This window comes from Rattus norvegicus, chromosome 5, assembly GCF_036323735.1.
Source record: "Rattus norvegicus strain BN/NHsdMcwi chromosome 5, GRCr8, whole genome shotgun sequence".
NCBI lineage: Eukaryota > Metazoa > Chordata > Mammalia > Rodentia > Muridae > Rattus > Rattus norvegicus.
The window spans coordinates 163469374-163709287 of NC_086023.1; the positions used below are offsets into that span (position 1 = coordinate 163469374).

Consider the following 239914-nt stretch of genomic DNA (forward strand, 5'->3'; position numbering starts at 1 on the left):
ATAATAGGGAAAAATAATCACTAACCCATAATATCTCTTAACATCAAAGGACTCAATTGCCTAATAGGAAGATATAGAATACCAGACTGGATACAAAAAGAGGATGCAGTATTTCGCTGGATAGTGCAAACACACCTCAGTGACAAAGACAGACACTCCCTCAGATAAAATGGATAGAAAACAATTTTTCAAGCAAATGGTCTGAAGGTGTAGGGAGTGGCTAAAGATGGCGCCGACATCCGGTGGTCGTTTGTGGTAAACACCTACAGCGCATGTGTTGGCAGACCCCCAGCACCTACAAGGCCAGGGTGATATTCATGCTAAATAGGTATTTCATACTCCACCAATCCCCAGTGGACAAATTTACAGCCACAGTCTGTTTTGTATATAAGGCAAGTGCCTTTGTTGCTCAGGGTCCCCGTACTATCAATGAGGTGTTCCTGCAATAAAGGCTGATTGAGAAGGATCCAACGGTGTTGCGTCTTCCTTGCCGGTCGAGGTGGGCGCGACAACTGGTGGCCCGTACGGTGACCCGAGAAAATCTTTTCTGGATCCAGAACTTTTTCAGCCTCAGGACGGTCGGCGTCAGTAAGTTCCCGGGGGGGGGGGGGGGGGGCAGTTAGTTGCCGGAATTGGGACAATAGAGTTCCTAGAAGTGGAACCGTAAAGTTCCTGAAGTTGGGACGATAAAGCTCCGGGATAAGGGATTGTAAAACTTCCCTGGTAGGACAATAAAGTTCTCTGGAAAAGCAGAGGCAATGATAGCCTTGGTTTAGAGGCAAAAAGGGGTTTGTGGAGCACGGTAATGTTGTCTTTTCATTTGATCCTTTGTGGGTTGGACTAGCACTTTTGCCTTATACTCTTTTTGTGTTGTGGTGTTGCTTCTGTCTGAATCGCCACCGTCCAGGGCACGAATGCATTTGTTGGGAAGAGTCCATGATGAGCCACAAGATCGTGTGTAAATAAACACGCCAGCTCGCCAGCTCGCCTTGCTCGTAAATCGATCGTAAATAAGGTCGTAAAAGCATGGGAAGCTCACACTCCACCCCGCTCCTGTCAGCTCTTCAGGAGCTTCTTGGTCAGCGTGGATTTAAAATTGATAAGAAAATTCTGTTGTGTTTTCTTGATGAGTGTAACCGTTGTGCCCCGTGGTTTATAGTGTCAGGGTCACTCACTTTGAGAGCATGGGAGAAGCTGGGAAAAGATCTGGATAAGGAGACTACAGTGGGCAAGCTTAAACCAGGGACAAGGCCGCTTTGGTGTATGATCCGTGCCTGCTTGGAAGATAAAAGATGTGAAGAAGCTGTTAGGACAGGTCAGAGAATCCTTACAGAGCAACAGGAGAGTATGTCAGAAGGAGAGAAAGTTTTGAAGGAAGGAAAGAAAGGAAAAGGAGGAAAAGAGGTAAAAGAAAAGGCAGAAAAGATCAAGGAGAGGACAGACAAAGGCAGGAAAAGTAATAAAGATCAAGGAAAAAAGAAAATTTATCCCTCATTAAAGGCATTGACCTTGGAGATGTCTAGTGATTCAGAGTTTAGTGATAGTGACTTAGCTGACCTTGAGGAGGAGGTAGCTCATTATGAGAAAGAGATTGATCTTTCTGACTGGCCAAACACTTACGCTGTGCAGAAACAAGCCAAGGACTTAGATAAGAAGGCAATTATGCCAACAGCACCTCCTGCACCACCGTATAACTTTCAGGGTAAAACAATGGTGAAGCCTGCAGGAAGTACTTCTTTTTGCCCGGAAGTATGGAAAGAGTTAAGATTGAGTTTTCCAGTTTTTCTGGATGCAAACGGGCAGCGACATCACGAACCTGTTGACTTTAAGACAATAAAACAATTAGCAGAGTCAGTCAAAACCTATGGAGTCAACTCAGCTTTTGTTATCGCTCAAATTGAGGCTCTTGGCAGATACTGTCTCACCCCTGGAGACTGGGGGAGTTTAACCAGAGCCTGCCTCTCTCCGGCTATGGAACAGGTGTAGTGAAAGGAAACTTAATTTTATGGACCCCGCTCTAGTGGCGGTGTGTTGGTTGATAGCCAACGTTAATTTTTGAAGCATAGTGTTTTATCTGTGCTTGTGCTCCCAGCCCACACAGTAGGGGGGAGCGAAACTAGCTGTGGAGCTGCTGCAGTGAACATGGAGACTGCTCAGTCTCACCCAATTTTTCTGGCTCTTCAGGAGCTGTTTAAAAGAAAAAGGCTTAGGATAGAAAGAAGCACTATAGAGAGATTTCTTAGTGAGTGCGATTGCCATTGCACCTTGGCTCACTCTCTGGGAATCTCGTGGTAGACAGCTAAGAAAAGCTGGGAAAGATGTAAATTTTGCTTGGGAACAAGGAAGCTTAAAGGGACAGGCTGCATTAGAAATGCTACAGGAGGGATGATCTGAAAAGGCTGAGAGTGAGGTGGGGGAGGACTCTAAGGAAAACAAGAACAAGAAAAGAATTTCTGCTTTTAGTGGCCAGACCTTCAACTTTTGCTCACAGAAAGAGAGTGCTCATTAAGAGAAGTTCTTTCAGGGAGCCTGCCTTATCTGTTGGTTTTATTCCAAGAGAGGAGTCAGTCTCCAGCATTAAGTTATTTTTCTCGTTAGTCATCATTAACATGGAGAGTGCCTTTGATCCTATCCCCACAGCAGCCAGTTCCTGCTCCTATGGTCAAAATGCCCCAAGTTGGGGGACAGAGAAGCCCCTCAGACTACAAAACTGCCAACAGCCAAAGGTAAAAGTTAAAACAGAGAACATTCCAGGCCCAAGCCTAACCAGATGTGTTTCAAATACAGACGGCTGAGACTATCAATCAGATTGTGGAAAGAACCACAGTGGCATTGGAGATACAAGAAGAATTTAATGCCCACTTGGCATCTGGCTTTCTATTAGCTAACCAACGAATAGATTTGCTTCAAGAACAAATTGAGGCATTATATCATATGACGCAGCTGTCCTGCGTTTCCTCTCTTAGAGGCTTATGTGTTACTCCATTGCAAGCTAACTTTTCTCAGTATTCTCAACAGAGCAAAGAAATCTCAAATTATTTGAAAGGAAACTGGTCCATGAAAGCGGAACAATTATCGAGACAATTGCTGATGCAGATTGCTGTCCTTAACAACACCAGAATGGAACCCATCACGTTTGGGGATTTCACCTCGTGGATCACCAATGCTTTCTCATTTTTCAAAGAATGGGCTGGCATGTTTGCCTGGGGGGCCATTGTCCTCTTGGGATGTGGAGTATGTCTATGGCTTTTTTGCCGTTTACAACGAGAGCATGCCAGACACAAAGCGATTGTTTACCAGGCTATGGCGGCCATTGAAAGCGGTGCTTCTCCCAGTGTATGGCTGGCCTCTCTGATAGATTGAGAGTTCGCCCTAGATCATATTTTGTCACTGTCATGTGAAGTCATTGTATCCAGAGACGGGCAACTTTCCTCAGGCTCGGACCAACCTAAGACAGGAGCCCGGTGGCGATAGGGTTAATTTCCAGTGACGGGTAAGGCCGAGTTTTTAGAGAGGAACAACCTAAGACAGGAGCAATGACGTGTATTGACGTGACACCCAGATCTAGACCAGTCATAGACAGAGGTGGCCTTGCCCTATTTGAACATTCGGGCTGGTCCTATGCCCCTCTGCTCTGTTTCTCCCCTAATATTAAACACACGTATAGCCCAGGACGGTGTGTTGTACATAAGTCATCTCTAGCCATTGGGGTGCAGTCCTAACTGCAAAAGTGGTTCGCCATGGCCGAGCTGGGCACTCTGTGAGGCATGTCTGACCTCTCTCAGACCACTACCTCCACCTAATGGGTTCATTTTTAAAAAAACAAAAAAGAGGGAGATGTAGGGAACGGCTAAAGATGGCGCCAACATCCGGTGGTCGTTTGTGGTAAACACCTACAGCGCATGTGTTGGCAGACCCCCAGCACCTACAAGGCCAGGGTGATATTCATGCTAAATAGGCATTTCATACTCCACCAATCCCCAGTGGACAAATTTACAGCCACAGTCTGTTTTGTATATAAGACAAGTGCCTTTGTTGCTCGGGGTCCCCGTACTATCAATGAGGTGTTCCTGCAATAAAGGCTGATTGAGAAGGATCCAACGGTGTTGCGTCTTCCTTGCCGGTCGAGGTGGGCGCGACATGAATGAACAATCTGGAATAGCCATTCTAATATGGAAAATTGACTTTCAACCAAAAGTTATCAAAAAAAGATAAGGACACTTCATATACGTCAAAGAAAAATCTAGCAAGATGAACTCTCAAGTCTGAATATCTATGCTCCAAATGCAAGGGCACCTAAATTCATAAACAAAACCTTACTAAATCTCAAAGCACACTTTGTACCTCATCCAATAATGGTTGGAAATTTCCACACCCCACTCTCATCAATGGAAAGGTCATGGAAAAGAAACTGAACACAGACATAGAGAAACTAAAAGAACTTATGAACCCAATGGATTTAATAGATATTGATAGAAAATTAAATCCTAAAATAAAAGAATATACCTTCTTCTCAGCACCTATGGTACCTTCTCCAAAACTGGCCATATAATCAGTGACAAAACAGGCCTGAACAAGTACAAGAAAATTGAAATGATCCCATGTATCCTATCATATCACCATGGACTAAGGGTGGTTTTCAATAACAACAATAACAACAGAAAGACCACATATACATGAAAGTTTAAAAATGCTCTACTCAATGATAACTAGGTAAAGGAAGAAATAAAGAAAGAAATTAGACACTTTTAATAATTTAATGGAATGAACGCATAACATACCTAGACTTATGGGACACAATGAAAGAGGTGCTGACAGAAAAACTCATAGCTCTGAATGCCTCCAAAGTGAAACTGGAGAGAGCATATATTATCAGCCTAACAGCACAGCTAAAAGCTCTAGAACACAAAGAAGCAAATATACCCAAGAAGAGTAGAGGGAGGAAAAAATCAAACTCATGGCTAAAATCAACCAAGTAGAAACAAAGAGAACTATACAAAGAATCAACAAAACAAGGACCTGTTTCTTTGAGCAAATCAACAAGATAGACAAAGCCTTAGCCAGACTAAACCTGAGGGCAGAGAGAGTGTATCAAAGTTAACAAAATCAGAAAGGAAAAAGCAAACATAACAACAGAATCATAGGAAATTCAAGAAAGCATCAGATCCTACTACAAAAGCCTATATTCAACAAAATTGGAAAATCTGGATGAAATGGACACATTTCTAGACAGATACAAGGTACAAAAGTTAAATAAGGATCAGATAAACCATGTAAACAGTCCGATGACTCCTAAAGAAATAAAAACATTCATTAAAAGTCTCCCAACCAGTAGAAGCCCAGGACCAGAAGGATTTAATGCAGAATTCTAACAGACCTTCATAGAAGACATCATACTAATACTGTCCAAACTACTCCACAAAATAGAAACAAAAGGACTACTACCAAATTCCTTCTATGAAGTCATGACTATGCTTACACTTAAACCACACAAAGGCCCAAAAAAGAAAGAGAACTTCAGACCAATTTCCCTTATGAATATCAAGGTAAAAATATACAAATAAATTCTCATGAACTGAATCCAAAAAAAGATCAAAACCATCATCCAACATGATCAAGTAGACTTCATCCAAGGGATACAAGGATGTTTCAATATATAGAAATTCATTGATATAATCCATTGTGAAAGCAAACCCAAAGGAAAAAAACACACAATCATCTCGTTAGATGCTGTGAAAACATTTGAGAAAATTCAACACCACTTGATGTTAAAAGTCTTCAAAAATCAGGAATTCAAGGACCATATCTAAACATAGTAAAAGCAATATACGGAAAACCAGTAGCAACCATCAAACTAAACAGTGAGAAACTTGAAACAATCCCACTAAAATCAGGGAGTAGACAAGGCTGCCACTCTCTCCCTACTGATTCAATATAGTTCTTGAAATCCTGGCCAGAGCAATCAGAAAACGAAAGGAGGTCAAAGGGATACACATTGGAAAGGAAAGATTCAAACTATCACTATTTGCAGATGATATGATAGCATACTTAAATGACCCCAAAAGTTCTACCAGAAAACTACTAAGTCTGATAAACAACATTGGCAAAGTGGCAGGGTATAAAATTAACTCAAACAAATCAGTAGCCTTCTACTACTCAAAGGACAAACAAACTGAGAAAGAAATTAGGGAAATGACACCCTTCACCATAGTCACAATTAACATGATATACCTTGGTATGACTCTAACCAAGCAAGTGAAAGATCTGTATGACAAGAACTTCAAATCTCTGAAGAAAGAAATTGAAGATCTCAGAAGATGGAAAGATACCCCATGTTCATGGTTTGATAGAATTAATGTAGTAAAAATGACTATTTTTGCCAAAAGCAATCTACAGAGGCAGTGCAATCCCCATCAAAATTCTCACTCAATTCTTCATGGAGTTAGAAAGAGCAATTTGCAAATTCATTTGAAATAAGAAAAATCCCAGGATAGCAAAAATTACCACTAAACCACTGCCCAAAGATTACACATGGACAAGGCTCCAGTGGCACATGTAGCAGAGGATGTCCTCGTTGGGCACCAATAGGAGGAGAAGCCCTTAGTCCTGCCAAGGCTGGAGCCCACGCCCCAACCCAGCTGTACAGGAATGTCAGGGTGCAGAGTTTGAAAGGTAGGGTTGTTGGGGAGGGGGAACATCCTTGTAAAAGAAGGGAGGGATTGGATAATGGGATTATGGACGGGAAACTGGGAAAGGGTATAACATTTGAAATGAAAATAAAAATATCCATTAAAAAAAGTAGACATCAAATATCAAGGAATTGGGACTGTACCAAAAATAAAACAATGAAATGTATTAAATGTATAGGACCTGAAGGTCAGTGAGGAATATTGAGGCCATAATATTTATGGGAAAGAGATCTGTTACAGCAGTGTAAATCAAAAAATTATATCCTCTCAGTTTCAGAATCTGGCCATGAAACCAGTCAGCCTCCTAAAAAAAATTAAAGTAGTGCTGGCTCCAGCAGCACATATCCTAAAATTGGAACTACACAGAGAAAATTAACATGGCCCCTGCACAAGGAGAACATGCAAGTTCGTGAAGGAGTAAATATTTTTAAGGCCTTAAAGAGGAAACACAAAAACCCCTTAAAGAATTACAGGAAAACACAACCAAACATGTGAAGGAATTGAACAAAAACATCCAGGATCTAAAAATCAATATAGAAACAATAAATCACAAAGGGGACAACCCTGGAGATAGAAAACTAGGAAACAGACCAAGAGTCATAGACACAAGCATCAGCAAGAATGCAAAGATAGAACAGAGACTCTCAGGGGCAGAAGATACCATAGAAAACATTAACACAACTGTCATAGAAATTGTAAAATACAAAAAGCTCCTATTCCAAGACATCCAGAAAATCCAGAACACAATGAGATGATCAAACCTAACGATAATACGTATAGAAGAGTGCAAAGATTACCAATTTAAAGGGTCAGTAACTATCTTTAATAAAATTATAGAAGGAAACTTCCCTAACCTACAGAAAGAGATGCCCATAAAGATACAAGAAGCCTACAGAACTCCAAATAGATTGGACCAGAAAAGAAATTCCTCCCGTCACATAATAGTCAAAATACCAAATGCACCAAACAAAGAAAGACTATTAAAAGCAGTAAGAGAAAAAAATCCAATAACATATAAGGGCAGACCTATCAGAATTACACCAAACTTCTCACCAGAGACTATGAAAGCCAGAAGACCCTGGGCAGATGTCATACAGTTATGAAGGTAACACAAAAATCAGCACAGGCTACTATATCCAGCAAAACTCTCAATTAACATAGATGGAGAAACCAAGATATTTCATGACAAAAAACAAATTACACAATACCTTTCCACAAATTCGGTCCTACAAAGGATAAAAATGGAAGACTCCAACACAAGAAGGGAAACGATACCCTCACAAAAGCAAGAAAGTAATCTTCTTGCAACCGACCCAAAAGAAGACAGAAAAACAAACATAATTCCACCACTAACAACAAAAAATAACAGGAAACTGCAATCACTATTCCTTAATATGTCTTAACATCAATGGACTCAATTCCCCAATACAAGGACATAGACTAACATACTGGGTTCTTAAAGAGGACCCAGCATTTTGCTGCATACAGGAAACACACCTCAGTGACAAAGACAGACAATAAATCACCATAAAATGCTGGGAAACAATTTTCCAAGCAAATGGTCAGAAGAAACAAGCTGCAGTAGTCATTATAACATCAGGAGCCTGATTTAGTTGTCTCCTGAGAGGCTGTGCCAGAGCATGACAATTAGAAGCAAATGGTAGCAGCCAACCATTGAAAGGAGAACAGGGTCCCTGTTGGAAGAGTTACAGAAAGAATTAAAGGAGCTGAAGGGACTTGAAACCCCATAAGAGCAATACCAACCAACCAGTTCTCCCAAGGACTAAACCACTACCCAAATACTACCATGGATAGACTCATGACTCCAGCTGCATATGTAGCAGAGGATGGCCTTCTAGGGAACCAATTGAAGGAGAAGCCCTTGGACTGGCTAAAGCTGGAACCACCCTCCCCCTGCCATGTAGGTGAATCTCATGGCAGGGAGGTAGAAAGGGTTGGGTTGTTCAGTGGCAGAACACACTTATTAAAGAAGGAAGATGGGGTATGGGATATGGGCTTATGGAAGGGAAACCAGGAAAGGGGATAACATTGGAAATGTAAATGAATAAAAATATGTCCAATTAAAAAACAAAAAGAAATTCAAACATTTTCAATAAAAATACTTTTAAAAGAAAAACAAATCTTACCAGATGCCAAAAACCTGTTTGACAAAATCCAACCCCCCTTTATCACAACTCTTGGAAAAAAGGTATACAAGGGGCATATCTAAATAAAATATTGGCAACATACAGCAAGCCAATACCCCAAATCAAATTAAATGGAGAGAAATTTTGAGAATTTCCACTAAAATCAGGGACATGGCAAGGCTTTTCACTCTCCCCATATCTCTTCAAAACAGTACTAGAAATTCTAGCTCAAGCAATGAGGCAACTAAAGGAGATCAAGGGGATACAAATTAGAAAGGAAGAAGCAAAAGTATCACTATTTTCAGATGATATGATAGTGTATATAAGTGAGCTCAAAAATTCTACCAGAAAATACAGTTGATAAACATTTTTAGCTAAGTGGCTGGATACTCAATTTACTTGAAGGACTCAATAGCTCTGCTCTACAAATTCAATAAGAGAACTGAGAAAGAAGTTGTGGAAACAGAACTGTTCACAATAGCCACAAACAAAATGAAATAATTTCATTTACCTCTCACATAGCAAGTGAAAACTTGTCTGACAGGAACTTCAATATTTGCAAAAAGAAAAAACTGAGAAGATATCAGAATGGGGAAATATCTCCCTTGCTCATGTATCAGGAGGATTAACATAATAAAAAATAACCATCTTTCCAAAAAGCAATCTACATATTCAGTGCAATTTCCATCAAAATTCCAACACAAGTCTTCACATATCTTTAAAGAATAAAACCTCTACCTCATATAAAAAAAACAAAATAAATAAAAAAACACAAACAAATAAATAAAACACAAGATAGATAAAATGATCCTGAACTATAAAAGAACTTCTGGAGGCATCAATATCAATGACTTTAAACAATACTGCTGAAAAATAGTAAGGAAAACTTACTTGTACTGGTATAGAAAGAGACAGGACATTCAGCTGAATACAATGGTAGATCCAAAAATAAACCCATATATCAATGGACACTTGATTTCTTGAAAAAGAAGCTAAAACCTTATACAATGGAAAGGGGAAAATACCATAGACAAGAAGTATGTATATAAATGGTTGAGAATGAAGACAATTATAATGGGGGAAGGGTAAATGATAAAATGGGTTCACTGTGCACAATGTAAGTTTTCCATGACGCTGGTAATTTCTGCACATTTGAGATAATGATCTCTAAGTCATCAAGCAGTGGACCTAGATATATTGAATATGTGAACTTGGAATCAACAGAGACTCTCCAAGTGACTCAAATTTTAAGACTGTTAAGGGCTATTCTAGACACCTATTAATTGCCTAGTGTATGAGCTTCAACATCCCTCCCTGATGCAGTAATTGACAGAAATTACCTATGATCATTTGAAAGCAAGGGCCTCTACTGCTTCTACAACTAGATTCTACTATCAATGAGGTCCTCTTTCAGCAAATTTCAAAACTCACTAGTTTCTCACAAGTTGAACAATTTCCTTACTTTTTAAACCAAGAAAAAAGTATGTACAGATATGGATTTATTCCTTGTAACACATGATTTCGACTTAGATCCTAATTTTCTGAGCTTTCCTGTTTTGTATATTCTAAAATAATGCTTTAGCTTGGAATAATTTTTTTTCATCTTTCTCCTTACTTAACTTACATTACTTCCTAATGTATTTCCAGGATGTCTGGGTCGCTAAACTGTGCATGAACGTCTGTCTCATGTACTATACAAAGGATATTTCTTTAAAGATTTAAGGATTCGTGATGTTTATATAAATGGCCTCACACATAAAATTAAGATGAATATCTTAATAGTGAGTTTTTTCTTTAGAATTTACATTCGTAGATGTGTAAAATGTTAATATTCTATAAATGATTTAAGAATAAATCTAATTTGTTCCTTGTGGTACAGTGGAATATTCTGGCACAACAGGACAGGATAACATAATGATCTGTAGTATGTGTCAATGGGTAGCATTATTCTGAACGCTACTGGACTTTTGGTAAATTAAGGGGTATTAAGTACTTTAGATCCATGCAGAGACACATCACAGTCTGGATGGCTATACCTTAAAATGATGAAGTCATATTTTCATTTATTTTCTGGTTGACTTATCGCTCGTATTTTCTCATATTAAGGAAAGAGTGCAGACTAATTGCTGAGTCTCTGAAAGTCTCTACATATTTTCTGATTCAAGTCTTTTTAATTTAACCTAGTACTACTATGGCAGTAAGCCTGGACATTGAACAGAATCATCCCTACTTTAGTTAACACGAATCATCTCTAATACAGTGTTTCTAATTTTTCCGATGCTAAACACTCACATACAATTCAAATAATTCAAGTGTGGGCAGACTAACTTGCACTTGAATGATTTCTCAGTTCCAAGACCATCATAAGTATGTTTTCTATGATCTTAAGCGACCCCTATGACAGGGCCATTCCTGCCCCCAAAGTGGTTGATACCCACCCACTGAAAATTACTACTATAATTTATGTTACAGGATTGTAGAATATTCATGACTTCAGCATATGATACATGAGAGACACTTCCTGGGAAGATGTAACATACATTCATCTAAGGATCCCAAGTGTAAACTAAAAATAATCAAATCAAACTTGGTGAATTATTCACATTTATTTACAGGACAATGGGGAAGGAGTTGTTGACCACACAGCCCAAGGACACATAATCAGTTGTTATCCTCAAACATGAAACCAGCATTTAATAAGAATTATGAATACTGGACTGTCAAAGGAGATTTCACATCTGTAGACATATTTATAGGATCAAGAACAAGCAGTTTTGGTATCTCAGTTTGTCAAATAAAACTTTTTAAGTATAATTTGTCTGAATTTGATTCCTTGAATATACAGGATGCTGCCAGTTTTATTAGATATTTTGAGGGGTGAAGTCCATTTGAAACAGATAATTTCTGTTGCCATGAAAGTGTTACACAACACTATATTATTCTGGCTTCCCCACATGTCTTCATCTTGGAATATTTGAGGGTGGACACGTAGGAGTTCAATGAAAACTTTCCTACACTGTCATATTTTCAGAGATTTTCTCAGCATAAGTAGTTGACATTCACTAAGATTTGAACATTGAATGAAGGTTTCTGAAGTTTTCATAATCATACAAATTCGCTAGTGTGGAACCTCAATTGTTGCAAGATATACTTTCCCCACAAAAAAATTTAAAATGTTTTCCCTAACCTGAAATGAAGTCAAAGATATTTCCAAATACATTGTTATATCTTCAGATTGTAACATGTATTTTCTTAATTCTAAGAGATAGGCCAAAAGGTTCATACCTCTAATACATTTGAAAGTTTTTCTCCATTAAGTATTATCTAATCAATTTTAAGATGATATTTGTTGGTAAAGAATTGTCCCATTGGCTAAATTTATAATTTTTCTCTATGTAATCTGTCAGACATTGTAGTTAATGCATTTTTCATGTACATCACACTTGCAAGTATTATCTCATGTATGAAATCTCTGATGCCTTTCTAGCCTAACATTTGGGTAAAGCATTTGTCACATTCACTGCTTTTGTAAGGTTTCTCTCCTCTATGAATTCTCTAATGTACATGAAGACTGGATTTTTGGGTAAAGCATTTGTCATATTAACCACATTTGTATGGTTTTTTCCCCTATATGAATTCTCAGATGAATAATCAGACTCTGGGGCCAAGGTATTTTTCATAATTACTGCATGTGAAAGGTTTATCTCCTGTATGAACTCTCTGATGAATACTAAGATGGGATTGTTCACCAAAGCATTTGTAAGGTTTCTCTACTATATGAATTCTCTGATAAATTCTTGGACTAACTTCTTAGTCAAATCATTTGTCACATTCACTGCATTTTTAAGGTTTATTTCCTGTATGAATTCTCATACGGTTTTTCAGAGTACCTGTTTCAGTAAAGCATTTGCAGATTCTCTGCATTTGTAAGGCTTCTCTCCAGTATAAATTCTCTGATAAATACTAATATTAAATTTGTACATAAAGTATTTCTCACATTCACCACATTTGTAAGGTTTCTCTCCTGTATGAATTCTCTAATGAATAATGAGATAGGATTCTCCGGCAAAGAACTTGGCACATTCACCACATTTGTAAGGTTTATCTCCTGTATGAATTCTCTGATGACGCCTACGACAGGATTCTTGGGCAAAACATTTGTCACATCGACTTCATTTGTATGGTTTCTCTCCTGTATGACTTCTCTGATGAACAATAAGTTGGGATTGTTGGACAAAGGATTTGTCACATTCACTGAATTTGTAAGGTTTCTCTCCTATATGAATTCTCATATGGTTTCTCAGAGTACCTTTTTCAGTAAAGCATTTGTCACATTCACTGCATTTGTAAGGTTTCTCTCCTGTATGAATTCTCATATGGTTTCTCAGAGTGCCTTTTTCAGTAAAGCATTTCTCACATTCACTGCATTTGTAAGGTTTCTCTCCGGTATGAACTCTCTGATGAATGCTAAGATAGAATTCTTGGGCAAAGTATTTGTCACACTGACAACATTTGTAAGGTTTATCTCCCGTATGAATTCTCTGATGACGCCTAAGACAAGATTCTTGGGTAAAACGTTTGTCGCATTGACTACATTTGTAAGGTTTCTCTCCTGTGTGAATTCTCTGATGAATTCTCAGACTACCTTTGCGGCCAAAGTATTTGTCACATTCACTGCATTTGTAAGGTTTCTCTCCTGTGTGAATTCTCTGATGAATTCTCAGACTACCTTTGCGGCCAAAGCATTTGTCACATTCACTGCATTTGTAAGGTTTCTCTCCTGTATGAATTCTCATATGGCTTCTCAGAGTGAGTTTAACAGTAAAGCATTTGTCACATTCACTACATTTGTAAGGTTTTTCTCCTGTATGAATTCTCTGATGACGCCTAAGACAGGATTCTTGGATAAAATGTTTGTCACATTGACTACATTTGTAAGGTTTCTCTCCAGTATGAATTCTCTGATGAATACTACGATGAGATTGTTGGCCAAAGCATTTGTCACATTCACTGCATTTGTAAGGTTTCTCTCCTGTGTGAATTCTCTGATGAACAGTAAGATGGGATTGTTGGACAAAGCATTTGTCACATTCACTGCATTTGTAAGGTTTCTCTCCTGTGTGAATTCTCTGATGAATTCTCAGACTACCTTTGCAGCCAAAGCATTTGTCACACTCACTACATTTGTAAGGTTTCTCTCCTGTATGAATTCTCCGATGCAAATGGAGCTTCCTTGTTTTGGTAAAGCACTTCTCACATTCACTACACTGGTGAAGGTTCTTACCATTAATGTTTTGTTTCAGCATCACTTTATGTTTACAGACAAAATCCTTATCAAATTCTGTATTTTTGTGTTCTTTGTTCTCTATGTGGATTCCAGAATTTACACCAATGATAGCACATTCATTTAAAAACTGTACACAGTCTTTATATTTGTGAACTTCTCTCGTATTCCCAGCTTTATGTCTTTTCAGGTTTGAGGACCGAAGGGAGGGATCTCGGAGATGAGTTTTATAAGGTGTACTTTGGGTGGAATCTAGAGTCATTTTGCTAATTTCATCCCATTTACAAAACTTCTCTTGGATAGTCACATGCTCATGGACATTGCACTCTGTGTCTTGTTCCAAGATCTTCCCTTGTTTTCCACGTATAAGATTATTTTCTGAAAAATAAAAGTGCAATTAGGGATGACAAGGGTTACTGCACTGGGGAGAAAGAGATTCAATAATGGGTGTTTGCTGAATTATCTGGTAAACTAGACCTCCTCAAGGATTTATGCCCTCAAAATTGGTTTTACTCTTTTCATAATCATTACTTGGATCCTCAAAAGTCCCTCAATTCAGATCTATATCAACTGAAAGGAATGATAAAACACTTCAAAATATTACCGTAAAAAATGTACCTTGCAGAAGCTAAGAAAAAAAAGTCATCAATCAATATTGAATGTACATAAAGTAGATCTCTGAATAACATACCTCTAATTTTTAATTATAATTTGATTCAAAGTGACATTGTATAGTTGTGTTCAGCTGGAAATTCATGGTCATAAATGAATCTTATACACATGATGGTGTCAGCATCCAAATACTGAAGATTAAGAACATGGTGTATGAGTACTAAACTCAGAGACCACATATAAAAATGCAAAGAAATAGGCAACATTAAAATTCTCCAAACCAACAGCTCTATATCTACTTAAAACATTTTGCATTATTAAAAATCATACTTAAAGAGATTAACGTAATAATGTAATAATAATGTAATAATAAAATGACGCCAATTATTATGTGTCCAGAAATATAATTGCTACTTCTGAACATTATGTTTTTTTTAACTCAGAAACTTCCATTTAAAACTAGATAAGAGGTATTGGAAAGATCTTCGAGAATATAACACTGGTTACTCCTCCAAAGAAAGTGGAGAAATGTATAAAAAAAAAATACCATGGAAAAATTATCATGCAAAGAGGAACCTCCCTTATCCTAGTGCTTTCCAGATTATTTCAGAGAGTTTACATAAACACAATGTAGGAAAATTCAAAGTAAGATTCAGGAATTCTACAAAAAGTGCATCCTTACCCACAGACAATAGATTGTTGTACGTCTCCAAAATCACATCCATGTACAGTGCCCGCTGAGCATAAGTGAGACTTTCCAATTCCTCTAGTGTGAACTCTGGAGCCACATCCTTGAAGGTTAAGAAACCCTGTAAAAGAAAAGTACCTATTTGATACTTTACAAAATTCCTTTCCTACATTAAAAAGTAGCACTAATGAACTAGAGACACTTTGTAATACAGATAAGGACAGGAAAATATTGAGGGACAAACATTATCTCAAAGGTACATGGATATGAGCCTAAAGTTATGAAATGCCGCTCTTCCACAGACAATCCACAGAATGACTTACAATAATACTCTCATTTATGAAGGCCCTCACATTCATAAATTTATTGTGGTTTTCTGAGACCTTAGCAGCAAAAGAACAATTTTCCACCATCAACACATTTGAATTTTTTTGCGCAGTTTGGATTGTATAATATCTTTTAAAGTCCTCTATTACAAAATTGTTTGCCAGCAATCCTATGCTACTAGAAAATGGATTTTGATACTCATTTCTTTAAAATCCAATAATCTCTGCTGAAGACTTCAGGCAGGAGGAATATACAACACATATGCATAATTTCAGACAAATGTTACCAACATACATTATATAACAAAAGACATTAAATAGAAGTTGAAAATCTATATCCTAAAATAGTCATATACTTCCTTGTATTTACATCTCTCTGAGAATGAATGTTATAATCATCTCAAAAGCTGTAATCTCTTATGAAATATAACATGTTCATTTGATTTCTGGATACAATAATGTACCTATATGCAGTAGAGTTTGATAAAAAAACCAATTTTAATGTCATATCACAGATAGTTAAGTTATGATGAGGAAAAATGTCCTATCAATTCTACAATGTCCACCTTACTCCATATGGACAATAGCTCAGTCCTGTGTACATCTGGCCCTCAGGTGACTGTACTATAACATATGTATTTGACGTTATAAGGTCTAGCTAAAGTGCTAGAAATGTTCAATAAGGAAGAAGTAGAATATCAAATGGAGAATTAATGGAAGAAGCAAATGTTAGAGTTTGTTCTTTCAACAGAAAAGGAGTGCAACATCAGGAAAAATATGAAACATTCCAAGTGACACATAGAATCAAATACTTAGGAAAATTATTTTATTTAAGTATGTTCACAACCAAGGAAAAACACTAGTACAGGAAATTAAATTATTAAAAATTATAAAAAATCTGGAACAAAGCTCCCTGCTCCCAAACCCCATGGGAGAGAGAGCTAATCGTCCAGAAGTGTGGGCAATACTGAGATGGCAGGGCAGGGGAGACCGCCACTTCGGCCCACTTTTGCCCATATCCCTGGCTCATGAGGAAACTCTATAGGGCCGCTGGGAACAGGAACATAGGGGCACTCAAGCTGCAGGAACCCTGAGATCTAGACACCAGCGGGATCTGGAGGAACACAGCCAAACAGCTCCCTGCACCCAAATCTTATGGGACAGAGAGGCAGACCGTTAGAGGGATAGACACGCTTGGGAAACCAGAGGAGACTACTGTCTGCCGACCTTTCTGACTCTAGAGGAAAACACCTACAGCCACCCTGTGCACAGGGACCCCAGAGAAGGAGGGGCAGACGCTCCTGGTTACTGCCCTCATGAAGAGCTGGAAACCAGCCCTGAGGAGCGACGTCAGGCCCAAGAACAGAGGTAAGACCAACTTTTCTGCTCCAACTGACTGCCTGGTGAACTCAGGACAAATGCCCACAGAAACAGCTGAAAGCCAGTAGACAGGAACAACAACACGCCTGAAAGCAGAATACTCCGTTCCCATAACTGACTGAAAGAAAACAGGAAAACAGGTCACAACTCTCCTGACACACAGGCCTATAGAACGGTCTACCACTGTCAGAAATAGCAGAACAAGGTAACACCAGAGACAACCTGATTACGAAAGGCAACCTCAGGAACCCAAGCAACAGAAACCAAGACTACATGCATCATCGGAGCCTAATTCTTCCACCAAAGCAAACACTTAATATCCAAACGCACGAGAAAAGCAAGACCTAGATTTAAAATCACATTGGATCCTGATGATGGAGGACCACAAGAATGTCCCTTAGAGAAATGCAGGAAAACACAAATAAACAAGTAGAAACCCTTAGAGAGGAAACACAAATATTGCTGAAAAAATTAGAGGAAAACACAATCAAACAGGTGAAGGAATTAAAAATGGAAATAGAAACAATAAAGAAAGCACAAAGTGCGACACTCTGGATATAAAAAAACAAAGGAAGAGACAAGGAGCCGTAGATACAAGCATCACCAACAGAATACAAGAGATAGAAGAGCAAATCTCAGAAGCAGAAGATTCCATAGAATCATCGACACAACTGTCAAAGGTAATGTAAAACTGAACAAGTTACTGGCCCAAAACATACAGGAAATCCAACACACAATGAGAAGCTCAAACGTAAGGATAATAGGTATAGAAGAGAGTGAAGACTCCCAACTCAAAGGACCAGTAAATATCTTCAAAAAAATCAAAGAAGAAAACTTCCATAACCTAAAGAAAGAGATGCCCATAAACATAGAAGAAGCCTACAGAACTCCAAATAGATTGGAAAAGAAAAGTAAGTCCTCCCATCACATAATAGTCAAAACACCAAATGCACAAAACAAAAAAGAATATTAAAAGCAGTAAGGGTAAAAGGTCAAGTAACATATAAAGACAGACCTATCAGAATTACACCAGACTTCTCACAAGACACTTTGAAAGCCAGAAGATCCTGGACAAATGTCACACAGACGCTAAGAACAAAAATGCCAGCCCACGTTATATCCAGCAAAACTCTCGATTAACATAGATGGAAAAAAACCAAGATATTTCATGACAAAAAAAAAAAATTTACGGGGGCTAGGGATTTGGCTCAGTGGTAGAGCGCTTGCCTAGGAAGCGCAAGGCCCTGGGTTCGGTACCCAGCCCCGGAAAAAAAAAAAATTTACACAATGTCTTTCTACAAATCCAGCCCTACAAAGGAAAATAAATGGTAAAGCCTAACACAAGGAGGTAAGCTATACCCTAGAAAAAGCAAGAAATTGATCATTTTAAAACAAAACAAAGAAAAAACAAGCACACAAACATAATCTCACTTCCAAGTACGAACAGGAAGCAGCAATCATTAATCCTTAATATCTCCCAACATCAATGGATTCAATGCCCCAATAAAAAGACGCAGATTAACCAACTGAATACTAAATGAGGACCCAGCATTTTGCTGCCTAATGGAAACCCACCTCAGAGAAAAACACAAACAATACCTCAGAATAAAAGGGTGGAAAACAACTTTCCAAACAAATGGTTGGAAGAAGCAAGCTGGAGTAGCCATTCTAATTTCGAATAAAATCTATTTTCAACTAAAAGTCATCAAAAATGATAAGGATGGGAAATAACAATTTCTACATTGAGAATTTACCTCACAGTAACACAATGGACAATATGTCTCTTGGAACAAAGAGAGTCAATGTCTAAACACACTCATAATTCTTATGAGACATAAAATGACAAGAGAATTTGAATACTGAATTCTACATTTGCTCACAAAAAGAAAGACACATTCCTCCCATTACCTGTTCCTCTAAGGAGCTAATATATTTACTATTGGGATTCAAGACAGTGAATCCCTTATAATTTTATCCTTCTCCAAATTCTTCTCTTCCACATATTGCTCAGGGATATCAGACTCCAAAAATTCCATATCCACGTTCAAAAGCTTTTGTCTAGAACCGTGACCATCTCTGAAATGCAACATAGGTGACACATGGGACCTTCCTTCCACACTAATATAATAGCACACAAATCCAACAAATGTAAAAATTGGGCATCGATATAGTTTTTGAGAATCATTTACAATAGATTCTCTTTGAGATCTTCAGTCCCTGAAAATTATATGTCCTCACAGTAGAAAACTCTGTAAAAATTTAATGGTTAAATCTGAAAGACCTTAACATTAAATGTTCAATATCTCAGAAGAAAATGAAGATTATACAAAATAAGCCCTTAAGATAATATTACAACATATGGGTAATAAAACTATTAGACAGTTGGAATAAAAAGGGGATGTTTCAAAGAAACATGGACAACACACTGACCTGTAGAGTGTTTCCCTCTACTTGTGTTGTTCTTCTCCCAGATTCAAATATTGGAAGTGTTCTTGAAATTTCACAACCAGGTTTGAAAACTACAAAGATGAAATTAATACAACTTAGTTATGGATAATGCTAATCCACACAAAAGGACATCAAAAACAAAATATGAGGAATCTTGCCAACATTTCTACAGAATTGTGAGCATAGAGTCACATATTTAATGTGTAGGGAATGTGAGTATAATCTGAGGTCTACTTTAACGTCAGCAGGCACCAAGAACAAATACAGAGCACATGAATACCTGCTGTAAAACACAATTACTCAGGGTTATTACTGAAAACTTATCTCCCTGGGTCTAGAGTCAAGGACAAATGGCTAGTGGCTACCGTGATTGATGACCTAGATTGAATGGCATTTCATTAGCCATCACACTCAAGTACAATATCTGACACTTTAATGGCATTCCTGATAATTCTACCAGGCAGATACAGGATATCTATTTTCAATGTGTGTCCTGTTGTCTTGGAGTACAAAGATTCTATCTGCTAAATATGGTTTTTTGGTTTTGTTTTGTTTTGTTTTTTTCCAAAATACTAAGTTGTCAACTTTTACCATCATCTAAGAAGAATTTTAATTTTTCATGAGATAAAACTAGGGGAAGGAGCGGCGCATATCTTCGTGGTTGCTGCCGCTGCAGAGAGCCCGTGGGCAGCACCCCACGAGCGATCTTGAGCCTCAGGACCACAGGTAAGACCAACTTTTCTGCTGCAAGAAAGCTGCCTGGTGAGCTCGGGACACACGGAGGCAGAATTCCTCTAGGACTAGGCACGTCCTGTGTTTACCGGAAGTCCCACACCCGTGGATCCCGGCCTGCAGCAGCTCTCTGCTCCCAGACCCCGAGAGAGAGAGAAACAACCGCCTGGTAAGGTGGGCACTCCTGAGGCTGCAGAGCGGAAGAGACCACCAACACTGCCCACCCCTGCCCACATCCCTGGCCCAAGAGGAAACTGTATAAGGCCTCTGGGCTCCCGTGGGGGAGGGCCCAGGAGCGGCAGGACCCCTGCCTCAGACACCGCCGGAACCTGAAGGAAACAGACCGGATATACAGTTCTCTGCACCCAAATCCCGTGGGAGGGAGAGCTAAACCTTCAGAGAGGCAGACAAGCCTGGGAAACCAGAAGAGACTGCTCTCTGCACACACATCTCGGACGCCAGAGGAAAACACCAAAGGCCATCTGGAACCCTGGTGCACTGAAGCTCCCGGAAGGGGCGGCACAGGTCTTCCTGGTTGCTGCCGCCACAGAGAGCTCGTGGGCAGCACCCCGCGAGCAAACTTGAGCCTTGGGACCACAGGTAAGACCAACTTTTCTGCTGCAAGTGACCTGCCTGGTGAACTCAAGACACAGGCCCACAGGAACAGCTGAAGACCTATAGAGAGGAAAAACTACACGCCCAAAAGCAGAACACTCCGTCCCCATAACAGGCTGAAAGAAAACAGGAAAACAGGTCTACAGCACTCCTGACACACAGGCTTATAGGACAGTCTAGCCACTGTCAGAAATAGCAGAACAAAGCAACACTAGAGATAATCTGATGGCGAGAGGCAAGCGCAGGAACCCAAGCAACAGAAAACAAGACTACATGGCACCATCGGAGACCAATTCTCCCATCAAAACAAACATGGAATATCCAAACACACCAGAAAAGCAAGATCTAGTTTCAAAATCATATTTGATCATGATGCTGGAGAACTTCAAGAAAGACATGAAGAACTCCCTTAGAGAACAAGTAGAAGCCTACAGAGAGGAATCCCAAAAATCCCTGAAAGAATTCCAGGAAAACACAATCAAACAGTTGAAGGAATTAAAAATGGAAATAGAAGCAATCAAGAAAGAACACATGGAAACAACCCTGGATATAGAAAACCAAAAGAAGAGACAAGGAGCTGTAGATACAAGCTTCACCAACAGAATACAAGAGATGGAAGAGAGAATCTCAGGAGCAGAAGATTCCATAGAAATCATTGACTCAACTGTCAAAGATAATGTAAAGCGGAAAAAGCTACTGGTCCAAAACATACAGGAAATCCAGGACTCAATGAGAAGATCAAACCTAAAAATAATAGGTATAGAAGAGAGCGAAGACTCCCAGTTCAAAGGACCAGTAAATATCTTCAACAAAATCATAGAAGAAAACTTCCCTAACCTAAAAAAAGAGATACCCATAGACATACAAGAAGCCTACAGAACTCCAAATAGACTGGACCAGAAAAGAAACACCTCCCGTCACATAATTGTCAAAACACCAAACCCACAAAATAAAGAAAGAATATTAAAAGCAGTAAGGGAAAAAGGTCAAGTAACATATAAAGGGAGACCTATCAGAATCACACCAGACTTCTCGCCAGAAACTATGAAGGCCAGAAGATCCTGGACTGATGTCATACAGACCCTAAGAGAACATAAATGCCAGACCAGGTTACTGTATCCAGCAAAACTCTCAATTAACATAGATGGAGAAACCAAGATATTCCATGACAAAACCAAATTTACACAATATCTTTCTACAAATCCAGCACTACAAAGGATAATAAATGGTAAAGCCCAACATAAGGAGGCAAGCTATACCCTAGAAGAAGCAAGAAATTAATCGTCTTGGCAACAAAACAAAAAGAATGAAAGCACACAAACATAACCTCACATCCAAATATGAATATAACGGGAAGCAATAATCACTATTCCTTAATATCTCTCAACATCAATGGCCTCAACTCGCCAATAAAAAGAAATAGATTAACAAACTGGATACGCAACGAGGACCCTGCATTCTGCTGCCTACAGGAAACACACCTCAGAGACAAAGACAGACACTACCTCAGAGTGAAAGGCTGGAAAACAACTTTCCAAGCAAATGGTCAGAAGAAGCAAGCTGGATTGGCCACTCTAATATCAAATAAAATCAATTTTCAACTAAAAGTCATCAAAAGAGATAAGGAAGGACACTTCATATTCATCAAAGGAAAAATCCACCAAGATGAACTCTCAATCCTAAATATCAATGCCCCAAATAAAAGGGCACCTACATACGTAAAAGAAACCTTACTAAAGCTCAAAACACACATTGCACCTCACACAATAATAGTGGGAGATTTCAACACCCCACTCTCATCAATGGACAGATCATGGAAACAGAAATTAAACAGAGATGTCGACAGACTAAGAGAAGTCATGAGCCAAATGGACTTAACAGATATTTATAGAACATTCTATCCTAAAGCAAAAGGATATACCTTCTTCTCAGCTCCTCATGGTACTTTCTCCAAAATTGACCATATAGTTGCTCAAAAAACGGGCCTCAACAGGTACAGAAAGATAGAAATAATCCCATGCGTGCAATCGGAGCACCACGGCCTAAAACTGGTCTTCAATAACAATAAGGGAAGAATGCCCACATATACGTGGAAATTGAACAATGCTCTACTCAATGATAACCTGGTCAAGGAAGAAATAAAGAAAGAAATTAAAAACTTTTTAGAATTTAATGAAAATGAAGGTACAACATACCCAAACTTATGGGACACAATGGAAGCTGTGCTTAGAGGAAAACTCACAGCACTGAGTGCCTGCAGAAAGAAACAGGAAAGAGCATATGTCAGCAGCTTGACAGCACACCTAAAAGCTCTAAAACAAAAAGAAGCAAATACACCCAGGAGGAGTAGACGGCAGGAAATAATCAAACTCAGAGCTGAAATCAACCAAGTAGAAACAAAAAGGACCATAGAAAGAATCAACAGAACCAAAAGTTGGTTCTCTGAGAAAATCAACAAGATAGATAAACCTTTAGCCAGACTAACGAGAGGACACAGAGAGTGCGTCCAAATTAACAAAATCAGAAATGAAAAGGGAGACATAACTACAGATTCAGAGGAAATTCAAAAATCATCAGATCTTACTATAAAAACCTATATTCAACAAAACTTGAAAATCTTCAGGAAATGGACAATTTCCTAGACAGATACCAGGTATCGAAGTTAAATCAGGAACAGATAAACCAGTTAAACAACCCCATAACTCCTAAGGAAATAGAAGCAGTCATTAAAGGTCTCCCAACCAAAAAGAGCCCAGGTCCAGACGGGTTTAGTGCAGAATTCTATCAGACCTTCATAGAAGACCTCATACCAATATTATGCAAACTATTCCACAAAATTGAAACAGATGGATCACTACCGAATACCTTCTATAAAGCCACAATTACTCTTATACCTAAACCACACAGAGACACAACAAAGAAAGAGAACTTCAGACCAATTTCCCTTATGAATATCGACGCAAAAATACTCAATAAAATTCTGGCAAACCGAATTCAAGAGCACATCAAAACAATCATCCACCATGATCAAGTAGGCTTCATCCCAGGCATGCAGGGATGGTTTAATATACAGAAAACCATCAACGTGATCCAGTATATAAACAAACTGAAAGAACAGAACAACATGATCATTTCATTAGATGCTGAGAAAGCATTTGACAAAATTCAACACCCCTTCATGATAAAAGTCCTGGAAAGAATAGGAATTCAAGGCCCATACCTGAACATAGTAAAAGCCATATACAGCAAACCAGTTGCTAACATTAAACTAAATGGAGAGAAACTTGAAGCAATCCCACTAAAATCAGGGACTACACAAGGCTGCCCACACTCTCCCTACTTATTCAATATAGTTCTTGAAGTTCTAGCCAGAGCAATCAGACAACAAAAGGAGATCAAGGGGATACAGATCGGAAAAGAAGAGGTCAAAATATCACTATTTGCAGATGATATGATAGTATATTTAAGTGATCCCAAAAGTTCCACCAGAGAACTACTAAAGCTGATAAACAACTTCAGCAAAGTGGCTGGGTATAAAATTAACTCAAATAAATCAGTTGCCTTCCTCTATACAAAAGAGAAACAAGCCGAGAATGAAATTAGGGAAACGACACCCTTCATAATAGACCCAAATAATATAAAGTACCTCGGTGTGAATTTAACCAAGCAAGTAAAAGATCTGTACAATAAGAACTTCAAGACACTGAGGAAAGAAATTGAAGAAGAACTCAGAAGATGGAAAGATCTCCCATGCTCATGGATTGGCAGGATTAATATAGTAAAAATGGCCATTTTACCAAAAGCAATCTACAGATTCAATGCAATCCCCATCAAAACACCAATCCAATTCTTCAAAGAGTTAGACAGAACAATTTGCAAATTCATCTGGAATAACAAAAAACCCAGGATAGCTAAAGCTATCCTCTACAATAAAAGGACTTCAGGGGGAATCACTATCCCTGAACTCAACCAGTATTACAGAGCAATAGTGATAAAAACTGCATGGTATTGGTACAGAGACAGACAGATAGACCAATGGAATAGAATTGAAGACCCAGAAATGAACCCACACACCTATGGTCACTTGATTTTTGACAAAGGAGCCAAAACCATCCAATGGAAAAAAGATAGCATTTTCAGCAAATGGTGCTGGTTCAACTGGAGGGCAACATGTAGAAGAATGCAGATCGATCCATCCTTATCACCCTGTACAAAGCTTAAGTCCAAGTGGATCAAGGACCTCCACATCAAACCAGACACACTCAAACTAATAGAAGAAAAACTAGGGAAGCATCTGGAACACATGGGCACTGGAAAAAATTTCCTGAACAAAACACCAATGGCTTACGCTCTAAGATCAAGAATCGACAAATGGGATCTCATAAAACTGCAAAGCTTTTGTAAGGCAAAGGACACTGTGGTTAGGACAAAACGGCAACCAACAGATTGGGAAAAGATCTTTACCAATCCTACAACAGATAGAGGCCTTATATCCAAAACATACAAAGAACTCAAGAAGTTAGACCGCAGGGAAACAAATAACCCTATTAAAAAATGGGGTTCAGAGCTAAACAAAGAATTCACAGCTGAGCAATGTCGAATGGCTGAGAAACACCTAAAGAAATGTTCAACATCTTTAGTCATAAGGGAAATGTAAATCAAAACAACCCTGAGATTTCACCTCACACCAGTGAGAATGGCTAAGATCAAAAACTCAGGTGACAGCAGATGCTGGTGAGGATGTGGAGAAAGAGGAACACTCCTCCATTATTGGTGGGATTGCAGACTGGTACAACCATTCTGGAAATCAGTCTGGAGGTTCCTCAGAAAATTGGACATTGAACTGCCTGAGGATCCAGCTATACCTCTCTTGGGCATATACCCAAAAGATTCCTCAACATATAAAAGAGACACGTGCTCCACTATGTTCATCGCAGCCTTATTTATAATAGCCAGAAACTGGAAAGAACCCAGATGCCCTTCAACAGAGGAATGGATACAGAAAATGTGGTACATCTACACAATGGAATATTACTCAGCTATCAAAAACAACGAGTTTATGAAATTCGTAGGCAAATGGTTGGAACTGGAAAATATCATCCTGAGTGAGCTAACCCAATCACAGAAAGACACACATGGTATGCACTCATTGATAAGTGGCTATTAGCCCAAATGCTTGAATTACCCTAGATCCCTAGAACAAACGAAACTCAAGACGGATGATCAAAATGTCAATGCTTCACTCCTTCTTTAAATGAGGAAAAAGAATACCCTTGGCAGGGAAGGGAGAGGCAAAGATTAAAACAGAGACTGAAGGAACACCCATTCAGAGCCTGCCCCACATGTGGCCCATACATATACAGCCACCCAATTAGACAAGATGGATGAAGCAAAGAAGTGCAGACGGACAGGAGCCGGATGTAGATCGCTCCTGAGAGACACAGCCAGAATACAGCAAATACAGAGGCGAATGCCAGCAGCAAACCACTGAACTGAGAATAGGATCCCCGTTGAAGGAATCAGAGAAAGAACTGGAAGAGCTTGAAGGGGCTCGAGACCCCATATGTACAAAAATGCCAAGCAACCAGATCTTCAAGAGACTAAGCCACTACCTAAAGACTATACATGGACTGACCCTGGACTCTGACCTCATAGGTAGCAATGAATATCCTAGTAAGAGCACCAGTGGAAGGGGAAGCCCTGGGTCCTGCTAAGACTGAACCCCCAGTGAACTAGACTGTGGGGGGGAGGGTGGCAATGGGGGGAGGGTTGGGAGGGGAACACCCATAAGGAAGGGGAGGGGGGAGGGGGATGTTTGCCCAGAAACCGGGAAAGGGAATAACACTCGAAATGTATATAATACTCAAGTTAATAAAAAAAAAAAAAACTAGAAGACCCGGGTCCCAAGCAAAGGCAGGACAGGCCCTTCTGGTTGCTGCACTCATGGAGAGCTGACACCCAGCTCTGAGGAGCGACTCCAGGCCTGAGTCCAGAGGTAAGACCAACTTTTCTGCCCCAAGTGACCCGCCTAGTGGACTCAAGACACACAGAGGCAAAATTCCTCCGGGACCGGGCTCATCCGGTTTCTAGCTGGAGCCCGAGCCTCACTGATCACGGGCCACAGCTCCCTGCTCCCCAACCACGTGGGAGAGATAGCTCAGTGCCCAGACAGGTGGGCACTCCTGAGACTGCAGGGCAGAAGAGACCGCCAGTACTGCCCACCCTTGCCCACATCCCTGGCCCAAGAGGAAACTGTATAGGGCCTCTGGAAACAGGAAGATAGGAGCACTCAACGCTGCGGCCCAGACACTGCACTGCGCTGTAAGAACAACTGTTCTGCTCCAAGTGACCTGCCTGGTGGACTCAGGACACATGCCCACGGGAACACCTAAAAACCAGTATACAGGAACGACTACACGGCTAAAAGCAGAACACTGTTCTCATAACTGGCTGAAAGAGAACAGGAAAACAGGTCTACTGCACTCCTGACACACAGGCCTATAGGACGGTCTAACCACTGTCAGAAATAGCAGAACAAGGCAACACCAGAGACAACCTGATGGCAAGAGGCAAGCGTAGGAACCTAAGCAATAGAAACCAAGACTACATGGCATCATCGGAGCCCAATTCTCCCACCAAAGCAAACACTGGATGACCAAACACACCACAAAAGCAAGATGTAGATTTAAAATCACATTTGATCATGATGATGGAGGACTTCAAGAAAGACATAAAGAACTCCCTTGGAGAAATGCAGGAAAACACAAATAAACAAGCAGAAGCCTATAGAAAGAAAATGCAAAAATCCCTGAAAGAATTACAGAGAAACACAAACAGGTGAAGGAATTAAAAATGGAATTAGAAGCAATAAAGAAAGCACAAAGGGAGACAACCCTGGATATAAGAAAACCAAAGGAAGAGACAAGGAGCCGTAGATACAAGCATGGCCAACAGAATACAAGACAGAGAAGAGAGAATCTCAGGAGCAGAAGATTCCATAGAAATCATCAACACAACTGTCAAAGGTAATGTAAAACGGAAAAAGACACTGCTCCAAAACATACAGGAAATCCAGGACACAATGAGAAGATCAAACCTAAGGATAATAGGTATAGAAGAGAGTGAAGACTCACAACTCGAAGGACCAGTAAATATATTCAACAAAATCATAGAAGAAAACATCCCTAACCTAAAGAAAGAAATGCCCATAAACATACAAGAAGCCTACAGAACTCCAAATACATTGGACCAGAAAAGAAACTCCTCCCGTCATATAATAGTCAAAACACTAAATGCACAAAACAAAGAAAGAATATTAAACAGCAGTAAGGGGAAAAGGTCAAGTAACATATGAATGCAGACCTATCAGAATAACACCAGACTTCTCACCAGAGACTATGAAAGCCAAAAGATCTGGACAGATGTCATACAGCCCCTAAGAGAACAAAAATGCCAGCCCAGGTTACTGTAGCCTGCAAAACTCTCAATTAACATAGATGGGGAAACCAAAATATTCCATGACAAAACCAAATTTATACAATATCTTTCTACAAATCCAGCCTACAAAGGATAATAAATGGTAAAGCCCAACACAATGAGGGAAGCTACACCCTAGAAAAAGCAAGAAACTAATTGTTTCACAACAAAACAAAGAGAAGACAAGCACACAAACATAAACTCACATCCAAACACGAATATAACAGGAAGTAACATTCACTATTCCTTAATATCTCTCAACAGCAATGGACTCAATTCCCAAATAAAAAAGACACAGATTAACAAACTGGATATGCAAGGAGGACCCAACAATTCACTCCCTACATGAAACACGCCTCAGAGACAAAGACAGACACTACATCAGAGTGAAAGGCTGGAAAACAGAGTTCAAAGCAAATGATCTGAAGAAGCAAGCTTGAGTAGCCATTCTAATATCGAATAAAATCGATTTTCAACCAAAAGTCATCAATAAAGATAAAGAAGGACACTTGATATTCATCAAAGGAAAAAATCCACCAACATGAACTCTCAATCCTAAATATCTATGCTCAAAATACAAGGGCACATGCATACATAAAAGAAACCTTACTGAACCTCAAAGCACACGTTGCACCTCACACAATAACAGTAGGAGATTTCAACACCCCACTCTCATCAATGGACAGATCATGGAAACAGAAATTAAACAAACATAGACAGACTAAGAGAAGTCATGAAACAAATGGACTTAACAGACATTTATAGAACATTCTATCCTAAAACAAAAGGATATACATTCTTCTAACCACCTCATGGTACTTTCTCCAAAATTGACCATATAACTAGTCATAAAACAGGCCTCAACAAATACAGAAAGATAGAAATAATCCCACGCGTCCTATCAGACCACCAGAGGATAAAGTTGGTCTTCAATAAAAATATGGAGAGAATGTCCACATATACATGGAAGTTGAATAATGCTCTACTCAATAATAAACTGGTCAAGGGAGAAATAATGGAAGAAATTAAAGAATTCTTAGAATTTAATGAAAATGAAGGTACAGCATACCCAAACTTATGGGACACAATGAAAGCTGTGCTAAAAGGAAAACTCATAGCTCTGAGGGCCTGCAAAAAGGAACAGGAGAGAGCATATATCAGCAGCTTGACAGCACACCTAAAAGCTCTAGAACAAGAAGAAGCAAACACACACAGGAGGACTAGAAGGCAGGAAATAATCAAACTCAGAGCTGAAATCAACCAAGTAGAAACAAAAAGGATTATACAAAGAATCAACAGAACCACAAGCTGGTTCTTTGAGAAAATCAACAAGATAGATAAACCCTAAGCCAGACTAACCAGAGGACATGGAGAGTGTGTCTAAATTAACAAAATCAGAAATGAAAAGGGAGATATAACAACAGAATCAGAGAAAACTCAATGAATCATCAGATCGTACTACAAAAGCCTATATTCAACAAAACGTGAAAATCTGGAGGAAATGGACAATTTCCTAGACAGATACCAGGTACAAAAGTTAAATCAGGAACAGATAAACCATTTAAACAATCCCATAACTCCTAAATAAATAGAAGGAGTCATTAAAAGTCTCCCAACCAAAAAGAAACCAGGTCCACATGGGTTCAGTATAGAATTCTATCAGACCTTCATATAAGACCTCATACCAATACTATCCAAACTATTCCACAAAATTCAAACAGATGGAGCACAACTGAATTCCTTCTATGAAGCCACAATTACTCTTATACCTAAACCACACAAAGACCCAACAAAGAAAGAGAACTTCAGACCAATCCCGCTTATGAATATCGATCCAAAGATACTCAATAAAATTCTTGCAAACCAAATCCAAGAGCACATCAAAACAATCATCGATCATGATCAAGTAGGCTTCATTCCAGAGATGCAGAGATGGCTTAATATAAGGAAAACCATCAACGTAATCCACTAAATAAAAAACTGAAAGATAAAAACCACATGATCATTTCACTAGATGCTGAGAAAACATTTAACAAAATTCAACACCCCTTCATCATAAAAGTCCTGGAAAGAACAGGAATTCAAGGCCCATAACTAAACATAGTAAAAGCCATATACAGCAAACCAGTAGCTAATATTAAACTAAATGGAAAGAAACTTGAAGCAATCCCACTAAAAAAAGGGACTAGACAAGACTGCCGACTCTCTCCCTACTTATTCAATATAGTTCTCAAGGTCCTAGCCAGAGCAATCAGACAACAAAAGGAGATCAAGGGGATACAGATTGGAAAGGAAGAAGTCAAAATATCACTATTTGCAGATGATATGATTGTATACTGAAGTGATCCCAAAAGTTCCACCAGAGAACTACTAAACCTGATAAACACCTTCACCAAATTAGCTGTGTATAAAATTAACTCAAATAAATCAGTAGCCTTCCTCTACACAAAAGAGAAACAAGCCGAGAAAGAAATTAGGGAAACAACACCCTTCATAATAGTCCCAAATTATATAACATACCTCAGAGTGACTTTAACCAAGCAAGGGAAATATCTGTATGATAAGAACTTCAAGCCTCTGAAAAAAGAAACTGAAGAAGATCTCAGAAGATGGAAAGATCTCCCATGCTCATGGATTGGCAGGATTAATATAGTAAAAATGGCCATTTTACCAAAAGCGATCTACAGATTCAATGCAATCCCCATCAAAATTCCAATCCAATTCTGCAGAGAGTTAGACACAACATTTTGCAAATTCATCTGGAATAACAAAAAACCCAGGGTAGCTAAAACTATCCTCAACAATAAAAGGACTTCTGGGGGAATCATTATCCCTAAACTCAAACAGTATTACAGAGCAATAGACATAAAAACCATGTGGTACTGGTACAGAAACAGACAGATAGACCAGTGGAATAGAATTGAAGACCCAGAAATGAAACCACACACCTACAGTCACTTGATTTTTGGCAAAGGAGCCAAAACCATCCAATGGAAAAAAGATAGCATTTTCAGCAAATGTGCTGGTCTAACTGGAGGTCAGCATGTAGAAGAATCCAGATCGATCCATTCTTATCACCCTGTACAAAGCTTAAGTCCAATGGATCAAGGACCTCCACATCAAACCAGATACACTCAAACTAATAAAGAAAAAGTGGGGAAGAATCTCAAACACATGGGCACTGGAGAAAATTTCCTGAAAAAAACACCAATGGCTTATGTCCTAAGATGAAAAATCAACGAATGGGATCTCATAAAACTGCAAAGCTATACATAGGCAAATGCCAGCAAACCACTGAACTGAGAACGGGACCCCCGTTGAAGGAATCAGAGAAAGGACTGGAAGAGCTTGAAGGGGCTTGAGACCCCATATGAACAACAATGCCAAGCAACCAGAGCTTCCAGGGACTAAGCCACTACCCAAAGACTATACATGGTCTGGCCCTGGGCTCCAACCTCATAGGTAGCAATGAAAAGCCTAGTAAGATCACCAGTGGAAGGGGAAGCCCTTGGTCCTGCTAAGACTGAACCCCCAGTGAATGTGATTGTTGTGGGGAGGGCGGTAATGGGGGGAGGATGGGGAGGGGAAACCTTGAAGGGGAATAACAATCGAAATGTAAATAAGAAAAACTCAAGTTAATAAAGATGGGGGGGAAAAACTGCAAAGCTTCTGTAAGGCAAAGGACACTGTTGTTAGGACAAAACGGCAACCAACAGATTGGGAAAAGATCTCTTTACCAATCCTACAACTGATAGAGGGCTTATATCCAAAACATACAAAGAACTCACGGAGACAAATAACCCTATTAAAAATGGGGTTTCAGAGCTAAACAAAGAATTCACAGCTGAGGAATGCCAAATGGCTGAGAAGTACCTAAAGAAATGTTCAACATCTTTAGTCATAAGGGAAATGCAAATCAAAACAACCCTGAGATTCTACCTCACACCAATCATAATGGCTAAAATCAAAAACTCTGGCAACAGCACATGCTGGTGAGGATGTGGAGAAAGAAGAACACTCCTCCATTGTTGGTGGGATTACAGACTGGTACAACCATTCTGGAAATCAGTCTGGAGGTTCCTCAGAAAATTGGGACATTGCAATGCCTGAGGACCCAGCTACACCTCTCTTGGGCATATACCCAAAAGATGCCCCAACATACAACAAAGAGACATGTTCCACTGTGTTCATAGCAGCCTTATTTATAATAGCCAGAAGGTGGAAAGAACCCAGATGCTCTTCAACAGAGGAGTGGATACAGAAAATGTGGTACATCTACACAACGGAATACTACTCAGCTTTATGAAAATCATAAGCAAATGGATGAAACTGGAAAATATCATCCTGAGTGAGGTAACCCAATCACAGACAAACACACATGGTATGCACTCATTGGTAACTGGATATTAGCCCAAATGCTCGAATTACCCTAGACGAACAGAACACGTAAAACTCAAGAAGGATGACCAAAATGCAAATGCTTCACTCTTTCTTTAAAAGGGGAACAAGAAAACCCTTGGGATGGAATAGGGAGGCAAAGTTTAGAAAAGAGGCTGAAGGAACATATCACTTTGTTTTATACATTCCTAAAGAATGACCTGACAAGTAATAAGGCCACTCAATCTCTAAAAGGATCTTGGATATGCTGGTTTAGCACACAAACTGCTAACAAGGGCTCTTTAGGCTCCTGGGTGTAAGAGTCACCAATGGCTCTCCCTAGGTGCTGACCCTTGTGGTGAAACACCAACCTGTCTGACAGTAGATGACTGCCAGTGTAAAAGGACAAGTAGGTAACAGAAACTTTCCTGTTTGAACAGAGTCAGCCTAATAAGGAAATACACACATGGCACTGGAAGCTGTCAAAAATCACTCTAAAGATCCACAGGCCCAAAAATGAATTTATACCTGACACACTGGCTATATGTAGAAATACTAGGAAATCATTTATATCATTCTGTCTGCACCACAGCACGGTGATGCTTTCAGGCCAAGTCAGACACATGTGGTTGGTAAATGGAAGATGCCAGTTCAGAGAGTGCTGAGGAAACAGCATGCACTGGGGGAACAGGTAGCTGAAAAAGATGGAGGAAGTGGAGGTGTGGGAACACACACGGTCATTACCATGGAAGATGGAGTTATGAACATATGACAGGGTGGATACCCATCCAAAACCTGCCTCAGAACATACATGAAACACAAGGATATAATGAAAACATGAATAACAAGAGATGGCACAGAGAATGAAGGCAGGTTAACTGTGGAAGTGCACTAAGGCACTTTGGATGCAAAGGCCATTCCCCTAAAAGTCCAAGTACTAGGGAACTTAGACAACACAGATTAAACTCTAAGAGCTCTGAATATCAACAATAGCAAAGAAAACAGATAATGCAAATACACTGTAGGGAGCTGCGTGCCGCGCCTCAAAGATAGCGCTGGTTTCCGCCTCCCACCCTCCCAACAGTGAGCGCTCCTTGCAGTAAACAAGTCCTTATTTGGCTATGTCTGCCTGGCCCGCTAGCTTCCGCATAGTGACAGCCTATCTACATGACCCACGTTGCTTGTTAGGACTGGCCAGTGCTAGCTATTTAAGTGTGGTGCAGGGCGTTCCCCAAGAAAGGGAGAGAGTCAGAAGGAGAGAGAGTCAGAAGAGAGAAAGGGAGAGAGTCAAAAGAGAGAGAGAGAGTCAGAAGGGAGAGAATCAGAAGAGAGAGAGTCAGAAGGGAGAGAGTCAGAAGAGAGAGAGTCAGAGGAGAGTCAGAAGAGAGAGAGTCAGAAGAGAGAGAGGGAGAGAGTCAGAAGAGAGAGAGAGAGTCAGAAGGGAGAGAATCAGAAGAGAGAGAGTCAGAAGGGAGAGAGTCAGAAGAGAGAGAGTCAGAGGAGAGTCAGAAGAGAGAGAGTCAGAAGAGAGAGAGGTCAGAAGATTGTATCAAGGTTCCTGAATAAAACTGCTTGAAGAAGATCTCCTGTGGTCGTGTCTTCCTTGCTGGTCGAGGTTGGGCGCGGCAAGTGGTGGCCCGTACGGGGAATCCTCGAATCCACCATAAAGGGACTCAACTCTCTCCGAGATCAGAACTTCTTGCAGTCAGGGCAGCGCTGGAAAGCTCCCAAGGTAAGGTGGGACAATAAGGACCGCGGGAAATAAGCGGCTATAAAGTCTCAGGGTAGTGAGCAAGTAAAGTTCGCGGTAACAGCGAACCGAAAGTAAAGTTCGCAGTAGGAGCGAACCGAAAGTAAAGTTTGCGGTAACAGCGAACCAAAAGGAGACAATAAAGTTCCCAGGTTTTGGGACGAGGGTTAAGTTCTCGGATTGAGACAATAAGGTTCCCGGTTTTGGGACAAGTCGCAAAGCTCTCGGATTGAGACTATAAGGTTCCTGGTTTTGGGACAAGTTAAGAGGGACGTAACTTACACCTGGAAATCTGGAGAGTTTTCTGCATTACTACAGCCATTGTTAGTGTTAATAGCAGTTTCTGCCACCGCAGCCATTGCTGCGGCCATATCCCGTACCTCTGTAGTACACACTGCAGCAGCTGTAAGTAATTTATCCCCAGCTGTAAGTAATCTATCCGCAGGTGTTGCAGAAGCTTTAGATGTTTAGGGTAATATTGATAGTCAGTTAAAAGCGGGAATTTTGCTGCTGTATCAAAGGGTCGATTTGCTCCAGGAACAAGCAGATATTATGATGGGTGTGACTTTGAGTTTTATGGTTATATTATTACTCTGGGAGAGAGTACAAGATACAAGCTTTTCTGGTTTCAGACTAAGGGACATAGTATTTTGGGACAAAGATTTTGTCTTTGTGCTTTTAAAAGGTGTGATTAGGCTCTGGAAACCTCACAGAGTCATACTGATCAGATTTGATAGAGGTAGACCGCCTGAAAAATTTATTCAGGAGCAGCGAACCGAAAGCAAAGTTCGTGGTAGCAGCGAACCGAAAGTAAAGTTCGCGGTAGCAGCGAACCGAAAGTAGCAAGACGTGTGGTGAATTTAGCCGTAGCAGCACGAAAGTTTTTGTCATGGGGACCTCACAGTCTCGTCCAATTTTTCTGGCTCTTCAAGAGCTGTTTGAGCGAAAGAAACTAAAAATAAAAAGAAGCACTATAGAGAGATTTTTGAGCGAATGCGATGCCATTGCCCCCTGGTTTGCAGCCTCTGGTAATCTCACGGTGGCAAGCTGGGACAAGTTAGGGAAAGACCTTGATTTTGCCCGGGAACAGGGGACTCTAAGACCTGGGGTCCGTACAGTATGGCGCTTAGTGCGTAGCTGCCTTGAGGATCAGAAATGTTGTCAGGCAGCTATAGAGAAGGGGCAAGCTGCCCTAGAAATGCTTCAAGAGGAGGTCAGAAAAGCAGGGAAGCGCAAAGGAGACAGACTCAGAAAAGACAAATACAGAGGAGGAAACAGACGAAACAGATTCAGAAGAAGAGTTACAAGAGTTGATAGATCAAATGCAGAAACAGTCTCTAAGGAATAGACAGAAGAAGAAAAGGAAAAAGCCTAAAATGGTGGAGGAACCTCCTGGGCGGTTCCCCTCGGCTCCTCCTCCCTGCAATGTTGTAGAGGGAGGAAGTAGAGTTTCGGGTAGTACATTCTGCCCAGAAGTGTGTAAGGCAGTCTGCACAGAACTACATTTGGCCTATCCTGTCTATGTGGATGCAAATCAACAAGGATATCACGAGCCTCTTGATTTCAAGGTGATTAAAGCCTTGGCTGAGTCAGTGAGAACACATGGTATCACTGCCTCCTTTACTATTGCTCAGATAGAGGCTCTGCACAGATTTTGCATGACTCCTAATGATTGGACCACCCTGGTGCGAGCGTGCCTCAGCCCAGGGCAGTATCTAGATTGGAGAGCTTTTCTAATTGAATATGCCAATGAACAGGCTGCTGCCAATTATCGGTGTTCCCGAGACTCATGCCGATACGTCATGACCTTTAAGCCCACTCCTCTAATTTGTCTAAACAGTTGTCAAGTTATTTTTTAGGTAATTGGACTGGAGAATTCGATTTCTTAATGGATCAGCTACGTGTAGCCATCGTGACCGTGAACTCCACATGTGCAGATGCTAGACTGGCTATGGGATTGTCATCTTGGATTGCTGCTGCTATGAATCATCTGAGGGAGTGGGCAGGTATGGGAGCCCTAGCTGGACTCTTGCTGCTGGTCTCCCTAGTGAGCCAGTGCTGTCTCTGTAGAATGAGGTTTGTTCAGAGGTGGCACGCGGCTATGGTGTACAGCCACTGAAGCAGGACAGTCCCCTCAAGCCTGGCTTACGGTCATTCAGAAGACCTAGTTGAACCTCGCCCCTGAGTATATGTGAGTGACCTTGCCCAGCGACGGGCAACTTCCCTTCTACCTAAGGCATGGAACCTTGTGGGCGACAAGGTATCCTACGATGGGTTTAATGAAGGGATGATCCTAAGACGGGGGGGTGGGGGGGTCACCACACTCAGCGGTGCCCTTGCCTGCTTGATTAATTAAACAAAAAGGGGGAACTGTAGAGAGCTGCGATGTGCCATGCCTCAAAGATAGCGCTGGTTTCCGCCTTCCACCCTCCCAACAGTGAGCGCTCCTTGCAGTAAACAAGTCCTTATTTGGCTATGTCTGCCTGGCCTGCTACCTTCTGCATAGTGACAGCCTATCTACATGACCCACGTGGCTTGCTAGGACTGGCCAGTGCTAGCTATTTAAGTGTGGTGCAGGGTGTTCCCCAAGAAAGGGAGAAAGTCAGAAGGAGAGAGAGTCAGAAGAGAGAAAGGGAGAGAGTCAGAAAAGAGAGAGAGTCAGAAGGGAGAGAGTCAGAAGAGAGAGAGTCAGAAGAGAGAGAGTCAGAAGAGAGAGAGTCAGAGGAGAGAGAGTCAGAAGAGAGTCAGAAGGGAGAGAGTCAGAAGAGAGAGAGGTCAGAAGATTGTATCAAGGTTCCTGAATAAAACTGCTTGAAGAAGATCTCCTGTGGTCGTGTCTTCCTTGCTGGTCGAGGTTGGGCGTGGCAATACACTACCAGAATGTTTCTCTCTAAATATTCTAAACAATTGTAATATGCATGAAAAATGAACCTAATCCCTAGTTTATACGATAGCAAAGTTATTGACAACAGGAATTTATATACCACAGAAAATGGAGATGCAGGGAAAAATATAATGCTGTCATAAATTTAAAAGATGTAAGACTTGATGCCCTGGGCATTTGAGGACAGCATCGAGTAGGTAATAAAAGGTGGGCATAGGAATCCATGAATTTCCATGGAGTAATCAGGGAATTTTTGCAAAGCATGTTACTTTATGATTTGTGCCTGTGACACAGGCTGAGCATGGTTTTCATTTCTAACAGCAATAGATCATAAATTCCTGGTCCAGTGATAGATACTGGGCTTTAGCTCCAACAATAGTGAATACAGAACATGAATGTGTGTCATGGAACTATTTTGTCTATGTGTAAAACAGGAAAAGTACATTTTCCATTTCATGGAGACAGAGCAAGAGCTCATTCTAGGATGGGAATGATAGCCCATGGTTTTGCACGCTTTCATCATGAAGTCATCATCAACACTAGGGCTTCGACTTTAAACCTTGGAACTGACGTTTCCTCAGATACACACCTGATTCTGAAAAAGACAGAATTCTGTACTTTCGAGCCTTTGAGTCAAAGTTTACTGTCACTTGCTTCACCACAGTCTTTTTAAAGTAGATAAACTCAAATAGCAATGTGCAGTGTTCAGACACTGGGACTCTAAAGACCATACATAGCATTCTAGCCTAGCATTCCCTAGGAAAATATTAAAGGGATTGACTTCCTCTGCTTCAAGATGTACTGTCACATCTAAGTGCTGTAACAATGTTCATCTCTTCCCAGTTGTCCTATCCCTTAACATCAAAAGAGGGGACGTTATAATAGCATACAGTAGTAATAAATATTTATCCATAGATTAAAATCAGGAGAGCATGGAATAATATTTTTCAAGGCCTGAGAGAAAATAACTGGCAGCTGTAGTGTTAATTTCAGAAAATTAGGTACTAGTACTGACAGCAGATAAGGTAAACGAGGACTGATTCCTCATGAACAACACAGTAAAGCTCTAACCCACACAAGGAATGGAGAACAATGTGAACCATACTTTGCCACTCATGATGCCAGCAAAACCTTCTAGATTAAAAATGCTAAGGAATACAGTCTCACAAAGAACAAAATTTCATTGAACAATCTGCAAAGAAGTTCACAATAAAATCCCTAGTAGAAGTCAGAATAGATGAAAGTGACATCTATCTAATGAAGAGTATTATTTGTGAATTTTGGTTTTCAGTTCAGGAAGAAGAAATTCTACAGCATAAACTGGTGACATAAAACTGGCAACCACATATTATGTGGTGATATTTGAAACCGTTCTGACGTAGGATGTGGTTCAGCCCATGGCCCACAACTTGAACTACTCTGGTTAGAAGACAAGGAAGCCCTTACTACCCACTCTAATCCCAAACAACAAAAGAACAGAGAGTATGGAGAGGAGGCACCTATGTTCGAAAGTGATGTCTAACTGAATGGCAGAAAATGTGAAATATCAAGGAAAGATCTGACAAAACAGGATATGCGCTACTGAAGAGAGAGAAAGACAGTACAGGAAAAAGAGAAGAGTAAAGGAATACAGTAAAATGCATGGAGAGCAGTGCAGTACAGTTGGGAGATTAGCGCAACAGAGTGGGAGAAGGAAACAGTTTTACTTGGAGAGTTTTACACAGTCAGACTGAAGAGAGAACATGCGAGGCACAGGTAAAGACAGATAAAGCAAGATGAGCAAGAAAAGGAGAAGCCAGAAGATTTAAAAACGATCGCTACAGTTAATTGTAGGCCAAGCAGAGCAATCCAGTGTCTGAGAGAAAAACCAGATTGAATAAGTCAGATGGGAGAGGAGTTTGAGCTGGGAGAACTGAGTTGAACCAGCCAGTTAAGAATTGAAAGGAAAGAAGAAAGGGGCAGCATGATCAGCAGGAAATCTCAGAAGATGAAAATACTCAAGGCCTGAATAAGATTGTATGGAGGCTAGAGGCTTCCAGGACGAGGCCAAGTAAACAGACAGAGGCAGTGAGCCTCCCAGACAACAATTACAATAGGAGAATGAAAGTGTCTTTTACAGCCCTGTGGAAAATCTAACATTGCTCAGTAGAAAAGCTCTCTGGAATGTAAGAAGAGAAGAAAAATACCTCAGAATACTAAAGCAAAGAGACACAAAACTGAAGCAAACTGTACAGAAAAGGTCAACAGTAATTACTCCATTATACTAAGACCTAATTCAACACACTGCATCAGTGAGAACACAATTCTAGGACTGAATATCATTTAGACTGGACAGAATAAGTGATTCAGGAAGCAAGTGCACTGTGGAGAAAAACATTCAGATCAGACCACTCAGTCTGTCAACAATTATCTTGGATTCCTCAGTCTCCTTAGTGGTAGCATTCATAGTGTCAAAAACTGCTATGCAAACCGGGGCAGGGGGGCAGAGTTATCAAAGACCACACCCAGATATGTATCCTGTGTGCTACAACTTCACTCTGCCAGGCAAGGCAAGGCCACTGGTATCATCGTGGCAAGATTCTCTGTGGGTAAGAGAAGGGATTCTGCTTCGAGCTGAGGCTAATTCCACAGGGGAAATGATACATAAATTAAACTGAAAATCTGGCTAAAATGTAAGAAGGAAAGTCCCAGGTCCTTAGGAGGGAAACAACTACTGGCATTTGCTTCATGTGTAAATGGCCCTTGTCTCACCCATACCCTGAGGCTGCATTCAGTATGGGTAAAAGAAACTTTGTTTCCATGGGCAACAGCTATTTCAGAGCCTCGGAACTAATCCAATATTGACATCAACTGACTGTTGACTGCACACTGCAGACCATGAGAAATCCATATGATCGACTCTAGTATTATTCTCACTGAAAGTTTCCAGAATCATTAATGAAATACAATCTGGCAAAACCAAACTCATGTCCTCTTCCTACTGACAGATGAGCCCCACCCCATCCCTTGTTCAATCCTCTAACAAACCTGGATCCTTTGTCAGAAGTCTCTTTGGCCTTTACCATCCAAGGCTCTTAGTTTTGATTTAGTTATGCAGATTTGCTGAGTATATGAAGACCTGAAAATGGGGAAATACTGTTCGTGGCCATGTCTTACTCTGTCTTAATCTACAGTAAGTTTTCCACTAATAAAATATCTTGGCATGATATCATCCTCTCACACCATGCTGGGCTGCAACATGGAAGGATTCATAGAAATCAGGAAGAATGGCTAACTGTGGTGCCTATTAACATATCCACGCACACAATGTTCCCTAGGTGCTTTCTTGAATCCTGGTTCTCTCTTGGCCAACCCCTCTATCCTCCCTTCTCATCCTCAATTCCCTTCCTATCCTCCAAGTCTCATGGCCTGGTTCAGTCTGGACCCAACCACAAAACTCTGACTGCTTTCTCCCTCAATCTGGAAAAGTCAAAAATTGACCTCACCACTACTCAAGACCCAGGTATCTTCTTGCACTGCTGTAGGCTGCATGTCTTGGGAAAATAATAAAGCTTCATGGGAAATTACAATGGTCTATACAACCCACTGTATCATGTGATCAAAGTCCATCACTTGGTCAGGATGTAATATTTAATAAAACTTGCCCACACGGTGGTATGATTTTTTACTCTGGCAACACTCAGGGTTAACAGAACCTACAATATATCTTCTCTTCAGCCACACCTTGCTGCAATCCTATCTTCCTTTCTTATACAAACATAAGGTTTAATATTAATAACTAAGTCGATGAATTCACACTTCTGAATGCTGTGTTTACATCACAGCCTGCATATACCTCAGTGTAAAATTAATGGAGAGTATAACTTACCTCAGGAAATGTTAATATTTACAGCCTTATAATGGGCTTTATAACAAATATTTTCTAATTCAATCAAATCTGCACTAGTTACTCATATGTCAAATATCTACAAAGCTCTCTTGGAATGCGTATTTGGTCCGCTAGAAAAAGGGAAATGGAACGGCAAACGGAGGAACAGGGGGGTTAAGAAAACATGCATTAATTTGAACCCGAAGAACTTTACTAAAGCTTTTGAAAGAAAACCCTGCTGTACAAACTACAGATGTGGCCAAGGATCTACGAGGTTATTTTAGGAAAATATTCTGGCGACCACAAAATTAATTAAAACATCACCGTAAACCCCAGTTCACAGAATCTCATACTTCCTGACAACGCTAAGATATCCACAACAGAATTATAAGAGTGGAGGCAGAAAATGCACTCCCGCTCCACACCGCTGCTCCGCTCCTGCCTGTATCCCGGTCGCAGCAGCTCCTCTGACCTGGCAGGGTGACAGGAGCAGCTGATGAGTGTCCTAGGAAGCCACCACCGCAACTGCAGCTTAAAGAAGTTTTCAGGTACCTCGAGGACGAATCTCCCACCAGGACTTCCTGAACTGAGGGCAGCAAAGACAAGGAGAAAGTTTGAGGAGCGGAACTTCCTGTCACTTCCGCTCGTTTCTCAGAGCAACTCCTTCTGGACCCGCCCAATATTCAGCAGCTTCCTGTTACGTAATTCTTCTAAGCCCACCTACTTCAGGAAGTTTTAATTAATCAGCTTCCCAGTTCTTCACGGCTATTTTCGTTGGTTTGGATTTTTGCTTGCTTGCCTATTGATTGTTCCTTTGTGTTTATTTTGTCTTTTTCTTAATCTCATCCGATCAGGCAGGTGTGCACGCCCTTCCGATCAGGAACCACTCCTCCAACTCTGTTGTTTGCTGCCTTCCACACAACTGCAGCTATCAGGAGCGCAGGACCTACTCTGCACAGCTTCACATCAAGCTTGTTGCCAGTCTAGACCAGAAGTGGGTGTAGTAGGACACTGCGCCTGGGTTCTGACCCATTTACATCCAAGATCTTCTGCTTAACTTCTTGCTTTGTGAGTCTAGTGCGCTGGGCTAAAGATACACAAAAGATAGCAATCCCTCTGAATTCTGATGCTCAGAACAAATACCCAAAACAAAGTAAAACGAAGATAAAATGCCTTTGGCTAAAACCACAAACTTTATATGTGTCCCATAAGGAGGGCGATTTACATGATATCCAAGATAAAGAATTGAATACCCAGAGTCAAAGCTTGTAAACCCTGGAAATCAACCCAAAGAGGACAGAAGAAAATAATAGCAGATGCCTGAAGGAAGTGAGGACAACAATGTAGGATATGAAAATTAAGTTCAATAGGAGGTTAGAAACACCAAACATAAGACTATGAAAGGAAAATGCAGTAGGAAGAATAATGCATAGAGAAGCGCTGGAGACAGATTATCAGACTTGAAGAAAAGTTTGAGGAGCTGGACGCCTCAGTCAGAGAAAATGAAGAATTAAAATGACGTTAGGTTAAGGCACAATATTATTTACTGCTTGAAGGGTGAGGTGAAAGAGAGAAATTCCTTTGGAAAACCGTCAGATTTTTGTCAAATAAAAAGAAAAAGAATGAAAAGAGAAATAGAACTACAATACATACTCCACTGTTTAGCCATGGACACGTTTTTCAGATGTCAGGGCTACTTGTTTTCCATTGTTGTGAGTTTTATTCTTTCCCATATTATGCTTATGCAAAAATAAGTTGATGTCACCGGCTAATTGATTCTGCATATGTGAAGATTAAACTTATTATTGATTAATAATGCATCTGAATTGAGTTAAAGAAAGAAAAGCCTTTCCCTCAGAGGTATTTAACCAACTGTCAGTCCAAAGTTGAATTCTCTACTTCATGTTCTCTGTCCCTTCAATCCCCTATCTATTCCCTGCCTTTGAATCTGTAACTGCCTTAAGGCTTTCTTGTGTTTCTCTCCCTGTATGTCTGCCTTCTATCTCTGTGTGTGTGTCTATCTGTGTAATCTGCTTGTTTCTCTCTCTTTTCTGTTTGTATCTTCCTGGCTGGTCTTAAGAAAGAGCTTTGCAGCCTTCATGGAACACCAGGGAAACCATCAGATAGGGATGGAATGGGATAGTGTACAGAAATCTCTAACAGAGATTAGGTAAAAATGATTAGGTAAGTGACTCCAAGTGATTAAGACAACAAATATTGATAAACAGAAATGTTTATCAAACAATACTCATTATGGTATATTCATTTTGGAAGGTTGCTTTAAGCCTCTGTATTTCATGCTTTCAACATTGAAATTCAAGCAGTTTCTGGGAAGGACACAGAAAACTATGTAAATCACCATTGTAAATATGCATGAGATTACATTTAAAAAGTTGATAACTAGAGGCACAGTTTCCTTCCAGCTTGTACTCGGGCCTGGAGCAGACCCAGGGTTGTGGCTCCCCACCTACTCCTGCAACAACCTAAGAAAGCTTGTCTCCCAGGAGTTCTGACACACCCAGGATCTCAGAACCACAAGATCCCAGAATCATAAAATCACAGAGAGCTGGACTCTGAGGAGTTCTGACACAAGCGGGATCACAGGAGGGACAGGTTCCAGTCAGAGACAGCATGGGCAGGTAGCACTAGAGACAACCAGATGGCAAGAGGCAAGCACAAGAACATAAAAAACACAAAGCAATGCCACTTGGCATCATCAGGACTCATTTCTCCCACTACAGCAAGTCCTAGATGCACCACCACACAGGAAAAGCAAGGTGTGGATTTAAAATCACATCTCATGATGATAATAAAGAACTTTAGGAAGGACATAAATAACTCCCTTGAAAACCTACAGGAGAACAGAGGTAAGCACGTAGAAGCCCTTAAAGAAGAAACACAAAATCCCTTAAAGAATTACAGAAAAACACAACCAAACAGTTGAAGGAATTAGACAAAACCATCCAGGACCTGAAAATGGAAATAGAATCAATAAAGAAATCACAAAGGGAGACAACCCAGGAGATAGAAAGCCTAGGAAAGAGATCAGGAGTCATAGACGCAAGCATCACCAACAGAACACAAGAGATAGAAGAGAGAATCTCAGGGGCAGAAGATTCAATAGAAAACATTGACACAATCATCAAAGAAAATGTAAAATGCCAAAATCTCCTAACAAAAAACATCCAGGAAATGCAGGGCACAATGAGAAGATCAAACCTGATCTGGGCCTCCTGTGCACAGGGACCCCGGAGAAGGAGGAGCAGTCCTTTCTGGATGCTGCCCTCACGGAGAGCTGAAACCCAACACCAAGGAGCAACTTCAGGCCCGAACAAGAGGTAAGACCAACTTTTCTGCTCCAAGTTGACTGGCCTGGTAGACTCAGGACACACAAAAGCAAAATTCCTCTGGGATGGAACACTTCCAGTTTCTTGCTGGCGCCCAAACCTCGCTGATCCCAGCCCACAGCTCCCTGCGCCAAAACCCCATGGGAGAGAGAGCTCATCACTCAGACATGTGGGCACTCCTGAGACAGCAGAGCAGGAGGACAGCCACTTCCTCCCACATTTGCCCAGATCCCTGGCCTAAGAGGAAACTGTAAAGGGCCTCTGGGAACAGGAAGATAGGGGCACTCAAGCTGCAGGAGCCCTGCGGTTCAGACTGCGCCGCCGGGATATGAAGGGACCCAGGCAAACAGCTCCCTGCACCCAAATCCCATGGGAGGGAGAACTAGACATTTAGGGAACAGACACACCTGGGAAACCAGAGAAGACTACTCTCTGACCACATTTCTGACTCTAGAGGAAAACACCTAACACCATCTGGGCCCCATGTGCACAGGGAGCCCAAAGAAGGAAGGGCAGGCCCTTCTGGTTGCTGCCATCATGGAGAGCTGAAAGCTAGACCCGAGGAGCGACTTCAGGCCTGAGACCAGAGGTAAGACCAACTTTTCTGCTCCAAGTGACCTGCCTGGTGGACTAAGGACACATTCCCACAGGAACAGCTGAAAGCCAGTAGACAGGAACGACTACACGCATGAAAGCAGAACACTCTGTTCCCAAAACTGGCTGAAAGAAAACAGTAAAATAGGTCTACAGCACTCCTGACACACAGGCCTATAGGACAGTCAAGCCACTGCAAGAAATAGCAGAAAAAGGTAACATCAGAGGCAACCTGATGGCGAGAAGCAAGAGCAGGAAACCAAGCAACAGAAACCAAGACTACATGGCATCATGATCATCAGAGCCAATTGTCCCACCAAAGCAACCACAGAATATCCAAACACACCAAAAAAAAAAAAAAAAAAACACTATCTGGATTTAAAACCACATTTGATCATGATGATGGAGGACTTTAAGAAAGACATAAAAAGGGACTGGAGAGATGGCTCAGAGGTTTAGAGCACTGTCTGCTCTTCCAGAGGTCCTGAGTTCAATTCAGCAACCACATGGTGGCTTACAACCATCTATAATCTGTTGGGAGCGGCACATATCGATAAGATGGCGCTGACATCTAGTGGTCGTTTGTGGTATACAACCATTAAAGCCGTGTCCTTGGCGTTCCTCTGGCATCTACAAGGCCAGGGTGATATTCATGCTAATAAGGTATTTCATACTCCACCAATCCCCAGAGGACAAGTTTACAGCCACAGTCTGTCTTGTATATACGGCTGGTGCCTTTGTTCCACGGGGTCCCCTGTATCAACAATGAGTTGTTCCTGCAATAAAGGCTGTTGAGAAGAATCCAACGGTGTTGCGTCTTCCTTGCTGGTCGAGGTGGGCGCTACAACTGGTGGCCAAGTACGGAGACCCGAGAAAATTCTCTTTTCTCATGTGGATTCAGAACTCTTCAAATTCAGGACGGCAACGTCGGTAAGGCTCCCAGATTGGGGACAATAAGGCTCCCGGATATGGGACAATAAGGCTCCCAGATATGGGACAATAAGGCTCCCGGATAGGGGACGATAAAGCTCCTGGATAAGGGACGATAAAAGCTCCTGGATAAGGGACTATAGAATTCCCCAATAGGGACAATAAGGTTCTCTGGAGTAAGCAGAGATGATGAAAGCCTTGGTATAGAGGCTACAAAGTAAGGTTCTCTGGAGTAAGCAGAGACGATGAGAGCCTTGGTTTAGAGGTTAAAAAGTCTGTGGTCTAGGATTTGTAATTTTGTTTCTTCTTTGTGTGGTGGATTTGTTTTTCTTTTGAATTGCTACCGTCCAGGAGTGCATTTGCTGGAAAGAGCCCACTAATGATGAGCTACAAGATCCTGTGTAAATAAACACGCCAGCTCGCCCTGCTCATAAATCGATCGTAAATAAGCTTGTAAAGCATGGGAAACTCACACTCCACCCCGCTCCTGTCAGCTCTTCAGGAGCTTCTTGGTCAGCATAAGCTTAAAATCGAAAAGAAAAACCAAGGAGAGGATAGAGAAAGACAGGAGTGATAGTCCAGACCTAGAGACAAAGAAAATATTTCCCTCTTTAAAGGCATTGACCTTGGGAATGTCTAGTGACTCAGAGCTTAATGAGAATGACTTGGCAGACCTTGAGGAAGAAACCGCTTGTAAATAAAAGTTCCCCAGATAAGGCCTCCAGCTATGGAGCAAGTGTAGTGAGTAGGAAATTTAATTTTATGGACCCCACTGTAGTGGCGGTGTGTTGGTTGATAGCCAACGTTATTTTTTGAAACATAGTGTTTTATCTGTGCTTGTGCTCACAGCCCACACAGTAGGGAGGAGCGAAACTAGCTGCGGAGCTGCTGCAGTGAGGATGGGGACTTCTCAGTCTCACCCAATTTTTCTGGCTCTTCAAGAGCTGATTGAAAGAAAAAGGCTTAGGATAAAAAGAAGCTATATAGAGAGATTTCTTAGTGAATGCGAAGCAATTGCACCTTGGTTCGATGTCTCTGGGAATCTCACGGTGGACAGCTGAGATAAGCTGGGAAAGGATTTAGATTTTGCTTGGGAGCAAGGAATCTTAAAGGCGGAGGTTCGGTCAGTATGGCACTTAATGTGTAGTTGCCTGGAAGATCAGAAATGCTGTCAGCAGGCTATAAAAAAGGGACAGGCTCTGTTAGAAATGCTACAGGAGGAATGATCTGAAAAGGCTGAGAGCGAAGCGGGGGAGGACTCTAAAGAAAACAAGAACAAGAAAGGAATTTATCCATTTTATCAAAGAACAAGGTCAGAGAAAAAAAATAAAAAAATTCCAGTTGCTGCCTTTAGTGGCCTGACCTTCAACACTTGCTCACAGAAAGAGAGTGCTCATTAAGAGAAGTTCTTTAAGGGAGCCTACCTTATATGTTGGCCTTATTCCAGAGAGGAATTGATCTCCAACATTAAGTTACATGGAGAGTGCCTTTGATCCTATCCCCTCAGCAGCCAGTTCCTGCCTCTTTGGTCAAAATGCCCCAGGTTGGGGGGGGGGGACAGAGAAACCCCTAAAATAGTTTCAGAAAGAATCTGTAGAAAACTACAAAGAACTTTGTTTTGCCGGTCAGAATTTAGAATTCAGGCTTTGGCTGTGGCCAAGGTCAAGATTAATGTTTTCTTTTCCATGGGCCTTTAGCCCACTGAGACAGTTTTGATAAAGTGCTGCTACTGAGGCTCTGAAAGTCCCAGGTGAACTGGTTACAATTCTTTTGTCAGCCACTTGACAAAAGGATCATTTAAAAACATTAAATGACTTTCAGAAATTACTAGGAAGCATAAATTGGATTTGACCCTATATTAAAATGTCCAATGTAGATTTACAACCACTCCATGAGATCCCGAAAGGGGATTCTCAGCTTACTTCACACCGTGCTTTAACCAAGGAAGCACGATTATCCTTAAGGAAAGTAGAAGAAAGACTGGAAAAGGCAATGCTAAGAAGGTACAAGGAAAAGGAAGATCTCTTTTTGTGTATACTGAGAACCTTTCGTCAGCCTACAGGAGTACTATGGCAATAAGGACCACTTCTGTGGATTTATCCTCATTTTTCTCCTAATAAGACCCTTGAATATTACCCTTCTGCTGTTTCACAGCTTACTATGTTAGGTGTTAAGTCTTGTATTCAGCATTTTGGTATTTTACCCAAGAAAATTATTATACCATATACTGCAACTCAGGTGGAAACATTGTGTGCCTTGATAGATGACTGGGCCATATTATGCTGTAGTTTTGATGGAGAGTTTGACAATCATCATCCTAAGGATCCTTTGCTACAATTTTTTAACTGAACATCTAGTGATTTTTCCTAAGGCCACTGCCTCAGAGCCTTTGTCTGGAGCGTTGGATATTTATACAGATGGCTCCAAAACAGGTGTAGGTGCCTATATGGTTGATTCTCAAGAACCAGTACTAATTCAATACAGTCCAGGAACCCCCCAAATTACAAAATGTAAAATTGTATTGGAAGTTATTAAAAGATTTCATGATTCTTTTAATTTAATTTCTGATTCTGCTTATGTAGTTAACGCTGTGCGCTCACTTGAAATTGCAGGGCCAATTAGGTCGACTAGTACTGTATGTCAAATTCTTTTAGAATTACAAAAATTGATTTGGGCCAGAAAAAATAAGTTTTTCATACAACATATTCGAGCTAATACTAATTTGCCTGGTCCCATGGCCAGTAATAACACCCTGGTGGATGCTAGTACTCATAGAGAATTTATTTTTCATGCAGCTCCAGTTGATCTCGCTAGAGAATTTCATCAAAAGTTTCATGTTCCTGCTTTCACTCTTCAACAAAAATTTAAAATCTCTAGAGCTGCGGCTCATGATGTGGTATTACATTGCCAGAATTGTGTTCAATTTCACCACCCTCCTCAGGTGGGAATTAACCCTCGTGGACTGCTCCTGCTAAAACTTTGACAGATGGATGTCACACACATATCTCAATTTGGAAATTTAAAATATGCGCATGTTTCTGTTGATACCTGTTCCAGTATTATACATGCCACTCTGATGACTGGTGAAAAGACTCGTAATGCCATTAGTCATTGCTTAGAGGCGTGGGCAGCCTGGGGAAAGCCTGATAGTCTCAAGACAGACAACGGACCTGCCTATACTGCAAAGTCCTTTCAGGCATTTTGCCAGACAATGCAGGTCAAGCATACTACTGGATTACCGTACAATCCCCAAGGTCAAGGAATTGTGGAAAGAGCGCATCGTACCTTAAAAGAGCTCTTACAAAAACAAAAAGGGGGAATTGCCTATGGCAGAACACCAAGAGAACAGTTGTCTTTAGCTCTTTTTCTCTAAATTTCTTAATTTTGGATGCGCATGGCCACTCTGCTGCAGATCGCCATGCTGCTACTAAACCTATGACTAATGCAGATGTAAAGTGGAAGGATGTCTTAACTGGTGTGGCCCAGATCCTGTAATTTCAAGATCTAGGGGAGCTGTTTGTGTTTTTCCACAGAATCAAGACAATCCAATCTGGGTGCCTGAACGTTTGACTCGCAAACTGCCTCCTGCTATTCCTGAAGATGAGACTACAAACGCTACTATTACTACTGGGAATGGTAATCCAGGTTGATTCACTCATTCTGTGGGCTATTGCCAGATCCTGGCCAGTACTTATGACAGTTCATAGCAATTCTACTGTCTTGCCAACCTTTTTCTCCACATGGTGTTTGCGTGATGTTCCTTATATAGTGCCAAATGGAGAATTGCCCCAATGGTATACTGCCACTAATCTTTCTTTATTACATACATTATGTTTCACTCTTAAAAATTCCTCCCAGCCTTGTATATGGCTGCAAAGGACATTTGCTAATTGGTTAGATCCTGTTAGCAATAGTGGTATGGGCACTGGAAACATCCTGGCTGCTTTGAGTCAAATTACCCAAGGAGCCTCTTCAGGCAGTGGAGACACATCAATCAATAAGTCTGCTAAGTTGAACATTACAACTTTGATTAGGATGCATAATTGTAGTTTTCCATCACCCCTGGGGCAAGGCATTCACACGCTGGATAACTCTACCTGTCGTAGAGTCCTACCTACTTGCCCCCCATATCAAGCCTTTCCACCTAATTTTACCCCATGTCAGAGTCCATTCCATAGAGCAAAACAATTCCTACCAGGATTTGAATTTTCCCCTCCTCTTGGCAATGTACAGTATGATTGGGGGAAAAATAAGACTGGCAAGCATAATTTTTGGCCTTGGTATCATTAGGTATTATCAAATGAGCAGGGAGCATACACATCTCTAATTCCTTTTGCTCGATTATTAGGTGAAGAATTTACATTGTATAATATTTCAGCCACTAGAACTAATAACAAAACCAGTTTAGTAAATGTAAAGATTAATGGCCTTTTAGCAATTGATACTGCCATTGGTGCTTCAGTATGTGTTAGACCACCTTTCTTCTTTCTGATAAGCACTAATAGAAGCGATAATGCTTTAAATTGTAATAACTCTGATGTAGTCTGTTATTTAGCTGAATGCTGGGATGGCACCAATGATACCGCAGTGATGGTCAAGATTCCCTCCTTTGTGCCAATCCCAGTAGAGGCCAACCCAGAAAATTTTCCCATACCTCATTTGCTAAGAACCAAAAGGGATTTTGGTATTACAGCAGCTATAATTTCAGCCATTGTACTATAAGCCACTGCAGCAACAACAGCCGCGATTGCTATGACTAATCAAGTACAGATGGCTGAGACTATCAATCAGATTGTGGAAAGAACTGCAGTGGCATTAGAGATACAAGAAGAATTTAATGCCCACTTGGCATCTGGCTTTCTATTAGCTAACCAACGAATGGATTTAATTCAAGAACAAATTGAGGCATTATATCATATGACACAGCTGTCCTGTGTTTCCTCCCTTAGAGGCTTATGTATTACTCCTCTGCAAGCTAACTTTTCTCAGTATTCTCAACAGGGCAAAGAAATCTCGAATTATCTGAAAGGAAACTGGTCCATGAAAGCGGAGCAATTATCGAGACAATTGCTGATGCAGATTGCTGTCCTTAACAAAACTAGAATGGAACCCATCACGTTTGGAGATTTCACCTCATGGATTACCAATGCTTTCTCCTTTTTTAAAGAATGGGCTGGCATGTTTGCCTGGGGAGCCATTGTCCTCTTGGGATGCGGAGTACGTCTATGGCTCTTTTGCCGTTTACAACAAGAGCATGCCAGACACAAAGCGATTGTTTACCAGGCTATGGTTGCCATTGAAAGTGGTGCTTCTCCCAACATATGGCTGGCCTCTTTGAAAAATTAAGAGTTCGCCCTAGATCATATTTTGTCACTGTCATGTGAAGCCATTGTATCCAGAGACGGGCAACTTTCCTCGGGCTCAGACCAACCTAAGGCAGGGGCCTGGTGGCAATAGGGTTATTCCAAAGACGGGTAAGGCTGAGCTGTCGAGAGGAACAACCTAAGACAGGAACAATGACAATATTGACGTGACACCCTGATCTAGACCAGTCATAAACAGAGGTGGCTACACCCCGTTTGAACGTACGGGCTGGTCAAATACCCCTCTGCCCAGTTTCTCCCCCAAATAAACACACACGTATAGCCCAGAACGGTGTGTTACAACGTAAGTTCATTTCTAGCCATTGGGGTGCAGTCCTAACTGCAAGAGTGGCTCGCCATGGCCAAGCTGGGCACTCTGTGAGGCATGTCTGATCTCTCTCAGACCACTACCTCCACCTAATGGTTTCATTTTTATAATACAAAAAAGGAGTTGTTGGGAGCGGCACATATCGATAAGACGGCGCTGACATCTAGTGGTCGTTTGTGGTATACAACCATTAAAGCCATGTCCTTGGCATTCCTCTGGCATCTACAAGGCCAGGGTGATATTCATGCTAATAAGGTATTTCATACTCCACCAATCCCCAGAGGACAAGTTTACAGCCACAGTCTGTCTTGTATATAAGGCTGGTGCCTTTGTTCCTCGGGGTCCCCTGTATCAACAATGAGGTGTTCCTGCAATAAAGGCTGTTGAGAAGAATCCAACAGTGTTCCCATAAAGGCTGTTGAGAAGAATCCAACGGTGTTCCGTCTTCCTTGCTGGATGAGGTGGGCGCTTCAATAATCAGGTCTGGTGCCCTCTTCTGGCCTGCAGGTGCATGCAGGCAGAAAGCTGTATGATGTATACATAATAAATAAATAAATGTCTAAAAAAAAAAGAAAGACATAAAAAAATGCCTTAGAGAAATGCAGGAAAACAAAAGTAAACAAGTAGAAGCCCTTAGAGAAAAAACACAAAAATACCTGAAAAAAATTTAAAGGAAAACACAATCAAACAGGTAAAGTATTTGAAAATGGAAATAAAAACAATGAAGAGAGCACAAAGGGACACAACCCGGGATATAGAAAACCAAAGGAGGAGACAAGGAGCCGTAGATACAAGAATCACCAACAGAATACAAGAGCTAGATGAGAGAATCTCAGGAGCAGAAGATTCCATAGAAATCATTGACACAACTGTCAAAGATAATGTAAAACAGAAAAAGCTACTGGCCCAAAATATACAGGAAAACCAGGACACAATAATAAGATCAAACCTAAGGATGATAGCTATAGAAGAGAGCAAAGACCAGTAAATATCTTCAACAAAATCATTGAAGAAAACTTCCCTAACCTAAAGAAAGAGATACCCATAAGCATACAAGAAACCTACAGAACTACAAATAGATTGGACCAGAAAAGAAACTCCTCCCATCACATAAGAGTCAAAACACCAAATGCACAAAACAAAGAAAGAATATTAAAAGCAGTAAGGGATAAAGGTCAAGTAACATATAAAGGCAGGCCTATCAGAATTACACCAGACTTCTCACCAGAGACTATGAAAGCCAGAAGATCCTGGACAGATGTCATACAGACCCTAAGAGAACACAAATTCTAGCCCAGGTTACTGTATCCACAAAAACTCTCAATTTACATAGATGGAGAAACCAAGATATTCTATGACAAAACCAAATGTACAATATATCTTTCTACAAATCCAGCCTTACAAAGGATAATAAATGGTAAAGCCCAACCCAAGGAGGCAAGCTACACCCTAGAAAAAGCAAGAAACTAATCCTTTTGGAAAAAACAAAGAGAAGAAAAGCAGACAAACATAATCTCACCTCCAAAACAACACTCACTATTCCTTAATATCTCTCAATATCGATGGACTCAATTCCCCAATAAATTGACACAGAATAACAAAGTGGATACGAAATGAGGACCCAGCATTTTGCTGCCTACAGGAAACACACCTCAGAGACAAAGACAGACACTACCTCAGAGTGAAAGGCTGGAAAACAACATTCCCAGCAAATGGTCTGAAGAAGCAAGCTGGAGTAGCCATTCTAATATTGAATAAAATCAATTTTCAACCAAAAGTCATCAAAAAAGATAAGGAAGGACACTTCATATTCATCGAAGGAAAAAATCCACCAAGATGTACTCTCATTCCTAAATATCTATGCTCCAAATACAAGGGCACCTACATATATAAAAGAAACCTTACTAAAGCTCAAAGCACACATTGTACATCACACAATAATAGTAGGAGATTTCAATACCCCACTCTCATCAATGGACAGATCATGGAAACAGAAATTAAACAGAGACATAGGCAGACTAACAGAAGTCATGAACCAAACGGACTTGACAGATATTTATAGAACATCCTGTCCTAAAACAAAAGGATATACCTTCTTCTCACCACCTCATGGTACTTTCTCAAAAATTGACCATATAATGAGTCACAAAACAGACCTCAACAGATACAGAGAGATAGAAATAATCCCATGCATCCTATCAGAAGACCACAGGCTAAAGCTGGTCTTCAATAACAATAAGGAAAGAACTCCCACATATACATGGAAATTGAACAATGCTCTACTCAATGATAACCTGGTCAAGGAAGAAATAAAGAAAGAAATTAAAAACTTTTTAGAATTTAATGAAAATGAAGGTACAACATACCCAAACTTATGGGACACAATGAAAGCTGTGCTAAGAGGAAAACTCATAGCGCTGAGTGCCTGCAGAAAGAAACAGGAAAGAGCATATGTCAGCAGTTTGACAGCACACCTAAAAGCTCTAGAACAAAAAGAAGTAAATACACCCAGGAGGAGTAGAAGTCAGGAAATAATCAAACTCAGAGCTGAAATCAACCAAGTAGAAACAAAAAGAACTATACAAAGAATCAACAGAACCAAAAGCTGGTTCTTTGAGAAAATCAACAAGACAGATAAACCCTTAGCCAGACTAACCAAAGAATACAGAGAGTGTGTCCAAATTAACAAAATCAGAAATGAAAAGGGAAACTCAACAACAGAATCAGAGGAAATTCAAAAAATCATCAGATCCTGCCACAAAAGCCTATATTCAACAAAACTTGAAAATCTGCAGGAAATGGACAATTTCCTAGACAGATGCCAGGTACCAAAGTTAAATCAGAAACAAATAAACCATTTAAACAACCCCATTACTCCTAAAGAAATAGAAGCAGTCATTAAAAGTCTCCCAAGCTGTATCAGTGACAGTAAAATGATTAGCCATTCTTTCATGCTGGCCCAAAGTTTCCTGATTCTAAAAGATAAAGTTCTCATAGGGTATTTAATTAGCCATATCCTATCTCACACAGAATAGTCTTTTAATGACTTCGAAGCTGAGTGAACAGTTATAAATTATGTTTAGCTATGTCTGCTTCTGTTGGACCAAAAAGAAGGACACAATTCTTGTATCTGACTCATATATCGTCTTGACCAGAAGGCAGATTTGATACATCTCAATAAAATCCTCAATGGTTGGATGAAGCCTCAAAGAACAGGGTTCTGTGTTCTCTACACATGTACCCCATTAAATTCTAGACAGATATATTATTTAACCTCTACTTCATTAAAAGTTGCTTATCTGTTAAAAAAAAAAGTCTCCCAAGCAAAAAGAGCACAGATCCAGATGGGTTCAGTGCAGAATTCTATCAGACCTTCATAGAACACCTCATACCAATACTATCCAAACTATTCCACAAAATGGAAACACACGGAGCACTACCGAATTCGTTCTATGAAGGCACAATTACTCTTACACCTAAACCACACAAAGATGAAACAAAGAAAGAGAACTTCAGACTTATTTCCCTTATGAATATTGACAAAAAATACTCAATAAAATTCTTGCAAACTGAATCCAAGAACACATCAAAACAATCAGCGATCATGATCAAGTAGGCTTCATCCCAGATATGCAGGGATGGTTTAATATATAGAAAACCATCAACATAATCCACTATATAAAAAAAACTGAAAGATAAAAACCACATGATAAAGGTCCTGGAAAGAACAGGAATCCAAGGCCCATATCTAAACATAGTAAAAGCCATATACAGCAAACCAGTAGCTAACATTAAACTAAATGGAGAGAAACTTGAAGCAATCCCACTAAAATCGGGGACTAGAAAAGGCTGCCCACTCTCTCCCTACTTATTCAATATAGTTCTCGAAGTCCTAGCCAGAGCAATCGGAAAACAAAAGGAGATCAAAGGGATACAGATTGGAAAGGAAGAAGTCAAAATTTCACTATTTGCAGATGATATGGTAGTATATTTAAGCAATCTCAAAAGTTCCACCAGAGAACTACTAAACCTGATAAACACCTTCAGCAAAGGGACTGGGTATAAAATTAACCCAAATAAATCAGTACTCTTCCTCTACAAAAAAAGAAAAACTAGCCGAGAAAGAAATTAGGGAAACAACACCCTTCATAATAGTCCCAAATTATATAACATACCTCAGAGTGACTTTAACCAAGCAAGTGAAATATCTGTATGATAAGAACTTCAAGCCTCTGAAGAAAGTTATTGAAGGAGATCTCAGAAGATGGAAAGATCTCCCATGCTCATGGATTGGCAGGATTAATATAGTAAAAATGGCCATTTTACCAAAAGCAACCTACAGATTCAATGCAATCCCCATCAAATTTCCAATTCAATTCTTCATAGAGTTAGACAACAGTTTGCAAATTCATCTGGAATAACAAAAAACCCAGGGTAGCTAAAACTATCCTCAACAATAAAAGGACTTCCAAGGGAATCACTATCCCTGAACTCAAGCAGTATAACAGAGCAATAGTGATAAAAACTGTATGGTATTGGTACAGAGACAGGCAGATAGACCAATGGAATATAATTGAAGACCCAGAAATGAACCCACACACCTATGGTCACCTGATTTTTGACAAAGAAGTCAAAACCATTCAATGGAAAAAAGATAGCATTTTCAGCAAATGGTGCTGGTTCAACTGGAGGTCAACATGTAGAAGAATGCAGATCGATCCACGCTTATCACCCTGTACAAAACTTAAGTCCAAGTGGATCAAGGACTTCCACATCAAACCAGATACACTCAAACTAATAGAAGAAAAAGAGGGGAAGAATCTCGAACACATGGGCACTGGAGAAAATTTCCTGAACTTTAAAACACCAATGGCTTATGCTCTACAATCAAGAATTGACAAATGAGATCTCATAAAACTACAAAGCTTCTGTAAGGCAAAGGACACTGTTGTTAGGACAAAACTGCAACCAAAAGATTGGGAAAAGATCTTTACAAATCCTACAACTGATAGAGGGCTTGTATCTAAAATATACAAAGAACTCATGAAGTGAGACTGCAAGGAGACAAATAACCCTATTAAAAAAGGGTTTCAGAGCTAAACAAAGAATTCACAGCTGAGGAATGCCGAATGGCTGAGAAGCACCTAAAGAAATGTTCAACATCTTTAGTCAAAAAGGAAATTCAAATCAAAACAACCTTGAGATTCCACCTCACACCAGTCAGAATGGTTAAGATCAAAAACTCAGGTGACAGCAGATGCTGGTGAGGATGTGGAGAAAGAGGAACATTCCTGCATTGTTGGTGGAATTGCAGACTGGTAACAACCATTCTGGAAATCAGTCTGGAGATTCCTCAGAAAATTGGACATTGCACTACCTGAAGACCTAGCTATAAAACTCCTGGGCATATACCCAAAAGATGTTCCAACAAATACAAAGACACATGTTCCATTATGTTCATAGCAGCCTTATTTATAATAGCCAGTAGATGGAAAGAACCCAGATGCCCTTCAACAGAGGAATGGATACAGAAAATGTGGTACATCTACACAATGGAATACTACTCAGCTATCAAAAACAATGACTTCATGAAATTCATAGGCAAATGGATGGAACTGGAAAATGTCATCCTGAGTGAGGTAACCCAATCACAGAAAAACACACATGGTATGCACTCATTGATAAGTAGCCCAAATGCTCAAATTACCCTAGATGCACAGAACACTTGAAACTCAAGTAGGATGACCAAAAAGCAGATGTTTCGCTCCTTCTTTAAAAGGGGAACAAGAATACCCTTGGAAGGGAATAGGGAGGCAAAGTTTAGAATACAGGCTGAAGGAATGCCCATTCAGAGCCTGTCCCACATGTGGCCCATGCATATACAGCCACCAAACTAGATAATATGGATGAAAGAAAGAAGTGCAGGCTTTTAGGAACTAGATGTAGATCTCTCCTGAGAGACACAGCCAGAATACGCAAATACATAGGTGAATGCCAGCCGCAAACCACTGAACTGAGACCAGGACCCTTGTTGAAGGAATCAGAGAAAGGACTGAAAGAGCTGAAGGGGTTTGAGACCTCATATGAACAACTATGCCAAACAACCAGAGCTTCCAGGGACTAAGCCACTACCCAAAGGCTATACATGGACTGACCCTGGGCTCCAACTGCATAGGTAGTGATAAATAGCCTAGTAAGGGTACCAGTGGAAGGGGAAGCCCTTGGTCCTTCCAAGGCTTGACCCCCCAGTGAACAGCATTCTTGGGGGAAGTCTGGTAATGGGGGGAGGATTGGGAGAGGAACACACATATAGAATGGGGGGGGGAGGGGTTAGGGAAATGTTCGCATGGAAACCTGGAAAGGGAATAACATTTGAAATATAAGTAAGAAATATCCAATTTAATAAAGATGGGGAGGAAAAAGATCAAACCTAAGGATAATAAATATAGAAGACAGTAAAGATTCCCAACTTAAAGGGCCAGTAAATATCTTCAACAAAATTATAGAAGAAAACTTCCCAAACCTAAAGGAAGTGATGCCCATGAACATAAAAGAAGCCTACAAAACTCCAAATAGACTGACCCAGAAAAGAAAATCTTTCTGTCACATAATAATCAAAATACCAAATGCACAAAAAAAGAAATAATAAAAGCAGTAAGAGAAAAAGGTCGAGTAACATATAAAGGCAGACCTATCAGAATTACACCAAACTTTTCACCAGAGCCAATGAAAGTCAGAAGATCCTGGGCAGATGTCATACAGACCCTAAGAGAACACAAATGCCAACCCAGTCTACTATATCCTGCAAAACTCTCAATTAACATACATGGAGACACCAAGATATTCCATGACAAACCCAAATTTATACACTATCTTTCTGCAAATCCACCCCTACTAAGGATAACAGATAGAAAACTCCAACACGAGGAGAGAAACTACACCCTAAAAAAGGCAAGAAAGTAATCTTCTTGCAGTAAACCCAAAAGAAGATAGCCACACAAACATAATTCCACCTCTAACAACAAAAATAAGAGAAAGCAACAATCACTTTTCCTTAATATCTCTTAACATTAATTCATTAAATTCCCCAATAAAGAGATATAGACTAACTGACTTGATACATAAACAGGACTCAGAATTTTGCTCCATATAGGAAACGCACCTCAGTGACAAAGATAAACACTATCTCAGAGTGAAAGGTTGGAAAAAATTTATCCAAGCAAATGGTCCCAAGAACAGGCTGGAGTAGCCATTCTAATATCAAATAAAATCGACTTTCAACCAAAAGTTATCAAAAAAGACAAGGAAGGACACTTTATATTCATAAAAGAAAAAAAATCTACCAAGATGAACTTTCAATTTTGAACATCTATGCTCCAAATGCAAGAGCACCCACATTCATAAAATAAACTTTAATAAAGCTCAAAGCACACATATCACCTCACACCATAATAGTGGGAGACTTCAACACCCCACTCTCCTCAATGGACAGATCATGGAAACAGAAACTAAACAGAGACACAGTGAAACCAAGTTATGAACCAAACGGATTTAACAGATATCTATAGAACATTTCAACCTAAAACAAAAGAATATACTTTCTTCTCAACACCTCATGATATAGGACCTTAGGTCAGCTTCCTGAGTTTTAGGTGTGTGGGTATATTCAGGCCTTGCTGTGGTAGGACAACTGGGTTCTGATAATGCCCATGTATATTGGCTTCTATTGCTTATGGTCTTGCAGTTGCCTCTCACCATCTAGTTAACCCTGATGTTTGATGGTCTGGATGTCTCTGTCTGGAGCCTGCCTTTGACCCTGGGTTGCTTTAGGTCTCCTGGTAGGCCTGTGGCCCTGGCTGTAGCAGATCTCCTGTGGTGCCTTCCCACCAGAGGGTCTTCCGATGAGCATGTACACTGGTGACTTGTTGCCTTGGCTGAGTGGCTCTTCTGGGAGGCCGTTTGGGAGGCCTTTAAGCTGTGGGGTCTTCAGAAAAGCAGAGGAACTGCTGATCTTTTACCCTGACTGCAGCAGATCTCCTGGGAGACCTTCAGACTGTTGGGTCTTCAAAGGAGCAGTCAAGCTGTTGCCCTGTGTGAAGCAGTTCTCCAGGGAGGCCTACAGACTGTGGGTTCTGTTTCCCTGTGTGCAGCTGAACTCCAGAGAGGTTTTCAGACTGTTGGGTCAGTTGCCCTGCATGCTGTGGAGGCCTTGGGACATCTTCAGACTGTGGTATTAGTTGCCCTGTGTGCAGCAGACCTCCTGGGATGCCTTCAGGCTGTGGTGTCTTCAGGTGAGCAGACTAGCTGGCAATCTGCCCTGGCAGAATGTATCAACCTGAAGAGGAGTAGAATTCAGGCGTTGGAGGATTTGAGGGGTGATGGGTTCTAAGTCCACTGGGTTCCCAGCAGCAGCTGTGGGCCTTCTGGAGGGTACCTATCAGTTGCCCTGTGTGCAGCAGACCTCTTAAGATGCCTTCAGGCTGTGGTGTCTTCAGGGGAGAAGGCTAGCTAACACATGTGTGTTTCTTGTATGTAGCAAATTGCTGGATCCTCTTTGCATATCTAGTCTGTTAGTTTAAAACTTCTTATAGGAGAATTAAACCCATTGATATTGGGAGATATTAAAGGCAGATGATTGTTAGTTCCTGTTATGTTTGTTTTGTTTTTATAGGTGGCATCATGTGCATGTGATTCTCTCTTTTGAGCTTTGTTATGGGATGATTAATACCTTGTTTTTTCATTGGTGTGGATACCCTCCATGTGGTGAAGTATTCCTTCTAAAATCGTCTATAGGGACGGATTGGTAGATACTGATTGAATTTGGTTTTGTCCTGGAATATTTTGGTTTCTCCATCTATGTTGATTGGGAGTTTTGCTGGGTAGAGTAGCCTGGGCTGGCATTTTTGTTCTCTTAGAGTCTGCATGACCTCTGTCTAGGCACTTCTGGCTTTTAGCATCTCTGTTGAGAAGTCTGATGTAATTCTGATCGGTCTGCTTTAGATGTGACTTGACCTTTTTCCCTTGCAGTTTTTAATATTCTTTCTTTGTTCTGTGCATTTAGTGTTTTGATTATTATGTGATGAGAGGATTTTCTTTTCTGGTAAAATTTATTTGGTGTTCTATAGGCTTCTTGTATGTTTATGGCCATCTCTTTCTTTAGGTTGGGGAAGTTTCCTTCTATAATTTTGTTGAAGAAATTTTTGGGTCCTTTGAGCTGGGAATCTTTGCTTTCCTCTATTCTTATCTGCAGTTGGGTCTCTATAACCTGATTCTATTCTAAAGTGCTCCACTATTATCCAAAGGCCTAAATACAATGCTGCATCCTTTCTAGAACAAAGAGGTAGAGTATGGAATGTAGAATGCATGCAAATGAAAAGACAGTTTGTTTCTTTGTAGTTCAGAAGTGTAACATCAGTGCATACACCCAACATTATAAACAAGATACAGAAAAAACACTTTGTGATGTGATTTTATAAGAATATTTACCAAAGAATTAAATGACTGTTCAACAAAGAAGCAATTTGAGAATATTTAATGAAATAAATAAAGCTAACATTAGGTAGCATTAATATCACGTAACGTTTTCTAAAAGGTGACAAAACCAATACAGATAATAACTTCATCAATACTACAGAGGTTTCACTTAAGAAGAGTCAGGGGCTGGAGCTATGGCTCAGTGGCTAAGAGCACTGACTGCTCTTCCAGGGGTCCTGAGTTCAAATCCCAGCAACCACATGGTGTCTCATAGCCATCGTAATCAGATGCCCTATTCTGGTGTGTCTGAAGACAGGTACAGTGTGAAATAAATAAATAAATAAATAAATAAATAAATCTTTTTTTAAAAAGAAGAGTTAGAAGTCTTATGAGTAAATAAATGGCAAATATGACAGTGTAGTAATGAATTTTGTCAGGAGCCATAACGGGAAAAGCTAATAACTAGCAGGTGATCATCCTGAGAAGGCCAGCCTTGGATTATTATATAATCCATAACCAGTTCACCCTTATTAAGCAAGGCTTTAAGGGATTCATTTTAGGAAATATTCCTGCTATTAAAATGATTTTCCTCTTATTATTAAATATATATAACAATCATTAAGTAATAGCACACCCCTTTGGAGCAGACCTTTGCAGATCTATGAAGATGTACTGTCCTATAGTGATACTATATAGAAAAAATAGATGACTTCTTAAGTCTTAATGATGATCCTATGAGAATTCCTAAAATTATATCAGTGATTATTAAGCTCTTTTATAGTGGGACTGCTATTAAGTCTTTTTCTCATAGTCAAAACTGCAGTGAGAACTCTGCCAGTCTCCCAAGTGTCACCAGTTAATTGCTCTTAGATAGTAACCAGACTTTCTCCTACTCAGAGCACATTCCAAGAAGTTGTAAAACAATTAACCAAAGGTCATAAAAAGGGAACTAATGATTTATTATAGGTGGAAGGCTAAAGAATAAAATATTGACTGGGTTTATTCAAAACTTCACTAATAACTTAGTTATGGTTTTAAACCTTCAATGAACCTGTGGAGCTGTGATAGGTGATGGATGGTTTAGTCCGATAGTTACTCCTAACGGATATGCATGTAAACATACTCTGTTGTAAAGTTCTATTTCAACTTATGATTTGATTTTTTGTATGAACTTGTGATGAACTTTGTAACATGTGATCATGTATTCTGAAAGATGTTTAAGTGTTGAGGACAAAGAGAAGAGTAAGGACTGAGCTGGAGAGGGACTGAGCTGAAGACTCAGGAGTGAGCAAAAGAGAACTGAGCTAAGAAGTGTGCTAAGAAGAACTGAGCTGAATTGAGCTAAGGAGAAGTGAGCTAAAAAGATCTGGGCTGAGAAGAAATGCAGAGTGGAATAACTTAGAGACTATAGGTAACATAAGAGAGCAATGTGCATAATGCACAGGAAAAGAGGAAAAAAGAAGCTGGAGAGAGCAAAAGGAGCAGGCAGGTTTTTCCTTACCATGGGACAGAACAGGCCATTTCTTACAGATTTGGTTCTTTTTTTTTTTTTCGGGGCTGGGGACCGAACCCAGGGCCTTGCGCTTCCTAGGCAAGCGCTCTACCACTGAGCTAAATCCCCAACCCAGGCCATTTCTTAATAGCAAGGCTTGGTCTTATTAAAAGGAACAAGCCTTTTTTCTTACAAATTTTGGTTTAATTCATTTAGCATTAAAAGGGTAGAAGCTTTTTCTTTCACTATGCAATAAAGATTGTAGTTCATTTTTCATCCAGAATGAGTGAGTTCTTTCTGCACTGGTGCTTGGTCTTTTGCTCCATATGCATATGTGAGTATGGATGTGTGTGTAAGTATGTAATTGTGAGAATGTTTGAATGTGTGTATGTATGTGTGTAAGAATGTAATTGTGAGAGTGCATGTAGGCTGGACCCAACTATTTTGAGTCAAAATTATAAATACGCATTCATGATTCTGTATATGGCCTTATATAAGTTTATGCATATTTACCGATGTAAAAGATTTTCCTTTTGCAAGCACTATTCACTTCTCTTGGTTCAATAGAATAGTTTATTGCTCCAAACTTCCCCCTAGCCCGACAAGCAAGAAGCACAGGGACAAAAGGGAAAGGCTCTAGCAATTAATCCTATACTTTATCTCCTGCTGTTTTAGAATGAGGTGCTAAATGCCAGAGACTGCAGTTTCTGACCTTAGAGGAACACAGAAGGCAAGTCAGGTATAGTAACAGAGCATAGTGAATTAGATATAGATAAGTAAGTCAGCTACAGTAACATAGTAACTTAGACTTAGATACGTAAACTTATTATACAGCAACCCTAAATATCTCATAAGACAAAGTCTTACCCTCTGCCAATGCTCTTCCCCCTCTGCTACCTCAAGAAGAACCAACAAGAAAGAAAAATAATGCTGGGGTTGGCCCCAGCAGAATTTGGATTATTTTATGATGGAAATGACCATATTAAATTGAATAAGAATTATATGAACTTTTCATTAAGTGGATATACTATTGTGCATGAATCTCTTACTGGCTCAATTACAATGTGAATATTTTGACTTCAGCAATATTCTGTTATTATATCAGCTCATTCATCAAGCATGATTATAGACTGCACAGATAATAATTTATGATTATTTTACTTCATTATTATTTTTTTATTATTTGAGCTCATTAATATAACATGATTATAGGTTACGGAGATGAGTACTGAAAGACCCCCGGAGCTGGGAGATCCTCACTCAACTCTCGGGATGATGCGACCCCCTCCCCCAAGAACTCATGTAAGACCGTTCTTGCTGTAATTACATGAGGTTTATTGATAGGAACCAGTGCACTGGGATCGAGATTCATATTCCATGCAGGGGTAGAGGAGTTCAACCCAGAGTAGCTGAGAGAAGGGGTATTTAAAGGAAGAAGCCACAACCCAAGGGAGTAGGGATGATGTCATTGGAAAATGTCGAGAATACCAGTGAAAAATCACAAGGAGAAGCTTCCTGTCTCTCAAGATTGCTTGTAAGATTGTAATCTAACTTTATGGTCAGTTAGGTCCTGGGAGAAGCTTCCTGTTATCTTACTAGGCCGGGGTCATCTACTTAAGGGCCTTATCTTATATCCTTTTATCTAGTTCCATTCAGAGAGCAGGCTCAAGAAATGTGACCTTTTACCTACTTACAGGCAGAGAGCAGGGTCTGGAATTTGAGGTATTTAGGGATACTTAGGTGTGAGATAGCATTTTAGCATTTCTAAACTTTTGACTTCTTGGCTGTGTTTTTTATTCTTCCATTCTCCACTTCTTCTAGTGGCTAGTTCTGATCATAGACTAAATTTTAGCATCTTCATAAGCCTTGTGTTGCAGGGCAACAGCAGACGTCCTTGTAGCTGCCCTTGCAGGACCTAAACTCAGCCCTAAGATAATTGTCAGAGTAATTTTTAACTCTCTTTGGTGCCTTACTAAGTCTTTAGCATCAGGATTCCAATCTGGACACTATCTGAACCTACACACAAAAGTCATGACTGCCTTTTATAACTTCTAAACTTATACAGGTTGTGATCCCTGAGGCACAGTCCCAAGAAGTGTTAGGAGTACTACCATATGCAATGTTACATCATTTGTAATAGAAATCAAGCCTACCCCCACACATGAAATTGGGGGGACCTATCTCAATGGAACCCAGGGCAAACATGAAATTCTTGTTTTTAAAGCACACTTTTCAAGTTAGCATTACAGTAACCCCACCAGTCACATCTCTGATGTATCCACTTATCTGACGTGCAGATCTAGGGAGCTTTTTGAAGCTCTGAGTGTCCCTCTAGGTCCCAGCTCCCAGCCCCAACAGCTAGTATGCAGCTGGTGAGGGCTCAGACTTGACGGCTGTCAGGGTGGTCAGCAGTACCAGGTACGGTCCTTTCCAGCGAGGCTTGAGTGTCTAGGCTTGGTGTCATCATATGTAGCCAATTCTCCAACCTGGAACTGGTGAGATGTCTCAGGGGTCCCCAGGGGATAGGCTGCTGCTAACTGTGATCAGACTTCTTTCTGTATCACCTGTAGGGCTTTTAGCCTGGCATACAAATCATTATTACTATGACATGTTGGTTTAATAACATCATCTAACACAGTCAGAGGAGCCAAGGCCAGCTGAGGCCCCATATAAGATCTCAAAGGGGGTAAGGATGAATCTGGAAGGGGTATTTCTTGCTCTGAAGAGAGGAAGATGGAAGGAGTGCCACCCAGTCTGTGCCAGTCTCCATGGTCAATTTGGTCAGGGTCTCTTTTAGAGTTCTATTTATTTATTCTACCTGTCCTGAACTTTGAGGTCTGTAGATACAATGTAATTTCTAATCGACCTCTAAATATCTGGCCACAGCCTGGCTTACCTTGGCAACGAAAACAGAGCCATTGTCTGACCCAATTACCTTGGACACTCCCAAACCGGGGGAAGATTTCTTCCAGTATCATCTTGATGACTACAGAGGCCATCTCTTGCTTGATGAGGAAAGCTTCTATCTATTCCTGAAAAGGTATCTACTAGCACTAGGAGATACTTGTAACCATACTATTTCAGTGAAGTTTACTTCGACTTCTCACTAAACTTCTTAGGTCTTTTTGCCCTGTTTGCTTGTTAAGCATTTACTTGCTGACATACCTTACACTTTTTTACTACCTCTCTGGCTAAATCTTAAAGTCTAATACATATACCTTAACTACTTGGATAAGCTTCTTATCTCTTAAATGAGTCCATTTGTGTATTTGGCAAAGTGAGTCTTTTGTTTGTTCTCTGGGGAGTATAGCTTCCCCTCAAGTGTGCCATTGTCTTTTTTTTTTCTTTTAAGCAATTTGGGCCTTTTCTTCTGTTGTACATTCTAAGTGAGGCCATCCCTTAGTGCAATCCCAATTCCCAGTGGCTGTCCCTTGCAGGCCTCCAACCTGTATAGGCCCCTGCATAGCCATTTCTTGAGCCACTGGATCTGCTTTGTTATTGCCCCATTCCACTGAATATCTTCCTGATGTCCTGGGCAATGAATAATACTCACAGTTGCTGACTTCATCAGGGCATCCAAGAGATGGCAAAGGCATCTACGCTGATGTGCTGGGGGGTAGAGGTTTGTCTATCCCAGATGAAACTGTGATGTGCACCATGGCAGCACCCACTCATCTCTGACCTTCATGAAGAGAACTGTTCCCATCTGTAGACAAGGTGTAGCCTCGGCTTTCAGCAGGGGTTGATTGGTCAGTCGCAGAGGTCTTCCCTCCACCCATGGGCTTCTGCCAGTACTTGACACTCATGCTGTGGTGGCTCCAGGTCAGGATTGGGCAGCAAGGTGACCAGATTGCCCCCAACAGGTGAAGAATCTAGTCCATGTCAGCTGACCAGTGGTCCCATCCTCTGGGACATTCTATTTAAAGGCAAAACATCAGCCACAATGTTTTAATGTGATAATTGTTAGTGCCCAGCTGGTAGGAACGGTGTGTTCCAGGCAGAATGGCACTAAGCCACACATCTCCCAGCATCAGGTACTGGTGCACTGAGACAGGTCTTAAGCTTCACATACACAGTCTGCAGATATGCATACACATGGCCTCACCCGGCCATTTCAGCCCACACAAGCCATTTTGGAGAGCAAATTTCTCATGAGCAAGGGATAGGGGCAGTCAAAGATGACCATGAACTACTGGGTTACCTGGCCCATGCCAAGGTCCACTGTTCTTCAGGTAGTCCATAAGTATTATTTTTTGCTGGTAGCCCCCTGTACCCAAGGTCTTTTGATGGACACTGGTCCACTTGGGCATAGGAACGCAGAGTGTTGGGCCCCTGTATCCACAAAACACTGGGTGGGCTTCCCCTCTATCCTGGGGCAGTCCCTGACCTAGTGCCCTTTTTCTTTACAATAGGCACACTGATCTTTAGCCAGGAATTCTTTTCTGTTGCCAGGTACTGTCTTCCTAGTCTCTCTAACTACTGTGGCCAGTATAAATTCCTCCCCTGCCTTTTATCTCTCTTTAGCTCTCTAGCTTTCTCTCCTTTCTGTCTTTCTTCTTTCCTAGCTTCCTGCTCTTTTTGCCTTCTTTCTTTTACCCTGAACTGCACTTCAACCTTACTTTCTCTGCAACTTACACTAACTCTCTCAGCGACTTAGCTTAACCCTTCAAGTTTCTGCAACTTTTTCTTTATATCTTTTTCTTACCTTAGCCAAATTGGTGGAGTGTTTTTTAGCCACTCAGAGACCCACCATTGGAGCCTGGTGAAAGACTTGTAGCATTCCCTACCTTCAGGCATATTGAAGTCAACAGGCAGGAGTGAGGGCCTTCCATCCATGTCTGGAACATTCTTTCTGGCCTCTAGTAGGATTCTGTATTTTCTCAGTGGTGAAGAGGACCTGTAACAGCTACTAACAAGCATCTCAAGTGGGATGGTGAGAAAACAAGAAGAGAGTCCAGGAAATAGAAGTCCTCTGAAGAGGACAAATAGCATTCAGTCACACAGAAAGACAATCAAAAGATTAACAGACAAAACAGAAGTGCACACAAAAACAAAAACAAGTGGCCGCCACAAGATCACCACAAAACTGAACTGATTCAGACAGGAACTTCATTAGCTCACCAAAGACAGATGAAGGGGAGCGGATTCCACATCACTCCTCCTTCCAAACGGGACACCAAAGATAGATGGAGGAGAGCAGATTCTACAAAAATGATGGTTAAGTCAAAGGTGCCCTCTGGAGGCCAGCTGACATAGAACGTTAGCCACTCCGAGGAGCAAAATGTCTGCCACGGTCCCTTCTTAATCTCAACTGACAAGTTGTGTGCTCTAGCCCTAACTTCAGTCCAGTGGTCTAAAGTCAAACTCAGAGGAGTCCTATCATCAAAGTCACAAGTAACACAAAACAAAGACCTAAGACACACAGACAAAGACCACTCTAGAAATACAGATGGTCAGGAGGGCGTGTCTCTTCTCCAATCCAGGAGAATCACCGAATCCTCACCGGCAACCAGACGGGAATCTCTCAGGTATCCCTGGGGTCCCTCCTCACCTCCTGGGACATCTCCCAGGGCAGCGCAGCTGGTGAACCCCTGGCACATCTACCAATACTCACACTCCCCCGTCTCCTCCTGAGACACGAGTCTCCATCTCTACCCAAGATGAGAGCCTCTGTCTCTACCCAATACGGAGTGAATGCAAACACCAGTACTCATGAGTAACTACAGACCCAAAGTTCAGCCAGGACGGATACACAAAGACACAACACAAAGATACAGATGCTATCTCACCTCCAAGTGGGTCTTCGGAGACGAGGGTGGTCACCAATCCTGGATGAGCCCCCAAATGAAAGACCCCAGAGCGGGGACACCCTCACTCAAGTCTCGGGATGACGCGAACCCCCAAGAACTCACATAAGACCACCCTTGCTGTAATTACATGAGGTTTATTGATAGGAACCAGTGCACTGGGGTCAAGATTCATATCCCACACAGGGGTAGAGGAGTACGACTCCGAGTAGCTGAGAGAAGGGGTATTTAAAGGAAGAAGCCACAACCCAAGGGAGTAGGGATGGCGTCATTGGAAAATGTCGAGAATACCAGTGAAAAATTACAAGGAGAAGCTTCCTGTCTCTCAAGATTGCTTGTAAGATTGTAATCTAACTTTATGGTCAGTTAGGTCCTGGGAGAAGCTTTCTGTTATCTTACTAGGCCGGGGTCATCTACTTAAGGGCCTTATCTTATGTCCTTTTATCTAGTTCCATTCAGAGAGCAGGCTCAAGAAATGTGACCTTTTACCTACTTACAGACAGAGAGCAGGGTCTGGAATTTGAGGTATTTAGGGCTTCTTAGATGTGAAATAGCATTTCAGCATTTCTAAACTTTTGACTTCTTGGCTGTATTTTTTATTCTTTCAGTATCATTTATGATTCTTTCATTTTTCAAAAAATAGAACTCAGGCTCTATCATGAAAGTGTACCAGATATGTAAACCTCTGGACGGGGGAGATGACTCAGGCGTAAAGGACATTTGTTGTTCCTGAAAGGAAGCACAGTCTAATTGTCTTTATACACATGGCAAGGTATGATTTTGCCTGACTCCTGTGCCATACATTTGGTTACCACTTCAAGACTCCATTGGTTTCCTGTAGGCATGCAATGCATATAAAAATATACAGATGAACACTTCTATACTTAAATGAACTTTTAAAGAAATAAACAGAAGTCTGTCTGCCAGGTCTGACATGGCTGTGGAAGAGATGGTTTGCCATGATTCCTAACCCTGGAGCGGGAACAACAGTGTGAGTGACTTCTCTGGTGCTGATGGTTACTGAAGGCATAAGGCTTGTTCGATAATATTATACATGTTTTACTACATCTTCCTCTTGAGCAGAATGTTCTCTCTGCCAGTGTTCTCCTTGCTAAGGCTAATGCCTACATGATAATCAGAAACAGCAGGATTCCAGAAAGCAACAATGTGTCTGATGTTCTTTGGTAATGCTGTGGGAAAGAATTTCAGAAGAGCTGTGGGAAAGAACTCTAAAAACATGAGTTCACAAATATATAAATTTGGGTAAGAGCTGTTCTTTACCAAATTTCTCAACTATTCAAATTATAAGGATGCAATATGAATTTCATAAGGGGCTCCATGGACCTGAAAGAACAGAGGCAGCCACAATAGTGAGTTAGTAAAGGAAAAGAAATAGTTAAAAAACAAAGTTCATAAAGGAGCACAAGGAAGTGAGGTAATAAAGATCTCAGAGCAAGACCCCACACAGGTAAGTTAATTGTTTATGTTTAAAAAGACAGGCACAATTCTGAGTTCAAGAACATCCTGGGGGAAGAGACAGAAGGGAGAGAGAGAGAAGCCGTGGCAAGAGAATATGGCAGGTGACGTTAAGATTCCACACTGTACCTTTACAGTCCTGTGAGATAGCACTGTGCTTCCAAGTGGCTGACCCCTACACACTGAGAGAGCCCTGGGCCCACATTACCTGCTCTAACACATGGCAGCTCCAGGAACAGTATTATTGCCTCCTGAGACCCAGTCCCCAAGTTGGTGTTTAGATCAGAAACTCCTACCTACACCAATCAGCGTGCAGCTCCCAGGCTGCTGGTCTCCAGCCACAGGAGAATCGATGTAAGCATCAAATCCAAGGGGAGAGGAGACAAAACCAGAAGAACTTAAGAAAAAGGTGCAGAGCCTACCCCGTATGTCCAGTTCTGTGTTTCCAGCTATCTTAAGTGAGCCTTTTATTGTAGTAAGCCGACATAATCTTGATATAGCAAGTATTGTATGTGCTAAGTGACCATTAAATAGTATTTCTTCTGTGCTAGGACTTTTAAAAAAATATATCCAAGGCTGATATTAAAAAAAAAATCCTAGGACAGAGCAAGTTTTAGATGAGGAATAGGTTAGATCCAAGCATGATGGTACACAACTTTAACATCCAGCATTCAGGAGACAGAACCATGTAGACTTGAGTTCAAGGTCTGTCTACAAAAAAAGTTCCAGGACATCTAAACTTAGACACTGAAGGAGTGGAAAAACAGAAAGCCAACTTTCTCACATAAAAATAGCCTGTATGTCTAGACTTGGCAACCAGAAAGTGAAACTAACCAAACTATATGGGAGCTACTATGTTTTTTTTTTCTTTTTTTTTTTCTTTCTTTTTTTTTTTTTTTTCGGAGCTGGGGACCGAACCCAGGGCCTTCCGCTTGCTAGGCAAGCGCTCTACCACTGAGCTAAATCCCCAACCCCCTGTTTTTTTTTTTTTTTTAAAAAGTGTACTTGTTATCTTTTCCTAAGAGTTAAGGGGCTAGGATTAAAAAAAATGCTGATTCGTGGGATAATCAAAAGGGAACATGGGGTAAATGATTGAAATGCTTTGTAATTCCTGAGGAAGTAGCTTATGCAAGTCAAAGATTGGGCTTCCATCTTTAACTCTGAGTCATTCTCCCACCACTCCCACTCACTCCTTAGGACCCTTTCCCACCCAAGGCAGGTCCTCCACATCTATGCATCATGACTTCTCTTCAGAATCTCAAACTACAAACTCAAAAACTCAAAAACATGGAGGACAATAGCCTTCCATCTCCAAAACAAAAGAATAGATAATGCCATTAAATGGGACATTGGTTAATGCTTTTAAATAGAAGTCTTCAGCCTGAATAGCATCAATATCTATAGAAAATTCTTACTGATTTAAACCATGTGATATAACCTAGAGGTAGAGAATGCTTAAAGTCTGTCTGAAAACTGCTGTCAGCTTTCTAGTGGTAGAATATACTTAAAATCCACCTTATTTCATTCTACCTGGCTGGAGGAGTTCATGAATTTAACATGTGTGTTGGACTTTCTTGCAGAACAAACACATCATATAATGGCTCGGTTTACATAGCAAATATCATGGATTTTTTTCTCTATGGTAAACTTAACCTTACATCCACTTACAACCATTCTCATCATTGTCTAATGTACTTTGTAGATTTCTAACTTACTCCTCCTTCAAGATGGACTTGTTTCTGCTTTAGTTGCATGCACAACTTTGTGTAAGAACATTTATCACTTGAAACATTGCTTGAACCAATTTAAAAGTTAGAGTATTAAAATTCAGTTCACAAAACTGTTTAAAACTTCATGTGTATGCGAAATTGTTGTAGGCAACAATGATACAGACTGGCCATGTTGGAGGTATAGGAGAATCCAGCTAGTGAGACTCCAGTCAGAGAGAAAACTATGTTCAGGACCTTATAGGACCAAGGAGCATCCTTTTAAGCTTGCCCATGTGATTATATCCTCTCTTAGATTTTTCTTCTTCTTGGCTTTTCTACAAGCTCCCAACAACCAGATCCATTATAAGCTAATATATGGATGATTAAATTAGGCAAAAATCTTCAAACTCTATCTATGCCTTGTGGAAAGACCTTCCTGTACACACACAGAAGCGTGTCATACTATTCTTCTAGGCGGTTTTTATACAATTTTGAGATTAAATTTGTTCATCTTATTTTCTTTGGTTTCATTTGTGAATGTTCTCCCTGCACATATATATGTGCCCCACTTGCATGCTTTGTGGCAATGGTCATCAGAAGAGGAGGTCAGATTCCCACAAACTGGAAGTATAGGTCGCTATGGAATGTGATGTGGTTCTAACAATCCAATCCTGGTCCTTTGCAAGAGTAACAAGTGCTCTTCACATCAGAGCCATCTCTCCATTATTCAAACCATTATTAGTACACTAAGTGGAAATAAATGTTCACTGGGACAAATCTGAAAGCCTTCAGTCCCTGGTTGCTACCATTTTCTTCTTCTATCAAAATCAATCAATTTTATACTTTCACAAGAAATTATGTATGACATGTTACCACCCCCTTGATTATGTTACTAACTGTTGTATCTTGTGTTAATCGTGTGTCACAAAATGTGTCTCCATTGTGGATGAGAGATTTTATGTTTTCATAATTTTGGAACCACTGTATATGTACATATGCATGTACACTGCATGACCTCACACAATTACCTTAACACTGTAAATTTCTATGATTTCTGATTGAAGACTATAAGGGTAACTATGTGGAAGCAGGTGCCACTTATCACTAACTTCATACCCAACTTATCTTACCCAATCACAGGCCACGGGCATTCTATATTTCTTCTACATGACGTCAGCAGAGTTGCTCCACTTTTTCCACATTTGATATAATTTGACACAGATTCTTAAATGATCAAGTGCAAACAAGAGCATTTTCAAAGATGAAGGTAAATAAAAGTACTAAAGTAAATTTGTAGGGAAAAATCCAGATATTTATGAATCCTTTGAGGAATTTAGAAGATATACATTGAGCTAACGAAGAAGAATAAAAGGTAAAAAAAAAAAAAGTCAGGAAATCATAGTATCAATAAAAAGAAAATAGGTAAAGTAGCACCAAGACAACGAACTGTATCTCAGAAAGCTACAAGGTGAGAAAACAGGAGACAAATCCACAACTGAGGAAAGAAAAAGACATCATCACTCAAGAGCTCCTCTAATCCGACCCAACAGAAACCAGAGGACACAAGAATAGAGGATTCACTGTTTTTAAATCAACAAAGGGGGACAGACCCATAGAGCAGCAAAGGTCAGTGGAAGTCATAGCAGCAACAGAGAATGGAAGAGCAGTGTAGACGTTGTTGCTATCAGGAATTGCCTTTAGAGCGACACGGTTTGGCCACTATTGCCATGGCAACTGCCATACATTCCCAGAAGACCTTTTGGCTCACTTTGCACCTCCACCTGGGAACCTTTACATCACATCACATTCCAAATAAAAGACAGATTCCCTGCCCCCAAGTCCTTTTTTCCTCTTTCTCTTGCCCCTTCCCTTTGTCTCATTCCCCCATTAAAATTTCACCACATGGAACTGTATTGGTGTTGGTTTGTTGTGCTCTTTCCCCACGGGTGCAGCCAATATTCTGATATTATTAACAACTGATATCTGATATTAATATCTGAGATTAAATAACAACAGACATGAAGGTGAAATGCAGTAAACTTAAAAGCTCTCAGTGAATACACTACATACAGAAAATTCCCCTCAGGGAATAGGCACAATATTCAGGACCTTAAAAGTTCTACTGCAAACCACAGCACTGGAGTGAGTGTTACGATGGGAATGTCACTCTGTGTATTTGGTTTCAGTGCAGGTCACATGTGAGCCAAAATGCCATGGAAGAGTTGAGTGAACATGTAGCGCTAATCCAATTCATTTTACTAATGCAGATGATGGGTCTTGTTTAGTGATCATGAACTATTTGCAGTGGGAAACTGTCCTTTCTACATTATGCCTGACTAACCAGTGAGGAGGTTTAAGATCTGGGGCCCATGGTTATTACTGCAATAAGAAAACAGTGGAATTTGATACAATTCACTTTCCTATATAGAAGATTTCTTTGTTGATGGGTTCCTGGATAACAGTATTTTCCTGTATTAAAATTCCTCCAAAATTATGGAGCATCCTCATAAAAGTTAATATCTAAATGCATCGATCTGATACATCTTGTTTTCCCACAGTACAATGAGCATAGGATGGTCTCCAACTCTGGGATCTATGAATACAAACAACATTTTTCATATATAGGGATCATTCCTAACTGTTAAAAATGTTTATATGAGGGTTCAGCTGTCCTGTAACATATTCAGGCTACACATTTTCTCTCTACTGTTTCTCTCTCAGTACATTTTCCTGTACTGTTGCTTGGGCCATAATGCAATTCTTCTAGACCATCTATAATTTTTTAAATAAAGTTTATTTTTATATGGAAGGTTTTCTTTGCCTGTGTGTAGCTCTGTGCACTTTAGGCACACAGAAGCTACAGCATCCAGACAAGGGTAACACATCCTCGGGAACAGGAGTTATGGAAGGAAGTAAAGTCCCCAGGCAGTTACAGGAAACTGAACCTGAAAACTGCAAGTTAAGTGTCCTTTCCTGATGAGCCACATCTCCTGCCCTTTGCTTTGTTAATTAGCTACTCTGGAGACAGAAATCAATAAACACTGAGACAGAGTGAATGGAGCATGAAGGACACTTTCTTAGAGTGTAGGATGAGTGCCAGGTCAGCCAGGAAAGACAGTTGCAAATAAATGGGGTGACAAAGATACATAGAGAAATTCGGCAGTTAGACACTGGTTGTGAAAGGTATTTTCACATAATTATGTACATGAGGGCTTACAAGCATGAGTTATTCTAAATTAGTCATCTGATCTGACAGAGTGCCCGCCCTCCCGATCGGGAACCACTCCTGATCGGGTTGCAGGCTGCCTTCCACACAACTGCAGCTGTCAGGATGCCCAGGTCCTCCTCTGAACAGCTTCGAATCAAGCCTGCTGCCAGACTAGACCAGAAGTGGATGTAGTAGGACACTGCACCTGGGTTCTGAACCCTTCAGATACAAGTTATCCTGCCTAACCTCTCACATTTTGAGTCTAGCCCCGTAGGCTAAAGATGCACAGAAGACAGCAGTCCCTCTGAACTCTGATGCTCAGAACATCTTTGACTCTTTGCATTTACACCAACACAACACTAACATCCTAAGAAGTACAAACATCCACACAATGTGTTTTATCTGTAGAGGGCAAAGGTCCTTGTGGTCAGGGATAAGCTCTAGGAAACCAGGAATGGAAAACCACAGGGTTTTCTCTTCAAGGGAAGAGACACTCATTTCTGACCAGAAGTTAGGGAATGGATGTAGTAAGTAGCATGGTGACCTATGGTATATGTGTGCCAGGCCACACATGAAACTCCCAGGTTATTAAGTTTATCCCAGACTCTTCCTCCCTAGGCATTGTTTCTCAGTTAATAGTCTTAGGGGAGATGCCACACGCATTTCATAGCTTGGTGACATCTACACTGTGTCTTCTAGGCCCTTAAGTTTGAGGACTCAATTAAAAAAAAGAGTCACAAGTACTTTGCAAAAAAGTTTTGAGGTAGTCCCACCTTAATCTTTATTGCTCACAAAGGATTGAGATAATTGGTACTGGGAAAATGTTTCACAAAATAATACTGTACTTAAATATTCCTAAATAAACCACCTTGAGGTCAGAATCTAGAAGTCTGACCAAACACTGGCTATTGAGTCTAGAGGGTAAAAATTCAGAGTTTACCCCCAGGTTTCAATAAACGTATGAGTCCCTGAGCTCACTCAAGCTCAGGACACAAAATCCTACAAATCTCCAACCTGAGATATTTCCACCTTTGAAAATCCTACCCCACAAAGAGACCCTATACAAATCCTGTCTCCCACTCATTTCTCTGCTTCTCACCTGAGCAGAAGCAGCCTCCCTCCAGTGTTTTTTCCAGTAAATCTCTGGTGTGGTTACTTGTCCAATGGGGCTTTATGGTATATCTTTTACTTCAGAGCTATAACAATTGTACCTGGATACCTTTTCCAAAAGCAAGCAACAAGACTTCCATTGGGGATAACCCACAACACACCCCAGCAAGCTCTGAAATACTTACAGAGTAATGTTGAAATATATTTCTTTTTTTTTTTTTTTTGTCTCATGTGGATTGTTACTCTGCTAGACCTTGGATTTGCAGAGACGCCTACACTTACTAACCAGTAAACATCAAGCATAGTCTTTCGTTCTGATCAATAAACTCAGAGTTAAACACAATCTTTCTTCCCCTTTGAAATGGGAGGGGTTTTTTGTTTGGTTGGTTTTGGTTTTTTTTTTTGTTGTTGTTGTTTTGTTTTGTTTTTTGGTTTGGCTTGGGTTTTTTGTTGTTGTTGGTTTTGGTTTTGGTTTTCTTTTGTCTTTGTTTTTTGTTGGGGTGTGTGTGTGTGTGTGTGTGTGTGTGTGTGTGTGTGTGTGTGTGTGTGTGTTTATGTATAATGGACCCTTCGAGAAAATTCTTTATCATCATCCAGGAAAAACTGTCTCTAAAAATTGCAGAAAAACAGACCAGAAATGTGAGACTAGAATTTGTGGGATCCAAATACTAATGCCTGCATATTGAACATGAAAGAGCATCAAAAGAAGAATTGTCAGAGTGGCCTAGTGACCAATGTGTTGTGTTTGATGAACAACTGTCAGCAGCCCCCAGAAACAAATGCATATAGTGAACACGTTGGTAACATATGTAGCTGTGTTTAGCAAAGTCATTGAAAGAGAGAAATGGGTTAAAAGTGCCAGACAATAAAATATTTAGATGTAAAGGCATCAGATCCATACATCTTCGATAGCAGCAAAAATAACCCAATTTGTAACTTCTCATCTCTATCCTCAAACTTTAAAAGCTACCACAAACAAAAACCTGCCATCCCTGTGCTGGGGACCCTGCCCCCCCCAAAGTAGATTGTAGCTGGACACAGAGTTGGACATACAAGTAGCTTTAAAGAATGATGGTCTCACTGGTACTTTAAAAGATTGATGGTCTCAGGTCCTTTCTGCTGGGACAAACACCATATCCTGAAGCATCCCAGAAGATCTGTGCACTCAGAGCATTTGGTAAGACCCTCCCCAAAGTCACACAGTTGCCACTGGGAGTTCAGTGGACTCAGTACTCACCATAGCCCAAACCTGTGCCCACCAAATACCACTCCCGTTCCACCTAGTCCTTTCTGCTGGGACAGACTGCTAGCTAGTCTGCTACCTGGAAGACACCATATCCTGAGGCATCTCAGAAGATTTGCTGCACTCAGAGCATTTGACACCACATCCTGAGGCATCCCAGGAGATCTGCTACACTTAGGGCATCTGACACCACCACTGAAGAGAACCCAGGAATTCCCATATGTAGAAAAATGAAAATAGACCCATATTTGTCACCAAGCACATAGCTCAAGTCCAAGTGGATCAAGGACCTCAATATAAAACCAGATATGCTGAGTCTAATAGAAGAGAAAGTAGGAAAAAGCTTTGAACTCATTGGCACAGGGGAAAACTTCCTAGGGAGGGAACGTGTAGAGCCCACCTCCAGAAGAAAGATAGGACATCAAGTGAGGGATGGGGTTGCTGTCCCACAGTCAAAACTCTGACTCATAATCGTTCCTGTATGAAAGAACTGCAGGGATGGAAACAGAGAGGAGCCTGAGGAAAAGATGGTCCATTGACAAGCCTAAAGTGGGTTCCAGCTCAGGGCGGGCCCCAAGACCTGACACTGTTACTGAAGCTATGAGGCATTCACAAAAAGGGACCTATCATGACTGCCCTCCAAAAGACCCAACAAGCAGCTGAAAGAGTCAGATGCAGATATGTGCACCCAACCAATGAATGGAAGCTGCTGACCCCTCTGGTTGAATTAGGGAAAATCTGGAACAGTCGGAGGGTGGACTGGGAAGGGAATAAATCTGGAGTGTAAAAAAAGGGGGGCGGGAATAAATAAATTAATAATAATAATAATAATAATAATGATAATAATAAAAAGCTGATGTGTCTTGCCTTCCAACTTTCTAACTATATGGAATGCTTGCTGGTAACTTCCAAAATATCCCAAAAACTTTCTTGTTTATTTCAAGGGTTAAAAACTGCTGACTTGGGAAATTAACACCTGTAGCTAACAGCAGAAGATTAAGTAAAGGATTAATGGGCTTTTTCTCTCCGTGACCAGAAGCCTCCCCTCTTGCTTGTCAGGCTGGAGGGAGGTTTGGAGCAATAAACTTTTATTGAACCAGAATAAAAGAGTCAAGCTCACAGGAGGAAAAACTTTTACATAGGCAAATATGTATAAACTCACATTAAATTCATATACAAATTCACACACACACACATACACACATCCATGCAAACAGTTGAACCTAACTACATACTTATTTCACAATTACACGCTTACACACACATACATACTTACATATGCATACGAAGCAAAAGACCAAGCACCAATGCAGAAAGAAGTCACTCATTCTGGATGAAAAAGAACTCCAATCTTTATTGCATAGAGAAAGAAAAGGTGTCTACCCTTTTATTGCTAGATGAATGCAGCCCAAGTCTGTAAGGAAACTGGGTTGCCCTCTTGAGTAAGACTCACCCTGCCTTGCTGTTAAGAAAAAAAAACCTGTTCCCACACGTAGTAAGAAGCCTGCCTGCTCTTCCTGCTCCCTCTGCAGATTCTGTTTTTGCTCTCCTTCTCTCTTCACTCTGTGTATTACTCTCTTAATTTCTAAGTTTCCTTTTAATGTCTAAGTTCTTTTACTCTGCTGTCCTTCTCCTTCCTCCTCCTAACCTTGCTGTCCTCCTGCTCTGGGGTTATAGTGCCCTATGATGTAATAATGCCCTACAGTGTGATTGTTCCTAGTCTTTTGTACCTTTTCAGGGAGACTAGATCACCATGGCAAACATGGTGAAAACAGAAAGCCAGGGGTGGGGGTTGGGGAGCTCAGTGGTTAAGAGCACTGGATGCTCTTCCAGAGGTCTCAAGTTCAAAACCACACAGTGGCTCACAATCATCTGTAATGGAAACTTCCAGTATGCACTCATAAATTTTTAAAATATCAAAAAAAATTTAAAGAGGAAGCTAGGGCCATACAATCAGGCTATGGGGAATGATATTTCCCCAGATCAGTGGTGAGATGAAGGTCAATAGGCTGAGTTGCACAGCGAGCTTAAATTTAATAATCACATCATGGTGCTATGTCATTTGGCAGCTTTAAATACTTGGGACCAGGCTTAAGGTTCAGGAAAGAGGGCTGAGTTGTTTACTAAAATTATACACGGCCCAACAGAAGCCTTCTCTGATGTTTTGCAAAAACTGACTTCAGTTATAAATAGAATAGTATCAGATTTAAGAGTCAGAAAAATGCTAATTGCAATTTTTGGCTTTTGAACATGCTAATTCAGAATGCAAAACATTGATTAGACCTTTACAGGCAAGATCAGCACCAAAAGGAATAGATTAGGAATATGGATGGCATTGAATCTCAAATTTATGATGCTACTCTGATAGAAGTAATTTCTCAAGGTTTAGGAAACATCAAAATGCCAGATGCTCTCATTGTGGGGAGCCTGGACATTTGACAAGGGGTTGTGGGCCAGGCATTCCAAGAAAGAATGCTTTTTCCAGAGATAATCCAAAAGGATTATCTGGAGCATGCAGAAGGTATGGCATAGGTCAACACTAGACTAATGAATGCAGATCAAGGGATAAGCAAGGTAAGCTTTGCCTTGAGAGACACCCTATGGGGCCTACCACAGGGCCCCGGAATCAAATTCAGTTCAATCACATCCTGTTAGTCTCTTATATATTTGGTTGTGAGCCTAGCCTTTAACGGCTGAGCCATCTCTCCAGCCCCTGTTAGTCTCAAAGAAACTCACCTACACAGCAATTAAACGATTTAATGCCTGTTGTTAAAAACAACACTAGTCTGCATGTGATCAAGGACATAACAGCTTCTGTAAACAAATACAGCAGTGACCGGAAAACAAGAATTTGGGGGCTGGGGATTTAGCTCAGTGGTAGAGCGCTTGCCTGAGAAGCGCAAGGCCCTGGGTTCGGTCCCCAGCTCCGAAAAAAAGAACCAAAAAAAAAAAAAAAAAGAAAAGAAAAGAAAAGAAAACAAGAATTTTCGCCAACTGCTAGAAATGATGAAAGATAAGAGCTGAAAACACAAATAAATGGCGCTGAAATCGAGGGTTTAGTACACACAGGAGCAGATGTAGCCATAATTTCACCAAAATCTTGGCATCTAGGTTTGTCCCTTCGGGAGGTAAATATTCTTTACAAAATTCTAGATGAATAGAAAAAAGGAACATTACCCAATTCATTTTATGAAACCACAGTTACCCTGATACCCAAAGCACAAAAAGACTCAGTGAGAAGAGTATTATAGACCAATTTCCCATGGGAGCACAGATGTAAAAATAATACTTGAAAATTCAAGCAAAGAAAAGACCGGAAGGATCATGTACGATGTTCAGGTAGGCTTCATTCCAGAGATGCAGAAAGTGTTCAACATACAAAAATGAGTGGGAAAATGAAAAGTGCAACCAAAACAGTAACATTGTAATGCTTGGAAAGATTGTTGACACCTGTTACACTTTTTTCTCTAGAATAAATAATGTTGTGTGACTGTGTGATTGGCTAAAGTTCATACCAAGCCCCTTACAGTCCTAGACTCCCTTCAGAAGATCTTTCAGAACCTCAGAGACTACTGGGATATGCAAAGTCTTTAACAGATTGCTTACGCACTGAAGGTTTTCCTCATGTACAAAGATACAGGGAAGTACAAAACTTTGCCACACTCACTACATGTGTGGGGTTTCTCTGTAGGCTGACTTTTCTCATGTTGTCTAAGACTACTGCTATATGCAAAGGCTTTACCATATGGCTTGCTTATTCAAAGTGTTTCTCTCCAGTATGTGTTCTTTTATGTATTCTAAGATAGCTGCTTTGTGAAAAGGCTGAGCCACATTGGTTACATTCATAGGGTTTCTCTCCAGTATGCGTTCTTTTGTGTCTTCGAAGGTGACTATTATCTGCGAAGGCTTTACCACATTGATTACATACATAGGGTTTCTCTCCAGTGTGTGTCCTTTTGTGTATTTGGAGACTATGTGACTGTGAAAAGACTTTATCACACTGATTACATTTGTAAGGTTTCTCTTCAGTATGAATTCGTTCATGACATTGAAGATGATAGTAACGGGCAAAGGCTTTACCACATTGATTACATTCGTAAGTTTTCTCACCAGTATGTGCTTTTTTATGTATTTTGAGATTAATGTTTTGCAAAAAGGCTTTATCACACTGATTACACTCATAAGGTTTCTCTCCAGTGTGTGTCCTTTTATGTATTCGGAGATTACTGTGCTGTGCAAAGGCTTTATCACACTGATTACATTTGTAGGGTTTCTCTCCAGTATGTATTCTTCTATGTATTCGAAGCTGACTTTGATCTGCAAAGGCTTTCCCACACTCAATACATTCATAGGGTTTCTCTCCAGTATGCGTTCTTTTATGTATTATGAGGTGACCGTTCTGCGCAAAGGCTTTATCACACTGATTACACTTGTAGGGTTTCTCCCCGGTATGTGCTCGTTTGTGTATTCTGAGATTAATGTTTTGTAAAAAGGCTTTATCACATTGATTACATTTGTAGGGTTTCTCTCCAGTGTGTGCTTTTTTATGTATTCGAAGTTGACTCTGATCTGTAAATGCTTTACCACACTGACTGCATTCATAGGGTTTCTCGCCAGTATGTGTTCTTTTGTGTATTATGAGGTGACCGTTTTGAGAAAAGGCTTTACCACATTGATTACATTTGTAGGGTTTCTCCCCAGTATGTGTTCTTTTATGTCTTCGAAGCTGACTATGATAGGTAAATGCTTTACCACACTGACTACATTCATAAGGTTTATCTCCAATATCTAATCTTTTATATATTTGGAGACTACTGTGATATACAAAGTCTTCACCATATTGAATAACTTCATAGGGTTTCTCTCCAGTATGAATTCTTTCATGCCGTTGAGGATGACTGTGATATGCAAAGGTTTTACCACTTTTAATACATTCATAGGGTTCCTCTCCAGTATGCCTTCTTTCATGCCTGCAAAGACAATTGGCACATGAGAAAGTTTTACCACATTCATTACATGATTAATCTTTTTTATCTCTATGGCTTATTATTTTTACAATGTGGTCTGATGTAAGGAGGAATCAGAACTTAAGGTTTTGTCACTTTGTTACAATCATGCTATTCCCCACATTATGCGATCATCTCTTGAGTCTTTGAAGACACCAGTGACTGTAAGAACATTTATTACACTCCCAATCACAGCATCCTTTTTCTATATGAGGTTTTTCATATAACTAAAAAGAGCTGAAAGAACTCAGAGCTTTTCCGTACTGATTGCATTCAAAACTTTTCCCACAGTGTGAGTCATAGTCCATTTGTAAAGTGAACCAGAACACACAGAAGAATTTCCACATTCCTAGCATTCATAGGGATTTTCTGTGGAGTGAGTTTGTGGATGTATTCTCAAGAAAGTTAGAAAACCAATTCACTTTAATTTTGTCTATCATATTCAGAAAGTCCACTCAATGTGGGATCTACTACACATCTTCTAGCTGTTCTGGGAGAGAGAAGGTATATCACTGTTTTCAACACCTCTAGTCTCACAGGACTTGTATACACTGTCGCATATGATAGAACTACGAAAGGAAGGACTACAAATGAAAGGTTTCCACATTACGGTCACACAGGTTGACTTCTTGTTTCTCTTGGGTATGTGGTATAGGGATGGAGGTATCTACACAACAACCTTCTTGACTCTCATAAACTGCCCTCTCCCTAAACTGAATAACATTACTACAAGCCTATAAGTAACACCAGCTTTGCTACTGACTATATGGATATTAAAAGGCTTTGGAGACACACACACACACACACACACACACACACACACACACACACATATGCACTCCTACATCTTATGGTGCTATGATTCAAATAGTGATATGTGTTAAGGCACTGTTTCCATGTCTTCCTTGTTTGAGAAATGTCTAGCAAATACAAATCAGATACCTGACGTTGAGGTGCATGGTTTGATGAGAATTTAAGAATCATCTATACACTTAAAGGAATACTTTTTGACGCTGTTTCTGTTCTTTAAAACTTCCAGGACATATTACGGTTTCTTCAGAGGCGAAGTCGTATCAGCTTATACATGAACATTACCTTCCGCGTCTTCTAGAACTTTGACAGTGTTCTTCAGTATGATGGTCTTCCCAATTGTAGCCTAAAATATAGTACCAGAAAATGTAGGATATGTTACTGGAAATATGGCGCAATTTAAGTTCCTGCTTCAGTGAACCTTAGAACCAGGCCTGATTTATTCATCTCATTCTTCCTCATTCGCAATTGAAATTACAGAAGAGTATCGATATAAAAGAGTTCTCCCCTTACTTTAAAGAATGAAAGGAAACTCACTGTCTTACCTATGGCACTGAGGTTCCTGTAGGTCTCCAGCATCACATCTTTGTAGAGACTCTTCTGGGAAGGATCCAGCAAAACCCATTCTTCCTGAGTGAAGTTCACATGCACATCGTCATAGCTCACTGCATCCTAAAATTTCCCATCCGTGCATGTGTACAAGAGAAAACATGATGATAATAATGCTGTAAATGTATACATTCCTTACAATATAGTCATATAATTCTGGTGCTTCCTTCACTTATTTCCTATGACAGAAGTTCTAATGTCATCGACAAGAAGGAAACTGAATAGTAAGGTTCACCTCTGTCATTTCTGTGACCTTTGACTAGGATACAGCCTTGCAAGAGAAAATGTCAATTCACACACACACACACAGAGAGAGAGAGAGAGAGAGAGAGAGAGAGAGTGAGACAGAGAGAAAGAGAGAGAGAGAGAACACATCAGAGAAGTTATGTGAACAATTACTAACTAGAAATAATGATGGATGAGCTGGGTGTACTAGTTCATGCCTTTAGTTCCAACACTCAGGAGGCAGAAACAGGTGTAGCTCATTGAGTTGGATTCAAGCCAGGCCTATGGAATGAATTCTAGGAAAGCCAGTGGTACCCAGCAAGACCCTGACTCCCCTGCAAAAAGCAAACAAACAAAAAACACAGAAAGAACTCAGAGGTTTTCGTGGAGTTCTTACAAAGAATTATACATTCACTCCAGTCCCGTCTTCACATTACAGAAAGGCAAAGGGCCCCAGTCTACACTGTAACATTAGTAACATCTTACTGAAAGGGAGTGCGTGTTTAAACAGTCACAACTGGACAGATGAATATATCACCAAAGTAAAGGTAGATAATCAATATAGGGCAGGAGAGATGGCCCATCAGTTAAGAGCTCTTGCTGGTCTTCCAAATAAGTGGGCTCAACTACAACTGCTTACATGGAGGATTCACGGCTATCAGTCCAAGTTCAACTTTCAAAACAAACAGAACAGGTAGGAAGAATGTCAAGCACCTGCAATTCCATGACTTGGAAGGCTCGGGCAGCATTAATGTCAAGATTATTTGCCATCCTGAGAAATACAATATACACTCTGCCAAATTTCAAAATGTAGGGGAAGGAGCTGATACTAAAATCTGATTCCCTAATTGGTTCTTGATTTGGTCAATAAAGAAGGCAGAAGGGGTTGGGGATTTAGCTCAGTAGTAGAGCGCTTGCCTAGCAAGCGCAAGGCCCTGGGTTCGGTCCCCAGCTCCAAAAAAAAAGAAGAAAATAAATAAATAAATAAATAAATAAAGAAGGCAGAAGCCAATTGCTGGGCAAAAGGAAAGAGGGACTTCCAGGTCCCAGGAGGAAGAGAAGGGATGCAGGGAAGGTGAAAGTGCTTTTGGCCAGCCTTTGGAATGGGAGGCATGGAAACAGCGGCCTCCGTCACCAGTGGAGAGCTGAAGTAGGCTACTAATGATAAGGTTAGCGTAGAAGACTCTTCACCCAGCATTTATGTTTTCTGGCAAGTTCTAAATTACTAAAGCTGCCTGGTATTTTTCTTCCATGGAGCTAAGGTGGGCGGGAGAAAGAGGGAAGACTGGGCAGTTGATGGCGGCTTGGCACAGCTAACCTGGAGGAGCTAAGCTGGGAGCACAGCCCCGGGCAGGGGAGGAATCGTGGTTTTTAAAATTACAGGAGATGTCAAAATTCAAGGAGTGGGTAAAGCTCAGGACAATAGCATACGTTTGATATGTACAAACTCTACAATCCGGGGTCATCAGCCAACAATATAAAAACAAAAAGCCAGACATTTTGGTCCACATGTATTCCCTTACTCTGAAACCAGAGGCAAATGGATCTCCAAGTTTGAGGCCTATCTGGTCTACACCTACTTTCAGGACAGCAGGGCTACACAGAGAAACTGTCTTCACAAACGCAAAATTAAAAATAATTAAAATAAAAAAAACAGCATCGGGGTAGAAAGATAGCTTAGTATTGAATAGCACTCATTTCTACTGTATCTGATTTGACTTAGGAATAGAGTCTATTATGGTGAATGCAGGACAGCATGAGAAGGAAGCCGACTGATCAGTTTCAGATACAACACAGTAGACACAATGAAGAAGAAATGGGTTGAGGCTATAGACACTCAAATCCCATCCCAATAAGGAATTTCATCTTGAAATGTTTCTCCTACAAAAGCCTCCATGAACTCCCCCAAAGAAAGCCACCATGGAGAAACAAGTGCCCAGAGGCGTCACCCTGTATGAAGAACTACATTCTGATCCTGGTCACTATATTCTCATGGTCATCCCAGGATGCAAATGCATTTATCCTGAGTTCAATGTTCTTTAAGTCTGCAACAGCCCCTATACTGTTCCAATGTCTAAAGTCTCTTCTGACACTCAAGACGATCTCTTGTTGCCACATCTTTTAAAACCAGAAAACAAGTTACTTCTTTCCAACATACAGTGACAGAGAATACCTTTTTGAATTCTAATGGAAAGGGAAAAAAAATTATATGTGAGTGTGTGTGTGTGTGTGTGTGTGTGTGTGTGTGTGTGTGTCTGAGGGAAGATTGGATCAAGGCAAGAAACCCAGCAGGACAAACAACAAATCCTATAGCTCTGTTCCAGAAACAGGTGGGGTTCAGTTTCAAAGGGCTTAGATGGCCATATCCCTGGAATTTCTCATCCATCTCACCATGTGGTTGCTTCCATTCCCTATAGGTAGCTCTCCATGGCAGGTGTCTCATAACTTAGGTATCTCAACAGCTTCTGCTCTTAAACTGTAACTGGGCTTCATCCTCACAGCTTCAGACAATGGACTCTCAGTGTCCTCCCTCCCGGTGGCTCTGACTCTGTAAATCATACAAGGGTGGAACAACACTGAATTGACACTGAAAATTGAAGGCGAAACCACGGGCAAACATTGGTTCCAGGCTTGCTGCCTTGCTTGGTTACTGTCTCATGCTCAGTTAAACGTTTTATCCAGTCCAGGGCCACTGCTTAAAGGGATATGTCCACTCTCCCAGGAAATGCTTTACCATATCAATCATCAGTCAACACAAAATCTCGCAGGCATAGCCACCAGCCATTCTGATGGGGTCATAACCTTGATTAATGCTTCCTCAGATGGATGTAGGCTCTGAGATGTTAGAACTGAAGATAATTGGGACACAGAGACAATAATATATGAGAAAGTTTTAAAAACCCAAATCCAATGTCTTAACCACGTCAATCACTTAAGTAGCAAGACCTCAAACGTGGATGATTGCGACAACCGTGAAACACAGATCTGTGAAGAAATGAAGAGAGGCGAGCCTTTGGGATCAGGCAGAGAAAACTAAAAGTCTTCCTCCACAGAAAGTCCCTACAGCAACAAAAACTTAAACTCATAACATAATATTGCATATTTTCAGAAAACATAGTTGAACGTCTATTGTTTTCTAGAGAAACAATATAATCAGATTCTAGTGAGTAAAAATTACACAACATGGATGGTGCCACTGATGAAAGGAGACACAAAGGAAGACCTATAAATACGACCCAGTCCTTCAAACACATACAGTAAGAGTATATCAGAATCAAAATACAAGAATATCACTGGCCAGCTCTCACAGTGGGCCCTCTGCTTCTCTCCATTGACAACAACGGGAAGTGCACTGGAAGTGGAGGGCTCCAATTGCAGAGATTTGCTCAGAGCGTACAAACGGTTCAACACTGGAGAACTCCTCCATTGCTGGTGGGACTGCAAACTGGTACAACTACTGTGGAAATCAATATGGAGGTTCCTCTGAACATTGAAAATAGATCTACATGAAGATCCGGCTATTCCACTCTTGGGCATATACCTAAATGATGGCCCACAATACCTCACAGGTACGGGCTCCATTGTGGTCTTATCAGTGATAGCCAGAAGCTGGAAACAACCCAAATGTCCTATGACAGAAGAATGGATACAGAAAATGTGGTTCATTTACACAATGGAATACTACTCAGCTATGAAGAATGAAGACATCATGAGTTTTGTAGGCAAATGGATGGAACTAGAAAATATCATCCTGAATGAGGTAACTAAGACCTAAAAGGACATGCATGGTATGTACTCACTATTAAGTGGATATTAGCCAAAAAAAAAAAGTACAGAATACCCAGGATACAGTCCACAGAACTCAAGAGACTAACAAGGGCCCAAATGAGGATGCTTTAGTCCCACTTGGGAGGGAAAAGAAAACAACACAGGAAGCAGAGAAAGGGAGGGACCTGGATGAGAGAAGGGAGGGGGAGGGGAAAGGGGGAACATAATCAGGTATTGGGGGGACAGGGGAAGGACAAGAGAGAAGCCCTGAGAAGAATGAAAGGAAATATGCAACCTTGGCAAGGGGGAAACCTCTAGAATGTACCAGAGACCTGTTAAGTGAGAAACTCTTAGGACTCAAAAGGAGGGACCTTAAAGGAAATGCCCAACAGTGGGGAGAAGAAATTTGTAGAGCCCACCTCCAGTACAAAAACAGGGCATCAAGTGGAGGGATGGGGTTGCCATCCCACAGTCAAAAAATCTGACCCAGAGTTGTTCCTGTCTAAAAGAACTGCAGGGACAAACACGGAGAAGAGACTGAGGGAAAGGAAGTCCAGTGACCAGCCCAACTTGGGATTCATCTCAAGGGAATCCCAGGCCAGACATTATGACTGATGAAATGGTGCTACTCACAGGAATCTGGCATGGCTGTCCTCTGAGAGGCCCAACAAGCAGATGACTGAGACATTCAATTGATTTGATTGCACTTGAAAATGTTCATTTACTACAGCAGGGTCATTATTCTAACAATGTAATTGGAACCTAGACTGTTATGACCTCAGGAAATAGGATGTAGCAAAGCTATGCAGAAATATTACCATGCAGATTCTTACAATCAATGGGCTGAAGCCGGGGACCACTGTGGTTAAATTAGGGAAAGGGTGGAAGGAGCTGAGGAGGAGGGCTACTCCATAGAAAGACTAGCAGTCCAACTAACTCAGACCCTGAGATCTCTCAGACACTGAGCCATCAACCAGGCAGCATACAAGAGCTGATCTGAGGCTCCAGACACATATACAGCAGAGGAATACCTAGTCTGGCCTCAGTGAGAGAAGTGCCTAACCCTCGAGGGACCCAAGGAGTGGGGAGGCCTAGTGGGGAGGGCATCCTTTTGGAGACCAGAGATGGGGAGCACATCATGAGGGGTGAGGGTGGGGGGAATGAAGAATGGGGATGAGGAACTGTGGGATGGTGGACAGGGGTGGGGGTAATGACTGGACTATAAAGAAACAAATGTAATAAATTATTCATTCTCTTATGATAAGGAAAATGATATATTTAGGATCACTTAACTACTATATTGTCTTCTGTGATGGCTGGGTATATATAAGTCTGCACCAGTGAGAGGAAATGTAAACTTTTAAAAACCAAATGCAAGAAAGCAGATTGTTGAAGGAACAGTGTTTGCACTAACTGCTTTGTACGTGACAAGCTCTTGTGAGGAACAAGTCCATTTTCTGTTTTTCTGTGTACGTTTACGTGTGCTAGAGAGAATGTCTTTGATGTATGTACAGGTGAAACACCAGAGAAGAGGGTGTGAGATCCCCTGGGTCTTAAGTAGCAGGTGGTTAAGGGCGTCTCAAGTGGTTGGGTGTTGGTATCTTAAGTCAAGTGAACCCCAAGAAGAATATTTTCTGAGTGACTTGCCCAGAATATATACTTTTTATTCAATAAATGAAAATTCCTAAACAGATTAACAACACCACCTAAATAAACAAAGAAGTAAATAAAAGAGCCCTGAGATCATTATTAAGAAGTTTAGTATGAGACCAGGTACGATGTCTCCAGACCTTCCCCACACTGTCTTACCTGAGACCCAATATCAGGGTTGCCCCTCATGAGCAGCTTCCTCCTCCCACTCCCCCACCCCCTGCCCATACCTTCTGTAGATACAACAGATCATCCCCATCTGCCCTGATAATGGGAGTATTCAACATCACTTTCACCAAAAGACAGGTCCTCCAGATAAAAACTAAACAGAGAAATGCTACAGCTAACTGACAATTTTTTTTTGAAAAGTGAAAACAAGTGATATTTATAGAACATTCCTCCCAAACACAAAGAAATGTGCCTTCTTCTCAGCAACTCATGGAACTGTCTCCAAATATTGATGGCCTGTTCGAGCAGGTGCAAAGCTCCACAGATTGAAAGAAAGAAACAATGAAACAAAGAGAAAAGGAAAAGAAAGAAGGAAAAATGGCCTCTGTATCTTATCAGTTCACCATGGATTAAAGCTGTGTGTCATCAACAATAAAAATAAAAGAAAGCTTAAGAACTCATGGAGGGAGGGGGAGGGGTTAGGGGGATGTTTGCCCGGAAACCGGGAAAGGGAATAACATTTGAAATGTAAATAAGAAATACTCAAGTTAATTAAAAAAAAAAAAAGAACTCATGGAAACTGAAAAATGTTCTCCTGAATGAAAAGTGGGTCAAGAAATAAAGAAAGAAATGAAATAGTTTATAAAATACATTAAAATAATACACAACATATTCCAAAGTATGGGTGGGACACAATGAAAGTTGCGATAAGAGGACAGTTGATAGCACGAAGCACATACATAAGAACATTGGCAAGATCTCTTAGTAGCAACTCAACAGCACACCTGAAAATTCTACAACAAAAAAAAGTAAGTGCTCCTATCGGAGGGGACAACAAGAAACTATGGAATTGAGGGCCAGTCAATAAAATTGAAACAAAGAGACCAAAACAAAAACAAACAAACAAACAAACAATAAAACACTGAGTTGAGAAAAATCAACAAAATAGACAAACCCTTATCTAAACAAGAATATGCAAATTAATAGTCAGAAATGAAAATGGGGACATAGCAGAAAACGAGGAAATGCTGAGAATAAAAAGAGTAAAGAGCAATTTCCTGCATGAAAATAGAAGAAAAATACTCAATAAAACCATGTAAACCAAATCAAAGAACAGATCAAAAAGATCACCTACAATGTTTGAGTAGGTCTCATCCCAAAGATACAGAAATGATTCAACATACAAAAATTAGTAAATATAATCCACAATATAAATAAGTGCACACGTGTGCAGACACACACATACACACACTCTAACACACACACTCACACACACATACAGTCAGTCACACACACATACACACACTCACACGCGTGCACACACACGCACACACACACTCACACTCACACATACACATAAACACACACATACACACACTCACATGTACACACATACACACTCAAACACATATACACACACACTCACTCACATGCACACACTCACATGCACACACTCACATGCACACACACTCACACACATAGTCAGTCACACACAGTCAGTCACACATACATACACACTCACATGCACACACACACATACACACACATACACACACTCACACACATACACACACTCACATGCACACACACACATACACTCACACACACTCACACACTCATACATACATACACACACACTCACACACACACTCTCACACACATACACACTCATATGCACACACACACATACACAGACTCACATGCACACATACATGCACACTCACACACAGTCACACACACTCACACACACATACACACACTCACACACACACTCACATGCACACGCACACACACACCAAGAAAAACAACAACGAATACCAACCACAGTGTCATCTCATTAGATCCCAAAAAGGTGTTTCACAAAATCGAGCATCAGTACATGACGGAAGTTTTGGAGAAATTAGAGATGTAAGGGACATATCTAAACATATGAATATATCCACAGGAAGCTTACAGCAACATCAAATTAAATAGAGAAACACTCAAAACAACTACACTAAACTCAGGAACCTCACCCTATCTTTTGAATATAGTACTTGAAGTTCTAGCTACAGCAATAAAACAACTGGAAGAGAGCAAGGGGATATCATTTGGAAAGGAAGAACTCAAGTTTCCTAACTGGCAGATGATAGGATAGGATACATAAGGAACCCTGAAAATTCCACTATCAAATTACAAAATACAAATTACAATATACAAATGTATAAAGAACTCAAGCAACTAGATGTTCAGAGAACAAACAATTCTGTTTAAAAATGGGGTGCAGATCTAAACAGAGAATTCTCAAAAGAGGGAGCTTAAATGGCCTAAGAAACACTTCAAGAAATGTTGAACATCATTAGCTATCACAGAAATGCAAATGAAAACTACTGTGAGATTTCTTTTTACACATGTCAGAAGAGCTAAGGTCAATAAGACAAGTGACAGCTCATGCTTGCAAGGATGTGGAACAAAAGGACCACTCTTCCATTGTTGGTGGGAGGGCAAACTAAAACAGACACTATGGAAATCAATATTGTGTTTCCTCAGAAAACTGGGACTTGGGCTATTTTGAGACTAAGCTTGGGCATATTCCCAAAAAATGCTCCATTCTACTGGAAAGACAACTGCTCAATTGGCTTAAATCACACTGGACAGAAACTTGAAATGAGCTAGATTTCCCTGAACTAAAGAAGATATGGTACATTTACACAAAGGGGTACTACTCAGCTGTTAAAAAAAATGACATTAAGACATTTACAGGAAATAGATGTAACTAGAAAAAAATCCACCTTTAAGTGGGGTAACCAAAACCCAGAAACACGAATATGGCATGCATTCACTTAATAAATTGACAGTAGCTATTAGGTGAATGACAAGTCAGCTACAGTCCACAGACCCGAGCAGACAGGGAAATAGGAAGGCTATAGAGGGAAACATGGATCTCTCTGGAAAGGAGAAAGAAAAAAGAATCTGAGGGTAGACTGGGTGAATGGGCACAGGAGTAGTAGGGATCAGTTGGGGAGGCAGGGAAAGTGCAGTGCAGGGAGGAACAGCTGGAAGTAGGGGTGAAGTGTAATTGAGGTGGATACCTAGAGCACTGGTATCTTCCTAGAATCTATGAAGGTGGCCTTAGTGAGCACTCCTAATATTGGAAAATACAGACCCTGAACTGACCATTCTTTGAGAACAGGCACAGCTTCAGTGGTGAATTACATTTCATTGAATTGTTCCCAAAGAGGTCCCATGGAGATTCCTCAACAACCCAGACTGATACTAGGACAAAAGGGTGCTCTCTGAAAATGGCAGGAAGGCCACATTGCTGAGGAAAACTTCCACACAGCTCACTGAATGAGGCGGGGTCAAGCAGGTGCAGGCTTGGACATTTCACTCCTAGGTTCTGGTCTCTTTGGGGTGAGAGTCCTTTAGAAGTGTATAGTCTCTTAACCATTGTTACTGTCTTCATTTCTTTAGCACAGTGTCCTACTAGGTACCCAGCTTGTCCTCGATGAAAACAGCATTTAGGTTATTTTAAAATTTGGGCCGCCATGAATATTACCACAATGAGCATAAGAATTCTGAAAATTCTTAAAACTAATATTGAGTGCCTGGAAAATATACCGAGATTTCTTAGACCCATACAAAGTCTGTCATTTTATGAGAACCCTGTAGACTGCAGGCACCCACAAGCTTGGATAGAATGAGACTGTGTGGAGAACATGGTTTTAGGGTGCTGTTTGTGGTAATGAGGTTCCATGGGTGTAGCTACTGTGTACAAATGGATCAGAATACATACACTAAACATGTGCAATTTTTACATCGACTATAAAAATGCAATAACATTTTAATTAATGGCAGTTTGTGTCTGTGGTAAATCCGAGTTTATTTTGTACGCTAATACACAATTCCCTGCGTGGTTCAATTCTAAACTCATACTAAAGTCCTCTGCCCAGGTCACCACATGGACCAACATAACCACAGTCTGACCTACAGTCGGCCTCCGTCCCAGCAGATCAGACCCTACACTTGATCTTAGCCAAAAGGCCGAGAAGCGATCCAGCAGATCAGACCCTAATAGCTCAGAAGAACTACTCCTCCTGGCCTGGGGGCAGTGGGCTCCATACTTACCATCTGTTCTCCCTCACTTCTCCATACAGCTGCATCAGAGGAGACTCCTGCAAAGAATATTGAAGCTACCTCCCTTTGGACTAGTGATTGCTAGGCCTGCTGGGTATCTTGATTTAGCTTGGACAACCCTGCTGGGCCATGGGACAACAGCTCTTGCTCTGCTGGAGGAATCAGAGATCAAAAGTCTTAGATAGCTGAGACATCCTTGCTCTACTCCCCCACCCTAGTTTCAGACAGAGCCCTGGCCTGGGAAATTTGCATTTTAGTACAATTTTCCAGTCTCGCAGAGCTCTTCTTGTTCCTCTTCCAAACCACAGGATCATTTGTGTACACATTCCATTGCACACACAATGCCCGCTGTAGCAATCTTTACATCATAACTAGGAAGTCCTGTGGAAACCTTTAGTGAATGTCAGGCAGTAACAACAATTAAAGCAAAAGGTGCTTTAAAGCGACCATTAATTGGGAATTTAACATTCACTGGCTCAAGCTCACCTTCTCAAACTGTGCACCCACCGATCTGCTCTGATTTCATTCAAATACATGAATTGATGCATGCTGGGAAGTTACAACATGACTCACTTGCCTGAATCAGTTTCTTCTAAATAACAGTGACCCATACAGCTCACTCCCTTAAACTTTAGTCTTGATCTACATATTGCCTATCCTGATTCACCTTGAAATGTATACCTTAAATCATTCCTCCAGTTCTGGTCTCAAAGTGGAAGCCATACTCCTACAGCAAATACTTTTCCTGTTGCTGCTACGGACCCTTAATTACAAAACTCAAAAGGGTAATTTTAAAACTCTTGTTGTGGGACAGCCTTTTATTTAAAGAATCTGGGAAGTTCAATCGAGAGAAAAAGCAAGGACATTGTCCAGGGGAGCAGGTGACCTGAGTCAACACGGCTTGCTTAGAAATAGTTTGGGAGAAGGGTGAAGATGCAGCTGTCCTAGAATTGATATGCCTCCCCAGGGAGAAATCACTTCAGACAAAATTAATTAAGAAAAATCTCTTTAAGGACACCACGCATTTGGCTCTGGGAGTCCTCAAAGAGGAGTCGGCCTAGAAGAGATTTTTGCATTCCAAATATGGTGTATCCCTTAAGTCTCTTTTAGATTCAGACCCCAGGTTACACCATAAAGTGTTTAAACATGGACTGCAGAGTCCTAACGTAAACACAGGCAGACGGGATACATACAAAACAAAGTAAATATACCAGCGTTCTAGTAAAGCAGTGCTTCAGTGACAGGGTCTTAGGCGGAAGTCCCAGCGGGTGAGAAAAATAGGGAAAGTAGTAGATAGAAAAGACAAAAGCTGCAGTGCAGAAGTCTGTTGTTTTTAATAAAATCTAAATCGTTCAATTTTGCCAAGGAAGACTCAGGAGCCAGATTCTGGGGATGAAGCCTTCTAGCTGAGAGAGGCAGAGAAAGCACCTGCTGGCCTTCCTCTTCAGCTGAAATCCCAGAAAGAATGCCCCTACCTCCTGCTTCCGGTGTATCTCTCTGTCTGTGCGTCCATCTCCCTCTTACTGGTTTTTTTTTTTTTCTTAATAATCCTAGGTTTCAGGACTTGAGGGGAGAAGGGGGACTACAACCCCAACAGAAGAACAACACCTGACCACCCAGTTCTCCCAGAGTCCAGATCACCAACCAAGGAGTGTCCCTGGAGGGATCCATGGCTCCAGATAGGTATGTAGCAGAGGATGGCCTTGCCTGACAGCAGAGGAAGAGAGGCCCTGGGTCCTGGGGAAGCTTGATACCCTAGCATAGGGGGATGCTGGAACGGTGGGGCAGAAGAGTGTATGTGGGGGAGCACTCTCATACAGGCAAAGGGTAGGGGGGAGGGCGCGTGTGGGATGGGGGTTATCTTGGGATGGGGTGTTGGTGGAAGGGGTACCCAAGAAGTGGGATATCATTTGAGATGTAAACGAATGGAATGATTAATAAATATAATAATCCTACGCTCCCTTCCTGGCCAGCAGTTGCTTGTTCCACCTCTTGACCTACAGTTGATTTTACTTAATCTTGTTAACACTCAGGGTTCACAGTGTGATCAAATATCCTGCAACAGAGGTCTTGCGCAAGCTAGATCTCATGCAGTAAGCATCTTAAGAAGATTAGCATCTTGTATACTACTTATAGGGGAAAACTGAAATGAGAGACTTCTCTGAAGTCAGCAGAAACTATCATACACTGGGACAAACTCAGGAGGGGTCGAACAAACCCATGCTGTTCACAGGGAACACGGCATATCAGGAACATTACTGAACAAGCCTACAGTGGACTTTGGACTGATAACCGCAGCCCCTTGTGCTGTCAAGAGTTGGGTTCTCAGGATCTGAAGCCACCCCTCTCCACAGGTCGTGGTTCTAGACCATAACCAGCTTTCCCAAACATATTCCTTACTTTAGACAAGGAGCTCTGTGAAAGTAATTTTATTCACCAGACATAACTGTCATCTCTGAGGCTTACTGACCTAGCCTGTTTACCTAGCCTAGTCCTCTCTGCACAATCCCAGCCTCGGAGATTTACTGCTGAATAAGTTCACCTTTCCTAGTTCTTCCTCAACTCTTGCTGGCTGGTCAACTCATGGGTTCTGGTTCAAAACTCCTCTCTACACTGACTAATTCAATCTGTGCTGTTTGTCTGTCTGTCTATCTATCTATCTATCTATCTATCTATCTATCCATCCACGTCTCTCTGTTCCCCAACCCCCACACCACACCATCCCCGTGTCTCTCTCTCTCTCTCTCTCTCTCTCTCTCTCTCTCTCTCTCTCTCTCTCTCTCCCCCCCCCCCCCAATATATTCTAGTCTATCTCCTCATTCTCTGGCTTGATCTGTCTGTACCTAACTTGTTTCCTCTTCAACCTATCTTTATAAAGCTCTCCTGGTAAAAACCCCTATTCTCTTTTTTTTTTTCCTTAAAGATTGATTGATTGATTATATATTAAGTACACTGCAAACTGTCTTCAGACACACCAGAAGAGGGCATCAGACCTTATTACAGATGGTTGTGAGCCACCATGTGTTTGCTGGGAACTGAACTCAGGACCTCTGGAAGAGCAGTCAGTGCTCTTAACCACTGAGCCATCTCTCCAGCCCCACCATTCTCTCTGAAGTAGCTTCTCTTTTAGATCTCTTCTCGTGAGCATTGGGCAAATCCTATTCTGTCAAATCATTTTGATATGTCACTTTTTCTGCCACTCAATAACACATCCCTTTCAAACACAGGCATTCCTTCTACACACTTTTGCCTTCCTTGTTTGTGATTGAAAGTGTGGAGTAGGGGTTGGGGATTTAGCTCAGCGGTAGAGCGCTTGCCTAGCGAGCGCAAGGCCCTGGGTTCTGTCCCCAGCTCCGAAAAAAAAGAAAAGAAAAAAAAAAAAAGAAAGAAAGAAACAAAGTGTGGAGTAAGGGCATACCTGTATTCCAAGCAGAAGGATTAAATCTGTGTGCTAAGGGCTGAGGCACAACAGAACACAATCCTGGGGTTTACAGTGTGAACAAATCCTGAACAGAGATCTATTTTATTCTCAACACTTTAGGGAAAGCTCCCCTGGCATAGGCCCCAGACTATTACTGGCTCTGCCTAGCATGTGCCTGGCTATGTCATTCTCCATATGTGAGAGTCACATGGAAAGCCTTACTTGATAAAGCCATCCCTCAACACTACAGGGTTGTTCCTTTCCGAAGAGTTGACAACAGTGTAGTCTTGCCCATGTTGCAGAACTATGCTTTTCTGGAGAAGAAAACTGGACATTTATGGCACTTCAGGCCTTAGGGTTGGTTGTAACCCTATAACACCATCTTGACCAGCTTGTTAGAGGCCTGTTCCTTGATAAGGGCATTTGGTTTCACATCTGGGATAAGGAACTGAGGTCCATCTTTTATATATGAAAGCAGACCTGGACTCCAGGTTCTCCCAGCATCCCTCAGTTCCCACCTAGCATACCCTGCTCCCAACCCCGACTTTCCAGTCCAGGGGCTATGCTGCTCTTCCCCCAGAGCTCTTCCCTATAAAATCCAGATATTTTGGTCTCCTTAATCATCGCTCTCTCCCTCTCTCCCTCCTTCCCCCCTTCTCCTCCTCTTCTTCCTCCTCCTCCTCCTTCTTCTTCCTTCTTTTTCCTCCTTCTCTTCTCTCTGTGTTCCCGCCTGCTTTCTCTCTTTCTCTTCTCCCTTCCTGCCTCCCTCTCTCACCATGGTCACTTCCCTGACCTCAGTCCTTGGGGGCCAGTGAACTCGCCTGAGAGCAGCTTTCCAATAAACTGGCATTTAGTATAATCTAATCCGCCTTGAATTGGCTCTCTTTACCAGCAGAGAACAGATAACTTGTCAATGGTGATGGGCCTGGTGGCTGGTTGCAAGTCTGGTTTGCCGCCTTTGTTCTGCTCTTTAGTCATATCTCTGAACAATCCTGGTGAACACACATGTTTATGCTAGCATCCCATGGCTAACAGGCATGGTTAGCATAGTACTCATCTGTGGGTTATTTTAGAGGCAGTCCTCCCTCATCTAAATTCTACTTGGTGTGACTTACTCTCTCCTAAACGCAGCAAATCCTTTACATCGCAAATCCTACTGTTCCACACCACAGGTTAATATTGGAGTGCTATCCAACACATGAGATGCCTTTTACAACCTCCACAAGACTAACTCCAGATGGATCTTACAACGAAATCTTAAATGCTAAAGTTGTAGAAGATACTAAGAGAAACTGGGGCTCTTCGAGTCTGGCGTTTTGCCAAGGATGTTTCTGCACAGAAGCCCCTACTCCAAATGCTTGGCGCAGAAGCAGCCCCGACAGTGAAGTTATTCAGAGCCCACCACCGAGTCCACGAAATGACTAGAACTAAAAGAGACCCCACAGGTGGCTACCTCTGGCTGCCGCTTTCCACCCAGTCCCAGAGAGGACACAGTACACCAGCTCCCGAGGCTCAGCCGCCCGCTCTTCCCCGATGTGGGCAGTGACCCTGTGCTCACCATGTCGCGGCTCCAGACTTCGCCTGCGTGGGTCTCAGAGTACCCAGAACGAACTTCCCCTTCTCCCTCCTGAAATCAAGGTGCTGCTCAAAATTAACCTGGAAGCCTTCTCGGCCCCAGGATTACGTAACTTCCTGGAATGCTGGGAATTGTAGTTCTTAGGAAATAACAAAGGCTCATGGGAAAGTATGGTGGCCTAACTGAATTTCTCTGTATAGACCGCTGTAAAACGTCACGGAGGCCGTTCGAGCTGGCAAATTCCGGGGATATTTTACTGACCGAGGTCTGTGTCTTGGTCAGTATTTAATATTTAATAAATTTGGTTCAAATTTGTTGAGTTGGCTTTTCCCAGCAAAAATCAGGATTAACATACAAAAGTTCATAGGAAGGTAACTCTGCCCCACAATCGCTCTGAATTCAATACATATACTGGAGAGTAAGCTGAGCTGCTATCCGCACTGAGTGTCCTAGCGCCAGATTTTTACATCTGGCAGCCAAAGTGGGATCATCACAGAAGGAAGCAGTCTCTAGTAGAAGCTAAGATAAGCAGTTAGCCAGAGCAGGTTCCAGCACAAACAGACTGAGATAAACTAGCAAGGATAAACTGACCTTGGGTTCCTAGAAATGGAATTGGGTCATTTTCCTAGAATTCTTGATCAAGGAAATCAAATTCTGGTTAAATCTGAAATGACCTCAGCAACAGTACAAGATGGAGGAGTGGGGTCTCTGTCCAGCATCAAGAAGGAGGAATGAAGCCAGACATGGTATAGCATAGGTAGAGGGATCTCGAGTTTGAGGCCAACTTGATCTACAAAGAGAATTCCAGAACAGCCAGGGCTGCAGAAAGAAACCTTGTCTCAAAAAAAAAAAAAAAAAAAAGTTGACTTAACTGGCTTCCTGTGAAAGCATGGTAGTCACATGGACGGTTGTAAGTTGGACATAATAAGTAGGGGATGTCTGCAATGAGGGAGATGTGGAGACACCCCCCTCCCAACTCTTCTTGTACTCTGCCTGTTCTAACCTCAAGATATATCCCATAAAAGGTAAGGCAACTGAATTCACCCTTGTTCAACATTCCCCAGGCCTTTTGTCTTTGCCTCTCTGTGACCAGTTAGGGGATGCATCTTCTCATCCCGTTTGCACTCAGAGTTCTGTTCACAGAGAGCAAGGAGTGCTGTGCATGACTGGGCTTTTTCTGTAACCAGCACCTGAGAGCTGAGGATGGCTGTCTAGGATGACTGAAACCATCCTAGTTTCATGGCTGAAACTGGAATTGTTCCAGGCTGGGAGAAGGAAAAGGGCTGCCATTCCTCAGAGCAGAAATCAGTATCACACAGTTCCGACTGCCAGACCTCCTTGCAGGAGAGACTGAGTTTGAAGTGATGGGCTGGTTTAGCAGCATGCGATGGGTTCATGCCTTTAAGTCTAGAACTAAGAAGCAGAGGCAGCAGATCACTGAGTTGAGGACAGGCTAGTCCACAGAACTAATTCCAGAACAAGCTAGAACAAATCCCAGGAATACAAACGGAAACCCTGTCTTGCAAAAGAAAGAAAGGGAGGAAGAAAGAAAGAAAGAGAGAGAGAGAGAGAGAGAGAGAGAGAGAGAGAGAAAGGATGGAAGGAAGGAAAGAGAGAGAGAGAGGAAGAAAGAAAGGGGGAAGGAAGAAAGGAAGGAGAAAGAAAGAGGAAAGAAGGAAGGAAGGAGAAAAAGAAAGGATGGAAGGAAGAAGAAAGAAAGAAGAAAGAAAGACAGGAAGGAAGGAAGAGAAAAGAGAAGAAAGAAGGAAGGAAGAAGAGAGAAAGAAAGAAAATGATGGGCCATTGATGAACACCTTGACAGGACTGCTTAGCCGCAAACAACACTTGCTTTCTACTTTAATGTTAAACCTGTCAGAATCAAGATGGAGTAGGAGAGGGAATGCTGGGATCCTCCCTGCCCTGCTCAATATCTTTTAAGAAATATTTATTTTGGGGCTGGGGATTTAGCTCAGTGGTAGAGCGCTTACCTAGGAAGCGCAAGGCCCTGGGTTCGGTCCCCAGCTCCGAAAAAAAGAACCAAAAAAAAAAAAAAAAGAAATATTTATTTTTATTTATATGCATATCTCCACGTAAGTATGTCGTGTGTGTGTGTGTGTGTGTGTGTGTGTGTGTGTGTGTGTTTGTGTGTGTGTGTGTGGCATCTGAGGCTATCTGGACTTACAGGCAGTTGTGAACTGCCCAGTGGGTGTGCTGAGAACCAGATAAATTCCGTTCCTCTGGAAAGAGCAAGAAGCACTCTAACCTGCTAAGCCATCTCTTCGGCCCCCTCACCTTAATATCTTATCTACAAAATGCCTTTTACCACGCCCACTTTGTGTGCTCTAGAGAAGAGAGGTGAGCATGGCTTGAACCGTACCCCCATTCTCCCAACCTGTGTGTCCAAGGTCTAAACTCCACAGCACATGGCTGTATCTGGAGACAAAGCCTTTGAGAAGGCAAGCAGGTAACGGTCTTGGGTTACTCCTGTAACATTGACCTTCTGTTAAACAGGGAACTTCAGCAAGGTACAAGCACAAAGAGATTGTGTGGGAAACTGTGGGAGTATCATTCATGGTGTTCGGATTAACAAAGTATCACTAATAGTGTTCAGGACTGGGGCTTGCCCATGGGATGGCTTTCAAGTTGGGCTGTTTGGTGGTTGGCCATTCCCTCTGTCTCTGCTCCCTCCCCTGGGACCACATTACTTGTAGAAAGGATAAATGTGGGGTGGAAAATGTTGTGGATGTGTTGGTGTCTCTATCTCTCAACTGGGGTTCTTGTGTACTTCAGGTTCCGTATCCCCCCAATGTAGTGATACGGATAAGGCGATTCATTGATTCTTGGGAGCCTCCCTTATCTCAAGTCTCTATCTAGCCCTGGAGTTGCCCCCCACTTCCTCAACCCCATCAGTTGCATTTTTCCATTCATTTTCATGGCCATCTAGCCACATCTCCTGTCCTTCCCCACACCTGATCCCAAACCCCCAATTTCCCTCCCCGTCCCTTCCTCTGAGTTCCCCTCTTCTGTCTGTCTCTTATGACTATTCTTTTTCCTCCCTTGTGAGAGTCAAGCTTCATCCCTTGGAGCTTCCTAATTGTGTACCCTCTTTGGGTCTGCGGAGTGTAACAAGGTACCTGTATTTAATGTCTAATACCCATTTACAAGTGATTACGTACCACGCATGCCCTTTTGGGACTGCGTTACCTCATTCAGGATGATATCCTCAAGTTCCATCCATTTGCCTGAGTAAGCAATATGGTAAAGCCGTTGCATATAGCAGGAGTCTTAGCTATCGTGAGAAAAGCCTACTGCAGAGAAACTCCATTAACGTAGTCAGTGTGGTAATGTTTTGCACTTGGTGGTAATCTTTGTACAAGAGTACGACCTTTAGTATGCAACAATCTGTTAGAGCCTTTGCATCTCCCAGTAGTCTTTGAGGACCTGAAAGAACGCAGACTGAAGGGAACCCTATGACTAGAAAGGATTTGGTAAGACCTTTAGCCAACACACATTCAGTTACACAAGGTTATTTATTCTGAAGGGAAAAAAAATCTGACAAGTGTCAGGAAGCTATTCAAGAACTATGATGTCGGGTTGGAGAGATGGCTCAGCGGTTAAGAGCACCGACTGCTCTTCCAAAGGTCCTGAGTTCAATTCCCAGCAACCACATGGTGGCTCATAACCATCTGTAATGGGATCCGATGCCCTCTTCTGGTGTGGCTGAAGACAGATACAGTGTACTTACATAAAATAAATTAAAAAATATTTTAAAAAAAAGAATTATGATGTCACTATATTTTTTTGCACTTGCAAACGCATCTGGACAAAAGCCCTGGTGACTTAAACAATTAGGTAACCCTGCTAGATTTCACAATTCCATTACATAAAATAACTCACCCAAGTGTAAAGCTTTGTGAGTATATGTACCAGTGCCTTTTCCTTTGCTGTGATAACCCACAAAGTCTAAGGAAACTAATAAGAGATTTTAATTTGGCTTAGTGTTGAGGGGAATCCATGATGACCAAGGAGGTGGCATCGCAAGTGTAACATAGGGCAGCAAAAGCAGGAAGCTCACAACTCACATCCTCAACCTGAAGCATAGATGTAAATTCTCAAGGCCACTCCAAGTGACACGTTAACCTCCAGGAGGGCAATTCCTAAATCTTACCAAATCAAAGTAGCAAGTGAGAAGGAACAGTTTCTCTGACTTCAATCGTACATGCTTGGTTTCTGTTACAGGAACCAATTCATGATGAAGAAAGACTGTATGTAGGTGGTCCTTTAGAGGCCTCAACACCTGAGTTACGTGAATGTGTGTGTGCAAAAGCACTTTGAAGTAAAAATGTATGTGTTTAACCATCTGTTTCTATCTTAAATTTCTATTTCTTTTTATGTGCATTGGTGTTTTGCCTGCATGTATGTCTGTGTGAGGGTGTCAGATTCTGGGGTTACAGACAGTTAAGAGCTGCCATGTGGGTATTAGGATTTGAACCTGGTCCTCCGGAAGAGCATCCCAAATATTAAGCCAAATCTAATCCTCTGTTCAATTTTAATTATGTGATGCCACTCTGTCTGTCTGTGTATGTGCATGTGACTGCTGGTTCCCAAAATTAGACCCTTGAATCTTCTTGTAGCAAGAATTACAGAAAATTGTCAAAAAAAACCTGACCTGTCATCGCAACAAACGTGTCTTCACTACTTAGCTATGTCTCTAGACCTGTAAATATTTTAAACCCTTTACATATCATCTTGATGTCAGGAAGGAGGGAAGAACTAATACAAGAGAAAACCCCTCTTCATGTAAATTTTTATAAAGATAATGGACATCATAGATGTCTTTAGTTTAAGAAAAAAAATCTAGGGCTGGAGAGGTGGCTCAGCGGTTAAGAGCACTGACTGCTCTTCCAGAGGTCCTGAGTTCAAATCCCAGCAACCACATGGTGGCTCACAGAGATCTGATGCCCTCTTCTGGTGTGTCTGAAGACAGCTACAGTGTACTTTCATATAATAAATAAATCTTTAAACAAAAAAAAAAAAAGAAAAAATCTATCTTTCATCTCTCTTTTTTTTCATAGCCTTGAAGGAAGGATATTGTTTCCTATGTTCACTCAAGTGTCATGGAGGAGATGACCAATCGTGGCTGGAGTCTGCATTTTGCAATATTTGAAGTAGATATTAAAGTTTAATATATGTGAGGCAATTCCATTTACAGAACTTTATTAGGCCATTGTTATATTCTTCCGTGACTCCTGGTCATCTTCTTTTGTATTTTCACTTGATGATCTTTATTTTTGTTGCTCCGATGTATAGAATGAAAGCCCATCACCTGTGTGGTCCATTGTTTATTTAAATATCAGACGATGTGTACTCATGCTTTTCAAGCAAAGCTGTTTGTGAATGGTGCTGTGTGGTTGTCCCTGGTTTTGTTTTTCAGATGTTCACAAACTTCCTAGAGGTGGTGTAGTTCGTTATCCAGCCTGGCTTGGATGTCAATCATTAGTCAAGGCTACATTTTAATGTTTGATTCTCATGTGTCAGCCTCCTGAGTTCAATTCCCAGTGACCACATGGTGGTTCACAACCATCTGTAATGGGATCTGATGCCCTCTTCTGGTGTGTGTGAAGACAGCTACAGTGTACTCATACATGTAAAATAAATCTTAAAAAAAACTTTTTTTAATTTTTAAATTTAAATTTGAAATTTTAAGCAGGGCAAGAGTGTACAAACCTGCATTCTTTGGACCCACAGGCTAAGGTGTCAGGATTAGTATGACTTTGAAGCCAATCTGGTAAGATCCAGGTTCTCTTGATCTCAAAAAACAACAACAACAAAAAAAAAAAAAACAAAAACAAAAAAACCCCAACAACAGGACACACATACACACAAAGCAAGAATCTACAAATAGCTAAAGCTCCCATTTGTTCGGCTTTGATCTATCGATCTGGCATTAAAAGAGAATATACTGTTTTTGCTTTGTTTTAGATGTGTGGGTATTTAACCTGTGTGCATGCCTCCCTGTGCGTCACACGCATGTCTGGTGCCTGTGAATTCGGAAAAGACCATCAAGTGACCTAGGAAAGGAGCTACAGAAGGTTATGAGTCATGATGTGGGTGCTGGAAAGTAAACCTGGGGCCTCTCACAGAGCAGCCAGTGTCCACTGCTGAGCCATCTCTCCAGCCTGCAACTGGAACTTTAGAAAAACTAGTTCCCCGTGCATGCACATCTGTGCAGTATCTTCAGAAGCTGTAGAGGTAATCTCGGGCCCCGCTGCGATTGGAGTTACAGACATCCGTGTACCACTAGATATGGGTGATCCAATGCCGGCCCTCTGATGCAGAAGCGTCTTAGCTATTTTTCCACGACTATGGTAAAACAGCGTGAGCAAGACAATGTACGGAGGGAAGGTTTTATATAGTCCTAAAGGTTAGAGCCCACGGTGAAGGGCGCAGTGTGGCGGCTGAACTAGAAGCCGAGAGCTGAGGGCTCATATGCAGAACCACCAAGAGGATACAGAGTGAATGGATGCAGAAGAATGAGCTTTTCACCTCCCAAAGCCCACATTCAGTGACATTGTTCCTCCAAGGTCACATCTTCACAGACACGCATCCCTTAGACTACAAAGAATATGTTCATTCGAACCACGAGCAGTATGTACTCTTACGTGCTGAGCCGTCTCTCACACGTCGAATTTAATCTTATGAAACCTAAAGGATCCAAGGCACTGGGGAAACAGAGTCCCATTCCCTACCGCCTGCCAAGTCTGTCTTTGATGGGGTTGTTGGCTGTGAGCTCCCTAATGTATTCTTCCTAGGGTTGTGGGTCACCCACTTTCTATAGGTGAGCCCAGAGAGGAACATGGAAGATACCAGAGACCTCAAGAGAACCCTTCCAGGGAGGTCAAGGAGCAAGCTCACTCAACATGAGATGCCATTTTCAGTGAGTCCCATGCTGAGAGAATGTGTGTGGACACAGGTGTACACACGCTATGGCATGCATAGGAAATCCTGAAGACCACATTAGGTGTGGGTCCATACCTTCTTCCAATGTGTATGTCAGATTACCTTGCCCATCAGCCTGTGGGATTCCTCTATCTCCCCTTCCCACCTCCCCATAGGTTTATGAACACTTGCTCAGCACCTGGCTTTTACATGGGTCCTGGGGATTTGAACTCAGATCCTCAAACTTACATAGCAAGGATTCTTATCCATTGAGCCAGCTCCCCTGGCCTGAGATATTTTGACTCTCACCTTGGCCTAGTCTGCTTTGGGGGACACAAACCCCCATCTGTCTGGTAGACAGCCATCTATCTAGATCTGAGAGCAACAGAAAAAGCTAGTATCCCGACCAGGGTCCAGTGGCACATGCCCACATTCCATAATGAAGAGGTAGAGGCAAAAAGATCAGAAGTTCAAGGTCATCCTTGGCTACATTGTAAGTCTCAAGCCATCTTAGGTTTTGTGAGACCATATGGTAGAAAATACACCAAAAAGCCACACTCCCAGTGTGGCCCCCAGGTAGCCAGTGTCTCCCTTAGGCAAAAGGGCCCAGGTGAGGCCAGGACACCTGGACCTCAAGAAGGCCATCAGAAATGAGAGGCTTACATGGAACTGGAAGTGTACGGCCCTGAGCTTTATTAGTACACTACTCAGAGCACTCCCTCCCCTCTGCCCTGGATTTTCCACTTTCTAGCTCTCAGGAGACGAAGGGGACAACCGAGGAGAGACAGCTCAGCCACCGCCATCTTGTCCACTTCCAGCTCTCCGGTGCTTCTCCTCAGGGGAAGCTGATGGCACTGGTAGAATACTGTTGCCTTCTGTATAGTCAGTCCTCATGGCTTCTAGTGGGAGGGACAGAGCCGGGCAACCTGAGGCTCTGACCAGAAAGGTGGTGGGACCCGTGATCGCAAGGCCTGGAAGAAGAGTGAGGTCTTAGGGAGTTACTAGTGGACAGATGAATAGTGAGACATTGTGGGGTCCCTCAGGGATAGATGGAACTCATACCAGCCTCAGCTCCTCCTGCAGCCTGCAGTGAGGGCCTCCTTCCTGGCTAGACGGGAGCAGGTGTCAAGGACCATCAAAGCTGCAGGGACACCTTGTCAGAGCCTGGGCTCCCATCTTGACAGGATCTGTCTTACCCGGACACTTTGCCACCCCAGGTTGGGACACACCCAAGACCCTACCTGATAGGATGGGTTTGTGGCTGACAGATTCCGGCGCTGTGCTGCTCCATGGGACACAGAGGACCAGAGGTCCAGGCTCTTGGGGACAGAGGTTTTCTCTGACTTTGGAGGCAGGATGTCCCAGCCCAGCAGACAGTGCTGTGGAAAGCCAATGTTAAAGGCAGTTGTCATACACAACTACGGAAAAGCCCCCTGAGGAACTACGATCCCCTCCCTGGGGCGGAAGCTCTGTTTACCCACTGGCTTACTTACCCTAGGTCACCCCAAACTGGGGCACCACAACCCTCCCCAGGATGGAGGAGAGGGTGTGGATATTAATGGAATCCTCCCACACTGGACTTGGCCTTGAACAAGTCAGTTGCATGACTTCACTAAGCCACCCACGAAACTCCAATACTGACAATGGTCCCTTTATTCCCACTTTACAGGGAAGCCAAAGCGTTTTTCTCCCAATTGCAGCTGCTTTGTCCTCCACCAGGTTTAAACAGGACACTCTTTGACCCCCATCCTGACTAGGAATATGGGACGTTATGTTGGAAATTTAAAGGTCTGGGTTCAAGTCCATCTCTGCCACCAGCCCTCATCTGCTTCCATGGCCTGTGTGGGGGTGAGATAAGACAGTGGCTGCAGTTGCTCTGGGGAACAGGATTCCTAAGAGCTTTGAATGTGGTACCCAAGAGCTCAGTGATTATGGCGCACGTAGATACACATTTTAGACACCCTGTAGGGGACAAATACCACACCTGGCCAGGGACTGAGGATTTCACCAGCCAAAACCTGGTAGCATTCAATATCCTTAGAGCGAGTTCTCTTCCTAAGGCTAGCTCAGGACCCTGGCCCAGCGGCCTCTAGCCTCTTAGGGCAGGGAGCTTACCCGAGGCAGAGCAAAAGTGTCAGATGCATCAAAGCTCTTCCTTCTGTGAATTCGGTACTGGTGTGGAGGGTCCATGATGGACAGGGGGATGCTCACCCTATGTAAGAGGGCAGGCACAGCATGAAAATCAGCAAGGGTCACATTCTGCACCTCACCCTAGTTACAACTGTCCACTGGGACCCTCCAGGATTCCCAATGTTCTCAACACTCACCTGACTTGTACTGGCTCTACCAGAGTTTGAGGGCCCTGCTCATCCCGGGGTATCCCACACAGACAGCAAGGGGCACCCGGATCCAGAGGCTCAGGAAACAGGCGGCGGTTGATGCGGTAACAGTACACACCTGTGAAGTCCATGAGACACCACAGTTCCCTCTATAAGCTAGGGGTGTTGTTTCCAGAGCCGAGGGCTGTCCTCGGTACACGAGCCATGCCATCCCCTGAAGAATGGCTTTTTCCCAGCACTTTTCCTCTCAAAGTCTTGGTTCTATACCTAAGTTCAGGGAGAAATGTCCTCCCAGGGGCAGCTTCTGGAGAGAGGTGGTTATAGAAGGCAGAACCAAAGCCAGTCAAAGCCCTAGGGAAGATGCATCCCATGATGCTTGGACCCCAGGCTGCCCTCCCTGAGTCTGCAGCTCAGAGTGACCCAGCACAAGTGTACACTCACACTCATGGTCCTCTTCCACACCACTGCTCTCTTGCAGCTCTGGGAATACAGCTCTGGGGATGGAGAAAGAACATGAGTGGGGTGAGTGATGGAGTCCCCCAACCTTTGGACAGGCCCCACCAACCCCTGCTTACTCAGGGGAATTGCAAACACAATCCTCTCTGTTGTCCTCTCGAAACCTCTGCAGCATAGAGAAGTAGGCTTCGGATTCACTACTGACGGGAGAGCTACTGTCCAGGGACCCTGGGGTGGGCGAACCAGCAGCGGGTGAGTAGAAGCACCCTGCCCCGCAGACTCGTCATCCCCTGTTAATGCCAGCTCTGTTTGAGCACCAGCCTGGCCTGCTGTGGTCCAGCAGTCCCCAGACAGCACAACCAGGGCCCTTAACAGGGACCACACACTCTTTATATTTTAGAGACAGTAACTATGTAACTAACTGAGTTGCCTCTTGAGCTCTGAGATTAAAGGCCTAAGTCTCCATGCTTACTTCTGTTCTAGAGACGAGGTCCCCTGTAGCCCAGACTGGCCTGTGACTCAACGCTTGTCTCACCTCCCAGTGCAGAGATAATAGGCAGAAGCCTGGCATACGTCTTAGCTGAGGAAAAAGTGGGAGGCGAGACAAGGTTCCCTCTCTGAGGAAGCCACATTCTAAAGAGGTAAAAGATGAGTTAGTCACCAAGGATCTCTGTGATATGATACTGAACGGGGACACTTTCTGGGAAGCTGGAGGCCACAGCCAGGTGGCTGCAGACCAGAGGGTGGATGTTCTGAGGGAGGTCTGTGAAGGTGACCTAGGTAGCCACAGGGACAAACTGAAAGGATACCCCAGTAGGTGAAGTTGTGAAAGCCCCAGAACAGACAGGAGGGGACTGTGGCCAGAGCACAGTGAGGAGTGAGGGTGGAGGGATGGAACCCAGAGTCAGAGAACTCAGGGACAACAGACATGTTTTTACAGGATTCTTCTTTGAGGCTAAGAGGTGAGAGGAAGCATGGCCAGCAGGAGAGAAGTTGAAAATTCTAGAGTTGTACTAAGGAATTTCTAGAGATTGTACTAGTCGTCAGTACATGGAATATGTAAAAGGGAGGCGAAGTCAAGGCTGAGTCCAAGGCATAGGGTGACTTATTAGGTGCATGAGGCTGCCATTTACAGAGATAGGAGGAGGGGCTACACTGAGGTTGGAGGTAGAAACCACACCTTGGTTACTGATGTGAGATTAAGATACTCTTTAAAATTGCATCTTAGTTTTCTTCTTTTGGTGACTAAATTTTTTTAAGTGGAGTGAAAATACTTATAATCTTAGCAGTTGGAAGGCAGAGTCTTGGGGATCTCTGTGTTTCTAAGGAAGGCTATTCTACATAGGGAGTTTCAGGATACTCGAAAAATTTACCAAGAAGATACTAAGGTAGCGCTGGAATGATAGCACACGCCTTGGACACCAGCACTGGGGAGGTAGAGGCAGGAGGTGGAGCTCTGACATCCAGGACAGCCAGGACTAAATAGAGACCCAGTGTATACAAACAAACAAGAAAAGAACACTGGCCGCTTTTGCACCCACCCAGTGGCTCACAACCACAATTCCAGCCTCTCCCATGCCCGTGTGGCCTCCACAGCCACCAGGTATGTGCGTGATGGACAGACACACATACGGGCAAACTCACACGTCAATGGATGGTTAAAAAGCGAAAAGCTGAAATGGGCATCATTTCTGCTGCATGCATTTTAACACTCGGTTTTCAGAAATGAAGCAGAAGAGGTTAGAAAGACGACAGGAAGCCCTGGGAAGCCAGAGGGGCAGAAGAGTTGAGATAGTTCCATTAGTGTCGATCGGGGGCCTGGCTTCTATAAATTCTCAACTATAGACTGGCAGTCCTGACTCACTAGCTCATGCGTTCACTCTCATTTCTGTCCAGGCTAAGATTAGTCCAACCCCGGCCCTCCCTTGCCTGAACCCCTACCCGGCACCTGTAACCCCGCCCCTCACCTGCGGTCCAATCATAGTCTAGGCATGGCCTAGAGTACCAGCTGCTCTCAGGCACTGAAGACTCCTGGGAGAAGGTCACTTTGGGCTGAGGAGGTAGACAGAGGCTACATCAGCAGGTCTGGGCCCAGAGGTCCCAATACAGGGGGACACCATGCCTCGTCCTGACTTAGACTCCAGCGTGGCGCCAGCCTCACTGGGGAACTCAGAAATGGGAAGGTCAGTTTGGACCCGCTTTGGGTGTGGCTTTGAATAAGCCCGGGCTCCAAGCATGTCTTCCTACCTGTACAATAAGGCTTGCTTCCTTTTTTCACAAAGCACTGACTAAGAAACACTCCAGACCTTCTAGAAGCCTCACCTGGACAAGAGACACTTTTCTAGGGACAATCTGTCAGACAGGGAAACTAAGGGTCCTTAAGGCTCCCCGCGATTTCCAGGAACTACTTAGTTACCTTAGACAGCTTGCCTAGTCGTAACGGGAGGGACCTTGGGACCTGTGCCTTGTCAGGCCCCAGACCTTTTGGGCCTCCCAAAGACACTGGCCGCTTCAGACCTTCAGTGGCTAGCAAGGGTACTGAGGAGGGCCGTAGTCCTTCCTGGGGCTCCTGGTGTTGGCATGTGGCAGGTGGGAGAGAGTCCACCCTGGAGTTGACTTTGCCATACCAGGCCACATCATAAGTGTCACCTCGATGACTGTCCAATGGGTCCCACACGTGTCTTTTGTCCTGTGAGTTGGGGGCCACTGAGGAAGCAGAAGTCTCTTGGGACAGTGGCATCTCTAAGTTGTTGCTGCTGCTGCTATAGTCCAGGTTTGACTGTAAGAAACAGGTCAAGTTACCCAGGCAGCAGCCTGGCCAGTGCCCAGCCACTCTGACCTGCTGTGGACCCGTAGGTCTTTACCCTTCTGTGGCTTTGGGGTTTCCCAGTCCAGTCCCTTCCTCCCAAGGCCTCTGTTTTACACCATCAATGAAATGGGTGCATCGGGAAAGGCTGACCCTGGAGGCTTGGACATAGTCACTGAGGATAAGTTGTCTTTTCCTCATCACCTGGGCATTACCAAGGTGGCCACCCACCTCTGATGCTGCTCTGGTCACTGACTGACACATGGCCTCGTGCCCAGCCCAAAGCTGCTTCAGGAGCTCCAGGCTGAGCAGTCGAAGCTGGACAGTATCTTTAGTCTCCGCCATGTTGGTCATGTAGGCTTCTCACAGCAATGTCACCATCTCTGGGCTGCGGTGCACTCACAGGAGGTACTCAGCCTGGGTTCCACCTGAAGTCAAAGCAGCAAGGACAAGCAATGAGGGAGGAACCCTGCCCCACAGGCCTAGATCGAAACATCACCGCGATGCTCCTTCACTCTGCGGCCTCACCCCGTGTACTTAACCTCTCTGTGTCTCTCATCCTCACCTGACAGATCGGGAAACACAGTGTTTACCGAGGCGACAACAGTTTAACGCGGGTTAAACCCGTAGTATGGCACTTGCTTCCTCGCCCACCAAGAGACTAAGACTCCCACTGGGCCTTCCCTATGTAATCTGATTCCTGGGGCCTGTGAGATGGCTCCGTTGGTAAAGGTGCTTGCTGCCAAGCCTGACGATCTGAGTTCAACTCCTAGGGCCTACATAGTAGAGAGAACTGACTCCCACAAATCGTCTTCTCCCCTTCATACATGGGTCATGGCATGTGCATGTCTACACCCCCACACGTATACCCACATCTGATTCCTTTATCATATAGAAAAGACTAGTACAGCATGCTAACTAACTTGCTTAACATGTTTAATAACTTCTGCTATCTGGAGCTGGCATTGAACCCAGGACCTGAAGCACTGAGTCTTTTCTCTACCACAAATTTTCCAGCCAATTCTTTTTTCTTTTTCTTTCATTTCTTTAGCTCTTTCTTTTTCCTTTACTTGCATTTGTGACCTCATCCCAAGGGCACACAACTACTAAATGTCAAAAGCTGAGTTTGAAGCAAAATGTAGGTTCCTGCTTGTTGTGTAGTGGCTACTTCCCTGACATTCAAACTTCTCCCTCATGGTGGGAGGAGAGAGTCTCCTCAGAATGTTGCAAATGCCCAAGGCCCATTCCACAAGGTTGATTTAAAAACTGTCCAGGGAGAGAGGATTCTCCGATGGAGCTGCCTGAACGCTGCGCAGGGGTGGGTCAGAACCCGTGCTAGGTGTGCGTGCCAGTGATGCAGCTGCCTTTGGGTCATGCAAGTTCCCGCGGTAAACCCAGTGTGTACACTCATTGGTTCACCCGGCTACGCTCGGGTGGAATCATTCCTCTGCTCTGTTGGCTGTGCTCTGGGGCAAATAAACCTTTGCTGACATAGGACTCGGAATGAAGGGTCTGCAGATAGTAAAGCACGGCCGTGATAGGGTTGGTACGATGCCGGGACACCCTCCACCTCTTCTCCAGCCAGCTTTGGTCCCTCGTAAATTAAACTCAGTGACACTTCTTTTGCTTCCGGAAGAGATGTCTGCACTATAAAGAAGCACTTCCCACTTCTCTTAAAACCCCAGGCCAGACTCCTTCAGCAGTATCAGAACCCCAGTCCTGTCCCAGCTCTGCCACCCCACACACCCCTGGGGACTTGGGCTGCAGGGGGCGAGCAGAGATGACCCTAGCATCCCACTCACGCACACTCAGGCAGGGTGCACACCGGGCCTGGGCGCTTGCCCCTTCTCTCCTGGTCTGGCGGGACTTAAGCACACCTCTCTGTTCCCAAGATCAGTGGCTACCTTGGACGCCAACGCTCCTCACCCGGAAGCCCAGGTTTCCAGCAGCCAGGGATCCGCACCTAGCAGGGGCGGAACCTCCAGTGGTTGTCCTAATTGGCTAGTGCCGAGGCGGGGCCTCCGCCGCTGTCCCAGTCGGCCAATTGGCGGTACCAGGACTTGTTTCTTCGCATCCGGAAGCGGCGGTTTCATTTGGGGGCGGGGAGAATTTATGGGGCCTCACTGCTAATTGGTTAACCGATGATGCTAATTCTACCAGTTCAAATTTTACCGAATAGCACGGTACCAGGAGGACAGGTTCCGATTGGTCAGTGTGGCCCGGTTACGCAATTTCCGGATGTGAAACGGCTACTGGCGGTGCATAGGTGGGGCTAGAGACTACGGCAAACTTTTTTTCTTTTTCGTTTTCTTTTTAAAAGGCTTACTTCAACCTAGGGGCTCCTCCGGCTTGGGCGGGTGTGTGAATATACAGACGTGCCGTATTAGCCCAGCTTTCTATAACACTTTAAGTCTTCCTGAAGTGCCTATTTTGTGCCAGAGACACAGGGATGCAAAGATTTAAACGGGTGGGGACAGAAAAAGAGAACTTGGTGCGAAGATTACAACATAGATACCAAAAATCTGCTGCTGTAAGATACAAGCCAAAATTTAGTGTAGTCCAGGCTGGCCTCAAACTCTCTGTGTCTTGAGGATCATCTTTAACTCCTTTCTAAGCCTGCAGCCTCAACCTCCTCTAGTGCTGGAATTACAGGTGTGTTCCAGCGCACCCAGTTTGTACGGTGCTGGGAATTGAGCCCAGGACTCTAGGCATAAAAATGTTTTACCTTAGCTGTTCTCAAGGGCACCTTGTTTTTAATACCCATGGCTGACAGCCGCTCCATGTCACATAGGCAAAGCCAGCCTGCCCGGGGAAAGGGTCTTGGAATATACATCTGGAGTCCAGGTTAAGGGGCTTGTTTACCCTACAGTCTTCATTCAAGAAGCGAAGTGTACTGCTACATTTTAGGTTGCAAGTACCTATTCTATGGCAGGTTGGGGGTAGGGGGTGGGGATAGCATATGCAGCCGGGATAAAGTGCCCTGGCTAGGACTGCACATTACAATCAATAGAATTCGCTGGGTGTGGTTGTGCACACTTTTAATCCAGGCACTCAGTAGGTAAGGGTCAGGCATCTTTGTGAACTCCAGGCCAGCCTGTAGTGAGGTCCAGGAAAACCAGGGCTACACCATGAGATGCTGTCTCAAAACAAACTATCATATGGCATGCACAAATTTTTAAAAAGAGGTATTTACACTGGGGATGTTGATCGGATAGCAGAGTGCTTGTCTGTTGTGCACAGATTGATGGGTTTGATCTCAGCACAAACCGAGCATGAGAGTGCACACCTTTCATACCGGGTAGAGGCAGGTGGATCTTCAGATCCCAGCATCTCCCTAGCCATCCTAACACACGCACACACGCGTGCGCGTACACACACACGAACACGCGCACACACACACACACACACACACAGAGACAGACATACACATAGCCACACACACGCACACACGAACACATACACACACACACACACACCAGCTCTAAAAGTAGTTTTGTTTTTTAAAAAAAGGGGGGGGGGGGCTGGAGAGATGGCTCAGCGGTTAAGAGCACCCGACTGCTCTTCCAGAGGTCATGAGTTCAATTCCCAGCAACCACATGGTGGCTCACAACCATCTATAAAGAGATCCGATACCCTCTTCTGATGTATCTGAAGATAGCTACAGTGTACTTATATATAATAAATGAATAAATCTTTAAAAAAAAAAAAAAGCACTGACTGCTCTTCCAGAGGTCATGAGTTCAAATCCCAGCAACCACATACATGGTGGCTCACAACCATCTGTAACGAGATCTGATGCCCTCTTCTGCTGTGTCTGAAGGCAGCTACAGTGTACTCGTCATATATAAAATGAATAAATAAAATCTTTTTAAAAAAGGGAGTGGGGGGAGTGGGACGCATGCATGCCTTTAATCCCAGCACTCGGGAGGCAGAGGCAGGCAGATCTTTGGGGCCAGCCTGGTCTGCAGAGTGAGTTCTAGAGAGCAAAATCCTGTCTTGAAAAACAAAAAAACAAAACAAAAAAAAAAAAAGAGGGACACATCATTGTGTTTCAAAAAGGTGTATAGACTCTGACCCTTCTTCCCTGTGTGGCTTTATTGTAAGCACCCACCTAGGGCACTTTCATGGCCCTCCCAGGGTACTGTCATTGACTGGCTGTTCTCTTTGCTTCCCTCACTCTGACCTCTGTCTCCACCAGCAGCACTGCAGACCCCTAGTAAGATGTAAGTCAGCTCTTCTTACTTTCCCCTTCCTTTCCTCAGAAGCACATGCCTCAAAAAAAAAAAAAAAAAAAAAAGTTCCACCCCAGGTCCTACCTGCTCTTTCCTCTCCCTTCTCCTTCACTCTTCGTTGGCTACACTCCTTTAGTTCTATGAAGACAATTCAAATACACTCACCTCAGGCCCTTTGTACTTGCTCTTTCTGCCATGGAACACCCTACCCAGATCTACCAGGACTTCATTACCCAGTCTGTATGTAGGGGATACCTCAGATCTCCAACCAACCATCCTTTTACCCTTTCACACCTCCCTTCCTTCTCTTCTTGACCTCTTGTTTGTATGGAATAGATCTTGGCTTTTATCTACAGATGAGCTTCATAAAGGCAGGGGTTTTTGTTGTTGGAATGCTGGGAATCAAACCTACAGCCTCCTGTATGCTGGGCAAGTCAGCCCACCCCGAGACAGGGTTTCTCATTGTGATTTCAGGCTGGCCTCAAACTCAGATCAACTGCCTGGTTCTTTAATCACGAGCCACCACACTCCACTTTTTTATTTTTTAAAGACAGGAGTCACTATGCAGCATGGCCAGCCTGAAACTTGCTGTCAGAGAGTTGGGTTGGGTCTCCTTGGGACCCCAGCACTGGACAGTTAAAGCCCCCATGACCCTCTGTTGCCCTCCCCTTCGAGTGAGCAGATGAAATGGAGAACTATCTGACCTTACCTGAGAATAATTAACTCAGTGCACCCTTCCTCGTTAACCACCACCCAGCAGGCCATCAGTAGTAGCATGCTAATGACAGAACAACCCCTACGCTTAATAAACTTTTTGCTTCACATACATGTGTACTAACTAGATCATGTGTTTCTACTGCAGGGGAGAGTGAAGGGCACATTTAAAGGCTGACAGGCTTGGGGAAATTAAGATTTGGGTGCAAAGGCAGGCTCCCCTTCTACCCTTCATCTTCCCTTCCCCAGTCAGCCCAAGATGCCCAGGACATCAGCTAGTCTTATTTCCCTGAACTTCAGTTTCCACAAAGTTGCTGAGCAAGCCGAATTCTCAACGCACACTTGAATGTCCTATAACTGGGTCCACCCACAGGCTTCCAGGAGCATTTGAGTTCTTCCAAAGTCCTGGACTGAAAATGTGTAAACAGACTTGCTCTCCTGAGACAGAACGGAACAGCCCCGGCCTTTAGAGAGCCCCTTCTATAGGGGAGATACACGCACCATGATTGTTCTAGGATACATGCATATCCTGTATGCTATTCACAAAGAACGGGTATCTGTTCAGGGTGAGGAAAGACAGAGACACTTGTAGACAAGCAGAGGTGGCAGGGAGAGAAAGAACATGAATCTGAGGAACCAAGTAAGAACTTGGGCTTCTATCCTGGATGGGAGTCTGGGTGTTTGGAGTTTGGCACGTGCTGAACTCCAAGTGCAAGGGTCATAAGAGGCAAGGGTGGGAGAGGAAATAGGGTAAGAGGCAAGAAGTCCTATCAGCACAGAGTAGCTGTAATGAGGAAGAAGAGGTCAGGGTCTCATAGATTCATAAAGTGGCAGACTAGGTACAGCATGTGTGATGGTGGACTCGATGATCCATCGAGTTTGTGGCCTGGGAATCTGGGAGGGTGTAGTTACCATTGAGAGGTCAAACCTATGCCATCTTGGCACAGGCCTCCATTTTAAAAGAAAAAGTGCCTGAGAACTTGACCTACAGCAGACCCCAAGCTGTACCCAAGTATCAGGAAGAACCACACAGCTTGTCTCTGGCCCATCTGCCAGAGTTACTCCCTAGCAACGGCCAATCAGGATCAGTCTGGTGGTTCCGGATGTACCTTTAGACTGATTGTTCATGGTTTTGCTTCAGAGCACCCACCGGCGTATAGCAGTCATTTAATTAGAAGCCTGCCAGGTTAGAACCCCCTCACTTACTCATCATTTCTTTAAAACCTTGTCCTGCTGGAAGCCCAGGGCTTCATCCTCCCATCCTGCTGCATCACTGACAGGAACCCAAGCTCCAGCTTGAATAAATCCCCTAGTGCAATTGCATCGGAATCAACTCCTTGGAGGACTTGTGGTTCAAGAATGCTTCCGAAACAGGTGCTACACCATCAGCTGAGCTCACAGCTTCCGAGACACACAAGTGGGTGGGTACAGTTGGAGGCTCAGACAGGAGGACACATGGGAGGCCTTTTTCACTCCCAAGGGCCTTTCAAACAAGAAAGGTCACAGGCGGGGCTGGAGAGATGGCTCAGTGGTTAAGAGCACTGACTGCTCTTCCAGAGGTCCTGAGTTCAATTCCCAGCAACCACATGGTGGGTCACAACCATCTGTAATGGGATCTGATGACCTCTTCTGGTGTGCATGAAGATGTTACAGTGTGTGTACATACACACACACACACACACACACACACACACACACACACATATTTAAAAAAAGAAGGGTCGGTCACAGACAAGTTCTCAGAAGGTGAAGCAGGGTGGCCACTGAGTCACTGCTGTTGTACTGAGAATTGAAGTGGAATTAGAGAACTCTGTTCGGGAACTGCTCCATCTCCTGGCTGTGGAGGCTGGTCATGGCCTTCTCCCTGACTAGACCACTGCAAGGCAGAGAGCTCACACAGGGTCACAACTGGGGCTTTATTTTAGGTTCCAATACTATCAGCAGAGATACAAGTAACCCAGGCAGATGCATCACCTATATATACCAGAAGCAAACACACTGTGTCTGGTGCCTTCTACACCCCAGCAAAGGATCACACAACAATTAGCAGCAAGAAACTAAAGTGCTCTCTGCTAAACGTCTCTCAGATACAGGCTCTCCCTGGTGGTATAAATGAATCTTTACTTATATAAGCTCAAAATTCCATTCATTACTCAAGGGCTATACAGAAAAAGAATTTGAGTTTATTCTACCCCCCCCCCAAAAAAAAAGCACATAACACTCATTGGGATTACACGACACTGATGTGTCCTGACCCACTGTGAGATGACCCCGTCCAGCCTGGCAATGACCCACTGTGAGATGACCCCGTCCAGCCTGGCAATGCACTATGTCTTTCCATTCACGCTGACCTTGGCCAAGACCAGCACTGTCCCAGCAAAAAGGGTAGACTGAGGGGAAGTGACACACAGACATGGGCAGGAGAGGACATGGCCCATGGGTCCCACAGAGAGCTCCTGGTTGTGGGCTTCTGGGAGGGGCTGGAGCCCAGTGCTTTATCTCTAACTCTACCTGTCCTACAAAGGATTCATCACTCTAAAACTGCTCTTCCAAGACAATCAACCTTGGTGACTGAAATCCTCCCTGTTTTGACCATTAACAATTTCAACACTTAACAGTAAGAAGTTCAGCGTTGACATGAGGCGAAGCAAGCAGCAGGAGGCTTCAGGAGCAGAAGAGGAGGAGGCTTGAGGGTTGGGGCAGAAGGAGAACAGCCGCCAGGCTTCTCCTGTCGTTTTGTAACCAGCTGCAGTCATCGGCACAATCCAGTCCAGAGAACGGTGGCCACAGGGAGCTTGTAGCAAGGCAGGGATGAGCTCAAATTAGCAAGGTGAGCCTTACAGGTTTGTGAGCCACTCAGTGCTAGGTCAGATAGAGAGACCTCTTCTGTACTAACCCGGGCAGCTCCCATCTTCCACCATTCCTCCTGCAACATCCTTTAACCACCTGGAGCAAACTTGCAAGAAGGGAGGCGAGTCCCTTGTCATCACAATGCCAGACACCAACCTCACTACCACATCGGACACCCTAGTTCACATACCGTCCCCTGAGCTCTTACTTTGCTCTGGCTGGCAAGGGTCTCCAGCTTTCCCTATAAGCTGGTTGAGTCTAAAGCCCAGGGTGTGTGAGCCTGGCCACCAAGCACAACTGAAAGACTCTGCAAGTGGGAAAAAGTGCTAAAGCTGAGGGCCAAATGCAAGACACAAGTTCTTCAGTACCCTGAACTTTTCTGGGGAGTCCAGTCACCCCCAACATTCTCTCTCTGTAGGTGTACTCGGGCTGAAAGGAGTGCCTGCCTGATGCCTGTGAAGGCGCCCATCAGTCGTTCTGCAGGATGGCATCCTGAGGAAGACCTTATCAAATGCACAGTGACTTCCAACCGACTGAGCATGATGAGCAGACACAGACACATGCATGACTCCTTGGGGCTGAGCTGTCCAGTCCTTGTTGGTCTCCACTGGGTATGAGCTGGGGGTCTTCCTGCAGGGGGTAGGGAGTAACTGGTACAAGACAGTGGGTGCTTTCCTTCTCTCTGCAGCAGCCAAGGACTAGAGCTGATGGGAGGTGCGGCCCTGTCTCTTCTCGGTGCAGGTCCGCCCTGGCTGCCCACTATCTGCTGGGCTGCAGGTACTGGTGTATGAACATGTTGAGTTCGCTGTCCAACCAGCCAGCTTTATTCCTGCAAATACAAGATTAATATAGATAGCTGCTATGGCGGATCACAGTAGCCAGACTGAACTTTCATGTAATCCTTCAATAGCACATTCCCCTCTTTGCAAATAAAAAAAGGTCACAAGCTGGTGGAATAGAGCCAGGCAATTTTAAAAGGGGGTAAACAGGATCTCTCTAATCTCTAAGTAGTCCAGGCTGGCCTGGAACTCACAGCTGTCCTCCTGCCTCACCTTCCTATGTCCTCTGATTACAGGAATGAACCACCACAGTTGGTTTTAGGTTTTTCTAGTTTGGCTACAGCACAGAGCAAGTCTCGATTTCTGGAAGCCAACTTTCTTGACAGATAAAAGGTTTGGGTGTTAGCTCAGGCTATCTTTGTGGCTACAAGCAGCAACAGACACTCTGTCCTTTGAGTCCTAGTGGAAGAGCAGTGTATCCCTGGTGATGGACAGAAGGGGCATATCTGCACAGGCCAGACAAAGGAGAGAAAGTCCACTGATCTGTCAGGGCTAGAGCTCAAACCCTCTCAGTACCTCTTCCCTACCTCTGTCCCCTGTGGGCTTCAGACATCAGAGGTGGGGGCAGGAAATGCAGGTCCCCATATAATAATGTTACCATGGCCTGAGCAGACCAAGGACTTAGCAGAATACTTCTATCTTCAGCTGTGGCCCATGTCACAGATAAAAGCCACAGGACACAGCAAAGCTGAGAGAGTACAGGGCTAGAACCCAGAACCAGGCCCTTTCAACTGATACCCCCGCTGCCCTACCCCCTCAGCAAACCTCACAGTGCTACAGAGACCACCAATCCTGTTCCTGTGGAGAGATCTGGAGCTACACACCCCAGCTCCTGGGCTCAGCATGAAACTGAGCATGACTGACATGCTCTCACATAGAGCAAGAAAAACCAAAATGCAGCCCACCTGCACCCCATGTTCCTGTAGATCTCCAGACAAGGGACTGAGCTTCCTCTCCTCTAGGGGTAACAAAAACAGGCTGGGACAGCTGGGTCAAGTACTGAGGCCCTCCAGTTCAGAGGGCAACCCATGAGCTGTGACATCACTACCTTGCTCGTTTCCTGACATCATAATGCCCCATCTGGAAGCCTTGAGGACGGCGACACTCTACTAGACCTCCAGCACCAGCACTACCTACCCCACACTCATCAGTGCCGAGCAAACAGCTCACAGGAAGGCTCAATCCCCCAAGAGCACCTCCTGTCCACAATGAGACACCAGCCGGCAGACAAGCTCCACCTGCCCCCACCCCGCCCTACCACACCCCTCCCCACTTGGTCCTGGGCCACTCACCTGAGCAATTTGGCTTTGCTCTGAAGTGAATCCAGAGCCTCAACTTTCTTGTTCATGGCAGCAATTTCCTGCTCCAGATTATCCCGGGTGATGTCAACTTGCTGGCACAGATGAGCAAATGTCCCAGACAATTCTCTGAGGGGACAGAGGTTGGATTAACTGGGCACATGGTGGTTTAGGTAGGATTCTTCTATTCATAGTTAAATCTACCCAGAACAGAGTAGCAGCTGAGTCCTGCTTTTTGGGATCCTTTCCACCTCTACTGAAACCACAAACAGCTCCCAATGCTCACATCAAAGACGGTGGACATCACCACAGGAGGCACAGCATTGCAGTGCCGAGGCCAGGATTCTAACTCTGATGCTCACCAGCTAAGTGACTCAGCTCCCTTATCTGAGTCCAAGGTTCAGTGTCGTCCTGTACACAATGTGTGTGTGTGTGTGTGTGTGTGTGTGTGTGTGAGAGAGAGAGAGAGAGAGAGAGAGAGAGAGACAGAGACAGAGAGAGAGACAGAGAGACAGAAACAAAGACAGACAGAGACACAGAGAGAGAGACACAAAGAGAGACAGAGACAGAGACAGAGAGAGGCTAGGGATTAACTTAGGCCTTCACGCAAGGCAAGCGCTCCCCGACAGGGCTACGTCCCTAGCCCCTGTCAGTGCTCTCGTTTGAGAAAGTACACACCAATAAACACTCAGCTCACAGCTACAAGAGCAAAGGGAAGCTACTGCAGAAAGGGTCTGTCATGCACAGAGGGTCAATGGAAAACACTGAGCATGGTGGCTCATGCCTGCAGTTCTAGGGCTTGGAGGCTGAAGCTGGAAGATTGCTCTGAATTTGAGATTAGGCTGGGCTATAGTCAGAGGCTGGGAGACAGGGACAAAGAGAGAGAGTACAGGATAGTGCAGCTACCTGCTTTCTCCTGCTCTAAGATCTAGCACCCATAGGGACCCCTGACCCACCGAGGCAATGAAACCAGGCTTTGATTTAGGATCCCAAAGCTCATGCCCTTGTAGCATCACCCATCCATCCATCCTTCCTTCCTTCCTTCCTTCCTCTTTCTCTCTCTCTCTCTCTCTCTCTCTCTCTCTCTCTCTCTCTCTCTCTCTCTCTTTCTTTCTTTTTTTCTTTCTTTATGCAGAGACAGGGTCTCACGTAGCCCAACCTGGCTCCAAACTCCCTATAGCCAAGGCTGATCCTCCTGCCTCCACCTCCTGAGTACTGAAGTACAGGTGCTAAGACATCACAGCTGATCCACAAGATACTGGAGACCAAGCCCAGGGCTTCATGTATGCTAGGCAAGCACTCTGCCAACCAAGCTGCACTTCCAGTCCCAAAGCCACCTTTAAAACCTATGAAATGAAGTGTGTCTTCCCAACCTGGGGCACCAAGGCCTGCCCGACCTCAGCCTGGGACCCTCTTGTCATCCAAGGATGCAAAGCTGGCACTGCCCAGCCGAAGTCCTAGAACCCATGATGCTAAGACCTGGGGACTCTCAGGTTAGGCTCAAAGGAGGTGGAAAGCCCACCTACTGGGATGTCCTCCCCGGGCCCCTGGGCCACTCACTGCTGAACTTGGTGGCTGCAGTTAGAGCCGGTATAACTGATAATGAGCTGCAGCTTCTCACTGGCATACTCCACAAACTGGCGCTTGAAGGCCCTCTCCTTGGCTCTGGTGGTCCAGGTCAGCCGCTCATACACGTACAGGAGGCCATACAGTCCAAAGGAGAGGGCGATGAGTCTCCAGCCCACTGCCTTCCACACCTGTAAAGATGCATGCTCAATGTGCAGCAGTCTCTGCGAGCCCAGTGAGGTAAGAGGACTGCAGCGGAAAGTGAGGGACCGGGTGTTGGCCACAGTACATAGCTTAGGGTTGGGACCACTGTACTGATCTAGGTGAGGTTTGTTTGCTCTGTATTTTAAGTGCTCGGAATGGAGTACTGGGATTGGTATGTGTTGAGCAAGCTCTCCTCTGCTGAGCTTCACCCCAAGCTGAGAAACAGGCTTCTTAGCGAGAGACACAGATAATCCAAAGTAACAGCCTATTCTGGTGGAAGCCAGAGTCAGAAGTTGGCATCCCACCTCACAGCTGTAGTCCAGCCACAGAACGGGGCTTGGAGCTCAGCTTCAGAGCTCATGTCATCCTCACCCTGGCTGTACGAACATGGGCACACAGGGCACGTTTAATCCACAGGTGGTGTAGCCAGGTAAATAAGATGCTAGAAAGGGGTCTGTGGACGGTCAGTGCGGCAGACCATGGCCCTCTTCTAGGACACTCTCTGTGGAAAACACCACAGAGTGTGACTCTCGGCCCGGGGAAGAGGCCTTGGCTAATCCATCTTGTACTGCATGCTGGAAGAGCAACCACAGTGTTGGTGACGGTCACCCCCTGCCATGGCTCTGCTCAGTGCTACAGAAGGGCATGAGAGCTGGCCAACACTATGGGAGGCACTGAGCTGAGTCAGAACAAGGTGAGCTCCACAGAACCAGAGGAGGGCCAACTGCTCCTCAGGGCTTGGGTCAGAGCCACCCAGAGGCAGTAGAGAGAAGATCAAGGGCCAGGTGGGCCTCCTCCTCCTTAACCTGTTCCCTATTTGCCGTGGAAGAAGAGACCTCAGTGTCAGATGGGGAGTTCAAACTAGCTATGGATTTCTGAAAGCCATGCCCAGGAAATGGAAGAACATCCTTAGTTAGTGATGTCTCAGCAGAGCAGCTGTCTGTGAAAAGGCTCTGACCATATAGCTCCCCAGCACAGAAAACACTCACTGAGCCCCCACGTCCCTCCCGCTGCCCCTTCCCCAAGCAAGTGTCACTGACCACTCCTCCGACCACGAGAATGCCCATAGAGGTCCTGGAAGTCAGAGAGGCCAGGCCAGTAACCATGGAGACCATGAGCTCCTCCTGGGTGAGGGAGCCCTGTGGCAAGGGTGGCATGCTGGGGTTGGCAGGTGTCAGAGGGAGAGGACGCTGAACCTGATGAGAGATGACAAAGGTATGAGAAGAATGTTGCAAGTCTGCCATTCAAGCACAGCTTCAGTGACCCTCAGGACTGTACCAGGTAGAAGAACAGGGACTGAGCAAAAGATACCTGAGGGAGAATGAGCTTTGTATGCACCACAGTGGGATGCCTGCCTCCCAGAAAACCTGCAAGCCCAAGGTGTATACTCTGGCATGCCACAAGATGTAAGCCCTGGCTACTGGGCTTTCACCAGCACAGCACCTGTACTAAAAGCAGTAATTTAAACATGCGTGTGTATGTGCATTGTATGGCACATGCATATGAGTGTGTGCATATGTATGTGGTGGGGGTAGGGGATGCCTCTATGCTCTCACAGACAGAACCTAGAGCAGACGGTCAGATGTCCTTCTCTACAGCCTTCTGTGTTAACACAAGAGTCTCTCAAGGAACTGGAAGCTCACTGTTTCAGTGAGGCTGACTGACTAGCTTTGGAGTAAGAATGAGTGTTTATACCCACTGAGCTATCTCCTCAGTCACTAAATGGACTTTTTATTCTAAAATTGAAAGTAATGATATGTTTTATTCTCTAAGATTTAGTTTATGGGGTTGGGGATTTAGCTCAGTGGTAGAGCGCTTGCCTAGTAACCGCAAGGCCCTGAGTTCGGTCCCCAGCTCTGAAAAAAAAAAAGAACCAAAAAAAAAAAAAAAAAAAAGATTTAGTTTATATGTATGAATCCTTTGTTTGCATACCACATGTGTGCCTATTGCACATGAAATTCAAGAGAGCACTATATGCCTTGGCCTTAGAACTAAAGTTAAGGACAGCTGCAAACCACCATGCGGGTGCTGAGAGTGGAATCTGTGTCCTCTTCAAGAACAACAGCACTCTAAACTGCTGAGCCAGCCATCTTGCCAGCTCCTAATGTATCTTTATTCTAGTAATCTTTTTAAAGTTATTCTTTATTCTAAATTTTAAAGTGGTGGTTTGTAGGTAAGTATTTTTAAATTCTCCCCACCCCTCCAGTGGTAAGGATGACATCCAAAGCCCAGGCAAACACTTCTCTGCTGAGCTACATCCCCAGACTCCAAGTGGTCTGCCTTGAACAGCACATACTTATTAACAAGCATTAGAAAAACACCCAGAATTTTGTTTTTCCAAGACAGGTTTTCTCTGTGTAATAGTCCTGGCTGGATAGAACTCACTTTATAGACCAGGCTGGCCGCAAACTTACAGAGATCTGCCTGCCTCTGCCTCTGAAGCCCTGGATTAAAGGTGTATGCCACCACCACGCGGCCAGCCCTCAGCATTTGTAACTAGGACAAGACCAAGTTGGTAATGGCGGCAATTCTGACCACTGCCCTGATGACACTGTAAATGGCTTCTGCCCTAAGGTCCCCAGTAGTAGACTGACTGTGTATCTGGTAGCAGGGTGATCTCCCATGATGCACCAGGGAAAAGAGTTTCTTGCCTGATCATTGTAGCCCAGCAAGGCCCGCCGGCTATTCTTAGGGCCCAGGAACCTATTCACTAGCATAGTCCATCCAAGGGAGAAATGGAATTCGATGTCCTCCTGAAAGTCAGCGCACAGCTTGTCACAGTTCAGGTCATAGCTGAGGGAGAAACACTGTCGAGGGACCAGCATGTCTATCTGATTCCGCACAGACACAGGAAGAAGGGGCTTCAAGCCGTCTGTCAGGGCAAAGCAGGGAGAGAGTGCATCAGCTAAGGTCTGTGTCACCCCAGGGCCACCCAACCTGAGGCACACTGTTTGCACCAGCTGCTAGAGACACTGCAGCTCTGTGCAGAAACTACACTTGGTTGGTCAGTTGGTGGGACTGGTTGACAGGTTACCTTCCCAAACCTGCCAGGAGTCATGCAAACTTCTATACCGTCCCCTATGGCAACCTCAAGTTCATACAGAATGAATTGAGAATGCACACCCAGAAGACAAAGGTAGTGAGTTAAATCACTATCAAGGTAACATAAGCTGGAGAGATGGCTCAGGGGTTAAGAGCACTGTCTGCTCTTCCAGAGGTCCTGAGTTCAATTCCCAGCAACCACATGGTGGCTCACAACCATCTGTAATGGGATCCAATGACCTCTTCTGGTCTGCAAAGACATACATGCAGGCAGAAAGCTGTATGATGTATACATAATAATTTTTAAAAAAAGGTAACATAAGGAAGTTGATTTATTATTTTTGATTAGATGTATGTGTATCTGGGGCTGTGTGCGCACATGGGTGCAGAAGCATATGAAGTCAGGGGCACATGAAGTCAGGGGCACATAAAGTCAGGAACATATGAAGTCAGGGGCACATGAAGCCAGGGGCACATGAAGTCAGGGGCACATGAAGCCAGGGGCACATGAAGTCAGGAACATATGAAGTCAGGAACATATGAAGTCAGGGGCACATGAAGTCAGGGGCACATGAAGTCAGGGATACATGAAGTCAGGGGCACATGAAGCCAGGGGCACATGAAGTCAGGAACATATGAAGTCAGGAACATATGAAGTCAGAGGCACATGAAGTCAGGGGCACATGAAGTCAGGGGCACATGAAGTCAGGAACATATGAAGTCAGGGGCACATGAAGCCAGGGGCACATGAAGCCAGGGGCACATGAAGTCAGGGGCACAAGAAGTCAGGGGCACATGAAGTCAGGGGCACATGAAGTCAGGGGCACATGAAGTCAGGAACATATGAAGTCAGGGGCACATGAAGTCAGGGGCACATGAAGTCAGGGGCACATGAAGTCAGGAACATATGAAGTCAGGGGCACATGAAGTCAGGGGCACATGAAGTCAGGAACATATGAAGTCAGGGGCACATGAAGTCAGAGGCACATGAAGTCAGGGGCACATGAAGTCAGGGGCACATGAAGTCAGGAACATATGAAGTCAGGGGCACATAAAGTCAGGGGCACATGAAGTCAGAGGCACATGAAGTCAGGGGCACATGAAGTCAGAGGCACATGAAGTCAGGGGCACATGAAGTCAGTGACACATGAAGTCAGGAGCATAGGATCTCCTGGATGGATCTGAAGTTCAGGCAGCTATAAACCTTGAGACATGGTTTCTGGGAACCAAAGTCAGGTCCTCTGTGAAGGCAGTACCCGCTCTACTCTGAACACACTGAACTCTCTCTCCAGCCATATCCTCAGCTTGGATATGGCAGCCCCACATACTCCAGGTCCCTTGTGGCACTAACCTATCATGTCTTGCTGCATAGTCTGCAGTGAACTGGCAATGGCTGTGGAGCAGCGGTCAGACATGTTTCGTCCCAGGCCTTCCTCTATATGGCGGTGCAGTTCCTGCCTCCAGAAAAGAAAGGTTGTGAGAAGAGGTACCACCAGCAGGAATCTGTAGGATGTTCAACCAGACCTCACCTACCAGCTGACCAAAGAGGCAGCTTGGACCTCATGTCCCTGGCTGTCATTTCCACTCAGGGACCCTGATATGGAGCAGCTAAGGCTGAGTTGCTGTCACCAAGGTGACTCTGTCCAATGGTCCCTGCCAAGAGCACATGCTGCTTCACTCACATTCTTATAAACCTTGAGGACAACTGGGGATGGGTGAAAGTCCATCTGGTACTCGTCAACCAGCACAGAGAGGCGCCTGATCTCTTCAGCCATGGCTGTGGACACCTGCAGTCAAGGGAGGGCACAGTCAGCATCAGGAGAACTGAGCTTTGCTTCTGCAGGGGAGGCTGCAGTTAACTACCCAGCTGTCCCTATACCCTACAGTCTTCCCAGCTCCTCTTGATTTGAAGTCACAGGGGTGGAAGAAAATGGACAATCAAGGTGGCCCTGGAAGGAGGCCCAGGGAAACCTGTGTTCTTGAATTAGGGCCACAAAAGCTTCCCAGAAAGCTGGGGAATCCCAGGTGTCTTGCCTAGGTATTTGCTGCCACTGAACTGACTTTGAGTCTGAGTGTCCACACAGAGCTTTCTCTTCATTCTCACCTGCCTTTCCACTTCCTCTGTCATCTGCTTAATCCGTAGCTTATAGTCTTGAGCCAGGAGCTCCAGCTGCTTGTCAATGAATCTCAGCCGGTCTTGCCGCTCTTCCCGCATTTCAAGACAATAAACCCTGAGAGAACAAAAGCACTGCTTAGAAACTCATGTCCCCACAAGACCAAGCAGAGGAGCCAAGGGAAGCTGGGAAGCACCCAGGCCACTCTGTCCTGCCCCTCATCCCTCCAGCTCCCATTAGGAGGAGGGATGGTGACAGAGAAGAGAAGTACCTGAAGGGGGTTAGAGTTAAAAACAGCTCTGCTGGGGTTGGGGATTTAGCTCAGTGGTAGAGCGCTTGCCTAGGAAGCGCAAGGCCCTGGGTTCGGTCCCCAGCTCCGAAAAATAGAACCAAAAAAAACAAAAAAAAAAAAACAACAGCTCTGCTAACAACATGGGAAACAGAATACTTGATAACCCAGCAAGATGGTTCAACAGACCAAGCCCTTGCTCTGCAAGCCTGATTCAGTCCCTAGAACTCAGCTAAAGGTGGAAGGAGATCTGATTCCACAAAGCTGCCCTCTGACCCCCATGCATATGCCATGCCAAAGACAGGGGTTCAAAAATAACATTGTGAAAACTTTTAAACAAAATAACAACAAAAGAATGTTTTACTTTTCACTTGTCCAGGAATTGGGAAATTAAAAAAAGATACTACCAGACCCTCAGGGCATGGCCCTGATTTAAGTGTGGTAAGAGCTACAGAAATGGGAGGTCCTCCAGGCAGGAGCAGCAGATGCTCTGGAAAGCACCCATGACAAGCTGAGTCACTGGGTAAAAGGACGTGGTCAGTTCCTAAAAGAGCCAGAGTTGGTGCCAATATGAGGCTAACACAAGGACCCCTTCCCTTCCAGGAAGAAAAAAGCTGGTTTAGTTCTTGGAAAAGCTGCAAGCCAAACTGTCACACAAAGTTACCTTTGGCTTCCAACTGACCCCCTCCTTGGTAAAGTCTTGAAAGGTATACTGAGTTGATCTGAAAGTTGTTTTGCTCCACCGAATGCACATAGTATCCTGCCTAGTTACTATTGTTTGAATTCTGCCCCAACTGTTTGCAAGTTATATAACTCCCTGTTAAGAGTCTGCTCAGGGTTGTCTGCCTTTGAAGTGGGAGGACCCCGACAGGTCGACATGTCAGAATGATTAAACTCCTCTCGCTTTTGCATCAATCACTGCCTCCGTGAGTCTCATTCAAGAGATCCCGGAAGAGGTTCAATTCAGACCTCACATTCCCAGCACCCATGTCAAGTGTCCCAACAAGAACTAAGGGAAGGGAAACCAGGCTGCGTGGCAAAACCAGCAGCTACACTGTCAAAACAGGTAGCGCCATGCCTCAACATGTGTGGCATGTGCCCAACAGCCTACAGTCTTCTATGCTCTCCTCAGCACTACCTTTAATTTTGGGTAGTGGAGCACACAAACCCACCATCACCAGAGGACTGGGTAGGACCACAGAATCAAAGTCACTTAGCTCCTTGTCTCTTCTAACTTAGGGCCAATACTGTTGAGTCTCTCTAGTAGAACCATTGGTATATTATTCCCTGTGATTTTCTGTACTTTAAATTTCCCAATTTTTCTTTTTCTTTTTTTTTTTTCTTTTTGAAGCAGGATCCCATGCATCCTATGCTCGCCTCAAACTTACTATATACCCAAGACTGACAGAACGACACTGAACTTCTGATCCTCCTATATCTTGACTCCATCTCTAAAATACTGAGATTATAGGCTGTCACTACCACAGCCAATATGTCTGTACTGGAGATGAGCTTAGGAGTTCCTATGTAAGCACTCTGCAAACTGAGCATACCCCTGAACCCAACCATATTTTAATGTCCCTTTAGTCCCATCATTCATGTGGCAGAGGTAGGCAGGTCTGAGTTCAAGGCTACTTGGTCTACATAGAGAGTTCTGAGCCAACCAGAGATGCATAGATGGATAGATAGATAGACAGACAGACAGACAGGTAGGCAAATTCAGGTGGAATGTGGTATATTGGGGTAGGGGTTCTGGAGCAATAAAATCTTAAGATTAAGACTAACCTGGGACTACATAGTTAGAATCTGTTGGAAATAAAACAAAACAAAACCCTGGGCCAGGGCTGCAACCCAGTAGTAAGGTGCCTTTCTAGCTGATATAAGGCCTCAGTTCTGAACCCTGTACTCCTGAAAATTAAAAACAAACACAAAGGCCAAGAAAGACCTCCAACAAAGAGCCTGCCTTACTGTACATGCTGGGTGGGATGATGAGACACCAGGTGGCCCTCCTGACCAGTGTGACCAGGTGGCTCTAATGCGGGTCTGATCATACATGCAGACTCTCACCGCTGCTCCTGAGCCGCAATGTGCAGGGAATCCATGATGAGACGGACGGCCTCTGCAATCTGCTTGGCCCGGACTGTGTGCTGCTCAAATTTGGTCTTTACTGCAGACTGGGAAATGCACTCCTGCAACAGACAGAGGAACTGAGGGAGGTGAGGGCTAAGTTGTCCTTTCACAGCCAGGCTAGAGAGAGCTTGGAAGGACAGAAGTACCACAGACCAGAATCAAAGACTTACCTCAAATCGCCTCTCGAAATTCTGAAACTCAAACATCCTCACTTGAAAACCTTCTGCAAGAGCGCCACCTAGGAGAATGGCAGGGCTGATGAGGAAACTGCTGTCTGGTGAGGAAACTGGGGAGGATCCCCTCTCCAGGATGCTTTTCTAGCCCTGTGACCAAAAACACCTGCCAAGAAGCAACTTACGGGAGGAAGGAAGGCTTTCCTGGCTCACAGTCTGAGGGGCTGCAGTCGGTCAGGGTAGGAAAGGAACAGCCACAGGGACTGCTTGCCCAGACCTCACTGGGCAGAGATCCAGAAGGACAGCGGTGCTCGGCTGGCTTTCTCCATTTTACCCAGTGCGGGACTCAGCCCATGACATGCTGCACTTCACATTCATGAAGCATCACCCCTTCTCAGGCAAGACTCTCTGGTAATGCCCTCAAAGATATGCCCAGAAGGAGTCTCCTAGATGCCTCTAAGGAACAAAAACCTCCCTCCACCTCACTGCCAGAGCAGTTTCCACCAACAGTCCCAGTAAGAGACTCCACATTTTAAATAACAAGTAAAAGGAAGTCACTAGCTCTCATAGTTACCTCCTTCTGGCATGCCCTGGGCTTTCTGGACCCTGGCACTGAGCACCTCCTTGGCAGACACAAAGAAGATCCGGTCCCCGGCCTGAGCTCGATCCACCACGCCTAGCTCATCCACCAGAAAGCTGGTGCAGCGTTCCATGTGCTGCCGCCGCACCTGGGCCAGACAGATGTGTGCATGAGCAGGGCAGTGGTGGGGAAACCCAGTCCACAGGCTCAGTAAGCACAAGGATAAACCTGAAACAATGGAAGGTCACCCACTACCATCTCTGCTCGGGAGTCACCATCCTCCCAGCTCCTCTCTGTGGGTTCCTGAGGCACAGGACAGGCCCAGGCTGCCTCAAGTTTTGAAAATAGGCCTAGTATGTTCTTTGGTATCCCAGAAGGAAAGTATCCTAAAATCCCTCTACACTGACAAGCCAAGTCTCCCAGAATCTTGATTTATAAAACAAGTAGGCACCAGTGGGCAGTCCCAGCTCCATACAAGACTGGTAGGATTTAAAGGGTTAAGAGACTCCATGAACAAGCTGGGCATGGTGGCGCAGGCCTTTAATCCCAGCACTCAGGTGGCAGGCACAAGTGAACCTCTGTAAATTCAGGGCCAGCCTGGTCGACAGGTCTACAAAGTAAGTTCTAGTACAGCCAGGACTATACAGAGAAACCCTGTCTTGAAAAAACAGGAACAACGAAAAGAGCCTCCATAGATACCCACCATATCAGTCAGGCACTGTGAGTGGATCCCATCCTCCTCAGATGTGGAGCCAGGTTTGCAACCAAGGCCCTACTGCTGAGCTCCAGCCGCACTTTGACTCACAAACCACTCTTCTTTTAGTTCACAGAAAATTAGAGCTAGGAGTTGTACTAGCTGTACTAAGAACCTCCTATCCTTCATTCTCTTTAAGCTTCTTCCCCAACTGCCTTTCTTTTTTTTTTTTTCTTTTCTTTTTTTTTCGGAGCTGGGGACTGAACCCAGGGCCTTGCGCTTGCTAGGCAAGCGCTCTACCACTGAGCTAAATCCCCAACCCCACCAACTGCCTTTCTAAAGCCTGTCTCTGCATGCACTGAGCCTTTGTGAGCCAGTTACTGGCCCAAGCAAAAACATGAAAAACAAAAAACAAAACCTGAAAGCAAACAAAGACAACAATAAGTACAGCAGGGCTGCTCTTTTGACCCAGAAGAAACCAAGGAAAAGGAAGGAATGGAAGGGGAAGGGAAGGACTGAAGCCAGCAGTGAACACATGGGCAATCTTTGGCACTGACTTTAACTGAGGAAAGACACTAGACCCGAGGCTGCCTGGGACATACAGCAGAGTAGTTAGTGCTCATGGCTCATGGCAGTCTCCAAACTCCCAGAGAAACACCCACCTCCTCCATGTACTCAGGCTCCGAGGCAGACGCATCCCAGCGGTTGTTCAGGATGAAGATGTTGGGCCGGGAGAGACGCTCACTCACTTTGTGGAAGAACTGCTTCTCCTAAACAAGAGCAGGACCTTGATGGAGGAGGGGGCCTGCCAGCCCAGGCCCCACTAGCCACCTGTCCAGCAGGCCCAGGGACAAAGCGAGAAAAGAGTTACCGTCTGCATCAGCGTGGACTCTGAGTTGGCCACCAGTACAAACACATCAGCATCCAGGCAAAACTTATCAATCCAGCTGTCCAGCTCCGTGGTGACATCGATCCCAGGGCTGGTGGTGACAGGTATAAATCAGTATGGTCAGGCACAGGACATGGGCCCCAGGGTGAAGAGCCCTGGGACTTGCAAAGTAACCCAACATGGGAGGGTAAGGATATCTCTACCCCCACCCCTCTCCTGACCACTGAGGACTCCAAGGTTGTTTGTAGCACCCATCACTTCTTTCCCTTGCTTTTTAGGACAGGGTTTTTGTGTGCAGCCCTGGCTGTCCTGGAACTCACTCTGTAGACCAGGGATCCACCTGCCTCTGCCTTCCAAATGATGGGATTAGAGGTGTAGACCACCCAGCAGCACCTATCACTTTTATGAAAAGCAAAGGCGTGTAATCATCCACCTCTCTAGAGAGGTGATTATAGGCATCTACTGCCCGCCCGACTCTCAGGTTTGTATCTGAGGTCAGGGACTGCACAAGGCCATGGTACTGGGGCTGTTTTGTTTTTGTTTTTGTTTTTGTTTTTTGGTGTAGGTGTAACATGTCCAAAAGGCAGGGACAAAGCACTCCTTCAAGAGGAACAAAATGCCCACATAGGCTACCTAACACACACACACACATACAGATAGACACACACACACACACACACACACACACACACACACACACACACACACACACACACGCCATCAGACTTCCCAGAGCCAATGTCCCGAGGACTGCTAAGGCATTTCAGGCAAAGGCAAACAGAATGATTAAACAGATCCTAACTGTCTCAGACTACAGTCTTCACAGTATTGTATTTTGGTCTTTCAGAAGGAAAGGAAGTAAGGGAGTAAGGAGCCTAAATCTGCTTGCACAGATCTCCCAAGGCCTTGTTTCATAGAACAAATGGGTGCCTGGACTGGCAGAACCCAACCATAGTGGATGACATGTAGGGCACCCCCCAACACTTCTAAGTGCCCTCCTATCACTCAAATAACCCACTGCTGGGAATCTGCAGGTCACTAATGCCAAAGGGCACAATGACCACCAGCCCCTGGAAGAAATCCAAGAGGCACAAGGCTTTGGTTGAGCTACCCGAAAGGCACCACCACGGGGCTGGGGATTTAGCTCAGTGGTAGAGCCCTTACCTAGGAAGCGCAAGGCCCTGGGTTCGGTCCCCAGCTCCGAAAAAAGAACCAAAAAAAAAAAAAAAAAAAAAAAAAAGAAAGGCACCACCACTTAAACAGAGCAAAGAGAGGGCACAGGAACCCTGAACCTGAGTAACCCAGAAATGGAGACTTGGTACCTTCTGACTAGGCTTCTAGGAGCATATTTCCCTCCTCACCTGTCCATCAGCACGAGGTCATCCTTCAGAAGTGGACACTTGGAGTTGGGCCACATCACACTCACCAGGCTGCCTGCATGCAGCTGCTCATCCTGATGGAGGGCATGGGCTAGCTGGTTCACGGTCTGATGGTGGAGGAAGGAGATAAATATCAGGCTAAATAAGAAGTGTCATCAGCTAGGAGATGTCCTGTGTCATCTCTGTCACCTGTACAACACAACAACCTGGGATGACTGACCAAAAAGCTACCCTTTTCCTTAAAAAAAAGGGGGGGGAGATGGCTCAGTGGTTAAGAACACTGACTGCTCTTCCTGAGAACCTAGTTTAATTTCCCAGCACCTACATGGCAGCTCACAACTATAATTTCAGTTCCAGGATATCTAATACCACATTGGATGAACTGTGCACACCAGGCATCTATGTAGCACATAGACATACACATAAGGCAGACACACAGATAAACTATTTTTTCCTAATGATTCATTATTTTTCCTATGTGCATGTGTGTGTTTAGGCATGTGCATGTGTGTGTATAGGCATGTGCATGTGTGTATATAGGCATGTGTGTGTATAGGCATCCACAGAAGCCAGAAAATGGTGTTGGATCTCCTGGAGCTGGAGTTGTAGAAGGCTGTGAGACACCTGACAGTGCTGGAGCCTGAACTCCTATCCTCAGAAAGAGGAGCCATCTGCAGGTGTCTGTAAGAACCAGCCTTCTGCACTCCCCCTTTAAGCCTCTTTCTCAAACATTGGTTTATCCTGCAATGATTAATTTCCTATGAATCAAATGTGTACTTGGCTCCAAGCAGAGCACAGCTGCCTCAGGATATGAGAGTGTACCAGCGGCTGGTGAGCATGACACTCCCAGAGCACTCAGAAACCCTCTGGCAAGCCCAAGACGAACATGTGTGCTCCCCTCCCTGCTCAGCGCACAGGTCAGCCAGCTCACTCTGCCTCTCACCCTCAGGCTGGGCCCTTGTTCTTGGTACCCTACTCTGATCCTCCCAGATATTCTCAAAGTCTTCCACAACGTTCATGAGCATGGAGGCTGGGTGAGTCTTGTGACACTGATGTGCTAGCTGTTACAAGTCACGACTACACTCACTGCCACCCAAGGCAGAGAGCTGTCTGGCTAGCACCCACCTTGACACTCTTCTTCTCTTCTGAGCCCTCCGTGAGGAGGAAGGCCTCGTGGCCATCCGTGCCCCCAACCCGCAGGAAGCAATTGGTGGTGTGGCCAATCCCAGATGGCAGAACTTTGTCCCAAAGCATGGCATTGATCACGGTGCTCTTCCCATTGCTCGTCCTAGGATGAAAAAGCAGAGGCCATAGGGCACCAGAGTCTTGTTCTCTGCCATGTCAATGGTGCCCAGACAGCACTGAAAGGAAGGCCGTGTGTTTATTAAGGAAAATACCCCTTAGCCTGAACCTGTGATGTCCTCATCACTTCAGACCAACTAGTGCAGCAGGTGGCTGGTGTGAACACGTGACCTGTCTCACAGGCCAGCAGCGCTCATTACGCATCGATGGAGGCTGCCTTCTTCCAAAGTATCCCTGCCCCGGGGCTGTCTTTCTGTCCAAATGATCCCAAGTCCTGGCGTCCCCACACTGAGCCTGCTTTGTGGCTATGTTCCTATTATGCTCCTCCTCACACAGGAAGCCCCACTTCTCAGACCCACCATTGCCAGGCCAAAGGGAGCTTCCTTTCCTGCTCTGTAGCACACACCCTTCTGTGCTCTGCTTCTGGCAAACAGCTCTACTTGCTGACTTGCCCTCTCTAGGCTTTGGTGCTGACCACTCATCTTACTCTGCATGGCACTCCTCAGCAGCATGCAGCTTCAGGGCCACCAGTTTCCACGTGCCCAGTGACACAGCAGGCACTAGCACCCAGGTGAGGGCCAGCCCACACCTTCCAGGAGAGGATGAAGAAACAACAAGCCAGACTTGAGAACACGATCATCAAGAATAGGACTTGAGACACGGCACCCACTCTACAGTGCCACCGTGTGCCAAGCATCTGCCTTATCTAGAGACCTTCAGCCTGGGTAGAATTTTATTTGTTTTTGACACAGGCTGACTTCAGACACCATACAGAGGATGACCTTAAGCTCGTAATCCCCCTGCTGCTACCTTCAGAGCGCTGGGACTGGAGGTGTGTACTCCATTCTGCTGGGCCCCAGGGCTTCGTGCACACCAAACTTAGCAAACTGAAACACACCTCAGCTTTGGGTGTGGTTCTTTTGTGCCTGATTCTCCTTATAACATTTAAAATCTTAAAACGAGAGGGAGGCTTCAGCAGTTACTGTTTAGATATGATACCACAACAGAGAGGGAAAGAGTTCAAGACACATCGAAGATTGGACAAAGTGAAAAGGTAGCCCACAGAATGCCTAGGATCTATAAATATACAGAACATATTTAAAGGGATGGACAGCTAGATGTCTCAGTGCAGTGTTCTCAACCTTTCTAATGCTGCAGTTCAATACAGTTCCTTATGCTGTGGTGACCCCAATCATAAAACTTATTTTTGTTGCTACTTTGTTAACTATAATTTTACTACTGTAATGAGTCACAATGTAAAATCTGTGTTTTCTGATTGTCTTAGGTGACCTCTGTAAAAGGGTCATTCAACCCCCAAAGGGTTCAGTGGTTGAGAGTTTCCACTGCTCTTAGACAACCCAGGGTCAGTCCATGTTGGGCAGCTCACAGCTGTCTGTAACTCTAGCTCCAGCAGGATCTAATGCCACAGGCCTGTACTGAGAGGCATGCTTCTGTGAGTATACTCATAAACACAGTAAAAAATAAATAACCTCTAAGGAAGGCCCACCAATATATTTAAAAGTTCCTATAATGCAACAATAACCAAAAGAACCTACTTAAGGAACAGACATGGCTCCTAGATATGTAAAAGGCCAACAACACATGAAAAGCAGCTCAACATCATTACCCACACTGGAGACCAACGGAGGCCCAGTGCTTAGACAGTGCAGGACCACCTGAGCCCAGGAGCTGAAGACTTGTCTGGACAGCATGTAAGCCCTCATCTCCAAACACAAAACTAAAACAAATAAATAAAAACAAAAAATCCCACATGAGGCTGTGACTCTCACAGAGGCATGGCTGCTATCATGACAGAGAACCGTGTGGACAAGGGTGTGCAGACAGACATGTACCCAGGTGCACTGCTGGGTACTGGACAACGGTGCAGCTGCTGAAGAAAACAGCAGCGGAACCTAGGAAGCTTCAGAACAGAATGGCAGCATTCTCCACCAATCCCACTTCCAAGAACACACCCAAAGCAGGGACCAGAAAGGACATCTACACACTATACACAGTGATATTATGTTACCATCAAAAAGCCAAAACAGGGGTTAGGGATTTAGCTCAGTGGTAGAGCGCTTGCCTAGCAAGTACAAGGCCCTGGGTTCGGTCCTCAGCTCTGGAAAAAAAAAGGCAAAACAACCCAAATGTTTGTGGAGAAGAACAAATAAAATGTCAGATGCACATACAATGAAATAGTCAGCCTTACAAGGAAGAAGCTGGGCTGGGGAGATCCCCAGAGCCTATGAGAGCCGCAGGGAGGTGTGGCAGCCACCTGCAATCCCAGCTCTTTACTCCTGGGGGCAACCTGGCTACCTAAACAAGCTGGAATTAGCCAGTTCCGGTTTTAGTGAGAACTTGCCTCAGTAGAGAGCAACTGAGGAAGATACACAGCATCAACAATCACCAGCCCCACACACATACACAGAGACAGTTCTGACACATGCTACACAGACCACCAACCGTGAGGACACTGTGCTGAGACAAGTCCATAACTGGATGAGAAATCCTGCCGGATGCTGTAACAAATGTCTTTAGTCCTAGCTCTCAGGAGACAGAGGCAGGAGGATCTCCATGAGTTTGAGAGCAACCTAGTTTACACAGCGGCTACACAGACGACCCCGTCGCGTCTCAAACAACCAAGCTCCAGAAAACACTACGATTCCATGTGTGTGGTATCTAGAGCAGTAAACTCTCCCTCAAGTTTAGGCTTCCTACTTAGGATTACGTACAATCAAATCCCAGCGCTGAGGAGGCTGAGGTGAGATGACCATGGCAGCTGGCTTGAGGTTATGATAGAGGCTGCCAAGGGCTGAGGTGAGTAGGGATCAGAAAGCCACCACTCACTAGAAACCATTTCCGTTCCACAAGATGCTAGGCTCAGGGACTAGCCACACAGCAGACAGGCACCATCGGCTTCTCACCAGGGACACACAGCTCCCAACGGCTGAGCCAGGAGCTAGGCACAGCTCAGTCAGTGACAGACATAGAGCCACATGTGTGAGGTCCCGGGCTCCATCTACAGCAACTTCCATGAAGATTTCTATGTTAAGTTACCACAATTAAAAATAAAAAGACCTGGCGAGATGGATGAGTGTTTCAGTAAAAACATTTGCTGATAATCCAGACAACTTGAGTTTGATCTGCTAAGACAGAAGGAGGGAACTGACTCTCATAAGCTGTCTTGACCTTCACACGTCTCCAACAAATAAATAAAAATGTAGTTAAAAAAAAAAAAAGCTCGGGGCTGGGGATTTAGCTCAGTGGTAGAGCGCTTGCCTAGGAAACGCAAGGCCCTGGGTTCGGTCCCCAGCTCCGAAAAAAAGAACCAAAAAAAAAAAAAAAAAAGCTCTAGCCGATGGTAGTGGCTAGCACTCTGGAAAGGCAGGCAGATCTCTGTGAGTTTGAGGCCAGTCTGGTCTACAAGAGGAGTTCCAGGACAGCCAGGGTTACAGAGAAACCCTGTCTCCAAAAAACAAAAACAAACAAACAAAAAACCCAAAAAATAAAATAAAGCAGTGTTCCTTTAAAAAAAAAAATCAAAAGAAACATATGAACTCAGGTTTGCCACTGCTCCCAGCAGAGAGGGCCTCCCTCCTCACCTGCATCTACCCCCACCCCCACACCAGGAAAAGAAGCAGCAGAGAGGGCTTCAAGTACTCACCGGCCAAAAAAAGCCACCTTCATGTGCCGCCTGGCCAGCACCTCGCTGATTCCCCTGACCTTGGACAGGTACCCTTTGACATCCAGGACCTGCTCTTCTGTAGTAACTGGGTCCAGTTCTGTATTCCTGTGGGTGTCTAGAGAGAGGACAGTGGGTTAGTGTGTGGCGAGAGGAGCTCTAGAGTGACAGTGCCCCCTGTTCCGAGGCCTTCATCGCCAACACAAGACCACCTCTGTTCACTCCCTGCTCTGCCATAAGGAGGAACACCCAGACTCCATACTGTGGACTGGAAAGCAAGACTGGCAGGGTTCCCCCATGCTGCATCTTCTCTCATAAGAACAGCAACTTCCCAAGGGGTTTAAAAATAAAAAAGTACAAATGCAAAGTGCTGGGTGATATCTGAACACTGACGCTTCAGGACTTTTTTTTTTTACAATTTATTTATGACACAGTGGAAGAGGGCCTCAGATCCAATTACAAATGGTTATGAGCTGGGATTTGAACTCATGGACTCTGGAAGAGCAGTCAGTCCTCTTAACTACTGAGCCATCACTTTTTCTTAAAAAAAAAATGTTGTATGTGTGTGTGCACGACAGAGGGGTTTTATGTACCACAGTACATGTGAGGTCAGAGGACAACTTTTGGAGTCAGCTCCTCCTCCTGCCTTCGCCTGGGTTCCATGAATCTAATTCAGGTCACAAGATTTGCTCAGTAAGTACCTTTGCCTGCCAAGCCATCCCAACGGCCCTATTCTCTCTCCTTAGATTTTATTTTATGTTTATCAGCGTCTGGTCTTCATGGGTATGTGTGCACCACAGCTGTGCCTGGTGCCTTCAAGGTTACACAAAGGCACCAGATTCTGGGGAATCAGTTACCGATGGCTGTGAACCACCATGTGGTGCTGAGGACCAAACTAGAATACGAAGCAGCCAATGTTCCTAACCCCTGAACCTCCCGCCCCATCAGTCACAATATCTCTTAGTAAACGTTAACAAAGCGCTCACATGCCAGGCACTGTTATGGTCACTTTGATTCATTTATTTAGCATGTAGCATACATGTGTCCCACTATGCATGTGGAAAACAGAGGACAACTTAAGGAATCAGTTCTCTTCTTCTACCGTGTAGGTCCCAGGGACTGACTCTGGGTAATCAGGGATGCAGGAGACAAGTGCCTTTCCTCACTGAGCCATCTTGCCTGCCCTCTAGCCAGTTTTCAAACACGGTCTCATTTCTTACGTACATGATACACAATTTGAATCATACAGTATGGCTCTAGAGTATAGGCCTTCCCCACTCCATGTCACATTGAGAGGTCCTTCCTGACCCGGCTCAGGCCAGCTGGCTCTCTCTGACATACAGCCTCGTCAGCCCCTACTTTTAAGTCCACCACACCTTCTCCCCAAACTCATAAGCTTCCCTGTCCCTCTAGGCTTTCTTCTGCTGCTCACCCCGGTTCACCTCAGGTCCTGAAGAATAGGCGACACTGCTGTAGAGTAGTGAGGCTCATTCCCACTTGGCCGCAGGTCTAGCTCGGACAGCACGGGCCCATGAAGCCTTCCCTGGCTACACTGTAACCTGAGCAGGTGCCTGTCTGTGCACTCACAAGCTGTACTTCTCCCATGTAACCAGCCAGCCCACCTGTCCGCTTTATCTGCTGTGTGACTGCTGAGCCAGCAGCTGCAGCATACCGGCTGTGTGAACGGATGCTTAGATGACTCTATGGCTTTTCCCCAGTGCCCAACAGGCAGATGGGTAAAAAAGAAATCACTGTACAAGATGGAACTGAGCAAGATCCTGCCTCACCCTCACCCTTCCACCAGTCAAGTGCTTCAGCTATCTGGCAAGCAGATGTCTGCTTGAACCTGCAGCAAACTCTCAAATTACCAGACTGGCAGGTCCCAGTCCCAAGAACACTCCCCCAAAGCATCTGAAGTATTACAAGTGGCATGTCACAGACTACCTAGTGAGTTCTCCCTCTAGTTAGTACCGTGAAAGGAAGTGACCCGGCTAACATACCCCACCCCAGCCCATCACCCCAGCCCAGATGCATCAACATTCCTCCCTTATATAGGCACATGGGCATGACCTTTTCGATGCCCCATAGAAGGAAGCTGGCTCTCAGGAACATGGCTCCACTGAACAAGTGTTGACTAGGTCTCATTAACAGCCTGGGTGGGAAGGAAACATCCTTACCAGAACCAGAACAGTCCCAAAACTGCTCAAAACACGCAGCCTCTTTTCCTTCCATGTGGTCAATAAACAAGGGCCTCGTATTTTCACAAAGAGACACATCAAAGAACCATGACAAGACACCTTCTGGAAACACCTGACAGTCCACATCATGTGAGTGAGTGACTCAGTCTGGGAAGGCAGCAGCCTGGTCAGTCTGTAAAGCCCTAGCCGAGGCTCAGGGAAGGCAGAGCAGAGCTGTGATCTGCAGCCAGTTCAACCTCAATCGGACTGCAAGATTCAGGCTTGAAGGGTTGGGGGTTTAGCGCAGTGGTAGAGCTGAGAGTGTGGAGGTGGGGAGGATATTCAGGTTCAAACCTGTCTACCAAGGAGACATTATTTTCTCCTTAAGCCCCTGCACAGGGCAAGGCACAGGCAGGTTAACAAAGTGGACATGGCCCTTTTCTTTAATGGGGTCTCAGGTACTGGCCTGCCCATGAGAGACAATGAACAAGCTGAAGACACGTTCCACCTGAGCTAGCTAGGGGTCAATCCCTGCAGCACCACCACGGGCTCTGTCAAGTCTGCAGAAAAACCTGAAAATTCTTAAGTCTCATACGAACTCCTCTTCCACACACAAGAAAACCACAGACAGAGAAGACAAAGCACGAGTCTCCACAGATGGGACCCAGACCTAGAGGGAGCCTGAGACAACTGGTGGCTGGAGCTGCTCTCAGAGAGGGGCTCTAGGAAGCAGTCCTCACTGACGGAGGCTGTGCTCAAATTAGTAACGGGAGAAAAGGCAGTGCCATGAGTTTGCTACTGGCGCTTCAACTGCCAATATAAAAACGCCAACCAGGGCACCCTGTCCAGAATAACCAACACCCAACAGTGCTGGATGCTACGGCAGCCAGAACTGGGCCAAAGGTGACTAACTCACGGGCTGTGGGCAAAGCTAGTTCAGTCACACTGACACTCAGCTGTCAGGTTACTCTCAAACCTCAGTCTACCGGCCTTTAGGTTTTTGGCTTTGGTTGATTTTTGGAGACAAGGTTTCACTAAGCCCAAGCTGACCACAAACTCACTGGCAGCCAACACCTTCGACTCTTGCTGCTCCCACTACAACCTCCCAAGTGCTGGGACTGCAGGCATTCACCACCACACCTATGCATGTGCTGGGGATGGCACAGGCGTCGTGTCAGCCAGGCTCTACCCAGCGAGACAATCATCACGCGCACACATCCCTGCCTGCTCGTCTCGGATTCTGAGAGGGACAAGATTCACTTACCTCTGATGGCTCCCACCTCTAGTTCCAGCACTTGGGAGGCAGGGGCAGGCAGATTCCTGAGGCCAGCCTTGTCTACAGAGTGAGTTTTAGTTCTAGTTCAGTCAGGGTTACACAGAAACCTGTCTCAGACTAAGTGTAGTGGTGCATATGGAGGCAGCGGCAGGTGGATCTCTGTGAGTTCAAGGCCAGCCTGGTCTACAAGTTCCAGAACAGTCAAAGCTACACAGAGAAACACTGTCTCAAAAATCAAACAAACAAAATCTTCAAATAAAACATAGCAATTGCCTGAGCTTCCTGGTACTCAGAATCCAAAGGGATCCAGGCAGAACACAGTTGAGGGCAATGACCCATTTAGGCTTGAGTGTCCCTAGACCTGAGCTATCTGGGACCCCCAAATCCTTCTACTCAAATTCTCACAGGGCCTGCCTGAGCAGAGGCCCAGCTCACCTTCAAGGAAGCCGGCACTCTCTTGGATGTAGGCCCCCAGCTGCTCAAAGATGCCATTGATCTTTTTCTTGGCAGTGACAAAGTGCTTGAGAGGGGAAGCATTCACCTCAGCCATGTGTCGCTTATCCTTCTTGACGGTGACGATGGAGTTGCATCGAGAAAAGAGCAGGGACATCTCGCTGCAAGGGAACCAAGACTATATGAGCACAGGCACACTAAGTGTTCGGTCATGCTGCTGGGCACAGATCGGGGAAGAGAACTGCGACTACCAAGAACATGGGGTACTCCTGTCTCACTCAAGAGAGACATCTTAAATAGGAAGGGAGTTCTCAGCACACTTGGGCCCATTTCCACATCACACTGTGTGGATGCACAAACATCTGGTTGTAGATCCCTGAGACCAGATTTTGTCTATGCCAGCAACCCCTGCCTTGCCTGTTCAACACTGTCCAGTACCTCAGAGACAAGGGAGATCTCAAAATCACACACACAGCTCCTCAGGTAGAGAAGACAGGTAGCCCTATCTCACGACACCATCAACCAAGGAGAACACCAGACAATGACAGCAAAGTACATTCAAGGTCAGAGTTGCCCACACCCTTCTATGGCCACTGCAGTCCAGGAACACTGTGGTCTTCATTCCTCATGGCCTTACTTAATTTGTTTGCTTAAGGAGCAGAGACACAGGAAATTGATCCTCAAACAAGAGAGATCTACTTCTAAAACTTAAAAAAAAAGGATATGTACTGAGGCAAACATGGAAACACATGCCTGAGATTCTAGCACTTGGGAGTTGAAGACAGCAGATCAGGAGTTCAAGTCCGGCTGAGACTACAGAGTGAGTTTAAGGTCACTCTGGGCTATGTGAGACCCAGTCTTAAATGAACAAGTAAAGGACAGCAGCAAAGACTACCGGTTCCTCCTGGGAATACTGTTTTGTGATGACACTGGACATTTTACTTCCTGCTAGTCTATCTTGTGTGTCCTTTTCCCAATCTCTCACATCTTCATAGAAGTCATGACACCTAACTCCAAAGTCCTCGAGATCTTTGGTCAAAAGCCAAAACATATGCCAGTGTCTCTCGGATGTGGTTAGTTCCCAAGTGGAGCCTTGGATGGTCCTACTCAGAGTTTCAACCATGGAGAGAGACTATTCCCCCAGCAGAGCCTGAGACATGAAAAGAAAAAAGCCTTCCCACGATGAGGGGACAACACAGCTGTGTGGTCTGTCACTCTGTGCAGAGCCACGCTAGCCATGGTGCCATCAAGCCTCTCCCCACTGTTTATGAGTAGCACACAAGATAACCCAACTACAGCACCAAAAGCTACAGCACAAGGTCCCTCCTGTGGGAAAGCTTTCCTGAAGAAAATCTCCAGTCTGGAGTGCTAAAATTGGGCCTTTGAGAAAGGCCATCTTCAAGGTAAACAGAAAGGCAGGTCCTGACGTGGAGACGAACCTGCATTGCTCAAATCAACAAACCCTTTTGTAGTGTTACATCCAATGCAGGGGCCAGGAGAAGGAAATGAGCACAATGCTGTTTCCACCTTCTCCTTCGTTCTTCAGGGGGAGGGAGAGGGGGAGGGGGAGGGAGAGAGAGAGGGGGGCTAAGGGTAGGGGGTGGTGTAATAAAACGATTTAATGGAGGCCTTGAACTTCTGATCCTCCTGCTCTGTCTTCCAAGTGCTACAATCATGGGCTTAGCCACCACACTCAGCTTCTGAGGCACATTTCCTCAAGTAGGAAAGACAATAGAGCTCCGAGGATGGGCACTGAAAATAAAATAGCTCAACACAGCAAAGGAAGAGTGCCCTGAAGTCAGAGGGTAGGGCAGGCAGAGGAGAACAGGAAAGGAAGGAGTGTAGGATGTGGTGAGGTTGCATAGGACAAAGACTTTGAAATCAGCAGCACAAAGTGAGAGCCCCTGTGTTCTTCCTGCAGAAATCCAAGCCAGTCACTTCACTTTGGAATCCTGGCTTCTTGATGTTCAACAAATAAGATATGATATGGTGTAAGTTGTACAATGACTAGAAATGATGGCACACGCATCATGCTCAGCAGTCAGGGTTCAAAGGTAGCAGCAGCTTACAGTCCCAAACTGTAATAAACTACAGCCACATCACAAGACTCTCCTCAGAATCATCTAGCAACCAAGCCTAGGGTGCTGGGAAGCAGTGTTGGTTAGTAACATCCAGCCTTTCCCACACCTGCTACCATGGAAACAGAGTAAACAGGTCAGCTGGAAGAGATAAGTAGTGCCCAGCCCACAAGTGACTAGGTTGAACCAAAAAGTTCATTGACAGCTGCTGGACACACAGAAAAGGGTGCTGCCAAGGTGCTGGCCATTGTCTGCAAGCCCAAGAGGTATTAGTGTTCAGTAAATGCAAGATTCAAGGGCATGCACACTAGTAAAAGCCCAGTGGCTGGAGGGTAAGGGCCTGCTGGGGGTTCAGGTGGTTTGGAGCTGCCCTGATCGAGCTCCGGGTCCTAGCCCTGCAGACACACACCTAGCACTCAGCTGCGAGCTCGTTTCTCTGGCTCTGCTGGTTCCCAGGCAGAGTGTCTGCACGTGGCCCTGCTTCCTGCCTAGAAGCATGCTCCTCTTCCATCCACTTGGCTTACTCTTACTCTCATCCTACACATAACTCAGAAGTCACCACCCACAGAGGACAGCCACACAACCTCACAAGATTTCTAGTTTGAACTGTTAAAATCATACCATGTCTCTCTAGGTGCTGAGCTTCTAGAAAACCAGTTTTTGAGAGTACAGCACCCTCATTTCCACCTTCCCCAGCCACAGTTCTGACAAGTACAGGCTGCTTAGTGAGTGTCCCCCACGGGGGAAACAATCTAAAGCCTTCCATCCTTAAATACTCAAATTCGCTTTCCTGAAAAGCAGTTTCCAGCTAGGTAGTTGGAGCTCAGCCAGTCAACAAAGATGAACGAATGCTTCCGATTCTGAAATTTAATCCTTCCAGACAGCAAACTGTACACACACATATCCATGTGCACAAAAGTACCAAATTTGCAAAACACATGCACAAAAGCCCCAAAAGAGCCCTTACTATCTGGGGCCTTGCCTGCCAGTTCTCCCCACCCCACTCCCCATGGGGGAGGAGGTGGACTTCCTGCTCCTCTTCTGGAAAGCCCTGATAGGCCACCCTTTACCACCACATGGCTTGCTGCAGGCACATGGTACCTGTCCCTAAACTACAACTGGACCACAATTAGTTACACTAAATGGCACATTCTGAGGGTTTGGGTTTTTTTTTTTTTTTTTTTTTGACACCCTCAAAGTGATCCCAGTTTTGAAGTGTTTAACAGCAGCATTTCCCAAAGAGTAATCCCCACAACTCTAGTTGTACCCAATGGTCCATGCAAAAAAAGTGCCTGTGGACATCAATATGTAAAACACTATATGGCCAAGTCACCTCTGTGTACATGAATGTGGCAGAGAGGCCTGGGAAGAAAGGCAGACCTAAACATAATGTCACTGCAACTGATCTGCATCCGGCTATTTATTCAATGAAGACACTGAGCCTGATTGGACACAATTGTGTTCCTAGAGCTTGGGAGATGGAGGCAGGAGAATCACCAATTCAAGGCTGGAGAGAACAAATTCCCACAAGTTGTCTGACCTCCCCATGTGCACCGTGACTCACATGCACACAAAATAAATTTGGAAAAAAAATAACAAGAAAAAAGAGCATCAGGTCATCCTCAGTTAATCAGGGTGTGTGTGTGTGTGTGTGTGTGTGTGTGTGTGTTCAAGGCCAGCTGCGGTTTCATGTGACCCTGCCTGTCTCAAAAGAAATGGAATGAAGAATGAGAAGAAACTTCTAACAGGCTTTAAAATTCTAAAGACCAGCCCAGCAGTGGTGGTGTATGCCTTTAATCCTAGTGTTTGAGAGGCAGAAGCAATCGAATCTCTGAGTTCTATACCGTAAGGCCCAAGACAGCCAGGGATACAGAAAAACCCTGTCTGGAAAAAACAAAAAACAAACAAATAAAATTCTAAGGATCCCGCTTTAGGGAAAGGCTCATTCACCTGGCAGTCTTCTCCCACCCCTGGAAGTTGCAGGAGTACAGTAATAACATCCTTAACCTGAGATCAGAAATAATCGCAACTCTCAACAGAAACCAGTACGGCACTTGAAGGCCATCAGAAGCTTTGCGTTGGCCCAGGCTATTAGTGGAGGAGTATTAGGTGTTTGCATAGCAGTAGCAAAACTCAGTGCAAGGTGCTTGGATCCCAGGTGTGGCTCCTTGAATCCTCGCCACCTCCTTACCCAGTTTATATGCAGCAACTCCTAGCAGAGAAAACAAAACAGGTCCAGAGATCGTCTGCTGCACAACTGGAATAGAGCAGAAGCTGAGAAATTGAAGCCAAACAGTACAGAGGGTAAAGGGCATAGCAGACTTTTGGAGCCATGATAAGGATCCAACCTCTGCCAAGCAGAGACAAAATGAGCCGGCACAGGGGAAAACAAACAAGGAGAGGAGACTACTTCTTCAGAGACACCCAAGAGATAGATCTTGGCCATGTTTTGAACTGTCAACTAGTGAAATCCCCATGGAAGAAGAAAGGAGATACAGTAGAAGCTGAAAGCAGAAGCTGGAAGCTACAAGCTCTGTGCTCCAGGTTCCACTCCAAGAGACTTGTACCCCAGAGCCAGCAGAACACACCCCTTTGCTCTTAATCCAGATCCATGGTGACCAAACCACATCTTCCACTTACTTTCTAGCTGGTAAGGGACCTTCACAGGTTGGGCATCATGGACATGGCTGGAGTCAAAAAGATGAAAAGAACTTGAGGTCTCCTCTGTGCCGATTCAGGTCCAGATTGGCTACTGATGGTGTTGACTCCACCTGTCTGAACTTTTGGAAAGGAAAAGGGAGAGGTCAACTGGGCAACCAGGAAAGAAAATGCAAACTATGCCTAATGAGGTGTTAAGCCAAACTAACACATCCCTGAGGGAAGCTTACTCATTGAGGTGCTTCGGGAGCAGGTGAGGAAGTGTGGAGGGGGAGGAGGAAAAAACAACAATGACAAGGACACAAAGCACAGGTGTGCTCGCGCACACATTAGCCATGTGCTAAAGCACCAAAGAGGTCTTTGCAAAGGCACAGTCAGAGAGAGAGAAGGGATCAGAATCAGGACAAGGCCTGGCCTTGAGGACTGGGAAACTGCCAACTAGAAATGGAAGGGGCATGGAGAGGAAGAGTATTAGACCTGATAAAAGCCAGAGTGTCCCTGATGCTATAAAGTATCCCCTTCCATTCAAGTCTATGGAGTAAACTTGTCCCCTGGAGTACTAGGAAGATGTAGAAAGTCAAGTAGCCAAGCTAGACACCAAAATACACTAGCTGTGACTCTAAAGCTCGCTTTGTTAAAGCTCGCTTTGTTTTCCTACATAAGACAAGAGGGGGTTGGGGCATCAAGAGTCCTTTTCTGACAGAAGGAGCGATGATCCGGAAAGGAAAACAGGATAAAAGTATTACAAGAGATGGAGGCCAACAGCTTTGCCTTTCTTCATCAGCTGTCCTTTTTAGAGATTACTGTGGCCTTTCGGTGTGTTAGGTGCTAGGGTCAGGGACGGATAAGAATAGCTCCAATCCTCGGGGTCTTAACGGTGCAATGAGAAGCCATGTAAGTAAAAAGACCTCCACCGTAAGTGAGGTACAGTGTACTGGGTCCTGGAAAGATGCTGGCAACAGAAAAGAAAAGTACTGGATGAAAACCGGGAATGGGGCAGGGGTCAGGAATGAGACCAAGGAGCCCACCTCCCAGCCCTGAGTCCTGTGGCCCGCCCCCTCCTCAGAGACGAGGAGGGCCCGGCGGCGAGGCCGGAGCAGGGGAAAAGCCCGTATGACCGGAGCCTGAGCCCAAGGCCCAGGGGCCCCAGCGTCCCAGCGTCCCAAGCCGGGTGGCTCAGGACTCTCCCGGCCGGGGCCTGCCGGTTCCCCCTCCCCAGCGCGCTCGCCCTCTCACCTTCACCTTCCCGGCCTCGCGGCGGCCATCACACCCAACACGTCACTGGCCAGCGCCACATTGAGAGAAGCGGGAGGGGAGGGGGCTGCGCTCGTCACTAGCCCTGCTGAAGCCCGGATGAACCGATGGCCTCTGAACACCGTCACTTCAACCCTATCACTCCTATACAGTGTCGAGGAACTCCGCGCTCCAAAAGGAGCCTCCGCGTGCCTGATAACCGTCCCGCGTCTTATGCAGATGACGTAAGCTGTGGGGTGGGGCTCCCAGCGCATCATGGGAGTTGTAGTTTGAACCAGCGCCCGGCAGGGTGGGGTAGGGCGGAGCCTCGAGCTGTCAAGCAGGGGTTGGGAAGGGGAAGGGGGGGGAGTGGAGGGGAGAGGGTGGACAGAGGAGAAGGGGACCGGCACAAAAACGATAAGGGTGCGGATTAGAGGTTTGCGTGCCCTTTTGTTGTTGTTGCTCCAGAACATGACCCTGTAACACCTGTCATCTTTGAAATCCAGACTTGCGTTTCATAATTTGAAAGTGTGTCTTCAAAGGGAACAAACAGACCGTTAGGGTGAAGTAATTGTCCTTCAGTTGCCTTTGAGGCAACAAAACAGCAGCCACAGTGCACCAGGCACCTACTAGGTGACAGTCATTGAGCTGGGTATCTAACATGCAATTTTTAATTTTCACAGCAGTCCCAGGACACCCGGGGCATGATGAGTTGCTCATATGTCATTCACTGGCCTCTTATTTTGTTCCAAGAACTGGGATACAGCATACAACCCCAAGCTGGGAGTGCTCCAAGCCTAGGCTCTGTAGTAACACCCACCAGCCACCTGTAGCTACTGAGGACCTGAAATGTAGTTGCTGTAGAGAGATGCCCCAATATTTATTATTAAAAAGAAATGCAAACTACCTTACTAATGTTTTCATATTGATATGTTGCTATAACTTTGGATTCGCTCGACTAAATGAAATACATTATCTTAATTAAACTCCCATTTCTTTTTACTTCTAAAACTACAGCTAATAGTGGTGGTCACAAAATGGCTCAGTAGGTACAGATGGCTGCTACCAAGCCTGCCAACTTGAATTCCATCTCCAGGAACCCACATGATGGAAGGAAAGAACCTACTCGTAAAAAGTTGTCCCCTAAACCTCCATACGAGAGCCATGACATGTGTGCATCAACCACACGCCATAAATAAATATGGCTGGGGCCAAGAGAGATGGCTTTTACAGAGGAACCAACACCCATGCAACATTTGTAACTACAATTCAGGGGATCCAGTGTCCTCTCTGTCCTCCAGGAGAACCAGGCTGGAGAGATGGTTCAGTGGTTAAGAGCACTGACTGCTCTTCCAGAGGTCCTGAATTCAGTTCCCAGCAACCACATGGTGACTCACAACCATCTGTCATGGGATCTGATGACTTCTTCTGGTGTGTCTGAAGACAGGCACACATCTCATACATGCAGGCAGGAACTTGTACATATTAAATAAAAACAATAAACAAAGTATTTAAAAGCATAGGATATGGCTAGCTGAGTATTTTAAATTATTTGTGGCCTGCATCTGTGGCACATACGACATTGCTTGTGTTTGTTTGTTTTTAAGGCAGGCTTCCCACTAGGTAGCCCCAACTAGCCTTGAACTGATGATCTTTTTACTCTATCTCCTAAGGGGTTAAGACTGTAGTTCATCCCACCGACACACCTAGCTGTCATGTTATGCTTTCTCCCGACTGGCACTGCCCTAGAGAGGCATGTAACAGCCTCAGAGGTAAACCAGCACTCCAGTTACCAGTCTCCAGGGAGGTGACTCACAGGAGCTGCCCTGTAGTCACTGCCCACAGGGCAGCCTCCTCTCTGTAACGTCTGACTCTGAACTAGAGGGCCACACCCAGCCCTCGCCTTGGGGACTCATGTGCACTGAGTGTCTCCTCCCCCGTCATCTCCAGCCTCCCCAGGGGATTCTTTTGAGTATGAAACTGAACAGTTTCCTTTCCCTTGGGTGGAATCTTACTCCCAGAGGCTTGGAGGAGCTTTTCTAAAATCTCTCCTTTCCATTCTTCCTCTGCTGTGGCCTCCCTGAAAGCTTTGGCCTAGGCTCTCCTCCCATCCTAGGCAGCAGAAAGAACTTCTGAGCCCATTCCCAGGCTTCTAATCTTACACTCCATGCGGGCTTCTCTAAACCGGAACTCCGAACTGGGAGGCCCTTCCTTTAACCCATCAATGACAAGGTTCCTCCAGTACTGCTGACTGCCACTAGAAATAGGTCCCAGGAGTGCTGGGGTTCAACCTCAAGGGGTGGGGTCTTATGTCAATTATTCCTATTTTGATTGACTTTTCCACAGCATATATGAATTACATATACCAGAAAATGGTCACTACTAGAGATAGCCCTTGACAGGACACAACGGTTCATGCCAGTCATCCCAGTATTCAGGAGCTGAGGTAGGAGGACCACAGGTGAGAAGCCAGCCTGGATTACACCGGCAAACTTTGCCACAAATGAACAAAACTCGGGCTGGAGAGATGGCTCAGAGGTTAAGAGCACTGACTGCTCTTCCAGAGGTCCTGAGTTCAATTCCCAGCAACCACATGGTGACTCACAACCATCTGTAATGGATCTGATGCCCCCTTCTGGTGTGTGAAGACAGTGACAGTGTACTATATTTATATATAGTAAATGCATCTTTAAAAAAAAAAAGCCCTACTTAAAAAAAATGAACAAGGGGTTGGGGATTTAGCTTAGTGGTAGAGTGCTTGCCTAGCAAGCGCAAGGCCCTGGGTTCGGTCCTCAGCTCCGGAAAAAAAACAAAACAAAACTCAAGAATCCTCTAAAAGGCATGCATGGTTTTTAACTTTTATTATGTTTGTGTGTATGTGTGTGTGTGTGTGTGTGTGTGTGTGTGTGTGTGTGCGCATTCATGAATGATGTATGTAGGGGATACACATGTGGAGTTCATTCTTTCCTTCTATCCTTTACATGGTAGGTTCTGGTAATGACACTAAGGTCATCAGGTTTGCTCAGGTAACTACTGGATGAGCCAACTCACTAGCTCCAGTGTACACAATGACTGACTGACTGGTTGTTTCCAAGTGGAGTTCTAACTCCTTTTCACCTACCTCTATGGTTTGAATGTGTTTGATATCTGTGCAGGTCAGTTTTGGGGTTGTTTGTTTGTTTGTTTTGTCAACTTGACACAAGCTCAGAGTCATCTGAACAGAGGAAATCTGTCAAGAAAATACCTCCATAAGATTGGTCTGTAGGCAAGCCTGTGGAGTGTTTCCTTGATTGGTGATTGATGTGGAAGGACCCAGCTCAATGTAGGTGTTGCTGTGGTCAGGCAGGTGGCCCCAGGTTGTATGAGAAAGCAGGATGATAAACCAGACATCTGTAATCTGATGCCCTCTTCTAGTGTGTCTGAAGACAGCTACAGTGTACTTACATATAAATAAAACCATTCTTTAAAAGAATGTAACTTGAAATAAACCCTTTCCTCTCTAAGTTTCTTTTAGTGAGGGCTTTTTCTCTCAAACCCTTGGAAACCTAAGACACTATGCATGTTCAGTTGTGGCCATTAAAGGCAATGACTTCTGGGGAGCAATCAGGAAGCACAGCTTCCAGACGTACAGAACTCACCAGCTTCTGTGCTTTGGTTTAATCCATTATGGGTTCTTTGTTTGTTTGTTTGATTTTGGTTTTTTGAGATAGGGTCTCTATGTAGCCCACGCTTCAAACTTCCCATTCTCCCACCTCTGCCTCCCGGTGCTGGGATTACAGATGTGCACCACCAGACCCAATGGCATAAACTTCTAATCCAGGTGTATCCAACCTGTGGCCTGAGTGTCACGTGTCCCAAGATAGCTATGGAATCAGCTTAACACACTTGAAGATGACAGCATCTGGTGGGCAAGGACAAAAGGTTGGATACCCCTGCGTCTTTGCAAATTACCCAGACCTACAGTATCTGTAACAGTGTAACAACAGAAAACAGACTAAGAAGCAAGCCTGTAACATTGAGCACTAGGGACCTAAGGTAGAGTATGAGGCCAGTCTAGATTACATGAGTTCCAGATCACCCTTAGCTACATAGAGACCAGCACAGTAACCTCCTGCTTCTCCATAAGAAACTAGACTATAGGACAGCCACCTAGGGACCCAGTCCTTTACCTACCCCACCTCTTCCAACCATCAACATTCTCCAAGCCTTGGGGGTCTTTGCCTACCAGGACTAGACAAAGTGTCCTCCCTCCGCCTCGCACTAAGGCCCCACGGTCACATAACGTCACACAGCTTCAGTGGCATCTTCAAGGGGCATCTGCTGACAAGCCTTCCCCAGCACTACTGGCATTTTAGGATAAACCTTTTTGGTCCATAGTGGTTAGGAGTTGCCCGGTTCCCCGCTAGTCTCTGTCTACCAGAAGCCAATAGCGCCCCCCCCCTTCTCCAGTTGTAACAACCAAACCCCCCCCCAAAAAAAAAGCCTCAGACATGATGGAAAGTCTCCTGGGAGGCAAAAAAAACATATAAATTAGAGCAAAGGCTTATACTTAGCTGGCCATGCCCAACTGCTCCCACACCACACTGGTTTGTTTTTATGGTCACTGATGACATTTTACATTGACCACAGAGACTGCAGTGAAGCACATCTGGTTGGGTTGTTTTTTTTGGTTTTTTTTTTTCCCTGCTTTTTAACCACTAGTGACAATCCCTTAGGACAGGAATTTGATAGCTTCAACTACAGAAACCGTATTCAAGCCCCTGTCTCTATCACGTACCTGCCATGTCCCTAAGCCAACAGTTACTTCTCTACCAGTGAAAAAGAAATGGCCCTTACCCAGGAGGGCTACGTGCTCAGGGCCACGCTGTCACCACAGCCAGCTTACCAGAAGAGATGGATAGATGGTAGAGACAGGTGGAGAGACAGGTGGTAGCAAGCCTGTAGCCTAGTTCTTGGGGTTCAAACAAGAGGACCCTGAGTTGGAGTCCAGCCTGGGCTACACAGATGTTATATCTTAATAGCAGATGTCCTGAGGTATAACCAGGCCACTGTGCCCAGGGTATGGTGAGGGCCACCCAAAGTTCTACTCTTTACCTCAGGTTCATGGCTGAAGGAAGGGCTGGAAGAGGCGATGACAGGTAATGCAGGTCTCGGCAACTGAAACAACATGTCCCAGCCAGTCCCCAGTTCACAGTAGAGGCTTTTATAAAAGGTAAGTGCACCCTAGAGGCAGCAAGGCACTGAGTTTGTGAAACAGGAATCGTACAGTCTACTGACAGCCTGTACCTTCCAGCCACGGACTCTTTCAAGATCAGACTGGTACCTGTTGATATCTGCCAGTGGTGTGTATGCTGGCCCACCCCAGGCATCTCTCCTACAGTGGTTTGAACAAAATTTAATAGAACTCTCATCTCTGTCCCTGTCCCCACAGGCATCGGGGCAGGGTGACCTAGTACAGTGTGAACATGTGCCCCTCCCTCAAGCAGGGTCAGCAGCGAGCCAAGCATTGTCACAGATGTCTTTCCTGCCCCTCCGGGAGGATTTCGAGTTATAGTCTCAATAGAGACAACTATTTGCTCCGGTGATAAAAACCTGGAAGAGAGCGTATCAACAGTCCAGGCAGGGGTGAAGTTGGGGTAAGTTGGTTGACCCAGATCTTGGTGGCACTGAATCTTGAAACAGGATCCCGGGGGCTAGCTCTTCTAGAAGTCCTCTAGGCAAAGCTTCTGACTCTCCAGGAACTCTCCAGCAGAAGTCTGGCCCCAGGGAAAGTCAGAGAAGAAGGGAGGTTAGGAACTCCAGGAAGATAAACATTGCTACCATCTCCGGAGACTGGTGGGAGCACCACGGGCAGCCCCAGTCTTGGAGGGGGTGCCCCATTTCTGGCCTGCACCCAATCCTTCCAACTGGCAGCTTCAAGAGCAACAGGAATTCAGGAATCAGAGGTCGGATTGGGTTCCTTGGCCCCAGAGGCTGCTAGGCAGTGGTTGTCAATGAAGAGATAGGTCGAATGGAAGCAGGCACTGGGCAAGCAGTTAGGGATCGACGAAGGACACGGCAATGTAGCGGGTACCCTTGGTAGTGGGAAGCCCCTCGTGGTAGTGTGTGAGCCGCCCGGGGTGCATGAGGGCCCAGCCCTTCCTTGGGGCTCTCACGGAGCAGTTGTAGCGTAGAAATCGGCAACCTCCACCCTAGGAGAGAGGAAGCATCCATGAGTTCTTCCTCAGTTCGAATCCCCTGTCCCTACAGCTCCCAGTCCTCTATTCTATTATGGCCAAGGGGCCCCTCAGCACTGAGCATCTGGGAATGCCTGAGAAGGCACTAGGAGATACAGAGGCTGACGTCTCCAGGAGTCGGGAGTCAGGCATCCCCAGGCAAAGTCACCACTATCCTTCACCCTTTTCTAAGTTTGTAATTCCCCTAAACCTCAGGCTCTGCTTCTGTGGATAACTGATGGGGATAAGGAAGAACACTCTGAGAGTTTAGCTATGTGTGGGCCTGTAGTCCCAGCACTGAACAGGTTATGACAGAAGAATTATGAGTTCAAGGCCAGCCTCAGCTTCATATCAAGTTCGTGGCCAACCAGGGCTACATGAGACCTTGTCTGAAAAGCAGACACAACATATACACACATTCACTCATACATTTAGCTCAGTACTGCTCGGGGCTGTGGCTCAGCAGGAGCACAGATGCCTAGGAAGCAAGAGAACCCCTGGGTTTCTGTAGCTCCTGGACAAATTACTCATTCCAGAACTACTGATACTTTGTTCCCTGGGCTGTCCTGGGCAATCCTGGCCTCCAGTCCTACTAACAACCTCAGAGTCTGACACTTGTATCTTCAAAAATGGTTGATGCTCCCTAGGAGTCAAAACCCCTCCTGGCTAAGAACTCCTGGCTCTAGGCTATATTGCTTCACTGTTAATTTGTTTCCTTTGGCTTTTTAAAAGACAGGGTCTCTCTACATAGCCCTTGCTATCCTGGAAATCCATATATAGATCAGGCTGGCTTTGAACTCACTGAGAACCTCTTGTCACTGCCTACACCACACATAACTTCCTTCTGTTACGTTCTTTAAAATATACCGCGATAGGGCAAAACAGTGCCGAGGCCCCTCCAGGTTTAGCTAGGCTGTGATCTCCTTGATGGAGAAGCCCATGGAAAATTACCCAACTCTCAAACTGTCTATGTCTATGAAGCTCCCTGCAGCTGCCAAGTGAGATGGCATTGTTTGGTTTCTGCCTTTAAAAAAAAAAACTCAAGTTCTCATACTGGGCACCTCTCATCCCAGCACTTGGGAGGCAGAGGCAGGAGGATTTCTGATTTACTGGCCAGCCTGGTCTACAGAGCGATGAGTTCCAAGATAGCCAGGGATACTACATAGGGAAACTGTCTCAAAAAACCAAAACAAAACAAAACAAAAACCAACTGTGTTCCAGACACTTAGGTGTGGTCCTAACCAGTTTTCAACTAGCTATAAACTGTCTGAGTGGTCCCCTCTGGTAAGTTCCTGTAACAATAACTATTTTGGTTTTGAAGACAGAGTCACATGTGGCTCAGGCTAGCCTGGACCTTGCTATGGACCTGAACGTGACCCTGAACTTGTGAACGTCTTGCTTCTGTCTCCTAAGTGCTGAGGTTGCCAGTGTGCACCACCATGCCTGGTTTTATATAGTGCCACAGTGAACACAGAGACTGGTGAACAACAGGCAATCCCACTATCCCCAGAGCCACCTCTGCAGTCCCAACACAGTTGTTTTCATGGGTGTCCTTCACACTGTCTACCTACTCCAGGGCCGAGTCCAGAAGAACTTAAAATAGCTGTACCCAGGCTCGATGGCCCAGCATTCAGGAGGCAGAGTCAGGCAGATCTCTGTGAGTTTGAGGCCAGCCAAAGCTACATGGGGAGACCATGTCTCAACACATTTTTTTATAAATCACAGGCAGACGTGGATGGAGGCCCAAGCTAGGTCACTCACAGGCCCTCTTGCTGATTGCAGCCTGTGGACTCGGACTGGTCATTGGGCTCGAGGATCTCCCTCCTGAGGGAAGATTCTCTCTGAGGGTCTTTCATATAGTATATTTTATATAGTATAACATATTACATACAATAAGTATATTTTACATATAATGTATAATATATACATATATTACAAAAATTTCCTCCTAAATATTACATTCTTTCTTTTCCTTTATTTTATGCCCTGCACAGAGCCTAGCTTCCCTTGACCTCAATGACTTCTTGGTTTCCCTAGTGCTTTCTTCCAGCCACAGTTTTGTGTCCCGGACCAAGGCTAACAGTCTCCATACTCCTAAAGAAACTTTCTTCCTCCTTATGAGGAGAGTCCTCAGTTCCTTCACCAGTGGCTGTCACTCGGGATTTATTGGGGTTTCTGGTAAGCTGTGACCTGGGTCCCCCTCGCTTGTATTCACAACTCACACGAAGACAGAAGGAAACAGAGGTGAGGAAACCTCATGGGACACAGGGCTCCTGAGGAAGGCCAGATGCAGAAAAACTGCCCAGACCTTCTGGAATGTGTGTCGGGGTTCCTGTGAAGACACTTCCTCTTGCCAAGTGGAGCCTTGATTTACCCTTCCAGGAAGTCCTCCCCACATACTTAGCACCATCTCCCTCTGAGCCCTGGGACTGTCCGTTTCATAAGCACTGGGTTTAGCTCACTAGAGCCTGGCTGTTCCCTCAGCCTATCCCCCAAGGCCTGAGGTCCTGGCTCACCTCATAATCTTCCCCAACCCTGTTCAGGGCTATGTTGATGGTGAAAGTAGAGGCGTCATGGTGAGGCATCAAGGAAGGCTGCTCATCAGGCTTATAGCGGACGACGAAGGCTAGATCAAACTGGGCCTGTGATAGGGCAGGGGGTGGGTGAGAAAGCCTACATCAGTCAAAAGGGGCTTTAAGGGCAAGGAGAGGCAGAGTGCATTGTGGGATCCCCTCTAATCTGCTGTAGTATTCACCCCCCAGAGGATGGGGCTGCTTACGTTCTCCAGTGCCTAGGACGGCAGCTAGCACAGAAGAGTCTCAGGAAGAGTGTAAGGGAAGAGAGGAGGGGTAAGGGGAGGGGGGATGGGAAGAGGGAAAGGAAAGGAAGGCAGAGTGGGAGCAGGAAGGAGTCCAACTCCGTTTTCCCTCTCTGGCTACTATATACATTGCCGATTCTCTGAGAATAGACCCAGGTACACTAGAGAAGGTATGCTCTTCCAGAGGACCACGGTTTGATTTCCAGAACCCATGTGGTGTCTCACGACCTTCAGCAACTCCAGTCCAGTCCCAGAGAACCTGACCACCTCTGTGTCTTCCACAGGCACTATACACCCGTGGTGAACAGACATACATGCAGGCAAAACACACACATAGAGTTAAAAGAAAAAGAAAAGGGCAGTGTGGTGGTTTGAATATGCTTGGCCCAGGGAATGGCACTATTTGGAGGTGTGGCCTTTTGGGAGTGGGTGTGGCCTTGTTGGAGGAGTTATGTCGCTGTGGGCATGGGCTTTTAAGACCCTTGTCCTAGCCTCCTGGAAAACAGCCTTCTCCCAGTGACCGCCAGATGAAGACGTAGAACTCTCAGCTCCTCCTGCACCATGCCTGCCTGGATGCTGCCAGGCTCCCACCATGATGATAATGGACTGAACCTCTGAACCTGTAAGTCAGCCCCAATGAAATGTCCTTGTAAGAGTTGCCTTGGTCATGGTGTCTGCTCACAGAACTAAAACCCTAACTAAAGCAAACAGGCATGCAGGGGAGTCTAAAGTCCTAGGCCTGCCTGAGCTACAAAGTGAGTTCAAGGTCAGCTTGAGCAAGTTAGTGAGACCACGTCTCACAGAAGAAAGCAGGGGACCAAGATTTAAGCTCAGTGGTTCAGACCTGTAATCCCAGCTCTTAAGAGGCCAAACAAGGAGGATCATCCCAAGGCCAAGGCCAGACAAGACTGCTCTGTATAGAGACCTGTCTCGAAAGACCTATTTCCGATAAAATGAACAAACAAAAAAAAACCAAAGAAACAAAAACAAAACCACAAACAAAATTAAGAGAGCTGGGGATATGACTCTGTGGTAAACTGACTGTCCAGTCATGCAAGGCCCTAGGTTCAATTCCCAGTGCAGATAGATATAGACAGACAGACAGACAGTCAGACAGGATGGGTGAGTGGATGGATGGATGGATGGATGGATGGATGGATGGATGGATGGATGGATGGATGGATGGATGAAAGATTCACAGGAGGCACAGTCAGAGCCTAAGATTGCATGCCAGATTCATGGGTGCTTCTCATGGCCCCTCCCAGAGGCTCTGTGTCGACCCCCCACCCCCCACACACACATTCTCATTCTCTCTCTCCACACACATTCCTTCATACCTCCCTTAGTGGGGTGGAGATATCATTCTTCCTTGGAGACCAAACCATCTAGCCTCTCCTTAAAGCTGGAACTGTCCCCCTCACTCCCCATCCTGTGCCTCCAGTCAGACCCACCTTGGTGTAGTAGCCGGGGTACAGCTTCTCTGTCAGGGGGGCGATGTACTCCACCAGGAACTTGTGCCACTCCCGCTCGAAGGTGATCTGGTTCATGTGGATGTCAATAGTGGGCACGTTTTCATAGCCACCCTGGATACGGTTGTCCTGGAAGTGACCACGGAGAGAGAATCTAAGACTCCACACAGACTCCCAGGCTCTGATACCCGGGCTCTGACCCATTCCTTCCCTTTGACCTTGGCACAGGATAGACATTATATGACAAAGAAGAGGAGCGTTAAAGTCCTCATCCATTGACTTTGGGTTAATCAACAGAGAGGTTATCCTGGGTGGTCAGACCTAACAGGTAAGCCTTTTTAACAGAGAATCTTGAGCAGGCAGGTAGGTCATGGCTCTGTTCCCCAGCTTCAGGGAACTGGCCTATTCCAGCAACAACATCATGAGCTTATAATGAGTCCTCACTCAATCCACAGACAAAAAAAAAAAAAAAAAAAAAAAAAAACAGCCCCAGCAGACCCACCAACTGCAGCTTTGTAAGATCCTGAGCTGAGGATCCAGGTAAGGCATCCTCAGAAACTAAGAGACGGTGCATGGGTGCTTTGGGAGTTTGTCTTTGGTGCTGAGAACTGGATTTAGAGCCTTGTGACTCTAAGCAGGTGTTCTGCCACTGAGTTACACGGTAAGTCCCTTAGAAATGGCATAGATGGGGTTGGGGATTTAGCTCAGAGACAGAGCGCTTGCCTAGGAAGCGCAAGGCCCTGGGTTCGGTCCCCAGCTCCGAAAAAAAAAAAAAGAAATGGCATAGATACAGGAGTTACCATCGCTGAGGTTCTGGGCTCCGTAACTGTCCCTGTCACTACAGCAGAGATCTTCCCAGACACTGAAATAAATAGGTTGGGCAGGAAACCCGCTCAGTTAGTCCAATGGTAGGGTCAGAGTTCAGCCAACCGGAGGCACAGAGGCCTAGGAACGCGTGTGTCTTTAAGGGCAACGCTGAAAGTTCCCAAGTCATGTGTAGGCACGGACTCCGGACAATCTTCACCGCGCCACTTGCGTCAGATGTCAGATGAACGTGGACCTGGTACCCAATGACCTTTGTACCGTGTTGGCTCATTTCTCCCCACTTTCAAATGCTTGCCCGGGGCAGGAAGCTGAAGCACTCAACAGACAAGCCAGGAAATAAAAACTCTGCACCTCACTTTAAGGCAGATCAAAGCCACACGACTGGCAATGTCTGCTTGGGAACCTCCACACCCTGTTTCTAAACCTTGTACACTCGCCTGCCTGCAGCCTGAGAGTAAAGGGTCCTGGGCAGACTGGCTAGTAGGTTCTAGAAGAACCTAGAAGGGCGGTCTCCCGCAGCCTCCCAGGAATTACCTTATTGTCACCCAGAGACCATTGGCCGTAGTGTTCCATTTCCTCCACCAGCTCATCACAGGCCACCTCCGTGAAGATGGGGAACCAGTAGACATCCGGACAAGGCTGGGAAGAGTGAAGACTCCATCATGGGGGTCCAGAGTGACAGCACCATGTCGTCCTCAGAATGTGGGAACCCCCTCAGGGCTCCTCATGAGTCTCCCCCAGCCCACTCCTTGATCCTCGAGGAACTCTCTGAGTGTCCCCGAGGAGTAAGGGCTCAGCAGATGCTGGTTAGATTGAGGGGCTGAAGAAAGACAGATCAGACAGACTTTCCAGCCAAGGTTACAGACAGCCACTGCTACCGGTATCAGCTGGGGAGAGTGTGCACCTTGGGCAGACACTACTGGTGTGAGTGAGAAGAGAGCCCCATCCCTCACTCTTGCCTCAGAGGCTCTATTTGGGGACAGTCCGTCTGAGTTCTGGGGTTTCAGACTCACCCCATCATGCTCAGCGGTTCTGTCCTTCTTGTCAAACGATCTACAGCCCTCGGCTGGAAAGTTCTGCTGGAGAGGCCAATCCACCCCAAGCACTGCCAGAGCAGCAGGCAGGCAGGCAGGCAGGCAGGCAGACAGACAGACGCCTCCCCCTACACACACATATTGAAACCCCACCCCCATATGCTCCCACAGCAGCAAGTGTGGGTTATGAACCCCCCTACCGTCTCCACCAGCTTCCCTGCCAGGGCCTTGGTGTAATTCTCGTGGATGTACTTCTCTTTCCAATCCTGTAGAGAATGCGACATGGAATGGGGTTCCCAGGCCCGGCCTGGGTCAGCTGTGGTCACCGCACGCAAAAAAAGCATTGGTGGCTCCCAAAGATCGCAGGCCCCCAAAACGTGAGTAGGCATGACCTCATCAGAGGCAAATTAGATGTGCCTGCTGGGTGTGGGAGTGTTGTCGGGATTCACAGGATCTCACATTTGCACATATATGTACATGTGTTTATCTGTGTCTGTGTTCAGTCATGTACAAATGCCCATGTCAGCTACATGCCCCATCATTTATGTATACTGTCACACACTGTCACAAATGCTGCTTCCTCTGATCAAGGCAACACCCTCGGGGGTAAGCCAAGCCAGGGAAGACCCATTTTAGAACTGAAATAAGGGTGGCGGGAAGGTTGAAAGAGCCCAATTAAGTCATGGCTCCCCGATCCACTAGGTGGCAATGTGTCCCTCTATACTAGACTAGGGCCCTGGAGGTGAGTGGGGACCTGTGGAGAACAGGTCATGCAGTCTCCAGTTGACAACATCAACCAACTGGAGTCTCTTTGACTTCCAACCCAGGTCCAACCACCCAGGTCTTACCTCAGGGTTGCTGAACACCTCCCAGAGATCATTATGTAGGTGGGTGGTCTGGTAATTATCCAGCGACAGCAGGTGGCCAAAGGTATGCCGGTTGGTCAGGAACATGAACACCTCCTACAGAGAGTTGACGGGTAGACAGAAAAGCTTCCGCACCCTGCACACCCCAGAGGATGGGGGCAGAGCCCCACAGCCAGATTCAACCAGATTGAAGACCTGTGAGTACAGTGGGTGTCCCCAGTACCCAGCACAGCCCCACCCTGGGATGCAATCAGAGAAGGCTTCCTGGAGGAGTAAAGTAAAAGAAAATGGACTCTCTCCCTTCCTCCCTTTCTTGTTTGCCACACTGGGGATTGAATTCAGAGCCTCAAGCCTGGAAGGCAGGAATGCTCCCAAGGGCTGTGATCGGACAGTCGGATCACAGGGGAAAACTTAACCACGATGTTACAGCAAAACAAATGCACCAGGACTGGAGAGAGGGCAAAAGCCTGACAACCCAAGTGCGGTCCTTGGGACCCACGTAAAGACAAGAAGAGAAAACCAACTCCATGAAGTTTCCTCAGCTCCACGTGCATGCTGTGGGATATATGCACCACACAGCCCCTCTCTCACACACAGACACAGACAAAGAGCCAAACAGACACACAGACATGGACAGACAGATACACACACAGACAGACTCACACAGACATGGACAGACAGATACATACACAGACAAACAGACACACACATACACACATAAGCAGACACACACAGACAAACACACACACACATAGGAAGAAAATTCACACTAATGAGACACTCGGGACACTGAGTTTGATCCCAACACACACACACACACACACACACACACACACACAAACCCAAAAAACCAAAGCAGAAAAATAAGAGCTATGAGGCAAGATATGAGGACGCATAAATGTCTCGGGCATAATTGCCAGAGAACATTGAGGCAGGAAGTTCCATTTTCTTCAGGCTCTATCAAAATAACAAACAAGCTGGGTGTGGGCGCACATGTCTGTAATCCCAGAACCCGGGAAACTGAGGCAGAAGGACCAGTCTCACCCTGGTGCCCTGAGAAGCTCCTGTCTACCCCAAGAAGACGGCCTAGTGTGCCGGTCAAGGCTGGAGGACCACAGCCCTGGCACAAGTACACCCCCCTCAAAGCCCCACTGACCTGCTGTCGGACATTGGCGCAGAAACTCATGTCAGGATCCAGCTTGCTGTAGTGGAACAGGTCTACGTGCCGCAGCTCGGCCCGCAGGGCACTGCCCTTGATCAGGTAGATGTTTGAGATGTAAGGCACATTCCAGACGCCACTGAGGGAGAGAGAAGACACGACTGGGTCACAGGCTCGCTGAGGGCTCAAAACCTGGGAGCCTTGAGCTGGGAAGAAAAGGCTGTATCAAAATTATAAATAAGGGGCTGGGGATTTAGCTCAGTGGTAGAGCGCTTGCCTAGAAAGCGCAAGGCCCTGGGTTCGGTCCCCAGCTCCGGAAAAAAAAGAAAAAAAAATATAAATAAACCAGGTGTGCTGGCACCCATGTCATACCAGAATTTGAGAGACTAAGGCAGGAGAATCAAGAGTTGAGTCTATTGGGCTGGGGATTTAGCTCAGTGGTAGAGCGCTTACCTAGGAAGCGCAAGGCCCTGGGTTCAGTCCCCAGCTCCGAAAAAAAGAACCAAAAAAAAAAAAAAAAAGAGTTGAGTCTATTGAACCTGAGGTCATAGTCAATGTTGGGGGTGGGGTGTTCATTTGAGGGTGCTAATCTGTTTTTATATGTTTTTATTTTGTGTACATACATGTGGATGTGCATGTATGAGCCAGGGGACATGGGTGGAGATCAGAGGACAGATTTTGGGAACTGGCTCGCTCCTGTTCCCATGTGGTTCCCGGAGACCAAGCTCACGTTGTTGTCAAGTTTGGCAAAAGGTGCCCTTACTCACTGAGCCATCTTGCCAGATCTGATCGGACTTTTCTTCTCTTGCTTCGGTGCTGGAGACTGAACGCAGGAGCTTGCAAATATTCTACTACTGAGTTAAGTCCTAAACTCAACAGTGCTGATCTCCCTGCCCCTGGGCATGGGAGCCCAAGATGCCTTTCAGGGATTCTTCTGTGTGTCTGACTCTAGTCCTCTTTGCTTGGGGTTCAGCACGACCAGAACAGTAATGATGGGGAGAGGTACCACAAACCCTGAAGAGGTGAAGGCCATGGGTACTCACACACGACGGCCCTGCACGATGTCCACGTAGTCCTCCGAGCGGGCGTAGTACCCATCCGCACTCAGTGCCCCCCAGAAGTTGGACCAGAGCCTCCCGTGACGGGTCATGAGTGGAGCAATGACATTCCTGAGTGGGGGACACAGGCAGACCAGACTGAGGATGGGGAAGGGGAGGAGCCTGGCAACCTGTGATTTGCATGCTGGGATCTCTGGGGAAGGGCAGGCCCGGCTCATTTGAAACCTCATCCCTCCTGTGCTAAGGACAGACACAGGAAGGTGCCATTCTATCAACCTTTGAAGTTGTCAGGCTGGGAGCCCCAAGGAGTAGAAAGCAAAGGGGCCTCCCGGCCTGACCAGGTTTAGCCCAGGAGGCCGCCCACAGTCTCACTTGTTTTGCTCAATCAGGAGCCGTAGGCTGTTCGGCTCGGTCAGGGCCACGTCAGCATCCACACTGAAGTAGTAGGTGCATGTTTGATCCTGGCGGCACAGGTCGCTGTGAGAGGAAAAGGGATGAAGAAGGGGAGAGGAAGGGAGAGGCTGGTCCCAGAGCTTTCTCAGAAGATACCACATCTGTCACCACAGCTTGGCTTTATGATGTACGGAGGAAAGGGCCTTAGAACTCATGGGAACTCCAGGAGCAGGCTGGGATCTCAAAGGTCCCCCTCCCAACTCTAATGGGGCGGGCATCTGAGCTTACGGATTAAGGACTTGGTAGTGCAAAGTCTTAAGCTGGTGGAGGCCCAGCCCTTCAGATGGGGCTTAACCTTGCCTGTCTTGAGAGCAACTGAGCAATGAAAGTTGGGGTACACAAGAGTAGCAGAGCACTTGGTTGGTTTGTGTGAGGTCCCGGGCTCATTTCTAGCACCCCAGATTTAACAAAACAAACAAACGCACCCCTGGGTATGACGGCGCACACCTGTAAGAAACTGCACTTGGGAGAGGGGAATCTGAAGTTTAAGGGCAGCTTTGGCTATACAGTGAGTTAAAGGCCAGCCTGGGCTACATGAGACCCTGCCTCAAAATGCTGAAAACCCTCCCTTAAAAGATCCCTTTTGTTTAACCAGTCCAGGGCTCAGAAGGCAATGGCCCCTTAGTCTGAGGCTTCCCGTTCCACCCAGAATGGTTTTCTGTTCCTAAATGACTAGGAGAGAGGGGGAAAGAAGAAAATTACACCTTCCTGTGAAGAAGTCAAATTTCAGTGTCCCTAATAAAAGTCCTTCTGGGGCACAATCTCACTCATTCATTATACATCGGTGGCCATCTTCATGCTACATGGGCAGACAGCTCAGCAAGGGCGATGGAACCCGCTAAGAGCCGATTCCTATCCGGTACTTTATAGGAAGATTGAAGGGAGTCTGCCGGCCCCAGACCGAGATGATAAGTTTCATTCTTTTGAAACAGCACATAGCCCCAGCTGGCCTTAATCCAGCTGTAGAATTGAGGATGACCTTGAACTCCTGACCCTCACGCCTGAGATTTCAGGTGTGTGTGACCATAGCCAGTTTACATGGTGCTTAGGATCACAGTGTCACCGCGCACCACACAGTGTCACATTGGTCCCTAAACCTGGACCAATGGAGTCTTGTTTTTAATGAGTATTAGCATGTGAGTGCACCACAGTATGCTTATGAAGGTCAGAGGATAACTTTATGAGGTCGGACCTACCCTCCCACAGCCAGGAGGTAAATGCATTTACCAAGTCACCGTATGTCTAATAATAAAAATGAATAGTGAGAGACTGTTTCTCTGTCAGCCTCGATCTCTTTCTAGCCCTGCAGCCTTTCGTCTATCTCCAATTTGCCTTCTAAACCCACATGACACTGCCTGGGAGCCCCCAAGTTGTCCAGACAGAGACCACTTCCTCATCTCACAGAAAGCCCTGAAGCCCAGACGGGGTTAGGACTAGGTTGGGGACCGAGCCGTCTGAATTCCCAGCCTGCTGCCCCCAATGCCATGGCCCATCTGCCCACCGCCACGAATGAAGAGGACCCAGAAGTGACTCACGCGCCCATGTTCCTGGCGTCTGCGTTGGCCATGCGTACCTCGGGACCCACTAGCTTCACAGACTGGTACTCACCGCCGTGCTCTGCCAGGAACTGCTCTACCTGAAGCTTGTGGTGCTGTTCCTAGGGTGGTGAGGAGGCAGGGGACAGATGGAGACGCAGCACCCCTGTCACTTGCCAGAGTGCTATCTCTGACACACTCATGCCATCTGCGTCTCTGTCAGGTCATTCTCTGACCTTCTCCATGCTCAACTTCCCCAGCCAGGCTCTGCCCCATTGGCCTCTTCTCAGCTCCGTCATCAGGACATCCCCTCCTCCCAAAGACCCCCACATCCAGAAACCCTGATGACCTTTGGGGTGTCGTGTTAACCAGTGTACCAGAGGGATCTGGCAGTCTGCACCTGGGGCCCCTATCCTGGGATGCGTGTCCGGCCGCCATTCTGTCCGTAGGGGCTTGATGTACATTGGAAGTGAATGTGGGTAAGTCAAGAAGGGAGCCAAGCTGAATGGGAGACTGTGGTTCCCTGGTACAGGCATCTCATTACAGCTGGAAGATTGTGATGGTTTACATACGCTTGGCCCGGGGAGTGGCACTATTAGAAGGTGTGGACTTGTTGGAGGAAGTGTGTCACTGTGGGGTGGGCTTGGAGACCCTCCTCCTAGCTGCCTGAGGATGCTCAGTCTGCTCCTAACTTCCTTCGGATGAAGATAGAAAACTCTGAGCTCTTCCTGCATCATGCCTGCCTGGATGCTGCCATGCTCCCACCTTGATGATAATGGACTGAACCTCTCAACCTGTAAGCCAGCCCCAATTAAATGTTGTCCTTTATAAGAGTTGCATTGGTCATGGTGTCTGCTCACAGCAGTAAAACCCTAACTAAGATAAAGAAATACAGGGGAGACACAGGCAAGGCATCTGAGCAAAGCTCAGAGGGGACAAAGGCCCCATAGATTAAATAAGACTTGGCCAGTCAAAGACACATCAAAGTAGAGGAGAGACAAGGCTTTTTACCTAGCCAGAAGAGTGCTTAGCCACCAGGCCTGCTCCCCACAGAGCTCAGGGCTCAGGGCTTGTACCCATGTCCCCTGAAGCTCCTAAATCAATGGTAACCCAACTTGACTGTCATCAAATCAAACCCAGAAGGCACTAAGGAGTCCAGAAACAAAAATGACAACAGTCAAGGTGTGGCTTGAATGAGAAGAGCCCCCATAGCCTCCTATGTTTGAATAGCTGGTCCCCGGTTGGCGGAACTCTTTGGGAAGGATTGGGGGCGTGGCCCTGCTGGAGGAGGTGTGTCATGGGGGCGGGGGCGGGCTTTGAAATTTCAAAAGCTTTCTGCCATCCCTACTACTCTCTCACTCTGCCTGCTGCTCATGGCTCCACACGTGTGCTCTCAGCTCTTGCACACCATTGTTCCACTACCACAGACTCTAACTTTCTGGAATCATAAGCCCAATCCATTTGTGATTTATTTCGTACACTGCCTCAGTCATAGTGTTTTGTCACAGCAGCAAATAGGAAACTAAGACCCAAGGTTACCCACTACACACTACCTGTGAACGGCAGCCTCTCCCCCTCCACTCCCCTTACTATTGAGGGTAAAACCCAGGGGCTCGGGCCTGGAGAGACTTGACTATTCATCCATTAAGAGAACTTGCTGAGCTGGGAATGGTGGTGCACACCTTTAGTCCCAGCAGTCGGGAGGCAGAGAGAGGTGGATCTCTGAGTTTCAGGCCAACCTGGTCTACAGGGCAAGTTCCCGGACAGCCAGGGCTACACTGAAAAACCCTGCCTCCAAAAAAAGAAAGAAAGAAAGAAAGAAAGAAAGAAAGAAAGAAAGAAAGAAAGAAAGAAAGGAAGGAAGGAAGGAAGGAAGGAAGGAAGGAAGAAGGGAGGGAGGGAAGGAGGAAGGGAGGGAGGGCTAAAAATAAATAAATAAATAAATAAACAAATAAATAAATAAGTAAGTAAGTAAGTAAGTAAGTAAGTAAGTAAGTGCGTGCTTGCTGCTCTCCCAGAAGACCTGCGCCTTGGTTCCCAGCACCCGTGTCAGATGGTTCATAACCACTTGCAACTCCAGCTTCAGGGAGTCCAACACCCTCACCTGGCTTCCACAGGCACCTACTCTCAAGTTTACAAGCACACGCATATACACATAATTTTAAAAGTCAAAACACTTAGAACCCACACATTCTAGGCAAGTATACTACAGCTGAGCTACCTACCCCTTTATTAAAAAAACAATTTTTTTAATGGGAGAAGGCTAAGCTCACTGTGTAGCCCAGGGTTGGCTTTGAACTTACAAACCTTGCCCCTCAGCCCTCTCTGTAGCTACCCAGCTCCTCCTGACCCCCTTACTCTTCTGGGCACTTCATAGGTTAACTTGTTTTTAATGTTTGCAGCAATTCTAGGTGATGAGCGCAGTGCTGACCTCGGTTCAACTGGTGAGAAGTCAGAAGGAGAGAGTTTAAGTTGATGCCCCAGGTCACACAACCAAGAAAAGCCACAGTGCTGGGTGACAAGCCCAGTCTGCCCGGCCTAGACAGCCTAGTGATTCAGGGACGCAGCCCACTGCTCACTTCCACTTTGCCCAGGCTCACTGAGATCCTCAGAGGTCTTAGGCCACCTCACGAGGCTGGGCCCTTGAGCCGAGCCCCACAGGGTAGCTTCCACTCACTTGGTTGTGAATGAAGAGCCGCATCTGTTTCTGAGGGTATCGTAGGTGCAGCAGCCGCCGAAAGAACAAGGATAGGAATGGTGTGGGCTGCTCAATGAACACACCGACCAGGACGGTAGGGAGAGCTTCATCCTGCAGAGGGAAGGACAGAACAAAAGTGGAGCAGGCTCTAGTCACTGGCGGCCGCTGCCGCCACCGCCGCGCCCCTACCACAGCCCTGGGACACCTGAGGTGGAGGCACATGGCCTTGAGAGGCTAGATGCCCAGGTCACAGATCGAAGCAGGCCATGCAGGCATAGGGCTGGCAGGACACATGGTAAGGCCTGTTTAAGAAAGGTACCACCAAGGGGTTGGGGATTTAGCTCAGTGGTAGATCGCTTGCCTAGGAAGCGCAAGGCCCTGGGTTCGGTCCCCAGCTCTGAAAAAAAGAACCAAAAAAAAAAAAAAAAAAGGTACCACCAATCCCCAGGTTCCTACCAAGGCCAATGGATAGCACGACACCAGATCCTGGCCATAACTGATGACGAGGGCTCACAGCAGAGGAGGACACTATAGGGGTGTGAAGGGCCAGGGAGAAGAAAGGAACTTGGACATCAGGAGGGAAAAGCTGGACTTGGGTGACCCACAGACAGACAAAACCTCCTTACCTTCTCACCTTAGCATCGTTCTAGTCAAGATCACCCCCTCCTCCCCACCTCTCATGCGACTGCCCTCAACTGTCCCCCTCAGCTCATGCCAGGCTTTACCCCAATGCCCTTGAGGCTTCGCAGGCCCTCGTCGCACACGGTGCAGCCCGTTTCGAAGGTCCAGAATCGAGGAATGTAGTTGCCCAGGTAGTTCACCTGCAGCTGTTGGGAGTCAGATGCAAGGTTTCAGAGGAGCCAAGCCGGCCACAGACCCCGCTGCCAAAATAGCAAATTTCATCTCCCTGCCTACTATCTTTTCCTGTCTCTGGAGGAATGCTCCGTCATGCAGGAGGGCATCCTGGCTATAGAGAGCCAGGGGCTTATAAAAACCCAGATTCCTAGACACTTGCCCTCCTAGGAGTCCAGGTAGCAGAGGTGGGTGAAGCCAAGATGTGCATTTTTTTTCTGTTTATTTAGGGGTTGGGGGTTAGGGAGAGGGGAGTTGGGGGGAGGGAAGAACAGAATCTCAGTTTGTCCAGGCTGGCCTTGAACTCACCATGTAGCCAAAGATGACTTTAAATTCCTGATCCCCACCCACAGGATTCTAAAGCTGGTGACAGGCAAACATACTATGAGCCACAAACCAGTCCTCTGGGACCACGGGTGTGCTGTCCCCAGACACTATCTGCCTCCAGCCCCTTCCACTCCACCATGAAGAAGGGACTCTCCTATATGTGACAGATTGGTCCCTGGTGCAGGCACCCGATACGTGTTCACTCAATGAATATGTGACTGCCATTATCACGACAGCCCAAGATGGTTCTGGAACCTTCCTCAAAGCCTAGGTGGGACAGTGGCCTCTTTTGTGGATTCTGTGGTCCATCAGGGATGGACCTGCCCGCCACCATAGAGAAACAGGACACCATTTATCAAAGGACCCCAAACAGTGCCGCTCCCCCAGAGAGAACAATCGCAGTAGAAGAATTGGGATTCTGGCTTCCTCCCACACTCCCCTAAGGCTGGGCCCCAGCCGTACCTTGGTGGGCCCGTTGCCGTGGATGACCACTGGGAGGGTGTCATAGGCCAGATTCCGGGCTCTCACGTGGCCCATTTCAAACTTGAGTACGACTTCATCTGGGGATCGGAAAGTACAGTGGCAGAGAGGCCAGGGCTTCGGCTCTGCAAAAGCTGCTTCACCCTCTAAGCCTCAGTTTCCCCATCTGTGAATTCCTTCTTTTTGTTTTTAAAGACTTGGTCTTGGTGTGTGTGCGCGTGTGTGTGTGTGTGTGTGTGTGTGTGTGTGTGTGTGTGTGTGCGTGCGCGCACATAAATGCAGGTGCCCAAGAAGGCCAGAGAAATCAGCTCCCCTGGAGCCGGAGTTAACAGGTAGCCATGAACTGCCTGACATGGGTGCTGGGAACCAACTCCCATCTTCTGGAAGACTTCCTAACCACTGCGCTATCTCTCCAGCCACGCTTCTTTTAAAATTATATTTAGCCAAGCATGCCTTTAATCCTAGTAGGTAGAGGCCGGCAGATATCTGAGACTACATAGAGAAACTCCGTCGCAGAAATTAAAATTGAAATTACATTTATGAACTTAGTGTCTGCGGATACGTTATGTGGACGTAATGGAACGCCTTGCCAAAGTCGGTTCTTCTGCGGCTCAAACTCACATCTTCAAGGCTTGGTAATGTGCCACTGGGCCACCTTCCCAGCCCTGAGATCCCTTCCTCGGGGGGGTAAATGTGTGGCCAACAAATACTTTTTTTTAAAGATTTCTTTTATGTATGTGAGAACACTGTAGCTGTCTTCAGACACACCAGAAGAGGGCATCAGATCCCGTAACAGATGGTTGTGAACCACCATGTGGTTGCTGGGAATTGAACTCAGGACCTCAGGAAGAGCAGTCAGTGCTCTTAACGGCCAAGCCATCTCTCCAGCCACCACCCCCACCCCACCCCCGTTTTTTTCCCTCCTCAGAACTGAGGACCAAACCCAGGGCCTTGCACTTGCTAGGCAAGCACTCTACTACTGACCTAAATCCCCAACCCTGGCCAGCAAGTACTTGACACAACAGAACGGAAGGAGCACAGAGGCCACAGTGACCCCACTTAGTGTATTGACTCATTAGAGCCAGAAGGAAGAGGGGGAGGGGGAGGGGCAGCAGAGACTGAGAACATCCCAGCTGCAGACACAAGGGGCAGCACTGAGGGAAGCATGACATGTGGTCAATCAGGACGACCTGTAGTAAAGTCATCACCAGCTTTGGGCCCAAGGAGAAGGGGTCACTTGTACTGATATGACATGTAGGGCAGGTACCTGCCCAAGGATGTCACTGCCTCCTCCTAAGTGAAACAGCTGCTCTTCTCCCTCCTTTGGAGACACAACTTTGTCCCCAAAACATCTGAAGGGTCTCTGGGGACCTGGGCAGAAGGCTCACAACAGCCCAGTACAATGACCAAGGAGGGGCCACTTGGTTATTGAAAACCTTCCTCAACTCCTCAAGCCTCCCACTCAGCTCCCTTTCCTCCTCAGGCTCCACCCTTCCTTCCCTCTAAGGCCCACCTCCTCTTCTCTCTGGCCCCACCCCTCCTCCCTTCTGAGTGGCCACCTCTTTTCCTCTCCGGCCCCACCCACTCGCAATGCAACTGCTCACCCAAGGCTCCATCCAGGTTCTGGAAGATTCGGCAGCGATGGTCCAGGCTGATATTGATTTGCTCCTGCAGGAAGGACAGACGGCATGGGCTGCAGCAGGGACAGGCACCAGCGGGGACAGGCCCAAAGCCAAGACCAGGTCCCCAGCACACCCAGCATGGGGAGCCTTCCCCCCACTAGCTCAGCCTGCCACATCCTGGCTCCATCCACAGAGGACCGGGAAGTCTCAAGATGGGCAGGAAGCTAAGGAAGCGGCTGGCTCGACCATAAGGATGCTAACCACGTGACAGCTGAGGCATATTGTCACTGTGGGTCAGTCTCCAGTCCCGGGTTCCTATATACATATATGAATCCGATCCTCACGACATTCCTGTGAGAAGTGCTAACAATATTGTTCTTCATTCCTCACTACGTTAACTTTTGGTTTCCGATGCGGGATCTTAGACTCTGAAGGACGGTTTGGGCTGACCTCAAGTTCATGACCCACCTCCAGCCTCAGTCTCCCACATGCTAGGATTACAGACACGCCATCAGGCCTGGCTTTTTAAATTTTATTTATTTTTTTTTTAGATGAGCGTTTTGCCTGCGTGTCTGTGTGTCATACGCATGTTCCCTGGGAGATCAAAAGAGGGCATCAGGTCCCCCTGGAACTAGAATTCCTGACAACTGTGCGTCATCATGTGGATGCAGGGAAGAGACCCCCCCACCCCCGGCCTGTGTGACAGCAGCAATTTCTCTTAATCATGCAACAGGCTTTGCTTTAACCCAAACAGGGCGCACTAGTTACTCCAGAACACCGGGCAATGGCCGTCCCCAAGTCTATGGCAGTCTGTTAGTTACAGCAGCCCAAATGAACCGAGACACCAACCCACTGGCTCAGATCCCGGGGGGGTTGTCCCCTGTGCAGCCTGGCCAGTGGGATCCAGGGTCAGGATTCCCCCAGACCCTTCTCCCTAACCCACCTACCACCTCTTACCCTCTTCTCCGGGTCCAAGAAGATCTTGGTATAAAAGAGCTGGTCGCTGTCATTGTCCTGGCCCTCCCACTCGGCCACCAGTTTGCTGAGGCTGGGAGCATAACCAATGAAGCCTGGAGAGGTAGTGGGCCCGAGACACATGCTTACCTTCCAGCCTCTGGGAAGCTTCTATTCGCCACCACCACCTCCCACTGCCTTACTCTTCTCTTCTGACTGAGGGGAGGTGGGATGCAAGCCAGCTAAGGCCACCGGGTGAGCATTCCAAGACCAATGGAACCCACTGAGCTGGGCCCACTTGGCGCTAGGTCCCTAGAAAGAGGATTAGGAAGGATCCCTGTTTCCCTTTTATACAATCATCTGAGCAGCTTGCATCAGAGAAGGGGAGAGGCTAAAAAACTGTCACCCAGCACTCCAGGGTCTGAGCCCCAGCAGGGAGAGAAAGCCCCAAGGTGCTACTAGAAGCAGGAAGGGAAGAAACAAGACACTTGGCCCCAGGGCTAGCCCCCCTCCTCCCTCCCCCCCACCCCTCCCCCCCCCACCCCCCACCCCCCCTCCCCCCCCCCCCCCCACCCCCACCCCCCCACCCCCACCCCCCACCACCACCACCCCCCCACCCCCCCCCCCCCCCCCGCCAGGCCATGGCAATTGTGTTAGCTCTCTGGGGCTGGTGGGAACAGCTCTCCCTGCTGAGGCAGGGGGAGGCCTGTGGGTTCTACTCTCCGAAAGGACTGAAAAGGGCTGAGGGCCAGGCTCAGTATCAGAAGAGAATGAGTCTAGATGGGAGTGGGTGTAGGTGTGCAAAGGAAGACACAGGGGAATTTAGTTGTTTTTGAGAAAGGGTCTCACATAGCTCTGGCTGGCTTCACCCTTTCCATTTAGCAAAGAATGACCTTATGAACTCTCGCCACCATGTCTCCAATTCTTGGGAACCCAGGGCTTAGTATATGCGGGCAAGCATTCTACCAACTCAGCCACCCGCCCCACCCTGTTTTTCTGCTTTTAATTTCTTTTTTACACATTTGTGTGTGTGAGTGTGTGTAAGTGTATTGTGAGTGTGTGGGTGAGTGTGGGGTGTGTGTATGTGTGGGAGTGCTGGGGGGGTGAGTGTATGTGTGAGTATAGGGGGTGTGTGTTTGTGTGAAGATGAGTGTGTATGAGAGTGAGTGTATATCTGTGGGTATAGGTGAGTGGAGGGATGAGTGTGTTTGTGAGTGTGAGTGCGTGTATATGTGAGTGTGTGTATGTGTGAAAATGACTGCGTATGAGAGTGAGTGTGTATCTGTGCGTATAGGTGAATGGGGAGTGAGTGTGTGTCAGTGTGTGTGTGTGCATGTGGGGGGGGCGAGGGGTTTGTAGGTCAGAGGACAACTTGAGACAGTTGCTTCTCTCCTTCTACCACGTGGGTTCTGAGGATTAAACCCAGATTGTTAGGCTATATGGCAAGAGGCTATGCCCACTGAGAAATTTCATCAGTCCAGTCTTTTGAAATAAGGTCTCACAGAGCCCACTGAGTCACTGGGTTCTAGAGATCTTTGGAAAGCAGAATGAGGTTATCAGGGGTGATTCAGTTTCTCCAGTATAGATAGATGGCCCTTCAACAGAGTGAGGAGGACCCCCCTCAGAGGCTCTCTTTGACACAGAATGCATTTGAAACCTAAGACCCACGGCGAAGTCAGGCACCGGTCCCCACACCCTGTGCAGAACCACTTACCTCCAGAGCCCAAGAATCGTTTGCCATCGGGGACTGTGGGATACTTGGCCTCCAGCCTCCGGTCAGGGTAGATAAGCTCCTCTGCTGAGAAGACCACCCGGCTCTTGGCCTGCTGGAACTTCTTTAAGAGTTCCCGGGGTCCCGAGGCAAACACCACGTCATAGCTGTGGCCAAAGCAAGAAGGTGCTCCAGAGAGAGCACCCACAGGGGGACACAGGGATCAGGACCCCCTCACATCCTATGCCAGCCACCATCTGAGAGACAGATCTGCACACCGCCACATACTGCTGTCTGCCCCATTTCCATGTCATATTAAAACTGGTTCCTCTGTCATCTTCGGCCGCTCACACCTCTTATCTCTTCCCCAACAGGAGTATTGGCTTACATCAGAGAGACATACCCTGGGCTCTTCTGACCTTAGATAAGCTTAGCAAGGGAGCCTCCTGATGTCCAGGAAAGGTCTTACTTGGGACCCCGCCCCTAACACCACTCCGAACTCCCAGGACCCGATTCCCCGCACACCCACCTGTCAACGAAGAGAATAACCAGGTCTTCCTTGTCTGCATACTTTTTCAGTGCCTTCTTCAGCAGCCGAACCTTCTGTCCTCCACCTGCTGCCGATGGTCCCCCGGCCGCGCTCCAGTCCTCCCCCAGGCCCAGTGACTGCAGAGAGAGGCCCCCAGCTTTTGGTGGAGAAATATTCTCCCACCCAGTTTGAGCAGTGGCTATCTTTGCTTCCATACCAGGTGATGCCAGTGGTGGTCATGTGACCGTGCATAAACATTCGCTACATCCACACTCCTTCGGCCCCTCCCACAGCTGGAGCTTTGAGCATATAATCCAAACATGGCCTATCAGAGTCTTCCCTGGGACCATTGTTAAAATTAAGGCAAGGATGTCATGATTGGCTGAGGTTGAAAAGGTTGTGGTATAGGAGTCTACGGTTAGAGTCACCACAATGGAGAGAGCCTGTTTCTGGAGATGGGAAAATAAAGCCCTTTGATGCCTGGGACCCTGGATCTAGCAACGCCTGAAATAACACCCAGCTCTCTATAGGCCATGACTAGGCTGAGTGCGTCTCTGTCCCCAGTGCCCAACACTCAGAATGGCCCACTGAGGTGAGGGCTGACTTCCGGCAGGCAGGTCCCATAACGACATGAAGTCTATGCCCGGCAGACAAGCAGTGTACACACTCCAGAGAATGTATTTAGACCACATCCACTAAGATGTGGGATTGTGGGAGTGCTGGTTCCCAGGCTCTGCCATCTACACTACCACTCCCAGTGAGGCCGGTGCACACTGCCATCCGGGTACCAGTCCGCATCTCTCTAGCCTCCACTCTCCCTCTCGTTCACCTCCTAGAATCTACTCACACTCCGCCCTTCATCCTAATCCAAGCTCACTCTTTGGCCCCTGGGAAGCTGCCTCTTGACATCTAAATCTGTCCCAAGAGCCCTAACTGTGGGAAGGAGATGCCCCAGCCCCTGGACTCCCCCCCCCACACACATATATACATGTCACACACCGTCTCTGCCTTTCCCAGGAAGCCCTCACCTGGATCTTGTAGTTGAAGAACTGGGCTGAGCGCTTGAATCGGCGGAAGCCCTCTGTCTCTTTTGTGGCCACGGTGAGGACCAAAAGGTTGTCTGTGGACAGAGAAGGGGGTGGTGAGGAGAAAGGAGGACATGAGCCTTGAACGGTGGCCTTCATCACACCACTACAGTCAAGGGCTCAGGCTATGCCACGGACCATCTAGTGGGGTAAGGAAAAAAACAGGGATGTAACCCTTGTCTCCCAATTCCCTCCCTCGGCGTCCTTGTATGTAGAAATTGACAAATATGTCAGGCAGCAATGGGGGTAGGGGTGCACCCTGCCTTGTGAAACAAAGTCTCTGGCTTTAGAGGGTGCAGGCATCACGTGGGGTGGAAGGGAGGATACCCTGAGCGCTGACCATGGGAGGATCTCTCTGGCCGGTGCTGGGCATTAGTCTGGGGATGGCAAGTACAGGATTCAGAGGCTGCTTCCTCTCTACGCATGCACCAAGGGTGGACATACTCATCCACTCTGGTCCTTCCCAACCCTGCATAGCTGACTCTCCCAATGCCATGTTTCCAGTTCAGGCTGCCTGAGGTAGAGACCAACTTAAAGTCCACCCATCTGTCCATGTCTGTGGCCAGAGGAGCTCATACCATCTCTCCTCCCTCTCATTTTGAAAATGGTTCTCATGTGACCCAAGCCCATACCCAACTCAACAGGTAGCAAAGCTGTCCTTGCATTTGTCTCTCGGACTTCCTACCTCCACTCCCAAACGCTGAGATTCCAAGAATGCACTACCAACATGTCTGGCTTTGTTACTACCTTCTTAACAAGGGACCTCAGCCAGGTCTGCAGGGCGACTTCACCTCGGCAACAGAACGTGCTAGAAGCAATTGCCAAGACAGCGTCTATGGGAGTCCCCAGCATCCCCTGTAGACCCTATTGTGAGGCTGTGATGCTTGAGAAGGGAGGGTAGGGGCTGGCCTGCCAGCTTAGATCCTAACACTGCCTTACAAACTATGTGACCCAGGGCAAGGCCCTGAAACTCAGTTCTTTATTGTCCTTATTCAGTAAGGACAATAAAGTGCCTGCCTTTCGGGGCTGCTAGACACTTGGCACACAATGAGAGAAATCAGTGGGGTTGACCAGTGAGGGGGATGCCTTGTCCAGTATCCATGGCTCTGTGTGGCTAGAGGGTAGACTCATTTTATGGTTTGTGTATGACTTTTCTTCAGCCTGAGTCTTGCTGATGGCTTCTGTCCTTCTTGCCAAAAATCCCAGGGCCAGTCAGACATACTAGCACCCCTTTCCTTCCTCTGCTATCAACCCCTGTGATTCCCACTCAGATGTTTGCCCATGGAGGTTGAGGGACAGGCCCACTATTCAATGGCTGGTATGGCTCCTCTGAATCCAGAACTCCCATTTATGTAAATGAACAGGACAACACACACACACACATACACACACACACACACACACACACACACACACACACTCAAAAACAAACCAAATAGTAACAATAACAACAAACTAGTCAGGCCAGCAGCAGGCAGGTAAGACCTTTCCCTTCCCACCTCTTGACATCAGGAGTTTGAGCTGAGAGAACAAAGGAAACCAGGTCTCCCAGCTGCTTAGGCAGGAAGTTATCCCCTGCAGCAAGGGATCAGTGCCAGAACTCAAAGCAGGAATTGGCAGGACCCGGTGGGATGGGTTCAGGGGCCTGGGCAGGAGCAGATGATGCCATAAACAGCTGTGGAAGGGGTTGGAGAAATGGCTCAGCAGTTAAGAGCGCTGACTGCTCTTCCAGAGGTCCTGAGTTCAATTCCCAGCAACCCCATGGTGGCTCACAACCATCTGTAATAGGATCTGATGCCTGGTGTGTCTGAAGACAGCGACAGTGTACTCATGTACATAAAATAAATCTTTTAAAAAAAAAGAAAAGAAAACAGCTGTGGAGGGGTAACCTCCCCACTTGGCCCTGGGGGCCCAGAGAAGAAAGCTGCTGCCTCTCACAAGGGAGGAAGGGCTGCCAACGCTTGCCTGAAAAGTTAAGTCTCCCTGCAGGTGAGGAAAACCAGTCCGGTCATCAGCTCTGAGGCCCTCTTGCCAAAAGGGGGCAGGAAGAGCAGCATAGGCCAGCACATGCCTCGGCTGTCCCGGAACTCACTCTGTAGACCATGCTAGCTGGCATCGAACTCACACAGATCCACCTGACAGAGGTGCGCCCAGCCACGTTCACAGCACGCAGCATGGTGGAACAGCTGACTAAAGACAGAACCCTGAGCCACTGGGGTTTCTCCAAGCTCCCCTAGTACAGGTACCTTCTCCAGTCCACTGTCAAGCCCATCAGAGCTCTGGGCCACCCACATAGTGTCAACAGGAGTTATAGGTTGATTGGGATAGCACCCCCACCCCCACCCCACTCACATCCCCCATCCCCGCCCCCAAGGCCTGTTTTGTCTGCTCAACAGCCACGAAAACCAAATGGGCCTGGCACCCTGAAAGCTCAGCCCTCCCCACCTGCTGCCCAAAGTCCGGCGATGATCTCCTCAGATGGACAAACTGTGACCCCAGTCAGCAGAGGTGAAAGAGGGGTGGTAGAGCAAAGCGGTAAGAGCAGACGGCTCAGCAGGGGATTGACCCTCCCCATGCCTCCGTGTCCTCAACTGCACCATAGGAACCGTGGATAAAGGAGCCCTCTCTCAGAGATTAATGTGAAGGCTCAATGAGTATCTTAATTACTGGGTGTCTGTGAGGTGATGCCTCCATTCTTGGCACGGAGGGGTACCCTTCCAAGAGGGGGAGCTGAGTACCCTCAGGCACCGGCTTTCACCTGCCGCTGCTGGGTCAGGATGAAGGACCGTGTCCTCAGTAGTGAGGAGCATCTCTGACCCCCTCCCACTCTGGGCGGAAGCTCTTGTAACTTGGATGGTCTGGGTAGAAGGGCATACACCAGCAGAAGCAGGAGAGCACGTGAGACAGAGAAGAGGTGGCTTACCACAGGGCCCCAGGCTCCCGTCACTGGGTGGACCAGGCTTTTGCACACTTTACCAACCCCGTGGTCGCGTCGGACTTACCAAATAGTCTCTCATCCATCTTCCTTCCACGCCAGATTAGACCCTACAGAAAACTAGCTGCTCTGAGCTGGGAAAGAATGCCCAGAGCCTTGACTTTACGGGGACTCAGGGACCAGCCTCATCTGAGGAATCTCTCGTGATCTCTGGGAATGAGGTATTGCCACCCTGTGTATCGGTCTAGAATACCAAGCTTCTCAAAGACTGTGCATCCCCAATGTAACCAGTGGAAGGTGTGTGATCCTGTGTCTAATAGCATGGATGCAGCAGGCATTCGAAAACCAGTGGTTCCCAGCACATGGGTCTCAAAGCCTTGGGGTTTTTTGGTTTTTGTTTTTTGTTTTTTTTTTTTGGGGGGGGGGTTGTTTGATTTTGGTTTTGGCCAGGGTCTCATGTAGCCTAGACTGACCTCAACCCTTTGTGTAGTAGAGGATGACTTTAACGTCTGATAATCCTGCTCCAACCTTCCTCAGTACTGGGGTTATAAGCACGCACAGCCATGTTTTACTTTATGCAGTGCTGGGAACCAAACCCTGGGCTGCATGCAAGCTAGGCAAGCGCTCTTACCCACAGGGCTCACCCACCAGAGTCCGCCACTCTCCTACCACCCACCACGACTAGGCCAGCTCCCAGGTCTCCAGGAGGATGGGCAGAAGGAAACAGGATGCCCTAGAGAATGTGGCTGGTTTGGTTTTGCCTGTCTGGGTGGTCCACAGTCTGTTCTCCTGGGATGGGGTGGGGTCTCAGACAGCAGGACTGGGGGTGGTCTAGTCCAGCATGGGCTGGGGGGACAGGATAGTGGGGCAGTCGGGACACAGTTCAGAATCCAGTAGCCCTTGGAGAAGCAGAATGAGCACTGGCTGCGAGTTCAAGCGACCTGGGACCAACCACTCCCGGCTGCATGCCTCGCTAAGCTCCTTCACTCCAAATCCCCTTACTCTAAAGATAACAAGAACTCAAGGCTGGGCTCCGGAACCAGACACACCCAGAGAGGTAGATAAAGCCATTCCCAATGCCCACAAGCTGTGTGCCCTTCGGGAGAACCAATCAACTCTGGAGCCTCAGTTTGTGAAGCTAGAAAATGGGGTTAAACATAAGATAACACTTACAGCAAACGTGCTTAACTGGTGCTTAACTGGTGAGGCCCGGCTACTGTAGGAGCCTTGCTACTTAATATGGGAACTGTGATTGATCATGGGCTCCTCTGGGAGCCAAATGAGGTTAGGGGGCGCGCGTGGGTGGATGAGGGGTGTACTCCGGCTGTCCTCTCCTCTGCTCGCAGGACAAACCTAGGAATCCCGACCCCATGAGAGGAAGTGATCTATCGGAGTCACCCGCGGGCAAGTGGACAGATGACCAAGACCCAGTTCCCCCCGCCCTTCCAGCCCAGGTCGCCTGGACACCCGGGTCCTCGGCGAGACAGCCTGACACAGCTCCGCCACCGCGCCCTCACCCTCCAGCTTGGCGTCGTCCTTCGCCTGGGCCAGAAGAAGCCAGGCCAGCGAGGCCAGGAGCAGCAGGGACCGCATAGTCGAGTCTTGGAGACGATCCGCCGGCACTGAAACACAAGCTGAACTGGAAACTTCGCGATGGGGCGGGCGAGCGCTGCCACGCACTGGGGCCCGCCCCGGGGGCGGTGCCCCGCACTCCTCCGCCCGCCTCCGGGTAGGGTCTTCCTGCTTAAGCTTGCGGGTCTTCCAGACCTGGGGCAGGTCACTGTGGCCCCTTAGTCCTGTTGCCGGACTGTCCATGCCCCATACACCTCCAAGTGGGCGATGAAGGCGAGGCCTTGATGTCTAGAAAAGGGTGCTTAACACCATGCACAGCGATGATGGGATCTGTAGAGCATTTCAGTGTCTCTTAGAGATTTCATTTTCTTTATGCGTTCCCCAAATTCCAGAGGTGAGCGGTTAAGCCTAGAGTGGACACAGTTGTTGACACCTCTGCAGACGCTGGAACTGTTAGGGAAAAAAAAAAAGAGTCTAGCCCCAGCTCCCAAAAGGGAATCACTTAATTCAACTTTCCGCCCCTTGAAAGGAAATCTGAAAATAGTCAAGGAAATTCTGGCTGCAGAGGTTAATTGTGGGATGGACGGGGGTGTAGATGGATGGGTGGGTAAGTGGATGGATGGATAGATGAATGGATGGATGGATGGATGGATGGATGGGTGGATGGATGGATGGGTAGGTGGGGTGGGTGGACGTGGATGAATAGCAGTTAAATGGATGGAGTGAAATTTTTCAATGCCATTCATTGACACTCAAAGTAAAAGCTGATCAAAGGTTTCTGGGGCAAGAGCTCCTGGTCCAGATGTCAGCCATGTACGTTCGCCTCTGAATAAAATCCGACAAGCCACGGAAGAGAGCTCAGACAGGGACCCTGGAACCTCTTTCCCACAGATTAGACTCTAGGGCAGGGTTGGGGGGGGGCTTGAAGGAATCAGGAAGTTGGGAAGAAGTGGACTTTCACAGAGGAAACACTATCTACAGAATGCTACTCGGGAAAAGCTGTCTCTTCAGTACGAGTCTTTGTCAAAGACAGACTACTCTCAGCCTTGTAGATAGGTAAAATCAGTGCTGGGTGGGGTAGGGTGGGGTGTGCCTAAATCCTAGCACTTGGGAAGTAGAAGAGCTCCATTGCCCAAAGCCGGCCAGAGTTGCACAGCCAGACCCGGTCAGGAAAGAGAGAAGGAAGGGGAGGGTCAGTCAAACTAGAATGCCTGCACTCAGGAGGTGTAGCAGGATCAGGAGTTTGGGACATGCTCAGCCATGCAGCTGGTGACTATATAGCTTGAGGCCAGTGTGGACTGAGTGAGACCCTAACAACACCCATTCACCTCCAACCAAAGAAAGGAAGTCACAGACAAACGTTGGCAAAGATTACTTCCAGGTTGTGGTATAAACCGGTGCATAACTTACACAGCATTTCTAGGTCATATTACTGTGGAGAATTCTTTTCTTATTTCTCTCTCTCTCTCTCTCTCTCTCTCTCTCTCTCTCTCTCTCTTTTGTTAAGAAAGATGTACAATATTTGTATAGTTTTAGAACTTGTGTCCTTTCTCGAAAATGAGAACCGGCTGGAAGACGGGAGTCCGCCTCATTGTGCAGAGGCTCACTCACACTCTCAGACTGTAGGGGGCCCAGGGCTCTCCAGCAGCAAGCTCGAAGTCACAAGACAAACCAGAGGAAGAGACCTCAGCAGAATGCAGAACATTGGCTTCCCAGCTGGGACTTAGGGCCAGGAGCTGCTGCAGCTGGAGACAGGACTTGGTGCCAAAGATCCACCAGCGTCTACCGGGTGTTTTAGACTCAGAAGGCCGAGGACTGAGATTTCCAAACCCCCAAAGGAGGAAATGCAAGTGTAAATGGGGGGTGGGGGGGGGAGAAGCAGCCAGCCTGTGTTGGCTGGCTCAGTTTTCAAAGCTCTTCTTCATGCTTGTAACTGTTTGCAAAAGGAGAAACTAAGGCTCGGAGAAGCATTATCTGCTTGGCATCACACACGTGACGTGGGGCCGCAGTAAGGAAGCATCAGACAGCTCCCAGCTAGAACTGCCTTTTTGCCAGAGTCCACGGAGACCCTCACCAGTGATATACCCCAGATAGAAGACATTCCTGGGCAGTCATCAGAGTCTAAATTAAAAGAGGGATGGGCTCTAGAAACTGCCTGAACCTTCAAGAGGAAGGGTTCACTCTTGTAAAGCCCGACTTTACACGCTTCTGGTATCTGTTTCCTGTTTGGTTCATCGAATTGCTAGAACTTGAACACCGTCCAAGATTCGTGTACGGCGGCCTGTTTCTTTAAGCAGGGGTGGTGGCTGCTGTCCAGATGTTGCTTCTCGAATTTCTAGTACGTGCTCCACGTGCTTTGGACTGTTAAAGGCGCAGGACTCCACTTTGCGCAGACGCCGGAGAGGCTTCCTCTTGTCATCCACTAAAAAGAGAGGCTGGAGAGATGGTTGGGCAGTTAAGAGACTGGCAGCACCACTTCCAGGGATCCCGCACCATCTTCTGACTTAGACATACAATATGCACATGGAGTTGTCTGTTCTCTCATTCCACCATGTAGGTCCTAGGTACAGAAGTCATCACACTTCCTGGCGAATGAATGCCTTTACCTACTGAGCCATCTTGCCATTAGATTTTTATTTTAATTTTGAGGTTCTGGGAAATCGCTTGTGCTCTGTTCTGAGCTAAAACTCTGCCAAAGGGGGGAGGGGAGTGTGATTTTTTTTTAAAGATTTATTCATTTATTATGTATAAGTACACTGGCTTCAGACACACCAGAAGAGGGCATCAGATCCCATTACAGATGGTTGTGAGCCACCATGTGGTTGCTGGGAATTGAACTCAGGACCTCTGGAAGACTAGTCGGGTGCTTTTTTTTTTTTTTTTTTTTTTTTTTTTTTTTTGGTTCTTTTTTTCGGAGCTGGGGACCGAACCCAGGGCCTTGCGCTTCCTAGGTAAGCGCTCTACCACTGAGCTAAATCCCCAGCCCCTCGGGTGCTCTTAACCGCTGAGCCATCTCTCCAGCCCGTGATTGTTTTGTTGTTTACTTTGAGATAAAGTCTCACTGTGTAGACAGGCCAGCCTTGAACTCACTAAAATCCATCTACCTCTGCCTCTTCAAAGAATCAGATTAAAGACATGTACACAATACCTGGCTAAAAATGTGCTATTGAGCTTTGGGGCATTTGTTTGTTTGTTTTTTTTCTTTGTTTAGTTTAGTTTTTCAAGACAGGGTTTCTCTGTGTAGCCCTGGTTGTCCTGGAACTCTGTAGACCAGACTGGCCTCCAACTCCGAGATCCACCTGCCCCTGTCTCTTAAGTGCTCGGACTAGAGGCATGTGCCACCACTGCCGGGCTCTTAGCATGGATTCTTGTGTGAAAATAAAAACGGGTAAAAGCTGGACATGTGCCTTTAATTCTAGCGACTGGGAATGCTGAGAAAGAATCTTTGGGGCCTAGGAATTGTTTGAAGTCCAGTCTGGACAATACAAGAGAGATCCTGTCTCAAAGATGAACAAAAAAATAAAGTAAAAGCAAAACAGGATGAGCATTCTTCCAATGCGACGCGGGCTCACAACTTCAGCAAACAACTTTCTGTCTGCTTACAGCCCACTAGAAACCACCTCAAGTGACCGTTTAATTGTCAACTGTGAATTTGCAACAGCCCATCTAGCTCTGGATTGCTCAGACTCCAAAATGGGAAACAATCGCCCGTTGTCTGCCTAGAATCCAAAGTGGAAACAACCACCCACTGTCTGCTCCAGGGCTCCAGTCGATTCCCAGGCCGCGCCGCCCCTCCCCCCCATATGGATGCTGTAGGTCATGTCAAAGTATGAGAAAAGTATGTTTCGTGTTATTGAATGAGTTAAAACTGTTATTGAATGAGTTAAAGATGGACCTTAAGAAAACTACTTGGTGTGTTTAAGAAACAGGCATTCCTGAGCTGGATTTATGTCCCACTCTGGTGTACTCAACAGCCAGGCAGGTTTGAAACGCTGCCGACAAAATATTTCCTTAGGACATCGTTTTTCAGTGGCTACCCTTCCTCCTCCTCTTCCTTCCCTCTACACTTCATTCCTCCCTGTCTCCTTTCCTTCTTTCCTTCCTTCCATTTACCTCTATGTCTTTTCTTCATTCAGTTAAAAATAGTTTACAGAAACAGTACGTTTTTATTTTTTAACTTTAGGGCTGTTGAAACCATCAGCAGCTAACGAGGCGCAGCTCTCGTTGGGTTTGGCTTGCTCTCTGATTTTCTTTTCTCTTTTTTCCACCAAGCCATTTGGATTCCTGCCCACATTTTGCCCCGCCCTGCCCCCGCCCGGCCACGCCCTCAAAGAAACTCCGCCCCTTCCCCAAATCCCGCCCTTGGCCGCTTTTCCACCTTGTCGCAAAAAAAAAAAACTCAGCGATGCTTTACGGCCGGCGGCGTTTGACGTCTAGGAGGCAACCAAGAAGAAGGAGGAAGCGGTGAAGGTGGCTGCTGGGGCGGCTACGGTGGGCTTTGAGGTGGGCGCGGCGACGCGGCCCGGGGAGTGAGCGGCGGCGGCCGGGCGGGAGGGCTGGGCGGCGGGCCCGATGTGGCTGCAGCAGCGCCTGAAGGGGCTGCCGGGGCTGCTGTCGAGCAGCTGGGCCCGCCGCCTCCTCTGCCTGCTCGGCCTCCTGCTGCTGCTCTTGTGGTTCGCGAGCTCCGGGGCGCGGCGGGCGGCGGGTGGCCTGCACCTGCCGTCCTGGGCCCGCAGCGAGCCGGGCGCCGCCGAGCCGTCCGCCTGCCTGGAAGCGGCCACCCGCGCGTGGCGCGGCCTGCGTGATCGCGGCGAGGCGGTGCCGCTGGGCCCCGGGGTGCCAGCTCTGGTGGCCAACGGCTTTCTGGCTCTGGACGCTGCCAACAACCGGCTGTGGGTGACGCCCGGAGAGCGGGAGCCTGCCGTGACGCCGGACTTCGTGCCCTTCGTGCAACTACGCCCGCTGAATGTGGTGGCTGAGGCTGGAGAGGCGGTGCTGCTGCTGCGGGAGGGCCTGCTGCGCCGAGTGCGCTGCCTGCAGCTGGGAACCCCGGGCTCAGGCCCTGCCGCTGGTGTCCCCGGGCCCGCCTCAGCCTCCGGGCTGTCCACGGGTTCAGGCCGTGACTGCGTGCTACTGCAGGAGGACTTCCTGGCGCACCGAGGCCGACCCCACGTCTATCTGCAGCGCATCCAGCTCAACAATCCCACGGAGCGCGTGGCCGCGTTCCAGACTGTGGGGCCCACCTCGGGCCCAGTCCCCAAGTCCTTCACCAGCACTCTGGAGAAGGTTGGAGATCACCAGTTTCTCCTATACTCGGGCCGGTCCACACCCCTTCCATCAGGGCTGGTGCACTTGGTAGTGGTGACCTCTAAGAAGTTAGTGAACAGGCTCCAGGTGGCTCCCAAGACACAGATGGACGAGACGGTGCTGTGGGTGGTGCATGTCTCTGCTCCCATCCACCCCCAGGTGCTCAAAAGCAAAGGAACCAAGGAGCTCAAGGCACTGCAGGACTTAGCAAGGAAGGAAATGCTGGAGCTGTTGGAAATGCCCGCCTCGGAGCTGCTTCAGGACCACCAGTACCTCTGGGCCCAGCTTTTCAGTCCGGGTGAGGCCTTGGTGTGGGCTTGGTACACAGTCACCACTTGGCACCAGTGTGCATAGGGTCCACTTTAGAGATGTCCCCCATGCTCGGAGGTGGTCACACAGAGGATTGCAACTTGGCCTTGATATTCAAGGGTTGACTCTTCTTAACCACTTTGAAGCTATATGGTCTTGGCTCTGTGGTCTTAGCCTTTTAAGCCTTCACAGTAAGTTTTATAGGGTTTTAATGAAGATTTGAGTGTAAACATTCAGTTTTATTGTCTGTTCTTGGCCTTGGGCCTAACCTGAGCAGGTGGAGGGTTTTGTTTGTAAAGAATAAACCATCAGGGAGGTGCACAGACACTCTGACACTCTAGTTTGGCCGCACAACATGCTTCAGCTTCTGACACTTGAGACTGAGATTCCTTCCTCTTGCCGTCGTGGCTGCAGCTCTTGTGCCGGAATGCAGGAGGGTTCTTCCAGTGGGTTGGAATGTGCAGGCCGAACGAAAACTTTCTTTAAAAAACAAACAAACAAACAAAAACCCAAAAACTTTTATTTACTCTTTGGGAACGGAAACCTTCCCTGTCAACTGTTTAAGAAAAGAAAGGCAATGCACAGCACTGAGTTTTGGTTTTCAGGGTTACAGTTGCCAGCACTCCTGTGTGGTTGTGCAGATAGAGTTTAGTTCATTCAAGAGGTATCTATCTGTTCATCAAGTGCATTTGCTGGTGGACAAGTGGACAGACGAGTCCTTGTCCATGCAATGCTTCCTTTAGCCTGGTTTGGGGGGAGACAGGAACATGAACATTTTAAAAGTGAGACAACTTTGCTGTGAAGAAGACTGAACTGTGGAGCACTGGTGAGGTATGGGGTGCGAGGGCCACCCCTCTGCTCCCTGGATGTCGAGCCACTTAGAAGCAGCCTGTCATGTGACCAGGAAGAGGGCATTCAAGCCTGGAGACTGTCCTAAGGAAGTTAAGCCTGGTGATGAGCAGGAAAAGGGTGGTATGAACTTGAAGCCTTGAGAAAGGACAAGGAGTTTTATCCTGAGATGGGAAAATGGCACAGTATAAGTATAGACTAAGGAGGCAGTAGGTACACAGACAGGATAAGAGGTTCCTGGGGAGCCCAAGGGAAGGAGGAGACATCCCAGTTGTGACATGGACGTAGAAGTGGTGGGTCTTGGTATATTTTTGGAGGAAGGACTCTTGGGCCGTGGTTTGACTGTGGGAAGTGAGACTGGGAGGGCAGCTCCCTGATTTGGGGTTGTGAACAGTTTACACTAGGTCAGTTGTGCCTGTCAGATACCCAGGTGGAGATGCTAAGGGGTGTGGTTAGCCCCTTGAATCTAGAATCATTTAAATAGGAGGCTTCGTCCTTTAAAGCACAGTACTGAACCAGGTTAGGTTCTATAATCTAGCATTCCAAGAGAGTGAGGCCGAAGGATGACTGAGTTCAAGGCCAGCCTGTGCTACATAGAGAGCCTGCCTCCAAGAAGAAGAAAAAAATTGAATAAAATCAAATATTAAGATAGCTATATGGGGACTGGAGAAATAGTTCAGTGGACAAGAGCACTTGCTGCTCGTCCATGGAATCTGAGTTTAATTCCCAACACCCACATGGTGTCTCACAATGTACTGTAACTCCAGATTCAAGGGATCAAAGTCCAAGAGACTTGTATGTAAACGCTGCATAGACACACATGCATATGTACACACATAAGGTAATGTTTAAGCTGTAGTTGTTAGAGTGATAGAACCAGCCAGAATTGGCTATGACACAAATGACATCTGATTGGGAGTTCTAGACCATAGGATTCACACCAAGTGCTGACTAAGTGTATGGTGGCTTGGCTCTGGCAAGAGGTCCCATACCTCCGTTAGATGTCCTGTTGGTTAACTTTTCATCACTGCGACAAAAGCAGTCTGCGAAGAAAGTTTATTTTGGCTTACAGTTCAAAGAGGTGCAACTCATCATGGGGGGAAAGACATAGTAGCAGAAGTAGGAGGTAGCTGGCCACACAACATCTGCAAGTCAGGAAGTAGGGAGAAATGGATGCTGGTACCCAGCTACAGTTGTGGATGGAACCCAGTCCCTGGTATAGGACCACCAACATTTAAGGTGGATCTCCTCACATCAGTCTAAGGTAGAAAATCTTACATAGACATGTCCAGAGGTGTGTTTGTGTGATGATTTAATCCCTACCACATTGAGTCAAGATTGGCCATCTCAGGAAGTAAAGATTGCTCCATCATACCCAGGGCACCAAACCGCTATCTTTTATTACTGACCAAAAGCTCTGCCTTCTTTAGCCCTCACCTTTGTTCCATCTCCTCTGCCTCCAGCCAGGCCTTCCTACCTAATGCACAGCTTCTCTGGTGTTACAGGTGTGGAGATGAAGAGAATCACGGATGCTCACACTCCGTCTGGCCTGACCGTGAACCTAACGCTGTACTACATGCTTTCCTGCTCACCAGCCCCACTGCTTAGCCCCTCTCTGAGCCACAGGGAACGCGACCAGATGGAGGCAACGCTCAACTACGAAGACCACTGCTTCAGTGGCCATGCCACCATGCACGCCGAGAACCTGTGGCCAGGCCAGCTCTCCTCAGTGCAGCAGATCCTGCAGCTGGCTGACCTATGGAAGTTGACCCTCCAGAAGCGCGGCTGCAAGGGGCTGGTGAAGGTCGGAGCTCCAGGCATCCTGCAAGGCATGGTGCTCAGTTTTGGCGGGCTACAGTTCACAGAAAACCACCTGCAGTTCCAGGCCGACCCTGAGGTGCTCCATAACAGCTACGCACTCCACGGCATCCGCTACAAGAATGACCACATCAGCCTGGCTGTCCTGGCGGATGCTGAGGGCAAGCCCTACCTGCATGTGTCTTTGGAGTCCCGGGGCCAACCTGTCAAGATCTATGCCTGTGAGGCAGGCTGCCTCCATGACCCCGTGGAGCTGACCTCAGAGCCTGGGGGCCACACGTTCTCTGTCATGGTGACACAGCCCATCACACCACTGTTGTACATCTCCACCGACCTCACACATCTGCAGGACCTGCGGCACACGCTGCACCTTAAGGCCATCCTGGCCCATGATGAGCACATGGCCCAGCAGGATCCTGGCCTGCCCTTCCTCTTCTGGTTCAGTGTGGCCTCCCTCATCACCCTTTTCCACCTCTTCCTCTTTAAACTCATCTATAATGAGTATTGTGGGCCTGGAGCTAAGCCTCTCTTCAGGAGCAAGGTAGGTTACCTCAACTCCTAAAGCCCCAAGCCGTTTGTCCAAAGCGGGTAGCCTTGGCAGGGGACAGTCAAGGCAGGAATGAGAAACCCTCCAAGCCAGTGCCACAGCTCTCAGTGTCATTTTCCATTATATCAGTATCAAATATCAGTATCAGCTGTCTATTGACCGCACACTGGTTGTGGTGCACTCCTGTTATCCCAGCATTGATACTGAAGCAGGAAGGTTGTGAGCTATATATCAAACCCTGCCCTTGGAGGTCAGGCCATCAGTATGTTTGGGCGGTAGTTAATTCTGTCAGCCTACCACAGTAGGAGAGCCTGGTCTTCCCTGGCCCTCCCCTCTTCCTCTTCCTAAGCCTTGGCTGCTGCAGAAAGGTAGACCAGACAGTAAACCTGTGCCCCAGCATTTAGGAAGCCCTGATCCCATGCAGGAGATGGGCCCTGTCCCTTCCACCAAGAAGCTCTGTGGCATTTGGTTTCTGGTTCAAGGCCAGGCTTTCAGGGAAAGCAGTCCTTGGCCCCCAGGAGCAGGCAGCAGACGGAGGCAGGTCTGAGTTCCTCACGATGGGGGAACCAGTGGAGACTTGGGTCGGAAAGCAGTGTGGAGAAGGCCTTCCAAGTAGCCAGCTTTTGGCCAGCTATATAGAAAAGGTGGGTCCTGCAGCTGCTGGAGCCAGGAGGCTCTTCCCCCTACTGGCCACTGCCCTCCTGCCCTTGCTCTTGCTTTGGCATATATGTTCTTATATGTCCAGCATACAATTGGGAAGACAGCTCAAACTGCCTCCCTGAGGAACTGCCCATGCCCCTCACTGCAGTGCCAGAGAGAGCCCCAGCCAACATGCCACATCAACCCAAGGCCCTGGGCCAGGAGCTGCCTGTTTGGCTAGTTCTAAGACATTATCCCTGTGGTCTGGTTCCCTGCCAGTGTGTACATTTGTCTGTTTTGAGATGGCCTCATGTATCCTAGGCTGGCCATGAACTTGCTATGTAGTAGAGGCTGCTATGAACTCTGATCTTCTTGCCTCTACTTCCCAGATGCTGGGATCATGGGGGGTGTTCACCACCGTGTATGGCTCCCCTCCCTCCCCGAAGCTTTCTGCAGCTTGGCTGTGGTTGGTGGTAAGCAGTGCTCTCTTGTCTCATTGAACAGGAAGATCCCAGTGTCTGAGTGAACCTCGAGTCCTGCTCTCGGCCACCGTTTGCACAAGACACCCAGCACTGAGCATCCTGCTGCCGCATGAACAGGGAGCCTTTGGAAGCACCAACCCTTTGTGCCTTGTGGGGGACAGTGACTCAGGAGCGCTTGTGGGTACAAGAGTTTGCACTGGAGGGGAGGGAGGGCCGAGGACTTGTGTAAGTTTTCCAGTCAATAAAACAAACCCTTAGGGAGAATACTTGAAGTTGAGCGCACCCCTCCACTTCCCCCGTTTCTTCTATCCCAGGAATAGATCCTCTTTAAAGACTTGTTTAGGAAAAATTGTGTTCCTAATTTAATGTGTTCTTTCTCGAATGGATTTCTAATTTATTTTTGTTGAAGTTTTGCTGGGTGGCTTTTCTTCCACCTTAATCAGGACTGTTGGTGACAGCAACTGATCCCTGCCACCTCATTGTCACCCAGAGGCCCCACACAGTCTGTAGGCTGGGCCTGTGGCCACCCTGCCTGGGGAAGGCGTGGCTCCCTGCCCTCTGCTGGTTTGCACATTGCCTCTGTATTACTTTGAGCCAGGGGGGTCTGTGTTTTTGAACTTTGGGTCCCTGGGAGAGGTGTTTGACTTTCTAGTGATGATGGTTGTTGGGTTTTGAAATACCAAAGCTTTTTTGTTCTTTTTTAAATAAATATCTTTCAAACTTCCGGGACTAGTTTGTTTGTGGTTAAGCCCTTGGGCACACTCAGCACATTCTCCTGTCACTAGAGTTTCGGGGTGGTCTCCAGTGGTGCTCTCTGCCTCAGCGTGCTGCTTTGTCTTGTGGAGGTCACTGTGCTGCTTCAGGGCCTGGAACATCTCCCCTACTCTGCTGCAGGCACCTCCTCCCTTAGCTGCCCCAAGGGCTCTGAACCCTGCAGCCCTGGATTTTTCTAGTAGAGGGTAGAGGCAGCAGGCAGTGACGGCCTTTGCTCATGGGAGGAGAGGGAACTGTCTACTTCAGGGCTCTGAAAGGGACTGAATGGGAATAACAACCCCCTACTGGGGCTGTCACCCGTAGAGTCTGGTGTCCTTCCTGCCCCCCACTCCTACCCTGGGGTTCCCTGACTTTGACTCACCAGGAAGCCTGACCTGATTTCCAAGGATTTGTGTGTCTGCCACCACAGGTGTTCAAGAGTAGACAAGGGGATAGGGCTGTGTTCTAGGCAGCCCTGGTTCTTACTGCTTTAGTCCACAGCACTGGCTGTGTCATGTCAGGAGCCATCTAGGGAAGGCTAAGGCTACCAGGTGGCCTTCCTGGAGGTGGCCCACCTTGTTGCATAGACTAAGATGGGTGAGCTCTGGGAAGCAAGGCCTCAAGAGACTTCATCCCAGGACTGCTTCTTGCTATTGATATACCTTTGCTGTCACTAGTAAATTAATATAACAATTCCTAATAGCATTTTCCACCCTATTGGACAAATTTTCTGCAGATCAACAGAGATATACTGTCTTGTAGTGATGCTATGTAGATAAACGATATCTTAGTTCCTAATACTGATACTGTAGAATTCCTAAGTTTACACTGGTAATTATTGAACCCTTTATAGAAAGGGCCACAATTGCTGGGAAGATGGTCTCAGTGGTTAAGAGCAGCGGCTGCACTTCTAAAGGTCCTGAGTTCAATTCCCAGCAACCACATGTTGGCTTACAACCATCTGTTATGGGATCTGAGTCTTCTGGTGCGTCTGAAGACAGCTACTTATATACATACATAAATAAATAAATCTTTTTTAAAAAGGGGGCTGCAATTAAGGTTCTGCAAGTCTTTTTGAGTCACAGGCTAATTGTACTAGAAAGCAGACATGTTAAGGATTTACAATCAAAATTCCTTTCTGGGCTGGTTGTAAAACCATTATTTGGTAACTAAAGGTAGTAAAGGGGAATAAATTGTTGTAGGTGCAAGGACAGAAGATAGACTATTGACTGGATTTCTCCATACAAAACTTCAGTACTAATTACATACTAGGCAGATGATTTGCCAACTTAGACCTAAGAATTATAGTTTTAAACTCAATGAACCTGTGGAGCAAGTGGCAGATAATGAATGTTTAGTTAGATATCTAGTCTTAGTGGAAACACAGATAAATATCCCTGTTGTTACTTCTCGTTCAATTTATGATTCGAGTTTATGTTTGAACTTGAGAACTTTTGAAAAAGAGGCTTGGAATACCATGTGATCTATTCCCTTAAGAAGAAAGCACAATTGTGAATGATGACATTGAGTAAGCAGAAGGAGAACAGAAGAGAGGCATGCAAAAGAGACAGCAGAATATGGTAGAGCTGAGGAGAAAGAAAAGAGACAAGAGAAGAGGTTAACAGCTGAGGAGAAAGAGGCAAGCCAGGATAGAACACAGCCGAGAAGAAGCTGCAGAGAGAGCAGACGGCAGCAGGCAGGCTTCTCCTTACCAAAAAAGGACGAAGCCTGTTCCTCACATTCCTGGGTTTCTTCATTTGGCAAGAGAAAGGTAGAAGCTTTTTCTTTCTCTATGCAAAGGTTGGAGCTTAGTTTTCACCCAGAATGACTGAGTCCTTTCTCTGCTGCCACTTGGGCTTCTGCCCCACCCACCAAATATACACATATGTAAATATAGGTGTGTCTGTGTAATATATACATATGTAAGTATAGGTGTGTCTGTGTAATATACACATATGTAAGTATAGGTGTGTCTGTGTAATATATACATATGTAAGTATAGGTGTGTTAAGAGTTAAGTTTTCTAGAGCTTAAGGAAGCACAAAACAGCAATGATGAGTTGAGTTTTTAGCACAGAATAGTAAGAAGGAATTAAAAAGCCAGATCAGTCTTTGGGCCTGCGTCGACACTGTGTCCTGTTTCAACCCATTTCCAGGCCAGTGTGTGTGTGTGTGTGTGTGTGTGTGTGTGTGTGTGTGTGTGTGTGTGTGTGTGTGTGTGTGTGTGTGAGAGAGAGAGAGAGAGAGAGAGAGAGAGAGAGAGAGAGAGAGAGAGATGACTATAGACCAGCTTGCTTCTTCCAGAAGGTAGGGAATGCTCAGTAAGGGTGTCATTTATAGTGTGACAAATCCTGCAGTTCTATTGAACTGAAAGCTGCTAGTAGCTAGGTATAGTATGCGGGCCTGGCAGTGGCAGGAAACCCAGGAGCTCAAAAGTATTCCTGATATAATGAGGTTAAAGCCTGCAAACTTGGTGGCCTGCATTCAGCCCCACAGTGGAAGGAGAGAACCAATTCCCAAAGGTTACCCTCTGATCCCCAAGGATATACTGTGGCCCATTCAAACCATCACACACTTGTAATACACACTACAGACCTTAAATTGGCCTCAGATTAAACCGGCACCTCTAAATTACAGCTTTCACTTGCATGCCAGGTATGGTAGCGTTTACCTGCAACTGCAGCACCCTGAGGATGCAGATGCAGGAGATTGAAGCAAGGTTGAAGCCAGTCTCTGCCACATAACAAGTGCTAGGAAGTACCAGGCCGCCAGGGCTACAGAGCAAGACACTGTGTCAATGGCCTCACACCCAAAGCCCTTCACGAACTGTCAGGTATTTTATATCAAGGTGGCTTCGTGTGGGAAGAGGTTGCTGGGAGGTTAAGATCTCAAACGCAGGTCAGATTTGATAGTGCACACCTCTAGTCCTAGCACTCAGTGACAAGGAGTGTGGACAGTAGTTCAAGACCAGCATGGGTTATGTAGCAAGAGGGTCTTAAAACCCAATTGCAGCGCTTACCTAGGAAGCGCAAGGCCCTGGGTTCGGTCCCCAGCTCCGAAAAAAAAAAAAAAAAGAACCAAAAAAAAAAAAAAAAAACCCAATTGCAACCTAGTCTACATATTGAGTTCCAGGACAGCCAGGACTACATACAAAGACCTGTTTCAAACAACAGCAAAGCCTCAATTAGCCAGGGGTGGCAGGACAGGGAGTGGAGAATGCCTTTGATCCCAGGACTTGAGAGGCAGAGGTAGACAGATCAACCTGGTCTACAGAGAGAATTCTAAGACAGCCAGGACTATACAGAGAAATCCTGTTTCTAGGGTGGGTTCGGGAAGTGAGAGGTGGGGGAGAAGACAAACCAATGCCATAATTGTCTAGATAAGGATTTGGGCCTCAGACACTAGAAACGAAGTCTCTCCTCCCCACAGCACCCTCAGTGACGTTGGTAGAATGATTAGCATATTATCTGCAGTGTACCCTCAAACTGCCACCAAGGGAGCCACCCCTCTGAAGGGTCTCTGGGATTGGGTTTATTAGTGTATTGGTGGTTTTGGGGTTGAAGGTGTTTATATGTGTAGGTACATGCAGAGATCAAAAGAGGCATTGGCTGTCCTCTCCCTCACTCTTTGCCTGTTCCTCTCAGGCACTGTCTCTTCCCAACCCCGGGAACTTGCATCACATGGAAATTAGAAGCCAGCAAGCCCCTGTCTCCACCCTCAGAGCTGGGGTTATCTGTGGCTTCCTTGGATGTGCTGTTTGCTGGGATCTGAAATCCAGTCCTCACTAGCTGCGAAGCAAGTGTTTAACCACTGAGCTGTCTCTCCAGTCCATCTGCCTCCCCATCTTGTGTTGTTGCAAAAATAAAAAAAAAAAAAAGTATTGTTATCTTTTACCCTGCTAGGTCCAGCACTGCGGTGCCTCAAGATATCTGCTAGATATCTTAAGTCTCAGTCAGCAAAGCCTCTCACCCGCTCTGCTCCATCCCATATCACACTGCTGAAGGCCTCTCTCTGAGCCTGGCAGCAATCTCTACCTATCTAGTTCCCAAGGCAGGTTTCCATGCCAGAAACACACATCCCAACTCCGAGGTGATCCAGACCAGCCGTCCCACACTCCATTACGCTTAAATCTACACATGAAAGAACACACAACACAATAACCTTTGACTCAATTAATAAGATATAATTGCCCACCTAAACATACAAAGCCCTGTACACATCCATCCCTTAAGAACATTAATAACAACCTGTAAATACACAGAGTGGAATCTTAAGGTCAACTGCCATGGCTTCTCTCTCTCCCTCCTCTCTCTTTCTCCTTTCTGTTCCAGTCTCCTCCTCCCTCAAACTTCTCTCCCGCCCATCCTTCCTTCTCATCCAATGATAGGCCTCCTTCTATCCTGTACCTGCCTCACCTGTATTTTACAAATTCAATGGGGAGAAGGTTCTGGTGAGGTCGCCTGAGTCCTGAGTACGTGAGTAGGCAGCTGTCCTTGAGGCAGCAGAATAAGCATCAAAATACAGATAACTCCAGGGCAAACCACAACAATCTTGTCGAGATTGCTGAGATTCTAGACTGCATGTTCTTTATGGGGTTCTGGGGATCAGAACTCAAATGTCACACTTACCTGGCACCCACTGACCCATCTCCTTTAGACTCTTTTTCTTCCTTCCTTCCTTTTTTTAAAAAGTATGTTTCATGTGTCTCAAACCTGGCCTTGAATTTGGTACGTAGCCGAGGATGGTTTTGAACTTATAATCCTCCTGGTCCTACCTTTCAAGTGCTGAGTTCATAGGCATATGCCACTAGGCCTAGCTTGACTTGCGATTTTAAACATTTTTTTATTATTTTAAATTACACCTATATATACCTGCCAGTGTGTGGATATATGCATGTAAGAACAAGTGTTCTCGGAGACCAGAGGCGCCTGAGTCCCTGGAGCTGAAGTTACTACAATCATAACTCAACTCATGTAGGTGCTGGGAATCAAACCTGGGTCTTCTGCAGAAGCAGCAGGTGCATTCAACTGCTGAGCCACCTCCCCAGACGACCGGTCCCAGGGCCAGGACAGGAGAGATGGTAACCACCCCACCCCCACCCTCATCTCGATCACTAAAACAGTTTTAGACAATCTTTTTTTAAAAAGGTTTATTCATTTATTATATATATATATAAGTACACTGTCGCTGTCTTCAGATACACCAGAAGAGGGCATCGGATCTCTTTACAGATGGTTGTGAGCCACCATGTGGTTCCTGGGAATTGAACTCAGGACCTCTGGAAGAGCAGTCAGGTGCTCTTAACCGCTGAGCCATCTCTCCAGCCCAGTTTTAGGCAATCTTCATAGTTCCCTCCAAAGCCAAAGGAGGACAACCCCATCCCCAATGTCCCCAATCCCACCTGGGAAAGACTGAGACCAAAGGAAAAAGAGAGTGACTTGCTAAAGGTCACGGAGAGGCAAGAAAGCCTGCCAGGGCTGGAAGACAGGCACTCTCCCTAGCAGGCTCATGTTAATGATTGTCCTGTTCTTCATGAGGAGCTCTATAAACCCTGAGTGCTGCATGCCTCAGGGGCCACAGGGACCAACTTGACCACTGGGGAGAGGGGATAGCAAACAGGACTGGCAAGCCACTGGGAAAGGAGGCTGTGGCTTCTGGAATGAAACCTGAGGTCACTAGGCTGCATTCCCTTGGAGCTGTGTGGGAGGGCAGTGGGCTGGTGGAGTGGGACACGGATTAGGTGACCTCACATGTGACCTCTTACACTCTATACAACCCCCAAGCCCTATAAAATGCGCCTAGTAGCATCTCCCTGCTTCATAAGACAGTCGGGAAGTGCTGCTAAATAAGCGACTGTGGAAGAACGGGTGTGCTCTGATGAATGTCCAGACAGTCGGGGGATTGTTGTTACATACCATGGGGGTGAAAGACCCCCAGAGCAGGGAGGCCCTCACTCAAGTCTCAGGATGACATGACCTGCCAAGAACTCGCATAAGACAGTCCTTGCTGTAATCACATGAGGTTTATAGATAGGAACCAGTGCACTGGGGTCGAGACTCGTATCCCACGCAGGGGCAGAGGAGTTCAACCATGAACTCAATTTCGGGACTCATTTTATAGAGAAAACCACTCAGGTAGGAAGCAGTAGGCACGTAACAATTCCATTGGCTCATTCAAATTGGCACACTCTATAACACAAGTTTAGTCAACTTATCTAAGTAAACCATTTCCCTGCTCTTGTCTTTCTCAGAATTACTGAACCAGCCCTGATCCAGGCCAGATGGACTTGTGGTTAGCCTATTTCTTGGAACAGGAGGCTATGTCCCCAGGCTGGGTACGAGTAGGTCTCTGAGTGCCTGTAGTGGAGTTAACTAAAAATTTTTTATTCTTACAGGGGCAGGCCAGCACTTCTTTACTCGAAGTCCAAGGATGGAACTCAGGGGTTCTGTGAACCCGGGTCCGAAACCCATCTTTCATTGTATTAATTTTTTTCTTTTTTTCTTTCGAAGCTGGGGACCCAACCCAGGGCCTTGCGCTTGCTAGGCAAGTGCTCAACCACTGAGCTAAATCCCCAACCCCTCGTTGTATTAATTAACTTCGAGCTGAAAACTGACATTTCCCCCCACTGTTTGTGCTTTGTTATTCTTTTTACTTCTGATATTACAGGATCCCCTGTGTACTGAATCGGCTTCAAACACACGAGCAAAGGGTGAGCTTGACATAAGCAATGATTTATTTAACGCGTATGTGTGAGTGTACGTTTGAGCGCCACAGGCATGCACAGGCCACAAGAGGGCACTAGGTCTCCTGGAACTGGAGCTAAAAGGCAGTTATAGTCAGCACAGGGCTCTGTCCAAAGGAAAGCAAGAAGTCCAAATGTTTCTTGCATGCTAGGCAAGCCCTCTGCTGACAGAGCTACGTCCCCAGCCATCAATGGGATTTTTTTTTCTCCTTTTCTTTTTCTTTCTCCCCTTCCATGGTGGTTTGAATGAGAATGCCTCCAGGGGCTCAGATGTTTGGAGACTGTCTGGTTGGTGACGTGGTTTGGTCATTGGGGGGAGGGCGATCCTTGAGGGCTTAAAGCTTCACCCCAACCCTCATTCATGCTTTGCTTGCAGTTTGAGGTGAGTGCCTCAGCTGCTACTCCAGCAATCACTGCTTGCTGTCGTGATTCCTTGGCATGGCAGAACTGTTTTTGAGGGTGGGGGGGTGTTCTGAGACAGGGTCTCTCTGTGTAACCCTTACTGTCCTAGACTGGCTTTGTAGACCAGGCCGGCTTCAAACTCATAAGAGATCCACCTGCCTCTGCTTCCAAGTACTGGGATTAAAGGCGTGCACAACTATGTCCAGCCTCCATAACAGATTTTTTAAAAAATATTATTTATTTATTTTTATTTATATGATTACGCTGTCGCTGTCTTCAGACAAACCAGAAGAGGGCATTGGATCCTGTTACAGATGGTTGCTGGGAATTGAACTCAGGACCTCTGAAAGAGCAGCCAGTGTTCTTAACTGCTGAGCCATCTCTCAACTGTCATTATGACCCCTGAAGAACCTCAGGATCTCCACTTGCAGGAGTAGATAGCATGGAATTCCTCTTCTCCAGTAGCAAAGAAACTAGGAAAGCATTTTGGCTCCTTGAGAGCAGACACTGGTGTGCTGCAGGTGACCAATCTAAGCCCAAACTCTATCCCTTCCAGGGCACCCAGTGATTGGTCAGCAAGTCGGGATAGGTGGCCAGGGAAGCCCAGGAGGGAGGGCTAGGAGCTGACACTATGAAACAAACTGAACTCAACTGTGAGCCCTGAACAGTTATTTTTATAGAAGGAAAGCGATTTTACTGACAGTGGAGAGAAACAAGGAGATAAGGAGATGTGGAGACTAGAGAGCTCACATCAGAGTTGAGAGAGCTGAGAGCATAGAGGAAAGGACCAGATGGACACTCCTGGGTCCTCGATACAGTGGTCTTGTAGTTACTGGGGAGGAAGGAGATACCTCAACCCCAGCGCACTATGCCTCACAGTTCTCCTCTCTTCCATGGCTGTTAGCTAGCTCTGTTCCCTCATGAGGTCCTGCCAGAGGTGAGCCATTGCAGTGACACTTGCCAGAACTCAGTAGCTGGTTCTCGATGGAAAGGCAAGGGGTCTGGGAGAAAAGAGACAGTTTTCCAGAAACAGTTGAGGGTAAAAGTGAGGAATTCTGAAATGTAGTGAGGGTGGGAAGGGATCAATTGCTTTAAAAATAATACAGTGGGTTTGAGAGTCTGAGCATAAGACCTGGGGATGCACACCCCAGGGCCATCGTGCAGGGCCAGAGTAGTGGCATCGACTTTGAATCCAGGGCTTGGGAGGTAGTAGCAGGAAGATCTGGGAATCAGAGATCAGCTCAGTAAAACAAAAGACAAAAACCAAACAAAACAGTCATTGGTGTCTACTCAAAGAAGTGTCCAGAATGCAAAAAAAAGACAGTTTCCTGGGAGAGAAGGCAGTATTTGAACATACAAATACAAAGGCTGAGGCCCATTGAGCCACTGAAACAAATCCTTCGAAGAGGACGTGATTCTCCCAGAGCTGAGCACCATTGCAAACAACGATTTTTTTCAGCACCACGGACAGGGCTGTTCTCCCATCCAGAGCATCCCCCAAATTGTCCTCATCTGGAGCATGCGGGGCATGTCCTACCAATGAGCCACACTCTTGGCCTCAGCCACTGTACATACATGAACTATGTTAGGCTCATAAGCCAGACTATCAAGATGAGTCCGTGGCTGCGCACGCTGTCATGCAGCTCCCAGAGAGAAGCATCTCAAAGGCTCTTGGATTGTCTGTGGCCCTGGGTCATTCTGACTTCTGTTTCTATGCAGGATGGGGATTATTAAGTGCCCAGTAAGGTTCATTCCTTGATTCCAGAAACACATCCCTAATGTTGACTCCATTATGACCCCTGAAGCACCTCAGGATCTCCACTTGCAGGAGTAGATAGCATGGGCTTCCTCTTCTCCAATGGCAAAGAAACTAGGAAAATATTTTGGCTCCTTGACAGCAGGCACTCCTGTGTCCAAAGGACGGCCTGGTGTGCTGTAGGTGACCAGTCTAAAGTCCACACTTTATCCCTTCCAGGGCACCCAGTGATTGGTCAGCAAGTCAGGATAGGTGGCCAGGGAAGTTCAGGAGGGAGAGCTAGGAGCTGCCACTATGAAGCAAACTGAAGGTGGAGAGGTGTAGAAGCTGCCTTTGACATTGATGAAGAGAAGCAAGCATATGCACATTAAAGTCAGACACATCCTAATCCTGGGCTGTGGGCAGGAAGGGGTGGTCCTATTTCTGGACACCACAGTTCTAGTAAGACTCCCAGTTCAAGGTGGCTTAAGCAGAATAGAGGATGTTTTTGCTCCTGCTCCTAAAAAATGCTATGCAACTCCAGGCATGGCTGGATCCAAGGTTTCAGATGCTGTCCTTGGGAGTCCTTTCTCCTCTCCATCTTAGAGATACTCTTCCATTTTACTGCTTTCTCCACACCAGAAGAGAACGGCTTCCAGAGAGTCTTTGACCCCACAGATTGCAGAAGTAAGAAAACATATTGCCATGGTGTAGAGAGGGCCACACATTTAAATCACAGACACAGGAGCAGGGCTGCAGGGGTGGGCTCCTTATTTTATGGATAATAGTGTGTGTGTGTGTGTGTGTGTGTGTGTGTGTGTGTGTGTGTGTGTGTGTGTGTGTGTGTGTGTGTTTTGAGATGGAGTTTCTCTGTGTGTCCTGGAGGTTGTCCTGGAACTCACTTCATAGACCAGGCTGACCTCGAACTCACAGAGATCTGTAGGCTCATATTTTTCAAACGGTGATCAGTAAAGAGTGGCAAGGCGAATCAATACCACACAGTGTCATCCACCATCTGTTGGGTTATATTTACACCTTTCCCAAAACATCAAGTGTTCTCTCAAACCTCTGCTCCAGCAAAACATTGCATGCCATTTTTTTTTTCCCAGGCGGCTTCCAGAAAAAAACACCATGTGTCATCAAAACAACCTCTCATGAGACAGTCCCCAGAAAAACGTCACACATCTGAGTCCCCAAAGAAACCAGAAATTTCCACTTCAGAGATTGTCTGCGCTTCCCTAGGCTGGTAGCAAAGCGTGTGCCACCAACCCCGGGCATGTATGAGTGTTTTGCCTGCAAGCATATCACATACATGCCTGATACCTGTAGAGTCCAGAAAAGGGTGTCAGACCCTGGAACTGGGGTTATGGATGGTTGTAAGCCAAAATGTGGGGGCAGGGAATTGAACCCGGGTCTTCTGTAGCAAGTAGAAGTCCTCGTGTCATATGAAGCAACGAGGTTGTACTTGGTGGTCTCCAGTTCCGGGGTATGTCTGTTAGTTGTTAACTGAACTGACTTGACACAGCCTAGGCTTCCTTGGGGAAAGAGTCTCTAGATCAGGTTGGCCTGTGGGCCCGTCTGCAGGGGACAGGCGTGACTGCCTTAACCGATGCCAGAGGACAGAGCTTGAAAGTGGGAGGCATGGTCCCATGGCTTGAGGCCCTGGATGGCTTGAGGCCCTGGGTTGTGTGTGTAGAGGAAGGGAGCCGAGGGTGCACGCCTCCATTTCTCTCTGCTCTTGGCCGTGAAGGGACTAGCTGGTTCACCTTTCTTGACGTCCTTGTAACATTGGGCTGCAAGCTGGAACTGTCAGCTAAGACTAACCCTTTCCCACCAAAGTGCTTTTCGTCAGAGTATTTTTTCACAGTAACAGAGGTGAAGCTAGGACACGGGCTTCCCACATGCTGGCTAAGCTCTCTGCCAATTGAGCTATATATCCTCAGCCTCTAATATTTTTTATAATAGAAAGTCTGTGGATGCAGACGATTGTGGCACATAGTCTGTCATGAACCCCTGTACAGTCTTAGCCCAGCAAACACTGGCATATTTAAAACAAGTCATGTGATCTTGTATATACTTCCACCAACGATCTAATTTTTGGTATTTGTTTTATATGTTTGCGTGGTTTGCCTTCATGTATGTCTGTGCATCTGGTTCCTCAGAGGCTGGAAGAACATGTCCGATCCCTTTGGACTGGAGTTACAGACAGTGATGAGCCACCGTGTGGGTGCTGGGAATTGAACTCAGGTCCTCTGGAAGAACAGCCAGTGCTCTGAACTGCCACATGGTGGATCACAACTGTCCATGACTCCAGTTCTAGGAAGTCCTACATCCTCTCTCATCTCCACAGGCGCCAGGTATGTACCTGATACACATACACATTGCACACAAAACACTCATACACATAAAAAAAAACAAAATAAAAATAAAATTTAAAGTTACTGCCACTAGCACACAGTCCAGTCTCCAGAGAGAACATTGGCTGTTACGTGGCTTGTGACACCTGAGCAATATGGATCTGTGCTGTTACCAGCCCATACCACAGATGAGGAGACTAGCCTGTCCTTCCATCCACCCATCCGTCCACCCACCCATCCATCCATCTATCTATCCCCACATTTATTCATCCATCTGTCCACCCATCCATCCATGCATGCATCCATCCATCCACTCATCCACCCATGCATCCATCCATCCACCCATCCATCCATCCATCCATCCATCATCCATCCACCCATCCATCCATCCATCCATCCACCCATCCATCCATGCATGCATGCATCCATCCATCCACTCATCCACCCATGCATCCATCCATCCATCCACCCATCCATGCATGCATCCATCCATCTGTCTTAGGGTTCCTACTCCTGCACAAACATCATGACCAAGAAGCAAGCTGGGGAGGAAAGGGTTTATTCAGCTTACACTTCCACATTGCTGTTCATCACCAAAGGAGGTCAGGACTGGAGCTCAAGCAGGTCAGGAAGCAGGAGCTGATGCAGAGGCCATGGAGGGATGCTACTTACTGGCTTCCTTCCCCTGGCTTGCTCAGCTTGCTCTCTTATAGAACCCAGGACCACCAGCCCAGGGACGGCACCACCCGTAATGGACTGAGTCCTCCACCCTTGATCATTAGTTGAGAAAATGACTCACAGCTGAGTTTCATGGAGGCGTTTCCTCAATGGAGGCTCCTTTCTCTGTGGTAACTTCAGCTTGTGTCAAGTTGACACACGAAACCATCCATCCGCGCCCCCATTTATTCATCCATTCACCTGTCCGTCCATCCACTTAGGTCTCCATCCATGCCTTCATCCACACACCCATCCTTGTAAGGCCAGGCTCAGGTTATGAGCTTTCCAGCTTCGTATTCTCGAGGCTGCTACAAGACAGATGCTCATACCTATTTATAGTCAAGTATAGGCCTCTAGAGATGCCCCTGAGCCCCTCCTTGTCCCTACTCAAACCTCGCCTCAGTCTCACAAGACATCCTTGGGACGTCCCCCATAGAATGCTGCTACTGTACCTCCAGCAGGTGGCGCTGAAGGTCTTTTCCTTACCTTGGCGACATGACAAGTTCCTGGCCAGCTGGATGACACTGAACAGACATCCCACAGCTTCCTGGGTATGTGGAAGTGAGATCCTGCCCCAGTCTTTTTGGGGCTACATTAAGGGGTCCATTTGGCTGTCGTCTGCAGCACAGCCAGCTTACTGTCTAGGAAGGGAGGGACCTGATTGGAGGCCTCTGAGCTGTTCTTCCTCTTTTCCGTGTATCACTAGGGGGAGTGGGGAGACTGTAGTTTAGAGGGTTAGGAAGCTCGTGGATGGGGTGAGGGGCCACAGGAAGCTTATGAATGGGGTATGATCTCAGAGGCAGGCAGTCTCAGCTTGGACATTGGAATCTACCCATCATTGACACCTGCTGGCCATTCCTTTCTGCATTCCACAGTGGCCCTGAAGAGTGGGGACCGTCTGCAGAGCTACAGAGATGTCTGTCACAATCCCCATAAGCACCTCAGAAACTTAATCTCCACTCTGAGCTTTTGTGAGGATGCTGACAGCGGGCAGCAAGGATGATGGGCATGGGTCAGCACTCCTGGGAAAAGTAGGTCTTGGTGCCATTGGCCAACTCGCTCCTCTCCTCACCCCATAGCTTTGGCAGGTAGATGGGAGAGAGAGCACCCACTTTGAATAAAAGACACCCTAGTTTAAATCTCAACTCTTCCAAGTGCTTCGCTTAGCGGGGCTTCAGTTTTCCTAGTCTGGTTAGATGGATCCCATCTAGTTAGAAGGATGAGGCTGAACTGTCCATGCTGGCTCACAAGGTCAGAGTGGCAGACAGATAAGACAATATGGTTTCTTTGAGGGATAAGGGAGCGGTCTCCTGCATACTGGGCTGCTCTCAAACTTACTGGGTACTTGAGAATAACCTTGAACTTCTGATCCTCCTGTTTCTACCTATTAAGTCATGGGTTACAAGTTTGCACTACCATGCCTGGTTCATGTAGAGTTGGGGACTAAACCCAGTGTAGTTATGCACACTAGACAGGCGCTCTATTAACTGTGCCATATCCCAAGCCCAAGACAATGTACTTTTTAGAAAGATCTCTCTCTCTCTCTCTCTCTCTCTCTCTCTCTCTCTCTCTCTCTCTCACACACACACATATATATATATATACACATACATATTAGCTATCTTCAGACACACCAGAAGAGGAACAACAGATCCCATTACAGATGGTTGTGAGCCAATATACTTTTTAAACAAGAAAAGCATAACTTAGACTGGAGGAATGGCTCAGCGGTTAAGAGCACTGACTGCTGGGGCTGGGGATTTAGCTCAGTGGTAGAGCGCTTACCTAGGAAGCGCAAGGCCCTGGGTTCGGTCCCCAGCTCCGGAAAAAAAAAGAACAAAAAAAAAAAAAAAAAAAAAAAAAGCACTGACTGCTCTTCCAGAGGTCCTGAGTTCAAATCCCAGCAACCACATGGTGACTCACAACCACCTCTTCTGGCGTGTCTAAAGATAGCTACAGTGTACTTTTATATAGTAAGTAAATAAATCTTAAAAAGAAAATAGAAAGCCACAATGTCAAGAAAAATATACTATTAAAAAAAAAAAAAGCAAAGAAAAGCACAGCTTTCCCTTGGGCTGCTTCCCATCTCTCGCCACAGCTGGGCACGGGTGCAGACATGTTGGAAAACTTTAACATTTAAATTTCTGCTGTTGCTTTCATCTTTCTAGTGATGGAGAGGGAGCCTAGGGTCTTGTATGCTAGTAAGTGCTCTCCCATGGAGCCACACCCAGACCTCAACCTTTTAGTACCATTTCAAAATCAGATTTTCCCAGAAAACCATTTTAAGTATCCCATAATATCTTTATTCTACTTCTGTATCTGGCAAAACCACCCATTCCCCTGAGAGACACTCCTCCTGCCCTCTGAGCACTCTGGGCCTCAGTGTCCTGTTATGTCCCCAATACCCACAGCTGGCTGTCAGGTGTGATTTGTCACTGGCTGGCATCACTCACTGCAGGATCCCTGCAGGTATGTTTGAGCTGCAATCCTGGAGAGCTAGGCTCTTGCCTTGCCATGGGCCTCAGGCCACCCCCCTCTGTTCTCTCTCTGCTTCCCTGTTTGCTTGCTTTCTCTGACCCCCCTGGTGCTGACAGCCAGTTCAGGAGACCAGGAAGCACTTGTGTTTCTACCGGGCCCTGACTTCTCGCAGAAGAGCTGTTATTCCTTCCAATAATAAACTATACAGTCTGTCCTGGAAGCCAAAAGCCAGTGGTTTGAAATGAAGGAGAATCGTAAATCCCAGAGTCATGCTTTCTCTGGTGAAGCAAAGTGGGCCAGCAGGGATGGGGAGCCCTTCCAAGTGGGGTTGGCCTCTGATTTTAGAAGAAGAACATGCAAGGCCTAGCCTAGCTTTTCTTTTCTTTAAAGTATAGAATAGAGTTTATTCAGGGCATGGGGAGGGGAGCTAAGAGGGTGGTAGGGGCAGAGAGAGAGAGAGAGAGAGAGAGAGAGAGAGAGAGAGAGAGAGAGAGGAGGAAGAGGAGGAGGAGGAGGAGAGGAGAGGAGGAGAGGAGAGGAGAGGAGAGGAGAGGAGAGGAGGAGGAGGAGAGGAGAGGCCTTGGGCACATGGAAGGGAATGGGGAGAGAGGGAACAAAGGGGGAAAGGGTAAGAGCAAGAGAATGAGAGAAGCAAGAGGGAGCAAGAGCTTCTTTTCTTTTTTTTTATTATCTGTACACTGTCACTGTCTTCAGACATACCAGAGGAGGGCAACAGACCCCATTACAGATGGTTGTGAGCCACCATGCGGTTGCTGGGATTTGAACTCAGGACCTATTGAAGAGCAGTCAGTGCTGAGCCATCTCTCCAGTCCTAGCTTTTCTTCTTTGTGATGTACCCATTGCCCAGAAGAACCTGAATCCTACTAATGGGCGGTGATCCTGGGGGCTGCTGAATCACGTTTCCGGCAACCAAACATTCCATTTCTGGAGCTTTCCCTGGGCTACACATGCGGCCTAGCAGAGGAGCGTTTGCCTAGCCTGCTCAAGGTGTCTGTTTCTATTTCCGGGACTGCGCAAGCGGGGTGGGGGTGGGGGGTGGGGCGGTGGGGGTTCTTGATGTTGATTACCTAGGGATCAGAGCCGCTCCCCACTAGCCATCTCCTGGAAGCACCTCCTTTGCCTGGATGTGGCTGGCCTTGCACGTGACTGTCTCTCAGATCCGTCACTTCCTGGCTAAGCCACAGCCTTCTTCTGAGAATGCCACTTTAGCTTGTAACTGTGCAGCAGAGTGTCTGGGCTATGACCTCAGGCCACCCTTCTGGGCTACTCTGTGCTATAGTATGTTTTGTGGAGGAACGGAGACAAAGACAGCTGAAAGAAGATTGCAAAGATTAAAAAAAAAAAAAAATCAGTCCCATGTGACCCGCAAATGGCTGGGAGCCATATTTCCTGAATTTAGATTCATCCTTCCCTGGTTTCTGTGTGACCTTGGGGACAATTTTAAGTGCTTGAGAGAACTGAACTAAATCATGTACAGGAAGCAATTGGCACCTAAGCAAGGACTCAGGCGAGGTGAACCATTATGTGGGAGATAAAGCACCGATAAAGGAAGGGGAGGTGCCTTTCCCCAAGTTCAAGGGGTCCATTCACCCCCAACTCCTATAGTCTGATATGGGGTTGTTTAGTCTGATGTCTAGGATCTGGGGACCTGAATTTGTGTCTTGTCTGATTATGGAAATTGGCAGGGAGGAAGCGGGGGGGGGGCACTCACTGAGGACAAACCAAGATGGCTGGAGCAGGTCTTCCGATGGTGCCAGTTGCTGCCCTTGGCCAAAGACAGGTCCTCTTCATCCAGCTTCATAAACACGGCAGGGACAGAACCTGCTACACCGAAACCCATACAAGGCCTGGAGACTGCACGCCAACTCGGATCACGGGGACGCAGGGGGTTCGCCTCCTCCAAGGAGGAGTCAGGGATAGGAGTGAAACCAGGGAGCTATTTCGAGAAGGTGTCAAAGGCCGGAACACTAAAATTAGAGCCTTGGTTCCTAAAAAGACATTGGCGCCAACCAAGGTCTGAGAGAGGGGCTCTTCAGCGCGGAATGTGACCCCAGGAAGTGCTCCGACGATCCTAGGCAATGAAGTCAGCCCACAGGACCAATGGGACCTTCCACCTCCCTTATGGTCACGTGGTAGTCACGGGGACCTCTTCCCTGGCCAACTCCGGGGCTGTTTCCAACCATCTCCCTTGTGCACCAAGCCAGGAAAGGCGTGCGGACAGAGCTGCTGTCGGTGTAGGACTGACCTGGGCTGTGCCTTTCCTTTTTTGACTGTCCTCTGTGCTTTCTGTTCCTTTCTCGGTTTAAAAGTAGGAGAGGCGGATGCTTGGAAGAGGCAGCCATCTTGGAATCTGGTGTTTTGGCCTGGGAGATAAACCGGAAAGGGCCTAGGATCCCTGGCTGGCTGGCCTAGGTCTTCACCTGTGTCACACAAGAGTCCTTAATTCACCCCTTCTCCATCCAGGTTCATGGATCTCACCCCAGGGATCCGGCTGCAGAGGAAGGTGCAGAAGCCCTTAGGAAGCCACCTTCCAGAGTGAAACACAAATAGCTCTTCCCAGCCTACCCAGGCCCAGAGCCATAACAGTTCTATTACCAGCCCACGTTTGACCAGGGAAGGCCTGTAGCTCTCCCCCTCCTGTCTTATTCAACTAAAATATACCTCCTTGGTGCCTGGACGGCGGCTCCAGTGGTTAAGGCTGCTCTTGCAGACGATCCTGGGTTTGGTTGCTAGCACTGAAGTGGCAGGCAGCTCACAATGATCTTTTGTGCAGTTCCAGAGATCTGGTATACTCCACCGGCCTTTGTGGCCACTGAACGCATGTGGTACCCATCCACACATGCAAGCGAAACACTCCCATATAAAATAAGTAACTATATATCTTTAAAGTTCAACTCAGTTCGTTTTCCATTACAATCAATAGAGCCGATCAGTCTCTGTAGCCTGGCTCATGGCCTGCCTCTTCTAGAGGAAACTTCCTGTTTTCTTCATTTACAGGACTTGGGGCTTTTTACTTTACTGGGTTTTTTTGTTTGTTTGTTTGTTTGTTTGTTTGCTTGCTTGCTTGCTTGCTTGCTTGGTTTTTTTTTGTTTTTTTTTTTTTTGTTTTTTTTTTATTTTCTACCACTGGTTTCTGGGTTCGGGCGGTCAGGTATGAGATCCAACCTTTATCGTCAAGTAACACCACCAACAAAACTTACTGGTCTTTTCTGTGTGTCCGTGGGAGTGTGTGTGTAACAATCCATGCTGGTCTTTCCTGACTTCAAGACTTCTGGAGAGCAGGGACCTTCTGGGTCCCCTTTTTCCAGCAGGGTACAGAACTCCTTGGGGGGTCAGTAGTTTTTGCTGAGCTCAGCCCTCAGAGTAGGGACAAGCCCCTCCTTAGTATCCCCCCCCCTTCATCCCCAGGGTCCCTATTTTCCCACCAGGGCTGGCAAACAATCTGACTTCGCTCCATGCTGGGGCGTGGGGTGGGTGGAGGACTGCTCGAGGCTCCATGTGTGTGCTTAAGCAGGACATGGGAGAGTGGCAGTGCTAATGTGGACCTGCTACCTGCCCAGAGCAAGCTGCCCGTTCTTTCCTTCCTGCCTGACTGTGGCTGCAACTCTGGCTTTCGTCCAAGCACTTGCAGGCTCCTATGGGTTCCACATGGGTGGTGGGCTGAGGAATTCCAGGAACGTGTTACAGCTGCTGACAGCACTTCACTCTGCCTGTGACCTGTCCATGTGACTTCCTCCAGAACTATGTGAAGAGGGATGTGGAGGGTGAGCAGCAGAGCCCTGACTAAATATCTAAAGACTCCTGGACTCTAGCTATGCTCCTGAGAAGCAACTCGATAAGGGACTGGGGCTGGACCCACACACGAAAGCCAGTGGTCACAGCTGACTATCAGTAGCCAAGGCTTCCAGTGGCCAGTAAAGACAGCCACGTAGCAATGCCCCATGAGACCTGGGTATGTTCCGGGAAGTTCCCGTGTAATCATGACTGGGAGCTGGGAGTATGGCTCAGTGGGTAGAGTGCTTGCCCATCACGCACAAAATTCTGTGTTTCAGTCTCAGCACTTCAATGTAAGACTGGACGGGATGATGGGATGTGCCTATAACCCCAGGTACTTGGAAGGTAGAAGAGGCAGGGTCCAAAGTCTTCCTCAGCTACATATGAGTTTGAGGCCAGCCTAGGCTACATGAATTCTTGTCTCGGAAACAGAACCCCTCCCCCCAAATCCATAGCTTTTATTTCCATCTTACCAACTGGGATGCTTGAAACAAGAAGCCCCCGAGGGATCTACCCAAAAGCACACAGCTGGTGAGGGGTAGAGGCAGGATCCGAATCCAGGCTTATTCCGAGTCTGAAGCCTCTCTCCAACCACACACTTGTCAGCCTCTACTGACTGCAGGGCCACACAAGTTCCCTTTCCCTGGTCCTTGGCATGTGCTTGCTTCACCGGCCTGGCTCGAAGTTGAGCAGATTTGCACAGATACAGGACGTAGGTTCCAGCAATTCACAGCACCTTTAGCAGGAAGCCAGGGCTTTGCCTGTAGGGGGTTCCTGCACAGAAAGTGTGAGAGACACCTGGGGACCCTGAGCTTCTGAACCAGGTAGATCTGGCTGTGCCCTGGCCCATGGTAGCTGTTCAGTTGTACTGTTTGGTAGGAGCGCTGTGGTGAAGTCCCAGGACCTGGCTGAAGTCTATTTGCCCCAGTGAGGAAGTACTTACTATTTCAAATGCTCTGATGTCTCGGCCTGACCTCTGCTATCACTGTCTTAGGCTTGTCCCCTGTTTCCCTGCATTTCTTTATGTCCAAATGTCCCTTTTAAATTATTTCACTTTTCGTCTCTGTGTGAATGCTGATACCCTTGGAGTCAGGACGAGAACACCAGATCCCCCGGGACTGGAGGTACAGACAGTTGTGAGCTGTCGTGTGGGTGCTAGGAATTGAACCTGGGACCTCTGGAAGAGCAGCTAGTGCTTTTAACCAGTCAGCCATCTCTCCAGCCACCTTGTTTGTCGGTGTCTCATATAGTCTATATAAGCTTGCCTCACACTGCCTATGATAGTAGAGGATGGCCTTGAACCCCTAATCCTCCCACTCTGCCTCCTGAATGTTGATACGTCAGGAATGTAAAACTATTCAAGTTACCATGCACGCACGTCTATGTGTGCACATGTCTGTGTGCCTGACGGCCTGTCGGAACCCATGCATGTGCACATGGTAACTTGACACAGGGTGTCTTTATCAGGCTCCACCTTCAGGATCTTTCACTGATACAGGAGTTCAGAAATTGGCTAGACTGTCAGACCAGCAACCTTGGGGATCCCCCTGCCCCAGCTTCCTCAGCTCTGGGGTTATTAACACATCTGCCATGCCCGACCTTTTAGGTTCATTCTGGGCACCGAAACTCGGGTCCTTGTACATTAAGCACGTTACACTCTGAGCTGTTTCCCTAGCCCTGAAGTCTGGTTTGTTTTGTTTTGTGTTTTGTTTTGTTTTAATTTACTTATTTTATGTGAGTACAGTATTGCTTTCTTCAGTCATGCACACCAGAAGAGGGCATCAGATCCCATTAACGATGGTTGTGAGCCATCATGTGGTTGCTGGGAATTGAACTCAGGACCCGTGGGAGAGCAGTCAGTACTCTTAACTATCGAGCCATATCTCCAGCCCTTGCTTTGTTTTTTTAATGAGAGTTAAATGAGTCAAAAATTGCAAACTGCTTGGCACAATTCTTGCTACACTGAAGTCTCTCAGGGCTTGGCCAGCCCTTGTGACTCTTGGAAGGCTGAGGAACAGCTTTTGAGTACAGGTGTGTGTCACCACACCCAGAACCCAAATGTCCCTCTCATAGAACGCCAGTTGCACTGGATGAGGGCCACCTCTAATAATTTCACTTTGCCTTGATGATTCTCTAGAGACTCTGTCTCCAGATGAGGTCACATCCTATGGTCCTGGAGCTTGGGGCTTCCACGAGCTTATTTTCTGAGGGACACGGTTCAACCTGGAGCAGGGATTATAGGAGCCAGGCAACAGCCAGGAGACTTTCTTTCCTTTCCTGTGAGATGGAATTGGTAAGGACCCCACGTGTCCTCCTGGAATGCTAAGTAGGAGTATCTCAAGAATTTGCTCTGTACTCAGGAGGGGATTGACATCCTTCCTCCAATGGTCATGGTCTTGAGGCAGTGAGGTTAGGAACCCCTGCACTTGCTACTAAAGGGTGGAAAAGGGGCTGGCCCTGGTCTATGCCAGGTTCCCTTGTGTGGACTGGCATCCCTAGCCTCTGTAATCCAGCTCGGGCATTTTCTATCTTAGCAGAGTGGAGAGTTGGGGCTAATTAGTCATTTTGTAGTGGAGGGCTACCCTGTACACAGTAGGTTGTTTAGTAATTTCGTTGGCCTCCACCTACTAGTTGTAGGTGGCACCCCCTCTTCTACTGCGATAGAAATAATACCTGGGCACGCTGCCCTGAAGCTGCTGAGACTCCCCCAACAGTCAACAAGGGAATGATGGGGAAGCCTCTCCATATTGGGGTCTCCTCCATTGTGGACCACTTGCAAGAAGTGCCAAAGATTCCCTCCTCCCCCTCCTTCTTCCTGTTCCTGTGGCTGGCTCCCTCAGGTCACCTCAAGGTGTCCAGCAGTAGCCATAAACAGGCAGCCTGGAGCCCAGAATGGATGCCACGGGAGGCTGCAAGAACACAGCAGTATGGATGTTTGCTGACACTTGCTGACAACTCGGAGTTATCAGGGTGGAGGCCCAGGCTCCAGACCTGCAGGCTGTGGGGCTTTATCAGCTGCTAGAGTGACAGAGTTCACAGCAATGCTGTGGCTTCCACAGGTGCTGACAGCCGGTAGCTCCGGGAAGGCAACTTCTCCACACCACCAGCTCCCAGCCACTGGGGAGGCTAGGAGAGCCAGGCCCAAGTGGGAGGTGTATACCCCCCAGGGACACTGGAGGAGAAGAGCTAGGGTGGGGGGCAGGGGCTGTGATCATGAGCTGAGGGGCTGATTTTTCTCCTTTTTCCTTTTCAAAGATTTAAGAATATGCTCACAGTCTCCCAACGCTACAAAATTTAAACCAGACATGGTAGCGCCCTCCCGTGATCCCAGCATCCAGGAGCTGGAAGTAGGAGGTTATCCTGGACTATCTGGGGAGTTCAAGGTCAGCCCGGGCTGCATGAGACCCTTTCATACAAGCAAACTAACAAACCACAGAGGGGTGAGGAATGCTTGCCACCAGCTAGGAAGCAGAGTAAAAGGGTGTGGCTAGGTAGGTAAAGAAATAAAACTCTCTCTGTCTCCCCCTCACCCCACATATGTGTACACATGCACACATACACCCCTCACTGATGTCCCTCTCCATCACTGTCTCCACCTTCTGGATTAGTGTCTTGTAGCTGCTATGGTTAATTGACCAAAAGTGATGACCTGAAATATCACAAATATTTATTTTAAGTGCCCATCTACTTATTTAGAAAGTGTCTTAATGTATATCCAGGCTGGCCTGGAACTTGCACTGATCCCCTTGTCTCAGCACCCTGAGTGCTGGGATCATAGGAATTTTTTTTTTGGCCCAGTCACACAGAGAGAAGGATGTCTTTTCCTTGCCAGGTCTCTTTAATCTTCCTTCTCTCCATTCTGTCTCAACACGGCTATCCGTTACTAAGAAAACATCTCTGACATGCTAGGAAAGGAACCTCAAAGTCAAGTTAATAATAACACATATGAATGCCCCTGAAGATTCACCACTAATATCCTGCCATGTACTTAGCCTGTTTGCTTAACCTGCCTTGAAACAATGTAACAATCAACCTCACTTGCCTTGTTTCCCCATACGTTCAATGCAACACAATGCGTAGCTTTAATCTTAACTTACGTATTCTTTCATGCCCTGACCCAGAGTAATACACATGTGTATATGTGTGTTATGCCAAAAATTTTCCTGAAAATACCAAACAAGTTGAAAGCAACCTTGTTCAATCAATACCCACCACGAATTTTGAAAGCGGCATGGGGTTTGTCATCTGGGTCAGTTGGAGTCAGTAAGTTTCATCCCACCTGATACTGTTAAAGAGTTCTATAAAGTATCTTCCGCTCTTTCCCCCATGTAATGCTCTCTGTACCGTTCAATTAAAAAACAGAGGGCAAAGCCCTTGGGTAGGGACAGATGGCATTCAGATGAGACAGCACTCAGGTGTGCACAGGTTCAGACGCACACAACAGACAAGACTACAGATGAGCCGGAAGCCATAAGATCTAAACAGATAAAAGACACAGGAAGAGAAGCAGAGAATTCAGACTTGGCCTAGCTCTTGGTCAAACTGCTCCAGGAGAAAACTTATGGATTCTTTTCTTATATAATGCTCATGCAGTTTGGTGCCTCTGTGGCCATCTTTAATGCGTTTACCCAATGGTGCTTAGAAAATAAGACCCTTCCAACCCCCTGCCATGTCTGAGGGGATTCCGGACTTCCTTGTGATGGGACAACATGTTCGGAGTTCTTTATTACCTTTAATGGTCCACATCTGGATAAATGGCCTCTAGCTTTCAAGACACCAATGATGCACTGTGTGACCAGAGGCAAGGTATACGCCTGTCTTGATGTCTTTCTAGGGAAAGGATCGGGCTTTTTCTCCACTAAAGCCAGAGACTGGGTGTCTAGACAAAGCAGTAAAAGATTAATTAGGGCCACATGTGTCTTAGTTACTTTTCCATTGTTGTGAAGAGACACCATGACACAATGTAACATAAAACAGTTAGCTAGGCAGTGGTGGCACACCTTTAATCCCAGCACTTGGGATACAGAGGCAGATGGATCTCCATGAGTTTGAGGCCAACCTGCTCTACAGAGCGAGTTTCAGGACAGCCAGAGCTTTACAGAGAAACCTTGTCTCAAAAAAACAAAGAACAGGAGTGCTGGGAACAGCATACCACAATAGGGACTGCCAGTAGGTCGGGATGGAGACTTGTTAAAAAAAAGATGGCTTCTGGGACGCTGAGAAGCAAGACACATTCCCTCCAGGGGACCCACCATCTGAAATAAGAGGCTACCTTCAGTAGGCCAGGATGAAGACAGCAGCTCTTTGTAAAAAAAAAAAAGAAAGAAAGAAAGAAAGAAAAGAAAGAAAAGAAAAGAAAGAAAGAAAAAGAAAAAGAAAAAAAAGATTGTTCCCATTTCTCCTAACCTAGCCCTGAATTTCATTTGTATGTGACTGCTTTTCAGTTGGCCTTGGTGTGCATAATTATTCTATTATATCTGAGTTTCACACTTCTTTCTCCTTCTGCTCTGGTGGATTCTGTGAAACTAGATGTTCCTTGATGTTATGATTCTTAAACAATTGGAAATTGAGGCACAGGGGCACAGCACAGCACAGCCCTGATGGCCCAGGTGCATGCTGTGTGTTCTCATCTTGGAAACAATGTAATAACTGCACAATGGTAGTTCCAGATTAATGCTTGACTTGCAAAGAAAGTTTGAGGAAATTATTGGAAAACGAATTAGAGCCAACATTGGGACCCCAAGAAAAGAAAAAGCTATTGAAGTTGTGAAATAAGTTTTATATAACATTTGAGAGTGGTTCCTGGATAAGAAAGTATAGAATACATAAAATTATATAATAGTAAAACTAAGACAAAATACTGGGACTCTTACGAGAGTCATTGTGTGCAATGTAAAGGAACAGAAAGCTAGCGGAACTGCTGAGTTAAGGGTTAACTTGATTCTTTCTAGCCACTGCCTGGCAGCTTTGCCCATGTCATTTATCATTAGAGCTCAGAGCTGTGAAGTATAAGTCAAAAGTTAAAGTTTGAATAATGATGTTTGCAATTATCATTATTTTGGTCACAGGCCTGGGAATAGGAGAAGTTTGAAACTTTGGGGAAAAACTGTAATTCTTAATTCTTTGTGGGATGTTGTTATTCTTTTGAACTTGATTTGGCAATGATTATACAATGCCTTTTTTCTACATGCTTTTGGGGTATCAATAAAAGACAGGGGCAAGAGAAAGCCTGGGGAAGGAGTGAGAGAGCATGTGTGACCATGTGTGAGCATGTAGAGAGCAAGTGGAGAGAGTGGAGAGAGAGGGAGATGTACAAGAGATTGGGGGGGGGTGGAGGGAGGGAGAGAGAGAGAGAGAGAGAGAGAGAGAGAGAGAGAGAGAGAGAGAGATTTGGGTATTTGGGATTGCTTTGGACTTTTGAAAACTGAAAGCCCATTCCGCTGATATACCTCCTCCAACAGGTCCATATCTCCTAATCCTTCCCAAACGGTCTCATCCGTTTTAAACCAAGCGTTTAAAACATATTCACTCACAGACTCTCATAGGCTTGTAGCTATATTATAATGCAAAATGTCCTCATGGTCTTTCAAAACTGTTTATGAGTCTCCAAAGTCTCTAAGTCTCTTCTGAGCTTTTTTTTTTTTTTTTTTTTTTTTTTTTTTTGAGACAGATCCACATAGCCCTGGCTTTTCTGGAACTATGTAGATCAGGGTGGCCTCAACTTACACAGACTCACCTGTCTTTGCCTCCTGAGTACTGGAATTAAAGGTGCAAGCCACCACATTTGACTCAAGGCAGTCTCTTAATTGTGAGCCCTGTAAAAAAAGGAAGTAAATTACATACTTCTAACATGCAGTGGCACAGACTATACATTACCATCCTAAAGCGGGGGAGGAAGCGGGTAGTGAGGAAACACTGGGCCAAAAGTAAGACAAAAATGCAGCAGGGCCAACTCCAAATCCTGCAGCTCTGTGCCTGATGGCCACGGGCTTAGATGGCTCTCCCCTTCCAGCCTTGCTGACTGCAATACATGTCTCTCTCTGGGATGGCTCCCCTTGGCAGGTATCCGACACCTCCAGCACTCTGGGGTAGCCATTAAAATCCAGGCTTTGGGGCTGGAGAGATGGCTCAGTGGTTAAGAGCACTGACTGCTCTTCCAAAGGTCCTGAGTTCAAATCCCAGCAACCACATGGTGACTCAGAACCATCCGTAATGGGATCTGATGCCTTCTTCTGGTGTGTCTGAAGACAGCTATAGTGTACTTATATATAATAAATAAATCTTTACTAAAAAAAAAATCCAGGCTTCACCTTCACAGCTTCGCACAATAGCCTTTTGGGGCCTTGATGCAAAGACCTTACCCTGCCACATGCCCGGTGGCAGCATCTTTCTTTAAGCACAGCCCTTATCCTCTTGTATCCTTCATGAATCTCACTCAGAACCACATGGATAACACTGCCAAGGTCTCCCCCTGTTGAGATGGAACCTGGCCCCACCCTCGACTTCCTCACATGCCCCTTCTCCCCTGCTTTAGGATGGTAATGTATAGTCTGTGCCACTGTATGTTAGAAGTATGTAATTTGCTTTTTGATTCTATGTAAGCTTTGCTTTGCTGACACTTCTCTTTTGTTGACGAAGTTTTCTTTTGCTTTAGGTGCAAAAGATTCCTCGTTCAAAGTTAGAGGCTTGGGATCTTGTGCTGAGGGCTCCGCTCCCTTATTCCATTTCATTGTGCCTTTCATTAAATTTCTCATCTCTTTAAGCATGAGACTTCACTCCAACATTCATTTCACAGTGCTTCTTTTTTTCTCCTCAAACTGTACATTCTCTATTTCTTTTTGCTCCGCTTGCTAGTTACATTGTAGACCAGCATAAGGCTGATGACTAATAGCCACGAGACAGATTCAACACTAGGCTGTTTTTGAAATCATCTCTTCCAACAAATTTAGTCCAAAACTCTTCAATTTAGCTTCAGGCAGACTCTTAGGACAAGGACAAAAATCCAGCCACATTCTTTTCCGAACTGTCACAAGAATGGTCTCTAGGTCAGTTGCTAATGTATTTTCCCTTCTGAAACATCTCTAGCTGGGCCTCCATAGTCCACATTTCTCTCAGAACCATTGTCTTCCAAGATCTAACTAAGATAGCTCATTAATAGCTTCAATAGCTTTCCTAGTCCAGAGTCTCAAAGTCTTTTACATTTCTTCAAAATATAGCACAATCAGACCTGTCACAGCAAAACCCCACTCCTGGTACCAATTTTGAAGTTACTTTTATACTGCTGTAAAGAGACACTGTGACTTTTGAAACCTCAAAGCCCACTCCCAGTGATATACCTCCTCCAAGAGGTCCAAACCTCCTAATCCTTCCCAAACAGTTCTACCAACTTTGGCTCAAGCATTCAAATATAAGATACTACAGGGTGACAAATACAGAGGCGAATGCTCACAGCCAACCATTGAACTGAGAATGGGGTACCCATTGGAGAAGTTAGAGAAAGGACTGAAGGAGCTGAAGAGGTTTGCAACCTGCATAAGAACAACAATACCAACCAACCAGAGCTCCTAGGGACTAAACCACCACCCAAAGAGTACACATGGGCAGACCCATGGCTCCGGCTGCATATATAGCAGAGGATAGCCATATTGGTCACCAATGGGAGGAGAAGCCCTTGGTTCTGCCATGGCTGGACCCCCCCCCCAGTGTAGGGGAATGTCAGGGTGGGGAGGTGGGAAGGGGTGGGTAGATGGGTGAGGGAACACCCTCATAGAAGAAGGGGTAGGGGAATGGGATAGAGGGTTTATGGATGGGAAACTGGGAAAGGGGATAACCTTTGAAATGTAAATTTAAAAAAGTCCAATTAAAAACTGTAAAAAAAAAAAGCCTATAGAGGCAATTATCATTCAAATCATTTGTCTAGGTTTCACTGATGCCTGGATAGGAGACATCACCAAATGTTCCTCCCAGTAGAACCTGCCAGCTCAGTGCCAACTGCCTGACATGTCCCAGCAACTCTGAGGATAGATATTGGGCCAGAGTGCCAAGCCAGCTGTTAGAGGCCTTGGGGAAAGGAACTACTTTACTCCATCCCAATATATTAAAAATTAAGAATGATTTCTGGGTACTGATCCTTCAATCCTCACAGAAAGTGAGTTTCTGGAGCTTTCCAGAATGACTCTTGCTGTGGATCTATACCAGGGAAAGATGAGAAGGACGTGCAGAGAAAGAGAAGCCACACAGCGTGGGTGGGAGAGGTGTTCAAAGGCTCCTTTTCTGAACGAGTCTTAAAATCCCCTTCACTTATTTTGTTTATTTGCTTTTTCTTTTATCTTTCATTTCATATAAAAATGTGTAAATAGGGGAATAAAGAAATGGCTTATCAGCTAAGAGCACTATCTGCTCTTCCAGAGAATCTGAGTTCAATTCCCAGTATCCTCCCAGCGGCAGCTCACAACTGTGTAATTCCCATGTCAGAGGCCTGGTGCTCTCTCCAACCTCTGTAGGCACTAGGCACCCATATGGTCACATGTGTCTACATGCAGACACACACATAAAGGAATTGTGTGGGCACAGTGCATCGTTAGAAGGGAGACCGGGTAAGAATAACGTCAGGTGGTGGGGGAGAGTGGAGCTTGGGCAAAAGGACGTGAGTCATGAAAAGGGATATAAAGCTAATTGTGTTTCTAATTTCAACTCCTGTTAGGGTGTGTGTGTGTGTGTGTGTGTGTGTGTGTGTGTGTGTGTCTGTGTGTGTGTGTCTGTGTGTGTGTGTGTCTGTGTGTGTGAGTGTGTGTCTGTGTGTGTGAGTGTGTGTCTGTGTGTGTGAGTGTGTGTCTGTGTGTGTGAGTGTGTGTCTGTGTGTGTGAGTGTGTGTCTGTGTGTGTCTCTGTGAGTGTATGAGTATGTGTCTGTGTGTATGAGTGTGTGTGGGTCTGAGTGTGTGAGTGTGTGGGTCTGTGTCTGTGTGTGTGTGTGTGTCTGTGTGTGTGAGTGTGTGTCTGTGTGTGTGAGTGTGTGTCTGTGTGTGTCTCTGTGAGTGTGAGTATGTGTCTGTGTGTATGAGTGTGTGTGGGTCTGAGTGTGTGAGTGTGTGTGTGTCTGAGTGTGTGAGTGTGTGTGAGTGTGTGGGTCTGTGTCTGTGTGTGTGTGTCTGTGTGTGTCTGTGTGTGTCTCTGTGAGTGTATGAGTATGTGTCTGTGTGTATGAGTGTGTGTGGGTCTGTGTGTGTAAGTGTGTGTGTGTCTGAGTGTGAGTGTGTGTGAGTGTGTGGGTCTGTGTCTGTGTGTGTGAGTGTGTATGTGAGTGTGTGTGTGTGTAATGGACAGGTAAATAAAAACATAATTAATAATGTAAGTGTAAATCCTTGGTGAAGTTCACTGAGATATATCCAGTTTATGACTGCACAGGGTTTGAATGGCTTCCTTAATCTGTGCGATGATTGGTAGTCACAGCCAAAGATTAATATGTCTTTCAGTCCTCTCCAGAGAAGCTTCTATTTGTAGCAGGTGATGACTAATACACACAGAGCCACAGCCAGTCAAGGTATGGCAAATGTGGCACGGCGGAATGCTCAGTCCTAAATGGGACATCTGCATTAGATTTCCTCCTTCCAAAGCTCTGGTAATTGCACAAAAGGACTCTGGGAAGAGCGTGAGAGCCAGAGGCTAAAGTTCAAGGAAAATGTTTTCCAGACACAACAGGACAGCTGCACAGATAGTCACAGTGGTGATGACTGCATGTAAAAGGCTTGTCCAAGCTCAAGCCAAATGACATCCCAGGCTGCTGAGGGCAGGCAGGCATAAAGGTCCACCCCAACTGGGGAACAACTGGCTAATCAATAGCCACTGGGGAAGGGAAAGACAGTTTTGTTTGATAGTGTAGGTCCTGGTAAGTTGACCATACCCTACTGGGAAATTGTATAGTCAAGAATATATAGGCAACACATATATTAGATTCGACAGACATTTAAAAAAAAGACAGAGAAGAGGGGAAACACAAAGTGGGGTGAGTAAGAAGGAAAGGCTGGGCTGGAGGGAGTGGGGGAGGGGTGAATATGCTCGAAACACCCTGCACAAGGTTCTCAAAGATCTAATACTAATGTTTTAAAGATTTACTATTCGGATGTGTGTGTGTGCTTGCTGTGCAGGTGTCCAAGGAGGCTATATGAGAAAGAACATCTAATCTCTTGGAGCAAGAGTTACAAGTAGTTGTGAGCTTTTTGGTGTAGGTGCTGGGAACTTTGGTCTTTGGCCAGAGTGGTATATGTTCTTATCCATTGAGCCATCTTTCCAGCACTTAAAGATAGCTTCTTTAAACACTAGCCAAGATGATGGTTTAAGCCTTCATACAACCTGATTTAAAAGAACAGACATCTCTTCATGGAGACTCAGAAAGGAACAGACCCCTGCGTGCACAAACTGTTATATCAGCTTGATACAAACTAGAGTCATCTGAGAGGAGGCAATCCCAGTTGAGAAACTCTCTCCATGGCATTGGGCTACAGGCAAGCCTATAGGGCATTCCCTGATTGGTGATGGATGAGGGAGGGCACAGCTCACCGTGGGTGGTCCTGGGTTCTATAAGAAAGCAGGCTGAGCAAATCATGGGGAGCAAGCCAGTAAGCAGCACCCCTTCCATGGCCTCTGCTTTAGTTCCTGCCTCCAGGGTCCTGCCCTGACTTTCTTACATGAAGTACTGTGATATAAAGTTTTGGTCATGGTGTTTCATTGCAGCAGTAGAAATTTAACTAACATACCACTTTAGCACTCACAACACAGAAGGGATACTGCTGTTTAAGTCTTGATTTTTTTCTTTATTACTTAAAAAAGTTTCACAGTATTCCCCCTAACTCTGTCCTTATGCCTTTGAAATGCTCACAATGATTTCTGCTTTTTCATAAGGAGAGCATTCCGGATCCTATCACAAAGACACATTTAACCCTGTGGCTGTGTTTTTGGTTTTGTTTGGTTAGGCTAATCTCAAGAGGACATTAGGTATCCGAGTGCAAATCCCATGAAGTCTGCCTGTGCACACTCCTCATGTAAGCTTTGATCCTTTTCCTACCTTCTTGGTATAAAGGAAAATAATCCAGGAGTTTGGGACAAGTGGTTCTGGTACAGGTTATTTTGTAGGAAAGCCAACAGTGTCAACTGTGGGTCCTCAGTACCTCTAAGCACTGTCGCTGAAGGTTATGGTCATGTTTCTGTCGTCCCATCCCTCATCCACCTTTTCCTTTCGATCTGTCTTCTTACAAGGACACCAGTCTGACTGACCTTAGGGGTCATTCCCATTCATCTGATAGGACTGAGATGAATATGAGTAATAGGGGTCACTCATGGACATGTGGCTAGACTGAGGGGGTCACTCATGGTCATCTGATAGGACTGAGGGTCACTCATGATCATGTGACTAGATTGAGAGTCACACACATTCATATGATAGGAAAGAAGGGTCACTCTCATTAATCTGACATGACTGAGGGTCACTCATGGTCATGTGACAGAATAGAGGGGTCACTCACATTCATCTGACTAGGCTGAGGGTCACTCGTGGTCAGGAGACAGATAGGACTGAGGGCCACTCACACTGAGTAGGACTTCACTTTAACTAATGGCAGAGATCTGATTTCTGAGCAAGGCTGTATTCTGAGATTCTGGGTGGACATGGATTAGGGGGAGACATTGCTTTTCTCAGTATGATACCCCTTTCTTTTCTTCCAATGACATCCCTTCATTTGTCTTGACTGTGTGCATGTGTACCTATAGAACACAGAGGACGACTTGTGTCAATCGGTTCTCTTTATCCTTCATGTGAGAGTCCCGGGGAGCAAACCCCAGTCATTAGGCTTGACAGCCAGCTCTTTTACTCATCCATCTCGCCAACTCCACCCCTTTCTGGTCTTATGTCCCACCTTGCTTTCCCAGCCCCTTACATTGTGCCATGTGGCCCTTTAAGTGAGGAGTGGGCAGGGCTACCCCCAGATATCAACTACTCAGGAAGATGCAGCCAGCTTGGTACTCTGGGAGTGAGCCACGAGTCCTGCCTTCACAGGGGAATAGGTTGTGGGATAAGAGCCAGCTAAAAGGTCTTTGGAGCCCTGCCATCCCCTCCCCTTCCCGTGATGGAGCTGTCACAAGGCTCCTTTGGTACACCAGTCCTATTCGGATGTCATCTCTCTCCAGCACAGTACGTTCTCCCTCCAAGGACTCTATCAGTATACCTCTTTCCTCACGTGTGTGACCCTCCCGGTGTGGCTTGCACACTCCTTCTCTGCCATACCCCCTCTCTGCTTTTCTCCTCTCTCCAACACACATGACTGGCTTGCCATCCTGGGGCTCGCACTGGCACTGAATGATGACCTCCAAGGAGATAGAGTCATGCTTTAACTGATAGGTACTGTATTTGAAAGAAATGTCCTTGAAGGCACAATGAAACAGTACATCACAAGGCAAGGTCACCCTGGATAGAATAAGGGTGACCCTAAACCCAGTGAAGATTATTGTGCTACCACTCCTGGGATTTACTCACCAGGGACCAAACCCAATGCCTCATGTACTCAGCAAGGACCCTGCCAACCAAGCCACAGCACCAGGCTTTATGGGGAGATGGGGTTGAGATAGAGTCTCACTGGGTAGACCAGCGGGACCTTGAACTTGCCTTGTGGACCAAGTTGGCCTCAGCCTCCTGAGCATTGAGACTGTAGACATGTACCTCTACCCTTAGCTCGATGGCAAGTGTGCTTATGAAAGAGGCAGGGAGTTTTGAGACACAGAGAAGGCTACATCGAGACAGAGATGAGGCGTCTACAAGCCAAGGACAACCTGGAGCCACCAGTGCTTGGAAGGTGCAAGGAAGTGTTCTCTAGGGTTGGAGAGGTGCTGACAGCTGGACAATGTCTTGAATTTGGACTTTTGGCACAGCACAGACAGAGCCTTTGCACCAGCCATTCCCTCTGCCTGAGACACTTTCCGTTCATCTCCACCCAAGTCTTGGCTCAACACCACTCTAAACAGCTGCTGTGTGTTGGTCATGATATACATACATACATACATACATACATACATACATACATACATACATACATACATATGTGTATACATACATACATATATATATGTATATATATGTATGTATGTATATATATATGGGGGTATATGAGCACAGTGTAGCTGTCTTCAGAGACACCAGAAGAGGGCATCAGATCCCATTACAGATGGTTGTGAGCCACCATGTGGTTGCTGGGAATTGAACTCAGGACCTCTGGAAGGGCAGTCAGTGCCCCTAACCGCTGAGCCATCTCTACAGCCCTGCTTTATTGTTTCGGACACATGAACCGACTTCAGCATTTGGCTAATCACTATCTCCTCAATCCCGGAAGGAAAGCCACTCCGAGATAGGGATTTCATCTCCTTTGTACACAGCCATCTCCACAGCCCAGACAACAGAGCCGGCTTTGATGCACACTTATTGAATGAATAAATGAGAGATTTTCTGGCGCAATTACTACAGAGACATCCTGTGGGGTGTTTATTTCCGAGTGGCCATGTCTGCCTTTCCTTTCCCTGTAGGGTGACAAGTTGCTGGAGTCACTTCCTGACCAAGATCCTTTTACAGGCCCCAGATCTCCTCTGACCTCTCCAGTGGGAAGAGGTTGTGGACTCCTCATGGCCTGATCCAGCACCACATCCAAACTCTTCAGGCCATGGGCAACAGTGGAAGACATCACATGTGAGTCATTCCTTACACTCCCGGCTGGTATGTCCTAGAGTCCTGCACAGAGATAGTAGCCAAGGGTGTGTGATGCCCTAAGACAAATCCCTAGCTGGAGCATGTGACTGCCCCATTCCTGTGCCCTAAAGTACTCTCATATTCTGCAAGTAGAGGGTCATCTCAGCTACTCTGTCCTAGGGTCAGTGAGAGAATGGTCTCAGGGGCAGGCATGGTAGCTGCAACAAGAGAGACATTTGATTTCTTTTTTTAAAGATATTTCTTCATTTCTTTCTTTCTTTCTTTCTTTCTTTCTTTCTTCATTTATTTATTTATTTATTTATCTTATATATAGAATGAGTGCACTGTACCTGTCTTCAGATACACCAGAAGAGGACATCAGATCCCACTACAGATGGTTGTGAGCCACCATGTGGTTGCTGGGATTTGAACTCAGGACCTCTGGAAGAGCAGTCAGTGCTCTTAACCACTGATCCACCTCTCCAGCCTGAGACATTGAATTTCAAAAGTGGTAAGGCTGGCTTAAGGATGTGGCTCAGTTGACAGAGTGCTTACTTAGCATACAGGAGGCCCTGGGGATGGAACTGAAGACTTTTATAGGCCAAGCAAACACTCTATTAATTTAACTATAGCTCCAGACTGTCAAATCCAGGGCCTCACGCCCTCAGCTCCCCTAGAACTGGGAAGATGGGTGGTCATATCAGATCCTCAGTACTGCATAAACCAAGAGTAATGGTGCATGTTTGTGACCCCAGCACTGAGGAGGGAGAGTCTGAGGATCGGTCAGCCAATGTCATCTTTGACTACATAGGGAGTTCACGGCCAGCCTGGGTACTTCCCTAAAGAAAAGAAGGAAGGAAGTGGAGGGAAGGTGTTAAATGAAGTTTCTACTAACTTATAGGGTAAGGGTATCCTGTTTGAATAGGTTCCCACATATTAGAGGCTTAGTCCTAATGTGTGAATGGAGGGAGGACCTTGGGAGGTCGGAGGTTAATCCATTCATATATTCATTGGCGAATGCCTTATTCCTGCAGAAATTTGATCATAAGACTAAGCTTTCAGCTGGACACAGTGGTGCATATTTTTAATCTCAGCACTTGGGAGGCAGAGACAGATGAGTCTCTATGAGTTCGAGTCCAGCCTGGTCTACAGAATGAGTTCCAGAATAGCCAGGGAATGTTGGTGAAGAACAGAGAAATTCTGTCTTGAAAACAAATGAAACAAAACAAAACAAACACTGTAGGGGTTGGGATTGGACAGATGGCTCAGTGGTTAAGAGCACTGGCTGCTCTACCAAAGGACCCTGGTTCAATTCCCAGCACCCACAAGGCAGCTCACAGCTGCCTATACCTCCTGTTCTGGGGAATCTCACTGACACACATGCAGGTAAAACACCAATGCACATAAAAATAAATGTAAAAATATTAAAACAGAAAAAAAGAAAGAAGAAAACGGTGTTCTTTATTCTCTACACACCACAGTACATCGAGAAGCCCCTCCTCAGATGCAAACACCATGGTCTTCAAATCCCAGCCTCCAGAACTGCAAGCTAAATGATTCTTTTTCTGTAAGAAGTAACCTGGCTCTGACATTTTGTTATGGCAACCAACAGAAACCAGGATACCATGGTGGGTGGCAGAGAACACAGAATAGAGCAGTGCCTGGAGATTGCCAACTGCCACTGTAGGTTTATGAATGAGAGACAGCCAGGGAGGGCAGGCTTAAGACTCAGCGGAAGGCAGGAGAGGTGGTTCAGCAGTTAAGAACACTGGTTGCTCTTCTCAAGGACCCAGGTTCAAATCCCAGCACCACGTGATGACTTACAACTGCCCGTAACTCCAGTTCCAGGGGACTTGGTGCCCTCTCTTACTTCTGAGGGCACACAGCATACATGTGGTGCACAGACATACACACAGGCAAAACACTCACACACATTTAAAAATAAAGACTCAAGTGGAAAGGCCAGAGGGGTAGCTCACTGGCAGTGTGCAGCCAGTGTGAGGCCCTGAATTTGACACTTAGGCTGCGGCTAGAGTTCAATGGATAGAGTGCTTGCCTAGCATGCGAAAGTCTTGGGTTCCATCCCCAGTGTTCAGCCCTCATTAAACTTAGTTTAGTGCTGCACACCTTTAATCTCAGGACTTGGGAGACAGAGGCTAGGAGGTAAGAAGTAAAGGTTGTCCTCAGCTATACAGCAAGTTCAAGGCTAGCCTGGGCTACATGAGACCCTGTCTCAAAAAAGGAGAGAAAAAAAGAAAGAAATTTCACCATACAGCTCACACACAGTACACATATGTGTATGTAGTCAAAACACTCACACACATAGAAAAAAATAACACTAAATACATCTTTACAAACAAAGAGAGCAAAGGGGACAGAGTTCATAGACAAGACAGAGACAAAGTGAGAACCCAGATTCTCCAGGTGCTACTGGGAGCAGGTTGGGAACACATCCTGTCCCCTGCCGCCCAGGGTCCTCAGCAGCCTGACCAACCAAGCCCTACACACTTGCCTGTCTCATGTAGCCCAAAGTCCCCTTCGCCTGCCTCTTACAAAGCAGAGGTCAGGTGTTAACTAAGCCTGCTTCCTACAGGTCTTGGACTGACCCATCCTTCAGAAACCTTTCAGAAGGGAGGCCTTGCTTGGTCTAGGAAGAACGAAATCCTCTGCTTTCAACCCCACTCCCACCCCACTGCACACTTGGCATTTCTAAAGGCTTTTTGCTTAAAAAAGATGACCTAACTAGCGCGTCCCTCTCAGACTTGATTTTTTTTTTTTTAACACAGTCTGGGATTTGACAACACCAGCTGCAGGATGGGCTTGACGGCAAGTGGTCAAAAGTGAGGAGGTCAGAGGCGAGCTCCATAAACTGCTTTGTCTGAAGACGTAATGGCTAGACAAAGACACCTGGAGACTCCTTTCTGGTCAGCTACCATTGATGCACAGAGGTCGGATCTACTCCCAGTTCCTTTGGAGTCATTCGGGTCTGTTTAAACAATGGAAAAGGGTGGAGCAGACTCCATATTGGTGCTGAGCCCAAACCATAAAGGGAGTTTCCTGTCGCTGTGAGCTCCCATCCTCACTTGATACCACAGACAACTGACCTAACAGCCTGTGTCTGTTCTGACCACCTCTGCCCAGAAAATGCCTAAAATAGTCCTCAAGAGACTCGAGCAGCTGGCACCAAGCCACACTCTGAAGAGGGACATCAGGTAAGAGTCCCACAGCAGAGGCCTACCAGTCATCAGGACTGGTGGATGCAGTTGAAAGATGGTAGCTGTAAGCCACCAAGCTTACCCAACATGTACAAAACCCTGCATTCAATCTTCAGCCAGCATAAAACAACACGGAGGGCCGCACCTGCAATCTGGGTGCTCAAGAAGTAGAGGCAGGAAGATCTGGTAACTTAGGCTAGCCTGGGCTATGAGATCCAGCCGTTAAATGCAGCATTCAGGAGTCAGGGACAGGCAGATCCCTGTGAGTTCAAGGGCAGCCTAATCTACAAAGTGAGTTCCAGGTCAGCTAAGGACTACACAATAAAACCCTGTCTCTTACAAGCAACAACAAAAGAAGTAAATGCTGAAAGATGGTGTCAGATGCCCTGGAATTGGAGTTATAAGTAGTTGTGAGTCACCATGTGGGCCCCGGGTACTGAACCTGGGTCCTCTAGAAGAGCATCCAGTGCTCTAAAGCACCTCAGTCACCTTCCCCAGCACTGGCGGTTATTTTTACTGTGTTAGTTGAGATGAGAAGACCCACTGTGAGTGTCCCCACTTTATGGATGGGGTCCTGGACCACATAAGTGGAGAGAGAGAGAGAAAGAGAGAGACAGACAGACAGGCAGACAGAGACAGAGAGAGACAGAGAGACAGGGACAGAGAGACAGACAGAGAGAGTCAGACAGAGACAGAGACAGAGACAGAGAGACAGAGAGGCAGACAGAGAGAGACAGAGAGAGAGAGAGAGAGAGAGAGAGAGAGAGAGAGATGAATTCACTGCTCTCTGCTTCCTGATGGTGGATGTTACATAACCAATGGCTTCAAGCTCCTGCCACAGGCAATGCTGATAGAAGTGTAGACAGTGGGAACCTATCTCAGAGGAGAGATGGGATCTATCAGGAACTTGGCTGGGAGCCACTTGTATGACATGTTGGCCAAGAATCTGACTTCATTCTGCCTGTGTCCTGAGAATTTACTGAAACTGATGTGGGGATGGTAGGCTAATTTGTTCCTCAGAGGGAAATTGTGTGAGAAGGGTTAGGGGTTTGAGTGCTTCGTACTGGGACTTCAAGTCTTAAAAATGCAAATTCACATACAAGAAAGCTGCAGCTAAGAATGAAGCTGGGGGTGGTTCTCTGCCCCTTGAAAACAATAGCTTAGGAGAGAGTGTGTCTCCCTTGGGTCAGAACACAGAACCTCACATAAACAGGGGTCCAAGAAGCCCCGAGGCTTGCAGAAGAACCTGACAGCTTTCTCCAAATGTGACTGGTTTGGGGCTCATGACCTTCTAACTATCCCCTTTCTCTATCTCTACCTTAACCCACTGCCACTCCTGGTCACTGCCCTTGACCAACCTGACCCTTGTGAACATAGATTCTGCAGAAGGGATAGTGACATTGGCCACACACCTGGGTGTATACCCCACAGCCTCATTTCCTCAGAGTCTCATTTCTCACCTGAGTGGGAGACTGGGTGTGCGAGGGAGAAGTCACTCATGGCTGATCAGCTGAGAGCTGGGAAGAGGCCCTTCCCACATGTCTGGTGTCTAGGCACCCTTTCTCTTTCACTCGTGGTGTGGGAGGGGACATTGGCACCTGGAGATGCCCCAGAAGGCATTGCTGTGTGACCTTGTCTTTGGGCCAGGATGAAAATTCTATCCTAATCAGCTCTCTTTTGTTAAGGGGCTGGAGTTCCAGAAGTTCCTTGCCATTTACCAGCTTTTAGTCATTTGAATATTGGAGAGTGAGCATCTTTGAGCTGAAATCTTCACAGGGTTTTGAGGGGTGGGGAGTACTGGAAGGTGGGGCAGGGTATCAGAGTGGTTGCGTGAGCCACCTAGCTCCTTCTGGCCTGGAGATCAGTGGAGAAGAGAACTTGAAAGTTTGTGTGAAGGTCACGTGTGGTGATCAGAACCATGGACAGCTACCAGAGTGCCCGGAAGTGGTGCAGCCCGGCCCTACAGCTAGATGCTTGGTAGCCGGGCAGGGCCTGGATTACAGGTTCGAGGACACTCTCCCAGAGAGGCTGGTGATGGTGGGTGCTAACTGGAAGTGTTTTTGATGAGTCACCCCATAAGCCCCACACCCGCCCCAGGCTGGGAAAACTGGGGTTCTCCCTGTCATTTCCAATACGGGTGGGGCACGGTATTAAAGGCCCTCAGGTTTTGCATGATAGAAGGGAGCAGGAAACAAGGACCTGTTAGTGTCCCCCACACACTCCCACCCTAGCCCAGCCCATGCCTATACAAGGCCTGCGGTTTATAGCCTCCACCCACAACGAACACTCCACAGAGGCACAGAGGGGTGAATTCTCAGGTCCTGAGCTCAGCAGGCAGGAATGTGTCTGATAAATCAGAGATAACCCCACCCCTACTCCATGAGAAGGGCTGGCCGGACACCCAGCCCCAGGATAAAAGGCAGAGGCACCGTTGCTGAGAGGCTAGTGCACGCGAGCTGCTTGCGGAGGCGAGACAAGAGAGAGCAGGACACCATCGCAGCTGCCTGGCCCATCACTTCTGCAGCATGGATCTCCAGAAGGTGCTGCCCCAGATGATTCTGCTCCTGCTTTTCCTTAATCTGTCGCCGCTGGGAGGTCACTCCCATCCCCTGGGAAGTCCTAGCCAGTCTCCAGAACAATCCACGATGCAGGTGAGCACCGAGGGTCTGCATAGGGAGATGGAGCCTGCCTGAAGGGTTTTGGGCAGCAGCAATGAAAAGACCTCATGTCCTTTGGGAATTAACCACGCGAGAGTCAGGAAACGGAAAGATTGGGCAGCAGATCCCTTAACCGACAGGCACTGTGGAAGGGTGGGGGAGCCAGGTGTGTATGTGTGTGTGTGTCTGAGGTCTGGGCTTCCCAATTCGTCACAGAAGCTGCTGGAGCTGATAAGAGAAAAGTCAGAGGAAATGGCTCAGAGACAGCTCTCAAAGGACCAAGGCCCTACAAAAGAACTTCTAAAAAGAGTCCTTAGGTCTCAAGACAGCGCCTTCCGGATCCAGGAGAGACTTCGAAATTCCAAGATGGCACATAGTTCAAGCTGCTTTGGGCAGAAGATAGACCGGATTGGCGCAGTCAGTCGTTTGGGCTGTGACGGTGAGCACCTACCTTGCCGCTTCCCTGCAAAGCTGCACGCATCCCGTTCCCCTGCATGCCGCCCTCAGAGGCCCCTTGGTTTGCTCTCAGACATACTTGCACAGCCTGCCTCTACCTTACCGACAGTCTTCAAGACCAAGGCAGTCTGTCAGGAAGTCTCACATGGGTACTTCATTACACCGTCCCAGGTGAGCACCTACCTCCTTCAGAGGTGTCACAGGCTTCCCAGGGAACAGACTGCCTGATGTCTGATCACTCTGAGCATCTCCCCTCCGTCTTCACCAAACTGAATTATCCGAGGCAAAGGGCAGGCCCAGTGAGATAGCTTTTCCCAGAGCCGTTAAACTTCGACATCATCTGGGAACCAAAGATGGGGGTGCGGTGTGGCAGGGGAAGCTCAGCTCCTGCCTCAGTTTCACTCCCCAGTCTGACACTGGTTTCTCCTCCCCACAGGGCTGAGGTTGTTTTAGGAAGACCTCCTGGCTGCAGACTCTGGCTTCTGACTCTGCCTGCGGCTCTTCTTTCCCCAGCTCTGGGACCACCTCTCAAGTGATCCTGTTTATTTATTTGTTTATTTATTTATTTTTATGTTGCTGATTTTCTACAAGACTGTTTCTTATCTTCCAGCACAAACTTGCCACAGTGTAATAAACATAGCCTATTTCTTGCTTTTGGAAAAGGATTTGTGTCCATGAGTTTCAATCCAATCCTCATCTCTTTTACTTTGCTTTTGTTTACTTTGGCTTCAGGCAGGGTCTCTCTATATCATAGACCTGGCTCTCGGGGTAACTCACTCTGTAGACCAGGCTGGCCTCAGACTCACAGAGATCCACCTGCCTCTCCCAACAGAGTGCAGGGATTTAGGGTATGTGCCACCACTGCCCAGCTGAAACGCTGTCCTTCCAATGCCATGTGTCACTTAAGCGCAGCTGAGGGCTAAAGGTCCCCATGATCAGTAAGGTCATGATTGTCACCCGCATTTTTTAAGTGAGGAAACTGAAAATCAGAAAAGCCGGGAATCCTGGGACATGAGGCACAGCTGGCACATCTGCCCTCCCTGGCTTGAGCAGAGGTCTGCACAGTGTCTAGTGGAGTGAGAGGGGAACAAGAGGTAGCTCTTCCTGCGATTTCTCATTTCCCTCCAGTGTGCACTCAAGGTTGTGGATGTCTGATGAAAGCAATGAGGATTTGTTTTAAAGTGAGGTTGAAAGAGTAGCTTAGTTTCCAAGCATCCATGAGTCATCTTCAGACGCTTCCAATGCAGACTCAATGAGTTCCTAGAACAGTTGGTGTGCACAAAGCCCTGGTTAACAAGGCAGGCACAGTACCATCAGCTGGGACAGTCCCTTGTGACTCTGAGAAGAAACTGAGCACCTCCACAGGGAGGAAGGGAAACCAACTCAAAGAGAGGTCCTGTGAATTGCCCAGGGTCATGAAGTTAGTAAGCAGCAGAGCCATGCTCCCACACAGACTCTAACCACTGCCCAAGCACTCTCCCCCAAGCCAGGGACTAAGGTTTGCTACTGGAGTAGACGCTCTACCACTAACCTTAACCCTAACCCTAACCCTAGCCCTAGCCCTAGCCCCATCCCTAGCCCTAGCCCCATCCCTAGCCCCATCCCTAGCCCTAGCCCCATCCCTAGTCCTAGCCTTAACCCTAACCCTAGTCCTAGCCCTAACCCTAACCCTAGCCCTACAGATCAACATTTGGGCCATCATCTGCTTGCAGCTGCTCCTGTGATCAGGGGACAGTACACACCCATTTTTTCCACGAGGCACATCTGTAAATAGGGTCTGTTGCTTAAGCGTGGCTCATGGGGGCAGTTAAAAAAAAGAAGCGTGGCTCATGTTGTACCCATTACTTGACTCTCTTTTCTCAAGCAAAATCCTGGAAAGGCGACCCCCTCCACCCCTCCACCACCCCCTCACGTACACGCATGCGTACACACACACACACACACACACACACACACACACACACACACACAGGAAAACCTCACTGAGCTCCCTCCCAGGAGGATGTTGCTAGCAGAAAGCCCTGCAGGGCGCATCCTTTAAAACCAATCTCCTGGCTAGACCTGAGGCTCACCCTCAGAGTGCTTGTCGTGCATGGGTGTCACGTCCAACACTCTGCCACTCTCCCACCGATAACACCAAATACACTTTTAGTATCAAATTTAAAAAGAGCTGGGTGATGGTGACACATGTCTTTAATCCCAGCACTTGAGAGGGAAGGTAGGCGATCTATAGATCTGCAGATGGGGGTGTGGTGTGGCAAGGTTCGAGGCTGGCCTGGTGTTCAGACAGAGAGTTCTGGGATAGCCAAGGCTACACAGAGAAACCCTGTCTTGAAAAACAAAACAAAAAGTTATAAAGGAATCATAGAAGGGAGGCGGAGGTGATCTGTAGCTTAGCTGGGAAAGTGCCTGTCGTGTTAATATAAGGACCAGGGTTTAGAGTCTCATCATCCACACAAAAGCCACACAGCAGCATGGATCTGTAACCCTAGTTTGAGGTGGCAGAGACAGAAGGCTGAGAGGTAGAGAAAAGACATAGGACAGGGGATGTGGGCCTGTTTAGAAGTACTTCTTTGGGGGTGAGTCTAATCTCTGTTGTCAAGATACCAGCAGTCCATTCTAAAAACTGTCACCGAACATGAATGAGTGGCAGCGGCACGATCCGGCAAAACCAGCCAGGCCTCCACTGAATCAGCCCAAATCAGCTGGGACATTCAGAACCGGGTAGAATACCAGAAGTTCTTTGCTGTGCCTCTCTCAGTGAAGTGAAGATCAGCAAAGATATGAGGCCAATGGAGCATTGCACAGTTAGCTATGCAAGCACAGTCACTGTCACTGTCACTGTCAATGTCACTGTCGGGTCCTGCATATACTCTCTCCAAACATCTGCTTCAGCAGAACATCACATGAGTCTGCTTCAGGAGAGACTCACGTGACACTACAGAAATTTCCACTTCGGTGGTGTGTGTGTGTGTGTGTGTGTGTGTGTGTGGTGTGTGTGTGTGTGTGGTGTGTGCGTGTGTGGTGTGCATGTGGTGTGTGTGGTGTGCATGTGGTGTGTGTGTGTGTGTGTAGTGTGTACGTGGTATGTATGTGTGGTGTGTGTGTATGTGTGTGGTGTGCATGTGGTGTGTGTGGTGTGCATGTGGTGTGTGTGTATGTGTGTGTGTGGTGTGCATGTGGTGTGTGTGTGTGTGTGTAGTGTGCACGTGGTATGTATGTGTGGTGTGTGTGTGTATGTGTGTGGTGTGCATGTGGTGTGTGTGTGTGTGTAGTGTGTACGTGGTATGTATGTGTGGTGTGTGTGTATGTGTGTGGTGTGCATGTGGTGTGTGTGGTGTGCATGTGGTGTGTGTGTATGTGTGTGTGTGGTGTGCATGTGGTGTGTGTGTGTGTGTGTAGTGTGCACGTGGTATGTATGTGTGGTGTGTGTGTGTATGTGTGTGGTGTGCATGTGGTGTGTGTGTGTGTGTAGTGTGCACGTGGTATGTATGTGTGGTGTGTGTGTATGTGTGTGGTGTGCATGTGGTGTGTGTGTGTAGTGTGGATGTGTGTGCATGTGTTGTATGTGTGTGTATGTGTACAGTGTGCATGTGGTGTGTGTGTATGTGTGTGTGTGTTTGTATGTGTGTGTGTGTGTATGATAAGTATATGTGTATGTGGGGGGTATGGGATGTGTGTGGTGTGTATGTGTTGTGTGTGGTGTGCAGGTGTTTGTGTGTGTGTGTGTGTGTGTGTGTGTGTGTGCAGTGTGCATGTGGTGTGTGTGTATGTGTGTGTGTTTGTATGTGTGTTTGTGTATGATAAGTATATGTGTATGTGGGGGGTATGGGATGTGTGTGGTGTGTATGTGTTGTGTGTGGTGTGCAGGTGTTGTGTGTGTGTGTGTGTGTGTGTGCGCGCCAGAGGTCAATGTTAGGTACCTTTTTCTATCACTCAATTCTATTTTTTTCAACAGGTTTGTTGATAAGCCTGATTTAGAGTAGGAAATCCTTCTGTCTCCACTACCTCCCCAGTGTTGTATAAGTGTTTTGCCTGTAGATATGTTTGTGTAGCACTTACAAGCCCATGGAGTCAAAAGGAGGCATCATGTTTTTTAATACTGGAGTTATGGGTGGTTATGAGTCACTAAGTGGCTGTTGGGATCCAAACCCAGGTCCTCTGCAAATATTCCTAACTATGGAGCCACTGTCCCAGCCCTGAACCCGTTCTTTAGTGTGAGTAGAACCTTAGGTTTTACCACAAACGCCCTAACCATCTGAAGTTCTGTCCAAACTCCATTTGGGGACAGGTCCAGGGTCCCTTCTAGCCCAGGCAGGCTTCAAATTCCCTATGCAGCTGAGGGTGATTTTGAAATTCTGATTTGGTCTTTTGGTTCTTTGGCCTCCACCTGTTCGAGGGTTGTGATTATAGACGTGTGCCATCCTGCCTGGTTTATGCTACGGTAGAGACTGAACCAGGATTTTGTGCTTGCCAGATGGACACTCTCCCAGCTGAATCATATCCCTAGCCCCAGGCTTGCACTTTCTGTGGGAGGATTCCTCTGGTGTTCGAAGCACAAGGGGTTCCCCAGAAGCAGCAGGAAGCACAGGGAAGCAGATGTACCGGGAGCCTCATAGGCAGCACCGTTTTCCTGCACTGCATTCTCGGTGGGGAGGGGGCTGGAGCAGCCGCTGTCCTCAGCAGCCTTTGATTGTGCTTTCCCTCTGGCGTGGCCCTCCTCTCCTGTTGCCATTGCTGGTGCTCGTCTCCAAAGTAAAGCACTCGTGTTTGAGTCCGTTTCCTGTTTGGGAAAACGTAAGTGAGATTATCCCTGGTGACTAAGCCTTTGTCCATGACTACACCCTGGATGAGGCAATCCTTAGGATCCTTCTTGGCTGGACCACCCAGGCAGGTATCACACCCTCGGGCTCTCCTTCTTCCTTCCAGGGCCTTTCATTTCTGGCCCTGGTTTACCTACTAGGACCTTTCAGCTGCACCAGTTTCCTATACACCCTGCCCTTCCCAGGCTCCCCAATCCAGGCATCAGGGGAAACGTCACACCTTTCATGCTCCATCCAAAAAGTGACTTCACCCAAAGGGAGGCATTCGGGTATATTTGGGGTGGGGCCTGGGTAGGGGAGTCCAAGAGAGCAAGCACACAGATCTAGTCATCCAGAAAGCATTTTTCTAAAGAATCAGTGTGTATCCACACAGTGGTGTCTTGAAGCTGACTCCTACCTGCTCTGTCTGCCCAAACCTCTGGTTTTCCACCAAATGCTGTAGCTGATATAATACTCAGGCTGGTATATCAAAATCCTGCAGACCAAAAAGGTCCCTCAGTCAGCCCTGCCTGGTGAGAAGAAATTCACAAGCTGGTTCACAAAAACACCGGACCCAGCCACCACCTGGGTGACACAGACCAGGATATAGAAACATCCATGGCAACTGGTAGAGATGAGGCACATACCAGCAAGACACAGGACGGGAAAGGCCCTCCTTATACAGGGCCTGTTAGGGGTCAATTAACCCTGCAAAAGACCCATAGGAAGGGCTGGAGAGATGGCTCAGTGGTTAAGAGCACTGACTGCTCTTCTAGAAGTCCTGAGTTCAAATCCCAGCAACCACATGGTGGTTCAAAACCATCTGTAATGGGATCTGATGCCCTCTTCCGGTGTGTCTGAAGACAGCTATAGTGTCCTCATATACATAAAATATTTTTTTTAAACAAGGAAGGATGCATTTAAAAAAAGACCCATAGGAAGTTTAATACTCTGAGCCTCTGAATGTGACGGTATTAGGCAAAGAATTCACTACAGGTATAACTAGGGGCATAGGGTGGGGTCCCAGTGTGCTGTGACTGGTTTCTGTCTGGGTAAGCTGCACAGAAGGTACAATGCTTGCTTAACATGGGGCAAGCCTTGGGTTCCACTCCTATCCCCAAGTAAACTGAGCACTCCACCACGAGCCTGTGACTTAGCGCTGAGGTGGTAGAGGCAAGAGGCTAAGGAATTCAGGAGCAGAAGGTCATCCTTAGCTACTCGGTGAGCTCGAAGGCCAGCCTGGGCTAGATAGAAGACACAGAGGGACGGTGGCAGTGTCAGAGACTGGCACGACACAGCCAGAAGCCAGGACAGTTAGCAGCTGGAAGGAGTATGTTTCTCTTACAGGTTTCAGAGGGAGTCCCACCCTGACAGCATCCTCATGCCAGGTCCCCAGCCTCGGAGACAGAGGCCATAGGTTTTGGTGGGTTTTTCAGCCTCATGCTTTGGGGTGCTCTGTTGGCCCAGCCTGAGGAAGCTGAGGCAGCACTGGCCTCCCATTCTCTCCCAGAAGACTCTTGCAAGGCGCAGCTCCCTGTGAGATACCCAGCATGTCTACCCATTACTAAGGATATTTTTCAAGGTCACGGCCAGCTGAATCATGTGTTACTTTACATTTATTCTTCCTTCTTCAACCCTGAGGTGCCCTCCTCCTCAGGACCTACCTCCTTCTGGTACTCAGGCCTTGCTATATAGCTCCCCTTCTTTAGCCCGTGAGCAGGGCCTAGGGACACCAATGAAACACAGCCCAAGGTGACAGGCACCACTTCTGGGGTGAGGTGGCAGAGGGATTGTGTCTTCCATGACTCTTTCCTCCCTCAGGCCTGGGGAACAGGGAGCAGGGTGCTGACATCTCCAGGCCACTGCCAGAGAGCAGCAGGGAGCTGAGGCCTCACAGCCACAGGCCAGAGTCTGAGAAGAGACATTTCTTCAGCAGGTTCTCAGTGACAGCAGCTTGAGTCAGTGTCTCCATTCATTGCAGTCATGCAATACTAAGCCAGAGACACCCAGCCCTGCAGAGCAGACTCAGCTCCTTGGTGCAGAGTCAGTTGTTACGTAACAATGAGGAACCAGCTCATTACCCACTTCCTCCCCTCCCCTCCTCTTGTTTCATGGAATTAGCGCTGCTATAAAGTTGTCTCAAGTCAACTCCTGCCCTGGGAACCTGTCCCCACTGCCAACTTCCAGTTACCTGGATGTTCTAATAAAGAAAAATATTCTCTTCCTTCCTTCCTTTCATCCATCTGTTTGTGTGTTTGTGGGCACATGTGTGTGCACTCGCACACGCACACACACACACACACACACACACACACACACAGGTCAGAGGTTGATGTGATCACTGTCCATTTCATTTATTCTTAAATATTATTGGGGGTTGGGGATTTAGCTCAGTGGTAGAGCGCTTGCTTAGCAAGTGCAAGGCCCTGGGTTCGGTCCCCAGCTCCGAAAAAAAGAAAAGAAAAAAAATATTACTGTATCTGGGCATGGTGGTACATCCCCCCCCCCCCACTCCTTTTTGGTGTTTTCAAGACACTGCGGAGCCCTGGCTGTCCTGGAACTCAGTAGACCAGGCTGGCCTTGAACTCAGAGAACCACCAACCTCTGCCTCCCAAGTGCTGAAGCTAAAGGCACAGGCCACAGTTCCCTACTACAGACGTGGTGCACACCTTTAATTCCAGTACTTGGGAAGCAGAGGTCTACATAGTGAGATTCAGGCTAACCAGGGCTATGGAGTGAGACCCCTGGCTCAACAAAACAAACAAAACCCTGAACAAAATAATCTTTAAAAAAAAAAAAAAAAGGTTTATTTTTATTTAAGGTATGGGTTCTCCATCTGCATGTGCACCTATGGCCCAGAAGAGGGCATCAGATCCCATTATAGACCTTCGTGAGCCACCATGTAGTTCTGAGAATTGAACTCAGGACCTCTGGAAGAGAGCAGCCGGTGCTCTTAACCACTAAGCCATCTCTCCAGCCTGAATAAAATAATCTTTGGGAACATATATATATATATATGCCATGATGCTCGAACAGAGGTCAGGGGACAGCTTCGTGAATTCAGTTCTCTCCTTCCGCTCTTACATGCATGCCACAGTTCAAACACACATTGCTAGGCTTCTGTGGCAAGCACATTTACCTGCCGAGCCATCACACTGGCCTCTGCATTATTTTTTTGAGACAAGGTCTGCTGGGGTTGGTCTAGTTGGTCTGGTGTTGCTATGTGTTCAAATGCTAAATACTGCCCTGTCCCTCCACAGCCCCCCAACTCCCACCACCCAGATCTAGTTGTCCCTGACAAGGAGATCCTCACATACACCAAGTGATGCTATGTAACCTTGCTTCCCAAGTTAATTGATCAATAAAAGGCTAAAGCCTGTGATTGGGCAGTAGATAGAGGTAGGCGGGTTTTCAGTTACCTGGCTTGGCATCACAGGAAGGGGGAAGAAGGACACAGAGAGAGGGGAGAAACTGCCATGAGAGGAGCTGGACCATGAGCATGTGGCCAGGGGAAATAGCAAGTATCACGGGACATATGGCTGGGATGTTAAGTTAGAACAGTTCCAAAACCTGCCCAATCTAGGCTTACAGCTTGTAAATACCTGGATTGTGTGTCTTTTATATGAGCTAGCTAGAATAAATAATTCCTTTCACAAATGTCTCTCGATGAATCTCGCTTTTATGTGGATGCTGGGTACCCAAACTCAAGTCCTCACGCTTTCAAAGTAGGAACTTCATTGACTGAGGTCTCTCCCCAGCCCTGGTTCTTTTTATTTTGGAGACAGGGTCTCATATAGCCTGGGCTGGCCTTGAACTTGATATGTAGCTGATGA

The 239914-nt window shown here is 45.9% G+C and overlaps 7 protein-coding genes, 1 long non-coding RNA gene and 1 other non-coding gene across 27 annotated transcripts; 4 read left to right on the plus strand and 5 right to left on the minus strand.

The window, feature by feature from the left end:
• The first annotated feature begins 7011 nt into the window (after positions 1-7011).
• LOC120103200 (U6 spliceosomal RNA) lies at positions 7012-7118 on the plus strand. The gene has a single exon (XR_005505294.1). It is a non-coding gene; the product is annotated as a U6 spliceosomal RNA (small nuclear RNA).
• A 4305-nt stretch (positions 7119-11423) lies between these two features.
• Rex2l2 (reduced expression 2 like 2) lies at positions 11424-76514 on the minus strand. Its single transcript, XM_008764313.4, has 4 exons — positions 41749-76514; positions 19557-19645; positions 15415-15541; positions 11424-14498 (listed from the first exon to the last, which is right to left on the minus strand). Exons 3-4 carry the CDS (start codon positions 15455-15457, stop codon positions 13009-13011), a joined length of 1533 nt encoding a protein of 510 aa, XP_008762535.2. The 5' UTR covers positions 15458-15541; positions 19557-19645; positions 41749-76514; the 3' UTR covers positions 11424-13008.
• Positions 76515-78684: 2170 nt separating this feature from the next.
• Positions 78685-100759, minus strand: Zfp933 (zinc finger protein 933). Of its 3 annotated transcripts, NM_001409281.1 has the most exons (5): positions 98689-98793; positions 86399-86555; positions 83719-83845; positions 83459-83519; positions 78685-82327 (listed from the first exon to the last, which is right to left on the minus strand). In NM_001409281.1, exons 2-5 carry the CDS (start codon positions 86399-86401, stop codon positions 81112-81114), a joined length of 1407 nt encoding a protein of 468 aa, NP_001396210.1. In that variant the 5' UTR covers positions 86402-86555; positions 98689-98793; the 3' UTR covers positions 78685-81111. The 3 variants fall into 3 exon arrangements, with proteins under 3 accessions (NP_001396210.1, XP_017449361.1, XP_017449362.1); XM_017593872.3 differs by having other exon boundaries at positions 82127-83519; positions 98689-100759; XM_017593873.3 differs by lacking the exon at positions 86399-86555 and having other exon boundaries at positions 82127-83519; positions 98689-100759.
• Positions 100760-106315: 5556 nt separating this feature from the next.
• Miip (migration and invasion inhibitory protein) lies at positions 106316-113366 on the minus strand. Of its 12 annotated transcripts, none has more exons than XM_006239379.4 (10): positions 113151-113359; positions 111478-111674; positions 110857-111219; positions 110408-110492; positions 108560-108668; positions 108426-108478; positions 107973-108102; positions 107761-107857; positions 106887-107024; positions 106316-106616 (listed from the first exon to the last, which is right to left on the minus strand). In XM_006239379.4, exons 2-10 carry the CDS (start codon positions 111598-111600, stop codon positions 106545-106547), a joined length of 1170 nt encoding a protein of 389 aa, XP_006239441.1. In that variant the 5' UTR covers positions 111601-111674; positions 113151-113359; the 3' UTR covers positions 106316-106544. The 12 variants fall into 12 exon arrangements, with proteins under 12 accessions (XP_006239441.1, NP_001017450.1, XP_006239443.1 ...); NM_001017450.2 differs by having other exon boundaries at positions 113173-113339; XM_006239381.4 differs by having other exon boundaries at positions 113124-113335.
• A 4723-nt stretch (positions 113367-118089) lies between these two features.
• On the minus strand, positions 118090-147990 carry Mfn2 (mitofusin 2). Of its 3 annotated transcripts, none has more exons than XM_008764288.4 (19): positions 147848-147987; positions 147399-147464; positions 143112-143290; positions 139206-139341; positions 135365-135527; positions 134222-134346; positions 132843-132951; positions 132634-132741; positions 131272-131425; positions 130695-130762; positions 130462-130583; positions 128096-128222; positions 127674-127778; positions 127343-127445; positions 125601-125821; positions 123990-124145; positions 122740-122936; positions 121174-121308; positions 118090-119871 (listed from the first exon to the last, which is right to left on the minus strand). In XM_008764288.4, the coding sequence occupies exons 3-19, from the start codon at positions 143284-143286 to the stop codon at positions 119802-119804; spliced, it is 2274 nt and encodes a 757-aa protein (XP_008762510.1). In that variant the 5' UTR covers positions 143287-143290; positions 147399-147464; positions 147848-147987; the 3' UTR covers positions 118090-119801. The 3 variants fall into 3 exon arrangements, with proteins under 3 accessions (XP_008762510.1, XP_063144426.1, NP_570964.4); XM_063288356.1 differs by having other exon boundaries at positions 147399-147419; positions 147848-147984; NM_130894.4 differs by lacking the exon at positions 147399-147464 and having other exon boundaries at positions 118354-119871; positions 147848-147990.
• Positions 147991-149142: 1152 nt separating this feature from the next.
• On the plus strand, positions 149143-150009 carry LOC134487036 (uncharacterized). Its single transcript, XR_010066725.1, has 2 exons — positions 149143-149343; positions 149782-150009. It is a non-coding gene; the product is annotated as an uncharacterized LOC134487036 (long non-coding RNA).
• Positions 150010-154473: 4464 nt separating this feature from the next.
• On the minus strand, positions 154474-181364 carry Plod1 (procollagen-lysine, 2-oxoglutarate 5-dioxygenase 1). Of its 2 annotated transcripts, NM_053827.2 has the most exons (19): positions 181241-181364; positions 176732-176823; positions 175704-175840; positions 175178-175341; positions 173467-173579; positions 172492-172555; positions 170870-170967; positions 169954-170055; positions 169208-169339; positions 166531-166652; positions 164915-165019; positions 164528-164653; positions 163482-163623; positions 162308-162421; positions 161660-161725; positions 160960-161064; positions 159583-159729; positions 157830-157955; positions 154474-155289 (listed from the first exon to the last, which is right to left on the minus strand). In NM_053827.2, the coding sequence occupies exons 1-19, from the start codon at positions 181314-181316 to the stop codon at positions 155134-155136; spliced, it is 2187 nt and encodes a 728-aa protein (NP_446279.2). In that variant the 5' UTR covers positions 181317-181364; the 3' UTR covers positions 154474-155133. The 2 variants fall into 2 exon arrangements, with proteins under 2 accessions (NP_446279.2, XP_038965072.1); XM_039109144.2 differs by lacking the exons at positions 173467-173579; positions 175178-175341; positions 175704-175840; positions 176732-176823; positions 181241-181364 and adding an exon at positions 173614-173735 and having other exon boundaries at positions 154478-155289.
• A 4344-nt stretch (positions 181365-185708) lies between these two features.
• 2510039O18Rikl (RIKEN cDNA 2510039O18 gene like) lies at positions 185709-191973 on the plus strand. Of its 2 annotated transcripts, none has more exons than XM_063287823.1 (3): positions 185709-186900; positions 189266-190119; positions 190608-191240. In XM_063287823.1, exons 1-3 carry the CDS (start codon positions 185868-185870, stop codon positions 190905-190907), a joined length of 2187 nt encoding a protein of 728 aa, XP_063143893.1. In that variant the 5' UTR covers positions 185709-185867; the 3' UTR covers positions 190908-191240. The 2 variants fall into 2 exon arrangements, with proteins under 2 accessions (XP_063143893.1, NP_001129253.1); NM_001135781.1 differs by lacking the exon at positions 190608-191240 and adding an exon at positions 191269-191973 and having other exon boundaries at positions 185733-186900.
• A 38608-nt stretch (positions 191974-230581) lies between these two features.
• On the plus strand, positions 230582-231941 carry Nppb (natriuretic peptide B). Of its 2 annotated transcripts, none has more exons than XM_006239376.2 (3): positions 230582-230817; positions 231043-231262; positions 231716-231941. In XM_006239376.2, exons 1-3 carry the CDS (start codon positions 230692-230694, stop codon positions 231730-231732), a joined length of 363 nt encoding a protein of 120 aa, XP_006239438.1. In that variant the 5' UTR covers positions 230582-230691; the 3' UTR covers positions 231733-231941.
• The last annotated feature ends 7973 nt before the right edge of the window (positions 231942-239914 follow it).

Bases quoted from the DNA above. Each gene is read 5' to 3' on its own strand.
- 2510039O18Rikl (XM_063287823.1), top strand. From the start codon at position 185,868: ATGTGGCTGCAGCAGCGCCTGAAGGGGCTGCCGGGGCTGCTGTCGAGC. The intron at 186,901-189,265 runs GTGAGGCCTTGG...CTGGTGTTACAG, and splicing joins GGCCCAGCTTTTCAGTCCGG to GTGTGGAGATGAAGAGAATC. The intron at 190,120-190,607 runs GTAGGTTACCTC...TTCTGGTTCAAG, and splicing joins AGCCTCTCTTCAGGAGCAAG to GCCAGGCTTTCAGGGAAAGC.
- Plod1 (NM_053827.2), bottom strand. From the start codon at position 181,316: ATGCGGTCCCTGCTGCTCCTGGCCTCGCTGGCCTGGCTTCTTCTGGCC. The intron at 172,556-173,466 runs GTAAGAGGTGGT...TCCTTCCTGCAG, and splicing joins TCTTGGACCCGGAGAAGAGG to GAGCAAATCAATATCAGCCT. The intron at 166,653-169,207 runs GTGAGTGGAAGC...TCACCACCCTAG, and splicing joins GGCTCTTCATTCACAACCAA to GAACAGCACCACAAGCTTCA.
- Zfp933 (NM_001409281.1), bottom strand. The intron at 83,520-83,718 runs GTAAGACAGTGA...ACTATATTTTAG, and splicing joins CAGGAACCTCAGTGCCATAG to GCTACAATTGGGAAGACCAT. The intron at 82,328-83,458 runs GTAATGTTCATG...TTGTCTTTGCAG, and splicing joins AGTTCTAGAAGACGCGGAAG to GCATGAAAGAAGGCATACTG.
- Miip (XM_063287475.1), bottom strand. From the start codon at position 111,600: ATGACCAACATGGCGGAGACTAAAGATACTGTCCAGCTTCGACTGCTC. The intron at 108,103-108,425 runs GTGAGTGTACAC...TGGACTTCACAG, and splicing joins TGTGGAAGAGGACCATGAGT to GTGTGTACTGTTACCGCATC. The intron at 107,025-107,760 runs GTAAGCTCCCTG...GGCTTTCCACAG, and splicing joins ACACTTTTGCTCTGCCTCGG to CACTGTCTGCTGGGCTGGGA.
- Rex2l2 (XM_008764313.4), bottom strand. From the start codon at position 15,457: ATGGATGTGATTTTGGAGACGTACAACAATCTATTGTCTGTGG. The intron at 14,499-15,414 runs GTAAGGATGCAC...TTTATTTTTCAG, and splicing joins CAACAATCTATTGTCTGTGG to AAAATAATCTTATACGTGGA.
- Nppb (XM_006239376.2), top strand. From the start codon at position 230,692: ATGGATCTCCAGAAGGTGCTGCCCCAGATGATTCTGCTCCTGCTTTTC. The intron at 230,818-231,042 runs GTGAGCACCGAG...TCGTCACAGAAG, and splicing joins CAGAACAATCCACGATGCAG to CTGCTGGAGCTGATAAGAGA.
- Mfn2 (XM_008764288.4), bottom strand. From the start codon at position 143,286: ATGTCCCTGCTCTTTTCTCGATGCAACTCCATCGTCACCGTCAAGAAG. The intron at 139,342-143,111 runs GTGAGCTGGGCC...TCCTCTCTCTAG, and splicing joins GAGTGCCGGCTTCCTTGAAG to ACACCCACAGGAATACAGAA. The intron at 132,742-132,842 runs GTAACTCTTTTC...GCTCTTGTTTAG, and splicing joins AGTCCACGCTGATGCAGACG to GAGAAGCAGTTCTTCCACAA.